Genomic DNA, 222723 nt, shown 5'->3' with positions numbered 1-222723 from the left:
ACCCTGCAGCCCCACCAAAGCCTTCAGATCACTGCAGACCCAAGCGGTGCCACCTCCTGAGAGACCCTGAGGCAGAATCCCCTTCCTAAGCTGCTCCTGACTTCTAACCCCCATAAACTATGTGAGATAATAAATGTTTATTTTCAAGCCAATATATTTTGGGATAATTTGTCACACAGCAACAGATAACTAATATACTGCCATGCACCTTATCACCTCCTGGATATTCTTTCTGCTTGTCTGATATGGTCCTCATCGTCCACCTGCTCACCAGGATCTCTTGGGGAGCCAACAGAAAGCATTACAATATGATTCCAAAGATGCTTTTAAAGCTTTAAAGTTGGCTAAAACCCTACACATTCTTCTTTCACTTAGCAGCTTTTCCTTTAATTTATGTTCTCTTGTACAACTGAAGGAGAAAAAAGAAGCTCTAAGTTCCTGATTCATTACACTCAGTTCTTCCCCGTGGCCTTGTAAGGGTGATTTGGTCTGAGAGAGAGAGAACTCTCTCTGATCCCCTTAGAGCTTGTACTCTTTCTGAAAAAAGGAATGAAGTTGGACCTCATGAAATAGGAGCAGAGTTTTCGATCTGGAATTTGCATTCTCTGAGTGGGCTCCAAATCTGAAAGCTCTCTTACTCCCCTCTGATTCAGACTCTGCCTCACTGGATGCTCTTTCCATCAGAGATATGCAAACACTTCCGTGGGTGGTTTCCTTGAAGGGCATGAAGGAAAGACACACAAAATTACCTCAAAGCTTTAGTGCAAGGCTTGGATGTGCTTAGAACAGAATCATAGGGCTAATTTCTCTATCAGTTTGGACTTGGCTTTCCCCATTTTGCTTCAGTTTTCTGTCCTGAGAAGTAACTCTGGAAATCCCCAAGGAACATTAAACCACCTTCCTGCCCCAGATCACCACCCTAAGATTTGGCATTGAAGGACAATTTGTCCAAGCTTTGTGACAGTCCAGAGTGGGACATAAGACAGTAAAGACAGAAGCAGTTTTAGTTCTCCTGGCAACATTGGTTGTGTTCCTCTCCTTTGGCGTGCAAATTATTCTGAGAGTCATAAAGGAGATGGGGGATACAGAATACTATTTATTGAGCCCCCACTATGCACCAGGTTGTTATTGCACTCCTCACAGGAACCAAGTGAGGGGAGATTTGGTGGTAATATTAGAACACAGCTTCAAGTTCTTTGATCTTCCTCTCCCTGAAAGGTAGAATCTATTTGATGTACTCTCTGCTTAAATCTGGGCAGGCTGGTGACTTCTTTGACTGTAGAGTATGGTAGAAGTGATGCATGTGACCCCAAAAGCCAGGTAATAAAAGGCCATGAGTTCCTGCCTTGTTGGCTAGGCCACTCACTCTTGAAACCTGGAGCCATCATGTAAGAAGTCCCAGATCCCAAAGGCTACCATGCTATGAGGAGATCCAAGCCATGTGGAGATGCCACGTATAGATGCTCTGGTCCACAGCCCCAACCAAGAAAAGTTTCATGTCATTCTAGCTGAAGCCCCAAATATCATGAAGAAGAAAAAATCCATCGCCAATGTGCCTTATCCAAATTACTGACCCATAGAATCTGAGACCATGACAAATTGTTTGTTGTTTTTTAAGTATCATAGTAATTTCAGCTGTATAACATAATGATTTGACATTTGTACGCACTGCAAAGTGATCACCACATAAGCCCAACAACCATCCATCACAAATTGGCTGGGGTTTTTTTATGCCACTAAGTTTGGGCTTGTTACACAGTAATAGATGACCACAGCAGTATATGTATTCCTGTTGCACAGATGTGAAAACTGAGAGTTGGAGGAATTACTAAATTTTAAGGCTAGGAAGTAGCAGAAGGAAGATCTGAACTCAGGTCTCTGACTATAAAGCTCATTGCTTTTTTCAATAGGGGCCCAATCAAAGATGGGATATCAGAATTGGCTGGGTCGTGGGGTTGGAAAGAATCATTCAGTTGTACTTTTCCTCAGTTGAGCCACACCCTAAATCCTGTACTCATCTTCCCATCTCAGGGCAGACATGCTCATATACTTCAACTCCTGGGGACATTTGGCATAAATTAAAACAACTTCTCTGATTGGTTATTCTCTGATATAGATTATGGGGAGCTGGAGCAGAATTCCTGAATCTCGAGGCCTCATCTCCAGTAAGTAAAATCTGAAGGCTGATGCCAGGCCGACCCATTTTTCAGGCAGATCCTGACCTTCAGGAGATGCTCTGAGTTAGCAACTCTCTGAGGACCAATCAAAAACCCTTTGAAGCCCTGGCTGGTGTAGCTCAGTGGATTGAGCACGGGTCTGCGAACCAGAGGATTGCAGTTCGATTCCCAGTCAGGGCACATGCCTGGGTTGCAGGCCAGTTCCCAGCAGGGGACACACAAGAGGCAACCATACATTGATATTTCTCTCCTTCTCTCATCCCCTTCCTCTCTAAAGATAAATAAATAAAATTTAAGAAAAAACCTTTGAAGATTGACTTTAAAAAGCATGGGTCCACCTGTGAGGTAGAGGTGAAGTATGTTTGGCCTCTTGTCTCCTATTGGGAGGGGATATAGGATCTCTCCTCTGCCTTCCCTGTTTACAATAGTGCTGAGGGTTTTCATTTTATTAGTTTTAGAAAGTCTCTGGAGGTGCCAGATGCCAGGTGCTATAATAAGTGTGAAATTTAACTACTTTTTCATCAACGCAAAAAAATCCAGCCTTAGAAATTCAAGTGTTGAAAGCCTGCTTGTAAAAGGCAGGAACCCTATTGTCAGCTTTAAATAAATTGCAACTGAAGCACAATCAGGCACCAACTTATCATCACAAGTCCTCTCTGGAGCTCTCACTCTCCAGAAAGAGACAGGCAATGAAAACTCAGTCCAGGAAGGAGCCTGGAGGGAAGCCACACTCCTGCTCCCTCTCATGGCTGGGAACTTCTAATCACCCATCTTTGTTTCCCCAGAATGTACCATTCTCCCCATAGAGGCTCATCATCTCATACCGCACATCTTCTTCAACACCCTCACCACATCCTCCCAGCCCCACCTTCCTGAGTAATAATTTCTGGTGAGTGCTTTCTGGTGAGTTTCTGGCCGAGTTTTCCAAAGGTACAGCCATAGCCATTAACCTTTAAAGAGCAAAATACCAATAGCGCTGCATTATAGGGAGCACACCTTCTATTTACAGCTGCTTTTTCAGATCACAAGGTACTAGGCAGAGAGGGAATTTTGCTCCAATAACAAGCAGTTGCTTAGAATTAATGCAGGAGAGAAAAAACCATGAAGGGATCTGAGCAAGCCACAGAGAACCCAGATCAAACAGAGGAGATGTTGGGCAAACATATTGCAAGATGACTCTGCAGCCAAAGCTACTAGGAGCAGCTTTGGCCAATTTTACAGGGAAAGGAAATTAGCATTTACTGAGCTCTTACTACGTGTCAGATACCATGCAAAATACAGGGTCTGGCACAAATATCGTCCCTTTTTTATTACAAGATCTTTTATTACAAAATCATAAGCATGTGACTCTGTAACATAACAATATCACATTCAAGCACACCATATGACACAGTAGGTGAAATGTTCAAATTAAAACTATAAATTATTATACCCATATTATTACCCTACCAACCACACTCAAGAAAGCCTTACTTATACTGGACCCTGTATTTTATATACATTTTGTATTCCTCATTTCAAACCTGTGAGGTGCCATATTATGAACGAGTAAACTGAGGCTCAGAAAAAAGTAATTGATTGAAGCTAATTGCCCTATATTACACAGTTAGTGTAGGAGGGACCTGGGATGCAAACTCAGATTTGTTTACATTCTTTATTTTACCTACGGCTGGACAAAGGTATTTGTTATTCCTGCTTTACACAGCTATCCCAGTGTGTGACCCCCACCCTCCTCAAAATGAAAAAGGAAAAGAATAAAAGTTTTTCCTAACATGTTTATAGAATGGCTTGAATGAAATAATCCTTTATACCCCTTGAGAATGTCTCAGAAGAAACTCTGAATATTGACTCAGGGATCTATGCTATGGAAGCACCCACCATTCCTAACTCTGCCTCCTAATCTCCCTCGAATCTAACCAAGACCAGCCTAACCACAATGATTTTCAAGTACCTACACTTCCTTCTTTTATTTAAATTCACTAAAAGATAACTGCAAATAACCACCTCTTGAGGCTGAACACTGATGCCCAGCCATTTTTCCCACCCTTACAAAACTCAGTGTTATAAGTGGGAGTTCCTCCACATGTCAGCTACATAGGCCACCACTGACACATCCATCATCCCAGCCCACTGGTCCCTTTGTATCAGAAAGTCCTGCTGCTTTGGGGCCAGACATGGGGTGGGAAGTTCTTACGGGCCCAACATCTTAGAGTAGCTCATTCAGGGATACTGTCAGGGAGTGGGGGTCAGGTCTGCACAGCTTGGAAGATCCTGGACTTTAGATTTCTTCCCAATCTGGCTGCCCTCCAGGACACTCTCCTCTCTACCACCAACTCTAGGACCCTCAATGAGCATAGGTTTTGGGGGAAAAAACAAAATGCAAAATGGAAACTTTCTGCTCATTTTTCATTTTCTCATGGCAGAAAAACCACTGTCCATTCAGCTAATGCCACAAATTTAAGAATCATTTTCAATGTCTTTCTTTCTTTTATATGCTATAATATTCAATCCACCAGTGTGCTGCCACCACTTCAAAATATATCCAGAATCCAACCACTTCTCACCACCTCCAGTGCCAGCACCTCAGTCCAAATGCCCATCACCTCTTATTCAAACTACCTTAGTCCTAACTAGTCTTCCTGCTTCCATTCGCATTCCCTTTTAGTCTCTTTTACGCACAATATCTAGAATTGCACTGTCTAATACAGTAGTCTCTACACACATGTGGCTATTTAAATATACATAAAATCAGAAATGAAAGAGGAGAAATAACAACTGACACCCAAGAAATACAAAGGATTGTAAGAAAATATTACAAACAACTATATGTCAACAAATTGAACAACCTGGATGAGATGGATAAATTCCTAGAAACATATAATCTTCCAAAACTAAATCAGGAAGAACCAAAGAATCTGAATAAACAGATTATATCTAGTGAAACTGAAGCAGTAATAAAAAAAACTCCCAACAAACAAGAGCCCTGGACCAGATGGTTTCACATGTGACTTTTACCAAACATTCCAAGAAGAACTAACACCTCTGCTTCTCAAACTATTTCAAAAAATTCAAGAGGAGGGAAGATTCCCAAGCACATTTTACAACACCAGCATTATACTAATTCCAAAACCAGATAAAGACACTACAAAAAAAGAGGAAATTATAGGCCTATATCCCTGAAGAATACAGATGCTAAAATCCTCAACAAAGTATTAGCAAAGTACAGCAATACATCAAAAAGATCATACACCATGATCAAGTGAGATTTATTCAGGGAATGCAATGTTGGTACAACATTCATAAATCAATGGATGTGACACATCACATAAACAAAATAAAGCATAAAAATCATATGATCGCCCTGGCTGGGGTGGCTCAGTGGATTGAGCACTGGCCTATGAACCAAAGGGTCACATATTCAATTCCCAGTCAGGGCACATGCCTGGGCTGCAGGCCAGGTCCCCAGTAGCGAGTGTGCAAGAGGCAACCACACATTGATGCCTCTCAGTCTGTGAGAAAGACTCCCTCCCTTTCTCCCTTCCTTCTCCTCTGTCTAAAAATAAAATACAGCCCTGGCTGGTGTAGCTCAGTGGATTGAGTGCAGGCCTACGAACCACACAATTGTGGTTCAATTCCCAGTCAGGGAACATGCCTGGGTTTCAGGCCAGTTCCCGGCAGGGGACACACCAGAAGCAACCATACATTGATATTTCTCTCCTTCTCTCCTTTCCTCTAAAGATAAATAAATAAAAATTCAAAAAAATAACAAGTAAAAATAAAATACAATCTTTTGGGAAAAAAATCACATGATCATATCAATATGATCAAGCATTTGATAAAATCCAGCATTCATTTATGATAAAAATTCTCTGCAAAGTGAGAATAGAGGGAACCTAAATACCTAAACATAATAAAGGCCATGTATGACAAAGTCATTAACAGCATTATATTCAATGGGCAAGAACTAAAAGTGTTCCTCTTAAGATCAGGAAGAAAACAGAGATGCTCACTTTCACCTCTCTTAGTCAACATAGTACTGGATATCGTACTCATAGCAACTGGACAAGAAGAAGAAATAAAAGGCTTCTAAATTGGAAATGAAGAAGTAAAACTGTGTTTTCAGATGACATAATACTATACATAGAGAACCCTAAAGAATCCACTAAGGAACGAATATAACTGATAAATGAATTCAGTTAAGTAACAGGATACAAAATCAATACCCAGAAATATATAATATTTTATATGCCAATAATGAACTGTGAGAAAGGGAAATTAAGAAAATAATCCCATTCACAATTGCTTTAAACAGAATAAAATATGTAGGAATAAATTTAACCAAGGATATAAAAGACCTGTACTCAGAAAATTATAAGACACTGAAGAAAGAAACTGAAGAAGATACAAATAAGTAGAAGCACATACTATGTTCATAAATAGAAAGAAATAACATCATTAAAATGCCTATATTATCCAAAGCAATCTATAGATTCAATGCAATTCCCATTAAAACACCAATAGCATATTTCACAGAACTAAACCAAATATTTCAAAAATTTATATGGAATCACAAAAGGCCCAAATAGAAACAGTAATCTTGAGAAAGAAGAACAAAGTTGAAGGAATCATGCTACCTACTATCAATTATACTATAAGGCCATAGTAATAAAAATAGCATGGTACTGGCGTAAAAACAGACACATAGATCAATAGCCTTGGCTGGTTGGCTCAGTGAATTGAGTGCTGGCCTGTGAACCAAAGGGTCACCTGTTTGATTCCCAGTCAGGGGACATGCCTGGGTCATGTGCCAGGTCCCCAGTAGTGGGTGTGCAAGAGGCAATGACACATTAATGTTTGTCTCCTCTTTCTCCCTACCTTCCCCTCTCTCTAAAAAATAAATGAATAAAATCTTTAAAAAAAACAGACACATAGATCAATGGAACAGAAGAGAGAGCTCAGAAATAAATGCCCTTATGGTCAATTAATATTTGATAGAGGAAGCAAGCACATACAATGGACTAAAGATAGTTTATTGAATAAATGGTATTGGGAAAATTAGACAAATACATTCAAGAAAATGAAACTAGATCATCTTACACCACAGACGCACACACGAATAAATTCAAAATGGATTAAAGACTTGAGTGGATAAAACAACTGTGGGACATTCACACAATGGAATACTACTTGATTGTAAAAGAGAAGAAAATTTTACTCTTTGTGACAATATAGGCAGACTGGGAGAACATTATGTTAAGTGAAATAAGCCAATCAGAGGAAAACAAATACTATATGATTTCACTCATATGTGGAATCTAATGAACAAGAAAATAGTGACAGACCCATAGATAGAGAGGAGGCTGACAGCTCTGTGGTGAGGGGTCAGCAGGTGGAGAGATTGAACAAGAAGGAAAAAGGACTCATGGATGTGGACAACAGTGTGGTGATTGCAAGTGGGGGGAGGGTTTAAGGTAGATAAATGATAATGAAAAAATACAATAAAAATAAAATTGAAAAATAAATTTAAATTTTAATTAATTAAAATTAAATAAATTAAATTTTAATTCCTTTCGTCCTACCACATTTCAAATGCTCATGTAGCCACCTGTGGCCAATGGCTACCATAATGGACAGAGTAGATATGAAACTTTTCCATCATTGAAGAAAGTTCTATTCAACAGCACTGATATGTAGTGAAACTTTTTTTTTAAGATTTTATTTATCTATCTTTAGAGAGGAAACGAAGGAGAGAAGGAGAGAAACATCAATGTGTGGTTGCCTCTCGTGAGTCCCCTGCTGGGAACTGGCCCGCAACCCAGGCATGTGCCCTAACTGGGAATCGAACCGTGATCGTGTGGTTCGCAGGCCCATGCTCAATCCACAGAGCTACACCAGGCAGGGCTGTGTAGTGAAAATTTTAACACTTCAGTGAGATCATGTCTCTCCAACCTGCTCAAAATGCTCCAATGATTTCCCATCATACTTACAAAAAAGAAAATCCTGACTTGACTGGTGTGGCTCAGTTGGTTGGGTATCATCCTACAAAGTGAAAGGTCACTGGTTCAATTCCTGGTCAGGGCACATGTGTGGTTTGCAGCCCAGTCCCTGGTTGGGGTGTGTGTGAGGGACAACTGATCCATGTTTCTCTCTCATATCAATGTCTCTCTCTCACTTTTTCTCACTCTCTTCCCCTGTCTCTAAAAATAAATAAATACAATTTAAAATCCACAGACCTGACCATGATCTATGTAATCATGATGTTACATAATCAGGTCTCGTGTTATCCTATCTCATTTCTACCTCTCACTCAGTTGCAGACCCTGGTCTCAAATATACCAAGCCTGCTTCTCCTTTAGGACCTTTGCATTTGCTCTTCCCTTTGCCTTGAACACTTTCCCTTAAATAATCACATGGCCCACTTCTTCGCTTCGTTTAGATCTCTGCTTAAATGTTTTCTCTCCTACAACTACTCCATCTTTTTGAAAAAGAAGTCATGTTTTCTCCCTCCAATCCAATTGCTCTCTAGCCACTTATTCTGCTCTAGATTTCTTATAGCATTTCTCACTTCTCATTCTATTACATATTTATTTGCTTATTGTCTGCCTATCCCACTAAAACCAATGCTCCATGAACACAAAGGCTTTGTGGTTTTGTTCATTGCTCTATCCTTTGTGCCTAGAACCCTGTCTGATATATAGGAGAGACTGATGACTTGTTTATTGACTTATTGACTGCATGTTTTTTGTACTGCAAATGTTCCTGAGGCCAAGGATTACAAAAGACTTGGCCACCTACTTGGAAGGGGAAGAGTGGAAAAAATGTGGAGAAAACAAATGAATTAGAAATTCTGTTACAAACCTTTATTATAGACTTTGGTGTAGATTTTGGTATTATGCTTTTATAAGGCTTGTTTTGAAACAGTAAATTGGTCCAAAGTGATTGATATATTGGTACAAAGTAATTGAGCTACTTCAACTCAGTACATGTGTTGTGAGTCATACCCATCCGCACATCTGGTATTACAACTTTTCATCAAATTTTAGATAACCCTCCTTGTACTTCACAATTACTCACATGCTGCCACTTTTCTGACTCCCACTTCCACAAGCAAACTTCAAGTCCTGTTCAAATCAAAGTGCCATATTACTGTAGTATTTGTTTTCTAAACTATTTAACATCTGTAGGGCTGTGCTACCATTTGTATTAGGCTCCTTTTCTTTTCAATATGTCACTGGTGAAGTTTCTACTCTTGAGCCCCCATCCCCATTTCCTCATAAGCCCTGGGGAATTCTTAGGAGCACACAAGTCACCTTATAACAGAACTGACTGTCTGTTGGGTATATTTACCCTCTCCTCCATCCAGAGGAAAAACACCTGAAGGGCAGGAAGTATTTTTGTATTCCTTTTCTAACACCCAAGGCTCACATCCCCACCCCATGACAGCATGTGTAATAGATGGTTATGAAATATATGCTGCTTAATTTGTTCCACCCTAGCCTCCTTTCAGGAGATCCCCCACTAGACTGTATCAAGCTGAGCTTGGAACAGGGGTGGTTAAAGGAACTGTAAAGAAACTGCCCAGGAGAGGTTTTTGTTGGAAGCATTGTCCTCCCAGGGTTTCTGGAGGTCCTACTGCAGGGAACCATTAACTTCCATGTGAGCAGATGGGAGCCAACTCTGTCCCCCAATGCCCCTGCAGGTGGAGAGTGGAGGAAGGGCAGGCATAGGCCCTGGATGTTGTGCCAGCAGTGGGCCCTGCAGCACCCCATGAAGGATGTAGCAGCTCATGTAGTGGGGCCTCTTATAAGATACATTAACATTACAAAACTTAATGGACCAGAAAAGGAAAAAATTAACATAAATTACCTTCTGCTGAAATCCTGCCTTCCTTGGAAGCTAGAGAAAAAAGTTTAATGTCATGCCAGAGGAAAATCAGGCCATGTGAAGCAGAAGCCTTAATGGGCTAAAATACCACCTCCGACCCTCCCTCAAAAACAATACTGCCCAGTCATCTGGGCCTAGTAACAGAGTATGTGGGGCAAGTGGCACAGAGAAGCCGGTTTCACTTACGCTGCTTTGTAGTGCTTTGCAGTGTGGGCTTTATGGTGCTTTTGCTAAATGTGCAATGCTTTCCTAGGGGAGACGGTAACTTCTTCCTCTCTGGGAGAACCTTGGGGGTGTCCCTGAATGTCACTGGGCCTCATTAAGTCCTTGTGGTGAGGGAGAGAGTTATCTTTATTAGGAAACTACCTCCAAGGCCTCTTCGGATGTAAAAGATACATTTCCCTGCCGCATCCCACACCCCTTGTGAAAAGGGTGTCCTGGCTGGGTGGGTGGGTCAGTTGGTTGGAGCATCGCTCCATACACCAAAAGTCATGGGTCCGATCTCCAGTCAGGGACATACCTAGGTTGTAGGTTTGATTCCCAGTTGGGGTACATATGAAAAGTAACAACTGATGCTCCTCACATCAATGTTTCTCTCTCTCTCTCAAATCAATAAACATATTTGCAGGTGAGGATTTTTATAAAAAGGATGTGACAAGGAGTAAAGAGGGTTGTCACTTTTCTCCGCTAGGGGCAAGACCAGGACCCAGAACTCCCCTGGGATGACCCATGCTGGGTACTGAGCAGGTAAAAAAGAGCTTTCATGCTGAAGTGCTAGGCACAGCTGTTATCGGGTACCTGGTGCTGTCCCACACTGGGCCACTCACTGACTCAGTTCTTGAATGCTGAGACAGAAAATTGGTCAGGCTCATTATTCCAGGAAAGCATCTTCTTCTTGGGCCAGTCTTGGAGCAGCAGCCCCAGTGAACCTGAAGTCTGGTCCCCAGCTCTTATCTGCCTTTGGAATTTTTCTTGCCAGGAAGGACAAGATGACTTCTCCAGGAATGTCATTGGCAGAGAGGACAAGAACCATGCAAATTTATTTCTAAGCCTTCCTTTAATCACATCAGAGTCCTTTGCAAGGAGTCTTCTAGCCTAAGTGGAGTCTGATAATTACAAATTATTTCTAGCAGAAATGCTGACTGTGGGAAGGCAGATTAGAGCAAATTCAATTCATATTAAAGCCATGGTCGGATCATCATGAACCCTTAGGGTATTTATTTTTCCATCAGTTCCTTCTTGCTTCCTCCACCTCCCTTTTTGGCCTGGCTGAGCTGGAGACTAGCCTAATACAAATAACATCATTAAAATAAAATCATGTAAAAGCTCAAGGGAACACATCTGAGTAATGGAGATGATAATAAGCTTGGACAACTACCCCAGCCCTCTCCTCTTACTCCCTCAACGCAGATGAAATTTCACAACTGATTTGGGATCCCTTCTAACAGTAAACAGGAGGAAAACTATTGCTTAAGTGGTTTAAGAAAAAAATTGTAATAATGTACCAGATCGCTATCACTCCACTGACACTCAGTCCCTGTATCTCTGAAGTAATTTCCACTTTCTCAGTTAGGACAACAGGGAGCTATGGGTGTTGAACAGAACAAAGAGCTATAGCTATGAGACGTAAACCAGCACAGAGGTGGCTTTTTTCATTCGTTCATTCATTCATTCATCAAACATCTGAAAGCTGACTGTCCCAGGCTCGGTGCGGGCTGCAGAAGATGGTGAGATGAAGGAGGTGACAGAAACTGTCCCTGTCTCCTACTATATGAGAAGAAGTAGACTTCCTCTCAGCTTGGATCGGAGCAGAGAAGATAGGGAGGAAATGGTCATCTCTCTTCTCTTCTTCAAGGGGCTGGGAATTAGAGCTGCTAATTTATCATTTAAATAAGAAAGAAGGAAGAGGAGGAGAAAGGAGGGAGAATGGACAACTAAATTGGTCCTAGATATCTGATTCTTTGGTCATAGGATGTGGCTTGAGAAGTGCAGAAGATCAAAAAATTATGAAGAAGGCCCTGGCTGGTGTGGCTCGGTGGATTGAGTGCCAGTCTGAAAACCAAAGGGTTGCCAGTTTGATTCCCAGTCCAGGCACATGCCTGGGTTGTAGGCCAGGTCTCTGGTGTAGGGCACGTGAGAGGCAACCACACACAGATGTTTCTCTTCCTCTCTTCCTCCCCCCCTTCCCCTCTCTCTAAAAATAAATAAATAATATATATTTTTAAAATTGTGGAGAAAAACCAAGAAGAGTGTGTCTAAACCTAAAAGGTAACATTTGATAGGAGCAGCTCCCATAACATGGAACTCCTCCCTGACTACTTTCCTAAGAGATGGTGAGAATAGGGAATAAGACAGCCGAAAGTCTTGAGTTACATGGAGGGGAAGGATAAGGGTCAAGGTCACAGTTTTCACTGGAGTAACAGCAGCACTCCACTGTGGGGTATATCACTTGAAAACAGTGGAGGCTGCTTTACCTTATTACCACAAAAATTCTATGGCTTTTTATTACCAGACATGGTGACCATATTTCCATCTCCTCTGGGGCCTGGATATTTGGTGAGAGTAATCTCTCAAATCCTCTCCCAGTGTGAAACAGACTGCTGCATTTCCAGGGCTTAATTGTCCTCACCAGCTAAAAGCACTCTGCCAGTAATGAAAATATATCCACTCTTTTTATCAAGAAAAAAGAATAATAACTCAGCCAGCTTTAGCTTACCTTTCATTGAACATCAGCCCAGCTTGTTTCTAAGGACATCCCTGATGCAAAGCACAGAAAGTTGCTGGAGGCCTGGGAGACACTGAGTAAAAGTCTGGGGGCATGAAAGGCAAAAGGGTGCTTTCCTTACCTCCTCAGAGTATACAGCTTTCCAGAATGACGCTGTTCCTTCCCAAGAAGCTAGAGGATGTGACTACTCAAGTTTTAAAACCCCTCTGTTTCTCATGGAACATGAATGACAGCAATAGCAAGAATAATCACTGTGGCATTTTACAGTTTTCGAAGGCCATGCAGATAGATACTCGCTCATTTGATTCTTACAACCACCCTGAAGGACCAGGAGAACAAAAGTTGTGTCATTTCCATAGATAATGAAACTAAAACTTAAAGAAAGGAAGTGACTTACCCAGTATTCCCAGTCAGTGGTGAAGCCAGTGTCTGACATCTGAGCTGGGCGGCCTTTCTGTAACTCCACACCCAGACATGGGGTGGCTCGTGTGGTGGGCAGAGTCCTGGAGGGAGTAGCTGGTGCAAAATGGAGTAAAGTCTATAGGGACTTACACGGGTCTGAAAGATTACATTTGAAGAACCCAAAACATGCTGTGCATTCCCTCAATTCCATCTCCATAAGCTCCTCCTATACCAGTGCTCCAGCCACACTGACCTCCTATGACCAATATTCTCAAGTACCAACTTACAGTCAGCTGTGCCCATTTCTTCCTTGCTCACAGAAGCCTACTTTTACACTCAGAAGCCTGGTTTTTGGAGTACTGGTTCTTTAACAAAGTTCAGTAGAAGCTAAGCCGCTTACCTGTCCAAATTCTAAACCAGTCTGAGTCACTCATTCCTCTTGCTAAAGACCTGTTTAGGAATGAGTATGTGATGAAATTTTGTGCATTGTGAGATATAAAGAGAAATCTGTGTATAGTCAAGGGAAGGGCCTCCTTTTTCTGAAAAAGGAAGGATTTACCTTCTTCCTTTCTGTGTCTGGATACCAAGAATGAGGAAATTGTATGAGGTTGGAGCTTTAACATCTGTCTTGTCATCTTAAAGGAAGTCACCCCAAGAGGTGGCTGAGCAGAAAGAAGGGAATCGTCTGGCCCTGGATGATGCTGATTTGCTCAGTTAACCATCCTTCAACCCAGCCCTTTCTGACCCCAGGCTTCTTTATGTGAAGTAACGGCTCTATTTTGAATTGCGGTAACTTTTCTTGCTTTGCACTGAAACTACTCTGAATGATACATGTGCTTCCTGTTCCTCAAACCCTCCAAGCTCGTTCTCATTGCAGGACCGTTCCAACCATCTGGGACAATTTCCCACCAGATGTTCACATGGTTGTCTCCTTATCATTCAGGCCTCAGCTCAAATGTCACTTTTCTGGAGAGATGTTCTATAAACTACCCAATCTAAACAAGTTTTCTAGCTGCTATGTTTTCATTTCAGCACCTATTAGCATCAGAAATCATGTTTTTATTTGTTTACTTATTTATTGTCTATTTTCCTCAGTTGAGTACAAGTTTCATATGAGTAAGGACTGTGCCTGGCTTGCTCACCTCTATATTGCCAGCACCTGGCACAGAGCCTACTACATAGTAGGTGCTCAATAAACATTCAATGGATGAATAAATGAATCCCAAAATCAATCTCATCATGCTGTTCCTCAGTTTCCCTCTCCCACATGCTGTTGGGGTGACGTGTCTGTACTTGGCCTTTCATCAACTCCTTTTACAAAAATCCAAACCTCGGGACCAGTAAGAAATAAAAAAGGCAGCAGAGAATAAAAATTTCATAAAATCAAAATTATTTTAGGCTTAAATATAAAAGGAGAGAAGCTGATTGCATAACATATGTAGATCTATGCAAATTACCATGCAAGTTAAATAGGGGAGAAGTCTGAAGTAGTAAGAAGTCCAGAGTCCCTTGCTGAGTGTGTTTTCCTTCTCACCAGGAAGTGATATTAATTTCTTAGGCTCAGAAAGTGGGGACACTGACATACAGTGAGAAAAAAATGAATTGAGAGTTACGCAAGTAAAAAAGAATTTAGTTATTGTTTTTTTCTAAGAGATAGAAATCAAAATTCCACTTATCAACTTTAAATAGTAGGAACACAAAGCATAAAATTATTGAGTTTTATATATTGGCCAACTAAGATTATAGAAGAAGAGGGAGAAAGCAAAGAGACAAAAGAAAAGTAGAAACTGAGAAAAACCCTAAAATTACTCATATCCCTCAGAAGCAAGAATGTCACCGATATGATGATAATTCTTTTTTTTAAAGATTTTATTTATTTATCTTTAGAGGGGAAGGGAAGGAGAAGAGAGAAGGAGAGAAACATCAATGTATGGTTGCCCCTCGTGAGTCCCCTGCTGGGAACTGGCCTGCAACCCAGGCATGTGCCCTGACTGGGAATTGAACCGTGATCGTGTGGTTCGCAGGCCCACGCTCAATCCACTGAGCTACACAAGCCAGGGCAGATGATAATTCTTTATATTCACAGAAAACAAACAAAAAAACTTACACAAACAATCCTCTGGGTTTAAAATATATAGATACATTTTCAGAGCTTTATTAAAACTGTTTAAATTCCTACTTAAAATTTGGGAGGAAGGGTACTTATTCATTTTTTCAACAACTATTTTGAGGGTACACATGTCCTGGGTCTTGAAGTAGGTGCTGGAGAACACCTGAGAATAGGATGTGGGCACAGTAACTGCCTTCCTGGGGCGTGCCTTTTATCTGGTTCTCTGTTCTAATTTTCAAAGGAGGAAACACCCTGTACCTACCTTCTCTAGAAAAGAAAAATTATCTATCTCATTTTACAAAGGGAAAGTCCCACTTTTTGGAGCACTGCTTTGTGGGTGGCCCACGTGCTGCTGTTAAGGACTTGAGGGCCCTGTCACAATTCCCCACAGCTAAGTGCCCGCGGAATTGCCTTTTGGCAAAGACCTCAAGGGGATGCCAACCTTATATGTTGCGTTTCCTGGGATATCACTGATTTCAAGCGTTTTGAGCCAATGTCTCCCTCAGCTCCTGAGCTATCACTCTGGCCACCATATTACCTCACTTCAGTCACTGCAATAGTCTCCTGACCGGTCTCCTTGCTGCCAGCCTTGCCTTCCTTCTGTCTGTGTTCCACACAGCAGCCACACAGCCATCCTCTTCAAACCTAATACAGAACGGCAACTTTGCAATGGCCTCCCGTTTACTCAGAGAGTCCCTACAATGGCCTAGAGGCCAGCAGTCCTGTTCCTGCAGCCTCCTCACCATCCTGTCACTCAGCTCCAGACACATACCACCCCCACAGTCACATATTAGTCTTTGCACTGGGCAACCTCTCCCCAGAGTACTGCCTCCCCCAGCCCCCAAATTCACATGGCTCACTTCCTCACCTTCCATGCCTAGACTCAATTCTCACCTTCTAATGGAGGCCTTCTCAACTACCCCCATTTAAAATCACAAATCTCTCTGCCCTACACACTCCCTGTCCTCTTTTCTGACTTAATTTTTCTCCATAGCGCTTATCACTCTAATTTATTATGTATTTCAATCATTTGTCTTGTTTATTATCTGTCTCTCCTCCATAGAAAAAAAGCTCCCTGAGAGGTAGGATTTTGTCTATTTTGTCTACATTGCTGTATTCTCGGTGCCTTTGAAGAGTGACTGACAAATTAGGTATTTGAAAAATATTTGTTTTTTTTAAAATATTTTATTATTTATTTATCTTCAGAGGGGAAAGGAAGGAGAGAGGAAGGAAACATCAATGTATGGTTGCTTCTCGTGCATCCCCTGCAGGGAACTGGCCCCTGCTGGAAACTGGCCTGCAACTCAAGCATGTGCCCTGACTGGGAATTGAACCCCGATCATCTGGTTCACAGGCCCTGAAAAATATTTGTTGATAGTCCTTTAATTTAAATTGACTTAGTTTTATAAGAAATGTGACTATGTTCTTCACATTTTTGTCATTTTACAGAGGACTTCATCAATGGTTCCACTTAGTTGTCACACTCACAATTGGGAAGTCCTGGCCCAGAAGCTGTTAAGTCCCTGGAGACAAACCCTGGCCCTGAACCCCAACATTAGTCCCAGAAGGATTAGGCCCGCTTTGATGCTCAGTTCTCATAGGCTAGGTACCTGAACAGCAAATGTCAGAGCCTCCTCCTAAACACAGGCAGATTTACTTTGCAGACAGTTGAGGATGCATTTTAATTTGTTGATGTGAAACCTTAATTGAACTAAACTGCTAGAGGTAGTCTCTGTTCTCTGTCATAGTCTTAATTTAGTTGGCAAAACAAGATATCATCAGAGGAAAAGCACAGGCAAAGATGCTGTGCCCAGAAGGTTTGGGGAACACCCTTCTGCATTTGGAAGTGGGTTCATATGTGATTAGCATAAGCAAGAACCCCATCCCTACAACTCAGGATGCCCACTTGGCTTTCCAGGAATACTCAGGCACAGGACCTGGGCTCAGGCACATAGGTCTTCCCAAAGCAGCCAGGCTAACACTGCTTCCCTCCTATATTCCATGTACTATTTTTAGTGTTAGAGCAGAGAAGAGATAGAGAATTTCTCCTCTAAAGGTATTAAAGTGTGAGAGGTGCCCCAGCTCTATTACTCACTTGCTATGGGATCTTAAGCGGGCCACTTCCCCTACCTGGGCCGTGGTTTCTCCATCTGTGCAACAAACAGGTTGGAATCCATGTCCCTAAAGGCTTCAGCAGCTAAGACGCTATGTATGAATATCTCAGGCCCACAGGCCTGTGTCAGCACCCAGGATGAGACTCCTGACTCTTGTCCACTAGGTCCCTGCTGAGTTCTTAACCATATGTGCATACCAATGGCCTCACTGTCACTACCAGGAGGTCAAGCCATAGGCCTTTCACTAATGTAGCCATTTCCCTGACACACAGAATCTCAGGCTACGATTCTGGTTAGGCCCCCAGGAGGGGGTCTTAGAAATCACAGTCTTGGTGACAGACGCCCACTCCATTCTTTTCCTAGACCTCTGCCCCCAGTGGCTTTCTGCATATGCTACTTGCCCTACCCTGGCAGCTTCTAGCTACTAAGCCTGTCCATATCTGGGGAAGCTCCTGCTGGGCCCTTGCTCCAAGCTCACCCTCATGAGGCTGCAGCTACCTAAATAGGCTGAAGCAGCCCTGGCTGGTGTAGCTCAGTGGATTGAGCACAGGCCTGCGAACCAGAGGATCGAGGTTCGGTTCCCAGTCGGGGCACATGCCTGGGTTGCAGGCCGGTTCCCTGCAGGCCAACTCCCAGCAGGGGACGCATGAAAGGCAACCATACATTGATGTTTCTCTCCCTCTCTCCTTCCCCTCTAAAGATAAATAAATAAATTTTAAAAAAATAGGCTGAAGCAAATAACCTGAGGCATTGGCAAGAATCATCCCCATGGACAGTTCAGCTCAGACTCCTGAATTATGTTATTCCAGAGACAGTGTCTGCGAGGGAGTTTCCAGGGAAGTGACTCAGACCTTGGTGATAAAGCACAGCTGTAGAAGGGCTAGGGGCAGCTTCCCTGAGGGTCAGATTCCCGAGCCAGCAAGTCCTTACTCTAGTGACTCATTGGCTAGATTGCAGGTCTCAGTACCTGCATTTAGTCACAGGTTCTTCTCATACTAGGAATAAGGTGCCAGCAGAGGCAATGACATGTACAAGAAAGATCACAGCTTTGTAGTAAAAACTACCTGGCTGCTTTCCTGCTCACTGAGTCTATTTCTTCATCTGATAGTTAGGGATAATAATACCTACCTCAGAGAACTGTTTGGAGAACTAGATGCTATAATCTTCCACAGTGCCTAGCATCGTGCATGGTCCAGAGACTGTACTTCCCATATGACGGCAATTGATGTGTTATCACAGTGCTTGGCATCCGGAAGGTGCTCAGTAAATGCAATTGTGATCATCACCCACCAGAAGACATGCAGAGCTGCAGAGCTCCTTTCAACTCTGTAGAGATGGCAGTAAATTGCAGGTCACACGACATATCCCTGAGGCTCCTCTCTTCCTAAAGTCTTCTGTCTTGCTCTGCTCTGCTTCCCTGAAAATTCGGATAGCTGGTTGGTGGCATCATGGCATTTGGAAGATAAACTGTGAGTCTGCCTCCCTCTGCCCCTGGTGGAAGTTGAAGATGGCTTTTTCCCATCCCAGGATAGAAGGGATGAGGGTGTTTATCTAAAGCCAACAGGGCTTCTTGCTCAGGAAGGGCCTGAACTTATGAGCAGCCTTCCTTGAGGAGGGTGACGGGGAGCCTTCCTTTGTAGAGACTGGGCTCAGCTTTCAACTAGGTAAGACTCAGATCGTCAGAAACCTCCCTCAGATTCTTAAGCAAAAATTGAATGCGTTGACTAACAAACTCAGAGAGGATTCAAATCAAAGGGTCGAAGAAAGCCCAGAACCAAAGCCACAGGGACTGGAACCAGGAACTCAGCATGCAGTGATATGCTCTCTCCAGAGAAAATGAAACTTGGTGATTTGGTAGAGATTGAACCCACTTTACATTGGGAGGCCAGGAAAGGTCAGTTAAGGGCAGGCCTGTGGATGGGCAGCTCCAGACAGAGGTAAAATAATTGCCAGTACAAAGGTCCCAAGTCAGGAATGAGCTTGTTCAAGAAATAGAAAGAAGCCAGCGTGGGTGGAGAACAGAGAGCCAACAAGAGCAGAGACATAACAGCCTGGAAAGAGGCAGGGGCCAAATCATAAAGGATATTGTAGGCCAAGCTATGGCATTTTTATTGTATTCAGAGGATTATGGGAAGACTTTGGAGGATTTTAAACAGAGGGCCCTGGCTGCTGTGTCTCAGTGGACCAAGTGCCGGCCTGTGGACTAAAGGGTCACACGTTCAGTTCCCAGTCAGAGCACATGCCTGGGTTGCAGGCCAGGTCCCCAGTAGGGGATGAACAAGAGGCAACCACACATTGATGTTTCTCTCCCTCTTTCTCCCTCTTCTCCCCTCTGTCTAATATAATAAGGGCCTAATGATGATGAACTCCTTGAAATTGATCTTATCTGAGAAGCACTTTATCTGCCCTTCCATTCTAAATGAAAGCTTTGCTGGATAGAATAATCTTGGATGTAGGTCCTTGCCTTTCATGACTTGGAATACTTCTTTCCAGCCCCTTCTTCCCTGCAAGGTCTCTTTTGAGAAATCAGCTGACAGTCTGATGGGAGCTCCTTTGTAGGTGACTATCCCCTTATTTCTTGCTGCTTCTAGGATTCTCTTCATTTTCATCTTGGCTAATGTAATTATGATGTGCCTTGGTGTGTGCTTCCTTGGGTCCAACTTCTTTGGGACTCTCTGAGCTTCCTGGACTTCCTGGAAGTCTATTTCCTTTGTCAGATTAGGGAAGTTCTCCTTCATTATTTGTTCCAATAAGTTTTCAGTTTCTTGCTTTTCCTCTTCTTCTTGCACCCCTATGATTGGGACATTTAACATTGGGAAATTTTGCCCTGGCTGGTGTAGCTCAGTGGATTGAGCACGGACCTGCAAACCACACAATCGAGGTTCGATTCCCAGTCAGGGCACATGCCTGGGTTGCAGGCCAGTTCCCAGCCGGGGACTCACGAGAGGCAACCATACATTGATATTTCTCTCCTTCCCTCCCCCTCTAAAGATAAGTAAATTAAAAAAAAAAACATTGGAAAATTTAAAGTTGTCTCAGAGGTTCCTAAGCCTCTCCTCATTTTTTTGAATTCTTGTTTCTTCATTCTATTCTGGTTGAATGTTTATTCTTCCTTCTACTCCAGATCATTGATTTAAGTCCCAGTTTCCTTCCCTTCACTGTTGGTTCCCTGTATATTTTGCTATATTTCACTTTGCAAAGCCTTCACTTCTTCCTCTATTTTGTGACCATGCTCAACCATTTCTGTGAACATGCTGATTGACAGTGTTTTGAACTCTGCATCTGATAGGTTGGCTATCTCTTCATTGCTTACTTCTATTTTTGGAGCTTTGATCTGTTCTTTCATTTGGGCCATATTTCTTTGTCTCAGCACACCTGTTATACTGTAAGGGGTGGAGTCTTCATCTACTGTATAAAGGGGCAAGGCAAACTATATGAGTACATATACGGGTAAGTAAGTAGAATTGGGGCCAGGAAAATGAGGGAGTACCTTGTCTAATTGATTCTATTTTCTCCATGAGGTATGAAGAAAGGTCATCAGCTAAAATGAGGGGTGAAAGATGTTTGAAGAGTTAGGATAAGTTATGAAGCAGAAGTTTTGAAGAGTGAAAAGGTGAACATATTAGAGTATGAGGAAGATTACAGAACAGTAAGTGTCCTCTTAAGATTTCCCATTCATACTTAGGACTCTTCCTAGACATCTTTCTTCTGGATCTGCACTCCCTCTCAGGAAAAGGCTCAGTTGGTCCTAGTTAGGTCATATGCCTATCTCCAGTCCAATCACTCTTTCCAGAGGATGAGATACTGGGATAAAGCAGGTCTTGGTCACATGACTACTCCTGTGGCTAGAGGGGCTAGTGTTATGACTGGCAGCCCCAGCAGAACCACCAGAGTGGGGCAGGAGGAGTTCCCCAAAGGAAAAAGAGATGTTAGACAGACAAAAGGCAACAGAGAGGTCCATTATCCTCTACTGTTCTCACAGGGTTGTCCTGAGGCTCAGTGAGACATCTGCAAAATTGTATCGTGGAATGCGTAGCACATCTACCCTCACCTGACTGGCCAAAGCAAGCTACATAGCAAAACCGAAAACAACGGGGTAATGAAGCATCCTACTTCCACAAGAAATACTGAAAGTCACATGGTGATATCTGGTGATTTATAATGCTTTCACAGAGAGGAAAAGTAAACCATTAGGAAAAATAGTACAATCATCACAAAGGGTTAAAAGAATGTGAACACTCATTATTAAACAATAAAAGGGACTGGAGTCCTATAATTCAGGGCATTAGGAGTGAAAGTGGAGAGCAAAACTCTCTAGTGGGGAGATCAAAGAAAGCTTCTTGGAGGAAGTGGCTTTTGGGCTGGGTTTTGAACAACACTAGAATATCTAGATGGGTATAGAAGAAGGCGGCAGGGCATGCTAGCAGAAGAACAATATGAGAAAGCCACACAAGAGGTAAAGTCAGATGCTTATACAGCTTAACTAACTAAACCATATACAGTAAATGGTTTAGTTAGCCTAAAGCAAAGGAACTGGGAGAAAATAATGGAAAGACAAAAAATGAGTCTGTCTGCCAGCCTCTGAGAGCATGTGGCAGCTCTCATTCCCACCCCATCCAACTGCCTAAACAGGGATTCCTGGGTTGGGAAGGTGCCTGCAATGGCTGGTAAATTAGTTCAGAGCAGGCTGGCCTTTGGCCAGGCTCTTCTGCTCTTCTTGGTTGGCCAAGTCCAGGTTCTAGCCCAGAGTTAGTTTCTCTCTCAAACCTCTCTCACTCCTGGTCAGAACATATGCCTAGGTTGTGGGTATGGTCCCCAGTCAGTTGCAGGCCAGTTCCCAGCAGGGGACTCGCGAGAGGCAACCATACATTGATATTTCTCTCCTTCCCTCCCCCTCTAAAGATAAGTAAATTAAAAAAAAAAATTGGAAAATTTAAAGTTGTCTCAGAGGTATGGTCCCTCTTGTGTGCAAGAGGCAACTGATCAACGTTTCTCTCTCACATTAATGTTTCGCTCCCTTTCTCCCTCCCTTCCCCACTCTCTAAAAATGAATAAATATACAAAAAAATTTAATTTTTTGTTGGAAACTATACTCCTGGTGTTCTTATAGAGGTTCTTATGAGTTTTCTGTTTGTTTCCTCTGCCTGTGTCAGCCAGTCTGGTTTCCAGAAGATACTCTCAAATTAGGAGGTGTTAAAACCAAAAAAGAGATCTTCCCAAAGGCAGGGAGATGGACAAGATGACAAAATACCACCCATGCAAAGCAAGCCTCGGTCTTCATCCTGCTGGCTTCTCTCGTCCCTTGCAGCAGTAAAATGAGTTTTTGTTTTGTTTAAAATAAGATCCCATAATTTATTTTGTTCATAATGTCATGAAAGAAAAATATATTGGCTCTTAGTCGTGCATGCCAGTATGAATTTCACTGTCTTTTTGGATTCAGTTTATTATTACAGCAAGGATTTGGGTTAAATGTTTATGTAACAGAAACCTTCTGTTTGTTATTATGTGCTACAAATGTCATGATCAGTAAAATTAATTTTATAGCAACCTTGTTTGTTTTATTTGTAGTAATCAAATGCAGTACACAGATGGAAAAAGCTTTGTAAGAGTGGGTCCTGGATTATTGGAATTAATGGGCTGTCCTCCTGGTGGGCGTGTGGTCTAATTGATACTGGCCCTTAGCAGGTTTACACTTTTAATCATTAATGCCCTGCAGCCTGCTAGAAGCATGGAAAGAAACAGGCTGACTAGGACATGCCAGAAGACAACAGCAGGGCCATCAGAGGCCTCCCGATGCCCAGGAGGGGCCTGCCTGAAGGCACAAGTGGAGCTCAGCGCCCTGTTGCTGGAGCACAAACCTTGGTGGTCCTGCCTCAAGGGAGGCAGGGAGATGTCTTCAATGTCAAACATCTCAGTAGGTGCCAGGGCACATCTCAGGCCTGAGAAGAGACTTGCATATTATTCATTCATTCCATCATTCATTAACCAAAAATATGTATTAAGCACCAACTTTGTGCCAGGCATTGGATACAGTAATAAACAAGACAGATAGGCTCTCTGTGCTGTCAGTGTCTTCTTGGTCTGGAAGCATACAATAAACATGTTAAGGAAGCATACAATAAACATGTTAAGGAATAATCAGCAAGATAAGGTCAGTTAGTAATAAGTGCTGTGAAGTCAATAAAAGGGCAATGTGATAAGAGTGAGGGGAAGGCTTATTCTAGATTTCTAGTTAGGGAAGGCTGCTCTGCAAAGCTAACATTTATACTGAGACCAGAGGCATGGGAAAGAGCCGGCTTTGCAAAATGCTGGGGGGAAAGCATTCTAAACATTGGGAACAACAAGTGCAGAGGACCCAAAGCAAGAAAAGGCTGCAATTATTTGAGGAACAGAAAAGAGACACGTGTGAGTGAAACACAGTGAGCAAGCAGGAAAATGGGGTTCAGATTGGAGAGTTGAATAAAGGACAGGTTATACAACATTTTGTAAAGCCAAGTATATTAGTCAATAGATAATCAGGGAAAATCAGAAATCACACTAGGTATTTCAAGCAGAAAGAATTTAATTTGAGGAAATGGTTACAAACATGTTGAAAGAGCTGGAGGAGCAAAAAGAGGGAGATGAGGTTTTCCAAAAGATTAGTAATTACAGGAAGTCACTGTCAGCCCTAAGGCTGGAAGAGTAAAATTAGAAACGACGATAACCATAGCTGAAAACTGCTGTGCTGCTGAGACTATTAGGAACTGACCTGCCTGCACCAAGAGCAAACCAACAGCAAGCAATGTGGCCTTTACTTAGAGGTGCCATCGAAATGCAGCAAGAACATGGCTTCTCCCTTATTCCTGTCTTCCAGTCTCCAGCCAGTGGTTCTAACTGGCAAAACCTAAGAGGAAGCCAGCTTTTAAAGGAGTGTAGAAAATGTGTTGGCAGGCTCCCAGGTCTGGGGGGACAATGAAGAGGTCAAACGTGGAGCTGACAACACTCTCTATTATCATTCCACAGGCTCTCCTTCATAAGCTCTGCATTTGATATGCAGAACAGTAGTACGATACAGCAGCAGTTTGATCACCTCACTTCACATCTTTAAAATGGGAGTGAAAGTAGTCATGGGTTTGTTATACAGATTCAGAGATAATGAACATAAAAGACTTGGCATGGTGCCTGGCACTCAGTAAGTTCTCAATACATGTTAGCTGTAGACGAAGCACACCAATATCACGTGGGGGACACCTAGCCTTTTTGATAAAGGATAAGGACAGTCTTAGCACTTGGGAAAGTTGGACCAAGGGTCTTAGGGGAGGTCACTCTAGACAAATTGATAACATTAAAGAATCTTCATTTCCAGTGGGGCCCCACAGGACTCAGGCAAAGACCTTTGCTGTGCTCTGCTTCTATAGCCTCTACGTGGGAAACTTGGGTACCAGACAAATAACAAGCACTGTCTCAGTTATCCATTATTGTGCAGCAAAATACTTGAAAGGCCAGAGCTTAAAACAATCCTTTTTTATGCTCATGACTTTCTAGATCAAGAATTTGGACAGACACAGTGGGCTATGGTTTGTCTCTGTTCTATAATGTCTGGAACCTCCACTGGTTAGATTAGAAGGATATGGTATGTCAATAGCTGGTGGCTGGAATCACCAAAGGTTCATTCACTTACATGTCTGGGGCCTGATCCGGGTTGACTTGAAGATGAGGACTGGAGGCCAGAGTGCCTTCATTTGGCTTCCTCACCACATGGCAGCCACAAGGTAGTCAGACTTCCTATGTGGTGATTTGGGGCTCTGATCATGAGTTTTTCAGCTAACAAAGTGGAAGCTGCATCTCCTATTACAACAAAGCATCAGAGATTTCTCAGCATCATTTCTGCTGCAACTTATTGGTCTATAAATCCATAACCCACAGGAGCCACAAGCCCACCAAAGTCAAGAGGAAGGGAGCTATACTCCACCTCTTGGCAGGGGAAATAAGATTCTAGAAGAGCATATAGAATGGAAGTTATTATTGTGGTCATTTTGGAAAAATAAAATCTTCCACAGTGTTCAGATTAAAACTCACACTTCCCCCAGGCCTGGGACTTGCCAGCCATCCTAGGAGGATATGGTCTGAGCTCTCTGAGGAAGATGGAGCCAGAGATACATGCTCCTGTCTGTGCCCTGCCTTAACATTCAGAGGGAGCCTCCCAAAAATCCCAAAAAGAAGGAAATCTGTGGCCCAGAACAAGTCTTCAGAGAGTGTACTGAATAACAGTCAGGGGACATGTATCACATTAGAGTTGGAGAGCAAGAGAGTAGGGAGTCTCGTCACATCCGACACTGGATGTGATGGTGATGATGATGATGGTGGTGCTCGTGAGACATTTACTGAGTGCCTATTTGGGACCAGGCACTTAAATGTATCTTTCTCATTAAGCTTCCAAAAGTAAATGTAGATGCAGGGTGTCCAACCTGAAGCCCATGGGCTACATGCATCCCAGGAATGGCTATGAATGCGGGTCAACACAAAAACGTAAATTTACTTAAAACATTATGAGATTTTTTTATGTGATTACATGTCACAATGTAATTCATGTGTGGCTCAATACAACTCTTCTTCTTCCAAGTGTGGTCCAGAGCCACTAAAATGTTGGACACCCCTGATTGTAGAGGCTTAATATACATCTTAGAAAAGAAAACATGATGGAAAATTAATGAGCTAAGGATCTCTCTTAACAAGTTAAAAAGAAACACAGCACAATAAACTCAAAGAAAGTAGAAGGAAGTAGCAACATGATAAACAGAAATTGAAGAAATAGAAATCAAATAAGCAACAGAAAGGATCAGCCAAGCCAAAAGCCAGTTCTGTGAAAATTGATAAATCTCTGAAGCTACTGACCAAGAAAAAGTTAAAAAAGACAAAAATAAATAATGTTGGGAATGAAAAGAGAGATATTACTATAGATACTTCAGGTATCAGAAAAATACAGATAAGAGGATATTATGAATAAATTTTTATTTATTGATTTTAGAGAGAAAGAGGAAGGGAGAGAGAGACATTGATTTGTCATTCCTCTTATTTAAGCATTCATTGGTTGCTTCTTGTATGTGCCTTAACTGGAAATCAAACCCATAACCTTGGTGTATTGGAATGACACTCTAACCAACTAAGCTACCTGAACGGGGCCTAAATTTTTGTACCAATACAATAGAAAATAAATGTGAAACAGAAAAATTGCTTGAAATATATAACTTACTAATACTGACTCAATTTTAAATGGGAAATCTGAATAATTCTATAATCATTAAAGAAATTGAATCAGAAGTAAAAAATCTTCCCCAAAGGAAACACAGCCCTCACTGGCAAATTCCAATTCTTTTTTTTTAAAGATTTTTTAATATATTTACTTATCTTTAGAGGGGAAGGAGAGAGGGAGAGAAACTTCAATGTATGGTTGCCTTTTGTGCATCCCCTGCTGGGAGTTGGCCTGCAGGGAACCAGCCTGCAACCCAGGCATGTGCCCTGACTGGGAATCGAACTGCGATCCTCTGGTTCGCAGGCCCGCGCTCAATCCACTGAGCTACACCAGCCAGGGTTGCAAATTCCAATTCTTTAAATACCCCATGAGAACATTAAGATTCCCTTCTTCAAATGAGGGAACCAGAGCCCTGAGAGTTCACATGACTGCTGAAGGTCCCAGAGCTGGTAGATGCCAAAGCCAAGATTTGAGCCCTGGTTGGCCTGGCTCAAAGCCAGGGAGTTTAGTCATTGACACTCCCCAGCCTCCTCTTCAAATGCTATAACTAGCAGCATATTTGTGAAAGTGAAGAAGAAGACCTTGATGAAAAAAATGCATAAACAGATTCCAGATTTGCAGGAATGGAAAGTAAAGCTCTTTCTGCCCTGAGAAGCCCTAGAAACTAAAAATCTGGTTATGTCCACACGGGGAGGGAACCTGGAGACTACCCCCAGGACCCCACTGCACCATCCCTCAAGATCTATTCAAATGCTAGTAAGCTTCTCTGTATGGTGACATTTAAGTAAGTCTGGCTTTAAGTTCTGCCCTAAGTCCCATAGCTCTCCAAGGCTCCCACACCCTTAGATGCCCACAGAACTGTATCTGGGCCTTGCCTGCTGTATATCATTCTCACTAATGTTTCCAGCCTTGAAAATGCATGGCTCCCTGTGAATACAGTTCCTAGTTGGAGAAATGCGCATTGTAAAGTTAAATGCTGGTACTCTTGGTGATCACTGGGGCTTTGCAAATTGTAAGACAGCACTTGTAGTCGTCTACACAATCCAGAGTATATTCTTGTTAAAAGGCATTTTTAAGATTTTCACTAAAATAAAAACTAAAGGCTTAAATATTCACATAGCAAACTTTGTGATCCTTGAAGATAGATTTTATCTTTATAAGAGGCATGAAGTGCTCCACGATATAATGTAGGATTTTACTATCACTCAAAATCAAAATTAAATCCACAATAAATTCAATAAAAAGGAAAATAATAAGTTCTGTGGAATACTAGATTATTTCATCTTTTCCCTCCCACTTAGGTCACAGGATTATATACCCAAATTCTTTACCAGGTACCTTTGGGGTTTCCTCCTATGGATAGAGTGTATTTTTCTATCCCTTAACTCTGGGCTTGGCCATATGATTTGTTCTGACCAGTGGTATTTCAGCAGACTTGACATAAGCAGTGACTTAAAATGACTTATGCATTGGGGCTATCACTCTTGTGTTTCTTCTGTCTCCATGAGTAAACATTCCCTGACCATAGCCTGCTGGTCCTGAAAAAATGGTGTGAGACACATGGAACAGAGCCAAACCTCCCAACCAAAGCAGCCTGTAAGCAACTAGCCCCCGGCTGGGCCCTATACACATGAGCTAAATAAGTATTTACTATTGTGTGCAATGAAATATGGTGATTGTTACACAGCATTATTGATACCATAGTTAACTGATATAAGCCCCTTCTCAGCAAGATTACTGGGTCCTCAGTTCATGCCAGTTGCCTGGGCTGTGCCACATGCCTGAACATGGGGTTCTGTGGCAGCTCTATCCCCTCAGTGAAAACTCCAGCCACTGTGACCTTTGCCAAGGCTCCAGAAATTGTGGCTTTTCGTGCTCAGAGCTCACAGGTACTCATGTCCCTCAGTCATTACCTAAATTTGATCCTCAGATCCATAACTTCGGGCAACTTATTTGCCTCATCTGTAAAATGGAAACAATAATATCGCTTACTTCATAGGGTTCTTGTGAGAAATAAGTGAATACACAGAAAGTGCTTAACACAGTGCCTGGCATACAGGAAGTATGAAGGCTGGCTGTCATTATTGTTATATATTGGCTCACCCAAATAGTCTTCTTCCTAGGTCCTCTCACCTCAGATCTGCGGTTATGTGAACTCAGGCCTCTGCTCTTCTAGAATTCATACCTTCATCCCCTTTCTAGTCTTGAGAGTTCCAACTAACCCTCCTGAGCAGGGCCCATCCCTCTTCTAACTGGGAAGAATTGTCTCCAATCCTAATCTCCATTAGGGAAGCCTGTATGGAAGTTGTCATCTGGGTTGTCTGCTGCTTGCAGTTTTTCCTTTCTACCTGGAAAAGACACAAATTCTCCTCATGAAGCTCATGGAGTTAGCTTTAAGTTCAAGGAGAAAAAATTTTTTAAAAAAATTCAAACCTTAAGGACACAAAGTCTGACTTTTCGTCAGGAGGGGTGAAATGCCTTCCATTCCTTTGAGGTGAACCTACAGCTGAGAAAACCACACAAGGTTATTTTCTCAATAAGTCATCTAGCGACATCTAATTCTCAATAAATCTTAATTACTAGACTGAATTCCTTGGCTATGTTTTATTCACTGTGTACTTCCCGAGCTTAGTAGAGAACCCACACTTAGTAAGAGGGTGATAAATGTTGAGTAAATGAATGAATGAAGAATATGGCTGCCCTGGCTGAGCATCATCCTGATACACCAAGGTTGTGAGTTGTGGGTTTAATCCCTGTCAGTACACATACAAGAAGCAACCAATGAAAGCATAAATAAGTGGAACAACAAATTGATGTTTCTTTCCTCCCCCACTTCTTCTCTCTCTAAAATTAAAAAAAAAAAAATTAGCCCTGGCTGGTGTAGCTCAGTGGATTGAGCTCAGGCCTGCAAACCACATGATCATGGTTCGATTCCCAGTCAGGGCACATGCCTGGGTTGCAGGCCAGTTCCCAGCAGGGGACTCATGAGAGGCAACCATACATTGATATTTCTCTCCCTCTCTCCTTCCCTTCCCCTCTAAAGACAAATAAATAAAAAATAAAAAAATAGACTTCCGCCAAGATGGAGGCATAGGTGGAAACACTGTGCCTTCTCCCACAACCAAGTTTGAATACAACAAATAAGGTTTGGAGAACAGAAAGGTTCTCCAAATAAGGTTTGGAGAACAAAGACACAGCCAAAGAACAGAAAATTGAATTACATGGAAGTCCGACAACAACGAACCGTTCAACCAGGACAGTAAGAGGGGCGGAGCCAGCAGCGGAGCAGGGTCAGGCAGGAAAGATCCCCTGACCTAGGCGCAAAGGTAGACCGGACCCAGTCAGGGTGTGGGGCAGACTGACCGCGGTCGCACATTCGCGCACAGTGAGGCGGACCATGCAGGCCCCAGAGGGCGAACCCAGTGGTGGAAGGCTGACAGCGGTGGCACACTCGCGTGCAGTGGGACAGAATGTGCGGGCCCCAGTGACGGTGGCAGCTGCGGCGGGAGGCGGCAGATGGGATGCCATTGCTCCTCTTTGACCCTGCCCCCACATACAGCATCACAACCCAGCGACTTACTTGACCTGCGCTAGTGAACACCTTAGGGCTCCGATCCTGCTACTTAATAGGCACGAACAGCCCAAAAGATGGTGCAAGAAGAACTCAAAGTCCCAGAGCCGATAACTCTAAGCAACCAAGAAATTGCCAGTCTCTCAGACGCACAGTTCAAGACACTGTTTAACAGGATGCTCACAGAACTGGTTGATTATAGTCACAAATTAGAGGAACATATGAAGGCTAAAGTAATTGAAATTAAGGGAGATGCACAGGAAACCAATAGTGATAGAAAGGAAACTGGGACTCAAATCAATGGAATGGACCAGAAGGAAGAACGAAACATCCAACCAGAAAGGAATGAAGAAATGAGAATTCAAAAAAATGAGGAGAGGCTTAGGAACCTCCAGGACATCTTTAAACATTCCAACATCCAAATGATAGGGGTACCAGAAGGGGAAAAGACACAGCCACGAGTGGAAAACTTATTTGAACAAATAATAAAGGAGAACTTCCCCAGTCTGGCAAAGGAAATAGACTTCCAGAAAGTCCAGGAAGCTCAGAGAGTGCCAAAGAAGTTGGACCCAAGAAGGAACACACCAAGGCACATCAGAATTACATTAGCCAAGATTAAAATGAAGGAGGGAATCCTGGAAGCAGCAAGAGATAAGGGGACAGTCACCTACAAAGGAGTACCCATCAGCAGATGGGTACGGTCAGCAAAGGAGTACTGTCAGCAGATTTCTCAAAAGAGACCTTACAGGCAAGAAGGGGCTGGAAAGAACTATTCCAAGTCATGAAATCCAAAGACCTACAGCCAAGATTGCTTTATCCAGCAAAGCTTTCATTTAGAATGGAAGGACAGATAAAGTGTTTCTCAGATAAGGTCAAGTTCAAGGAGTTCATCATCACCAAGCCCTTATTATATGAAATGCTAAAGGGACTTTTTTTTTTATAAATAACTCTGAATATTTTATTTGTATATAAGCCAAAGGTTGTCTATGAATTACTTTACAGAACACTTTCTTTTTTTTTTATTTTATTTGTTTATTTATCTTTAGAGGGGAAGGAGAGAGGGAGAGAAACATTAATGTATGGTTGCCTTTTGTGTGTCCCCTGCTGGTAGTTAGACTGCAAGGAACTGGCCTGCAACCCAGGCATGTGCCCTGACTGGGAATCGAACCGCAATCGTCTGGTTCGTAGGCCCGCGCTCAACCCACTGAGCTATGCCAGCCAGGGCCTCTAAAGGGACTTTTATAATAAAAAGAAGATGAAAAATATTAACAGTGAAAGGACAGCAAACTCACAGTTATTAACAACCACACCTAAAACAAAAGCAAACCAAGAGGACAGCTAGATCAGGAGTGGAACCATAGAAATGAAGAACACATGGAGGGCTAGAAACAGGGGGGTGGGAGGAGGAGAAGGGGGGAGAAGGTACAGAAAATAGCATAGACAGTAGGTAGAAAATAGATAGGGGGGAGGGCAAGAATAGTAGGGGAAATATAGAATCTAAAGAACTTGAGACACGTGGTTATAAACTAAGGGAGGGAGAATGGTGGGGGAGGGAGTTTGTGGGTAGAGATGAATGAAGGGGGGAATAGAACAACTGTAATGGTATAATCAATAAAAATTAAAAAAATAAAAATAAAAAAATAATAAAGTCTTTTTTTAAAAAAAAAACCTTTCTTAAAAATTTAAAGAATGTGTGTTGCTATGACTGGTATGGCTCAGTAGGTTTGGTGTGGTCCTGCAGATCAAAACTGGTGGATCAACTGGTGTCACCAGTTTGATTCCAGGTCAGCACACATACCTGGGCTGTGGGCCAGATCCCTGGGTGGGGATGTGTGAAAGGCAACTGATTGATTGATGTTTCTTTCACTTTCTTTCTTCCTCCCTTCCCTTCTCTCTAAAAATAAGTTTTAAAATCTTTTTTTTTTAAAGAATATGGGTTATAGACCAATACAATTACCAAACTTTGGGTGGAGAAATAAATAAGAGCACCCACTGTGTGCTCAGGCTCACACACCAAGACCCGTACAGGAAAAGTACCAAGACACCTCAGTCCTCAAAGACTTAAGTCTACAAAGGAAACAAAGGTCAACCACACAAATCACTTGCTCTGGCCCACATAAGTGAGAGAAACCACTGAGGGGATTGTTTCCGAAGCCGCTGTGAGGTTGATGTACAGGAGGCTTAGGAAAGGAAGAGGAAGGATGTGGCCTGAGATTTTAAAGGCTGAGAGGGACTCAGACACTCAGCAGAGGGCTACCAGCTTATCAACTGTCCAAGAAAATCACAGGAATGAGTTTGCTATTTGTGGAAAATGACAAGGAGATCAGCCTGACCTAACTGTAGAACTTGTGATAGGGAGTCATGGGAGATAAGCTTGGCTATTTCAGGCTGTGCCCTGAGTGTGAAGACCTGGAAGTCAGGCTGGGAGGGAATTTTTTTTAATTAATTTGAGAGGGAAAGACAGAGAAACATTGACTTGATGTTCCACTTATTAATGCTTTCATTGGTTGATTCTTGTATGTACCCTGACCATGAACTTACAACCATGGCATTTTGGGACAATGCTCCAACCAACTGAGCTACCTTGCCAGGACCTGGGAGTGGATGTTGATGAGCCAGGCAACAGAGCAGAGGTTCCTGAGATGAGGTGTGACAAGCATACACTAGCAACAGGAGTTCTTTTTCCTTTTCATTCCAGGACTAGATGAGATTTTCAGCCAAGCCAGAGATTCTAGACATGAACCCACTAGAGGAGTCAAACCCCTTATCTCCTGTAAGAAAGTGAATTTTTTATTGCTAAGAATATTTGGTTGCAAGCAACAGAAAAACCTTAGCTAATTTAAACAAAAAAAAAATGATTATACTAGAAAAAAATGAGGGTGGCCCACAGAATTAAAAACAACAACAACAACACTGACGAGACTGTTGCAGCAAGATGAAGAACTAGGACAGTGAAATCCAGGGAGCTGGGGCTAAGGAATAATCTCTTCATTTAGCCTTGGGGATAAATGAATTCCATTGTTGCATCATTCCATTCAAGATTCAAGGTAGAAAGACCACCTAATTGGCCTAGTTCAGGTCACATGCCAACTCCTCATCCAATGAACTGAGGGAGTCTTCATTAACAGCCCACCAAGATTATAACCACTGAAGTAATACCCTAAGCCAAATCCCCAGAGCTGGTGCCAGGAAAAATGAATGCTAGACAGGCCAGAATAGTAGTCTCCTATTACAAGGTGTGTGCACTAGGAAAACCTAGGCCTAGTTGGTCTTGGAGGCTAGGAAAGAGGAAGGATAGAACAGTTACCTGAACTGGTAAGTATTATGTGGTAACAAATTTTATACAACTTGACTGGGACACAGGATGCCCAGAAATCTGGTTAAACATTATTTCTGGGTGTATCTGTGAGGATGTTTCTGGAGGAAATTAGCACTTGAATTGGTAGACTCAGTGAAGAGCACTGCCCTCCCCAGTGTGGGTAGGTAATAATACTTAACAAGATATCTGGGCCTTTTATATTCCAATCAAATTAACACATAAAATTAACCAATCTGTTGAAGGCCCAAATAGAACAAAAAGGTGAAGAAGGGTGAATTCTCTCTGTGCCTGACTGTAGGAGCTGGGATGTCAGTCTTCTCCTGCCCTCAGCACTTCCAGTTCTCAGGTCTTCAGATCCAGACTGAAATCTGTGTCATCCACTCTCAGGATCCCAGGCCTTCAAAGTACACTACCAACTTCCCTGTGTCTCTAGCTTGCAGATGGCAGATCATGGGACTTCTTAGCCTCCATAATTGTGTGAGCCAATTTCCTATAATAAATCTCATTTCCCATTTTATATCTATATCTATATTTATTTCTATAGTCCTCATGGTTCTGTTTCTCTGGAGAACTCTGAATGATACAATACACATTTATGACTGGATCCCTAGGCTTCAGAGCTTCGAGTCCACCTCAAGTTCCTCCCTTAAGAATGTTCAGGGTGACCCAGGGTGAGAAATGATCTGGTGTGGGGGGAGGGACCAATTAAGGTTCAAGGTGGAAACCCAGGACAGTGCTGAAAAATGAACCCATGAAACTTAATAATTTAATAGTTCTATGGGGGAGGAGCATTCCTAGGAGAGTCAAGCAGGAATGCCTATTCTTAGATTCTAAGATGCTAAGAGGGTCAAGGTGCTCACAGCTTCCCCCAGCTCCTCAGATCAAAATGGAATTTCAGAGGATAAGGGATGGAAGCCAGAGCCCAGACAGGAGAGAACAGGGAGAAACCTCCTGCCTCATCTAGCTGAAACAGACTCAAATGGGGGCAAAGGTTTGTTAGGAAAGTATAATTATGCCGTCTGTCTATTGCTAAAGCCTGGTACAAGGAGAATGGGGCCATCTGGGAATCCTGATGCTAAACAGCCGAGGTAGAGGTGGACTCCGGACGACTGAAATCCTCCCTGCATGGTTGGGGCCTCCCCTGAGCCTGGCCAAGACCTGGCCCCCTCAGCCTGGTATGGTATGGATTCTGAGCGCAGACTACCCAGGGACCTAGAAGCTTTTCAGGAACCAAGCTTTTCCTTGGGGTGGGTGACATCAGGAGATGAGGTTTTTCTCTGTCCTGCTCAGGCCACAAGAAACTGACCTCCATGGATGGAGTCACCCTGGCTCCTCGCCTTCAGTTGCCTGCTGGGTTTGGCCAATGGGAGGCACTGGCAAAAGATAATCTGCACTGCCGGGCCGCACTGTTGGCAGCAGCCATATTCTTTTACAGAAGGCCACAGCTCCTGTAGGACAATGGCTTTCCCACACACAGGTCTCACCAGGTTCTGGCAACACCACTCTGTTTATTCTTTCCCTTTCTAGCCAAGAACTGGCGAAGTCTTCTGTGGCTAGGCCCTGGGTGCCTCTGCATCCTTTGTTGCTTCCTGTAACCCAGCCCAGGAAATATTTCCTTCATTAGCTTCTCTTCAACTTGAGCGTGCCATTTCTTTTTTTCAGAGCCTTTGCCAGGTACAGCCTCTTTCTCCGGCATAGGAGTGCACAAACTCTCTATTACCCAGGCCCTTTGGGGGGGGTACCTGCTCAGGGCTGCCTCAGATCAACCAACAACAAGCACAATCTCAATCAAATGTACTTTGGTATTTGGCAGAGCCCTTAAGAAGTTATTCTGTCATCCCCCTGACTCTATACATGGGAAACAGCCACAGGGCAGAAACTGGCCAGCACAGGAAAGGCCACCAGCCAAGCAAAAGCCCTCTGGCCTCAGTTGCCCACCGGAATGGTACCTCTCCCCTTCAGCCCTGACTCAGTTACTCCAGCTGCTATCTCATTCTGTTCCTTATCCCCTCCATGGACCCTTTCCAGCAGGAAAGCTGGGCCCGCCGTTATAATCCACCCCTAAACTTTAGCTGTCTTCCACTTACCTCCTCCTTCACCCAGAGATAACCCCTTTTGTTCTCCACTCCCACCCCCCACCTTCAGAACATGAAAATGGACAGATGAGGAAGAAGATTGAGATCCTTCTCTGAGCCTTACATTCCCACCCCAGGCCTTGGCTTACCCAGAAAACAGCAGGCAGGGGGAGGCCTGCTTCAGGCCTGAAGACAGGCGAGCTGCTCATTAAGGAAGCTGAGAACTGAGGGAGGTGACTAATGGTGTCAGGAGCAGAGCCCAGCACAGCAGAGAAGTGAGGGATGGCATCAGAATTGAGTGTGGGAGAAAAGAAAGGACACAAGAGTCACTGCCCAGAGCAGGCAGGGTGTTCACTCCCAAAAGATTCTCTCAGGATAAAACAAAACCAGGCCTGAACCTGTCCCTCCTGGAGCTGTCATCTTAGAAAAAGAGAACTAATCTCTTACCTTGTGTGGAACAAGAGGTGGCTGGGACATGAGGAAGAAGAAAGAGGTGTCCTATGGAAAGTAATCTGATGGGGTAATAATCTGATCATAAATTCCTAACTGGGCAGGTCATGCTAGGCAGTCACACCTCAGGCATATAACATTTTTTAAGATTTTGTTTATTTTTACACAGGGAAAGGGAGGGAGAAAGAGCTGGAGAAACATCAATGTGTGGTTGCCTCCTACATGGCCCCCACTGGGGACCTGGCCTACAACCCAGGCATGTGCCCTGACTGAGAATCAAACTGGCAACCCTTTGGTTCACAGCCCACGCTCAATCCACTGAGCTACACCAGCCAGGGCAGGCATTTAACACTTTTTTAGTAAAACATTTATCTTTGTCTTAAGCAAGCCTTGTTTATTGTTTTTGTGCATCTAGGTTGACACACCTTTGGAATAAGCATAAGCACCCTCAGGAGAGCACATAATCTTGTTAATCATCCTGTAATCCAACCCCCACCTTGCTTTCTCCCACCTCCATTTAATAGTCTTTCTTATGTTCCCTCCTTAACTTCAAATGCATAAAAGAAACTGCAAAACTGTTATTCTCCAGAGCATTTGAGACCTTGGCTCCTTGGTAATTGTCCTCAGTTTGGCTCAAATATACTCATAAAAATTCTCTACAAGTTTGGACATTTCTTATGTCAACATGGATACAGGCAAGGAGGTTTATTCATTATTTAGGCAAGGATGTTTATTCATTATTTCACAAACACTTATTGAGTGCCTACTACTTACTGAGGACCAGCAGTATATCAGACAACAAAATTCCTCCTCCAGCGGAGCTTACTTCCTGATGCATTTAAAATATTATTCAGACTTCCTACTGTGGACCATAAGACTACATTTGATCTAGTGGTCCCTGCCCTCTCCAACAGCATTTTGTGCTGTTCCCTCTCACTCTGCTCTAGTCACCAAGGCCTTCTTGCTGCCCCCTGAGCATGCCACATTTGTGTCCTCCTCAGTCTCTTGCATTATCTCAATCTCAGCCCTCTGCCTGGGACATTGTTCTCCCAGGTCTTCCTTCTCATGGCTGCCTCCTAATCATTTAGGTCTCAGGCAAGGAGCTTCCCTAGCAGAAAGAAAAGCACTCCAGGTGGTGGGAAAATCTCGTTTGAAAATACTGATGTGAGAAAAAGTTGAAAAACTGAAAGGAAACCAATGTGGCTAGGGCAGAGAGAACAAAGGGAAAAGGGAAATGATTTAGCCTGAGTTCCCCTGAAAGCTAATCATAGAACAAAGGTCAGAGACAATATGTGAACATGTTCTTGATTTGGTTACAGCTTTAAGCAACTAGGGAGCATTGAGAAAAGATTTCTGAAGCGTCTGTAAACCCTCAACCCCCATTGTCAAGAGTTGTCTCCAGGGCATCACCTGCCCTGCCCTTCAGGCAGTAAAGCCAGCAGGTAGTTCCCTAGCCACAAAGAAGGCCTGGGTTAGAAATCCAGAAGGTAAGGTCAGGGGCCAAGGGGAAGGTCCTGTCTGGTCAGGCCACATAAACTGGTTTAAGCCAACTTGAAACAGTCACATCAGTGGCCAGAATAAGAGATAAGTCTGGGACAATGGACAGACAATATGTGACACTGGAAAGGGGGGCTGGAGGCTGGAAATAAGAGGGAGAACTATGCATATCAAAAGATGGTGTCAGAAGCTGGTCTGGGCAGACATGTTCGTGACACAGGTGGAAGAGGACACTGTGGGAGTTAGAGGTCCCAAAGTTATACCTCCTTTTGTGGGGCACCCAACCAGGCCATTGCCCACCCCTTTGTGTGCCAAGGAGACCATTTTTCACTTTTTAAAAATTTATTCAGTATCCCACAGAATCATCCCATTGGAATGATGAGGAGGCAAAGCATCAACTTGCTCCTCAAGGTACCTGCCCATGACCTGTGTTGGATGAAGGGCTGGGAAAGATTCTCAGTGTTTATCTGGAGATTCTGGCCTGGTGACTACATTCATTCAGGTATCAGTGTCTATTTACTGAGCACCTACTGTGTTCCAGGCACTGTCCCAGGCACTGGAAACTCAAGCAGTTACCAAAAGCCTCACGATACCTGCCCTTACCAAGTCCACATCCCAGCAGGTGACGTGCAGACTTGCTACATGTTCTGAACGTGTTCTGACATGCAGACTTGCTACATGTTCTGAACATATTTCAATGTGCATGTGGCACAGGCATGTGCTACATGATGGGGACCTATGATGCTGCTTCTATTCCTCCATAATCTACCCATCCCCACTCCCACCCCCTGTCACTCCCAGCCCCACTCTGACAGCCCCAGGCAAGAAACAATTCCAACCCTGGGGGCCAGCTCATTCTCATTTCTCAGGAAGTTTAATTTTGCCAACAGCCGGAGGCAATGACAGCAGCTCAGGAAACCTGACTGCTGGTACTCTGGCCTGGGATAGGCAGCCCAGAAATAGTTCCCTCTTTGAGTGTTTTATTGGAATGTGCACATGCTTCCTGCTTCTTGTGGGGACTGTTCCCTCCCAGGGACACTTTAAAAAAAAATCATTTCTTTTATTATTCAATTATGTTTACATACAATATTATATTAGTTTCAGGTGTACACCCCAGTGATCAGACATTATATAACATACTAAGTGATCACCCTAATAAATCTTGTACCCATCTAACACCAGACATAGTTATTAGAATATTATTGACTATATTCCCTCTGTTGTATTTTACATCCTCAGGGGTGATTCTTAATGTGATGAATGAATTAGGCGTGTGAGGCTGGTGGGGACTGTTTCAAGGGGAGGGTGGAGGGTGCGTCAGCCTCAGAGACATACCTCGTCCATCCTCCTTCCGCTATGTAGCCAAGAGTTTGAAGAGTACCTGCAATCTATCTGTCACGTGCACCAAAGCCTCACTACCTTGTGGTCATATACTTTCCTCCAAGGGCTGCGTCAAACTCCCCACTGCCCTGGGAGCCCCTTGCTATACTGGCTAAGGGTGGGTGGCTCTGAGACTTGAGCTAGATTTTTAAGGCTGCTCTGCTCTAGGAATCTTCACCTTGCTGCTGTCCTTGATGCAGGATGTCTCCTTCTCCTTGCTCTGAGTAGGGAAACAGAATGTTAATGATGATGAGTCCGGATTTTCCCAAGTGTGGAGCCAGCCAGATGGATCCTAATGCCACATCTTGGCTCAGACCACCAGACCTGTGACTGCACCAAGATGGCTGCCTCCTCTGCAGCTGCTATCAGGTGTGGGGGGAGTGAAAGGAAGAGAGAAAGAGTGCAGGGAAAATGACTATAACACAGGAAGAGGTTTCAATTACCTGCCCCAAATCTGGTGGGGTTTTTTTTTCCATTTTTTGAGGTGGGGTCTTCTGAAGGCCACTGAGACTATCTCCCTGACTCAGTCCCTGTCAATGACTCCCAGCCTCCCTGGGGATCCCATTCTACATTTCTGACCCTCTGAGGTATGGGGAGAGGGGCTCCAATGCCATGCAATTATTTTAGCCCTGTGACCTCATGAAATCCTCTGGAATTACAGACCTGTTGACTATATTCTCCCTAAAATAATCACCCTTCCTGTAGGTTATAATATGGTCTTGAGGGGCAAACAAGAAAATGGTTGTTAGGGTGGGTGCAAGTAACCACAGTCCAGTTTAGTGCTCCCTGGTGTGGGACTCAAAGATCTCCAGACCTGAGGAATTTCTACAGGTGCTACTCGCAGCTCCAGTCCTCCCGGAGGCCCTCAGAAGTGCTGTTCCTTCCCCATTTTGGCTCCTGGGAAACTACTCATTTTTCAAAATCCTGATCAAACATCAGTTCTTCTCTGAAGCCTTCCCAGATATCTTTGCAGACTGAGCAGACAACTCTCCTTAAGTCAGTACTTTACTCTGCAAACAGCCTGATGTTGAGCAAATTACTATGAAACCTCTGAAAAATGGGGGTAATATAGCCCTAGTAGGGTTAGGGAGGAATTATAGATAATGTATCTTTAAAACCTAGTATTGTGCCTGGCACATGGTGAGGGCCAGAAAATGACAGGTCTCAGAGCAATGGTAGTGATAATAATTTTCCAGTGGTCTGTTCACATATCTGTCACCTCTAAGAGATTATGAACTCCTTAAGGACAAGGGCCACAGCTGAGTCACTGTTGTGTCCATAGTAACACTGACTGTCTCAGAGTGAGTGCCCAGTAAAGGATAATAAATGTCAGCATTATTATTAGGATACTTCAAATAATACTAACTGGACTTTACTGGATGTTTACCGTGCACCAAGCACTAGTCCAAGCAATTTACCAGGATTCTTTCATTTAATCTTCACAACAGTCCTATAAGATGGTATCTCCGTTTTACAGATGAGTAAACTGAAGGTTAGACAATTTGCCTGAAGTCACACCATAAGGAATGAGGGGTGGAGGCAGATTCAGGCCAATCTGACTCCAGGGTTTTTCAGAACTACATGCTGAGTGCTGAGCACCTTCTATGCTGTGTCACAATCCTCAGTCCACCCATCTTTCTCTTCTATCTGACAACAGGAGCTGAATTTGGTTTACTTATGCAGTCCCTGACCCTGGCACAGATCCTGGCACACAACCCCCTCCCCCAGTCCATGGCTCTTGGATAAGTAGATGAGAAAAGGAGAGGAAAAAAGGAGAAAGTCAAGGGCAGATGACAGGGCTGGATGGGGCAAGACATCTTTTGCTTTGAAGAGCAATGGGAGAAGAGGGTGGGGAGGAAGCTGTGTCCTGTCCCTCAGGCTCACACACATTCTCAGGGGCATCCTGCCATTCCCACCACCCCAACTGCAACGGAAAGGGTGATTCCTTGGGAACAGGTAGAAGCTCAGAAAAATGTGAGCTGAGGGCTCAGGCAGCAGCTCCCCATCTCGAGAACCCCTTACATGTGTTGTAGGAGACAGATGTTTATGGTACATGAGTGAGGCAGCATTTGAGAGAACAGGAGATAAAAGTAGGCCAAAGCATCTCTGTGCCTCAGAAAACTAGACTGCAGGGGACCAGGGAGTCACCCCCAACCTCCCTGAACTCAACATTCAGGGTGTGACCTCACTCAGCAGGGTCATGGCCTGAGGGAGGACAGCCTTGCTGAGGTAAATCTCTCCTGTGAGTAGGTGAAAGGTCCCTGTTCCACGTCAACCTGTCAGCACCCTGGGGTGGTGGCAGGGCCTGCCTGCCCATCTGACCTCGGGGCCAGGGTTGTAGGGACCTTGACCAGCTGTGTCCTAGATGGCCCTGCTTCTTCAAGTCCACTTGGGGCTAGGGAGGAAGAGGGAATTTTAATTTACATTTCTCCCCTTAATTCAGAGCCTGGGCAACTGCTTTGACTGCTTCACTGAAATATTCTTTAATTTTGAGTTTCTTTTTCTCATTACAACTTGAAAATTAAAATCTCTCTGCCTTGGGCAAGTGAAAGCTGAATGAGGGACGAGTGCTGCCACATATTTCTTACTTAAGTCAATTTGGAAACACCAACTGCTTTCTCTCAGGGCAGGTGACAGAGAAGGGGACAGGGCCTACTTTAGCCTCCCTCCTCCCCAGAGCATCGGCATTAATCCTCCCATTATTCCTGCAGCCCTCACTGACCTATTCTAATCACAAACTTAATAACACTTTGCACTTGAAAAGCTCTTCCTTGTGTACTATTTCCAGCTGATCCTCACAACAGCTCTGCAAGATATCTGAAGAAAAGAAGATATTTTTGTTCTCATTTTTCTAATGAGGGAACTGAGGGCCCAGAGCATTTTATAGATGAGAGACAAAGCCCTTGAAGTTTGTGGAAGAGGGTGGTTGAAGTTGTGACCCCTTCCCTTCAGGTCTCCCTGCTTCTCAACAGACAGCTGGGGCAGGGCCGCCTGTTTTCATTGCCCCCAGAACACTGATTGGGAGACTCACCCACTCAGGAGTGGTGTGATCTGGGGCAGCTTCTGTCCCTCTCTGAGCTTCAACTTCCTCATATTGAAAAGAGAGGTTGCCTTGTGGGTACTTGAAATGTCAGGGCAGGGGCGGGGGGTCACTTTGTAAAATGATTGTCTAACTACTACACTGTACACCTGAAAGTAAAAACAATATTGAATGTAACCTAATTGAAAAATAAAATTACCAAAACAAAGAAAAGAGAGGTTGCCCTAAATTTTGCCTAAAGCCACCTTGTGGCACATGTGCCCTAACCCCAGCAGAAAGGAAAACCATGTTCTCTGTTACTCTGCTCCATCTCCATGTTTCTGGCTCTGTCCTTGGGTGGCATGGTGGCTGCTCCTCCGTGCCTTCACCCTGTTCTGCTTTCCTCTCTGGAGACCTTTCCCTGATTTGCTCACAGACTCTGAGAGGGATATTTGGTACACATGGATTCTCTCCGCAGACATCCAGAATATCCCTTCCAAGTGGGGCCTTGAGAAGACAGTCTAGTGGAAAGTGGCCCAGGACTGCCTCAAACCCTAGCAACACACTGATTTCTCCGAGCATATCAGGAGGTGCCTGAGGCCTTCCAAGGTCGAAACAGGTTCATTCCACTGGGAGACACAGAGTCTGGGAATGCAGGCTGGGCTGCACCTCAAGCGGCTTTGGAAGTTGTGACTGTCCTGCTGCAAGCAGCAGCACCAGCCTTCCAGGGGCTCAGGGTCTTATGGGAAAAGAAGTTTCCTGTTTCACCTTTGCCCCCATCCCCAACTCTTGAGGATCTGGTAGTTTTCCACGTTCTTCTATTCCTTTTTGTGGGACTCCTGAGAACCAGGAGCCCATAGCATCATGTGACCCTAAACCTCTCCAATAACCTCATGTTTTTGTTCCTGGTGTGAAAATGAGACAGGATAGTTAGAAGCTAGGAAAATTCCTTGGCAACTGGAATAGGGAAACTGAGACAGATGAACAAACTGGCCCAGTAATTTACAGCCAGATACAAAAGGTCACCCCCTAGTGATAACATCTAGGCCTCAGGTGTGTTTCAGCTCCAGGCCCCAAAAGGCAGCAAAATCAGGTGGGCAATGCCAGGACCAGCTAGAATGACTAAATGACCCCCTGCACTGTCACTGACCAATCAGTGGAGACCATGACTCTAAGAGGGCACATCCGGAGAGCAGATGAATATTCTGCTGAAACCCTTCCCTGAAATCTCCCCTAAGATTCCTGCCAGCAAGAGAGAGATAAAAGCCTCAAGACAAAGGACCTGGCTCATGCTCTCCCTCTGGGGAGCAGCCTGGGCCATTCCCTTTCCCCTCTTCTTCCCTCACTTCTTGCCTCATAGGCATGCACCTCCTAAACTCTGAGTAACCCTGAGACTTGCAATCAGGGCAGCAATTTGCCCCAGGCCAATCCTCTGTACCAGGATTGGCAAGAGGGCAATCCTCTGTCACCAGGGCCCCCTTTTCTCTGACTTCTTAGTGAGCTAAGGCCTAGTAAGCTAAGTCCAGCCTAGGCTCTCCTATTGTTTCTTCTATGCTGAGCCCTTCTTTGTCCCCAACTTTTTTTCTCAAATGCTCTTGTCCCAGCTTTAATAAACAAACCCTCATAGTCATGTGAACTCGATTTGTGAAATCTTTCCTACACAATGCCAAGAACCCGAGCACTACCAGCTGGCCCTAGGCAGACCCACTAAGGCCAGGCCCTTGTCCTGTAATATAATGACAGCCACTCCCACACCGCTCTCTTCCTCCCTAGTGGGTGAGAGCTGAAGGCCAAACTGCTCTCAAGCTCAAAGGCCACAAAGGAAACTTGAAACCTAACTTGAGGAGAGAAATTCTGATTAACAAGGGCCTTCCTAAGGCTAGTGCTGGAGGGACAGCTGAAGGAGGGAGCAGGGAGTGAGAACTTTCTGGAGATAAAGGCTCTGAATTGCAACTCAAATGGAAAAGGACGCTGCAATGTTGAAGAGGGAAATATCAAATTCTAATATCTGGAATCGAATTTCAGCTCCACCTCAAGCTATGAAACCTTGAGCAACCTCCAGAAACTTCCTTCATTTTCTACCTTCACTTTCAACAAAGGTGATTATCCCATGATGCTGTCACAGGATTGAACAAAATAACACACATAAGACGTTTACCAAAGTCTCTGGCATATATTAGACACTCAGTAAATGGTTACTATTATTAATATTGGTATCAGCATGGTTGTTGATTGAGAAATAGTGATTGGAGATCAACTTTCCTGTTGGTAGAGATACTCAACCACAGAACATGGGGAGAAGAAATCCTGAGACAGGGGGTCTCTCTCCACCTATTACTCCATGATCTCATGAAACCCCACCTTTACTTCTCTAGTTGAGTCAGACATAAACCCAAAAGCTTGTTTCCTGTGGCAGCTCAATTTACACTGGAAACAAACAGCATCTTGGGAAATTAGAGTCACAAAGACTTAACAGCCAAGTCTCTCTCACTGTCAGATAAAGAGGCCCCTGTTCTGATTCCAGTCAGTGGTGAGGGATGATGCTCAGGCTGCCACTGAACACGAGGGCCAGGCCAGAGAGAACAATGTTTGGGCAGGTGCCAAGGCCTTGGAAAAAAAGTGAGGTCCCAATAGAGAAACCAGAGCTGCCCCAGGGGGTACTGCCTTCCCTTTCGTGCTTCTCACTCTTTGCTCCTCCCCACACCCCTGCCCTGTTTCTAGCTCCCCCATCTCCATCTATAGTAAGGAGGGTAGGACTATCGCGAGATCTCATAGAGGAGACATTGGGGCTCCTCTCCCGGGCTGGTTGTTTAGAGCGTTGGGCTTCCCCCTGTATCACTAGGTTTAGGAATCCAAATATAATTGGAGAACAAGGGAAAGGGAGAAGCAATCCTAAGATCCCAAGAAATGAGAATCCACAGCTGTCGGCTTCACCTCACTCTATTTCTCTTGACCAATCCCAGTTCCTTTTCTTCTTTCTCTCCAACTCTCCTTTTCATTCTCTTTTCTCTGCTTCAACTTTCTCCTCTCCTTATTCACAGGCTAGCTCTATAGGTTTTAAACTTCTGTTCCAAGACCCATCTAATGCATAAAGGAATGTCTCTCTCTTTGTTTCTCTTGTTCCTTCTCTTCTTTCTGATTGACTCAGCCAAAAGCAGGGATTCCTGTCTTATCTGATAAAGGCTAAACCCCAGGGTGTAGGCTCAGACTCCTGAGCAACACAGGGGCAGGGATGTGTGGGAGAGAAAAACATGAATTGGCTCCTGAGAGCATAAAGATGGCATAGACAAATGGAATGCAGTATTGATTGGGCTGCGAGTGATTCACCACCTCAGAGGAGGGATCTGGGAGAGTGATGTCATTGCTGGAATAGGTGGAGACACTGGCAACAGCATCTCATCCCTGCTCTGAGATCTTTTCTTGACTTATTAGCTTCTCACTGCCTCCTCCATGACAGAACAAGTCTGGGGAAGCAGATTTCACCTTTGATGTCATTTAGAACCACAATGTGGTTTTCTTAGACTGAGGCCTTCCTTCCCACATCCTCACCTCCACTTCCTCTGCCTGTCTTAGTAGATGTACTAATGTGTACGTGGGCATTTACTGTCTCACAAATGTGTGCACACTTTTTACATGTATGTAGTTTATGTGCATGTGTGTGTGTGCGTGCACACTCACACCTGCCATCTGCTTCTGTCAGTGAGGGGGAAAATCTGGCCTTCCAAACAATGTTAGAGGACTCTAGGAGCTGACTCCCCCTGGGAGTGATCTGAGGAAGAACTTCTGTGTGCTCTGGTCTGCTGGCATCTTGATGCCATGCGCCTCTGAATTTCAGGGGCCACACACTAAGTCCAGCATTTGAATAGGCATGGGTGTCCTTGAATACTGTATGTGCAATCCCAACTTCATAACTGTGAGGAAGTTAGGAAGGGATGAGGTTGGCAGGGGAAGGGATAAGTGAAGGAGAACAATTTGAACAGAGCTGGAGACTTTAGAAACTGACTCCAAGACAAATGCATCATTATCCTCTTCTCCCACCCACCCGCAAATTGACTGTATTTTACCCTCTACATTCTGGGAAGAGAGTTTAAACTCACATGTTAACTAAGTAGCAACCATTCCACTTAAACTGGGACAGAGGAAGGGTTCCAAATATGAATGTGAATATTAATGTTATGCAAATTACATGCAAATGGAATGGAAGCAAAAAAAAAAAGGATTGTGGTCTTGAAAAAGAACAATTAGTCTGAGGTGAAGGCAGTGCAGGAGGCACAGCCTTCATGATGGAGTGGCTTCCAGAGTCTGGGTGGAAGATGTGCTCTAGATATCCTGGCCTATAATGAGGGGATGAAAATGGTTTGTTTTGGTTATAAACAACCAACAGACAAGTATTTGTCAAATGCCCACCTAAATGTGGTGGCAGAGGTGGATTTTCCATGAAGCTAATGAAGCTTAAGCTTCAGGGCTCCTTATTATTGTCACACAGGCACTTTTCAAAGCCTGCACTTAATTGTTTAAAAATTGAATCTGTTAGGGAAACATTGATTAACAAGATTATACAGGTTTCAGGTGCGCAATTCTACTACACATCAGCTGCACACAGTATGACATGTTCACCACCCCAAGTCTAGTCTCCTTCCATCACCAGTGATCCCCCCATACCCTCTTCCACCTCCCTGCACTCCCCAAGGCTGCATTTAATTTTGTATTTTTTCTTAAACAGGGCTCCCCCAAATTGCATAAGCTCTGGGACCCTCATAACCTGGATCCATCTCTGCAATGAACAGAATAAATGCTCTGCCCTTAATTTAATTAGCAGCCATCTTTGAAACCATCTCTATCAGAGACGCCCATCTGTCAGAATGGCCTAGTATATTCCTTCCTCTGGGCAGAAGAGGATCATATGACCTCCAAGGCTGCTCCTAGCTCCAGAGCTCCACATATCTCTGTCTTGAGGCTGGTGTAAGAGGAGGATAAAGGTAACTGCTTTGTTGTTAAAGGGAAGGTGAACCACTTGTCCAAACCCTGAGAATCTCAGGGGGCAAGTACCTGATAAATAGTAATAATACCTTACATTTGCAGAGCTTTTGAGAGTTGATAAAGGGAATGTGTCATCTGATATTCAAGACAACCTTGAGGCAGGGAGGAAATATATTATGTAGATTTGTTATAGACAAGAAACTCAAACTCTGAGGGAGAGGTAAAATTACAATAATAATAGCTACATTCCAGGGAAGATTACAGATATTATTACATATTATACTTCTTTAATCTGCACAACAACCCTATAAAGTAGGTACTATTATAATCTTTATTTTAGAAATAGGGAAACTACATGAAGAGGTTAAGTAATTTGCCCTAGCCAGACTAAAGAGTAGCATACCAGGATTCAAACTCAAGCACTCTGGCTGCAGAGTTCTTGCTCTTATTCAGTTCACTACTCAAATAACTCATGCATGGTCCAGGCTAGAATGCAAATCCAAATCTGTATGATCCCAGAGCCCTTTCTATCACCATTAAGCACACCCACCCCCCCTTAATGAACCAGAAAGCAGCAGCCAGGACTGCTGGTGGCTAGGGACCTGGAGGGAGAGACAAGGGATTAGTGAAAAGTCCATGTGATTGGTCTAAGGATCAGGGTCTAGCCGGTAAGGAAGGATGGAGTACCAGTGTTCATCCTGGGCTGATAGCTCAGGTGGGCAGAGAGCCAGCAATCACCAACCTGCAAAGAGCCTGGGGAGACGTCCTTCCTGAGTCCTCAAGAACCCAAAGTCTTTGACCCTTTCTTCCCACACCTGCAATTCCCTGACAAATTAGATCAAGATTATGGTCAGAGGTGTGTTTAGGGAGGTCATCATGGCAATGAAGTTAAGGATATTGGATTAGGAGTAAAGGTGAGTTAGGAGCTGGCTGCAAATATCCAAGAGAAAAATAATGAGGTCCCAAACAAACCAGGGTAGTGACTGGTGTGAAAAGAGGTGCTGCAGGAACAAATGAATGAAGAGTGGACAGGGATGTCTTCTTCAAATGACACAGCCCATATTCGAGCCCCAGTGGGAAACAGGAGATAGAGAATGTAGGAAGCATAGGGGGCAAGAAACAATGAGGCCTTTAGGATAAGCAGCCTCTAGAAGCTGCCAGAGGTGTTAACCCATCTTCTTACTCTGTGGGTCCCCGGTCAGGGTGGTCCTCCCACCCCACCCCCAGCTGTGTGTGTGTGTGCACACGCGTCTACAAGTGTCAGTGCTAGGCTCTGGGGCCACACCACAGGTTGGTGAGCTATGGGGAGCATCAGGGAGGTGTGATTTAGAGTCTCATTCCCACTGCCCTTCACTGTGCTGCAAGGACAGTTCAATGTAATATATGAATACCACTGCCCAACAAGGCGGAACCATACACACAGAAGAGCTCCCCACCTTCCTCTCACTCCCTCCTGCCTGCCTGTAGACTATAAATCAGATTTCAATCCTGAGTGCTACCTGTAAATGTTCAAGCTCAGGATGCTCACCTCATATTCCTGCATCCCTGGGGGGTGGTTCGGGCTCTGAGCAGTGCCCCATTCCCTCAGTCCTGATTCTGGCTCCCTTTTTATGCCCTGATTGATAGTGACAGTGGAAGTTGAGCCCTGCAATTGGCTCTACGGTCTCTGGAGCCCTGGATTGGGGGGGGGGGGGGGGGTGGCTCTGTGCCTACCTGACTCAGTAGGTCTGAGCTGGACATTGCCTAGTGTATAGAACTATGGACATGCTCCAGATCAAGTGGGCAAGAAGGCATTGAAACTGACCTCTACCCCCAGAATGGAAACCTCCTCCCTGAATTTGCCAGAAGGAGGGCAGGTGGGCACTTTCCCTGGAGAGTCTCCAAAAGACAGGACCCTTATCATGTGCTGACATGGGGATAAGGAAGCACCAACCCATGGCTTTGCCCCGAGCAGGGGTGGGAAATCCCATGGTGTACATTTGGTGTGATAAAAACAACTAATTAAGACAGAATTTTTTAATTTTTTACCTACCAGGGACCTCAAGGACTTTGATTCTCCCTTAAAAAATAAAAATAAAAAAGTTGGCTGCTTTCCTTCGCTCTTTCTTGCCCCTCTTTGCCAGGATGAGTGCGACAGCCTCCCCATTGGTCTACCTGCTTCCACTAGTGCCCTTCTAACACATCCTCCTGCTGAATGGAGGTCAGATTTGCCTCTTGCTTCCTTGATTAAACCTCTTTGTGAACTTCCCTCCACCCTTAGGATAACACCAAATTCCTTGCCATGGTTCAGAAGACCTAACTCTGCTTATCTTATCCCTGTCAACCTTATTACCTCACTCCAGCCACACCACTCTGTTTTCCAACACTCCTGCCACAGGGCTTTTGCACTGGCAGTCTCTGCAACCTGAAATGTTCTCCTGGTTCCTACTTTTTCAGGGCTGTTCCTATGTCACTACCCTTCTCTGATTTCTATTTGATGTAGGTCCCCCTTTCTATATCAGCACCCTGTTTGTTCATTTTATAGTACTTATATATTATGTAATTTATATTCCTGTATTCATCATCTCCTCATTTTCTGTGGATTTCCCAATTAGACTGGAATCTCTATGAAGGTAGGACCACACTGTCTTATTCACCACTGTATTCCAGGTGCTTAGCATAAAATCTGACACATACCAGCTATTTATTATTCTTTGAAAGAACTGAATGCATGGGGGTTGGCTGCCAGAGGAAATCACAGAAATTGAAGCTTACTCTGTCTGCCCCTACCATTGTACCGGCACTTGCAAACAGCAGATAGATTTTTCCTTCCCTAGCTCAGGGTTGCATCTCCCCACCCCCACTCCCCACCATCCCACCTTCGGAGAAACTAGGAGGGTTCCCTGGGTCCTTGATCCTCTTTCCTCTCCTTTGGGAAAACCAAGCTATGACACCTCCCGGCCGTCTCTCCATGGATTATGGGTCAGTGGCCAGTGCTTGCCACCTCCCAATTCCAAGTAAGGTCCCTGGGCTGCTGAAAAGCACGGCCCAATCAAACTCATACCTGTGCTCACTGGTGTGGGCAGAAAAGAGGAGCATGGAAGGAAGGGGTTGGGGTGAGGGCTGGGGACTGAGATGTAGCGTGAGAGGCGTCTGAGGAGACAGCTGTTCCACACATTATACTGTCTATGAAGTGAATGCAAATTAACTAAAAGCACCTTTTGAACAAGTAGGTTTTATTGAGGGAGCTATTCCAATCTCTAAAGGGCTTCATGACTGTGAGGAGCTTCCTGGTGGAAGACATGGTGGGGTGGGAAATGCGAACTCCCTTTCAGGAACCACAGTGCAGCCTTAGTCCTTATGCTTCTAGATTCCAGACAGGCTTCCTGTGGAAGGCAGACGGAATGCAGAGCTCTCTAACCTCTGCTTCCGTGTTCCACACCCCTCTACCACCCTGAGTCTGGGGAGCCTGGGCCCTGGGCTTCCAGGGGCTGAGGCTGCTGGATGCTGCATCTCAGGTCTGGATGTTGAGTGAACTGTAAGCAACTGAATGTGGCCACAGTGAATCAGCTCTATGGGCTCTCTGGTATAACTCCTCTCCCATTTTTTTAAAATTTTTTCATGTAAAAAATCCCTGTGCCTGTGTGTAAAAGTATGTGTGCCATATGCAGCAGTGAATTTGTATCCATTTACACATGCCCCTGAGACCAAGGATCACTGTATCTGCATGCTTGTGTGAGTATCTGCCCCCTATGTCTCCGTCCATTGTACTCCTCCTCATGTTGTGGGGGCTGCCTCAGCTGGGGAGTAATGCTTCTTCGAGGACTGGTGGCTGTTATCGAATGATAATGAACTGATGACACATTCAGGTCACTGGGCTCTGTAGAGAAACTAGAGAAAAGCAACTGGGGACAGAAGAGAAGGTTATGGTGCCTGGGGGCTCTAGGACCTTGTCTCTTGAAAGCCCTTTTGAGTTCTGTTCAGATTTTAGAGGGTAAGGGGATGGGGACAAAGGAAAGCCAGGCGATGTGGGAAACACATTACCAATATTCCCAGCCTGGCCTGACTGCCTCATCCAGAACCATCCAAGCCCTGCTTTGCTGAATCTCTTGCCCTCCCAAAGCACTTACCTTGACTATGGAGCTATGAGACATATAAGTGGCTATCCCACTCTCACAGTCTCTGCCAATCTGGCCCTCACCCAAAACCAAGTCAGCCCAGGGATGGGGAGAGGGGACCACTCCTCTGCACTGGATGACATAGAAGTCTGACAGAGACAAGGACACATAAATAGGCCTTGGAGCACAAAAACTGGGAAGTTGGCCCTTGGACATGGAGACTGTCAAGGACTCAGGGCCAGGTAAGTTGTCACTGGGGAAAGGAGGAGGGAATCCAGAAGCTTACAGAACATCCACACTAGAGGGATCCTGGTTGCAAACAGAAACTGCTCTCTCATGGGTCAGAGCAGAATAAGCACTACCTAGCTCCTAAAAGTTTCAGAGAGACTTCACGGAGACCTGGGCTTACAGCACACAGGGCTAACCTCACTGCCACTGAGAAGCAGACCCTTCTCCCCAAGCTGGAAAGCTCTGCCTCTCCTAGTATAGCCTGGCACATAGTAAATGTTCAGTAAATATCAATTCTTGTGAATATTAGCATAATCTCCTGTTGGAAAGTCTCTGAGGGTGTTCCCTACTGAGAGGGCTGAGGCTCCAGGACTGAGAATCAGGAGGGTTAGGGACATGCAAAGCAGGCATAGTGCCCCAATGGTCAGCTGAAACACCAGGAAGGCAGGGACCCTGGCCTCCACTGTGGCCTCTCTTTCCCCTGCTCCAGCTTCTGAGGGGCATCTTCTCTCTGGGCCCTACAGGGAGTCCTCCCTCTTTCCCAGGCAGGCCCAGTGACCTTTTGCTAAAATCTGCAAATATATTCTTGGCAAGTCTTGGAAATGAAATTGTGCTCAACATTTGTAGAAGGCTTACCTACTGCCTGGCCCTTTACAGACATTAGCTAATTAAATGGAGGAGAAGGAGGAGGGCCTGGCCTGTGTAGCCAAGGACTCCAGGCCCTCCTGACCTGGACAGCTCCAGTCTCATTCCTTCTTTCCCTGCAAGGTTGGATTCACTCTAAAGAGGAAATGACTCCTGGGGAGTTGGCCACTGATTCAGAAAGCTAAGGGAGGAGGGAGTTTGACAACAGGCTGAATCGGTGAGTGTCTTTCTGAGGACACTCTGTCCCATTGCCAGCTATATCCAGCAACTGGCTCTGTCTGAAGGTACAGTTATGTATCTTCCGTGACTAGGTCAGCCACTTTCTCCCCCTTTGGAGGAGGACATTAGGTCAGACAAACTGTAACTGGAACCAGAGCCAGTTGCCAAAGAGCCTTCCCAGAGGGTTAAAGGGAGCAGGACACACAACTGTTCAGTCTGCTCTAGGGACAGGGACAACCTCTCAGCCTACCTGGGAGTCACGAACCTGGACAGCAGCTCCTCAGCTAGAAAGAATCATGTAAACCTCTGCCCCCATGCTCTTCCTGGCCATGAGGGTTAGAGGGAAGCCATCCCAACATCAGTGGGACTTCTTGCACTCTCCACCCTCCCATTTCCTCCCCACCATCATCAGACCTTGCCTGTGGCAACAGTGAGTCAGTGAGTTGAGCTGCCCCTATAATGGACAGCAAGTCAGTTCCCACCAGGGGAGGAGAGAAGGAGAGGGAGGGAGGGAGGGAAGGAGAGAAGAGGAAGGGACATAGATAGATAGATACATGCATACATACATATGTACATACATAAGTACATACATACAATACATACATTCAAGACTAGGACTGAGGGCAAAGATCAGGAGAGAAACAGAGACCAGTTATAAAGAATGACCTAAGAAAGAAAGAAGCCATATTTCAGACTGTGGGAGAAAGGACAGGAAGACTAGGAGACAGGGGAGAAGAAACAGCTCCACGGGTAAAAATGGTGGCAAGATTGAGGATTTCTTGGCAGAGCCCAGGACAATGCCATGTCAGAATCTCCCCAGGAAGCCTGAGAGAGCTGCCATAGGCCCTTGGGAAGAGAGCCACACCTCTCCCGCCTCCCCCAGGGACAGCATTCACAGGGGCCCATCCCAGGAGTGTGGGTTTCTTCAAGGGGCAGGCAGTGGACATTCTCCATCTTGAGCCCATCACAGAGACTTGAACTTAGAGACTTGGACCATCCTCCCACAGTGAGTTTATGTCCCCCTCCCCCACCAACCTGCCCCACCCCACCCTGACCTCATCAGTCTGCCTGTTGCTGATCAGAGTCAGCAGTTCTGGAGGCCTCACCAAGTTCAGCAGAGGAGGCCTGACCTCCCCTCACCATAATTATCTGTCTCATAAAACATAAGCATTGAACTTCATAAAACCAATTATGACTTCAGAGCCAGGGCAAAGGAGCAAGCAGGAGTCCAGGGAGCTCTGACAACAATGGGAGCCAACTCCAAGGGCAGAGCAGTACCTGGCAGCTCCCTCCTCTCAGATTCAGCTCCCAAAGCTGCAAAGCTCCAGCAGATGCAACAGAAGAGGACGAGGTCAGATCCAAGGAAGGACTGGCTGGCTGGCTGGCTGGCTGGCTCGCAGGGGCAGTAAGTACAGGGATGGGTTTTTTTGTTTTGTTTTGCTTTGCTTTGTTTTGTTTTTATAACTGGCAGCCTAACAGAGTGTGGTTCTTCCCTCCATAGCCCACTCTGGTTCCAGAAAGCCTCAAGAGCTTCCCAGCAAGTTACCAAGGCAACCACAGCCCAGCAAGATTCACAGTGACATTGGAGGGTGAGCAGAGACTGACAGTGGTGGCAGGCCTCACAACAGGCTACCAGGGTGGGGGTACACATCTCAGAATGAGCAGGGAGGAGGAGGAGGAGGCTTCCAGGCAAAACTAACATCCCCTCCCCCTCTATCCAGCCTGTTCCAGGGTCTGTTTTTCTGCAGTTTGTGGGTTTGCACAGCCGAGTCCCAGGTGGGTAAGAAGACAGCATCAAAGTTTCCCTCACTGTCAGGCTGGGAATAGGGGAGTACTCTCCCAGTTTCCTGGAATGGCAGATGTTGCAGCTTCTGGCTCAGCCCATGGGCCCCCTGCTTTTAAAGGCCAGTAGAACTCTCTTTCATAACCACCTGCTCTCTCCATGATGTCCCTTGGGAGGCAGTGTTACTAAGGGGTTATGAGAAGCACGGGCTGCTTTAGAATCAGACAGAAGTGAGTTTGGTTCTTGCTTTGTCACTTGCTAAGACTGTGTGACCTTGGACAAGTCATTTCTCTCCCAGTCTCAGTTTTCTTAGCTGAAAATGAGGATAATATGATGAATTCCCAGGACTTAATAATATCATACATATAATACACTTATGTAAGGCCTGGCACTGGGTCAGCTTAAACAAATTAAAGCTGTTAGCCCTGGTTAGTGTGGCTCAGTGGACTGAGTGCTGGCCTGTGAACTAAAAGGTTCAGTTCCTGTTCAGGGTACATGCCTGGGTTGTGGGCCAGGTCCCCAGTTGGGGGCATTTGAGAGGATGTATTTCTTATACATTAATGTTTCTCTCCCTCTCTTTCTCCCTCCCTTCTGCTCTCTCTAAAAATAAATAAATAAAATCTTTAAAAAATTAAAGCTGTTAAAATTTTAACATTATTATTACTATTTTAATTGTTATATTCATTAAATATATACCCCAGTTTACTCATTTGCAAAATAAGGATCATGATTTAATGGGTTATTTAAAGATTTTATAAGATGAAGCATGTGAAGTGCTCAGACCAACACCTTACCCATAGAAAGTACTCGATGAATAGGAGCTGTTGTTATGATTTCCACAACGCCCTTCTCACCCCAAGGCCTTCAGATTATATACCAGGAGCCATGACTGAGCTCGGCCAAACTCCTAGTTCCCTAAGCAGTAGGGGACATAAAAATGAGGCTTCTGGAATTGCAACGGGTGAGTGGGTAGGGAGTGGTCATACCTAATGAATGTGCTAGTGAACTTCCAACTCACGCCTGGATGAGGAACAACCTTTGACTTCTGCACTCCCTCATTTCCATCTCAGGCTGATATGCAATTGACGCCTGCATACTGGAAAGAGGGGTAAATGCTCATTTACAATGGAAAAATTTTGCCTCCAAAGGGTCAGATGACATAAGAGAATGGAGGGGAGGACCATGTAGGTGGTACAATGTATCTTAAAGGTTTCTGACTTTTTTTGGTCTGGCTGAGGCCTCATTTCCATAAGGAGACCTCAGATACGGTTGAGCAACCGTGGACTGCTCCCAAACTCTCACCATCTTCCTTCTTAAAAACACCAACATTCCTCCAGGGCTCAGAAACACTTTTAACCTCTGAGATCCATGAATAGGCTGATTTGGGATGCAGTCTTCCTCATCCTCAGCTCTTTCCACACATCTGTGCCTCACCGGTCCAATGGCACACTAATTGCATGAGTGGGTGTCCCAGGGGTCTCCGGAGTTTGCCACAAGCTAAAGGGTGGGCTAAAACTATAGCAGGAAGAACTTGATAAAACCTCCGGGGAAATGATCTGGGAGACACATGGAAAAGGCTACAGGCAAGCTACAGAATCTGTTTCTCCGCAGATTTTTTACCAGAAAAGGCCCTGTCTCTAACCTCTACTAACCAAGAGAGCTTGAAAGGTAATGCCTCAGTGATGGTGAGCTGGGGCTGTCAGGACCCCTAAGACATTGAGAAAGGTGTGGCAGTTCTCCTGCTGTACAGGCCAGGGCCTCCAACACTGGGCATGTCTTTCCCCTCCCTTAACCCGTCTCCTCTGCAGCCTGGAACACTAGCTGCCTCAATGTTCCCAGCAACCCCAAAGCCCTGTGGGATGTACTAGTGCTCCTGCAGAACCAGACTCTAGGGAAACCCAGTGACTCTGGGTCCTGATGCAGAAACCAGAGGATGATTCAGACATGTCCTCCCCCAGAAGTATTCCGAAACTTGAGCCTGTGCCCTCAGTTCCGCTGACAACAAAGACTTTGTCTCCAGCCCAGAGATCCCATCCTCCATACCAGGCACCATACCCCATTCCTTGGTTAGGGAAGACTTAGAACTGCTGGAGCTAAAGGCCAGGCTTTTCTTTTGGGGCTGTGTAACCTGATACAGGCATCTTGCCCTCCCTGTTCCCATAAATCAATGCCCACACAGGCTCTATTATTAAAAAGGAAGAATTCCTGAGGGTCCATGGCTTTATGGTGACTGGGTGAGGATGAGGAAGTCTGAGAGAAACAATCGGAAAGAAAGTAGGAGCAGAGTCTTGGGAAGCAGCTGCTGCTGCCCAGAAAGTCGTGGCTGAGTCAGAAATGTGCCATACCCCACTGATCTGTTCAGCACTCCCCGTCTTACCCCATCCCCATCTGACCCCCACAAAGGTCCAGGAACAGTTACAGAGCACAGTGTTAGGTCTAGGAGAAAGGAAAAAAAGGTGCTTTTTTTTCTCACAATGAAAAATCTAGTGAGCAGGGCATAAGTAATAGCAACACATTAATCTGGGAGTCATTTTAAAGAAAATTCAGCTAACGATAGCCAAAGATAGGGTCAGTTGCTGGGGACTGTGCCCAAACTGGGACCTACCTGGCACTGGTCATGGCTGGGGGTTGGAAAACTGCCCTACTAGCCCATCTCCCAGAGACAGAAGTCAGGGTTCTTCCTGTCCAAGGAATCTCAGGGACAAGTCAGAAAAGTCCATTTTCTCTCAAGTTTCTGTCTTTGCCTGCTAGGAAAAGATTGCTTCCAGCTCTCAAAGGGTCTGCCGTGCCCTCAGATTGGCAAGTGGACAGACAAAACTTCCAGTGTTCTGAATCTAGGCTGGGGGTAAAAAAAAAAAAAAAAAAAAAAAAGGCCCAGAATCCTCTCCTGGAACGACCCAGGAGTGCCCCCTGCTGTCTTGTTTGGCTGAAGCCAGTTTGGTGAAGGAAGGCAAGTTAAAGCAGATTCTAGTTGCCCCAACAGAAGGGGCCTCACTTTATCCTGTCCCTTCTATACACTGCCAGAGCCTGTATTAGAGCTGGACTACCCCAGGGGTCACTGAGGAGGGAATGTCCAGAGAACAGTCTGGGAGGAGGACAACACACCGGGGCCCTGTGGTTTGGCCTCTGGGCACATGTCCAGAGCTCTGATGAGGGCTGTCCAGTCTGCAGATTCCCTGGCTTCAGGAGAAAAGTCACTCTGCTTAGCGAAATCAACTGCCTCCTCTGAGCCTCATAAGAAAGAGGCTGTTCCGCATTCAGTGAATCATCTCAGTGAGTAGATGGTGGGGGATCTCTCAGCCTTGAGAGAACATAGGAGAGACTCCACTTCTTCCCAGGTACCAGTGGGACACGTCCAAATTTGCCACTGATAGTACAGAGAAACTGGTTACATGTCTGTAGATTCTTCAGGTCTCTGTCGCTCTAACATTCTATGAGTCTATAGGATTCCATAGCCCACCCCCAGTACATGCCTTCTCTCCTGACCATCTACTACTCCCCACTCCTCATTCTTTTTTCTGTTGGATTTAAATCCATCTTGCTGCATCCCAAAGAGTGGTAACAAGAAGGAAGTGTCTTTGTCCAACACGTCCCATTTTTCAAGACCAGAGAGATAAACACCGAAAAATTAAAGGAATAGGAAGAAGCAAGAATAAGGAGTAGAGAGATGACTGAACAAGACCCAAATGAATATCTGAGAAAAACCACCTGAATATCTGGAGAGGTGGGGAACAAGCCTCAGTATAGTCTCTATTAATTTTCCCTCTAAACATTTCATAGCTGTATCTCCGCACTCACACTAAATGTAAGAGTGAGTGCTCAGATTGTTGGGAAGCCTCTGTGGGAGGTTAGAGGGGGCAGCAGTCCTCCCTTAGCCCAGAGAGCTCTGCCCCCACCTGCATAATTATCTTCCCTGTTCACGTCCTGAACCCCCAGCCTCCGAGCCTCCGAGCCTTAGAGCACCAGGTCACTGTGCTTCAAAACAGCTCCCTCCCTGAGTACCACCGTTGTGAAGTGCTGAGCTGCTCAAATGAGGGAATGGAAGGAAGGAGAGCTGGTGTCTTCTCTCCAGAGCACTAGCCCATCAAACAACCCCCCTTCATCTCCCTTCCCCTCCTCTTCATCTCTTTCATCACTGTCAACAACAGCTGCGAAAACAGCCCTTCTCACCCTCAGCAGTGGGCTGCAGGGGATATGCCTACTTCCCAGGGCAAGAGACAGCTGGGGAAGGGGGGTCTGAGGCAGCAGCATTCCCAGCAATGCCAATACCCTCTGCCTCCTTTCCCTCCATAATTAAAGAACAAAAGGGAAAGCCTTCCCAGTCAATCTCTACAGCCATTTTTCAGTCACCCCAGTTTCCCCCAATCCCTAACCAGGTTGCCCCTAACCCTCACCTCTGAAAGTGACATCTATTTCTCAGACATTGGAAAGTCACCCCAGGATATCTCTTCCTGAAAGACAGATCTGCTTTTGGAATGCAAAGAGACAGTGATGAATTCACCCACACACTAGCAACCTACTTCCATTAACTCCTATGTTCAAATAATTTTTTTACATCACCAAGAATGAGGTTGGGGGAGGGGTAGGCAAGCCTGTGACATCAATCTTTAATGGGGATTTCTCTTCAAACTTGGCCAGAGCTGGGCAGAAGAAAAAACCCTACACACACAAACTCTGGGGGCTCCCGGAGCAAAGCAATGGAAATGAGACCTCACCTCCCCACCCCACCCCATCTCCCCACCCCATCTTTCCCTCCCCACCTCATCCCCACTACCCTACAGTGCCTCCTTCAACCTAAGTTATTTTCCACCCACCCCACTCTCCCTTGGGTCCTTGGAAAAACAACAGACCCCTCACACACCCCTTCCTGAAGCCAGGCTTCAGGACTCTGGCTGCTGCTGGGAAGGATGGAGGCATCCTGACCCCTCAGTCAGACAAAAGGAAGGACCCAAAGGAACAGGTCAAGAGAATAAGATCTGTACTGCTGCTCCAGGTTTCCTTATTCCTTCTCAAATACCCTACTTAATGCCCTCATTTTACAGATGAGGAAAGTGGAGACTCAAAGGGGCTGACTTGGACTTGCTCAAAGCTACCACCTCAAAAAGGAATAAGTCTGCATCAAGCACTGGTCTTCTACCTCTAAAGCCTGCTTGAGGGCTCTCATGTCCTGGTAGGAAGAGGTCCAGGAAGCAGGTGATACTTCATTTGTTGAGTGTGCCCACCTACTCTTGGCCCTAAAACACAGTATCATGAGTTCAAGCGCACAGTCCTAGCCACTGACTGGCTTACGCTGCCTTCCTGCAAGCCAGCCTCCAGCTGGAAGGTTTATACATCTTGGGGATGGGCCAGGTGGGGCCCAGAAGGCAGAAGGGACAGAGAAGGGAAATGCTGGCATTTCTCCAGGGCCCAGGAGCAGGAGAGCAGATGAGAGCTGGGCAGATGGGCCTGAACAGGCCATGTGGGAAAGCTGGGTTATAGCAAAAGTGTGGGCACAAAATGGCCTGGCTGAAACATGGCTTTGCCCAGTTGGTGACCTAGCACTTCTCCCTTCCTCCATTTCCCCCACTCTCTCCAAATTGCCTGCTTCAAATGAGATTCTCCCCCCATGAAAAGACTGGCATGTGTAGGGATGCTGTAGACTGATTACTGGCCTCATAGACTTCTTCCAGCAGCAGCAGCAGGCTGGGGACCTGGCGGCCCAGACCACAATAGGAGCAGCTTCTGATGTTCTGTTCCAGCAGATTGGAGAGAGCTCCCCACAGCTCAGACCCGAGGCTGAGGAGCCAAGTTGGACAAAGCAGGAAAGAGGAAGCCCCCAAATTCTTGGCCAACCAGGGACTTATTGGTGACCTGGAACATAGGTGCCCATACAAGCTATCCCTGCCTAGGAGAAAAGTCAGCATTGTCCAGCCCTGTGATTCTCATGGATGTTGGGGCTCAGTGTTGGGAATCCCATTAGAGGTATTCAACCTGGAGTTTCCAGGAATGAGAGGAGGGTGAACATGAACTAGTCACTGGCACTTGATGATTCCTTCCATGCTCCTTTTCAAAATTAAAAAACAAACAAACACACATTTATCGATTCTGGGGAAGGGGGGGAGACATCAACTCACTAGAGAAAAACATCAGTGCAAGAGAGAAACCCTAACTGACCACCTCCCACACATGCCCCAACTGGGGACTAAACCTGTAACCCCAGCATGAGTACTGACTGGGAATCAAACTCCCAACCCGTCAGTGTACAGATGACGCTCCAACCAACTGAGCCACACCAGCCAGGGCTCCATGTTTCTTTCATAGAAGAAATTTGCCTCCTCTCTCAAGCGTTTCATTGGAAGGTGGCAAGGGTAGTGTTCTTTGCCTCTCAGCATCTTGTAGAGCCACCAGTAGTTTGAGTTATCTACTAGGACCAAACGCATCAAGAGATGCCAAGAAGAGCAAGAGACAAATACTTTGAGATTGGATTCAAGGCACAGCCTCCTCTCTGAGAATGCTATCTCATTACCCTTAACTGAGGATACTCTGAAGATTCTACCTATAGATCAAAGCCACAGAGCACAAACTCTTCAAGAGCAGCTGCAGGCGTAGCAGCCAACACAAAACCACAGAGTCTTAGGGCTAAATAGTCCTCAGGGATCCCCTAGATTGTTGGCCAAAGACCTCACCACCTATTTGCTGACCAAACAAAATGTGGGTTTTGGATTTTGGAGGGGAAAGCAGGTGATGTGGGAGAGAGACCTTCATGCATACAGGTGCTCAATAAATGCTGGATGGGGGTCACTGGTACAGGAATATGCTTCCAAAGGAGCCCATTGTCCTTTAATGGGAGGAGAGAGCAGGCTAGAGTAGGAGTGGGGTCTTGCTATTTCACCCAAGGTGATCAGGGGGTCTACTCTCACATCTCTACCAAAATGAAGGTGGAAGGACAGGTTACCATTAGATGGACCTCCTACACTGGCATGAATCATTTTTAGGACACCTCTGAGCCTATCTGGGTCCTGATCTTTGACTAGATGCTTCCTCTCCAGCTGAGGCTGGCACAGTCACTTACAACTTCACTCTTCACAGTGCTGCTATTAAGGAACATGATTAGCAGTGCCCCATGCCAGGCTGCTAATGGGTTGGGGACATTAAGCATAAATGGTCTCTCAGACATCAGCATTGAGCAGAGCCCAGGAACAAATATTTTAATTTCACAGAAATAAAAGTATGGGAGGGGTGGGGGTTTCCTAGCTTATTCTGCATCTATTATTCTCCCATCTCCCACCTGAAAGAGATTCTCAGGTCCAGAGATTCCCTACCCAAGGAGGGGCTGTGCACAGGGGTTGGGGATGGGGCGGTGTACAGACAACAGATCTTCACTTACCCAGACATATGAGAATAGAAGAGATTTTCAAAGATTTACAGGGAGGGAGATTCCTGGCACTGACTTGGTTTACAATTCTGATGGTCTGAAAATCGTCGACAGCTAGTTGGAATTAATCGTGTGTTAACTCAAAGCCCACTTCCTTGTATTTGGAGAGTGGGAGGAAAGGACTAGAATGGAAGATCAGGGATGGGACATTTTTAGACCCAAATTAGCTGTCCTAGGCTAATGTTTCTCCCATTAGCCTGTGTCGTAGGGACTAGCAGCAGCAGCATCTGAGAACTTGCTATAGATGTAAATTCTCAGGTCCCACCCCAGATATACTGAATTAGTGAACTCTGGGTGTGACAACTGGCAATCTTGTTTTAACAAGTCCTCCAAGCAGTTCCGATACATGTTTAAGTTTGAGAACCACTGCTCTTAGCATTACCTCTGAGGTGGAAGGGCTATGTCAAAAGAGAAAGAAGAAAAAATAGAAGGGATGCAACAAGCAGCCTTGTCCAAAGGGGAAAAAATTAGAACTTTCCCAATGTGGAAACTCAAAAGAGGCCTCTGATCTTCTCAGGCTGTCAGTATCAAAGCATTGTCTAAGTGGCCCTGTGTATAGGAGTCTGGGGAAAATAATGAACCCTGACCTTTTCTGTTTTGCCCAGAGCAGGAAAAGATAATGGAACAATTGTTTCAGGTAATATATTTCCTACTTTTTTGAGCTACCTTGCCCTCCAGCCCCAGACGCCAGACTCCCGTACCTCCCCTGTGCCTCCCCAACCCTCTGGCCACCCCAGTCGTTTCATGTCTTTCCGTTCATCCATCAACTGGAACTGGTTCAAATTGTTTCTTAACCAGACCAGCAGTGAGTGAGGCCCTACTCTCCAGGGAGTAAGAGAAAGAAGCTCACCACAATGTAGAACTATAACCTATAATGGATTAGCTTCTTTTTATATCCCTTTTATACCCTCTTTCCCAACCCAGGCCACAACAGTTCATGGTACTGCCATAAATGAAGGAGCCACTCTTTCCCTGATCTTTTTTTTTTTAATATATTTTATTGATTATACCATTACAGTTGTTCTATTCCACCCCCCTTCATTCCTCTCCACCCGCACACTCCCTCCCCCACCATTCTCCCCCTTTAGTTTATAACCACGTGTCTCAAGTTCTTTGGATTCTATATTTCCCCCACTATTCTCGCCCTCCCCCTATCTATTTTCTACCTACCATCTATGCTATTTTCTGTACCTTCTCCCCCTCCCACCCTCCTGTTTCTAACCCTCCATGTGTTCTTCATTTCTATGGTTCCACTCCTGATCTAGCTGTCCTCTTGGTTTGCTTTTGTTTTAAGTGTGGTTGTTAATAACTGTGTGGTTGCTGTCCTTTCACTGTTAATATTTTTCATCTTCTTTTTCTTATATAAGTCCCTTTAGCATTTCATATAATAAGGGCTTGGTGAAGATGAACTCCTTGAACTTGACCTTATCTGAGAAGCACTTTATCTGTCCTTCCATTCTAAATGAAAGTTTTGCTGGATAAAGCAATCTTGGCTGTAGGTCTTTGGATTTCATGACTTGGAATACTTCTTTCCAGCCCCTTCTTGCCTGTAAGGTCTCTTTTGAGAAATCCGCTGACAGTCTGATGGGTACTCCTTTGTAGGTGACTGTCCCCTTATCCCTTGATGCTTCTAGGATTCTCTCCTTCATTTTGGTCTTGGCTAATGTAATTATGATGTGCCTTGGTGTGTTCCTTCTTGGGTCCAACTTCTTTGGCACTCTCTGAGCTTCCTGGATTTCCTGGAAGTCTATTTCCTTTGCCAGACTGGGGAAGTTCTCCTTTATTATTTGTTCAAATACGTTTTCCACTCGTGGCTGTTTCTTTCCCCCTTCTGGTACCCCTATAATTCGGATGTTGGAACGTTTAAAGATGTCCTGGAGGTTCCTAAGCCTCTCCTCATTTTTTTGAATTCTCATTTCTTCATTCCTTTCTGGTGGGATGTTTTGTTCTTCCTTCTGGTCCATTCCATTGATTTGAGTCCCAGTTTCCTTTCCATCACTATTGGTTTCCTGTGCATCTCCCTTCATTTCAATTAGTTTAGCCTTCATATGTTCCTCTAATTTGTGACTTTGTTCCTCTAATTTGTGACTATAATCTACCAGTTCTGTGAGCATCCTGATAAATAGTGTCCTGAATTGTGCTTCTGAGAGGCTGGCAATTTCTTGGTCGCTTAGAGTTATTGGCTCTGGGACTTTGAGTTCTTCTTGCGCCATCTTTCGGGTTGTTCGTGCCTGTTCCATAGCAGGATCAGAGCCCTAAAGTGTTCACTAGAGCAGGGCAACTAAGTCACTGGGTTGTGACGCTGTATGTGGGGGCGGGGTCAAAGAGGGACTATGGCGTCCTGTCCACCGCCTGCCGCCATGGCCCCCACCGGCACCGCAGCCACCACTGTCACCGGGCCCACGCGTTTCGTCCCACTGCACGGGAGTGTGCCACCGCCGTCAGCCCTCGCCCCCTGGGGCCTGCGTGGTCTGTCTCACTGTGCGAGAATGTGCGCCCGAGGTCAGTCTGCCCCGCACCCCAACTGGTTCCCGTCTGCCTGCGCGCCTGGGTCGGGGGCCCTGTCTTGCCCGACCCTGCTCGCTGCTGGCTCCACCCCTCTTACCGTCCCCGTTGAACGGTTAGATGTAGTCGGACTTCCGTATAATTCAATTTTCTGTCCTTTGGTTGTGTCTTTGTTTCTCCAAACCTTTGTTGTATTCAAACTTGGTTGTGGGAGAAGGCACAGTGTTTCCACCTATGCGTCCATCTTGGCGGAAGTCTCCCTGATCTTTTTTTTTTTTTTTAAGATTTTATTTATTTGACTTCCGGCCAAGATGGAGGTGTAGGTGGAAACACTGTGACCCCTCCCACAACTAAATTTAAAGACAGCAAAGTTTTAGAAACAAAAACACAGCCAAAACAGTGAAAATTGAACTGTATGGAAATCTGACAACAACGAACCACTCAGCCAGACTGGTAAGATGGGCGGAGTCAGCGGCAGAGTGGGGGTCGGGCTGGAAAGTTCAGATACATGTTTAACTTTGAGGGGTCATTCGGTCCGACCAACCCAGGAGCGGAGGTGGAAGCGGTTGGTGGATCCCAAGCGTGGGGTGGCGACAGGCAGACCCAGTGAGGGCGCAAGGCGGCTGGCTGACTGTGGTCACACATTGGCACTCAGATAAACCAAGTGAAGGAGAGAGCAGTGAGACAAACCGCTCAGGCTAGGGCCCCAGCGATGGGAATTAGAGCCTGAAAGCACCAACTGGAAAGACTTTCTTGGGGTTGAGGGGCCGGGAGAGGCTCCCAGGTTCACAGAGAGTTCATTGGAGAGACCCACAGGGTCCTGGAGAGTACACGGGCCCACACACTGGGAACCAGCACCAGAGGGGCCCAATTTGCTTGTGAGAAGCCGCAGAGGGGACAGAAATCTGAGAGTGCTAGGAAGGGAGCAAAGCGCCATTTTTTCCCCTCTCTGACCCCGCCCCCACATACAGCATCACAACCCAGTAAAGTGGGTTGCCCTGCCCTGGTGAACACCTAGGGCTCTGCTCTTCATACGTAACAGGCGTATACAGACCAAAACATTATGGCTCAAGAAGAACTCAAAGCCCCAGAGCCGATAACTCTAAGTGACCAAGAAATAGCAAACCTCTCAGATGCACAGTTCAAAATACTGGTGATCAGGATGCTCACAGAACTGGTTGATTTTAGCCACAAATTAGAGGAACATATGGAGGCTAAACTAATTGAAATGAAGGGAAATGCTCAGGAAACCAATAGTGATGGAAAGGAAATGGGGACTCAAATCAAGGGAGTGGACCAGAAGGAAGAAAGAAGCAATCAAACAGAAAAGAAGGAAGAAACAAGAATTAAAAAAAATGAGGAGAGGTTTAGGAACCTCCAGGACATCTTTAAACATTCCAACATCCGAATTATAGGGGTACCAGAAGGGAAAAAGACACAGCCACGAGTGGAAAACTTATTTGAACAAATAACAAAGGAGAACTTCCCCAGTCTGGCAAAGGAAATAGACTTCCAGGAAATCCAGGAAGCTCAGAGTTCCAAAGAAGTTGGACCCAAGAAGGAACACACCAAGGCACATCATAATTATATTAGCCAAGATTAAAATGAAGGAGAGAATTCTGGAAGCAGCAAGAGATAAGGGGACAGTCACCTACAAAGGAGTTCCCATCAGACAGACTATCAGCGGATTTCTCAAAAGAGACCTTACAGGCAAGAAGGGGCTGAAAAGAAGTATTCGAAGTCATGAAATCCAAAGACCTACAGCCAAGATTGCTCTATCCAGCAAAGCTTTCATTTAGAATGGAAGGACAGATAAAGTGCTTCTCAGATAAGGTCAAATTCAAGGAGTTCATCATCACCAAACCCTTATTATATGAAATGTTAAAGGGACTTATCTAAGAAAAAGAAGATAAAACTATGAACAGTGAAAGGACAGCAAACTCACAGTTATTAACAGCCACACCTAAAACAAAAGCAAACCAAGAGGACAGCTAGATCAGGAGTGGAACCATAGAAATGAAGAACACATGGAGGGTTAGCAACAGGGGAGTGGGAGGAGGAGAAGGGGGGAGAAGGTGCAGAGAATAAGTAGCATAGAGGGTAGGTAGAAAATAGACAGGGGGGAGGGCAGGAATACTATGGGAAATACAGAATCTAAAGAACTCGTGACACATGGACATGAACAAAAGGGGGAATGGGACAACTGTAATGGCATAATCCATAAAATATATTTAATAAATAAATAAATTCTAAATTTAAGTTATTTATTTATTTATTTATTTTCAGAGACAGGGGAAGGGAGGAAGAAAGCGAGAGAGAGAAAAATCAATGCTGCCTTTCACATGCCCCCAACTGGGGACCTGGCCCACAACCCAGGCATGTGCCCTTACTGGGAATCAAACTGGCAACCTTTCAGTTCATAGGCCAGCAATCCACTGAGCCACACCAGCCAGGGCACTGATCTTTTACACTGTACCTCAGTGGTCATACTTGCAAAGAAAAAAGAAAAGAACAAAATTAAGGCTCCTAACCAACCCGTAAGTTTCCTGAGGACCAGTACTAGTCTATGGCTTGTTCTTTTATATCTACCCTACTAGATACATAACACACTAGATGGCTAATGAATATTTGATAAATTGAACTGAAGGGAATGCTTGGAAGTGTTCTCTGCTTCCAAACTGGAATCATAAAGAGATCAAGAAATGGATCCTTCCTGAAATGATTAGGAAAGATGCCCCTTCCTGCCATTGTTGAGCCCAGATACTGCCATCTTCATCCATCATTCAACAAGCAGGTACAGCACACCCACTACATGTGGACCCTAGATCGTATGTGCTAGTGGGGAGAAACAGATAGAAAGTAAGTAAACATATAATATTTCAAGTGCTGGTCATTGATTTTGGGAAAAAAAGTAGAGAAAGGGGACTAGAGATGCTGGGAATAGCGATCAAGAAAAGCTGCAGTGAGGAGACAGCATTTGAGTAGATAACTGAATGAAGTGAGGACCTAGACCTGTAGCTATCAGGGAGAAGAGTGTTCCAGGCAGAGGGAACAGCAACTGTAAAAGCCTTGAGGTGGGAGCATTTTCAAAGGAGTCCCACATGACTGGGGTGGAATGAGCAAGAGGGACAGATGTAGAAAATAAGATCAGGGGCCTTGTCAACCACAGTAAGGACTTCAGACTTTATTTGGAGAGAGAGGTCATTAGAAAGTCTGCACAGAGAATGACATATCATGATTTTACAGTACTACTCTGGCTGCTGTATTGAGAACATCCTGATGGGATGTGAGCAAAAGGATATCTGCAAATGTCAAGTCATGTTCTTAAAGAAATGGGCCAGCCCTCTACTTCTTCCTTCTCCCCTCTCTACAAGCTAGACTCTCATGTATATGAGAGTTACAGCTAGAGAAGCTATCTTAGGCCACGAGATAAAAGTTACATGTTGAAGATAACAGAGCAGCAAGCCAAGAGAAGCTGAGATCCCTGACTTTGTAAAGTGACTGTGTTAACCCCAGACTACTATGCACAGGTTCATACTTGAGAAAGTAGTAATCTTCTAGCTTGCACAAAACACTATTTTGGAGACTCTAGTATAGCAGCCTAATCTGAAATGTAACTTATTCAGAGGTGATTGAAATTTTCTAGACAAGTAATGGTGGTGGTTCTGATGAGGGTGGGAGTAGTATAAGTGACCAAATTCTGGAGATAATTCAAAGGGTAGAACTGAAAGCATTTTCTGAGGAACTGGACAAGGGGCCATGAAAGAAAGAGAAGAACCAGGAATGACTCCAAAGTCTGGAACCTAGTAGAAGAGAGCTGCGTTTACTGCAGTGGAGAAGACTGAGGGACCAGTGTGTCTGAGTAGAGAATGAGCAACATTCACATGGAGATGTCAAGTAGCAGCTGGATAAGATTCTAAAGTTCAGGGGAGGTGTAGGGGCTGAAGATATCTGTTTGGGATTTATCAACACGTAGCTGAATTTAACATCCTGAGATGGATGGGGTTCCTTAGGGACTGAGAGTAGATAAAGTAGAATAGAGCCGTGCCGGCAGTCCCGAGGCATTCCAGAAATGGGAAGATGAGGAGGAGCCAGCACAGGGGGCCATGGAGGCAGGAAAAGAACTGAAAGAAGTGGCTTGGAAGCCAAATGAAGAGAATATTTTAAGAAGGAATGAGTGAACATCCATATCGAATATTGCTGCTAGGATGAGCAAGTTGAGGACAAAGAGACGAACTCTGAAATTGGCAACAGGGAAATCACTGGTGACAGTGACACAAGAATTTTCAGTGGAACAGAGAGGACAAGAAAGAATGAGGAAAGAGGAAGTACAGACAATTCTGAGTTCTGGACAGGTAGAAATCATTGTGGTAATCCCTTCCTGTCACGGTTCCAAGCATTCTAAAGGACATGAGAGCACCCAGCTGCCCCTTCCCACATGTCGCCTCTCCTGGATTTCCCAGGCTTTGGAGCCCTGCCTCTGTCCTGCTGGCTCCCAAGACCGCTCTCAAGGACCGCCTGTGTAGGCTAGGCAGCCAGGCCTGACTCTCCTGTATCATAATTAGTGCTGCTATTAATGGTGTTTGGCCCCTGTGGAATAGCAACCTGGGAAATTCTGATACTTCCAATTTTCCCCCTCAGTGCTTTCCCGGATGCAATTTCCCAGCCAGTGCCTGTGCTGCCTCCTCACCAGGGAGAATGGAGGCAGTGCCTCAGATGCCATTCCAGAGGGCCTAATCGGTTAGCTGAAGTCATGTCTTGGCCATTATTGGGGGCATTATCATATTAACACAGGCACAGGCTTTGGAGAAGGCAGGGAGGCTGCTGTGAGGAAGGAGGGGGGCACCAAGCCAGCTCTATACAGCACACAGTAAGCATTGCTAGTGGCATGATCAAAACTGGTGGCTGGAGAGAAAGGAGCCCTCCCAGAAGAGCTCCGGAGTTTCCAGCAGAGATGTAGCTCAACCATTCCCTCTTCCCCAAGAAGAGAGCCTCAGCAGTCAGACCCCTGGACACTGTCCTGTGACCTGGCATCCTGAGGTAGGAATAGGGGTCAAGAGAAGCCGCTGTGAGAAGGCAGCATTTGAGCAGATACCGAAGGAAGTGAAGTCAAATCTTAGACCCAGCTCTCTTCTTCCCCAGCAGCCTCAAGTTCTGGCTTTCTTGCACTGGAAAGTGTTCATCTCATAGCAGTCCTGATCTCCCAGGCCTGGTGACTACTTTATTGCCCCAGTAAGCCTTCAGGTCTCCAGGGACAGGAGCCATGGTGGGCCCCATGTCTTAGGGTCTTGGAGGAAAGGGTTGCCTTGGATTAGGAACCCTGGGATTCACTGGACCTTGGCTTCTGCTAGGGAGATGAAGACAGAAAACAACATCTATAAGGCACCTGCGACATGGGAGAGCAGTGTAGAGTTGTTGTTGATTTAGTGTAAAATACACATAATAGCACTGGCCAGTGTGGCTCAATTGGTTGGAGCATCGTCCCATAGCCCAAAAGGTTGCAGGTTCAATTCCAGGTCAGGGCATTTACTCAGGTTGTGGGTTTGGTCCCCAGTTGGGCCATGTATAAGAAGGCAACCAATCAATGTTTCTCTCTCACATCAGTGCTTCTCTCTCTTTCTTTCTCCCTTCCTCTCTCTATAAAAGCAATGAAAAAATGTCCTTGGGTGAGAATAAAAAAATTAAACATATACATAACATAAAATTTAACATTTTAAATGTGTGGTTCTGTGGCATTAAGTACATTCACATTGTTGTGCAGCAATCACCACCAGCCCTCTCCAGAACTCTTTCACTTTACACAACTAAAACTCTGTACCCATTAAACACTAACTCCCCCAGTGTAGGGTCTTGCATATTTAACCCTTATAATCTTTATTGTGAGACAGGAATACCCATTTTACAAATGAGGACACTGAGAAACAGTCCAGGAAAGTAGTGCTGCCTTTTCTGAGGACAGACAGGCAGGAAGAGGATTTCAATCCCAGTCTGTCCATTCCAAAACCTGTGCTCTCTCTATTTCCTCAGCCGGAGCTACCCAAGGTTGAGGGCAGGGGTGCCAAACTCATTTTCACCAGGGGCCACATAAGTCTTGCAGTTGCCTTCAAAGCACCAAATGTAACTTTAGGACTGTGTAAATGTAACTACTCCTTAACCCTTAAGCGAGAGTTTGGCCCTGCTGCTGGGTAGAAACAAGGTGCTGGGCTGAATAAAACAAGGTGAAGGGCCAGATTAGCCCTGCAGGCCTTGTGTTTGTCACCTGTGGTCTAGGGCCATTATGGAAATGGCACTGCTGAGTAATATCACTGACAACTAATGACTTCCCGCATGATGTCACACACTGAACTATGGCTGGCAATGGGGAGGCTATTAGCCAGCATGGATTTTAGTTCTCAGGAAGGATTTGCAAAACAACGGCATGGTTAATCAGTCTTTTGACCACCTCACATCACATAACACATCCTTTTTAAACTGGTACCTCTCTTCAGGTACCAGTTTATAAAACACAGTTGACTGTGAATGAACACAGTTGACTGTGTTCATTCCCAGAACCCCCAAATGGGGTTCTGTCTGCTGCAGCAGATTGAAGCCTCCCTGAGGACAAACATGACTCATTTTCCTTTTGTCTCCCTCTTAGCACCTCCACTTGATATATTTTATTCTCTCTTGCTGAAATGGGCCTTCAAGCCAAGTACCTAGTAGAGAGAGATGAGATTTCCTCCTTTACATTCATAAAAGGCCAGGACTGCTAGCTAACCTTCTTCAAAAGCCATTGGCAGCATGAGTGATGGGGAACAAAGAGGGCTCCTATGTCAAAAGGAAGATTAATGTGCCCCAGCTCTTGGGAGGACAATTTGACGGAAAGCCTAGGACAAGGTAGCATTTTTTTTGAAATGCTATGAGACAACAGAAATAAGATAGGTCTTTCCTCAGCCCAAGGGTCTGGGGAAGAAGACTTATTTTTCAATGGTTAATCTATGCTCAGAGGAGTTATCCTAGGCCTCATTTGATCATTGACTCAGCAAATTAAATATTTGTAAAATGTCTTCTCTCGTGGAACTTACAAGCTCATCAGGGAGAGACAATAATTAAACAATCCCACTCATGAATATGTAAGTATAAACCATGAAGAGCGCGAGGAAGGGAAGAAACATGTTCTATGAGAGCATATACCGAAGAATCTGGCCTAGACTTGGGAGTAGGACTGTGTTAAAGATTTTGACCTTCATTGTGAGAGAAATGAGAATTGACTGAAAGGTTTAAGCCTGGTTTTGTCATGATCAGATGCCTGTTTTAAAAAGATCATTCAGCTACAATGAGAATAGATTGTAGGAGGACTGTTGTGGTAATTCCAGCAAGAGATAATGGTGTCTTTGACTTTGGAGGTGGTAGTGGTGGTGAAGATAGAACTTATGGACTAAAGAGATATTTAGGAGATAAAATTAACAGACTGGATGATTGGTTGTATAAGGGTGGGGGGAGCGCAAGTGTGGCAAGGGCAAGGATTCTGGCTTGTATAAATGGATGGAAGATGACAAGGGAGAAGACCACAAGTGAAGTCTTAGAGATTACCTTTGAGGAGCCTTTGAGATACCCAAGTGCCACTGTTGAACTGGCAGTTGGATACCAGGTTTTAGAGCTCCAGGGAGAGGTCAGGACTTGAGATATCAAGTGTATGAGTCACTTGCTCAGGGGTAGTTTGAAGGCAGTAGAAGGATTCACCTAAGGAACGAGTAGAGAGCGGGAAGAAAAGAGGACCTAGGGTCAAACCCTGAAGAACTCAGGCATGTTATTTAGGGCAGCGACTCTCAAGGTGTGACCCACAGACCCCTGGGAAGTTCCCAAGACCCTAAGGGTTAAAAGTATTTTCATAACACTATTAAGGCATTATTTACCCCTTTTCACTGTGTTCACATTTGCACTAATGGTGAAAAAGCAATGGTGGGTAAAATAGCTTGTACTTTAGCGCAAATCAAAGCAGTGGCACTAAACTATACTAGCAGTTCCTGCACTCCTCACTGCCACATATATACAGTAAAGAAACTTTCACTTTCCATTAGAAATATCCTTGATGAAACAGTAAAAATCATTAAATCTCAACACTTGAGTCCATCTTTTTAATATCCTGCCTGATGAAGGAGAAAGTACACAGAAAATGCTTCTGCTGTATCCCAAGTCTCCAGGAAAAGCACCGCCGCAGTTGTCTGATTTTCAAGCTGAACTAGCCTCTTCTTTCATGAAACATCATTTTTACTTGAAAGAACAACTGAAAGACAAACTAAGATTATTTAGATTGGAGTATTTGGCAGACAGTTTCCCCAAAATGAACAAAGTGAGCTTGTTACTTCAAGGAAAACAACAGAGAGCATTTGCTGCCAATGATAAAATGCAAGCTTTCAAGCAAAAATTAGAATTTGGAACACTTGTATCTGCCACCATGAACTTGACGTCTTCCCAATGCTTAAAGACTCCTCCAAAGAGATTGATAGTGATATAACGAATGTGATTTTAAAAATATAATGAAATGTATCAATGTTTGGAAGATCTGTGTAACTCACAGGAATCTAGATTTTCCTAGTGACCAATGCATGATGTGACAAAATCTATTCAAAGTGCAAGATAAACCAATGGCTTTTAATGTAACAGAATAGGAATTGATTGATATGATTTGAGATTCCACATTGCAACTAACCTTTAAGAAATTACCATGTGTCAAGTTTTGGTGTGGTATCAAAGAAAAATATCTACAATGATGTGAAAGCTAAAATACTCCTCCCTCCCCCAAGTGTATGGAGGCCAGTTTTTCTTCATACACTTCAACCAAAACACACACTGAAACTGATTGATGTATCCGAGAGAACAAGATGAGTCACCAGCAGCTTTACTGGACTCATCCGAGAAAATCTGCCCAGGGTTCTCATTCTTGCTGCATCTACTTAAATTGGCATGGTCAGATCCAAAAATACGGCTTCAGTATGTGCTGCCAGTGTTTCCATCAGTACACAAAGGATATAAGCTTCATTAAGTTGGATTAAGTGAATATCCGTGAATGGGTCATTCAAGACATTTATCTTACTGCAGAAAGAATGCTAGCTAGCTCTTTGTACATAAAATAAAACTTTTAAAATTTCAATAACAGTCTTGGCTGGTGTGGCTCAGTAGATTGAGCATGAGCCTGCACCAAAGGGCTGCCGGTTCTATTCTCAGTCAGGGCACATGCCTGGGTTATGGGCAAGGTTCCCAGTAGGAGGTGCGTGAGAGGCAACCACACATTCATGTTCCTCTCCCTCTCTTTCTCCCTCCCTCCCCTTCTCTCTAAAAATTAATAAATAAAATCTTTTTATAAAAAACCTTCAACAACAACAACAACAAAACTGATTGAATGCAAAGTAGAAATGAGCCGGACAGTAAAGATATTTCCAAAACTGCAAAACATGCCAATCTTACCATTAATTTTTTTAGTTTGGAAAATAAAATTTTTCTCACCAAAATGTGTTATTTTAATATATAATAGTTTATTGTCATTTTTAAGTGAATTAATTAATATTCTTTTACTTTCTCAGGGCTCTTTTTGTTTTGTTTTGTTTTGTTTTGTTTTGTTTTTTAAAGGGAGACATCAGTTTCTTGTTCCACTTATTCATGCATTCATTGGTTGATGCCTTGATCCCGGATTGAACCTATAACCCAGACATATCAGGACAATGCTGTAACGAATTGAACGACCAGGCCAGGGCTAATTTCTCAGTTTAAAATTTTAATACAGCAACTATCAATAGGTATAACACATATAAACAACAGCTTTGGGAGGCCCCCAATAATTTTTAAGAGTGTAGAGGAAGGAATCCTCAGACTAGAAAATTTGAGAAGTCCTGATTTATAAACTCTAATCCCCTCATTTTGGAGTCATTCTAACCATCTCCATGAACAAACAACTTGGAATAAAGTGTCTCTCCTAATTTGTAATATCTCTAGGGAAGAGGAAACATTATGACTCACATATACTCACAATGTTTTGGAGCTGCAGAGATGGAACCCCATCAGTTCCCAAGAGGTACTAGGAAAAGTTCCCTAACAGAAAGCCCCCGCCTACCCTTTCTTTCTCTCCCCCCCCAAAAGTAATGGTTCAGATGAGTCAGTAAAACCCAATATCTTACTCCATTGGTGCCACCACCTCTTCCCATCAGCACATCCTACCCTTGATTTTTCATTCTGAGGCTGGTCGAGGCAGTGCTACAGGAAGGGAACAGAAGGGGCAGATAGGGTCAGATGTGTTTCTGAAATGCCAGCACATTCAATTTGTCGGGTATTTTGCGTGCATTTCCTCTTGAGTTCACAGGCTCCTAACTCAGCAGAATTAAAATGGAATGAAGTAATTAGAGCAGCAGGCTGTGAGGATGTTCTGGGTCTGGCATACTCAGAAAATGTGGAGCAGGAAGAGGAGAGAAGAGAGCCTTAAAGCAAAGGGCTAGGCAAGAGACCCCATCCCAAGGACCAGCTCCTTGGGAAAGCCCCCCAATCTCCCTGATCCCTGGATCAGGAGCTCTCCCCTCAACTTTGCTTTCTAAGAATGTCTTTCTGGCTTGGCCCCTCATAATCAGACCTCTTTTCAGACACTCCTACCAGATGTACCTTACCTCTACTCATACTAAGCCCATCATTGTCTCCTTTTAACAATATTCTGTGTGGCTCTGTACCTGCATTTATTGCACTGTATTGAAATCATTGCTTACAGGTCTGACTTTCCCAGAAGACCAGTGGCTCCCTAACCTCTGGATTTCAAGCAGACGCTGTGTCCTACTCAGTAAGCAATCGCCACCTCATAATAAGACTTTCTCCATTTGGTACCCAGACTGTTTCCTAAATTAGTTTAAACTTGAAAACCCTAAGTTATAATGAAGCATCCTTGTTATAGTGCAGTAGTCTGAGTTTAGGTGCTGACTAAGCAGTATGATTGCAGGGATTGCTATTGGTGGGTGGGTTATTTGTGTGTGTGGGGGAACCATGGAAACTCTGAATGCCTGGCTAATTTTGATAAGAGCTGGTGACCACATTCCATCACCCCCATAAAAGTCAGGGCCAGAGGCATCCTGTTCCTGTTTCACCAGCTTTTCCTATTATACTTGCTGAATCTCTCCTTAGAATTGCTTACTTTCCCCTAACCAGATGAGTTAAACTCAGAACTCCTGGGCCTATGGGCTCCCAGAACATCAGCCATCCCTTCTATGTTATCAGGAGCTACTGCCCAGAGAGGAAATTTCCCCCACATCTGAGTCTAGGGACGGGGGATGGGAAGTAGCACAAGAGCCTGTTTTTGTCTCAGTTGTCTCTGGTAAATCCATGTTCCCTGCATAGGTCAACTCCTTTGGGTGAAAAGGCCTTTACTTAGTCCCACACTGGAGTGAGAAAATTAACCTTCCAGTAAATTTTCCTCACACACATAATTTTTGACATATGATGTAAGATTGCTGATTTTTTTTCATTTTGCTAAGTAAGTAAACTGAAAACAAAACAGAAAAAAATTTATCTACTATCATCTTTTCCAAGTATGGACATACGAATATAACCTCACATTGAAGAGGAGAGGTTTTTATATTGACTATATCTAGCTTTATATAAAGACTTACTACATTGTCCTTGTTTTTTCATCATGGCAGTGAAATGGACCAGTGAATATTCTAGCATGGAGTTTGGAAAAAACTAAACCCTCTGAGTAAGGAATGGTTTTTATTCATTTGTGTTTTCCCAGGGCCTCAGAGCCTGGTTTATGATCACATATTTGCAGAAGAAAAGAAGAGAAGAGTGGAGGAAGGAAAGAATTGTCCCCAGTTGAGGACTATGATAGGACAAAGATGTGAAGCCCTATTGTAAATGGGACTCTGGAACAAATAAATATTCTTTGTCTCCACTCCACTCCATTCTGTGACCTTATAAAGCGAAAAGCTGATTATCTTACTTCCTTGTTCCACAACCTTCCGTAGTTCCCCACAGCCTGTGGAATAAAGTCCAACCCCCTCAGCAGTGCATACTAGTTCATCCACAACTGGTCTCTAATTACTCTCTCTAGTCCTCTTTCCAGACACCCACAGAGTGTCCCTAACTTCTACTCATACTAAACTCACCATCCTTCCTGTTGTTCATCATGCTTCTTTGTGCCTTTGTAATTCCTGTTCCCTCTGCTTGGAATCTGCCTTTTCCCTCCTTCCAGATTGGCCAGCTCCCAACTGTCCTTTAAGAAGATCCAGCTTATGTGTCTCTTTCCCTCCCTCTTTCATGTTAGCTGTTTGCTCCTCTGGGATCACATTACCTGTGTAGTAGCAATCACCAACCTGGATTGTAATTATTTTACTACTACAGCTGTGCCTCTAGTGGGGCAGGGACCATAACTTTTTCCATTCTCATGTCTCCAGTGTTTGGCACTGTTTGTGAATAAATGAATGAATGTAAAAATAAAACAGTTGAAAAAACAGCTAACCCTCCCTTTCATGCTGGGCAGTCCAGAGTTAGAGGCAACTATGAATAAAAATAGTAAAGTCAGGTTTCTTTTCCCATAGGGTATGAAAGGCCATCAGAGACAATGCCAATCCTTGAAATCCTTGACCAAAACCTTAATGCATCCTTCATTACTTTTAGTGCCTGAGGCACTGCTGAAGCTGAGCAAAAAAAATTCAGGTATCATTTCCCACACAAACCCACTGAAGTTACCACTGCCAACTATACCAACAGGGGCCTTGGTGCTCAGTAAAGGAAGAGAGAGTTTGGGCTGAGGGCTTCAAATTTAGATTTTGGCTGACACTGAAATTGTAGCTGAAGAGAGAGTAGAGTCTAGGTGTGTTGATCACTCCCACACACTTGCCAAATTTAAAATGTGGGAAAACGCATTTCATCTATAAAACTATCCTTTCCTATAGTCTTTCTCTGCTTATTCCTAGTTATTGTTATAATTTTAATGAGTCACCACCCCCCATCAACTCCACATTAACTTGTCCTATGTCTTTTAGCCATGACACTTAAAAAGTGGGGACAAGATGTGCTTCTTGACTCATAGCTTTAACATAGTTAAGACACAGCTAAGACCCCTCTGACCCAGCTATACTGTCTCTGACCAATTAGGTCATGTGAGCAGTTTCTAGGTTCTGGGAAACCACGGGTACCTGTGCCTGTCTACTATCAGGCACACTTTCAGAAGCACAGAATTTTAACTTCCTCTGGAGTCCTACAGCAATTTGGGGACAACAGGGGAGCCAGCTTACCATCACCCCAGGGCCAAAGGGGAGCTGGAAAGACCAAGAGACCAAGTACACAGAGGTTAGGAAAGACGAAGTAGGAGAGAGAGAACAAAGATATTCAGAGAGGAAAATGACCAAAGGGAATAGGGAAGGGCCAGAAACAAATATTACAAGAAGAGGAGAAAGAGTGTAGAGGTAAATGATCACACAGATACACAGGTGAAAATAATGAAGAGGGAACAGGCTGAAGGAGAAGGAGCCAATCCCATCAAAAGGTACATTAATTTCCTTGTGAGTAGAGGCAGTCTCATTTGTTTTATGCATCTCCCATATAAGACCCCAAAGTGTTTAATAACTACTTATTGATTTCAGTACTGATGATGGACTGACAGGGATCCCAGCTCCTGGGGTCCGCGGCATTATGGGTGAGACAGGCTACTGAGTCCTGTGGAGGAAAAGGGACGGGGCGGCTTCTCTCTTAAGAGGAGAAAAAGCCACAGAAAAAGCCATCAACCACTCTTTCAAGAAGAGAGTGCCTCAACCCTTGCCTTCAACCTTTTATTGGGTTCAATTTTCACTGGAATAGAGGGTGTATACATACATAAAGCTCATCAACCATTGTCAGGCAGAAATAATTAAACAATAGATAACATTCAAAGAACTTCTGAGGGCTTATTCCGAGTCCGGGCCAGATAGTTAAAGGGCCATAAAACTTAGGGGAACAAACTCACTTCCTGCTTTGACCCTTATCATTTAAACTGAGGATATTAGCAAAGTAGGTTTCACAGGATTTTATGCATTCTTTCTTAGGCCTGATCGCCCTGGGGAACCCTCCCTTTCCCCACAGGGCTGCACTGCCCTCTGTCATTGTTTCAGGCTTAAGTCAGCAGGGGAAGTAGGGAAGCCAAGAGATTAGGAGACTTCTTGCAGACAAAATGAGGACTCAGGCTATGTCAAAGTCGAGAGGCTTGGGTCCATCACCCCCTTTTTCTATAGCCCCCAAGTCCTTCCCTAAGGGCTCCTTGATGACCATGCCTATCTTAGGTCATCCCTCTTTTGAAGAATCTTACCCGTCATTGGCTAACCAGTCATCCGCCCAGGGCCAAGCAGGGTGAAGAGAAAGGTGGCAGAGGGAGTGCCCCTACAAGGAAGATAAGCTTTGTCTCCTAAGTGGCTTATGGTCCCAAGGTCCTTTACTCAGCCTTAGCCATGAGAGGTTGCAGCTTTTGAAACCAGGCAGGGCAGTTCCCAACAATGGACTAGGCTTTCAATAGCATTTCTCTTTCCATTCCAGGCTCTCAATCTTGTCTGATAGAGGCAGGATTTCGGCCTCTGAAGATCTTGCATCAACAGGGTTTTCCACAGGGGCAAAACCACTGGGCCCGCACTCTCCAGAGAGGGCTGCAGACCTTGGTTAACCTATCAGGCTGTGATATTTGCCCACTTCTCCCAACTGCTAGTGAATAGTTCCCTTTGGCTGGATGCAGAAAAGATTCAAGCAAAGAATCTGGATGAGGATGCATAGTCCCTGGTGTACTCTGCCTATATCCCCTCACAGGGAATAAGTCTTCGTGGAGAACTTCTCCTTAATTTCAGCATAGGGGCTGTTTTCCCATGCTAGGTCCCTGAGCCAGCCTCTCTCTCTCCCCTTCAGGTAGCCATTTACTGAACTGCCTGTCTCCCCTGCTCTCTGGGCTGGCTTCTTCTAAGGGAAGGTATGAAGGCAGGATTGCTCCAAATATATTCTACTCTGCTAGGCTTCTTAATGGCTTGGTGAAGTTGTTGCCAGCTTCTCCTCATCTGGATCCCCCAACCAATTTATCTCTAGAGTCATCTTGGTAGAAATCCCAGCATTTCATAACCTTCTCTTTTTATAAATTCTTACTTGATATCCCTTCAATTTTATAGTTAAATCCAGTGGCTATAGTGAAATAGCTCATAAAAAAAAATCCTCCAGTGACTAGATGACTAGTCCCCAACTTACGGCCCTCTTCTCTCATAACCAAAATATCCTAGAGCCTTTGAGTTTTCAGTGCAAGCCCCAGTGGAACCTCTGTGAGCTCCACCATTTATCTCTAGAAAAGCACTGAATTCAGCAAGAGGCTAAGGGCACTCTGACATCTGCTTGTCAGCAGGCCAGAAACGATGACTTCAATTTCCTTCATTTCATTTGTTCCCAGGCTGCTCCCTCCCCACCTTCATAAGGCAGTGCTTATTTTAAAAAGTCAAAATGCTTTCAAAAGTAAAAATGCTGTTTTTCAGTATTCACTGAGTGTATGCTTTCTTCTTGTCACAGATACCCTCATGCCCTCTCCTCCACCTCTTTTCCCTCACCCCTACCAGAGGGAATTCAGGGTCATTACCTTTCCTCAAAGCCTTACGCTATTCCTAGAACCTTTTGAAATTGTTATTAGCTGGTTTGGTGACCACAGTGCTAAATACATAATTTATGATACACTCTGTATTTGTTGATTTCCTCATGCCAATGTCCCAGGCTATATACATCTATCAGAGATGACCCTACAAAAACCTGCTGTTCTAGAGAGAACTGAAAAATTTCAAGGGAAGTCCTGGCCAGTGTGGCTCAGTTGGTTGGAGCGTCGCCCTATAACCAAAAGGTTGCATGTTCAATAGCCAGTTCAGGCATTTATGATCCCTGGTCAGGGCACATACTGGTATCAACCAACTGATGTGTCTCTCCCTTCCTCTCTATCTAAAAGTAATGAAATAATATCAGATTAAAAAAATAATAACCCAAGGGGTTTCATGGCCCATAACCTGGCTGAGTTTAACTTCCCAATCTGCAAGACTAGGTCTAGATTAGGAGCCAAGAATTCTTTAGGGACAGCCCTTCTGTAGGCATCTGCATAGTTATTCCTCTTGCCGGCATGCTTTGACATCATTATGAAGTAATTATATAGGTACAAAATAAAGCATGTAGGGTAAAGGATGGGCTTTAGAGTAGAAACTTGAATTTAAATTCTGCCCTGACACTTACTATGTACATTAACTTGGTTAAGTTACTTGACTTCTTTCTGCCTTAGTTGTGAAGTAATAGTACCTCCCTGGTTGGAAGGAATAAAAGAGAACACATATGTAAGGCATTTCATGCAGTGCCTGATACATGAGGGTACTCAACAAAGGTTAAAAGTTAATATGATCATATACGAATAGGCATCAATAAGTCAGAGAAACTGTCCAAACCCATTATAGGCTCTTATGTAAAGAATTATGGCCTTCCTATTTTTTAAAGTATCACTTGTAGGAGTTGTTTTAATGAATTGCTAGAAAGGAGTGATTTATAAGTACCATATTGTTGGAATGCAAATAGATACTTCAAAGGGGTGAAAAGTTACTTGTTTTCTTCTTTCTTTAACATTTAAAAAATTTTTTTTATTGATTTGAGAGAGAAAGAGACAAAGGGGGTTGGAGGGAAAGAGAAAAATATCAATTTGTTGTTCCACCCATTTATGCATTCATTGGTTGCTTCTCGTATGTGCCGTGACCAGAGATCAAACTCACAACCCTGGCTTATTGGGACAATACTACAACCAAGTGAGCTAATCAGCCAGGGCTAACTTATTTTCTTGAGTGGAATGAACATTCCTTTTGCATTCTTGTTTGTTTACAAACTCGACTATTTTATAAACAAATAGTACCAAGATGAACTCCAACCCTTATTTAATGAACTAATCACAAAACTATATTCCTGAGCTTTGAACAAATGAGGTTTTATTCTATCAAAAAGGAGCCACTGCTCAAATGAAATGCCCTAATTTCAAAAGCAGAAAGAAAAATGTCTGTCTTGAAGTTTTTCTTTTAAACATCTTTTTTAATAAGATTTTATTTCTATACTTTTAGAATGAGGGGAAGGGAGAGAGAGAAAGAGGGAGGGAGAGAGAGAGAGGGAGAAAGAGAAACATCAGTGTGTGAGAGGTACATCAACTGGTCACCTCTCACATGCCCCCCAACCGGGGACCTGGCCCACAACCCCAGCATGTGCCCTGACTGGGAATCAAACCAAACCAGAGACCCTTTGGTTTGCAGGCTGGCACTCAATCTACTGAGCCACACCAGCCAGGGCCCTTTTAAACATTTTTATTCTAATTTTGTAAACTATTGCATAAAGGCCAACCTACTGTACAAATACAGTTGATTTTCAATTATTCATAGGTGTGCTATCAAAGCCAGATCTCTAACCAACCTCTCATTTGCTTCTTTCTGTTCTACCTGCCCTTTATCTTTAAAGCCCCCTGAACACATACACACACTCATATATACACAACATACCCTCTCACAGATGTACACACTCACATACATTAACTCTATTTCATACATATACAGAGAGACACTCACACCTCACTTTGCCCAAAGCAAGCAGACCCCAGAGCTGTCTATTCTGGTGGTTACAGAAAATGTTGGTCCCTAGGAAAAGCATCTTAGTTTCTTTTCTGCCCTCACTGCAGGTCTCCCTTTCCTGAATATCATGCAGGGCAGGGAGGGAAGGGAAGGAAATCATGGTATGTGTCCCCCAGCCCTACAGTGCAGGCTGTGAGAAACAGAAGGCTCCTGTTCCCTGTGTGCTGGCATCTCTCTTGCCATTTTACTGAAACTTTGGGGTGTTTTTCTCTCTGCAGCACCCACGCTCCCTCCCTTTCTGCCAAAGCTCCTTGTGACAGAATGAGAAGCTGGTGGGTTGGAGGGAGTGGAATGTAGCTAGGTAGCTTGAGGGTGGCATTACAGCTCCCCCTCCAGGAGCAGGGAGGGTGGAGGGAGATAAAGCTACACACAAATCCTAGAAGCTCCCCCTAGTGTTGAACCTCGTACATGTCCAGAGCATCTGTGTACACACAGAGCTGTGCACTACCCCCACCCCTAGAGGCACACACACACCAAGACTGGAGCTCAGCTGGCACTGCCATCCATTCAGTAACACTTGGACAGGAAAATCCCACGTCACACTGGCACAGATCTGTTCAGAGCAACACATGGCCCAGGTCTTCTCCTTTCTGATGGGCTACAGAATGCTGCTGGGCGGTTGATATACTTGTGGTATAAGAGAACGGCAAGTCTTAAGTGAATGGCCTAGTCTGTTATCACCTGGTACTTCAAACAGAGGGACCACCAGTGGCAGGGCCAGCGGACTACTCAACCCTCTCCTCAGTAATCTCTACTCAGAGCACCCATGGGCTCTCTCCCAGGACACCAGAAGCACACCCTGGAAAATACAGACCCAAGTTCTGGTTAAGGGGCAGAGAAAGTCTGGGCTACAGCCCAGGCTCAGCTGATATTCTAGGCTTCTCTGAGGGAGAGACCCTCTACATTATGGAAGGAAAAAGGATCCAATGATTTCTCAAAGCTCCAGAAGAAACAGCCAATGAAAGTAAATTTATCCATCTGAATACCAGGCTAAAATATAGAGGTCCAAACATTGCCAGGTTAGATCCTGATCAGGAAAGTCAAAAGAGGTTCTTGACTACATGAGATGAGGCTTTATGAGCTCAGCTGCAGGTAGCCAGTCTAAGATGGATACAATCCTTCTCTTTCCTAGCCACTGCTGGGCAAATACACTGCCTTCCTACCTCCCTAATTCCTTCTCCTTTTTAGGCATCTATGCTATTCCTTGAACTTTATGCACATTATTTCAATTTAAATAACTCTACATGTGTTACTAAAGAGAAATTTGAGAAAATTTGAGGTTCAGGGGTTTTATGTGAGTGAGTTGATCAAAATAACATGGCTACCTGCCCTGGTGTGAACCCAGTGGCTGCTGGTCTGTTTCCCAGTCAGGGCACATGCCTGGCTTGTAGACCAGGCCTCCAGTGGGCCACACGCACGAGAGGCAACTGCACATGGATTTTTCTCTCCCTCTCTTTCTCCCCCTCTTCTCCTCTCTACAAATAAATAAATATTTAAAGAAAAATAAAGATAACACGGTTACCAAGTGAATAAGCTAATATTCATGCCCCTGCCTAGGTGATTCCAAAACCCTTGCCCTTTCCACTATTTCTCAAGAGCACTCCACTGGGAGCCCTCCCATCTGCTTCAGAGCAAGTGTGAGACTGTGTCTGGTGGTAAAGGAGTTAGAAGAGGAGTAACCTTCCTGTTGATGTTCTCCCAGGGGATAAAAAAGTAGTGCAGCCTGAGTCTCCTAACATTCTGCTCAACAACCTCCAACCATTGCAGGTTGAGTGTGGCTCCTTGGAGCAGAGCCCTGGCCTGAGCAGACAGTGCCCAGTGGCATGGGGGGTTTGTCCACAGCTGTTTTGCCTTTAGGACCCCACACTTTCTTGGCCAGTGTGCTTCATGGCTGCAAAAAGTCCAGCCCCGCACATGCAGAGAATGTGTTGATTCAGAAACTGTTCAAAAATCAATCAACACATGGCAATGCAGGCTGTTTGTTCAGGGTATGTACTGCCTAAGTTGTAATGTGCCAAACTCCCTCCTTCCCTTCCCCTTCCCCTAACCCCTCCCCCTCCCAGGTCCTGGGTGTTAACCCATGTCATTCTGGCAATGAGCTCTGCTCCCTCATTCCCTCAAAGGTGACTGTTTGCAAAGCTCAACTTGCTAACTGAGCAGCTTCCTCAGGTGTGTGTATGTTTTGTTCTTCCTACATTCAAAAGTAGTGAATCCATTGGTTTCTCTACTTTTGGAACCCATCCTAGCAGGACAGGTTTTGGTTTCAGTTTTGAATCTGCTTTCAGGAAGTAGGTATCAGCAGCTACTCCCTGAGGCTAGAACTACGGGTGGGGCTTTCTGGAGAATGACTCAATTAAAGATTACAGTAGTCCTGTTTTATCCACAGGGGATATGTTCCAAGACTCCCAGTGGATGCCTGAAATCCCCAATAGTACTAAATATATAAAAAGCATATATGTTTCCTCCTATACATACATACCTATAATAAAGTTTAACTTATAAATTGGGCACAGTAAAAGATTAACAACAATAATAATAAAATAATTATAACATTATACTATATGAAAGTTATGTGAATATGGTCTCCCTGGTAACTGATCTGATAGCCAAGATGGCTACTAAGTGGCTAAGGGGTTGGGTGGGAAGCCAATGAACATAGAACATGAATATTCTAGCAAAGGGATAATTCATGTCCTGGGTGGGATGGAGCTGGACAGTGTGAGATTTCATCACCCCACTCAGGATGACACACAATTGAAAACTTATGAATTATTTATCTCTGGAACCACAGGTGACTGTGGGTAACTAGAACTGTGGAAAGCAAAACCATGGAAAGGTGGGATTACTGTATTCCTCCTGGAGGGACTGCCATCAAAAGTTTATTTTATCTTATCTCCTTCCAAATAGGGTTGCTCTTTCCTTTGGTCCATACAAGCATAATTCATTCAAACAGTCATTTAACAAGTATTTATTGGGCACATATACGTCAGAAACTGTTCCTGGTGCATGTATATGGTGGAAACAAGACAGAAAAGCACCCTACTTTCATGAAGCTTGCATTCTAGTGGGGGGGGGGGCAGATAAGAAACCAGTAAGCAAACAATCAGTGCCAGAATGAATATCAAGTAAGATGCTATGATAGAGCAACGATCAGCAAACTATGGCCCATGGGGCCAATTTGCCCACTGCCAGTTACGTAAACAAAATTTATAAAGTAAATAAAGAATGCTAAGCGGGGGGCTACTTTCTTTTTTCTCTTTTTATTTGTATTTTTAAATTAAGTTTTTGAACAGGCAACATATTCTATGAGTCTAAATTAAAAGAAAAAATAGAAAAGGACACGCAGAGAAGTCCCTTTCCCAGCTCTATTTCCCAGGTATCCAGATTCCCAACCTATAAGCAATACATGTTAATTTCCTGTGCAACCACCCAGAGAAATTTACTCATATAAAAAGCAGATACATGTGTATAGTCTATATTCCGGCCACCCCCCCACCCCCACGCCAGGAAGCTACTTTAAACTGGGAGATTCAGGCTAAGATTCAAATGATATGAAAGTGCCAACCAGGCAAACACTCTGAGCAGCAGCTTCCAGACTGTGAGAACAAAGGCCCTATAGCAAGATATGGCAGGTCCTAAGATGAGAAAGGAGGTTCATTTGCGTGGGAACAAGGAGTCAGAGGGCAGTAATTTGAGATAAATTGAAGAGAAATTAGGAAGCAGGAAGTCTCCTCTTAAAGGCTCCATAGCTTCCATATATCCCTGCTCCCGAGTCTTCACACTGGAGAGAAAAAAGTCATTCCTGATTTTTAATTCTAGTCTTCTTTACTATCCTCTTGAATCTTAAAGAGGGGTCACTTTGTCTTTTAATAATAGATTTCATCTGTATATGCTGCATACATTTGTATGAACATGGAGAAAGGTATGGAACAGGACAAGAGGATGGAAGGGGAAGTGTGTATGTGGTAGTGGGGAGGATAACATGATTAGCATTTCTAGAGGCAGGTCCTGCAATAAGAATTTTCAGTCTATGCCCTGGCTGGAGTGGCTCAGGGGACTGAGCACTGGCCCACGACCCAAAGGGTCACCAGTTCAATTCCCAGTCAGGGCACATACCTGGGTTGCAGGTCAGGTCCTCAGTGCGGGGTGCACAAGAAGCAACCACACACTGATATTTCTCTCTCCCCCTCTCTCTCTCCCTTCCTTTCCCTCCGTCTAAAATAAATAAATAAAATCTAAAAAAAAAAAAGAATTCTCAATCTACAAGCTTAGTAAAGGCTTTGTGAAGAACAATGACTACCAACCTGAATGGATCAGATAGGTTCTTTCCTGGAAGCCAAGGCAGAGAGCTATAAGTAACTCCCCCACCCCTCCTTTTTTTTAAAGTTTATTTATTTATTTATAGAGAGGGGACGGGAGGGAGAGAAACATAGATGTTAGAGAGAAATATCGATTAGTTGTCTTCCATGCGCTCCCCAACTGGAGACCTAATCTGCAACCCAGCCATGCGTTCTGAGAAACCAGCAACCTTTCTCTTTGCAAGGTAACACCCAACCAAGCCACACCATCCAAGGCTTTGCTTAGTAAAATGTGGGAAATTCTCAATTTATACAATAGCTATGTGGCCAGAAAATTTCAATCTCAAGATATCCAGATCACCTACAATGTATTCAGTATCTTGGAAAAGGCAAGTGAAGTGGACCACCCCATAGGAGTTTTACTTCAGCTGAGGAGAGAGAAGTTGAGCTTGTGAAATAATGGTGGATTTAGCTAGAAGGTGAAAAGTAGTTTAGAGAGGTCAGGAACCAGCATGAGCAAGAGCTGTCAGAGGAGTTCCCATGGGAAGGTAAATTGTGAGCAGAGTCTTAAAGGACAGGGGGGATCTCAATAAAAGCAATATTTTTATTAAAAGGAAATAATGTGAATAAAGTGGCAGCAATTGACATAGTAACCAATAATAGGCAGCAGCTGCTTCTTATTCTTTTTCTTATTATTATTGCTATTTACAGTTTACAAAACACTTTCTCTTAAATTACTCCATTTGATATTTATAATAATAATAATCCTGCGATTGGGCAGTAATGGTGTTACTGTTTCCATTTTACAGGTGAAGAGGAGGCTCAGGAAATTAAATACATTGCTCTAGTCACAGAGCAGAAACTGAAACCCACTTGCTTTGAATCCACATAGTGCAGGCTTCCCTCTCTGCGGGGAAAGCAGCAGGCAATTCAAGCAGGCGGAACAGCAGGAACCAGAGAAAGAAGCAGGGAGCCTCCGTAAACCCAATTACATGTCAGTTGCACCAGGATCTCTCTCTCTCTCTCAACCTACGCGCTCTGCTTTCTCCCCTAGAAAGGGCCCATATTCCCAGATCACAATTTGTAAATCAGAAAAAGGAAAAACTTATTGGTGGACAACCTCAGCAGAGTAGGAAAACTGCGACTAAGAAAAACTCGCCATTTCTACAATCTCATTAGCACTGCAGACACACACACACACACAGAACATCGGACCTGCAGGTTGTCAGTGGTAAGTTACTGAGCCTGAGGCCTGAAGTAAATTAGGCTGTGTCTTAGAAAAACAAGGTTATGTTACTCATATTAAGTATTTGGGTGGATTAAAATGTCATCTGTTTTTTTGAGTTTTTTCTTTTCTCCAGATCCTGCTGAGTGGCTGGCAGGGCTATTTTTCACACCCTTCACTTAGATCCAGCTGAACACATTGACTCTGTCCTGTCACTTCCCAAAGGAGACTAACTGTCTATCAGAGTCCTGGGACAAGGGGCTTCAGTGATTGCCTTTAGAATGAGCCTGCCTTCTGGGGTTGCCCCTGGCAACCAAGCTGCTCCAGTGGTTGTATCTCTTAAATGAGACTTGGGAGCTGGTGGAGGTACAGGATGCAGTGAGGAGTATGTCATTGTTCCCTTCTTCGTCCCAGCCCCAGACTCCACTTTCCTGATGGGTACCCATGCTTTCCCCTCACCTGTCTTCCCTAAGTCAACAGGATCAGCCTGAGATTCCCTGTGAGAATTCTTCCTGACATAGGGAGAACCCTTCCGGTTTTCCCTGCACTAATGATCTGGGTACCAACACATCCTCAGCCAGTCCCCAAAACACTGCCTGCCTTTTCACCCATTAAGCGTCAACATCCCTTTCTCCAGGAAGTCTACCCTGAATTGCCTCTGCTGTGCCCTAGGCAAGGATAGGTAGGTGCATGCCCATGGAGCCCTGAGCATCACTATATTATAGTACATGGCACCCTGCATGTATTTGTCTGTTTTTATGAGCTCCTTTAGGTTAAGGACTGTGCCTTACTCTAGCACAGGATCTAGCACACAGGTGGCACAAAATAAATGCTTGCTAAATGGGATAAGTGAGTAAATGAGGATCAGGGGTGGGAGGTCAACTTTCGAGCATTAAGTGGAGAAAATAGCACACACAGAGCACAGAGGGGCTCCAGAATGATTCAGCTTCATCTAGAATGTAGGATGTGTGGAGTAGGAAAGGTAGGCTGGAGCCAACTGGGACAATCTTGAAAGCTGAATTAATACTTTTGGAACAGGAAAGTGACAAGCTTGAAGCAGCATTTTAGGAAGACTAATCTGTCCAGGTGTGCAGGACAGACTGTAGCAGAGAGCCTGCTGGCAGGTAAACTACTCAGTAGGCTGTTTTGACAGTCCAGACTTGACATGTAAAGGTCTAGACAAGAGCAGTGACAGGGGGAAATTTAAACAAGAAATAAACCACCCAACTCTGTTGGACGGCTTCTTCATACAGCCTAGGAATGTCAGCCGCTGTCTCACCTTGGTTAATTAGTATCTTCTTGTTGCCATCTGAGCTGACGGGCAACTGAGCACTTTTTTGCTCTCTGCACAAATCTTAGCTGCCATGCTAAATTCAGCTATTACTTCAAGTGGACTGAGTGGTAATGGGGTGGAGAGTAAGTCTAGAAGAGCTTTTCCCAAACCAGTCTTCCTGGAACAGCAGTCCATAGTATGTTAGTAAGCATCTAGCAAAGAAAAGAACGAGTTCTCTGCTCAGATAATTTTAGGAAACCAGATTCAACAAAGGACAAATCCATTTCTTTACTGTATTATCTCAAGAGTGCCATATACCCCCTAGTGTTTATCAACCTTATGTGGCAATGGAGACTTTTTCACACCACACCCACTCCGAGCCCCTAAAGAAGAGCTCACAAAACAGCTGGAAGACTCTGGAAACAAATCTGTTTGCCTTGACTCCTGCAGGATGCATCTGGACTACATATGTAGATCACGTGGCCCCCACGCCCACCACCTGTGCTTAGAGGAATAGCTTCTTACAGCCCTACCTCTGAAGCTGTATAGAAGCTGCTTACAAGCTCTTGCTTTGAAGCCAGCGTACCTGAATTCAAATCCTATCTCTACCATTTAATAGTTTTCTAGCCTCTCTGTGCTTCAGTTTCCTTATCTACACAATGGGAAAAATACTAGTACCAACCTTGGTGGGGTTGTTTGGATAATCATATTCATGAGATGAACAGTGAACAGCACTGAACACTGTGCCTGGTGCATAGCAATACCGCAATAACTGTGAGCTATTCTTTTACATCATTCTAACCAGATCTCTGGAGCTGAGACAACATGGTGAGGCCTGGTATGAAAAGGTAAGGGGGGTCAAAGGCTCTCTGTATAGAATTAGAAATGGAACATGCCTATAAATTTGATGTTCCCACACATCCCCCTCCCCACCCCAGGGGTAATAATTTGCAAAAACAAATTATTCACAGAACGAAGGAGACCACTTTACCTACATTTACTGGTCTGTTATAAAAGATACTATAAAGGATAAAAATTAATAGTCAGATGAAGAGGTACACAGGATGAGGTCTGGAAGGGTCCTGAACACAGGAGCCTCCATCTCCATGGATTTGGAGTACACCACCAACTTGGCATATGAATATAGTCTCCAAACTGGAAGCTCTCTGAACTTTGTCATTTAGGGACTTTTTTGGAGGTTTCATCACACAGGCAATCTCCAGCCCCTCTCCCCTCCTCAGAAGTTGGGGAGAGTGGGGCTGAAAGTTTTAGGCTTCCAATCTAGGCTTAGTCTTTCTAGTGACCAGCCCTCATCCTGAAGCTATCAAGGGTCCCATCAAGAGTTGCCTCATTAGAGCAAAAGAGGCTTCTATCACTCTGGAAATTCCAAGGAATTTAGGAGTTCTGTGTCAGAAATAAAAGATGCTGCTATTACCCCTACCACTCAGAAACTTACAAGGGTTTGAGGAGCTCTTTGTGAGAAACTGGGGAAAATAATCAAATATTACATCCTGTTACATCACAGGTACCAACTCAATAGGTGTTCACGGATTGTTACTGTATGAGTAAGAAACCCATGTCACATCTTTCGTGACTATAGAGGACACCATTTCACCACATCTCTTACTGTCCCTTCATCCCTCCTTGCCCTCACCACATGCATACCTTTCCAGGTGCCTACCTTGAGCCCAAGAGCTTTTACACCTTCCAAGCTGAGGCCTTTTGTCTTTATCAGACATAATAAAGGAATGGGGAAATAATTCCTTCCACCAATACAGCATTTTACAAAGTGCTTATTACCTAATTTTGATAAAGGCCCTCTGAGGGAGGTATTATCATCCCCATATTACAGATGAAAAACTGAAGTTTAAAGAACTCAAGGTTACCTGGGGTAGAATCAGGACCAGAACCCCAGCACTTGTTACCCCTAAGGCAGGGGCCTGTTGACTGTGTCCTCCAATCTGGCCTCCACCCCAGTCCAGGATGGAGGGTCAGGTTCGTATACTTGGGAATTACAGTTCTGACCTAGAATTTGTTTCTGGGCAGTTCATACTCAGTTTTGTGTATTTGTGGGTAGGCAGCACCCTAAATGCCTAACTTTGCCTCTGGAAGTGACCTTTTGGAAGAGGTGAGCTGGCAAGGACATTCAGGGAGGCCAAGAGCAAAGTCTTGGGTCAGCCTAGGAATGGGCAGCTGCTGTGCCCATTCTTGTCACCCGCTCTCCTCTGGGGAAATCTCTAGCAGTTGCGATACGGTTGGGTTCAATATTCTGCCCTGATGCGGTCTGACAGCAGCTAAAGTGCTGGAGTGAATAGATGTTAAGACTGAAAATCATTCAGTGGAAAGAAACATTATTTTTTGTTATTATCCCTTGTGTTCTCTAGGTACCAGCAACTCAGGAAGTCTCAGGCACCACGGTCATCTGAGAGTTTTTTGAGTCTCTCATTAGCCGTAGTGAGAGCCATCTCACCCTCTCTAGCCTCCAGAGAGGGCCTGAACCTAAGCACCCTCAAGCAGAAGATGGGTGTCTGCTTCGTTTGTTTTCCTCTTTGGACCCATCCCTCTTCTCTTGCTGCAGCGGGAACCAGTTTCTTCTCACTCATGAACCAGCTTCTGAATCCTGGGACTCACTTTACCTCTCCATTCCCCCCTCTTCTCCTCACCCACCAGCGCTCTCACAGTTCTCAGAGGGCGGCCTTACCTCCCGCCCCCCATGTTTTTATCTTCTGGATTCCAGAATGCACAATTTCTTCATTACAGGGGGGAAAGATACATCCCTTCTCATCCTCCCTATCCTGTGGGGATCAGAAGGCAGGTGATTTGAACCTTCATTCTCCCCTATCCAAACTGCTACCCTTTCCAGCTCTACTTCAGCTGTCCACGCTCACAATGGCACACAGACTAAGAGAGTCACATACGTTCCTCCAAGGGGGCATGGAGGAAAGTTCCAAGCTTTTTAGTTTCTCCCAACATACACACTCACTCATCTCTCTCCCCTGCTTCCCCTTTTTCTCCCTCTCCCCCTCCTTTCCCTTTCTCTCCCTGCCTCCATCCAAGAAGACATTAATGGAGTTGTCCATTAAATGCAGCAGCTTGCCAGAGTGTTAGGCTGACTGGGCAGAGGCCTGAACTCATTTATTCCAAACTATAGCTCCTATCACATATCTCGGGGTTTTATCTTTTCATTTCCACATTGTGTCTCAGTCAGGTCACTAAATGCCAACTCCCAGTCTGAGAGCCCACGTGCTTCCCTGGAGCATACACTGATGCTTGCTTGTCCACCAGCCACAGAAGCAGCGCAGAGAGACATTCGAGGGAGGATGGCGCAATGGAAAATCAGTACGCATCTCCCAAAGGTCAGCCATGTCCAAGAAAATGTTGCTTTAAAAAACCTGACTGTGAAAGCTTTCTCTGACATTTGTCTATAACTGTGATAATTTACTACAATGTCACAAAGTCTAAAAGCCACTTTCAAGAGGAACACTGCCTGTTTTCTAAAGACTCTGGACCTGAGACAGCATCTGGACTGTCACCCCTATCTGGTACCTGGCCTGTCCTTCATTGCGAGTTATTAGAAGGTCATATGCTTATAGCAGCAAATAACTTATCGTAGTATGGGAAAATCCTAGAGTATCAGCTGTGTATATTCTGGCAAAATGTGGGAACACAACTTGGTCAGAGTGAAACTCTGGCAGAGTGCAGAAGTCTGCTTTGAGCTCTGGGTTCTTCCTGCTTCTCCCAGCTTTCTCTTTGACCTGTGATTCTCGGAGAAGCCATTCCACAAATATCAACCGAGTGCCACTATGTGCCAGGCTGCTCCTTCTGGCACAGTCCTTGGCTTAATGGCAAGATGGCCTCCTCCTTATGGTTCTCTAACACCCTAAGCTGGTTCTCTGGACACTATGACTAGAGGCTCCTCAAACTAAATGGACTAATTATATCCTTTTTTGAGCTAAGATTGCCTTTATTCACACCTGAGTCTAGAAAGCACCATTCCCACTGACTGCTGAACCTCAAATTTGTGTTTCATAAGCACTTTCATTTGAATGAGTGAGATGTAGTCCACAGTCAAAGAAGAGAGCAGACAACGCATGCTGTAATGGACATACATTCTTCCCCAAGCATCATTTCCTTAGCAGATCAGTCATTCTCATTCCCTAGCTATTCTAAGACCACATGGTTCTAGCCCTGGCTGATGTGACTCAGTGGATTGAGTGCCAGCCTAGAAACTAAAGGTCGCTGGTTTGATCCCCAATCAGGGTACATACCTGGATTTGCAGGCCGGGTCCCCAGTGCGGGATGTGAGAGGCAATCACACACTGATGTTTCTCACCCTCTCTTTCTCCCTCCCTTCCCTTCTCTAAAAAATAAATAAATAAAGTATTAAAAAAAAAGAACACGTGGTTCTAGACATGCAAGATCCTCCCCAGCTTCAGGGTTAAGGATGTGACCCAGGCCTAGCCCATAAGATTACTCCACACCTCTGAGCACAGTAGCTGGTTCAGAGATGGACATATGACTCAAATCACATGAGTCACAGTCTTCTCTGGGCTTCTGTTAGAGCTATGGGAAAAGATATATACAAGGTCCAGTACAAATAATGCCCCCTTTTTATTACAAAAGCATAAGCATCCTGTAACATAATAATATCATACTCAAGCACACCATACAATGTTTTAGGTGAAATATTCAAAGGAAAACTAAAAATTATTACATCCATATTATTACCCCACCAACCACCCTCAAGCAGGCCTTACTTATGCTGGACCCTGTATATGCTCTCTCCCTCTGTATTGGTGATGTCTAAGGATGGCACTGGTTTCAGGCTACTGGTGGCCATTTTGTTGCCATGTATGGAGTGCCTGTTTAACAATGAAGCAATGGAGCAGCAAGCAAAGCCAGTGGTAGAAACAGTCTATACCTTGCACATCACTTGAACTCATGGATTCCTAAGGCAAGTTTACTTTTTGTTAGAAATGTTTCAAGCAGATAGCTACCTTTCAGTTATCTGATATAAGATCCTTATACTACCTCTATTTCATTCCCTGCTACAAAATATGTGGGAGAAAAGTTATGGAAATTGAGTAAACGTTGTCCAAAATTCCCTTTTTCACCTCTAGATCTAAACTCAAGATCTCAGACCTCTCATGAACAAGAATCAGGAGCCGCTCTCATTCTAAAAATGGCAACTAAATAATTGTCAACTAAATAACTGCTAAAGAGGCTAGGGATGTTTGAGGCACATCCCTAAATCTTTGGGAGCATCTGGATAAGCATTTCCCCTATCGAAATAAATGGACCAAGGTATGTCAGTGGCATGCCAGGACCCAGTGGCCTGTCGGGGAAAGAGTTCTTTACCCCTTTGCCTGTTCCATTCCTTCCTGTCCTCACTGTTAGTGGAAAGAAGTTAAACTCTAAGACGTAACCAGAAGCAGTAAGGAACTATCTTGTGACAGCTTTCTTAGAAGAACGTAAGAATCTACCTTTATCCTCCCAAGTGGGGAACAGGCCCAACTCTTATAGGTTCTGGTGATGAAACTGAGACTGAGGGGGCAGCAGGAGTTAGAAAAGGAAGAGAGAAGAAAGTCAAAGGAAACTATTACAAAAGCAGTGAAAAAGAATCTCCCAAGAACCGCCCTGGCTGGTGTAGCTCAGTGGATTGAGCTCCAGCCTATAAACCCAAAGGTCACTGGTTCGATTCACAGTAGGGCACATGCCTGGGCTGCAGGCTGAGTCCCCAGTTGCAGGTATGAGAGAGGCAACCAATCAGTGCGTCTCTTGCACAGCGATGTTTCTCTCACTCTTTTTCCCTTCTTTCCCTTCTCTCTAAAAAGAAAATCTTTTTTTTTAAAAAAAAAAGGTCTCCCCAAAACAGCATCATAAAGAAGCCAATAGGCTGCAAAACACAGCAGAGGGATAACAGGACCTGAGGTCCTGAAGCACCCCCATCAGAGCAGGCAGTTCTCTGGACAAGTGATGGACTTCTCCTTTTAGGAGAAGTGACTCTGCCCAAGGGAGTGTGGAAGCTGGTTGGCTCCCAAATCAGAGCATAGACCTGCCTGATTGACTCTGCTGCCTAGTCACAACTCAAGGGTTCTTGCAGTAAAGATGCTTCCATAATTGGTTAAGCCATGGAACCTCGGCCTGGGGTCCTATGCTAACAAGGCTATTTAAAACTTTGTTGACAAGGAAAGCACAGCTGTTTTCCAGATGCCCATTGACAAAGCCATCTATGTGCTTTCTCAGTGGACCTTTATTCCTCTACACTTCCCAGACGCAGAAATAGGGGGTATTGTTCCTAATGTTCATTATCATTGGGCATTAACCATCACCAATACACTCAAGAAGTACTTTACAGTCATTTGGGTTGCTCAATATTCTACTACTTAAGAGAGGTGCTCTCTTAAGGTGGGTTTCCCATAAGCAGAGCCTGAGACAAAATTCAGGTCCTATGATTTATTGAGGTATGCTTTCAAGAGAAAGAGAATGAAAAAAGCAGGAAACGGCCCTAGCTGGTGTAGCTCAGTGGATTTCATGCCAATCTGTGAACCAAGAGGTCACCAGCTTGATTCCCAGTCAGAGCACATGCCTGGGTTGCAAGCCAGGTCCCCAGTTGGGGATGTGCGAGAGGCAACAAACAGATCAATGTATCTCTCGCCCATTGATATTTCTCTTCCTCTCTTTTCCCCTCCTTTCCCCCTCTTCAAAAAAAGAAAATCTTAAAAAAAAAAAGAAGAAGAAGAGAAAGAAAAGAAAGCAGAAAATGGTAGGAAAGGAGAATGTGATTGCAGCTTTGTATCTGGCTTCAGCCTGATCCCACAGGGAAACTCAGGAGCCTAAAAGCACCAAAATAACTGATCCTTCCTTGAGGTAAAGGGGATGGTCTTTATACCCTCTTGGCTAAAAGCTGTAGGGAGGTACAGAAGGGGTCTTCTATCTACCAGGAGCAATTTTCTGGAGAAGGGCAGGCATCCGTGAGCCACTGGAACCCAATACAGCAGCTGGGGAAATGGACACACTGATATGTAAATGAGATTTGGGCCAGGTACCAACAACATTCATTAGAGCTACTGTATTAGCTCTGGTTGTCATTACAAAATATGAGAGACTGAGTGGCTTAAATTTATTTTCTCACAGTTGTGGAGGTTGAAAGTCTGAGGCCAAGGTGTCAGTGTGGTTGAGTTCTTAGGAGGGCTTTCTTCCAGGCTTGCAGAAGGCTATCTTCTTGTGTACTCAAATGAGGTGGATGAAGCGGGAGAAGGTATGTGGAAAGCCCTCCAGTGTCTCCTTTTATAACAGCACTAATTCCATCATGATGGTCCCACCCTTATAACCTCACCTTAACCTAATTATCTCCCAAAGACCCTTCTCTAAATATTCCCATATTGAGGGTTAGGGTTTTTTCATATGAATTTTAGGGGACACAATTCAGTCCATAGCAGCTACCACTTTGTAAACAGGAAAAAAAGACAACTGTTAGCCAGATTCGCTCAATGACAGCCATTTCCCTTGCACTTAAGTTCTTCTGGAATTCTATTTATTGACTGATGCAGAAGAGACGAGTTGAAATTGGGAAGTGTTCTGTAGGTAACAGCAGAGGCATCAGTGTGTGATCCTATCCAGCTCAGGCTTTGAAGCTCAGGAGCAGAGCCATTAACATTCTCTTCAGACACAGAGTTCTCTTCAGTCCTCGTTAGTCTCTTTTTTTCTCCCCTCCCCACCTTTTCATCAAGAGCAGCAGCTTCCTTATTCCTAGAACCTTTTCTTCTCTTCAAAGAGCTCTGGGCTTCTGGGAAGCCTGTGGCCAAGAGACTTTCAAGATACTTCTGAATTCCTGATGAACAGACTGTGCTGCCTACTCTGCAGCTGAGAACCCAAGCAGGCCCACCTCCTCTCACTATAGGATTGAGCAAAGGACCATCTAGGAAGCCACCTTCCTTCTGGCTTCCTGGGCTGTCTGTAGTGGTTAGACCTGGGGTTATGGAGGCGACCCTGCTGAGTCCCCCAATTCACCCCCTACTTCTGGATTTGAGTTATTTAGACAGAGAAAGTCGGGTGGGAAAGGAGAGTCACAGGCCCTGACCTCAGGGAAAAGGAATTCATCCACTGTCCATCCTTCAGTTTGAAGCCACTTTCCATTCTATGAGAGGAAGTGGGGAGGATTCCCCATTTCAAAGAAGCGGTCCTGGAGGCCCGAGAGGGGCAGGAGAGAGTCCTCAGTGAGAGCACCAGTCACACCTCCATTATTTATTAAGAGTTGCCCTGTATTCAGCTACTTCTTAGAAAATAGAAAGAAGTAATCTCAAGGAAGTTCAAATTGTACTACTGGCACCAAAGTAAATTTCTTAAGCAATCTACAGATTTTAGTAAGAAAAACTCCAGTGCCTACAATTCAAATAGACAAGAATGAGTTGGGCAGATGGTAACTCAGCTTCATTGTCCAAACTTTCCTCTTCAGCCCTCCCTTTCCCATTAAGAGCAACTAGCCCTGGCTGGCGTAGCTCAGTGGATTGAGTGCGGGACTGCGAACCATTAAGAGCAACTGGTTGTATTTCTGTGTCCTCTCCAAGGTTTTTCAGGGGTGAGGAGATCATGATGTATCTATCCCCCAATGCCCAGGACTTGATTCTGTCATCTTTATATCTTCCATCTCCTGTGCCCCACAGTTGTCGCAGACATACATGCACTCACTCCTTACAATTGCTTCTCCAGTAATTCCAGAGAGGCACATGAAAACAACTTTCCCAGGATCATATTTTACCAAACTCCTCCACAGACAGGACAATAGTTATGCACAATAATTTGTATTCATTTCCTTGTCCCTTCTGGCCACAGGCTGGTCCAGCATCGCCCAGCATCCCCGCCCAGGTGGGCCCAGAGATAGAGAGAAGGACTGCTACTCCACCTGCTGGTTGACAGCAGCTCTGGGCTGCAGCCTTTGAATTCCTTACAACGCAGGCTCTGGCTCTGAACCAGGAGACGGAGACATCTTTTGATCATGATAAAGCTATTCAGCCATTTTATCAAAAGTGATGACATCTACCACCTCCTACTTTAAACCCACAGATACAGACACAAGTACGGCTGGAAAGCACAGAGCCAAGGATTATCGATTGAATAGGAGTTGGCTCTGCTCTAAACAAGCATGACTTTGAGGCTATAGCAGGGACCTGCATATAAGAAAACAGCTCCAAACCACAGCAGGAGTGGGAGGTTTAGGATGGGGTTTAGAAAAACACTGATGAACTGGACATTTTTTCTTCTTTCCATTAAGCCCTTTGTCTCTACTTCCCTTCTTTATGGAAAAAATGAATCCTCTGCAGATTATTTAACTATTCCCCGGGGCCTATACTCCATCCAGAGTCACTTTATGTTCACAATTTCTTATTTCTCTACCCTTACTGAGATAAAGAAAGGATGGGGGTCCATTTATAGATGAGGACAATTAAGGTTCCTCAACAGAAGAGAGATGGAGAAAACAATATTGCCTACTCTTACCCAGAAATTAATCAGTTGGTTCCTAAAATCAGTAACTACAGTAACTACATGGTTTTATTTGGAAGTGGACAGGCTCCACTAGTTAGTATCCATGTCACACCAAAGTGAGGTGCCAGCAAAGATGTAAATTTTCATAGAAACCTGTTGGAAAAATAATTATAAAACTTTAAAACCTTCACCCATATCAAAGGAAAAAAGAAGATGGTAAACATGAAGGACTTATTTGGTGAGAAGTATTGGTATGCTATGGGCACCTGCCTCTAAAGAAGGGGAGACCTGCATTTCACCACAAGCCAAATGAGAAGGGGTTCAAGGGAGCCCCTTGGAGAGCTTGATATGTGTCTCCTGCAGTTAGAGGAGGAGGCTGAACTAATTTCTGACTCCAACCCAAGAAATGTAGGGGTCATTGTATGGGCCAGCAGCTGCTTTGCAATGTGAGAATCCACCCATAGTCTCAGAACTCATACCAGCCAAGATCTGTTTCTCCTGGAGAAACTGAGAGTGAACTGTTGAATTATAAGGGACTATAGAGAAAGCAGGTGACACATACAGGACAGGGGTGTGTGTGTGTGTGTGTGTGTGTGTGTGTGTGTGTGTGTAGGGTAGTGCAGATCTCTAAAGAATCCACAAAAGTGCCCTGGGAGAAAACCAAATTTAAACACGGTCCACTCCTGGAGAGCACAAAGCCAGCTTCAGCACCATGAGGCAAGGAGAATATTTCCTGCTGCCTCTTACTTCCTTGTTCTAATCCTGGAAAAGTCAGAAACTTCAAAAAAGAAAGAAGGACTATATCCCCTCTTTTCACTTGCAACAAAACCCAGATAGGGAAGGACAAATAGCTTAATCTTGAAAAAAACTGGAAACACTGATAATACCTGGGATGAATATGTTATGTACCTGATTGAGATCATGTTTTACCTTGAAAAGTAATTATAGGGCTTCCAAATACCTGAAAGAAAAGGGTTCCTTCAGGAGCAGAGTTAGGACCATTTCTACTGAGCAGGTATAAGGAATGGAGGGAGTCAAAAAACAGTTTCTTTTGTGATTGCTCCCCGTGAGTCCTGCTTGTCACTGTTCTAGTTACAATTGTAAAAATTGTTCTTCAACCTTTATTTTAAAAAGTAATAAAAGCACCAACAAAGGGGTTATAACAAGTAGAGCTGTTGTCAGAGCTAATAGTTCTCGTAGGAGCACCCTAATGTCCTTTGGAAAATGAGGCCTTTGGATTCAAGCTCTGCCCACTTCTCCCCTTTCTTCCTAATTCCCCGAAGTATCCTATTCTCTCCTGTTACCCTGCAAGTACGTACCACAGTTCTGATGTCCTAATACTTCCTGTGCTGTCATAGTCCTGGCCCACACCCTGCCCATCCTCAGGGACAACACAGGGAATTAGAAACCTGCCTCACAGAATTTCAGAGTCTCCTCCATGGTGACACCTTCTCAATTTCACCTCATGAAGAGATACATCCACATACAAAGAAAATTATACACATGGATTCTCTGCCCTACAGTAAAGTACAACTTAAGACAGCTAACATTAAAAAGGCAAGCGTAAATGTATAAATTAAACAGAAAAGCAGCAGTAAACCCATACATGAATGAACAGTAGGGGAAATGCATGATTGAAAGGGGAAGCAGAATTGACCAGTCAATGAATGATTACTGGACAGCTACTAGGTGTCAGGCATAGGACTAGGTTCTGGCAATAAAATTTTGAACAGAACAGACAGAGTCCTTGCACACGTGGAGCTTTTAAAATACTGGAAATATAAATAAAATTTGACTAAAAAGTAGTTTAATGAATATAAATGCACAAGTGCTATGGAAAATAATATGCAGGGCTAGTCTAGGCATTAAGAATCTAATCTAGTCCAGAGGTTAGAGAAGCTTGCCTAACCCAAATGACATTTGAATTGGGACCCGGAATAGGGTTAGACAAATGCCTGGTGGGGAGTACAGTGATCTAGGGAGAAGAAGGGGCATGTGGGAAGGCAGAAGCAACACATTCAAGGAACTGAAAGAAAGCCTGTGTGGCTGGAGTGAATCTAACCATCAAGCAGGAAAGGGGCTAAGCTGTGGAGGCTAAAGGGATCAACAGGAAGCCAGGGAATTTTAAATGCTGATTAAGAACAAAGCAAGTGAAAAACATAGGATCAAAGATTCCGGGGACTGAAGAAACTTAAAGGTCTCAGTCCAACTACCCAGATGATACTGGAATCCTCTCTGCCTGTTTCCTATAACTGGATCAATGTAAATGGAGGCCAGATATAGGGCTCAGCATGGGTCACAAGAGGATGGTGTAAGGAAGCAGGTGAAGTACTTATGGAGCTCCAAGGCCTGAGGCAGGACAGCTCTTGCAAGGTTCCATTTCTCCATCCCCAGATTACGAGTTGGAGCTTTCTGACTAATCAACCTGCTTATTTATGTGAAGACACCCTCATAGGATTGGCCAAGCTGATGCAGATGGCAACCATAGCTTGGTGGGAGGAGAACTACTCTGAGCAGATGTCAGAAAGTTTGGTTCATTTAAGAGGGCTTGGCTAGTTTGCATTCATGATAGAGATTCCTACTGTGGAGGGCCAGGCAAGGCAAGGCAGCCTATGAAGAAGCCAAAAGACAGCAATATCAGAATGCCCACCACCCAGCGAGGTGCTGGCCCATTTACACTGGCAGTAGAATCTGTTCATCACTGTTAGGGCAAATGCTTCTTATGCTACAGGCAGGACAAGGAGGCTACTTCTGGGTGGTACAAATCAATATTACACTCATGGTTTTTTTTTTGTCAGTAATGAAACCTGGACTCCTTTCCTCTTCATTTTCCTGTTTCTCACTGTATGGTAGAGCTGGGTGTGCTCGAAAAGGGTCCCATGTCCATGTGATTATCATTAAACAGCATTTACTAACAAGCACTCCACACTATGAAGACCCCTGTGGTGGCTCAAGAAACAAAAAAACGGAGGTCTCTGCAGTTGAGTGGCTCACAAACCCAGATGAGGAAAGTAGAAACATGAACCAGAAGGTAAAGCATAACCTCAGATACCAAATGGATGTACGCAAAAGAGCTGGGCTTTTCCCCCCCAGAGTTTAAAGTGAAAGGGAGTTTTTAGTGAAGGAGTGGGACGGAGAGAAGGCTACTCCATAGGCAGAGCAGCCAAGAGCTGGGCTTCGTGAAGGACCATCAAGGGTGTGCAACCTTTTGGCATCGCTGCACCGCCTGTGGAAGAGTTGTCTTGGGCCATACATTAAATACAATGGGACATGTAATCACGAAAATCTCATAATGTTTTAAGTAAATTGATGATTTTGTGTTGGGCTGCATTCACAGCCATCCTGGACTGCAGGCAGCCCATGGGCCACAGGTTGGACACTCCTGGCTAGATTGTCGTGGAATAGATTAGCCCCAAGCTTTCTGAAGGAGCTGGCATTTGATCTGGGAGTCACATTGGAGTCAGGGGTGGTGAGGAGGTGGGAAAGCACTGGGGAATAGGGAAGAGGAACCAGATGAGACAAAGGAAGGAGAATTGAGAAATCAGATTTGAAAGGTAGAGAAAATCATGAATAGTCCTGATGGTAAACAAAGGTACTCTGAACTTCAATTTTATTATGAAGACAGTGAGAAGCCACTGAGGGTTTCTAGGCAGGAATTCTATAATAGCTACGCTGATTGAAATGTGCAAAATAATTTGAATGAAGAAGTTGGGGGTGGGGGCGGGAAAGGCAAGGAAGCCAGAGATCAACATATGGCAGGATTTGATAATTGTTCAATTCCCTCCCCCCCCACCCCCGCCACCTCTCTTTTTCTGAAAGAACTGGATTAGAGATATTTCCCTTAACCTCCTGTGGAAATGTAAGGAAAAGGAAATGAAAGTTTTTATTATAGTGATAGAGGTTTGAGATTTTATAAATACCATCAAGACTACTGTAGAAGAATACAATAGAAGCTAGAGCTTGTGGACAGTTCTCAGAGCAGCAAGATGCAGGGAAGTGCTTCAAGCATACTAGAGATTCCGCTCAGTTGTAGATAAGATGATTTGTAGGACCTGGAACAGGCCTTGCTCCCTGGCAGCACCTGAGAAAGGAACACAACCCTAGAAAGGGCTGGCTGTATGATGCAACTAGGAGACAGGATCCTAGACCACAGGACTCACAGCCTCACCAAAGAGTCAAGGAGGGAAAATAGGCAGTCAGAACCTGGACTGGAGGGGGATGGTGTGAATGATGAAACAGCAGGTATCTCAGTAATAAGTAGCAATTCAAAGCTCCCTCTAATCTCTTGGCAAAATATAAGATCCGGAACCAGAATGCAAGCCTAAAGATGTTAAAATTTTCCACCAGTCAGATGGGGTAGAAGTGTATAATCGGAGTTTACCTTTAAGATTGTAACTAAATATGAAACTTCCCAGATACATGAATCTATAAACTGAGAGTCATACCTGCTATAAATTGCTATAGTTCAAGCGTGAAAGGATGACACCTAGATTAGAATTACTGCAATGAGAAGAAAAAGACATGAAAATGCTAAAGATATTATGCAGAAATCAAGAACAGGACTTGATCTGCCCAGAATCCACAGAAAATCCCAGCGCATATGGAGAATGTAGGATGTTTCTCTTGCCTGTCACTCTCTCCCCTTAGGCATCCCTGAAGGGGACTTAAGTAAATGCTTTGTATGTTATAGTCAGTTTTAGCACCCATAAATTATGATGAAATGCAACTTTAAAAAGTTTTGTTCTCTCTCAAGGCTATATGTTAGTACTCAGGTACATAGGGTATATAATAGGAAAAAAAATAAGATTCAGTCAGAGTTTCTACATGTCAAATAGGGTGGGTACTAGCAATACTAAGATTGATAAAGCTGTTCTTGTCTTTGAGATGCTCACAATTTAGTAGAAGGGATAGACATGCTGACAAATAATTAGACTACCTCATGTGTGTCATAGCACAACTGGGGACAAATGTTCTAGAAGCACAGAGGATCAAGTGACAAGCCCTGCCTCAGGAACCCAGAGAAGGCTTTACAGAGAAGGTGAGAATGAAATGAGTTTTACAGGATAAGTGGGAGCTCAATATTTGGATAAGAAAGAGGAGAGCATTTCAGGTCATGGAAAAGGTATACACAAGGCATGGAGGCATAGAGAAATAGTGAGTTTACAGTGGAGGAGGGGGAGAAGGGATGAAAAGGAAGTTGGAGGAATGAGCTGCCTAGTATTTTCACAAGATTGATTAAATTCCAAAGCTCATCAACAAACAAGTGCTGGCAAAGATGCGGCGAAAAGGGAAAACTCATGCATTGTTGGTGAGATTGCAAATTGGTGCAGCCACTATGGAAAATAGTATGAGGGTTACTCAAAAAACCAAAAATAGAATGCCACTTCTGTGTATGTATGTGAAGAAATCCAAAATACTAATTCAAAAAGATATATGCACCCCTATGTTCATTGCAGCATTGTTTACAATAGCCAATGTATGGAAGCAACCCAAGTGTCGATCAATAAATGAGCAGATAAAAAAGTAGTGGTATGTATCTACAATGAAATATTAGTCAACCACGAAAAAGAATGAAAATAAATGTTACCATTTGCAACAATACCCAACATGGCCTGAAGGGTATTATGCTAAGTGAAATAAATCAGATAGAGAAAGACAAACACCATGTGATTTCACTTACATGTGGAATTTAAGTAACAATATAGCCCTGATTAGTATAGCTCACTGGGTTGGATGTCGCCCCGCAAACAAAAAGGTCACTGGTTAGGTTTCTAGTCTGGGCACATGCCTAGGTAGTGGGCCAGGTCCCTGGTTCTGGGTGTATAAAAGGTAATGGATCAATGTTTCTCCGGCACATCAGTATTTCTCTCCCTTTCTTTCTCCCTCCTTTCACCTCTCTCTAAAAAGGAAACAAACAAAATATTTTTTAAAAATAAAATAAAGAACAATACAGCCCTGGCTGGGAAGCTCAGTTGGTTAGAGCATTGTCCTGATATGCCAAGGTTGTGGATTCAGTCTCTGGTTAGGGCACATGCAAGAAGCAGCCAATTAATGCATGGGTGGGCAGAACAACAAAATAGATGTCTGTCTGTTTCTCTCTTTCTTTCTCTTCCTCTCGCTCTTAAATCAATCAATAAAAAAAGCTTGAAATGAATAAGCAAAACAGAAAGACTCATAGCTACTGAAACAAACTGATGATTGCCAGGTGGGAGTGGGGAGGGAGACTGGATGAAAAAGGTCAAGGCATTAAGAAGTACAAATTGGTACTTACAAAATAGCCATGGGGATGTAAAGTACAGTATAGGGAATAGAGTCAATAGTATTATAATAAATATGTCTGGTGCCAAGTGGCTACTAGACTCATTGGGGGATCACTTCATAAATTATGTAAATGTCTAACCATTATGCTATATACCTGAAACTAATATAAATAATATTGAATGTCAACTATAATTGACAAAAAATAAATAAGTAAATAAAGTTAAAAATTAAAAAAGTATAAAGGTCACATGAGTGATTTTGCAAATTCACTAATAGGTTAGGACCTATTTCTAAGCGTCAGAGTTGGGATTCACAGGATTAATAGCGATTATCTCATCAAAGAAGAAAACTTGACTGCACTCAGTGAGAAAGACTATCTGGAACTGGTCCCTAACATCATCCCTGATAGACACAGCAGGGGTGGCTGCTCACACATACACACCAAAGGAATTCTGTGGTGCACCAAAGAGAAGTCAACGGGTCATCTGTGACATCATATGACCCTCTGCTGGAGATGACACAAAGAAATAAGATGCTTAACTACCCTTAGAGTACTTAACAGCCTCAGGCAAAACTTCGTTTTTCTGTTTTTGTCTTTGAAGACCTCACCCAAAGCACTCACATGTTTTCCTTCTTGAATAATATCAAACCTCACAGCCTGCTTCATCTACCAGATGAGCAACACTGAGGGAAAACACTTCAGTTTAACATCCATATTCCAGTAGCCTGGGAACTTAAAGAGGCACATCACACTGCACAGTTTTCTGTCCTAGGGAATCACTTCTCTTCAGGCTTTCCTCCATCTTTGGCTCCAAAGACACAGGCAGTGTGAAAGAGGGCTGTGCTTGCCTATTATCCATGGTTACTTTATGTAAAATAATGGCACAAGAAGAAAATACCCCCCAAAACTTCAAGGAGTTTTTTCCTAATAATGTGCCTCAAGATTTACCGAAACGTCTGAATCTCATTTTCACATTAAAGTCTGGATTGCAAATGTGTGTAGGTTATGTGTTTTGTGATGGGTTTCTGATAGAATTCAGGAATTGGGGAAGAAAAATATTATTATTGATAGATTCTTTGAGGGTAACGAGAGGGTCCTAGAAAACTGACTTCAACTAAAAACAGAAAGGTAATTTGGTATGACTCTTCAAACAAAAGGTGCATTTGATTTTGAAAAAATAATCATTGAGACTCACATTTTTGTGTTTTAATAACCACCTTGAATTGGTCTGCCTCAGAGGACAGCATGATTCTGGGCTACCTTAGCATGATTTACGACATTCATGAACTTGGCAACTACATCAGTTTTTTCTAAACCTGGCACCCAACACCATCTGCATGTTAAGTGAAGATTTATGACTTATAAAATTCAACTCACTATGCAGAGGTACATGAATTGTCTTATACATGCAGTCTATAACAGCCAAGACAGATAAGGAGGCAGCTATGTCACAGAATTTATGGCACTTTCTTGTGAAAGCTGAAGCTTTGGAGAAAAACAAGAGAAATAACTGACCCTTAGAGAAAAATAGAAAAATAGCTCTAGCTAATCATTACAACCCAAATGATGAACCAGCTGTAGCCCACCACTATATCTTACAGTGGCTAACAGTGGAAGTCACTGTGATGACAATACTGAACTATGTCTGCATTTTGATCCCAGTAGTAATAGCAGAACCCAAGTTACTCTTTGGAAATATCAAGCACTCTGTCAGTTTATTTTTTCCCCCAGTCTGGTGTCTGAGACTTCTCGCTGAGATTTCTCCTCAAGTAACCCAGACAGACCCACAGACATGAAGAGAGAATTAATTCAATACCTTGGTGTGCCCAATGGCTTCCTTCATGCACCCTCAGAGCGAAGAAAAGGAAATGCTGGTTTAGGTTCTGAAATACAGATTGTTTTCAGAGATATTTTAGAAATGCAGCAAATCTCTCCCCATACTCTGCAAAAATAAAAAAGGAGAAGCACAGAAGGCTCAGTAGAATAAACTTATGAATCTCAAGAATGAGATTATATAGACAGCCATTAAAAATGACAAGTATATGGGACCAGTTGACAGGCAGATAGCTTTAGACAAGATAACACTAAGCATAAAAAGTAGAACACAAAAATGGTAAGCACACATGCCAACTGGAAAAAGGCAAAGTGACAGAAAAAATGTTTTCAGCCTACAGATTTTCAATAGTATAAAGCTTAGCAGAAAACAATAAAATTCTAAGTAACTTATTTTCAAATACCCCTGTCAATCAGGAAAGAGACACATATACATGGCTGCTAACTGCCCTGAATCCAAGAAGTACCTACCAGGTCGCTTTCTCCTCTGCACAGCTCCCTGAACAGCATTCCGCCCTCTTTGGCCTTTGGGAATATAGAACACCGGCACTCAAATACCTGAGGGCAACCAAAGAAAGCTGAGAATATAAATAGGGGCAGGAAAATTACTTGGAAAAAGGAATGTGGGGAACCCACTTTCAACTTTAATAACTAATTATTCAGTCTCTTGATTTCTGAAATGTGTCTGGGATTTGTCCAGTTCTGACCTTCATCTCTGACAATACCCTATGTCTACTTGTCCCAATGTGGTTGTTCTAACTCATGAAAATGATGTCCTACTCACAAAATAGAGCAACACTTATGCACTAGGAAAACTGAAGCCTCTTTGACCACTGGGAGTATGACCAAGACCAGAGTACCTGCACAAGGAAGAACTTCGTTTGGGTTCAGTAGCAACTCAGTTACTACTTCTCATTAAGCTACCTGTAGACACCTGGCCAGTCATGTACAGGTGCTGTTCTCCAGGGTTCTGAGTACTGGCGCTCTTTTAGCTGCTTTTAATCCTGAGAGTGAACACTCAGCTCAGGCCAGGGAGTCATGCTAAATATGGAATTAGAGAGAAGTGAGTAGGCACTATACATACATACATACACGTATATATCCTGGCACAGCTGCCTGGAGCAGAGCTGACTTCCTTCTGGGAAGCCATGCAAAGCTACTGAGAACACACACAGCCTCATCCACAGCCTCTGTGAAGACACCTTTGCACTTTTCCATGCTCAGAAACAGTTCATAATTCTATGATGGAGGACATGTGTTCATAAGACCCATGGGCAGCTGTCATGCTTACAGATTCCCCCTTTCCTCTGAAAGGGTCATGGGTTCCTTCCAGATAAATCGCTTGCTTCACATCAGGTAACACAGAGACACACAGTCACCACACCCATCCCAACTGCTAGTTAAATAAAAAAAGAAATTGGCACATAAACCAAAGGCCTATAAGCTGATCCTTGGAACAACCTGTCACTTTCCTATGCCTTTATTCTGCTCAATAAAGGCTCTCTATAGGGATGGTGTAATTTAAGCCACACAGAACAGTAACAATGGAGGTGCAAGCAGCCCAAGGGATGCACTGAGGTATAGAAAGGAAGCATTCCAATGTACTTATATTTATTTTTATCTTTTACATTTTTATTTCCTATTTTCATATATGTTTAATAATAGTACTACATACATATACAGTTGACTCTTGAAAAACACTGGTTTGAAATGTGTGGGTTCCGCCTATACATCATTTCTTTTCAATAAATACTATAAGCATATTTTCTCTTCCTTATGATTTTCTTTTTTAAAAAATTGTAAATATATTTTATTGATTATACCATTACAGTTGTTCTATTCCCCCATTCATTCCCCTCCACCCTGCACACCCCTCCCCTACCATTACCCCCCTTTAGTTTATAACCACGTGTCTCAAGTTCTTTAGATTCTATATTTCCCCTACTATTCTTGCCCTCCCCCCTATCTATTTTCTACCTACCCTCTATGCTATTTTCTGTACCTTCTCCCCCCTTCTCCTCCTCCCACCCCCCTGTTTCTAACCCTCCATGTGTTCTTCATTTCTATGGTTCCACTCCTGATCTAGCTGTCCTCTTGGTTTGCTTTTGTTTTAGGTGTGGCTGTTAATAACTGTGAGTTTGCTGTCCTTTCACTGTTCATATTTTTCATCTTCTTTTTCTTAGATAAGTCCCTTTAACATTTCATATAATAAGGGTTTGGTGATGATGAACTCCTTGAATTTGACCTTATCTGAGAAGCACTTTATCTGCCCTTCCATTCTAAATGAAAGCTTTGCTGGAGAGAGCAATCTTGGATGCAGGTCTTTGGATTCTCTGACTTGGAATACTTCTTTCCAGCCCCTTCTTGCCTGTAAGGTCTCTTTTGAGAAATCTGCTGACAGTCTGATGGGTACTCCTCTGTAGGTGACTGTCCCCTTATCTCTTGCTGCTTCTAGGATTCTCTCCTTCATTTTAATCTTGGCTAATGTAATTATGATGTGCCTTGGTGTGTTCCTTCTTGGGTCCACCTTCTTTGGGACTCTCTGAGCTTCCTGGATTTCCTGGAAGTCTATTTCCTTTGCCAGACTGGGGAAGTTCTCCTTTATTATTTGTTCAAATAAGTTTTCCACTCGTGGCTGTGTCTTTTCCCCTTCTGGTACCCCTATAATTTGGATGTTGGAACGTTTAAAGATGTCCTGGAGGTTCCTAAACCTCTCCTCATTTTTTTTTAATTCTTGTTTCTTCATTCTCTTCTGCTTGGTTGTTTCTTTCTTCCTTCTGGTCCACTCCATTGATTTGAGTCCCAGTTTCCTTTCCATAACTATTGGTTTCCTGAGCATTTCCCTTCATTTCAATTAGTTTAGCCTTCATATGTTTCTCTAATCTGTGACTATAATCAACAAGTTCTGTGAGCATCCTGATCACCAGTATTTTGAACTGTGCATCTGAGAGGTTCGCTATTTCTTGGTCACTTAGAGTTATCGGCTCTGGGGCTTTGAGTTCTTCTTGAGCCATAATGTTTTGGTCTGTATACGCCTGTTACGTATGAAGAGCAGAGCCCTAGGTGTTCACCAGGGCAGGGCAACCCACTTTACTGGGTTGTGAGGCTGTATGTGGGGGCGGGGTCAAAGGAAAGCAATGGCAGTCCCCTCTGCCGCCTCCCACTGCCAGGGCCGCGCAGCCCGTCCCACTGTGCATGAATGTGCGACCGCGGTCAGCTCGCCGCCTTTCACACTCACTGGGTTCGCCCACTGGGGCCTGATTGGTCCGTCTTACTGCTCACTCCTCTGCTGGTTTATCTGCGCACGAATGGGTGACCGCAGTCAGCCTGCCCTGCACCCTCACTGGGTCTGCGCTGCTACCCCGGTTGCCTGCGCACCTGGGTCGGGGGATCTTTCCTGCCGGCCCCTGCTTCACTGCTGCCTCCACCCCTCTTACCGGTTCCGGTTGAACAGTTCGTTGTTGTTGGACTTCCGTATAGTTTAATTTTCTGTTCTTCGGCTGCATCTTTGTTTACTAAACCTTTGTTGTATTCAAATAACCACGTGTCTCAAGTTCTTTAGATTCTATATTTCCCCTACTATTCTTGCCCTCCCCCCTATCTATTTTCTACCTACCGTCTGTGCTATTTTCTGTACCTTCTCCCCCCCTCTCCTCCTCCCACTACCCCGTTGCTAACCCTCCATGTGTTCTTCATTTCTATGGTTCAACTTGGCTGTGGGAGAAGGCACAGTGTTTCCACCTACGCCTCCATCTTGGCGGAAGTCTCCCTTATGATTTTCTTAATAACATTTTCTTTTCTCTACCTTACTTTGTTGTAAGAATACAGTATAGAATACATAAAACATACAAAATAAAGCTTAGCAGGCTGTTTATGCTACTGGTAAGTCTTCCAGTCAATAGCAAGCTATTAGTAGTTGTAGACTGCTGGGGGCGGGGGATGGTGAGCACCTTAATCCTCAAGTTGTTCAACGGTCAACTGTGTATAGTTTATAAATACATAAATATACACATATGCCCTGGCTGGTGTGGCTCAGTATTTTGAGCGCTGGCCTGTGAACCAAAGGGTCACTGGTTCAATTCCCAGTCAGGGCACATGCCTGGGTTGTGGGCCAGATCCCTGGTTGGGGTCATTCGAGAGGCAGCCAACTGATGCTTCTCTCTCACATTGAAGTTTCTCTTCCTCTCTATCTCCCTCCCTTCCACTCTCTCTGAAAATAAATAAAATACCAAAAAATAAACAAATATACAAATAATAGAGTTGTGTGCTCAAATATTTTTTAATAGGGATGTGTAATAAAAAAGTTTGGAGACCGGAAGACACCATTGTGCTTGAGGTGTTTCTTTGTAAGGTATGGTCCTAATCCCCACCCTGCCCCCATCAGAATCCCCCGTGGAAGTTGTTAAACATACAGATTCCTTGACTCATGTCTGTCTACAGAATCTGAATCTCTAGGAGTGTGATGCATTAAAGAACTTGCCAGTCTTATACCACTGGAGTTTGGGAAACACTGCAAAAGAAGAATTAGAGAAGCAGGCATAACAAGATGAGCTATGAAAGGGGTAGAGTCAATGCAGATGGGAACATCAAAAGCCCACTTAACTGGCAGCCATAAGCAGAACCTCCTGGGGCCTGATTAAGTAGAAGCCACCATTCTTGTGCTTCCAGAACTCTGGCTCTAAACGTATTAAGACAATGCCTGTACTTCCCTAAGTAGCTTTCATTTAAATCCTCATCACCTAAAGAAACCTGGGCACTTTCTCTCCTGATGTTTAAGGAGCAGGGGTGTGGAATCTTAGAAACCAATAGTCCTTCACATAGAGAGAGCATGTAACCCATGTGAACTGGAAAGCTGACACAATTTCACTAGCCACGTACTTAAGGAGTGAGAATGAGGTAGGAAGGAGGGAGTGGAGCATATTGGCCAGAGTTTTCTGTGAGCATTTTAAAACGGTCCTATATTGATTAGACATTTCATATGAAATCATGTGGGTGATTTCTTAAAAGCATACCAAGTAAAAAGGAAGGCTGTGGAGCAGAAGCTAGCACTGTGTGACCATGAACAAATCAAATATTCTCTCTGCTCCTCATCTATTACAAAAGAGGTTAGATTTTTAAACGATCTGAGTTACTTTCTGTGTTTCTATAATCCAAAGTTGGACTCAACTCCTAGTTCAGAGCTCCTTTTAATATACCATGCTGATCAAGAATAAATTAAAATTCTGGCCCTTTAAACTAAAACATTCAGAAAAGGCTCTGATATCCTTAAGAATTAACTATTAAGCGGATATTCATAAAGAGAAAAACTCTGCTTTTGTCACCCCTACCTCCACCCCTAAGAGGGACTTCATTTATAGGTCCTTGACATATCCAGTAGCCACCTGTTTCCCAAATCTGAATGAAAATCCGAAGATTGCCTGATCTTTACTCTGTGCAACGGACTGCATTATCACTGGGATACAAATGTTCCATCTAATGAAAGTGCCATATTATTTTGATTTATTGCTGCCTCACTTTCTTTCAGAGTCACTTTCTATATCTTTTTTTTCTATCAGAAGGAGGACAGGTTGAGAGGTTACCTGGCATTCAATGAAACCTGCTAATTGTCATTACCACTGGGGATAGAGACACCACCTAACATAACACTCCCCATATTTCAACAGACTTGAATTGAGTTTCACCATGTAACGCACTCCAATAGAGTGTAGCTGACGCCAAAACGGAAAAGTGAGAACTGTTTACTGAAATCTGCTACAGGTACATGAAAAATTCCAAGGAGATCAAAAGTGACACATCCTTGCAATATGCCACATTTTTATTTCATAAAGATGGAAGGTGCCACAGCAGGATATTCATCTCCAGCAAGAGTGAATAAAATGTCATCTGAGTCACCAGTTTAAAGAGATTTTCCTTTAAAAATATGAACTTGATCCTATGAGTTATATTAGATTGAGCTTTCTTTATAGTTATCCTGAAACCTAAACTATGCAAAAATTTTAAAAAGTATTTCTAATATTTTTATTCCATTGCCTAAAGTCATTGTTAATAATGGATTAGGCAAGTACTATAAAATCTATCTTCTGTATATGTGGAGGTAAAAGATCAGATTCAGTTTGGTTATGAGGCAGTAGAGTCTAATGGTTAGCACTACAGGTTCTGGAGTCATACAGTCTGGCTTCAAATTCTGGCTTTATCATTCTATTATGTGACCTTATCACATACTATTATGTGACCTATATAACAACTCTAATCCTCAGTTTCTACATCTGCAAAATGGGAATAGCAATAGTATTTACTTAAGACTATTGTTGTGAGCATTCCATTAGCTAATGAATTTAAGACACTTAAATATGTGCCACTTGAATATGTGGCACTTAACCAAACATTTAACAACTATTAGTGATTACCATCTAATGACAATTCCTATTAATGGCTGAGAGTTATTTAAACACTAAAACTAGTTCCCTATATCTTCCGCCAAGATGGAGGCATAGGTGGAAACACTGTGCCTTCTCCCACAACCAAGTTTGGATACAACAAAAGTTTTGGTGAACTACCACACATCCAGAAGCCAGAAAACCGAATTATACGGAAGTCCGACAGCTATGAACCGTTCAACGAGGACGGTAAGAGGCAGAACCAGCAGCAGAGCTGGGTCAGCCAGGGCAGATCTAGGAGCGCAGGCAGCCCGGACCTAGTCGGGGTGCGGAACAGACTGACCAAGGTCGCACACTCTCGCGCAGTGAGACGGAACACACAGGCCCCAGGGGGCAAACCCAGTGGTGGAGGGCTGACAGCGGTGGCACACCCGCGTGCCGAGGAGCGGGGCGCGTGGCCCTGGTGACGGTGGTGGCTGCGGTGCTGGTGGGGGTCGCAGCGGCGACTGCGGCTGCGGGCGCTGGAGAGAAGCCATTGTCCCTCTTTGACCCCACCCCCACATACAACGTCACAACCCAGCGACTGAGTTGCCCTGCTCTGGTGAAAACCTAGGGCTCCGTTCCTGCTACTTAACAGGCACAAATAGCCCAAAGGATGGCTCAAGAAGAACTCAAAGTCCCAGAGCCAATAACTCTAAGCGACCGAGAAATTGCCAGCCTCTCAGAAGCACAATTCAAGACACTATTTATCAGGATGCTCACAGAACTGGTAGATTATAGTCACAAATTAGAGGAACATAGTCACAAATTAGAGGAACATATGAAGGCTAAACTAATTGAAATGAAGGGAGATGCACAGGAAACCAATAGTGATGGAAAGGAAACTGGGACTCAAATCAATGGAATGGACCAGAAGGAAGAACAAAACATCCCACCAGAAAGGAATGAAGAAATGAGAATTCAAAAAAATGAGGAGAGGCTTAGGAACCTCCAGGACATCTTTAAACGTTCCAACATCCGGATTATAGGGGTACCAGAAGGGGGAAAGAAACAGCCACGAGTGGAAAACTTATTTGAACAAATAATAAAGGAGAACTTCCCCAGTCTGGCAAAGGAAATAGACTTCCAGGAAATCCAGGAAGCTCAGAGAGTGCCAAAGAAGTTGGACCCAAGAAGGAACACACCAAGGCACATCATAATTACATTAGCCAAGACTAAAATGAAGGAGAGAATCCTAGAAGCAGCAAGGGATAAGGGGACAGTCACCTACAAAGGAGTACCCATCAGACTGTCAGCGGATTTCTCAAAAGAGACCTTACAGGCAAGAAGGGGCTGGAAAGAAGTATTCCAAGTCATGAAATCCAAAGACCTACAGCCAAGATTGCTTTATCCAGCAAAACTTTCATTTAGAATGGAAGGACAGATAAAGTGCTTCTCAGATAAGGTCAAGTTCAAGGAGTTCATCATCACCAAGCCCTTATTATATGAAATGCTAAAGGGACTTATATAAGAAAAAGAAGATGAAAAATATGAACAGTGAAAGGACAGCAAACACACAGTTATTAACAACCACACCTAAAACAAAAGCAAACCAAGAGGACAGCTAGATCAGGAGTGGAACCATAGAAATGAAGAACACATGGAGGGTTAGAAACAGGGTGGTGGGAGGAGGAGAAGGGGGGAGAAGGCACAGAAAATAGCATAGATGGTAGGTAGAAAATAGATAGGGGGGAGGGTGAGAATAGTGGGGGAAATATAGAACCTAAAGAACTTGAGACACGTGGTTATAAACTAAGGGAGGGAGAAGGGTGAGGGAGGGAGAAGGGTGGGGGAGGGAGTGTGCGGGTGGAGGGGAAAGAAGGGGGGGAATAGAACAACTGTAATGGTATAATCAATAAAATATATTTAAAAAAAAAAACTAGTTCCCTACCTTCAAATATGCTAACATATCATGCCAGTTAGAATATAACTTAAAATATGATAAGCACAGGTATTAGCCATCTGTTCTGTCTGGTAAACATTTATCCACACTCAAATCATGTAGCAGCTCCTTTCACTTTCCAGTGTGACACTGAGATGACAACAGAGAAATGAAATACAGTACTGTGCTCTATGGTTAAGAGTTATACCACCTGGCTGTGGATCTAACCAACCATTCCTATTCATTTGCACCCTATTTCCTTTTAGACCCAGGCTCATTTCTTCAAGCCTTTAGGCTGTAGGCCAGATTAATTTACAAAGCAGTCCAGAAGTCTCCTCTCCAAAAGCAAACACAATACAGCCCCATTCTCAGGCTCCTGCTTTCAATATCTAGAGCTACCACATCCCCCTAGTGGTCATGTCGAGAACTTGCCAAGCTTGAGGAAACCACCAGGAACTGGTACCCACAGAATCGTGGTCTCAGACACCCTTTAGCTAACACTGTATGATTCCTGGATTCCTTTAATGAACACTTCGTGGCTTTTGAATGTATGCAACAAGAAGCGGGGGAAAGCAAACTCTTAAGAGAACCAGTTGAGACGAGAATGCAATTACTCCGGTTATTCCACTTGCCCTCCTCCCTCCCTATCATATACAGGATTAAAGTTTTCAATTTCTATTGCTGCAATGTTTAATATTATTTCCGTCATTCTTATGTTCTTTTGCATCAATATATTGTTTTAGAATATTAATCTCTACAAACAGGGGTCATTAGCCCGTGACTTTGATGACCTCAGCAAAGTCTACTCCTGAGGGAATTTTAAAAAATGTAAACGAATGTTAAGAAGACTGGAGAGGATAACATAATAAGAGCTAACACTTAAGGGGGGAGGGCTTCAATAAAATTCGCATATTCTATAACCATTTTTTGTTTCTTATTCTCACTTCCATCCTCCTCACAATGTAAACTTGTTATCTCTTTTCCTCCCCAGCTTTCCTTCACAAATCCTCACCCAGTTATCTCTTATAGGGGAGTACCTTCTCTTTTGAAACGGGACTTTAAAAGTTTGAAGGGCAACTTGCTTCATTTGCAAAATCAAGCTCCATCTGTGATCAGTGAATTCACGTTTTGTTCTCACCGGATTCTGACTACATGGAACGGTATCTGACACATAATGGGCACTCCACTACCTATTTGTTGAATCAGTGGCTTTTCCTCCCTAAAAATCTGAAACTGGTCACAGCGCTATAGCCACTGCCATGTTGTTACAGAACCCAGAACCTCTGTCCGTGGCAACCAGCGCAAGATTTGAAACGGGCCTGAGGGGCCTCAGTGAGGACCAGCGCAGTCACGCGGGGAAAAGCCTGAGCGCAAGTATTTTTTCTCTTGAGATTTTGCACGATAATTAGACTAAAGTAACCCAATGCATTGTGTGAGCCAAAGGCTGCTATAGTAGCTCGAAACCCTAGAACGCTGTGGTAAAACACAGAACGAATGTCAAAGGTCTTTAAAGTTACTGCAATACTAACAGGTAGCCAGAAAACGAATGAAGGACTGGAAGAAGTAATATACGTTTTGAGCCTAAGGTTTACACTATAACAAAGACCCAGAACAAGATGGCGCCCTCCCCAAGGAGAGGTAGCAGGGAAAACGTCCAACCGCCAGGAGTGTGCACGCGCCCGGGCTCGTCCCCGGCTACGTTCGGCCCAAACTCACACGCCCTGGGGCAGCCAATGAGTGCTGTACTTAGACTCCACCCCCGTTTTTCCGCCACTGCCTGAACACACTTGCTTCTCGTAGAGAAGGGTACTAGCTGCGCAGGCGCAAAAGGCCCTTCCACTCACGCAATCTACGTAAGGAGACTGTAATCGCTGCGCAATTTATCCCGTGTGACCTTGAGGCTTTGCTGCCTCGGAGGACCCGGGCTGTCCAATGTATTGCCTTTTTACCTGTCTTAGCCTCCTCGCCTCTCACTAACCCTATACCTGCCGCAGCCAAAACGGAAGAACATACTTTTTCAACCACCATAGTGCGGACTGTATTAGCTGTACTCTCTGACTCTGGGAGCAGAGGTCAGGTAGTCTTTGGTCTGGCAGCGTTGGCTGCGCCTCAGCGGAAGAGCGGACTTCCAAGCCCCAGCGACCAACCCCCGCCCCTGCCACCCCACGTGGTTGGAGGTTTCCAGAAGCGTATCCAGCGCCGCGCCGCGAAGCTCCAAGGCTGTTGGAGTGATTGTTTGCTGTTTCGTACTTTCACCATCTAGCCGCCATGATAAACGCTAGCCGGGCCGCGGCATCCCGTGTTATCTGCGCTGCAGCCTCCCGAGGCCCCACGGTCGCCCGCCACCAGGTAAGAAGCTGCCGGGCCTCACGCGAGGGGCTCATGGCTCATGGTGTTGGACCTTGGAGCGGCGGGCTCTACGTCCTTCGGGGTCAGAATCCTCTGAGAGAGATCAGGAAACTAATGGGTATTCTGTAATCAGCGCCATCAGTTCAAGTCCTATTTCAGGGGTTTGCCTCCTTGTCTCCGGCCTTGCTGAGTCACACCCCTTACCAGCAGGTAGTCTTTCTTCACGAAGTGGTAGGTAGTGGTCTTGACAGTGCATTTGATGGCCGATGGACAGGTTTGGCGTTGGGCGCGAGGGACGGAATTCTAGTTGGGAGAGAAAATCGCTATTCTAGTTTGTACTTTCACCTACGAGCCGGAGAATCCGGCCCTTCTCTTAAAACACAGTGTGCAAGGATCTCATTGCAATGATAAAGGAAAAGAGCACCTTAATCGAAAGTCAAGCTCCGATTTTTCTTTGCTTAGAAACGTTTGTGTAGTTAATTCCCTATCTTTGGAGTAAGATTGCTCTATGTTATTTCAGAAAATGTAAGCAGGTCAGGAAAAACCGTGGCGTTCATTACCTTGTAAGTTCAGAAACATACATCTTTGGAAAACTGGAATTATCTCACTGCTCTCACGTGGGGTTAAAGGAAGGCATGAGAGCAGGCTGAGGTTAGGCTGTAACAAAGGTCTTTCTTTGATCCTGATTGGAGGCCACCCGTGAAAAAAATATTTTTTAAAACTGACTCCACAAGATTTTTAGTCGTATCCCTTTAAAGCAGTTGCTTAGCAGAGTTGCTTAAATGACTTGGAATAAGTTAAAATTCGTACCTAAAATACAGAAGTACTTGTGTAGGGCTTAGGTGTACACTGTTCCTGACAATGAAATTGAGGAATTTCTCAGTAGTATTTGTAATGCAGTGATTCACAACCAGGGACAGTTTGGTCTCCCTAGGGGACATTTGACAATGCCTAGAGATAATTTTAGTTGTTGCATCTTGGAGAGCCATGCTACTGGCTTCTAGTGGTAGAGGCCCAGGATGCTGCTCATTACCACAATGTAAAGAACAGGCATCTCCCCTCTGCTCCACTCCCCCCGCCCCACACAATAAATACTTGGTTCAAAGTCAGTAATGCTAAGGTTGAGAAATCATGTTGTAATGTAATTCAAGACTATTTCATATCTACTTCATTTTATCTATTTTTATCTGGTTTATTTGGAAGACATATACATTATTACATTTGTTTTCTGTTTCAGTACCACAATGCCTCTTACACTTAAAATATTTTATCATTTCAGCCCTGGCTGGTGTAGCTCAGTGGATTGAGCACATACACATACCTGCCAACCAAAGGATCGCTGTTCAATTCTCAGTCAAGGGCACATGCCTGGGTTACAGGCCAGTTCCTGGCAGGGGGTGCATGAGAGGCAACCATACATTGATATTTCTCTCCCTCTCTACTTCCTTTCCCCTCTAAAGATAAATAAATACAACCTTTAAAAATATATTTTATCATTTCAGTATACTTTATACATGATGCCACTTAATAGAATGAAAGTCTTGAATTTTCATTTGTTCTTCAGAAGAGTAATTGGAACAAGCCAAAGATTTCATACATAGTAATGGCTGATGCAGCTTTTTTCTTTTTTAGGATGGCTGGAATGGGCTTAGTCATGAGGCTTTTAGAGTTGTTTCAAGGCGGGACTATGCGTAAGTGTAACTTCATTTTCTTTGAGAGATAAATGTTAAACCCTACAGCAGTGGTCTCTTTGTGATTAATGATTCTGCTCAGAAAAAATGACACAGATTATGTAATGTGCCACTATCCCCACAGTACCAAATATTTTCTTACGTATTTCTGTAGTTATTTTTGAAGACCGCTACTTAAGATGATAACTGTAGCATTGTTTTAAATATCTTACAGATCAGAAGCAATCAAGGGAGCAGTTGTTGGTATTGATTTGGGTACTACTAACTCCTGTGTGGCGGTTATGGAAGGTAAACAAGCAAAGGTGAGCGTGCATAATTGGGAGCTCTGGATCATATAACAGTAGCAATACCCAATTTGTAATTCTGTGTCATCTGGCTTAGATAAGGGAAATTTTTTAGAGCTGCTTTTAAGTGTTTAAGACTGGTGTGAGGTGAACCTTTGTGCTTAATTGCATAGTGCTGATAATTAAAAAGATTTGACTGCCCAGGATTTAAGTGTGTCCTCTTGGACTACTAAATTACCATTAGGACCCATTAGGATGGCTTGCAGATGGATTACAGGTTGCTTCTGTAATCATTCCTATACTTTTGTAAGTCAGTTAAACCAAGGTTAGAGGTACAGAAACAGTCTAGAAGCAAGTGGAGCTCCACATAACACATGGGGTGAGTCCTGTGTAAAGAATGTTCCTAGGGAGTTGCTATGATAACAGGCTATTCTCCCAGAAGAGTCTTTACTCCCTCTAGGTTCTTTTTAAGATTTAAAGCACCTGGGATTCTTGAATTGCTTCTTGACAATTTTTTTATATTCATGAAACTTGTAGCCATTACCAAAAAAATGAGTAGTACATTTAATTGTCTAGCAAAGAAAGATTACCTTGTCCCTACATTGACTGAAAGATCTGATTTATATGTATTTGGTGTAGGGGGGTGGGGCAGGGGAAGGATGTTTCTTGTATCTTTCAGTTATAAGTTATTTCAAAGTAAAGTATTAAAGTCACTTGAACATCCACTATCTGTAGGAAAAGAAAAGCGCCTGTTAAAAAAAAAAGAAAGAAAAAGAAAAGTGCCCTTTAGTGCTATTCTTGAGCATTTGCAATTTGACATCTGTTTTTGTCTTAAATGGTTAATCCAAAGACACTGGTGGTGACCAGAACCTCATTCTCTGTCTTGCTTTGGGTGTTTTAGGTGCTGGAGAATGCCGAAGGTGCCAGAACCACCCCTTCAGTCGTGGCCTTTACAGCAGATGGTGAGCGACTTGTTGGCATGCCAGCCAAGCGACAGGCTGTCACGAACCCAAACAACACATTCTATGCCACCAAGCGTCTTATTGGCCGGCGATATGATGACCCTGAAGTCCAGAAAGACATGTGAGTAATAGCAAAAGCATAGTTATTTGCAAAGGCCACATAGAAGACTCTTTTTAGCAGGATCCCTGGAATACCTTACCTTAGTAATTTTACATGTCCCTGGTAGCAAGCCCTGCCCATGCCAAGAGGATACTTTTCCAAAAAAATTCACTCTCCCTCCACAGTGAAGGTCTTTGCTGTGTATAGACAAGGTCTGTGAAGATTCGGCTAGTCATTCCTGAACCGTGTAAATTGGTATTAAACTCATAAAGCAGTTAGTGGCGCAGGCTTCATTGTGTGCTGATCAGATATGTTTTCAAGGTTTGTTCATGTTGTAGTGTGTATCAATAATTCATTACTTTTTATAGCCAATAATGTTCCATTGTGTGGATATATACTACATTTTATTTACCCACTTAACAGTTAATGGATATCTGGGTTGTTTTCATTTTTTAGCTATAATGAATAACACTGCATACAGATTTTTGTGTGGTCATGCTTTCATTTCTCTTGGCTAGACACCTAATGATGGAATTTCTGGGTCCCGTGGTGGTAACTGATCATTTTACAAAGAAGCTGCATGAATCTTAATTGTTTGGTGGGAAGTAAAGAATGTTCGGGTTTCATCAGGATGTTTTAACGTGTTAATGTTTACTTTCTAAGGGTTTTCATTAAATGAATTTCTCATTGGCCATGGATCTCTTGAGTTGGAGGGTGAACATTCATGGTGTATAGTAACCTTGTATGGTAGATTGCACTAGCACGTTTTTTTCAGATATAATTTTTGTGTCTTACAGTAAAAATGTTCCCTTTAAAATTGTCCGTGCCTCCAATGGTGATGCCTGGGTTGAAGCTCATGGAAAGCTTTATTCTCCAAGTCAGATTGGAGCATTTGTTTTGATGAAGATGAAAGAAACTGCAGGTGAGAAAGTTTAGTTCGCACCTGGGGACTATCTCTGACATCATTAGCTTTCATATCCCAGTGTCCCTTGGATGAGTCTGATGGCTTTTATTCAGAAAACGAGGAATGGCGAAGCTTGGTTACTCTTCGTACTTTCCCTGCAGATTGAATATATCTCCCCAGTTTCCCTAATGGTGGCTTTCTTGTTTAAAAGACTATTTGCTACACTGTACATACGTTGTCTCTGTTAGGTAAAACTTAGAACTTCCTACTTGAAGAAACTAGTAGCCATTTTAAGTCATTCTAGTTGGTGAACCTTCACTACAGTGTTGTAGGTGAGATCTTCGCTTTTAGCCAGTGTCTTTATTTGGAGTGTTTTCTAACGAGGTTATACTACCTGTTAGATCACAAACTGAAAGACTGCCGAGTGCTGTTTGTGGCTCCAGGAGGATAACACAGGTTGTTAGGCTACATTAGTAATTCTCTTACCTGTTTTATCTGACAGAATCGCATGAGTGGGTTCATTTCTTGCTTCTTTTCCAGAAAATTACTTGGGGCATACAGCAAAAAATGCTGTGATCACTGTCCCAGCTTATTTCAATGACTCTCAAAGACAGGTAAGTTAGTCAGCATTTTTATTTAGGAAATTATTGGTACTTGAGACACAAAGGTGGAAAATGCTTTATTGTCTCTTTCAATTTTTTTTTTTTAGGCCACTAAGGATGCTGGCCAGATAGCTGGACTAAATGTGCTTCGTGTGATTAATGAACCTACAGCTGCTGCTCTGGCCTACGGTCTAGACAAATCAGAAGACAAAGTGTAAGCCTGTAAACCTCACCAAGACTTATTATCCCAAGTCATCATCTTGATTTCTTAGTGATTGAGCCTTCTACTTAGACTAAAAATGTACTGCCTTGATCTTCTTCAAGGCTATGTAGTCTGTTTTTGTGGGGGGTTTTTTTTTTTCATTTATTTCAAGACCATTCCTTTATTTACTTTGCCCCCTAAGTACTGGGGTGGTTTTTTAAAAAAAATATATTTTATTTATTTATTTTTAGAGAGAGGGGAAGGGAAGAAGAAAGAGGGAGAGAAAGAGAAACATCAGTGTGTGGTTGCCTCTCATGTGTCCCCCACTGGGGACCTGGCCCGCAACCCAGGCATGTACCCCAACTGGGGATCGAACCGGCAACCCTTTGCTTCACAGGCCTGCGCTCAATCCACTGAGCCACACCAGCCAGGGCCTAAGTACTGGTTTAATAAAGTCATTCCACACCCCCATCCCAGTCCCATCCCTTTTGGTATGTATGTTGACAGGTATTTATCCAAAAGAGTGATTGAATGCTGTCAATTTTGCTTTTAAATGAATTTATTTTAGCTGTATGTATACTTTACATGTAGCTGTTAGGACCATATGTTAATGTCGCTTACAGTTACTAAATTTAATAGTAATTATACTTTGGAGAAAATAGCCAAGTTTATGTATAGTGGCATAGGTTCCGTCACGTGCTGGTCAGATACGTTTTCAAGATTTTCTCCATGTTGTAGCATGTATCAGTACTTCATTACTTTGTTCTTTAAGGCCCCCTTTTTTCTCTCTAGCATTGCTGTATATGACTTAGGTGGTGGAACTTTTGATATCTCTGTCCTGGAAATTCAGAAAGGCGTATTCGAGGTGAAATCCACCAATGGAGACACTTTCTTAGGTGGTGAAGACTTTGACCAGGCCTTGCTACAACACATTGTGAAGGAGTTTAAAAGAGAGGTTAGTTACCAGTGTGGTTAATACGCAGACATTGGGATAGTGAAAATTTCCTTACTCAGATTGCTGCCCAGTGAATTTTTTGTCCCGAATACAGTGTTGAAATATTTGTATTTCAATTTCATGCCTAGACTGATCAATTCTGGTTATTGTACCTTCAGATTGGGAATAAACAACAGATTGAAAGGATATGACACTGTATATAATGCTGGAAAAGGAATTCTAGGGACTCATCTTTTGAGCTGAAATCCTACAGCTGGAAGAAGTGAGATCAGTTCAACCCTCTGACTCCAGGCACAGATTAGCTTTTTTAGAATAGACTTTCTTTTCCCTATAGAGTTTCAAAGGTAATAAGTAATTTGTGCTTTTAAATAAAGGTATGGCTCTCGTTTGTGTTAACAGCTTATCACTGCAATTTAAGTAGTTTATCGCCTCACTAACATCAGTATTGTGTGTTTTCACTTGGTAGACAGGAGTCGATTTGACCAAAGACAACATGGCACTTCAGAGAGTTCGGGAAGCTGCTGAAAAGGCTAAGTGTGAACTCTCCTCATCTGTGCAGGTGAGACATGGACGAATCCCAGCAGTCTTGATGCATCTTTTCAGCCTGAGCTTTCTTGAATAGCGTATTCTGATTGCATTACAGTTTTCTGGTGGTGATAAAAACCTTTCCATGAGCATAGCAGCAGGAGTTCTTTGTTTTTTAATGGATGACCTAAATTTGTTATCCATCCAAATTAGAGGTTATGTATACTGGAGCTAAAATCTAGACTTTCAGTGTGCAAAGTTAGAAGTGCTATCCTGTAAATACTAGAAGACTCTCAGAACTGTAAGGTAACTCATTGTATGAGTCTAATTGTCTCTCATTTAATTTAATTATTTGGCTCATCAATCTAGAAAGTTAGTTTTGAAACCTGGCTGAAGACGGGTTTATACACCTGAGCAAGTTTCCTTCTGGTCATCAGATTTGCTCAGCATCTCATTAGGGTAGGGGTGTCAAACTCATTTTCACTGGGGGCCACATCAGCTTGGCAGTTGCCTTCAGAGGGCTAAACGTAATTTCATCTCCTAAACAGTTAAGGAGTAGTAACATTTATATAGTCGGGAAATTATTTCATCCCTTTGAGGGCAACTGTGAGGCTGATGTAGCCCCCTGTGAAAATGAATGTGACACTCCTGCTTTAAGGCATCAGCCTATGTTGCTTCATTTCTAAGAGGTAAAGCTTCACTTTGCCCACTTTGCCTTAATCACTTAGAATTGTAGAAAGCACATTAGATCTGGGTCAGAAGCGAAACAACGTGGGAAGCAGGAGATTTAATTCCAGGTTCTCTGGTGGCAGCACAGAAGCAGAGCCTATGACTATTTTAATTGTTAGTTTGATTACCTGCTAGGAAAGGAAGAAGAGGTATTAACTTTCGATCAAACCTGGATTTTTTTAAGTAGCTATGAGGAATGACAAAGTTTTAAAAAGTCACCCACGATGTTGATGGCATTGCTTTGTTTCCTCCTTACCGTGTAGACTGGAACATGATGGTACTAGGGTTAGGGTTGAAATACTGTGGTACTGCCAGCCAGAGAATAGCCTGTAATTCCTCTCAGGGGTCTGACACTTTTTGGAGGAAGAGGTTGGTTGGTTATAGTGTGGCTGTACCGTAACTCCTCATGTACCATCATCAGAAGGTTCTGCGACTTTAAGTAAAATACTGTATAAAGGAAACAAGTTTTACTGTAGGTTAATTGATGTAAACAAGAGTTAAATTCCTGTGACATGTCAGCAATATTATAACAATGTTATCATTCAAAGACTTGCTGTATCCTTTTGATAGGCATTTGGATTGTTTTCCAGCTTTTTGCTATTATAGCAAAGTATATTGAGCACCTTTGTACATAACTGTTCATGCATGTATGATTGTAAAGCTGTAGGAGAAATTCCAAGAAACCTTACCCTTGTGGAGTTTGGTGTGGGGAGTGGATATTATTTATTATTTAGAACATTACAATAAATGTCAAGTCAGAAGTAAAGATTAAGAGTGACTCTAACTAGACTGCTGTGGTTCGAGCCTGCCTTCATCACTTGGTAGCGGTGTGACCTTAACATTTCTGTCTTATCTATAAAGTAAGGGTGCTACTTTCCCCGTTATTAAACTAATACACATGTAACATGCTTGGGACAACATGTAATAAATAGTGAGTTCTCTAAATGTAAACTGTTAAGGTGGCAAAATGGCAAAGTGAGATACAGTTATAATAGAGGAACCTGGTAACTCACAGGTGTTGGACATAACAGAGAGAACTTCCGAGAAATGTGTTAATCAGGAAAAGGGGTCAAGTATGAAGCGTTGGGGGTGCAGACCCGAGAAGGGGTCGGTGTGGCTGAAGTACAGGTGGGCAGGGGGGAAGCCTGGGACATGAGGCCAGAGGTTTAATAGGTTTGTGCTTTGGTGTCTGTCCTGAGTGTGAACATAAACCACTGAAAACTGTGTGGGGGCAGTGACGTGGTCAGATTTGAGTTCATGGAAAGCACTTTGGTGAAAGTGGTTTGGAGTTTTGTTTTCAGTAGGGAGGGGTTCTGTGGCAGAGGGCAGCCTGAGTGGATGTGGGAAATCACTGTATTGTAACACCAGATGGTGAGAGGACTTAGTTGGATTTGAGAAAGAGGAAGGACAGTACTTTGTGATGAACTGGTTTTACAGAGTTTAGAGTCCTGGAGTTTTTCAGATTGCCATTAACTTACATCATATAGAACTGCTACTAATAAAGAGTCCCATGTGGCTCTTTAAATAAAATTTTAAAATCCCATTCATTGGTTGTGCTAGATGTATTTCAGGTGCCCAGCCACATGTGGCTAGGGGCCCCTCAAACAGCACGGATTATAGAACATTGGCTGTTGTCACAGAACATTCTGCTGGCTCACATTGGTTTGGATGATTAAATCCAGTTTTCTGATTCGGGTTGACATTTTGCAAAGATAATATCCTTTAAGGCAATACCCAATAACACTATTTTTGCAGAAGGCGTGTTAACTCTTGCTAGTTGTTTAGCATTTCATAGTCTCAGGTACCTTACCTGAAGAAAGGTGATTAAGGATTTCCTCTCCTCAGTTCTTATTCCCTGCTGGCCTTACTTTGATGTGAAGTTGGAGAAGCATAAGGTAGTTCTGTTCCTGGGGGTCTACCTCTGGGTCACTTGTGTTGGCATGTTTAGTGAAGGGTTTTGTTAGTCCAGGCCTTGTTAGGATTTGGGGCTTATTAAGTAGTGGATATCATATGGTGTGACTGTGGCCATGTTAGTTGCTAAATTAACATAGTTAAGTTATTTAATTAAGTTAGATGAAGAAATTTCTTCATCTCCTGAACAGGGCTTTTTCCTGCTTCTCTCCTCTGTTCTTCATTATCTAATAACAGATTCTGTAATGTTTACCTTTGGTAAGAAGTGGTTGAGTCTTACAGGGTCACTGTCTTTGTTGGCTGTTCCTTTAAAGTGGGTGTGACCACTGTGGCATTCAAAGTGCTTCTGTCCTACAGTATTTAATTGAATAAAGAAATTTCACCACTACTGGTCTCCCCACTTCCTTTGCAGACCGACATCAACTTGCCATATCTTACAATGGATGCTTCTGGACCTAAGCATTTGAATATGAAGGTGACCCGGGCTCAGTTTGAGGGGATTGTGTTTGAGCTAATCAAGAGGACCATCGCCCCATGCCAAAAAGCAATGCAAGACGCAGAAGTCAGCAAGAGCGACATAGGAGAAGTGATTCTTGTTGGTGGCATGACTAGAATGCCCAAGGTATGGATAGACCTGTGGAATTCTCAACGTGGAGAGCAGAGAAGGCCAACATACAATGTTTTCTTGGGATATATGGCTTAGATGTGGGCACATGAATATGTGGCCTTTCTTCCATGGTAACCCTGAAAGGAGAATGAATTTGTGCCCTAATGAAAATTATTTTCAGCCCTTTTTTAAAATTCAAGGGTATAAGAAAAAGGATTAGGAAGGGCAAAATGTCTTTGGGTTGGTAGCAGGGAGAATCCTGAACTTAAATCTTACAGAATTTTTAGGAATGAACATTTGAGGTCAGATAACTCAATCCCTTGGTACTAACTAGCCTGTGTGGGGCAATTTTGAACACGTGTTTTTGCAGCATAGTGTTTGAGGCTTCTAACTCTTCAACAAAGATTTGTGCAATGATGCATTCTATTCATCAACACATCATTCTGAAAAGATAGGTGTGTGGAAAGCTAATGACTGAGCACAGAACTGTTGAAGGTGCAATTGTTTATAGCTTACGCAGAATTTTTTAAAAGATTTTATTTTTATTTATGTATTTTTAGAGAGGGGGAGGGAGGGAGAAAGAGGGAGAGAAACATCAGTGTGTTGTTGCCTCTTGAACACCCCCACTGAGGACCTGACCTGCAACCCAGGCATGTGCCCTGACTGGGAATTGAACTGGCAACCCTTTGTTCTGCAGGCTGGCACTCAATCCACTGAGCCACACCAGCCAGGGCCATAATAGAATTATCTTGAACCTTGATATTTTCTTAATTTTTCGAGTACTTGGGCTTAGGAACATAAACAGAATAAATCTGAAGAGAAGGGGAGAAGCTTTGGACCATGGAGATAATGTTAACAAATTATCCTCATTGCTATTTAAATAGCGGGGGGGGGGGGGTAGCATCAGTAAAAAAAGAAAAAATAGAAGAGAACATATCCCAATTTAGCATCAGTATTGTCATATAACCACTGCTTCTTTAAAGTTGGTTTTTAGTCAGTATGTAGAAGAGGACTTGAGCTGTACAATTTTTAAGTTCCCATGCCTTGTACCTTGTATTTCCATTTTTTTAAAGGTTTTTATTTATTTTTAGAGAGGGGGGTAGGGAAGGAGAAAGAGGGAGAGAACCATCAATGTGTGTTTGTCTCTCACATACCGTCTACCAGGGAGCCAGCCCACAACCCAGGCATGTGCCCAGACTGGGAATCAAACCAGTGACCCTTTGGTTTGCAGGCCCACACCAGTCCACTGAGCTACACCAGCCAGGGCAGGACCTGTATTTCCAATTTAATGTGTTGTATGGGAAACCGGATAACAAACACAAATTCTTCCCAAATTTAAAAGGACTATGAATGAGATGTCATATGAGTAAACTATGAGTGCTATCTGCATGATAACACTCAGATCATTAACAAGAACTCTGGTATGAAATACTAGTAATTTGAGAGAAATTTTTGGGTCCAAATGAAGCAACCCGTTGTGATATGCTGGGGTCTTGGAACAAACACGTGTTCTCTTCCACCTTGGGCATTTAGTTGCTTTGCATAGTGGGTAACAGGTTCTTTTTTTTCCTTGATGCTCAGGTTCAGCAGACTGTCCAGGATCTCTTTGGCCGAGCCCCGAGTAAAGCTGTCAATCCTGATGAGGCTGTGGCCATTGGAGCTGCCATTCAGGGAGGTGTGTTGGCTGGTGATGTCACAGATGTGCTGCTCCTGGATGTCACTCCTCTTTCTCTGGGCATTGAGACTCTAGGAGGCGTGTTTACCAAGCTTATTAACAGGAACACCACTATTCCAACCAAGAAAAGCCAGGTAAGAATTTCCCCTCCCTGATACCACAGAGTTTCTAGGTTCTGTGAGGGATGTGTTGTGATTCCAGCCACTTTTGTGAGCTTTTCTTAGAAACTTCAGTCTTTGTTTTGTAGTCTGTACTAGTTGAATGTGGGTGGTAAGGCTCTTATCTATTACATTGCTCTCTTTACCTGTCAGCCAGCAGTGGAGATTGTAGGGGAAGCATTAATAGTCTGTCCCTCACAGAATTTAGTCCTCATCACTTAGGACTAAATTCCCCATACTCTTCTGATCTCAAAGGCAATAAAAAGAATGGCCCGAGACAGTTCAATGTGCTTCTGTTATGGATGAATGATGGATGTCTTGCACTGCCACTCCAGGGCTACTTAGACAATGGCTTCGGTCTTAGTTTCTTAATACTTGGATTAAGAATTATTTCCTGACTTGACCAATTTTGATGTTCGTATTAAAAACTTGCTATTGCTGTATTTGTGCGGTGATGTAGTGCCAACACATCATTCTGAAGAAAAGTGCGTGGTGACTTCTATGGCTGAGCACAAAATAGCACCGTCCAGCAAAAAGTAGCACCTGGTTGAGTGTGATTGGTAGGGTGATAATATGGATGTAATAATTTGTAGTTTTAATTTGAACATTTCACCTAAAATGTTATATGGTGTGCTTAAATATGATATTATGCTATAAAATTATATGTTTACGATTTTGTAATGAAAAGGAGGTGTTGCCCTGGCTGGTGTAGCTCATTGGATTGAGCACGGGCCTGCGAACCACACGATCGTGGTTCGGTTCCCAGTCAGGGCACATGCTTGGGTTGCAGGCCAGTTCCCAGCAGGGGACTCATGAGAAGCAACCATACATTGATATTTCTCTCCTTCTCTCCTTCCTTTCCCCTCTAAAGATAAATAAATAAAATCTTTTTAAAAAAGGAAAAAAAAAGAAAAGAGGGTGTTATTTGTGCCAGACCCTGTACATGTCCTGTCTCTGACCAGTTTTCCCAGATGAGCATATTTCATCATCTCATTTTTATCCCTTCGTGAGGCCCTCTGCCAGTGCTGCATCTTTGTACAGTGCATTTGCTTAGCAGAAACAATACTACCGAATGACCTTCTGCTATGCTAATCCTACTCCTATTCCCAGCAAAGACATACAAGCCTTTGTTCTGAAAATAGTGTACGTTAGGATTCTACCAGTGTTGGGGTGTCAGTTTCTTTCTTTGGCTTACACTTTGTGTAAAGAAGTATTTTTATTAGACTGCCAATCCAGGACGTTTCTTTTTCCCTAGGTGTTTTCTACAGCCGCTGATGGTCAGACTCAAGTGGAGATTAAAGTGTGTCAGGGTGAGAGAGAGATGGCTGGAGACAACAAACTTCTTGGACAGTTTACTTTGGTGGGTATTGGGAATCCTAAATATGCCCTTCATTCATTCTTATGTACTGTAAGTTCGATGATATTCTGACCCCTGTTAATATTACCATAAACAGCTGACACACAGATAGTTTGTTAACATAGTGTACATGCAAAATCAGTGTTACCTGAAAGCCTCGCTCGTGCCTTAGGAACTTTAAGAATATCATAAATATAAGACACGGAAATGTTTGTAACAATGCTAATTGGGAGGAATTCCTAGTTATTGATTTAAGAGACATTTGATATTATTGGCTTCTAATTAGCATTGCTTACTGGTTCTTGGTGAGATGAACAGTGATGGAGGAGTTGCACTTATTATTCATTGTGTCACTCAGTGTGTATAGCCATTATGATTACTTGTTGTACCCAACCTTCACTGGCCTGAGCCCTGTTTGTTTCAGGTAGCAGTGATTTACTTACAAACTTTTTTTTAGCACATTTAATTAAGTGAAGCTATAGCTTGTTCCTTCTTGTAATCAAGTGATTTGTTCCCCAGAAGATACAGGTTTGGAACTAGAGCACTGGACCTCTTTGTGAGAGGAGCTTACTCTGTGTATTTATTTATTTCAGATTGGAATTCCCCCAGCCCCTCGCGGAGTCCCTCAGATTGAAGTTACATTTGACATTGATGCCAATGGGATTGTACATGTTTCTGCCAAAGATAAGGGTACAGGACGTGAGCAGCAGAGTAAGTTTTCCTATTTATCTGATTGTAAGAGTGAGGTAAGGGACCTTGGAGTGCCTTTCTGTTGGGAACAAGGTCCTCTAGGTTGTGCCTGTCTTTTCTCCCAGCCTCAGGTTGATGCTCAGTCCTTTCTGTCCCTTTCCTCCTCAGTTATGAGAGTCACACTCAGAGTAACGGATATGGTGGTGTGCATTCCCCAAAATAGGCAAGCACTGAACCTTTGGATTGCTGCCTGAGCTGAAGTTTTGGTAGGAGGCAGGGTAGTTGGTGTTTGTGTATATCAGTCCCTTGGTTTCTTTCTCCTTATTATAGGACAACATCATGATATTATTCCCGCTGATAATTCACATCACTGGCTATTCTGAGCAGGAGTATTCTTTTTCTTAATACAATAGAGAGTGAAACATACAATTTTACCTGTGAAGTAACAATGCTTTCTTTTCATTATAGTTGTGATCCAGTCTTCTGGTGGGTTAAGCAAAGACGATATTGAAAATATGGTTAAAAATGCAGAGAAGTATGCTGAGGAAGATAGGCGAAAGAAGGTGATTAGTATATTTTTTTAAAAGATTTTACATATTTATTTTAGAGAGGGGAAGGAAGGGAAAAAGAGGGAGAAAAATATCGTGTGTGTGAGATACATAGATCAGTTGCCTCTCACATGCCCCCAACTGTGAGACCTGGCTCACAGACCCCAGGCCTGTGCCTCTGACTGGTAATCAAAACAATGACCTTCTAGTTTGCAGGCCAGCACTCAATCCACTGAGCCACACCAGCCGGGGCTGATTAGTACTTTCTTCCTTTTCAACTGGGAGGTGAAAGTGGGAGTTGGGACATTTGTCATTGATCTTCTGTCTTCTGTTACCCTCAGTCTATCCTTTGCCCCCCTTTGCTCATAACTTATGTGGAATGCCTTTATTTTAGTCTGTGTCCCCATAGCAATTCTTATGCTACAAAATCCAGCTGAAATTTCTTAGACATCTGAGACTACCTCAGACCATAGTGATTCCTCCCCTTACTGTGTTTTACTCTATACCTATATGCAGCAGTCAGCATGTTGTCTTTCTCAGTGAGAACCTTCAGCCAATGGGTTCATTGGGAAGTCTTCACTTTCTCTTTTCCCTTAGGAACGAGTTGAAGCGGTTAATATGGCTGAAGGAATCATCCATGATACAGAAAGCAAGATGGAAGAATTCAAGGACCAATTGCCTGCTGACGAGGTAAGTCCTCTTTTATAATGAGTAGTTCAAGAAGTCGGGAGCCAGTGTCACCAATGTTAATGAAGTTCATCTGTCTCTGAGTCTTGATAAGAATTTAGTCTTATGTTTCTGAGAATTACTGCTTCGTGTAGTGGGATAAGAAACCCAGAAAAAGTGAGGGTTTTGTGTTTTGTTTTTAAGTGCAACAAATTAAAAGAAGAGATTTCCAAAATGAGAGAGCTTCTGGCTCGAAAAGATAGTGAAACTGGAGAAAACATAAGGCAGGCAGCATCTTCCCTTCAGCAAGCATCACTGAAACTCTTCGAAATGGCATACAAAAAGGTACAAGGACTGAGGGGTGTTTTCCTCAATTACTATTTTGCTCCTGACTTGATCCTGTTGTAACTGCTCTTGATTACTCTCACTAATGGCTCCTTACCTAGCCATTCATAGAACTGTGAGTGTTGACAATACCTTTCCTCCCCTTCCAGAGGGAGGATGAGGTCAACAAAGGGAAGGAGTCACAGAAACCATCAACAGTGTGTGTGGAGGAGGGGGGAGTGCAATAGGCAGGATGTGGCTCCTTCCTTTTTTAGTTCATCAAAGAGCATGCTGTCAGCCTTAACATTGAGTGGCTGTCAAATGTTTTCTTAACAGATGGCCTCTGAGCGAGAAGGCTCTGGAAGTTCTGGCACTGGGGAACAAAAGGAAGATCAAAAAGAGGAGAAACAGTAATAGTAGTAAACTGCGGAGCCAAAAGGACAACATCTTATGACGCTTGGGAGTAAAGGGGACTTCCTGAGCAGAAACGGGAAAACTTCATTCTTTTACTGTGTTTTTGCAGTACTCTATATATAATTTCCTTAATATGTAATTTAGTGACTATTAGCTAATAATCATTTAATGAGTGATAATTCCAACAGTGCAAAGCTCACAATGTTCTGTCCCTAGCCTATCTTTTCAGCTGCACGTGAAAGGGAAGATGATTTATTGATTTTAAAGACTTAACATTGTTTTGTGCTGAAGTAACTATATATTATTACCAAGGGGTGAAACCATCCCACACAATGAAGGTAGTCAGTCAAAGACCTGGAATGAGACCATCTGAGGATAAGATACTTAACTACTGCTCTACCAGTATGCGTGTACATTGGATCCTTCAGCTGAGGCCTCGCAAGGCAAGGCTGCTGTGCCACATTCAGAGGTAGAGCAACAGAAGCAAGATCAATGGAAAACTTATTTGTGTTCAGTACAACTCTTAAAACAAGGTAATAAGGCTTCGTAATTTTCCTGTGGGACACTTTTATAGCTACCTTGTGGCTTTTGTCTGGCACCTGTACCTTTGATTTTTTGGATCCATTCTGGATTTTTTAAAAAAATAAATATGAAAAGCATCTTGATCTCATTTGTGAGGAGTGAGACTCTTGAGATTTAGCTTTGAGAATATAATATGCATCATACCTTCCATTTCCCTGACCTAGGGTCACTCAAATAAAACAGGATTTGGAAGGGCTAGTATAAGAAATAAGCATTGTCACTGAGGACAAGTCTGGTTCTGAGGCTTTGTTTTTTTTCTCTTATAGCCCCATCTTTTGTTTGGAATGTTAACAAAGTCTAGGTTAAGCTAGTCTCTAGCTTAAAAATGGGCTACTGTTTTCAGGTTGCTTTCTCTTCTGTGTAGCTTTATATTAATCTAGTAGTAAATCCTAAGGTATAAGTTCTGTGACTCAGTAATATTAGGTACTGATTCTTTCCATATTTCTGTTTTCACTGTCAGTGAGTTGCCTTGTCCTAAATTCTGTTTTAGTTCCAATTACCACATGCTAACTTCAGAAGCAGAACTTTGACTGCATCTTTCCTGTATCTCAAATATTTAAATACTGAGAATTTTTTCCCCCAAGTTTTCCAATAGACTTTCCCTCGTGTTTCATGGACTACTATTGTAGACCTAAAGGAATTTTAATAACATGGGGCTTCGATTCCATCAGGTAATGCTTCCTTTTATTTGTGGTGATATCTAGAAATGAAATTCAGTACAGTGCTCTAATGTGAAAGACATTTTTTACATAATTACATTCCTAGAAAGTTGTTCATTAACACCCATGCAAATACCTCTTGAGATTCATAAAAAATAAATTCTAGGCTCAAGTTCTCAGCCACATGAACACTTGGTGGGAACCTTGTGGAATGTATAGTAATTATCCATGACGGATTGTTTTGTGGTATGTGACATTTAGCATCTGTGGTTGGCCCTTGCCTAGTAAACACCTCTTGTATCTCCTAATTGTGATAACTAAGCCCTTCTTGGATTTCCAAAGCACTTCAATTAAGTACTGACTTTTATGAAAAAGATCAGCCTTAGGATTGGGAAGAGGAGGAGCCAAACATCCCCTGAACAGTATGGACTCTATTGGGAAGAAGGGAGAAGAGCTACGTGCATAGGTACCCACAACAGTCCTTCCCTATGCAGTGAACACACAGCAGTATTCTACAGACCAGTAAAATGTAGTGCTGCAAACGGCCTTGAAAGGCAAAAAGGTTTTTTATTCTTTAGATACAGGTTCCCTTTTATGACAAATGCTTGGTAGGTCTAAAAAGGAACTTCTGGAGCCCTGGCTGGTGTAGCTCAATGGATTGAGCGCAGGCCTGCGAACCAGAGTATCTGTCTCGGTTCAATTCCCAGTCAGGGCACATGCCTGGGTTGCAGGCCAGTTCCCAGTTCCGAGTTCCCGGCAGGGGATGCATGAGAGGCAACCATACATTGATATTTCTCTCCCTCTCTCCTTCCCTTCCCCTCTAAAGGTAAATAAATAAAATTTAAAAATAAATAAAAAGGAACCTCTGGTTTCTGTTCCTTAGTGGTCTTTCCAATAAATGTGCTTCTTATGGTTGCCCACCCCCCAAAATGGAATGAACAAATCTTAGCAACCTTTAAAGTATATCCAGATCACCATCTCCACTCCGGCTACTTAGTATAAATTACTGCGTGGATTATTACACATAATATTCCCCACATAAAATTACACACCTTGCTAATCTTTTCCCATAGCAGTTAGCAGTCAGAGGCCTGTCTGCAGGCTTTGTGTGGTCAGGCTTTTTCACTACCTCTGTGCCTGTATCCTCCAACTATTTTACTTTGTGGGTTTTGCCCACCCTCACTGGAAAAGTTGCCCAGATTTCCATTTGGCTCAGCCCTCACTTTTTTCACAAGGTTTTGAAATTTCATGAAATAGCAGCCTCTTCTCAAGTCCCTGCCATTACTTATCCTCTTTAATTACCCTACTCTCTTTCTCCTTTGCAGTTATCACCTAATTTGTTTTCCCTCTCCCCCACTGCTATAATCTGAATTTCTGTGCCATTCCCCCACCCAGTATCCAATTGAAATCCTAACCTAAGTTAGGTATTAAAAGGTGGAGCCCTACAAAAAGGGCTCCAGAAATCCCTTGTCCCTTTCCCACCAAGTGACACCATGAGAAGTCTGTGACCATATAGGACCCTCACCTGACCATGCTGGCACCCTCATCTCAGACTTCCAGCTTCCAGAACTAGAACAAATTTTTGTTCAAACTACCCAGTTCAACAGCCCAGAAGGACTGACAGCCACCATGTAAGCTCCACAAGGCCACAAACCTTTTTGCTCACTGCTATTTCCCAACACCTACACCAATGCTTGATATATGAGCACTCAAATCTTTTGTCAAATTAGCGAATCTCTCCCACTATCTAAAACAGTGAATTAAGGTCCCTTTGCTTTTCAAGTTTATGTCTGAAACATCTGTCAAGAATACTAGGAGCAACTTTCACCAAACTCAAAAACAAGAACTTGACTTCTGCCAAGATGGAGGCATAGGTGGAAACACTGTGCCTTCTCCCGCAACCAAGTTTGAATACAACAAAGGTTTGGAGAAACAAAGACAACCAAAGGACAGAAAATTGAATTATACGGAAGTCCGACTACATCTAACCATTCAACGGGGACGGTAAGAGGGCCGGAGCCAACAGCGAGCAGGGTCAGGCAGGACAGGGCCCCCGACCCAGGCGTGCGGGGCAGACCTCGGGCACATATTAGCGCACAGTGAGACAGACCACACAGGCCCAAGGGGGCGAGGGCTGACAGCGGTGGCACACTCGCATGCAGTGGGACGAAACGCGTGGGTCCGGTGACGGGCGACTGCAGCACCAGTGAGGGCCGTGGCGGCAGTAGGCGGACAGGACGCCATAGTCCCTCTTTGACCCCGCCCCCACATACAACGTCACAACCCAGCAAGTGAGTTGCCCTGCTCTGGTGAAAACCTAGGGCTCCGATCCTGCTCCTGCTACGTAACAGGCAAGGACAGCCCAAAAGATGGCCCAAGAAGAACTCAAAGTCCCAGAGCCAATAACTCTAAGCAACCGAGAAATTGCCAGCCTCTCAGAAGCACAATTCAAGACACTATTTATCAGGATGCTCACAGAACTGGTAGATTATAGTCACAAATTAGAGGAACAAAGTAACAAATTAGAGGAACATATGAAGGCTAAACTAATTGAAATGAAGGGAGATGCACAGGAAACCAATAGTGATGGAAAGGAAACGGGGACTCAAATCAATGGAATGGACCAGAAGGAAGAACAAAACATCCCACCAGAAAGGAATGAAGAAATGAGAATTCAAAACAATGAGGAGAGGCTTAGGAACCTCCAGGACATCTTTAAACGTTCCAACATCCGGATTATAGGGGTACCAGAAGGGGGAAAGAAACAGCCACGAGTGGAAAACATATTTGAACAAATAATAAAGGAGAACTTCCCCAGTCTGGCAAAGGAAATAGACTTCCAGGAAATCCAGGAAGCTCAGAGAGTGCCAAAGAAGTTGGACCCAAGAAGGAACACACCAAGGCACATCATAATTACATTAGCCAAGACCAAAATGAAGGAGAGAATCCTAGAAGCAGCAAGGGATAAGGGGACAGTCACCTACAAAGGAGTACCCATCAGACTGTCAGCGGATTTCTCAAAAGAGACCTTACAGGCAAGAAGGGGCTGGAAAGAAGTATTCCAAGTCATGAAATCCAAAGACCTACAGCCAAGATTGCTTTATCCAGCAAAACTTTCATTTAGAATGGAAGGACAGATAAAGTGCTTCTCAGATAAGGTCAAGTTCAAGGAGTTCATCATCACCAAGCCCTTATTATATGAAATGCTAAAGGGACTTGTATAAGAAAAAGAAGATGAAAAATATGAACAGTGAAAGGACAGCAAACACAGTTATTAACAGCCACACCTAAAACAAAAGCAAACCAAGAGGACAGCTAGATCGGGAACAGAACCATAGAAATGAAGAACACATGGAGGGTTAGAAATAGGGGGGGTGGGAGGGGGAGAAGGGGGGAGAAGGCACAGAAAATAGCATAGATGGTAGGTAGAAAATAGGGAGGGCAAGAATAGTGGGGGAAATATACAATCTAAAGAACTTGAGACACGTGGTCATAAACTAAGGGGGGGAGAATGGTGGGGGAGGGAGGGTGCGGGTGGAGGGGAATGAAGATGGAATAGAACAACTGTAATGGTATAATCAATAAAATATATTTTTTAAAAAATAATATTAAAAAAATCACACACACAAAAAAAGAACTTAATTGGTAAGATTTTTTTAAAAAGCCAAGGAGAGGCTGATAGTAATGTAGCCTGAAGTTTTCCTGGACCAACAGGAGGGGTGGATAGGAGTGACCAGAATAAGTGCAATCTTTTATACTTTATTAGTAAAGAGTCCAGTGAGCCCTGGCTGGAGTAGCTCAGTGGATTGAGTGCGAACCTGCAAAGCAAAGGATCGCGGTTCGATTCCCAGTCAGGGCACGTGCCTGGGTTGCGGGCCACTACCCCGCAGGGGACGCACAAGAGGCAACCACACATTGGTATTTCTCTCCCTCTCTCTTTTCCTTCCTCTCTAAAAATAAATAATCTTTAAAAAATATTTTTAAAAAGTCCAGTGAATGACTCATTCATTCTGTGATCTTGAATAAACTTACATTGCTATTTACCCAGATAGAATAAACTTTTTCCTCAACTCTGTATTTTGAAAGTTTCAAATCTACTCTTAGAAAAGCTGTAATAGTATAATGAACACACGAACACACACCTTTCACCTAGATTCAAGTAGCTTTTTGCAATACTTGTACTTTTTCACTGTTGTATGGTTTTTGTTTTCTGAACATCATGACATTCAAACCTGTATTTCCACAAACATCTTGTAAGAACAGAACCACCTCCCCGCAACTATAAAAATCAGACAATTTAACAGATACTACCTAATATGCAGCCCATATTAAGTTACCTAATTGTCTCAATGATATCTTGTATTTTCCATCAGGATCACATCAAAGATCACACAGAATTTAGTTCTATCTCCTTTTATCTGAGAATAGTTCCTCTGCCTTTTTTCTTTTCATGAGATTGATTTTTGAAGGGCATAGGCCATTTCTTTGGATTCATGTGATGATTTCCTTGTGTCCAGAGTTGTGTATATGTTGTTAGTGGGAATATTACACAAGCATTGTGTGTTTACCAATGCATCAATTACCAGGGAGAATAAGATCAGTTCTATGCTTGGCTCCACACTTTGTTATAAAGAAACCTAGAATAAGTAATCTGTGGGTGTGACTTAATTTTATAACATTAACTAGAGAGTCTATCTATAGCAACAGGGAGCAGTAAAGATAAAAGTGAATTCTTAACAGTACATGACAAGATTGGGAATGAAGAGAACCCAAATTTTAGAAATAAACCCTTCACTATTTCAGATACCACTGCAACTGCATTCTCCAATCCTAAGCCTCCTTTGTAAGGGCTATGTATCCTTCCTTCCTTGTCCTGTCAAAATCAGAACAAAATGAATGAAAGCCCTAGATAGAGGTAGTATAGAGTGACAATCTGAACACCATGAAAGAAGTAATTTAGCAATCACAGAACCATTAAAACAGCCATTTCAATAGATCAAAAACAACTGAGTATCAGCAATTTCATATGGTTAAACTGAACACAGTGCATCAAGTCCACTTGGAGCAGCAAGTCAGGGAGCAAAAGTATCTTCACACTAAACAGAACGCTGCAGCTGAACCAGCCTTTAATAATTACACGTTTTAGCTCCGTGAGATTAGGAAACAAGGGAAAAAATGTTCACCTAAATCACAGGTTCTTGTAGCACATGACCCAGAATGGGAAGATGTAAGGCAATGGTGTTGGGGAATGGGCAGTCTATATTAGTGACTTTAGGAAGTCCATAAACCACTGGTAAAATGCAAGATGGTCAATATTAATTTTTCTGGGAAAATGGCCCATTGATTTCTTGAAGGAATCTATGACCAAAAAAGGTTAACAACCACAGGTTTCTGAAAGGGGAAATCAGTGTGCCTTACTGGTGTAACTCGCTTAAATTCGAATTGTACCCTCCTGGTCTCTGTCACCCTTGGTCCCACAGACAAGAAGGTTGCAGGTTCGATTTCCTGTTGCACACACCCAGGTTGTGGATTTGATCCCCAGTTGGGATGTGTTCGAGGCAATCGATGTTTCTCTCACTTTCTAAAAGCAATGAAAAAATTTCCTTGGATGAGGATTTAAAAAATATTTCTTACATTCACAACTTTTTAGTATTCAGTTAAGCAATTTCTTGTAACTTTTATTATATTTCCTCACCTTTCCATGACTATTTTAAAGGAAATTCCAAGAATCATAATTTTACTCTTAATATTTCATTATGTACTCCTAAAAGAACTTTTCTATAAAATATCACATCTAAAAATATTAACAGCTATTTAATGTGAAGCACTTAAATGTTCAAATTTCCTGAATTATTTCACTTTTTCAAGAAAGAGGAACCAAATGAAGGCCACATCCTATATTGGTTTGTAGTTCCCTAAGACCCTCAAAAAGTACAGGTTTCCCTGCCTCCTTTCCCCCTGCTTTGCAAAATATTTGTTGAAGAAAGTGGGCCTGTAATTTCCTACATTGTGCATTGCACAGACTGCATTCCTGTGATGTCATTTAGCGTGTTCCTGCATTTCTGCTTGATGATGCAAGTTCAGTTTTTTGACAAGGACAGGTGGTATGTAATTTCATCAACCGGTACATAATTCTGGTTGGTTCTGTTGTGATGTTAGCAGCCACTGATCATTACATAGATCTTTAATTTCATTAAAAGTATACGAGTTTACTTCTGTCTTCATCTTTTAGTTGGAATATCTTCAGAGAGAAATTTACTCTCATAATAAGTACCTTGTTACCTTGTGATACAGTTCATATAGGAAAGGCTTCTTTTTAGAATCAGTTGGTCTTGGCAATAATTTCTTTGGATTTGACACCAAAAGCAAAGGCAACAAAAGCAAAAATAAACAAATGGGACTACATCAAACTAAAAAGCTGCACAGCAGAGGAAACCAACCAAATGAAAAGGCGACCTGTGCAGTAGCAGAAAACATGCAAACCATATTTCTGATAAGGAGTTAATATCCAAAATATATAAAGGACTCATACAATTAAACAGCAATAAATCTCCCCCAAAGTGGGCAGAGTCTGAAGAGAGATTTTTGCCAGACATACAGATGGTCAACAGGTACATGAAAACACGCTCAAAATGACTTGTCAGGGAAATGCAAATCAAAACCACAATGGGATACCACATCACGCCTGTTAAAATGGTCATTATTAAAAGAGCCATGGCTGGTGTGGTTCAGTGGATTAAGCGCCAACCTGTGAACCAAAGGGTTTCTGTTTTGATTCTCAGGTCAGGGCACACACCTGGGTTGCAGGTGGGATCCCCAGTAGGGGGTGTGCAAGAGGCAACCACACATTGATGTTTCTCTCTCTCTCCCCCTCTAAAAATCTTTTTAAAAAAGAGACAATAAGTATTGGCAAGAATGTTGAAACTTACGCACTACCAAGTAGATATGTAAATTCATGCAGCCACTATGGAAAACAGCAATAGTTTCCTCAAAAAAATTAAAAACAGAATTACCATATGATCCAGCAATTCCACTTCTGGGTTTTATCCAAAAAACCCCACTAATTTGAAAAAGACACATGCACCCCATGTTCATTGCAGCCAAGCTATGGAAGCAGTTGAAATGCTCATTGATGAATGGATAAAGAAAATGTGAAATACACACAGAATACTATTTAGCCATAAAAATTAAACATTACCATTTGTGGTAACATGGACTTTTGAGAAAATTATGTTAACTGAAATAAGTCAGAGAAAAACGAATACCTAATCTCACTTGTATGTGGAATTAAAGAAAAAACACCTCAGATACAGAGAATTGGTGATTCTCCAGTGGGAGTGGAAGGGTGAAAGTGGGAGGTGGTAGTGGGTCAGTGAAATGATTAGGAGGGTCAAAAGGTACAAACTTCCAGTTACAAAATGAAGTCTTGGGCATGTAATGTACAGCATGACAACTAGTTAATACTGTTTTCATATTTGAAAGTTGCTGAGAGTTGATCTTAAAAGTTCTCATCAGCCCTGGCTGGCATGGCTCAGTGGATTGAGAGCCAGCCAGCCTACAAACCAAAAGGTTGCGGGCCAGGTCCCCAGTACAGGGCATACAAGAGGCAACCACACATTGATGTTTCTCTCCCTCTCTGTTAGTTATATGTTAATTATACCTCATTAAAAAAGTCTATGGGGTAATAAAAGTACTGATAGCCCTGGCGGGTGTTGCTGTTGGCTAGAGCATGGTTCTATAGCTGAGGGGTTGCAGGTTCGATCCCCAGTCCAGGGGCATATGGGAGCAACCAATTGATGCTTCTACCTCACATCCTAGTTTCTCTCTCTTCCCTTCCTCTCTAAAAGCCATGGAAAAAAGTCATCAAGTAAAGATTTTATTTTTAAAAAGTACTGATTAGGCCTTGTCTAGTGTAGTACAGTTGATTGAGCATAGGCCTGCAAAGGGTCACCAGTTCGATTCCCAGTTAGTGCACATGCCTGGTTTGCAGGCCAGGTCCCCAGTAGGGGACCTGAGAGGCAATCACACAGTGACATTTCTCTCCTCCCTCCCTTCCCTAAAAGAACAGCAGTCTGTTAACTTTCTTTCTGACATAACATTAGGTGTTTGAGGCTCACTTTGTTCATTGCTACCTCAGTCCTATGAAGAGCTGCTTTTATACTGTCATCTACTTAACTTTCCTACATCTCTCTAAAGTACCATACTACATCTAAAACTTTTCAGCATTTTCATCCCAGTACTAGACAGAAAAATGGTACACAGTATTTATGGAACTGAACTAAAAGATTAGCATGTTTGGGTATTCAATGAGTATCTCTAGCATCAAAAGAGGCACCACTGAAAACATTAAGCAGTTATTCTTCCCAAGTCGCCCAAGAACATGCACGGCTCAGTCTCACCCTGCTAATTATTCTTTCATGTTTCTACTGGAAAGCTAAGTCACTGCTCCAGCTAGTGAAGGCTCCCTAGAACAAAGGTTCTTAAAAAGGGGGAAATACACACATACACACATAATCCCCACCCCCTCCAACAGAAAGATAAAGAATTCTCTATGTGCATTGTTATCTTAAAAGTTGTGAATCACCCTGGTTGGTATGGCTCAGCGGGTTGAGTACCCTGGCTACGAACCAAAAGGTCGCCAGTTCAATTACTAGTCAGGGCACATGCCTGGGTTATGGGCCAGGTCCCTGCTGAGGCATGTGAGAGGTAGCCAACTGATGCTTTGCTTGCACATTGATGTTCCCCTCTCTCAAAATAAATAATTTTTTAAAAGATTTTACTTATTTATCTTTGAAGGGAAAGGGAAGGAGAGAGGGAGCAATATCAATGTATGGCTGCCTCGTGCATTCCCTGCTGGGAACTGGCCTGCAACCCAGGCATGTGCAATCAAGCCGAGATTCTTTGATTTGCAGGCCCTTGCTCAATCCACTGAGCTACACCAGCCAGGGCAATTTATTTTAAAGTTGAAAATCATTAAAGGCCAAAAGCATTTAACAGTCAGTATCTGCTTAACAAGTCTACAAATTCATATGAAGATGTTTGGTCACAGAGGGGAAAATGCTGACATTCCTTAACTGTATAGTTCCCCCTGCCACCAAAGGGTTACTTTTCACCACTAGGTGTCCACAAGGGAGTAAATGCTGCCTTAAACTTACTATTTCAAGTCACTTTCACACACACATTGCACTCCCTGGTTAAGCAACTGTTTTATGTCAATTTACATCAATCTTAAATGCTTTTAATTCTACAATATATTGTACCAACGTAGTGTAAGGTCTTCTTCACTGGCTTTTATTGGTTTGTCCAAAAAGTCCATTTAGTTTTTTCTGTAAAATAAGGTATTTTTCATTTTCATGAATAACTTTATTGATTTGGATATTTTGAGTATGTCAGCTATCTCTCCCACATAGTATGAGGTTGATTGTTCTTGATTGTTCTCAATGTCTTGATTTGATCTCTATCAACTTCAACTCATCTACCGGAACATGGAGCATGGTCCAGCTGAGACATCTCCAGCACAAAATTTTGCAAACCACTTTTGACTCATTCCATCAGCCACAGCACCTTCTCTGTACACTGCACAAATCTTTTTTGCATTTCAGTTATTTTTTACCTTTCTTGAAATAACAACATATAATACACAAAAATGGTGTGTAATTCTTCCATCTTCAATATTAAAATGGCTATACAAAAATTCACAAATTTTCGCCCTGGCTGGTATAGCTCAGTGGATTGAGCACGGGCCTGTGAAGCAAGGGATCACGGTTCGATTCCCAGTCGGGGCACATGCCTGGGTTGCAGGCCAGTTCCCAGTGGGGGACACATGAGAGGCACATTGATATTTGATATTTGACACATTGATATTTCTCTCCCATTCTTTCTCCTTCTCTTTCCCTCTTTCTGAAAATAAAATACTTTTTAAAATTCACAAATTTTCATGTTTTAAATACATGCTGATAAGACACCTGTCACAAAGCAATCTAACAAAATTGTTTTGAATGAAGTTATGAACAACTAAGTGCTACTAGAGCCATTTTACAGAAAAAGAAAAGAAAACAATGGATATTTTGGCCAACCCAATATTTACCGTAAGACGTCTTTACTTAAGGATAGAATCTACAGAAGTGCATTCCTCAAACTCATTATTCTTAAGTACACCAGGAACTTCAGGACAGACTGGACATTCCTTTATTGATCTTCATTTACTTGATGAAGTTGTGAGCACTTTAGAAGAAATCTAATCTAGATATTTTTCAAGTTATTTTTTATTTTTCTACGCACAAAAACAGTTTTTCTTTTAACAAAAGCTTACATGAAACTCTTTGACCGATGGATGGGGGCAGGGAAAACCCACACATAACTATTAACTAAGAAAAATTCATTCTACTAATATAGTTAGGTTATAAAAATACCCAATATTTTAAACTTCAACTCTGGGAAATTCCCAAATTCTACAATTAACATACCAGCCATCAAAGCAGAGAAAAGATCAGACCTATTTTACTGGATCCCTCTTTCACCATGAGGAAAAAAAAATCCCTAGAAATAGTACTTTGGATCTGCTCCACCTCTAGTCACTCAACTTTATTTTCTGCAGGAGAATGGTGAAGTATAAGGCGTGTCACAGGTCCCACAGGACAGAACAAATTAGGAGAAACTATTCACTGATGACATATAAAAGCAACTCTTTCTTTGAAAGAAACTATTCTTTCAAACTAGAAAACATTCACTGATGACATATGCTTGCTGTAAATGGCACTAGGCACTTCACACAAGTTATTTAATCCAACGATTGTCCCACAAAATAGACAGCATCCCCATTTTACAAATTAAAAAATTTTAGTTTCTGCAAGATTTAAGAAGTGACTTGCCCGAGTTAAGAAGAGTCACCATTCAACTCCAGCTGCCTAGCTCCAGATGTCTTTCCTTAAACCCACCAAATTCTAGAAGTATCTTTTTCATCTTGGCTACTCTTGAACTAACTTCACATTAGCAACCAACTATCTCTGTACCTAACAGCACTGTATTCTCAAGCTGTTATAGGTATTTTCAACATCAAAACAATCCATCTCCTTTCTCTTTCATCCCTAACTAGGAATGTCACCTCTATCCAAAATATCATTTATTACCTAACATTAGAGCTAGGGAGAAATTCTGAGGTCACCAAGTACAAATCCTTCATTTTTCAGAGGACAACCTGTGCCTAGAGGTTTTATATATTCCAGTCTCACCATATAGTATTTTGAAAAAATATGTATTACCTTTATATCACAGGAGGTTCCTCCTGAACACTGAATGGTCATGGTCCCATTTAAAAAGGTTTGTCTTTGCTGAAGGAAATAGCATCCCTGTTCTATTCCTCCCAAATCTCTTCTGCTAGGGGTCTATGCCAGCCTTTGACTCTAATATACTGATTTCCAATACTAAATGTGGAGATGGTTAAGTTTGCAGCAACTGAGCAGGTCGACTTTTGGGGCTACAGTTAAACTGCCTGAGTCTACACTATTATTCTAAGAAACAAGTTGCATATCTTGTTAATCACCAAGTTGGAAGGATTCAAAGGTTGAGAAACAACATTCCATCTGGGATTCACCATGTTTGCTTCTGCATGAATCACACAGAAATGCAAGCTTATGAGCTGGTCTACAAAGTCTGTGAAGCCATAAAACACGCACCAGAAACACTATAAACATAAAAACAAACAGGAAAAATGGATCAAGGCAATCTACTCTAGAAAGTAGGAATTGGGGCAGGGGAATGAAGCCGGGGAAAGCTACAGACATGGTAAACACCTAGTCAGTAGGCAGTGTTTATAACTATTTACAAAGGCCCATTACTAAATACAGTGAATGGAGCACAGAAGTACAATAAATACTATGTAATAAGTGAATACATGCCAAAAATTACTAAATGGAAACTAAAGAAGAGATTCCATCCTGGAAATGCATTTGCTGGGGGAGAAAAGACTTGCCCTACAGGAAGTTTGGGTCCTCTCCTTTTGGAAATACAAGTAATGAGGCTGGTGCAGGATTAAATGCACTGACCACGGAGTCTGGAAACCATACACTAGCTGTGAGACTCTGAGCAAGTTCCTTTCACATTTCTTCATCCCAGTTTCCCAATCTATGAAATGGGGACAACATTCCCAACTCTAAAGTGTGGACAAAATTACAGTGACATACAAAAAGGACACAAAGCTCTCACAAATGCAATTGCCTTACTGACATCACCACTTGTATGTCTCATAAGCATTCTCAAACAGGCCCAGGATAAAATTCTCAATCATCTTCCAAACCCTGCTCAGCTTTCCCATCTTGGAAAGTGTAACTACATTAGTGTCTTGAGCCCTCCTCTCTCTTCCTGCACATCCAACCCATCATTCTCTCCTATCTATGCTAAGCCCACATTATCACTCACTTCTACCTGTACTGTCACCACCCTATTCTAAGCTACAGTGATCTTTCACACGAGTTACCAAAGCAGCCAAAAGGATCTCTAGGCTTCCACTTTTGCTCTCTCCAATTTAAGCCAAATTATCTCCTTAAAAACGTAACTATATCTTCCTGGCACCTTCCCATCTCTAAATCCTTTGTTAAGGTGTGCATTATTCTTTTTTAAAAAACATACACTGTCATATATTTATTTTAAGAGAGGAGAAGGTAGGGAGAAAGAGAGGGAGAGAAACATCAATGTGTGATTGCCTCTTGTGTAAGGTGCCCTAACTGGGCACCTGGCCTGCAATCCAGGAATGTGCCCTGCCTGGGAATCCAACCAGTGACCCTTTGCTTCACAGGCCAGCACTCAATCCACCAAGCCACATCAGCTAGGGCAAGCTGTGCATTATTCTTATGAGGCCAAATTCTTAAACCTCGTTTTCAAGGCCTTATACAATCTGTCCCCTGCTTCATTCTCAAGCCACTGTCCCGATGCCTGAATTTGTTCCAGCACACTGGCTTTTTAGTAGTTCATCAAATGTGTTATGCTACCTCCTCACAAAGTCCTACTCATCCTTTGGGTCTCATTCCAAACTTGGGCCCTCTTTTATTACACTCTCACAGCAATCTTAAGTACTAACTTACTTCATTACATACATACAAGTCCGAAATCACAAACGGTTATAAATCCAACTAAACTGAAAGTTCCACGAAGGTGGGCACTGTTATCTGGTTCGCCTCACTATCCTCAGGAAAACCGGGTCTGCACACAATCTAGGGCTAAATATTTGAATGAACCCCACTAAGGTGAAGAGAGACACAGCAGCTAACTAAAATTCCTTACTCAAAAAGATTAAGTTCTAACTTATATAGCTGCCCATTTTGCTTCAACACTCTCCACTACCGCTCTGAACAGATTAGACCAACCATTCATGGGATCAGATACCGCAAGTCTCAAACCTCAGACAGCCAGCCGGTCTTGCTTCACCCACCTCCCCTCAAAGCCCCGGGTCCAAGATGAACCCATCTTAGCATTGAGGCGAGAAAGAACGTGCCTCTTTTGCCCCTGCGAGTGGCGGGGTCCCGGACCCGGGGGAAGTTTCCTAATCCGGAGGTCCTGCCCGGGGGGTCTGAACACTAACAGCGGTGACGCACGCAGGCCGGAACACTTCGTCAGCTGTGAAGCCGCGAGACGCTTCTTTAAAGCTTCTCAGGAGCAATTTAAACCTCGCGACCCGCCCGAATGCCTAGTCGCGCGTCGAAGACCCTCAGAAGTTCACTCAATTCAAGGAAGACGGACGCAAAAGATGATGATCCACGTGCCTCGCCCTTTAAGAAACACCCCCATTCGAGCCTGGCGTGGCTCTGAGTAAATCCTCGCGAGAGCCCCAAGATTCCTCCCGCTTCCTCCTCTCGGCTTGCCGGGCCGGAAAAAAGACGGCATGTCCCCGCCCCCGGCCTTATCTCACAAGGCAGCGCGGTTTCAGCTGTGGCCAATCGGCAAGCTTATTGTTGGCCACTGCGCAGAGAGCCAATGGAAAGTCGCGGCGCGCGCCGACCTTTCTCTTTTCCGCACCGGCCCCCTCCCTTCCGCCCGGCGATTTCCACTCAACCCCCTGACGGAGGAAGTGATGTCACAGGCCCCATGTGAGCGGATTGCAACACATGCAGCTGCCTGGAGAGAGGGAGCCGGTGTCCTACGTCAGAGCCGCCGCCGCGGATCCGCCGCCGGGGAGGAGCAGCCGCTGCCGCCCAGGACTGGGCCCTTAGGTAAGCCAGGGGGAGGGAAAGGCCAGAAACCACCACGGCCGGTCGCGCGGGGCGGAAAGAGGAGGGCCTCTTTGGGGGTGGCACGGAAGGGGGCCGCTCTGCCCCAGTGGCGGCGCTAACTCTGTGGTCTTGGTGTCTCCGGGCCCCGCCGGGCCGCTCTAGGGAGGAGGAGGCGAGAAGATGGCGGACGACCCCAGTGCTGCGGACAGGAACGTGGAGATCTGGAAGATCAAGAAGCTGATTAAGAGCTTGGAGGCGGCCCGCGGGTGAGCGCTGCGTCCAGCCCCCCCCCGTGCCCTCTTGGTACCCGGACCCCTCAGGATGGCCGCCCCCGCGCCGCATGGCGGGATGAGAAAAACCAGGCACTAGCCAACTCCCGCCTTCTGGACCTTTGGGTAGTTGTCCCTGACCCAAGGGCTAGGGTCTACATGACTGACCCGAGAAGGGGTCCTTCCCCGGTTTGTGGGTAAGAGGCCAGGCCTCGGGGCTCGGACCACTCGCCCCTCTTGTGGCAGGCCACTGTTACTTTTGTGCCCCTTCTAGGCTCTTGAGTCCAGCTTCTCTCCCTTAGAGGTCCAGGTGCTGCCACCCACCTCGGGTGCTGTTGGGAGAAAGGGCTCAGCCTTCCTTTCCGAACGCCCTTCCCTGATTTCCTCCCTTCCTCTCCTTTCACACTCCTTAGCCAGGCCTCATTAAAATGGCTTCTTCCTCCGGGGCTTCTGGTACCCGGTTGGGTTAAGTTTGCGTGGGGCAGGAAGGAAAGGTGATCAGGGACAACCTCTTACTGACATCCCCCGATTTCTCTGGGTCTTGCAACTCCTCCAAGATGACTTCCTTTAAATCCTCTAATTACTCCAGAGCTTCCTGGGTTTAGTTATTACAGGACCCACCTATAATGAAAATGCCAACGCGTACGGGGTGAGGGAGTAGGGCAGGGTTTGGTTGACTAATCTATATATCCAGGAAAAACCTGGATTACGGGGCTGCACATAGGAATTGCAACAGTGTTCCTTTTGGCCTCTCTGGACCTTCTAGGGGTAGAAGCGCCTGATGGCTTATTGAAACTCAGTATTAAGTTAGGTGGGCTTGAGTCTTCGTTTGTAAACTTTTATTAGAAACTGTTAGGTACATCCACTGTGGGGAGGATGAGCTCTCTTAAAACTGATTTTTTGTGCTTTATATATATATATATTATATAAATACACTTTTAAATCACTCTTTTGGGGGAAGGTGTGTCAGAGGTATTCCAGTTTTCTTAATTATTTTGTTGTTTTCCCAGTTGTGGAAACTTTTTACTTAGAAAAAGTGCCACCAAATAAAAAGTGTTTGGGACATTACGTATTTGTGGGTCTGAGCATTCTTAGAATAGCAGAGTGACTTGTACCAGGCCATTATGAAAGTTTTCAACCGAGGCATTGAACATTTTGGTTTCCAGCCCAGCTTTGGCCTTGCTTGATAGATTTGCAGTAAGATTTGTTGAGCTCTTAATTGTTACACCTTATGAAGTAAATATACTTAGTTCCACGGAAGGCCCAAAATTAAGACTGGTTTGCGATAGTCTTTTGTTCTTAATAAATCGGCGACAGGTCTGTATGGAATGAAGCTCCTGACAATTTGGCCTATTCGGGGACTTGGGCTTTTGCTTACTCTAATATGAACTGAAATCATAGCTTGTTTTTTATTGTTTAGATTTGTTTTTCTTTGACTTTAATAGCATATTCAGACATAGTTAATAGTCTTATAGGGATTTGAACACAAATAGTTCAGCGCCACATGGTAGAATGAGTAATTATTCCCCATGTATGAGAATACTGTACAGGAGGGGTAATATAGGTCATGACCCATCATGACACACTACCAGGAATTAGCCAGGTTCTTTTGTTTCACTAGGATCTTCTGTTGTGTTTTGAGTATGGTTGTGCAGTGTTGTGTAAAGTTGGCTATGACCTATAGATTTGTTCTCTTATTTAATTTGGAAACGTGTTTACATATTAGAATTCACATACATTATGGTCTTCTGAAGAAGTGTAGACTATGAATTCACGGCTATAATTTGCCTGTTGTCTGAGTGAAATGACATGGAAGAAATAACACTGCTTATAAATAACACTTCTTTCTACTGCTTCAGGAACCTTATTCTTAAATTTGTTCCTAGCTACTTCAAACTTTTAGGCTCCCCTTTAGAGCTTTTAAAGGCTTTTTCCCTTTGATTAACAAAGTTCATTAAAGATTAAGTGAAGTTCTTACAACTTTTCTTTCAAGTCATGGAGTTAGTTTGGATGTTTTAGGATTAAGCTGTTTAAAATAGCTGGGGAGTATTTTTTATCTAAACAAATAAAGTCGTTGATAATCTTATCCTACTTCACCTCCTTTGCTTTTATTCAGGTTTTGGTTGCACCGTGAGCCCATGAAAATTTAAAATCTTGGCCACCTCTAGGTATCAGTAAGGGAGTAACAAGTTTATTCTGTTTGCTTCAGGAGCTTCCCAGTTCATATTGGCTTTTTTGTTTGTTTGTTGCAAGGTTATATTTTCATGGCCAAGTTGTATTACAGTCAGACTCAGATTATCATAGTGTACAGTGAGAATGTTTTTTATTTACCCAGAGCCAGAATATTTTAAGGAGAAATGTCATGGACTTTAGGGAGAAACTGGATAGCAAAAATGAACCTGTGTATTGGGGCAATCTGGGTTTCAGGACAAGACTGGGGTTGTGTTCACGTGTGTTTATTAGCAATAGCTAGTGAAACTTAGTGGTGGATTAATAGAATTGTGTGAATTGAAAGGGGTGTTACATGTGTAACTTGAATTTAAGTTGGGTAGGACATCCCTATTTCATTTCAGATAAGTCTGGTTGAATGTTTCTGTTTGTGTGCTAGTAAAATAACCAACCAGTTCTTTTGCTATATAAATCCCACTTAAAGTTGTTCCTGATTTATGATTTCTCCTGGTATACTCTTTATTGTTCGTTTAATGAGGATAAATGTGTGCATTAACCAAACCCGGAACTAAGGCCGAGTGAATAGAATGCTGGTTGCAGGTATTCTGGATAAGAAACTAAAGCCGGTGAATGGTAGGCGGGAGATTGGGTGGTTGTGTTTTCCTCATGTTTACTGAACCAGCAAGAAATAGTCCCAGAAATATGTTGGAAACTTTATGGTATTCAGGTAGTAAAATCATAACCAGGGTCTATTCTAACCAAAGCAGTGGTGAATGTGACAGAGGAACAGACAAGGTTAATTTGCTCTAAGTTATGTCTGTAGGTGTTAAAAATAATTCACTTACCCTCAGCAGGGAGCCTTGTGTATTTCAGGTATATTAAGGGCTGGGTCAGATAACCCATTTGAAGATTAGTGAAGTTTGTAAACTTCATTTGGTTGGTATCTTTTGTCTTTTATCTTTTGGTATTTTTAAAGCTTACTGTTTAGTTAAAATAATTTGTAGCCCGTCTGGGTAGCTCAGTTGGTTAGATCTACCTGATACACTAAGGTTTCAGGTTTGATCCCAATCAGGGAAAATGAAAGAATCAACCAATGCATGATGGATAGGTGGGACAACTATACTGTCTATCTATCTCTATTGCTCTCTCTCCCCTCCTACCCCATCCCCCATCCCCTTCTTTCTCCCTCCTTTCCCCTCTCTCACTCCCTGTCACATCAGTGAAATAAAAATAAGTTCTGGATACCTTGACTTTGAAGGAAATAGAAATTACCTGGCTGTACGTGACTGTCTCCTGCCTCAAAACGTAACTCTGGGGGGCGCGGGGAAATTACTTCTCTCAAGAATTTTGATAACCAGGTATGTGAGTTTTTCCCCTGTACCAAGCAGTTCTCCAGTTCTTAGCCGCTACTAGCCAAGTGTCATACAATTCAGTTCACTCTGACATTACCTGAATTAACATCAGTTCCCACAAGGTAAAGGACTCAATACCACAAGACTGCCCTACTTCTGACTTACAGATTGTAAATTTGGGGTTCATTAATTTGCTGGAATTGCCCACAGAGCTCAGGGAAACAAATTATTTGTGTTTACTGGTTTATTACGGAGGATACTATAAAAGATCCAGGTGGACAGCTAGGTGAAGAGACACATGGGGCAAGGTCTGGAAGGGTCTGGCTGTGGGTACTTCTACCCCTTTGGAACTAGGGTGCACCACCTGTATTTACCAGCCTGAAAGATCAGTACACCATATAGTGTATGGAATTTCATAGAGCTTAATCTCCAGCACGCCACTTCCCCTTTCCCCTTCCCTGAGGCCCAAGGATGGAACTGAAAGTTCCAATCGTGGATACACTTGTTTTTTTCTGGTGACCAATCCCATCCTGAGGCTATCCAGGAGCCCAACTCTAGGTCACTTAATTAGCATAAACCCAGATGTGCTCCAAAGGGACTCTTTGATAGGTAACGAAAACACTCCCGCAGGAATTTTTTTTTTTTTAAGATTTTATTTATTTATCTTTAGAGGGGAAGAGAAGGAGAGAAATATCAATGTATGGTTGCCTCTCATGCATCCCCTGCTGGGAACTGGCCTGCAACCCAGGCATGTGCCCTGGGTTGGGAATCGAACTGCAATTGCGGTTCCCAGGCCCGCGCTCAATCCACTGAGCTACACTAGCCAGGGCTTACACAGGGAATTCTTATACCATGTAATCTTTTTTATTTATCTTAGGAGGGGAAGGGAAAGAGAGAGAGGGAGAGAAATATCAATGTATGGTTGCCTCTCATGTGTCCCCTGCTGGAAACTGGCCTGCAACCCAGGCATGTGCCCTGACTGGGAATCAAACCGCGATGCTTTGGTTTGCAGGCCCACGCTCAATCCACTGAGCTACACCAGACAGGGCCCATGTAATCTTTTTGTATCGCCACAAAATTTCTTACGTTGTGTTCAATTAAAAGTAATTTTGAGAAATCCTTGAATAGTTTTATAAAAATCTTACAAATAATATGTACAAATTGTTAATATAATTTGAGTAAAATAAAGACTATTAAGTGTGTTAGAGTATCTTCCCCAAGTGAAAATTGTTGATTAACAAAACATTCACTTAAATGATACTTGGAATGTTTTCAAGGCCATGAATTTCAGAGGCAGTAAAGGCCAGAGGGGCAGAAAAGAGTGTACTTGATAGGGTGTGGTGGTGTTCCTCAGTCCACTTCAGGTGTCACAGGCTGCCTTCCTCAACTCTGAACTTGTCCTGACAGCCCCAGTATTCTGTCATGGTGTTCTATGCCCTGTAAACCTAAGGAACAATTACTTTCTTTGAGTTTCAACTCTTGACAGACTTCTCATTGTAATACCAGATATACTTATCCTTCCAGGAAAGGAAGGCCTACTCTGGACACACTCCTAGGTAAGCAAGAGTACCTAATTAGAATACCGTTTAAGACCTACTGCAATTTGAGTTGTAGGTGGTCATCCCTCACCCCACCTCTCACACACACCAGCTTGGACCCTTTTCAGTAGAGGGCCCTTTTTCTTTGAGCTTGGGGTTGATGTCCTCAGTGCAGCCTCTGGTGCTGGGAAGGTGTTCGGTTGTGAGATAATTTTAAATGTCAGTTTTCCAGCAGGACTGATTAAATTGTTTTTAATCTTATTGAAGAGTCAGAAGGAAAAATTGGACTCTTTTTCCTAGATAAGCTGCTAGAACTGTCCAACTGAAAATTTGGAACAATAGAAAATTTTTTTCAGTCCAGCATATTCTCCAGGAATCTCAGACTATAACCTCCCGGGGTACATTCTATAGGTGTCTTAATTCTTCAGCAGCTGGCTCTCAGTGAGGGGGAGAAGGGATTAGGGAGATTCAAGGCTCTTCTTTCAGTTAGAAATTATGAGGTTTCTCACTTTGAGGCATTGTCCTCGTAGAGCATAATGAAGTTCCCTCTAATAACAACTTTGTCTTATGCCACTGGACACACTTTGAACCCTTTCCTGTTGTCTGTTAGAAGAGGAAAATCCCCTTTTTTCTTATTTTCTCACTTTCTCAAAACGTATATTTTGCTCTGGCTGATGGGGCTCAGTGGATTGAGCGTGGGCCTGCGAACCAAAAAAACGCAGTTTGATTCCCAGTCAGGGCGCGTGCCTGGGTTGCAGGCCAGTGCCTGACAAGGGGACGCATGAGAGGCAACCATACATTGATATTTCTCTCCCCCTCTCCTTCTCTTCTCCTCTAAAGATAAGTAAATAAAAAATTTTTAAGATTTTATTTTTAAGGTATATTTTTCTTCCTTTGAATGTAAATGAATGGAGATCAATAAAAAGAATGATTTTGCTTTTATTCTCAACCCAAAACATAATTGAGTTTAAGAGCCATAACTTTATTATTCTCTTGTAGATGAAAACATTAAAAGACATTAAGGCTTTCCGTGTTTCAATCCAGTTCTTTCTCTTTCATTTACTTAATTTGTATGTGATAGGTACCTTCTGAGTCTTTATGTGTTTGCTTGTCTTTTTTTTTTTAACCATCCAAGTTACTTTATATCTTTATTTTAACACCAGTTTTCAGACATGTGGCTTTTCATCCAGTACTTCGTCTTTACTCTTGTTATCATCCTTCCTACCCAGTTCAGAAGACTTCACACTCTCAGATGCCTGACACTGCTTCTTGTCATACAGATAACTTGGGGATATTGGTCCTGCAAGTCTTCATTTATTTTTCTAAGGTCTCCTTTGGTTTTCTTTTCGTTTTCAGTTTTTTGTTTTGTTTAAGATTTTATTTATTTTTAGAGAGGAGAGGAAAGGAGGGAGAAAAAGAGAGAAACATGATGTGTGAGAGCAATAGCAATCAGTTTCCTCTCTTACACCCCCAACTGGTGACCTGGCCTGCACCCCAGGCATGTACCCTGACTGGGAATCAAACCAGCAGTCTCTCAGTCCCCAGACTGGCCTCAATCAGAGCTCTAAGGTCTCATTTATTTTATTTTATTTTTTAAGGATTTTAAGTTTATTTTTAGAGGGGAAAGGAAGGAGAAAGAAGGAGAGAAACATCAGTATGTGGTTGCCTCTCATGCACCCCCTACTGGGGACCTGGCCTGCAACCCAGTCATGTGCTGACTAGAAATTAAACCAGCAACCCTTTGGTTTGCAGGCTGGCATTCAGTCCACTGAGCCATACCAGCCAGGGTTCTAAGGTCCCCTTTGGAAGAATGATCTAATAATCAAAACAAAAGTTTATCTTTTCTCCCTGACTGGTATGGCTCAGTGGATTGAGTACTAGCCTGTGAACCTAGAGATCACTAGTTCGGGTCCCAGTCAGGGTACATGTCTGGGTTGCAGACCAGGTCAGGTGTTTCTCTCTCTAAAAATAAGTAAATAAAAATCTTTTTTAAAAAAAGTTTGTCTTTTCATGTCTTATCTGTGGCCTTCTAAATTGGGTTTTCCCCAGACTCACATCTAGGCAAATAAAAAATGAAGCCCACAAATTCATTTTTGCTATTAACTAGTCAGCTCACAAACTTCCCCAAACATCTGCTGTGAGTTGAGCACTAGATGCTGTGTTTTAAGATTTTATTTTTAGGGAGAGGGGAAGGGAGGAGGAAAGGGAGAAAAACATTGCTATATAAGGGAAATATTGATTGGTTGTCTCATACAACCCCAACTGGCCTGCAACCCAGGAGGCATGTACCCCAATTAGGAATCAAACCAGTGACCCCTTGGTTTGCAGAATGAATGATGCCCAGACCACTGAGCCACACCAGGCAGGGCTGGGCACTAGACATTTTGGAAGAAGTGGGTGAACAATGAGAATGTGGTCTAACACACAACCCTGGTGTGGTGTGAACCATTTTCAGCCCCAAATTAGTTAGTACAGAATAACACAGTACATGTTGAAGGAGGTGTAGTTTAAGCAGATGATTTGAATAAAGTGTTGGAAGTTTCAGAAACCAGAAGAGATTTTGTAACTGCTCAGGTACATTTCCTAGGAGAGACAAGTATTGTCAAAGAATGTTACTTTGGGCATTGGTTTTTTTTGACTGATACAGTTGGTACCTTGGTGGAATGGAGGTATAACTGATCTGCAACTTTGAAATTATAATTGAAACTCATTCTTGATTAAAAGCCAATTAGCCTAAAATTAGGTCCAAAAGCTTTGTGTTGGTTGATGGTTGGTAAGCTGTCAGGGTATTGAAATAGTACAGATCCTTTGCACAGGGATGCTTTGTTGGTAAAGTTGGCATGACAGAGGTTACAATCATCCCAAACAGTTTGCTTTCAGCCCAAATAAACTTTAGTTTGCAAGTAATGAAAATGTACTGATCCCCAAATGTTAAAATTTCTGGACATTTAAAAATTTTATCTGAAAAATAAACTTTTCCTTTCTAACCACCCCCTTTTCTGTCATCTTAGGGCTTTATGACTCCACTTAAGCAGAGAGGATCCTCGGGAAAGACTGAGTTAGAGGTTCATGGCACAGTTGTGTTTTAATCAAGTAATGAAACTCGTTTTCTGAAGATTGGTTGAACAGCATGCATTTTGACTCCTTACAGCAGCTCTGAGGATAGCTATTACTGCATTTTGTGGATGAAGAAATTGTCACAACTTACAAGAGGCATTGCTAGATTCTGTTTGTACTTTTCTGACTTCAAAGCCTGTGACCCTATTATACCACACTATCCCTTGCTCTTTGGTTGGTATTTCTTTTGCCAAATAGAAACATCTCCCACTCCCTTCTTAAAAAGAGAAGACCCAGGATGGAGGAGCAAAGATAAAAGGAAAACAGGTAGCCCTGGCCAAGTAGTTCAGTTGGTTAGAGGATCACCCTGATGCACCAGCTTTGCAGATTCAGTCCCCGTGTCAGAGTGCGTACAAGAGTCAGTCATTGAAAATCTAAGTGGAACAACATCGATGTTTCTCTCCTCTTTCTTCTCTTTATTAATACTTAACAATTTTTTCAAAGAAAGAAAAAACTAGGTGTGCTGTTTGCAGATATATCCTAGGAAAAACTTGGGTCTTAAACATGTTTGTTCTAAATGAGCATCCATGATGAAGGAAATAAATCATTTTAAAATCCCTCCCCAGAAGCTTATATGTATATGAAAAGATTAACAGGAAGGTAATGGCTTTTGTTTTATTTGAATCGTACTTACGTAGTGGTCAAGAAAGATACAAAATGGATTTTTATTTATAGGGCCCCGTGTAGAACACTGGTAGTGATTTCCTAATGCTGGTTGTGATTGATATCTCCTGGCTTTGCACTGATGTGAGAAGGCTAGGGATGTTTTCCAGCTTCTGCTGCTCCCTGGTGGAATATTCCACTAGGTTAGTTTTGTGAAGCTGTTAACATTTTTTAAAGACAAAGTAAATGCCTGTATTTGTAGAAAAATAATACCCCATCAGACATACACATTTTTGTTTTGAGTAAATAAGTAATCCTGGTGCTTTCAAGGATAATACTAAAATGAACTTTTGTAAACTTTTCTGCTAAAATATTTTGGGGCAGCTGAGTTATTCTGTCCTCTAGGGTAGGGGCTGCTTTATGTTAGGAATTCATCAAATGTTTGAACTTCCACTAAATGCTAAAACGATTTCTGCCCTCAGGAGGCTTGTATAGACCTAGTATAAGCAATGTGTTTCATACTTGGTGGAAGAGAAAACAGATCAAATCTTTGAAGTGACTGATTCTGGGTTTATCAAAACACAGAGCCCACTTAAGCTTTTATATAACTGTTTAAAGTTTAAGAGGGGAATGAATTTTATTCCCTCATAAATTACAAGATAGTTCTGGGTGTTCTGTCCGTATTGATTTGAAGTATATTTTTGGTTTGGGGCATTTGTTCTGTGGGAAATTTTAGCAAGTCCTGTAATCCAGTAAAGGTGATCACCACCTATTACCACAAGGTCAGCTCACATGCATTTTCTCTCTCCTCTTTTCTCTGCTTACTGAGATTCAAATAACACTTCCAACACCAATTAACAGTACCTTTCCCCCCCTTCTAACTGTGCTATAATTCTTTCTGACTTATGCTATTAAAGGGCCAGAGGGTGGGGGACAAGGAGCTAGAGTTCCATCTAGTTACCATTTAGTGCACACTACCTAGTATATACCAGCACTGTATAGCCATGTTAGGCATTTGATATATATTCATCTTTTTAAAATTTTTTAGTGTATTTTTCCATTACCATTTAGCCTCCTTTTCCCTCCTGCAGTCACCACACTGTTCTTCATGTCCATGAGTCCTTTGTCCTTTCTTGCTCTATCCCTCCACCCACTAACCTCGCTCCCCCAATAGCTGTTAATCTGCTGTCTGTGAGTCTGTCTCTATTTTGCTTATTCAGTTCATTAGATTCCACATAGGAGTGCAGTCAAACTGTATCTGTCTTTCTTTGACTGGCTTATTTCACTTAGCATGATGTTCTCTAGGTCCATCCATGCCGTCACAAAGGGCAAAAAATTTTTTATTTTTATTTTATTTTATTTTATTCTTATTTATTTATTTTTTGGCCGAGTAGTATTACATAGTGTAAATGTATCATGGTTGTCTTATCCACTTATCTACTGATGGACACTTGGGCAGCTTCAATATCTTGGCAATTGTAAATACCACTGTAGTGAACATAAGGGTGCTTATATTATTTCGAATTACTGTGGTTTTGGGTTTCCTTTGACCCAGCAATCCCAGAAGTAGAATCACTGGGTCAAAAGGCAAATCCATTTTTAATTTTTTTGTGGTATCTATACCACTTTCCACAATGGTTGCACCAATCTGCATTCCCATCAGCTGTAAAAAGGGTTCCCCTTTCTCCACATCCTCCCCAGCACTTGTTTGTTAATTTATTGATGATAGCCATTCTGACCATTGTGAGGTGATATTGTGGTTTTAAGTTGCATTTCTCTGATGATTAGTGGCATTGAGCATCTTTTCATATGTCTATTGGCCATCTGTATGTCTTCTTTGGAGAAGCGTCTATTCAGGTCCTTTGCCTATTTTTTATTTGGATTCTTGTGGGAGTTTTTTTGGTGTTGAGTTTTATAAGTACATTATAAGTGTTGGATATTAACCCCCATCAGATGTATCAACAAATAGGTTCTCCTCTTCTGTGGGTTGTCTTTTTATTTTGCTGATAATTTCCTTTGATGTGGATACATACTGTCTTAACAGAATCCTCATGACCTTGTAAAGTAAGTAGAAACTGAGGCCCAAAGGGATTTGTGTAATTTTCCCTATGTCACACAGATAGAATAGGACAAGAACCAAAATCTGTCTGATTTTAAAAGCTTTGCTCACTCATAACCACCCTCCTATTCTGTTCCCATATTAAACTCGTATCAAAAAAATTGCTTTAGTCTCAGAGTTTAAACTCAGCTTTGTGCAATTGGTAAAAGAAGAAAAGTGGAAACCCCATGATGAATAATAAATAAGGACATAGGTTGTAAAAATTAGTAGGGGATTTTCAGCTGGTGATCCGTATTAATATGGCTAGTTTATCAACTTCCAGAACTGATCTGAGGGTTGGTTGTTTTGTTGTTGTGGTGGGGGGGGGGGTGGTGGTTTATTGAGAGGGAGAGAACCATCTATGTATGAGAGATGCATTGATCGGTTGCCCCTCCCATGCCCCCAGCTAGGGACCTGGCCCACAGCCCTGACTGCGAATGGAACCAGCAACCTCTCGGTTTTCAGGCCAGTGCTCAATCCACTGAGTTACACCAGCCAGGGCTGATCTGAGGATTAGGTTATTCTTCGTGAGCCTGAAAAGAGTATGGTGGGAACCTTAGCCATCCATATCCTAGGCACTAACCAGATGCTGAAAGGAAAGAAGGCTGTGGGGAAGAAGGTGGCACTGGCCCTGGCTGTCATGAAACAGAACTAAATCAATCCCCTATTTGAGAAACGATCCAAGAATTTTGGCATTGGACAGGACATCCCACTGAAAAGGGACCTTACCCACTTTTCAGATAAATTTACTACATTAGGCTGCAGCAACAAAGGGCTATTCTGTGTGTCTGAAAGTGCCTCCTGCCATTAACCAGTTGACCCATGTCTTGGGCTGCCAAACAGCTGCTCAACTGCTTAAGCTGACCCACAAGTACAGACCAGAGGTTGTTGGCCCCTGGCTGAGAAAAAAGCTGCCAGCAAACGGGATGACCCCACCAAGAGGCTATCTGTCTTTCAAGCAGGGGTTAACACTGTCACCACCCTGGTGGAGAACAAGAAGTCCCAGCTGTTTGATTGTACGTGACGTGGATCCCATCAAGCTGACCTGCCTGTCCTGTACTGTAAAATGGTTCCCTACTGCATTACCAAGCGGAATGTCAGGATAGGACATCTAGTCCACAGGAAGACAAAGGAGCTCTGGCTAAGCTGATGGAAGCTCTCAGGACCAGTTACAATGACATATAATGAGATCTGCTGCTACTGGGGAGGCAGCTTCCTCGGCCCAGAGTCAGTGGCTCACATTGCCAAGCTGGGATAAAAGTGTACACTGTTGAGTTTTCTGTGCATAAAAGTAATAAAGGTTCTTCAGCCAGTGTGAGGTAGGGGTAGGAGGAAGAGACATTGAGATGAAAGCTCCTTGGAGAGCAGATACTCTAAATTCCACTTAGAGAGTGTAGTCGGCAGTCTCTAAAATGTTCCTGATCTTAACCTGAAAGTAATTTTATTTTTATTATATCAGGGTGATGAGATGGATGGCAGGACATTTCATAGGGAAGTGTTCTGGCTAGAAAAGGTTGGACATCTCTGAGCCCTGACAATTCACTGGTGGTTAGTGCTAGAGTAAATGACAGCAGATACCTGTGAATTTTCTTTTTTGGCGGGGAGGGGGGCCGGTGAGGTTGTGCAATCTCTCTGACTTCAGCTGGTCAAGACATCTTAAAGGTGTAGAAAGCAAGTCAGACACATTTATTCTCAGTCCTAGTTGTGCATTAGAATTTATCTGATTGTATTTAAAAATTGAGATTTCCTCTCACCCACAATCACCGCCCTCACTTTCCCTATTCGAGAGCTATTGAATTAGAATAATGGAAAGGGGGCTGTCTTTTTGTATCTAGATTGTTTTTTTGTTTGTTTGGTTTTTTTTTTGGTATTTTAGGGTTTTTTGTTTTTGTTTCTTTTTGTTTTGTTTTGTTTTGTTTTGTTTTGTTTTAGAAAACTCTCCCAAGGATTCAAGGTCGGTTCTCCATTCTTAAATGGGCAAATCGTTTAAAATAGTCAGTGGACAAGCTTGAGAAAACCACATGTTTTTACATTTACCTTTCCAAAGTTTTCTTGAGTGATTTTAATTGATGAGCTTTCATAACATATTTACAGGTCAAAGAGTGCTTAATACATTTTCTTGTTTTTCTGTCATTAGGACTGACCAAAAGGCACCTTGCATCCAAAGTCTGGGACTCAGGTTACAGACACACAGACACCACAGCCCAAGCCTTGTTCAATTACCTTAAGTTTTCTTCCTTAGAGGCCTTTTAGTCCTGGCAATTCCAGGGACGGAATGAATGTTCACCCTGTTACTAGTGCTCAGGGGCCATGAAACCTTGGGTTGGATGAGTAACTGGTGGTACTACCCTAACCTCCCAACCCAGGGGAGACTCTTCCTTCAACAGTCTATTTGAGAGTGAAAGGGGAAAAAAGCTATCAGCTGTTGTTGTTTTTTTTTAATTCTCTTCCTTCCCTGAGTTTTGTCTTTTTTTTTTATTCTCCATATTTAGTCTATTTACAACTACTTCCTGTCTCCCAGCTGTTTTATTTCTCAGAAGTTAGACCTCTAGTTGGAAGCATTCGTGAACCCTTCTTAGATAAGGGAAAGTGTCCCTAAAATGAGAACAAGAAAGAATCTGAGAGCAGAGGTCCCTGGAAGCCTTACTTTAGAGCACATTGTTTGTTGTGTCTTGCTTTTCCCAATTTTTACAACCTGCATGTCAGTCATTGCTGTGCCTCATAATTCACTGACTCTGGAATGAGTGCCTTTGATTTTAGAAAAGGGATATGGTGACAAAGCTGAAGAGCAGGTGAAAAATATTAAAATTTAAAAGGGTGTAGTTTGCATATGTAGTCAGCAGCTCTTTGGCTTTATTTCTTGTGCTTTCCTGGAGTCGTTCAATCTGCTTTATAATGAAATACTCATCTTCCTTGGTTTTATTTTGGTGTTGACACAAACTGGTTTAACAACTTTGATTGGCTTGCCTGTGGGGTAAATGAGTGTTTATTTTGTTTGGAAACTTTCCTGGAAAAAAACCTTTAACCTCCTTGTATTGAACCCAATATACGAAAACCTCAGAGATTAAATTTAAAGAAGCAGCCATGCATTTAATAATACTTGTTTCCTCTTTGCCAGCAAAGTATCTTGTATTAAAGATGAATTCAGAAACTTTTAAGGTTACCCACAGACGAGGGATTTCCCCCAGATGGGGTAGGGAGCGTCACAAAGGGAAACTGGTGAAGAGTAATTATTTTTAGTCCTCACCTAAGGATATGTTTATTCATTTTTAGAGAGAGAGACACACACACATAGATGTGAGAGCGAAACATTGATCAGTTGCCTCCTGTAAATGCCCCAACTGGGGATTGAACCCACAACCTAGGTATGTGCCTTGACCGGGAATCAAACCCGTGACCTTTTGATACACAGGACAATGCTCCAACCAACTGAACCACCCGGCCAGGGCGTGAGGGTAGTTTTTTGAACATCAGTCAGAATTCAAAAAGAGTGAGAGGCCAAGACTAACTTGGAGTAGTGTTTCAGATTTAGCAACTTGGTAGAAATCTACGTTTTTTTTTTTTTTTTTTTTTTTTTTTTTTTTTTTTTGCAGCGGTACTTACAAACCATTTTTTAAGTGGAATCCTGTAACAATATTATGTTTTTAGGTGTTTTCATTACTTTGTTTTCTCCAGAAGTCATTGGGATGTGAGTATAAGGTTGCCCAGCTCTGGTGACTATGCAGTAAAGTTGCTTAATGAATGCTTATCTTCTTAATCTATCTGCAGTAGGAAGTAAATCGTTGCTTATCTTTAAATCCTTGCTTTGTTCTCCACATGTTTATTTTGCTTTAAGGATTTCCTTCAGGTGTTTTGGGTTCACTCAGTTAATTTGTCCCAACATCCTCTCTATCCTCAAACTTTTTCCATCCTTTTGGGGTTTTTTAGAATCTTTGCAAGAGTTTATTTGAGCAAACTGACAACATATGCTGGGGGAAAGATCTCAAAGGCTCCCATACTTTCTGTCCTTTGAGGTTTGGTGCCTCTTCTCTGAGTTCTGAGCCTTTGCTCCTGCTATCCTTATAGCCCCTTCTCATTCCTTTCCCTACTAATTGCCTGTTTGCTAGCTCCATCTCCTAGGAAACTACTCAGTAAATCAGAGCACGTCAGCTTTTGAAAACAGCCCTTTTGAGAAATAACTCCCTTGGTCCCTAAAGATTCCAAGAGCCTCTCTAGGGTGAAGAAATGTGCTCTTGAGAATTGTTCATCTGAAAGGAAGCACAAGCTTCCAGTAAAGTCAGTATTCAAACTTACCCATCTTCTTTTTTCACTGTCTTGTATATTTTCATACTATACATTTGCATGAGTTGACAACCCCTTGTAGAGACGGGTAGATGGCACCTACAGTCTAGACCATGTCTGTGGCTGGCAACACTGGGGTCTTGCCCAGTGCTGCCAGCCACTCCCAGAGCAAACTTCTTTTCTCCTCCTCAGGCTGTAGGGTTTCTCATAACTCCAGAAAAAATTATCAAAAAGGCTTGTTGTTGTTTTTGTTGAAATTTCTCTATAGAAGCCTAGCAAAATAAATTACTGGAAGAAAAGGAGTTTGTATATATCACTGCCTAAAGAAAGGACAGAGGACACTTACTAACTGTAAAGAGCTTGTTGGTGCTGCTGTTGTTGGGTTTTGTTTTGTTTTTGTAATAAAAGATACTGGTTTGTTTTATTTGGGAATTCTTTTTATATCTAGTTCAGAAACTGGAACGAGGCCACAGATAGAATTTTATTTGTGTCTGGTCTTTTGATTTCTGGGCAGTCTGTCCTGGTTTTTAAAAGTTCCTTTTATGGAGTTATGCCATGAAAATTAAAATGAAAAACATTTTAAAGAGCAATACACCTGACTCTGGGTGGGGGGGGTGTGCATGCGCCCACACACACACAAATAAAGGATTGTTTGGGGTCACTCTGGTTCGTCAGTACTATATTGAAATTGTAGCTGATCTGAATATTGGGAATAACGTACAAGTGAAGAAATAACTATGGGTCAGTTTTGGTATTTTGGAGATTTATATGAAATGTATCTTGGAACCAGCTTTGTTTTATGATCATTTTGGTGTTAGTGATGACAACTGAAATTGCATATCATAAATTTGCTTGATCCTCTGGTTTGGCTAGAATACTTACTCCCCCATCCAAGGGGTGGCAGCAGAGCACACACCGTGCTTTACCTGGCACTGTCATTAATCAACTGTTTCATTAGGGAAAGTATCACAAAGATTTTGAACCAGCCTCTAGGTTTTAAGTAGAAAACCCAACAGAAACAACGCTAGTTTTGGAGATATGCGTTGGCAATCTAAGAGTAACTATTTTGGTAATGGAAAGCTTGTCTATTTGTAAAGAAAACTTGTCTGACAAGAGGAGGTGTGGGATTTACTACTAGGAAAAATCTTTTAGAAGGCGGGGACTTTTGTAGATGAGGTCCTGTTCTAGTGCTAATGCTGAGGAGAAACAAATTCCAGGATACTTGTAAATTAAGTCTACTATATGAAGATGTTTCCGTTTTCAAACACCTATAATTACAGAGCTAATACAGGGGTTTTCTCTAATTTTTGTTACTATTCCCCTGTCTCCTTCACATCTTTCTTACTAGTCACTTGGCACATAAGCCCATTATACCCATCTTTCTAATTTACTCTTCTTGCCAGCTTCCATTGGCCACTGTATATGTGAGATTCTATTAATTTGACGCATTGGACTACTGTGAAATTATGCAAGCTCAGTGATTATTGGAATATTTAGGTATTTTTGACAGTCTTCCCAATCACCTAAAGAAAGCCCTCACCCATTTCCCCATGATACTGATTCTGTGCAATGATTAAACTTGTCATAACCTTTGAGGGTATGATCTATACCAATCTCAGGAAGTAACAAGTGGAAACATTTTGTAAAATGATTATCATTATTTTAGCATGCTTTGGCTCAGATCAGGTTTTGCCTTCAAAATACAAATCAGCTAAATTTATACTGTAGGCATTACTGAAAAGCCAACCATTAGATCTGGTCAGGGCAGATTTGGGGCTTTGAATTTCCTAAGTATATGTGTGGTATAGATTAGTTTCTGTTTCTATTGCTGCCTGTTACTATAAAATTGATAATTCAGTTTTTTAAAACACAAACTAACATTTCTCACAAAGAACCATTCTGTGACTCTTAGTAAGCTGTCAAGTTAAGAGACCAAGAGACCTTAAGAGGAAGGTATCGTATTGTGTGCTGAGTCTTTCACATTGATTTTTTAAATAACAGCTTTATTGAGATACAATTTACATACTATAAAATTTACCCCCTTTTTAAAGTGTACAATTCACTGGGGGTTTTTGTGTTGGTTTTTTGTTTTGTTTCTCTCAGAGTTTTGCAATGATCACCACTGTGTAATTTTCATCAGCCCAAAATCGCCACCACCACCCCCTTATCACCATTACCCGATATTCCCCATCCCATGTTGGCAGTCACTCTCCTTTTTCTGTGTCTAGGTTGCCTAAAGTCCACTTGATCTAAATAATCTTGTAAGTGGTAATTTTCCATGCTTTTGGTTATTAATGAGAGCTCATTACATTTGCATTTCCTAAACTAAGTAGAAATCAGAGATGAGAACAATACTTTAAGGAATGCAACTTACAAGAACCTTTTTTTGAAAAGGAACCACCTAGAATGATCTCCCCATATGGTTTTACTGTACAGCCAAGGTTAAGAGCTGCTGTTAAAAGGGAAGTGTGTGTTTTAGCTCTTTGATAACACTGGTATGGTCCCTATCTTCCTGGTCACTTTGAGAGTGACTATTTTAAGAAAATCTCACTCTAGTTGCCTTTACTAATGATACACATGAATTTAAACCCTTTGCTTATGTGGTTCTTGATCCTCTGGTGTTATTCTTTCTTCCACAGCAATGGCACAAGTATGATATCATTGATCATTCCTCCCAAAGACCAGATTTCACGAGTGGCAAAAATGTTAGCTGATGAGTTTGGAACTGCCTCTAACATTAAGTCTCGAGTAAACCGCCTTTCAGTCCTGGGAGCCATTACATCTGTACAACAAAGACTCAAACTTTATAACAAAGGTAATCTGGAGCTTTCTCATTTTCCCCCTGCTTTGTTTGTCTTGGTTATATTGATATGTTCTACCTTAATCCTGCCATGATGCTTTTGGTCACTAATGTTTCCTTTAGTCAACTTTCTCAGCAGTGTCTGTTTGACCTTGGAATTTAACCTTTTTTGTTCTTGTTTGAAGGTCAAGTAGTATTAGTATTAAAACATCTCAAGTAAGTTTCAAAATCCAGGATAGAATTTTTCCTAAAAGATTTGTAGATATTTTTGCTTTATTTAAATTATGACTTAAAGGGTATGGGCTGTAGGCTGTGGGTATATTTTCTATTAATGGGGGGAAATTAGCTGTGGGTTTAAGTAGAGAAATTGTTTGTGTTCTTTGCAGTACCTCCAAATGGCCTGGTTGTTTACTGTGGTACAATTGTAACAGAAGAAGGAAAGGAAAAGAAAGTCAACATTGACTTCGAACCTTTCAAACCAATTAATACATCATTGTATTTGTGTGACAACAAATTCCACACAGAGGTAAGAAGTTCAAGCACAGAATATTTTCATCACACCAAAAAGAAATCCCGTACCCATCAGTGATTGATTGATCATTCCCATTCTCCATTTTCCCACCCCAAGATCCCTTCTCTCTGGGCTACCACTGTTATTTTTTACCTGTTTGGATTTGCTTGTAGTGGCCTTTTGTGACTGGATTCTTTCACTTAGCATGTTTTCAAGGTTCATTTATGATGTGGCATGTAGCTGTACTTCACCCCTTTGTATTACTAGATATTTGCCATATTTATCTGTTCATCCGTTGATGGGCATTGTTTCCACTATTTGGCTATTTTGACTAATGCTACTTTGAACATATGTGTACAAATTTTTGTGTCACCATGTTCTCATGGTGGGGAAGTATATATAAGTCTGGCTATTTTCTTTTAAAAAAGGATTTACTTACTGATTTCTATTTAGAGAGAGGGGAAGGAAGGGAGAGAGGGAGAGAAACATGATGTGAGAGAGACACCTCAGTGTAACAGAAGAACATTGATCAGTTGCCTTTCCACACACACCCTGACCAGAGACTGAACCTGCAACTCAGGCCTGTGCCCTGACCAGGAATTGAACCAGTGACCTTTTGGTTCCCAGGCTGATGCTCTGAGCTGCACTGGTCAGGGCTAAGGCTGGCTGTTTTCAAAAAATAAGAGTTTACATTTATGATGACACACTAAAAGACATCATTCAGCATGTTTGAGTAAAGTGCTAATAAGCTAGGTTTGGAGAACTAATTAGAGATGAAGAAATAATTGGCCGTATGAGCTCCCTTTTACCCTATGTATCCATGATACTTGCCTATATTCCTTGAACCTTTTGTTTTTTGTTTTTTTCTCCACATAAAACTTTTGAGTGACAGAGCTACCAGAAGATGAACTTTAAGGGTGGAAAAGAAACCTCATTAGAGTGACCTAAATCAGTCAACAGTAGAACGGTCAGGAATTCGCAGCTGGCTACTGGTTCAGCCTCTTGGCTTTTCATCAACATAAGGGAAAATCTCTACAGTGGAATTAGAACTGACATTTGTCGACGTAGTTTGCAATGGGTGATTTTTGCTAACTCAACAGGAAGACCAATTCCAGTTGGATCTTGATTGGTTGCATAGATGGTTGAGGCTGTTCTTCTCTTGTGTGTAGAGGTCTCTACCTTCACTGGTGGCCCCCCGCCACCCTTTCCCATTTACCTGTGTCTGATTGGATGAAAGCAGATTTTGAATCTTGTTGAATTAAATAGTACCTGGTACTCATGTTATCTAGCTTTAACTTACTAAGTTAGCTTCATCTTCCAAAGTACCATTTATTCTTGCCAGCTTTATGTTCGCTTTAATTGATATGTCAATAACTAGATATGAATGTGGCACACACTGTACGACACAATTTATGTCCTGTTTAATGGGGATAATTTTACCTTTTTTTAGGATTTTATTTATTTATTTTTAGAGAGAGGGGAAGGGAGGGAGAGGGGGGAAGAAACCAGTACGTGGTAGCCTGTCACGTGTCCCCTACTGGGACCTGGCCCACAACCCAGGCGTGTGCCCTGATTGGAATCAAACCAGCGACCTTTTGGTTCACAGTCCAGCACTCAGTCCACTGAGCCATACCAGCCAGGGTATAAAAATTTTAACATATGCAATATTTATGTCTTAGTGCTAATTATCAAGCATGGTTTGTTTGATTCTTAGGGATTAATTTGCTTTCTAGTCAAGTTCTTTTTTTTTTTTTTTTAAGATTTTATTTATCTTTAGAGGGGAAGGAGAGAGGGAGAGAAACATCAATGTATGGTTGCCTTTCGTGCATTCCCTGCTGGGAGTTGGCCTGCAGGGAACTGGCCTGCAACCCAGGCATGTGCCCTGACTGGGAATCGAACCGTGATCCTCTGGTTCACAGGCCTGTGCTCATCTAGTCAAGTTCTTGAAGAAGCTATTTTCTTCCTTAGTTAAAATGGAATGGATAGCCCTGGCTGGCGTAGCTCAGTGGATTGAGCACGGGCCTGCGAACCACAGGATCACGGTTCGATTCCCAAGTCAGGGCACATGCCTGGGTTGCAGGCCAGTTCCCAGCAGGGAATACATGAGAAGCAACCATACATTGATATTTCTCTCCCTCTCTTCTTCCCTTCCCCTCTAAAGATAAATAAATACAATCTTTTAAAAAATGGAATGGATAAACAGGCTGCTACCTAGCAATTAGTTATCTACTAAGACTATAGTATTCAAGCTCCTTTATGAAAATCCTTGCCCATTTGTGAGTCTCAGGACTATTTAACTATTTGCTTTTTCAGGAGGCAGAAATGCAGGGATATTAAGCTAGCCCAGAAGGAGAGCTTTCCCCGTAAAAATTCAGAATCGGTAGCTGTAATACCTTTTAAGTAAAATTGAGTTTTGTTGACAAATGCTGGTGAGTATATGGAGAAAAGGGAACCATATAGTTCACTGTTTGTGGGAATGCAGACTGGTGCAGCCACCATGGAAAACAGTATGGAATTCCATCAAAAAATTAAAAATAGAACTTCCTTTTGACCCAGTGATTCCACTTCTGGGACTATATCCTAAGAATCCCAAAACACCAATTAAAAAGAATGTATGCATCCCTATGTTTGTAGCAGCGTTATTTAAAATAGCCAAGATCTGCCCTGGCTGGTGTGGCTCAGTGGGATGAGCATCATCCTGCAAACTGAAAGGTTGCCAGTTCAATTCCCAGTCAGGGCACATGCCTAGGTTGCTGGCCAATTCCACAGTTGGGGGGGTATGCGAGAGGCAACTGATCAATGTTACTCTTCTCCTCTCTGTAATAATTAATTAATTAATTAATTAATTAAAGTCTTTTAAAGAATAAAATAGTCAAGATCTGGAAACCACCGAAGTGCCTATCAGTAAATGAGTGAATATAAAAGCTGTGGTTTGTTTCCATATGTAATACTACACTGCCATTTAAAAAGAAGAAGGAGGAGGACCTCTTACCTTTTACAGCAGTGTGTATGGACCTGGAGATTATATGCTAAGTGAAATAAGCCAGTCAGAGAGAGACAAGTATCATATAATCTCACTTATACGTGGAATCTAATAAACAAAATAAAAACAGAGAGGTGGCTGGATGAAAGAAGGTGAGGGGATTGGCCACAGAATACATATGCATGACCTGTAGACCCAACAGTCTGGTCATAGCCAGAGGGAAGGGGGTGGCTATGGGGTTTGGCTAGTGGGGCTCACTGGGTTGAGCGCTGGCCTGCCAAACCAAAGGGTCGCCGGTTCGATTCCCAGTCAGGGCACATGCCTGGGTTGCAGGCCAGGTCCTCAGTAAGAGGCACACAAGAGGCAAACACGCATTGATGTTTCTCCCTTTCTCCCTCCCTTCCCCTAAGATAAATAAAATATTTTAATAGTTTTTCTAAATTGAGTTTTATATCTTGATGTCATTGATGATGCTTAAGACATAGGAGTTACAGAAACATTTCCAAACTAGATCTTTCCATAGACTGTTTCTGGGTTTTGTTCTCGTGTACTCTAGAGGTGATTTACAAGATGTTTGCTGTAATGAGAACTTCTATTAATGTTGGAGTCATTCATGGTAACAGAAAGTCAACTTTTGGAGGTTAGACTCATAATTTGAACATTATGTTTATACACTACCATTAGTCTAAATCCACTAGAAAGAATTTGTAGCCTGTAACTCTGGATTTTGTAATCATGTGCCCAGGTCATTTTTCTTGAAAGCCTTCATGTCAATATCATTGTCTTTTTTTCCTGCATCAGGAATTCAGATTTTTCTGTGTTACATATTGATAGCTGAAGTCTGTAAATCACTTCATAAAATGGCTTTTCTGTGGTATTCATACCATTCTGAGTTGGGTGAAAGGGCTTGTATATGTCCTTTCAGAATTTGTCTTGACCTTATCAAAGTTTTGGGGTTGATTGTATGAAACTTGTGTTTGCTTTTTAGGCTCTTACAGCACTACTTTCAGATGATAGCAAGTTTGGCTTCATTGTAATAGATGGTAGTGGTGCACTTTTTGGCACACTCCAAGGAAACACAAGAGAAGTCCTGCACAAATTCACTGTGGATCTCCCAAAGAAACATGGTAATACAGTAAGAGAATATGAGCCTATTTGCTTTGTGTCTGGCAATAAGGAAACAACTTGTGTGGGGCGGGTGGGGGGTTGGAGATCTAGATGATAGAGGAAGTATTTTGAAATGTGACTTAGTGACGTTTATGGTTGTTCTTTGGACAAGAGAATTAGTAGTCATTCTCTGAAAACAAGTAAAAGTTTATGCCAAACCAATTTAGTTGAAGAAATAGTGTTTTTTCTTGTTGTCCTTGTTTTGGAGTAAGAGCATAATTATTTAGTTAGTTTTTAATTAGTAGGGCATCTTATAGTTAATAATTGACTTTTTCCCTCTTACCACTTTTGTGTCAAAGGTAGAGGAGGTCAGTCAGCCTTGCGTTTTGCCCGTTTAAGAATGGAGAAGCGACATAACTATGTTCGGAAAGTAGCTGAGACTGCTGTGCAGCTCTTCATTTCTGGGGACAAAGTGAATGTGGCTGGCCTCGTTTTAGCTGGATCAGCTGACTTTAAAACTGAACTAAGTCAATCTGATATGTTCGATCAGGTGAGAAGTAAATGCTCCATTGGGTAATTTTCTGGTGGGAGTAGTAGTGGGTCCTCTGAGCACCAGGACATGCACATCTTTCTTTTTACTATCTCTGAGTTAGCAGATTTCAGGTGTTTATTAGGAAATATTCCCCTTCGCTTGTAGGGACATTTTTTCTTTTGAAAGCAACCATATTTAGCTAGGATCTTTCTGGTCCTGTGGAGAGGCCCATGGTCAAGTGGGTTGCCATACTTGGCTTTAAAATGGAGTTTGGTTTCAAAGAAACTAGGAGCTGTTTTTTTCTTTTTCTGATTTATTCTTGGAGGTAAGTAAAGCAGTAATATGACAGCTAATTAAGCCTAAATCATTTAGTTCAGAAAGATCTTTTGCTTCATGGCATGGGCTCAGCCATAAAACACATTCCCAAAGTGTTCTCGTGGGGAGAGGGGTGGTAACATTATAGTAGAAGCTCACCAAAGAAGCTGTCTTGTACCTTACTTAACACTTGGGTAGCAGAAACTATTCTCCCTTTCCTTCACAAGCAGTTTAGTTTTGTTTATATATTTTTTAAGATTTTATTTATTTATCTTTAGAGGGGAAGGGAAGGAGAGTAGGAGAGAAATATCAATGTATGGTTGCCTCTCATGAGTCCCCTGCTGGGAACTGGCCTGCAATCCAGGCATGTGCCCTGACTGGATTGAACCGGGATCATGTGGTTCGCAGGCCCGCGCTCAATCCACTGAGCTACACCAGCCAGGGCAAGTTTTGTTTATATTTCATAAGTTAGCCTCTTATAGGTCTAATAGAATTTGTGATACGATTAGCTGGGGAAGTATATCCTGGCATTGTTGCTCACTGAAATTTAAGTTAATGAATAAATTGGGCTCTTTCCCCATATTCTTCCTCCTTAGACTTCACTGATCATGTTGCTGAGTTTTGCATGCCATTAAGAGGTAGTGGGTCTTGCCCTGACTGGTGTGGCTCAGTAGATTGGGCATCATCCTGAATACTGAAAGGCCATGGGTTTGATTCCCAGTCAGGGCACATGCCTAGGTTGCCAGCCAGGTCTGTGGTTGGGGGCATGTGAGAGGCAACCGACTAGTGCTTCTCTCCTCCTCTTTCTCCCCCCTCCTCCCTCTCTAAAAATAAATAAATAAATAAATACTATTTGAAAGAAGAAGAAAAGAAGTAGTGGGTCTTGGTGAAGGTGTTTTTGAAGTACTAATTATGTTTTTTTGTGTGTGTCAGAGGTTGCAATCAAAAGTTTTAAAATTAGTTGATATATCCTATGGTGGTGAAAATGGATTCAACCAAGCTATTGAGTTATCTACTGAAGTCCTCTCCAACGTGAAATTTATTCAAGAGAAGAAATTAATAGGTATCAGTGAAATGCAACTTACTTATTATGTGAAATGTTTTTATATGTATATATATGATTATATGAAACAGCGCTGAAAAGGTAAGAGGAAGATTTAGCATTTTTATGTAAGATCTTCCTCAGTGGAATCATTTTTAGTCCTCCTTTAGTCATTAGGTCTAATAATATGTTTATATTTCCATTATTTTTACCCTTTGACAGTAAGAACCCTATTTTAGTCTTACTTCCCATGTTAATCATTCTTTGTAATAGAGTGGTAGAGAGCCTGGATTAAAGATTAGTGTGGCCGTTTGGCTTTGTTTCTGACTTAACTGAGCACACACATTTCCAAATGATTCTTTGTTTGGCCCATATTGCTGCTTTAGAGTCGGTTTCTGTAGCTTCAGCCAGTGGTATCATTTGTCACTGATTTGGGGCACTTGCTCATTTTTAGGTTGGGCTTTTACCTCCCTCCCTCCCTCCCTTCCCTTTTATCTCTATCTCTGATTTTTGAGTGTAAGAGAGAGTGTATCTACAAAGAAAACTTTAATATATGTCCTTATTAACCTGTCCCTAATCACAGGGCGATACTTTGATGAAATCAGCCAGGACACGGGAAAGTACTGTTTTGGAGTTGAAGACACACTAAAGGCTTTAGAAATGGGAGCTGTAGAAATTCTAATAGTCTATGAAAATCTGGATATAATGAGATACGTTCTTCACTGCCAAGGCACAGAAGGTATGAGAATTAGAAAATCAGGTTACTATTTGTTACTGACCTGTGTATTCAGGAATCCTGGGGTGGAGATTAGGAGAGATGGCTGATGTAGGAGCAACGAGAAGGCAGATCTGTACCTCGTTCCCATCTCTATCATTCCGTAGCATATTCCTACATAGTCTCTGTTTGAACCGATAAATGTCTCCTTAAGATTGTTAATTTTTTCTAGAGGAGGACTGTATCTTGAACACCTTCAGTGTTTCCTCATGATAGGAGAAGGATACCCAGTAGACACGCAGTGCATGCTGACTAATAAACATAAGGAAAAAAGGTGGATAGGATGAGTTCAGGAGCCCTTTCATCTAACCCAATTCCTCTCATGGGACTTAACGCTTACTTGTTAGTATATAAGAACCAGGTTAACACATTTTCCCCCCCAATGTTACAGAGGAGAAAATTCTCTATCTAACTCCAGAACAAGAGAAGGATAAATCTCATTTCACAGACAAAGAGGTATGTGATTGTGTTCTTGATTCAGTGGTACATGCAAGGAAAGATAAATCCATACGCTAGAGCACAGCCAGCGTTAGAGTATCCATCTGCCTGGGAAACCAAACCTTGTATTTGTCTGTTGAGGGCAGTGGGAGGTTGTCAGCTCCTATGTGCCACGTACCAGTCTGATTCCAAGGAAGGTGGCCACGTCGTGGTTCCTTATTTTTAAAGTAGTTGAGTATCCCGATCTGCCTGTCCTGCACCATGAAACGTGTGCTGCGGGTGTCACTTACTGTATTAGCTCTTCTACTGAAGTGGCCTCTGTGGGTTTGGTGTAAATGTATCACTGCAGCATAAGGTGCCACCTGCCCGGCACAGGTCCTTTGGTGTGGCAGCTTCCTCCAGTTCTGAGAGAAGATTTTTGGGGGGTGGGGGTGGGGGTTTGTTTTTTGTTTTTTAACAAGGCTGCTCAAAAAGCAATTTTGGCCTGTCTCTTCTGGGCTATTGAATGCCTAGAGACAGTTTACAGCAGCCCGGCTTCTAGAGACAACAACAGGATCCATACGTTGAAAAAAACTGCAAAGCGTGTGTTGGCATTTCATTATTGAGACTAGAGCCTAGGGAGTAATGTTGTTTGAAGTAATCGGAATTTCTGTGCTGTTAACACTTGTGTCACCAGAAACCAGAATTCGCTTAGAGAGTTTACACACATGCATACAATGAAGGGGAGAGTGGTGGAGGCAGGATTGGGGGTCGCTCAGTCTTGGTGTATTCTGATTCCGTTGTTCTGTATCTCGTGGTTTTCCTGAAGACAGGACAAGAACATGAGCTAATTGAGAGCATGCCCCTGCTGGAATGGTTTGCTAACAACTATAAAAAATTTGGAGCTACATTGGAAATTGTCACGGATAAATCACAAGAAGGATCCCAGTTTGTGAAAGGATTTGGTGGAATTGGAGGTGAGTAGCCAGTTGGAAAACTAAACTTAAAGCCAGGGTGTCAGGCCAAGGCCTTTTCTGGAATATCCCAAAATAATGTTACTACTTTTTTTTCACCCCCATTGATTGAGAGAGAAACATCCATTTGTTGTTCCACTCATACAAGCTTTCATTGGTTGATTCTTGTATGTGTTCTGACCTGGAATCAAACCTTGCAGCCTTGGTGTATTGAGACAACACTCTAACCACCTGAGCTACCCGGCCAGGGCCAGGAGCACTTTTTAATCAGTACCTCTTTGCTTTCTGTAACTCTGCAGTGGAGTGGGCCTTCTGTATTCTGTGAACACAGGTGACTTATTCTTTGGTTTCTGTCTCCAGGTATCTTGCGGTACCGAGTAGATTTCCAGGGAATGGAATACCAAGGAGGAGACGATGAATTTTTTGACCTTGATGACTACTAGGTAGTCGACATGGGTCCGGCAAAATGTGCCTCACCCTCCAGCATCCAACCCAAGGAGCATACCCGTGGTGGAATCCAAACAGATCCCTGCCTTACAATTGGAACATTTCCAGAACTTAATCCATGAGCATTGGATATTGAAAAGAAAACCGAAACAAAACCAGACCCAGCCCTACACTTTGGTTTGTCATGGTGTCAGCACAGCAGCTACAACTAAGTCCTAAATGCCACTTTGGACTAATTTAAACAAGAATCCCAGTTTTTACTTTTACTTGATGGTGAAATTGGTTGCTCTTGTATTTTATGGAAAAAATGATTTTTTTAACCTTCATACATAGAAGCAAAAATACCTTAACTGCTGTAAACCTTCAGAAGTTAATAGAAATGAGATCATACTGGTTTGTTTCTTATTTTGATTGGAAAAAATTAAATTGCTGCATTTCGCAGTGACCCATTTACATGGCATTCTCAGCTTAGACTGCATAAGAAGAAATATATGTGGTGAAATGTTGGAACCATTTCTCTCTTGGTCTCTTGTTTAATGTTGTGAAAGGGTGAGCTAATAGGCGATTTCAATTCCACTCCCTCACACTACCCCTCCCGCCTCCTGACTGTCAGTTTCGAGGATGCAAATTGCATTGTAAAGTCAAGCTGACACATGAAGCATTTGAGCCAGTGCACTATTTCCTTCCATCTGTTTTGCAGGCACATTTGTGCAGGGGTTTGGGAGCCCTTAGCATCAGTTGCTTTGACAAGGGTTTCCAAGATCTTAGTCTACTAGAAACCAGCTTGGGATGGACATGATGGGGCTTCTGTGCTATTGGGAGAAATAAAACATGCAATTTAAGTAGAAGCAAAGAAATTTAAAGAATATTTTATTTTGCTTGGGTCTGTCCTTGGTAAAGGGGAGGTGGTTGTGTTTTCCTTGTGTTGGATGGCATGAGATTATGTGAATGTTTTTGATTTTTTAAAAAATGAACTGCAAGGTTTTTCACAGGAACGACAGATAAGACATGTATGGCTGCATGTAATTATAAACCCCTGACCTCCTGGTGGGGTTGGAGCATCTGTTTCGAATATGGGACTTGCAAACACCTCTCATGAGAAATTATGGGAGGGGGGTGGGAAGGGCAGGGGTGGGAAGGGATGGGACACAGCTTCTAGCACCAAGGACTTAACCATGTTGGGTCCAAAAGTGGGCCTGAAAACCTGAAGCTCATGCTTCACAGCTGGACTGTGAGTTGGACTTGACCCCAGCTGACATGCAAGGTCATGACGTGCTCGAGGTGGTGACTGAACAAAGTGTATGGGATGTGCCCAGTGGTAGCAATGGATAAAAGTATACCAGATGGACTTTGAAGGACCAAAGGTTTTAAAAGTCAATTGGTATCACCCCCACACTGATAGGGTAGTGGGGTGCATTTGGTTTTCAAATTGGGTACTTTCAACACTTTAGTGCCTGACTGCTGTTCTTCATTGACTTGACTCAGTCACTTGTAGCTTTATTGGTCTGAACCAGCTCCTTGTTCCCAGGTTGCAGACCTGCCTATCGTTCCAATAATCCTGTTTCACTTGAATGAAGGGAGTATGTCTTAAATGTAAAGTTTCTGGTTCTCGCACTGTACTCTAAGGTCCAAATGACTGTCAATGTGTAACCTGATGTCTCAACCCCCAGTGAGAAGAGTCAGTTCTTTGGTATTCAACGCGGAGGCTTCACTGGAACAGGCTTTTGCTTTGGGCTCTGCTGTTTGTTTGCAGAACACCCAAGAGCGAGCAAACATGCTCTCTTCGCAGCAGTACCTTAGGGTTTTGCCATTGTAAATGGGTCTAATGTGATATGACAAGACCAGAGGAATTGGATGTAAATTTACATTTTTGAATATGCTTGTTGTTTCACATGATACATTTAGGGTATGCAGCTCCTTTTGTAGTTTTTATTTTTACTATTTAAGTTTGGAAATGATGCCAAATTTTTGTATTTCTTTAATCAATGTGTTCTCTTCGGTGATATATATTGCATTATATATTGATGTGTGTATCAATATATACTGATATGTATTACACTTAACATGCAAACACATCAATACGAGGGGGTAAAAACCGTAGCCTTTGCATTCTCTATAGCCTCTACAGAGAGATCCTAAGCAGCAAATTCTTGGTGTTGTGATGTACAGAAATGGAGAAGAGTATTAAACCATATTTAAGAATATACTTTGTGTGCTTGAGATTCTTTAGGACTGTTCCTAGAAAGGCCTGAATGTGGAGATTGAGTGAGCTCTTTAAGGCATGTGTCACTTTAGTCGTGGCCACCTTTTCAGCCTTAGATTTTCATTGTCTTTGCGACATTTTCCGCATGGAAGGGTATGTGCAAAGAATGTCTGAAGTCATGACCTCAAAGTTAAGGCCAGAGGAAGGAGGGTTTAGTTGCTGGGGCCAAACTACTTTGTGTCTTCTCCAGTTCTCCATGCCCACCAAAGGGAAGACTTCACTCACTTTTTTAAGGCATTAGTATGTTATCCCATGTAACAATATTCCATGGAGATGATGTACTCCATCTTATAGGTGATGAGACAGGTCAAAGCAGGTTAAGTAAGCACCTCTTTAGTAGCAAAGCCAAATTTTGTCCCAGGCCTAATTTCAAAGTTGGTTTTCTACATCTGGTTTCCTTTGAATCGATAGAATGGCACAGATGGAAGGAGAGAAACGGCCTCCCGCTCAAGTTTGCACACCTGGCATTGAGTACGAGAGTAAAGAACCATCCGAGAGCAAGCCAGTGGCTGGTGCAGTTGGAGTACTGCTAGGCCAAGTCAGCAGCACTAGAAGATTAAATTTTCACCAAAAGTTGAGGTGCTAGAGCTCCTTTGTGGTACTTGAAGCTTAGAACCAGGAGGATGGTACATGATTTACTTTCTCCAGATTTAAGAAAATGTTTTCAGTAAAATTGACCCATAAATGGCACATCTGTTGCTTTTCATTTTCGGAATACTTTGGCCCATAGTCTAATCTGATGTAGATGGTAACTTTGATGAAACCCATTCACCCCCTGGGAAGGGGGGACCTGCCTGCACATGCCTTTCCTCCTGCGTCTCTACATACTGTTTGAAGTCAGAAGCTGGAAGGCAGCATGGTGGTGCTGGGTATGTGGGCTGTTGGTGCTTGCCTGTCTGGGCCTGCAGTGCTCGCCGTCTTTTGTTCTCTGGCTCCAGTTCTCATGCCATGATGCTCCCAGACAGGCACAGTGGATTCAGGGCTGAGTGCCAAGGTGGAATTTTAAGCCTTGTGCCAGCTTCTCTCTTGTTGCCAATTTGAGTGAGTGCCTGTTGAGACTTCCCACCTGCCAAGTCCCACCCTAATGGGATTGTGCCTCCGGGAACAGGGATTGGCCTGCCAAGGAGGGTTCCAAAGTTGCTGAGGACACCGGTGAACAACAGGAATTAGAGGTGTATGTGAAAACAATTTACCTCCAGGGTTCTCTGATAACCAAGCCCTGTCTGGGAACTTGGTCGTGGGTATAGTAGGAAATTGCTTGGCAGGCTCATCCTGAAGCTCAGTTAAGAGCCAGGGCAGAGTCGGCTCTTCGGACAAATAGCTCTGTTGCTGGCTCTGCCATTAGCTGGGCTTGTGGTTTAGGTAAGTCCCTTTCTTTCCCTCATTTTTTTTTTTTTTTTTTTTTTTTTTTTTTTTTTTTTGGTGCAAAGAAAGTTGTGAATCTAAAGAGTTTTCCAGGTGTAAAGCTTACCAGGACAGTATCATGGTGAGCAAGATATCTGGCTCTGCCAATGATACTGGCAAATTATTTAATGTCTTTGAGCAGCAATTTTCCTACCTGTAACAATGCCTCCTCCGTTAGAATGATGGTAAAGATTAAATGCAGTAAGAAATGAAATGCATAGTACAGTGCCTGGCACTTAGGGGCTCAAAGATGGGAGCCACTCTGTCTGATGATGGTCCCCCACCACTAGCAACCTTGGTCATGCAGAAAAAACCAGGGTGAGTTTGCATTGGCAAACCACGAGGTGGTGCTAGAGTTAAGGATACCGAAGAAATGTGTTGCTTCTGGTGGGGAGAGTTGTGACAAGCATTAAAATGTGGCTGGTATAACCTGTTCTTAAAATTTGGAGAAATGGAGAAAGCTAACTACCAAAGGAAGTAGGGATGAGTAAACAGAGGAAACTCGGAAGTCTCCTTCTGGGCTTCAGGCTAACCCATCTGTAAAATAACTGCAATTACTAATATTTGTTGAACAGTTACCAAGCACCAGGCGGGGTGCTGTGTCACGTGCATTATCTCATTTAATCCTTAGACAAACAATGAGGTAGATGATGTTTTGTATCTGCCAGTCCAAGTTTATAAGCTACTAAGTAGCAAAATCTGGGACTCAAGGACAAGTCTATTAGGTTCCAAGGCCAGTGGAAATGTAGGTCGTTCCTCGCTCGAGGAAGGAGACAAGAGTTGGTGGTTCTGCTGAGAAGATAGGTGGGGGACTCACCAGCCCTTGTGTTTTCAGAGACAACCAATGGCTCAGATTGCATCTGGAAGGCACCGAACCAACAGTTCTGACCTTGCCCAACATACCGTGCTTTGGTCAGCTCACCTTTTCCAGCCACAGTTGAAGATGGATGAAAAGAGCTCCCCTGGACTCTGTACAGGACCTCTATAATTTATCTAACATCTTCAAAGAAGAATACATATGTAGTGAAATTTCTCAGAGACTAGGGCGTCTGCCCCTGCATTTAAATATGTTGCCAGCAGAACAATTAATGAAACTGGAATGTGGACTATAGATAAAAGTACCATATCAATGTTAAATCTGTATTTGATTACTGTGGTTAACGTAAAAGAATACCCTCTTTCTTAGGAAATGCATATTGAAGTATCAAGGGGGTTAAATAAGACATTCATTTGTATTTTCAGAAATTCCAAAAGAAAAGGTAAGAGCATCGTTTAACTGTCCTCAGTGGTTTAGGGTCCTCGTGGCCATCCATTTATTTTTTAAAGATTTTATTTATTTTCAGAGAGAGAGAGAGAGAGAAAGTGAGGAAGAGAAATGTCAGTATGTGGTTGCCTCTTGCGCACCCTCCACTGGGAACCTGGCCCGCAACCCAGGCGTGTGCCCTGACTGGGAATTGAACCAGCAACCCTGTAGTTTGCAGTACCAGCGCTCAGTCCTCTGAGCCACACCAGCCAGGGGTTGAGTCTTTATTCAAGTTTGGTTTTTACTCGGAATTTGGGTTTGAATCAGAGGTCAGCATTTAAAAGAGTTGTGCTAAAGGGTTTTTTCCATTCAGGAGAAATTCTTACTTTAAATCAGGTGGTGGGGATGGGGGCTGAGCCTGGGATTTGGGCCCAAAGTAGAAGGAAGAGGAGCAGAGGCAGGGCCAGGAGAGCAGCTGTTGTCACGTGCCTCAGAAGTGCAATCAGCTTTGGGGTTGGTCTGGTGCTGGGTGAGATGAGGCAATACCAAGAGGCTTTGCAGGGAGGGGGAAGGAACCCTGGGGGCGATGGGAAGAAGGCAGAGCTGCACCTGGGAGCCTAGGGCCCATTCTCAGGACAAAAGTGTCATTAGGCTGGTCCTTTTGTATACAGCCACATCCTTAATGTAGTTCTGTTGCTCCATACTTTCATTTCTTTTTATTTTATTTTATTTATTTTCAGAGAGAGGGGAAGGGAAGGAGAGAGGGAGAGAAATATCAATGTGTGGTTGCCTCTCATGAGTCCCCCACTGGGAACTGGCCTGCAACCCAGGCATGTGCCCTGACTGGGAATTGAACCTCAATCCTCTGGTTCGCAGGCCCGCGCTCAATCCACTGAGCTACACCAGCCAGGGCCATACTTTCATTTCTTAAGGAATTATTTTAGCACCTGAAGGGGACCTTAAATTCCAGTCCCCTCATTAAAGAAATACAAAGCTGAAGCCCAGAGAGCAACATAATGACCTTTCATACTCTAGCAGCAAATTAGAGCCAACAAAATCACCTGATGTTACAATTCCAAATTCAGTGCTCTTAACACATGGATGATCTTGTTGTTCTTCAACTAAGCCTTTTTCTCCCCCTTGTTAGGGATGAGAAAAGGGAGGGTAAGAGAGAGTGAGTGAGCAGTCTGAAACCGAAGACAAAACTGGGAAGGGAAAGGTGGCCAGCCTCCAGGTGGGGTTATGAAAGCTGTTTTGAAGTCACTTCCCTATGAGTCAAAGTTGCCTTGAGTGTGTATAGATTAACTTGCTTGTCCAGTCTGCAGCATTCCAAATTAGCTCCATCTAGTCTTCTCTGACTGTTAGACTTCCGGCTCTTCCACTCTGCTGAGCCACCATACCTGGGCTCAGCCCCTCTGTTCTCCATCCCCACCCAGAGGAAACCTAAAGGGCAAACCCATTTCCAGGGGAGCCTGAAGACCAGGAAAGCAGAGTGGAAATTTCGGAGAGATGTGCTCAGCAGGTATGGCAAGGTTGTTTGGGTTTTTGTTTGTTCGTTTGTTTTTTAGGTTAAGGCAAAGATTCAGTGATATTCTGCTTCATGGGGAAAGGGTTGTGTGGGAACCAGGCTTGACAATCAGAAATCAGGGCTGGATGTCGAATGCCTTCCCCGTGTTAGGTGGCTGTCCAAACCCAAGTGCATTCGGTGGACGAGCCTCGACACAACTCCACGTGGGGCGCCCGCAGCAGTACTAGGGCAGGATGTCACCTGGGGAAGAGGAGTTTGAAGCCCTTCTAGTTAAAGACGCATAGTTAAAGACGCATTCCTGTGCTCAGGGCAGGCCCTTCCCCACCCCAGGCAAACTGATTCTAAAGAGGTCGTCTGAAAGGGGTTCTGCCCCTCCCCGTGGAACTGAGCAAAGGCCCTCAGAAAACAAGTCTGCTTTCAGTTTCCATGTACACAGCCCACTGCTACCTTTATTCCTTATATTTGACTTTGGTTAACCCTGGTCTCCTTTTCTCAGTTAGCAAGTATGTACACACATTTCTGTGTACCAGGCCCCGTGCAAGATTCTGGGATACAGTGGTGAACGGCAGGCATTATCCCTACCTGTCAATGCTTATGGTCCAGCAGGGCAGACGACGGCAAGGAATAACAACAAAGAAGAGAGTATTAGAGGACAATGGGAGGGTAAGTTGTCTCTCACTTCGTCTGGGTGCTCAACCGGCCTGGCGAAATGAGGTGAGTTTGGAGAGGCGAATGGGTTGGTTCTGACTTGATCTAAAGGCCAGGAAGCCATTTGGATTTCAGAACGTTGATTTGTCTCACCCTGGTATCATTTTTGTTGTTTATTAACAGTTTTATTGAGATGTTTATGAACTATAAAATTCACCCACTGTATGTTATTTTTCAAAATAAGTATGTACAGCTGTGCAAACACCACACAACCCAGTCTCCAACACCCCAGAAGGTCTTGTGTCCCCCTTTGCAGTCAGGCCTTGCTGCCACTCCCAGCCCTACACAACCACTGGCCTACTCTCTGTGAGTTTTGCCTCTCCTAGACAGAAACTTCCTATTACTGGGATAATGCAATATGTAGTCTTTTACATCATCAATTTCTTTAACTTAGCTCTAACATGCTAAAAACTTAGCATTTATATTTTTATTGAATTTATTGGGGTGGCATTGGTTAATAAAATCATAGGTTTCAGGTGTACAGTTCTGTAATACATTACCCATATGTTCCTGGGTCTGAATCACGTACTCAGTTTTAAATCTCTTTATTGTAAGGCCAACTGTATATATTCACTCTTTGTACCCAGTTCCTGACACACAGTTTCTGAGGGCCACTAAAAAGCTTCAGAACAGGGACTGGTTACCCAGAAATGAAGATTACAGGGTTGGAACGTCCAGCCCCACCTCGAGGGAGGAGAGAAGGGCTGCGAGGTGAGTTAATCACCAAGAGCCAATTGTTAATGATGCCTGGGTAATGGCACTTCCATAAAAACCTCTCCATAATGGGGTTCAGAGAGCTTCCAGGTTGGTTGGCGAACACTTCAAGGTACTAGGAGGGCTCCTTGTAATTCCAAATGAATTTAAGGATCAGCTTTTCCATTTCTGCAAAAAGGCCATTGGGATTTTGAAAAGGATTGCATTGAGTCTGTAGGTTGCTTTGAGTAGTATTGCCATCTTAATATTGCCTTCCAATCATAAACATTAATGTCTTTCCATTTATTTAGGTCTTTAATTTCTTTCAGCTGTGTTTTGTAGTTTTTCTGTGCACACGTTTTTTTACTTCCTTGGTTAATTTTATTTCTACCTATTTTATTCTTTTGAGTGCTATTGTAAATGGAATTATTTTCATAATTTCCTTTTTTGTATTGTTCATTTTTGGCATCGTTCTGGTTTTGATTCGCATGTTCCAGATGACTAATGATGAGCACTTTTCATGTACTTATTAGCCAGTCATATATCTTTTTCAGTGAAATGTAATCTTTCAGTCCTGGCTAGTGTGCCTCAGTGAATTGAGCACCAGCCTGCGGACCAAAAGGTCCGTGGTTGGATTCCTGGTCAGGGCACACGCCTGGAATGCAAGCGAGTCCCCTTCTGAGGGCCTGCCAGAGGCAGCCAATCGTCGTTTCGCTCCCTCTCTTCCCCTCTCTCTAAAAATAAATAAAATATTTTAAAAAGAAATGTGATCTTTCATTCTTGATCTCTAGTTCTGCATTTCCATGAGTGAAGAGATGTGGAGTCCTATCTTCTTTACTACTTTCTCTTTGCTTTCAGAAAGCACCCAACAGCTCTGGCTGGTGTGGCTTAGTTGGTTGGAATATTGTCCCATACACCAAAAGCCTGGGGGTTCTATTCCCAGTTGGGGCACTTGCCTACACTGTGGGTTTAGTCCCAGTTGGGGCGCATATGGGAGGCAACTGATAGATGTTTTTCACATCAATATTTCCCTCTCTTTCTCCCTTCCTCTCTCTCTCTCTAAAAGAAAAAAAGGCACTTAACACGTGGAGGGACAGCACACTGCGGGGAGTTAACAACACAGACCCTGGAGCCAGATGTCCGCGTCACACTCCACCACTTACCAGCTGCATAGCCTGTGACCCTGAGCATGTTACTTCTAATTTCTTAAGTAAGGGGTTTTTTTGTTAAGTGAACTAAGCTTTGATTTCATTTGTTACATAAAAGCACCTACTACAGCCAAGCACTGTACTAGACCCTAGAACATGGTCATTCATAAGGAGACAGAGTGGGTTTCCAGGCTAGGGGATCACTCCAGTGAATGTGAAATCCCTACTGAAATTAATACACGCAGGAAGGCCACACATGGCAGACTGCTGCAGAGGAATTGGACCTGGCCCATGAGCCCACAAAAAGCTTTTCTAAAGACTCTCGTGCTTACATGAGCTCAGATTTAACTAGGCAGAGTAGAAAGAGCATCAGAAGTACAAGAACAATGTGTGTGGGGGATTGGTGCGTAGAGTTGAGGAGGTAGGTGGAGAGCAGTATGGATGAACCAAGGGCCGTGTGCTAGAAGGACGATGCTAGAAGAGGCCAGCAGGCACAGAAGGGGATGCGCCTCGAGGCCTTGCGGAGAACTTGAAATTTTATTCTGAGCCAGAGGTACCTACCTACTGGGAAATGGCATGAATACCCTAAAGTCAGACACCAGTTCCTATCACAGTGAAAGATATTTAAACAGCTGAAGGTATTCTTCAATCTGTAAACCACTAATTAACTGTGACAATGAAGCACGTCTCAAATATGCTACAAAGAGTACTAGCTATCACAGGTTCAAATCCATTCATTCAACAATTGTTTATTGTGTCGGGCAATGGAGATACAGTAGTCCACAAGGGAGACACCATGTCAACAAGGAAGGCCTGCCCAATCTAGTGGGGAGCCCAGTCAAGCAAAGATTCTATGCTTTGATGGGAAAGACACCAGACACTGAGGGGAGGATTGGGTGGGTAGAGGAACAAAAGTTGCACCCAACTTAGTCTTGGTAGGGAGGGACTGGCTTTCCTTTAGGCAAGATCACCTGTTACAGCATGAAGATGGAGTTGGTGCCTCTGGAAAGAGAAGGTTTGGTTCCTGTCCTTAAAGAGAATATACTTTGATTAAGAAGGCATGCATAGGAAAACAATGAGAAGAAAAATGCAAAGACATACCAGGCAACCGTCATATTGGCATTGGTTGCAAAAGTCTCAGCTCATCCATTCCCAGGTCCAAACGTTCCCCACTGCAGAGGCAGTATCTGTCTCTCTCAAGGCAGGGAGCCTCCCTGAATCCCTACTGCTTCATAACCCTTTCTGAGGCTCAAAGCCCTCTCACCCAGGGGAGAACACAAGGCCTGCCCAGCAGAGAGACCGGCAAATTCTGTAGCTGGAGAGGCGACTGCTGGAGCTACCCAGCTCCTCTCAGGACTTCCCCCTCTGCTAGGCTCAGTTATAAATAGCTTGCTGGTTTCTAGCTGGGGATCTCCCAACCCATCAAGAAGCAGGCACCGCCTTCTCACCCTGTGCTGCCCTCACCCTGTGAAGCGGGTGGTGGCTGGCAGGGGGCGAAAGAAGGGTGGGAGAGCAGGAACCAGCTTCACAGAGAAGCTGGCTCTGTACTACATTACCCACAATCCTAGGTGGTAGCTGAGAAGAGGAGGCTGCTAGGGGCCTGCAGCTTTAGGTGGGAAAACAGGGCCAGAGGCATCCTAGGCTCTGGGTATGCAGCCTTGGCCTTAAGATGCAATTTTTTCCCAAAAATCTGACCCCTCTAACCCTTCAGTTTTGGACCTTAGAAATCATCTGCTCTTCATGCACCCAGTTCACAGGCACTTAGCTGACCTGCAGCCAAGGAGACCAAAAAAACTCCTTATCTCTTGACCTTACCGTGTGTGTGTGTGTGTGTGTGTGTGTGTGTGTGTGTGTACACAAGCCTGGCCAAAGGCTGGAAGCCTGTGAGTGATTTTATCCTGGATCAAACCCAAAGGCAGCTTGGCACTAGAAGCCCCTTCCCTGGCACATTCCCTGACTCAAGCTCTGAGCTTTTCTTTCCCTGCCTCACCCAAGGCAGAGCAATGAAGGGCTCAGAGGTTGGTCCAGCAGAAAGCCTGTACTCCGATGACATGCTGATTTCTAGAAGAGCTTGGGGATGAGGGTTCCGGAACTCTTCTGAGGTTTGGCCCCTCTCTCTGACCTTTGCTCACCTCCTAGCAGACAGACCAGGGCAGTCATGTGGCTGGGCCAGGTTTCTGTCTCTGGAGGTGCTGTAAGAGGACCTGCAGGGGCTTGCTGGTTCCTGAAGTGGGTAAACCAGAGTTGTCAGGCTGAGCGGCGGGAGACCATTCTGGGTGGTGGTGGCACCCAGTGGGTACCGCATCTGGACCTCAGCTCCACTGAGGGGTGTACCTGCCCCAGCTCTGGCTCTGACTCCACATCCCTCCCAACTTTCTCTACAGAGTCAAACAATTTATGTAAGGTTCTGAGGCTCATGAACCTCAAGACCACAAGGAGTCTAGCAGGTGAAGATATTAGGGGCCTCTCTGTCCATGGTGGAGAGACACTGCAGCTGGCCTGAAAACGGTCCTTTCCCTCTTGCCCCTTGTTCAGAATAACTCTCACTTACCGAGCCAGGCACCAGGAACGCAGAGATGAGTATGAGCAAATCGCAGCCTCAATAAACAAACCATGTATAATACTGTGTGAAGTGCATAACAGGCCTGTGAGTGGTTGTGGGAAGGATTTCCACACGGTCAGATGTCTGAACTAAGTAAAGGATGAAACCGTTCTACCAGAATGGTGTGGGAAGGGTATTCCTGGCAGAGCGGAGAACTTTCAGTAAAGGCAGGGAGGAGCAAGAAATAGCCAAGTTGGGAAGAAGGGAGAAATGCCAAAGACCAACATGCAGAAGGGGAGGGAAGGAGCAGCAGAAGAGCAGTAGGCCCTACACCAGGATGAGGAATTTGGGCTTTAGGTCCCGGACTCGAGCTGTGGAACGATCTCCAGCAAGGGGTGCTGTGCCCAGGATTGGGGGAGAAAAGTGGGTCAGAATGTGAAAGGGACGGAGGGGCGGCGATGCTATGGAAGAAGGTACTGTGTCGATCTGAGACTCCCAAGCCTGCCAGTCCAAGTTCACCTCGGCCAGGCCCGGGCAGCGCGTTCCCAGCCCCGCCCACCGCCCCCTCCTTGGCAGCGGGTCCCCTGGCCGCCGGTTCTCGGGCGCGGGCGGATGGACGCGGAGGGCCAGGCTCCCGCCCACAACCGCCCTCGGGCCGCCTGCCAGACGCGGCGGGAAGGAAGCGCCTTGTATGGGCCTCGGGCTGGGAGGAAGTACCTTGTAGGGCCCGGGGAGGAAGCGCCATACAAGGCGAGGGGCGGGCGGGGGCGGGGCGGGGCGGGGGCGGGGAGCCCGCCCGAGAAGGAGGCCGTTTCCGCCGCCTGGGGGCCTGGGGCTGGAGCTGCAACGCGCCACCCCCACCAGCGCCGGGGCCTGCAGGTCTAGTCCCATCGGCGAGCGCGACCTCCACCCGACCCCCTCCTCCCGCGACCCCCCTCCTTCGCCACAGGTCTTCTCTGTACCAGAGCCCCGGGAATCGCGAGCTCCCGCGGGCCTCGTGGCAGGGCATCCAGCCTGGCTGAGATGCTAGAGCGAGCCGTGTTGAATTTCCAGCCCCGCCACACACACACACACACACACACACACACACACACACACACACACACTCTCTGTCTCTCTCTCTGTCTCTCTCTCTGTCTCTCTCTCTGTCTCTCTCTCTGTCTCTCTCTCTCTGTGACCTTGGGTAAAACGCTTTCGTCTCTGAGCCTCAGATTCCTCCTCTTGGGATTAGGGAAGTAAAAGGAGAGGATGCCCGTTAAGCACCCCGTGATGCGGGATTGGCCAGCAGTGATACCTGTGTTCCTAGCGATCATAAGAGGAGGGGGGCCATGTTCCTTGTCACCTGCTGCCTGTGTCCTTCTAGCCTCTTCCCAGCTGAATGAGGGCTAAGTAGCCTGAATAAAGGGCTGCTTTGATGGGAGCTGACAGGTTCAGAAGAGATACTTCCAGAAGAAAACAGGGTAACCTTAAGATCTAGAGTTTTCCCTTCCGGACTGTGGAGTTTAGACACAGAGAACTCCAGTCCCAGCTTCTCCCCGTACCAGCTGGTTGATGCTGAGAACGATGCTTTGTTTCTCCGAATCTCACTTTTCTGATCAGTAAAATAGGGATGATAATTCCTGATTTGCAGGGTTGTTGTGATAATCAGATGTATGTTAAGTGCCTGACCTGGAGTAGATGCTTCATTAATGTCAGTTCCTCAGTTCTCTGTGCGCTTTCCCAGGCGGGTGTGGGGAGGAGGAGGTGTGAAAGGCTTGAGTACTTGACCATTCTTCTTGGAAACCTGTCCCCTTGGTGAACTGTCCCTTCTTTGGCACCTGCGGGAACTTACTGCCCACATTTGGTGCCTTATCCAGAGGCGTGTGTGTGGCCCTGATGCTCCCCTTTCTCAGTTCAGCTACCACCTCAGTGACCTACCTGCCCTTCCCGCCTGCTGCTCTTCTCTAGCTACCCCAGAGCATAGGTGATCCAGAACATGGGACAAGGGCATAAAGAACCTGGAGGAAGTTGAAGTTCCCATCACAGCCAGAACCTGGTATCTAGGACACCGAACCCTCCCAGGCCTGCTGCAGTACCACACCCACACATTTCGACCAGAGATGGGTATCAATCTCCGGAAAGCATTTCCCAATTCTCCCTTGTTGGCCCTGCTCTGCCCTCATGGGTTCTGTGTGTCCTGGAGTTCCGCTTAAATCTAACCCGAATCTTCCTGCCTCGCGGTTGCAGCCCCATCCTGCTGAGCTGCAGTTAGCAGCTCCTAAGAGTTCCCAGGCAAATTTGTAGACACACACAATAGATGTACATCACCCACGGCCTTGTTTCTATTCATCCTTGTTGGACAAGGAGGCTGTTGTTGGCATGGTAACCTTCCCTGTATAAGTTGAAACCCTCAAGGATGTTTTTCAATTCCAGCAGGGACATAGCTCCTTCCTCCCACTGTAGATCACAGGGTGACATGTAGCTGTGTCATTCTGGCCTCCCCCAGAATGGGGATGTGGTGCAGGTGGCACAAAGGGACTGGTTCGTGGAGGGCAGCAAAGGGCTTAAAGGAGATGCTGATTGAATCTCTGAGAAACAGGTTCCTTCTGCCTTATGGATGGGTTGGTCCTCAGCCACCCAGAGAAACCAGTTCTGGGGCCCGGGATATTTAGGAGTCTCTCAGGATCTCCTGGTCATGATAAACACACAGCTGAACTAAAACCAGGCACCAAACAAATGGTATAATGCTGGTACTTAATTCTATAGAAGCTGATAAACCATAAAGCCTCTGTAATCCAGTGATTTTCTTTCTCCTCAGCCTCTCTGTGGAATAAATGGATATTTATTAACCATCTCACTTGTTCCAGTTTCCCATACATTATTCCAACTAATTCTTCCCACAGTCCTGTGAGGGAGGTAGTAGACCACGCCATTTTACCAATGAGGACACTAAAATGTGAGCAAAGATCGTAAGGAACTTGACCCCAAATCACATGGCCATGAGTGACCGACCACACAGGGACTGGAACTCAGGTCTTCAGAGTCCCAATCCCACATTCTATTAGGCCCTGTGTTCCTCTCTATTTGTTACTGTGTTCCTGAGAAAGAAATCCTTTCCAGGAGCTCTAAGAACCAAATGGCCATCCGCATCAGTCTCCGTGGCAGCAGGGTCCTGTGTGGCCTGGCTTGGTACTGCAGCAGCAGCAGCAGCAGCCTCAAAATCATGAGGCTTCCCCCTGCCAGCTGCCTAGTCTCCGTCATGGAGTTTCCCCAGCAGAGGGCAAGCTGAGGGAAAGTGGTTCCCAGCTGCCAGCTTCATCCAGGCAAAATTGCATTACAGCCAACCCGGCTTCCCTCTGTCCCTCCAGAGCGAGCACACTCAGCTCCCCCGCAAAAGGGAGGAGGAGAGAGACATGGAGGGAAAACAGGGAAACTTCCATTTCTTTTCTTGGCTGGGAAGCACTTGGCTTTGAGCTGCCACTCATCTTGTAGGTGGGAGAGATTAATACTGATCCTTTATTATACAAGTCACTAAAATGAACCCTTGGGCCAGAGCTTTGCTGGGCAGAGACACCAGTAGGAAAGCCGTGGGTCTGAGTGCTGTGGAAAGGATAGGGCGGCAGGTCTCAGGACGGAGAGGACCCTGCATCTCTTCCTCCTCACCTCACGAGCTCCTTTCTGAGTATCACTTTTCTTTCTGCATATCTGCTGCCCCAAAAGACAAGAAAGGTCGTGTCCTAGCAATTGCAACAGACTGAGGAGGAAAACAGTAAGAGCAGGGAACTATCAGGCTGTGACCTCAAGCAAAATACGGAAGGCATTAAGAGTATTAACAGTTAATACTTATGGGTGTCAATCACCACTTATTTTCTCATTTGATCCCCTCCCTCAGGTCCTGCTGTTATTCGTGCTTAAGAAAACTGGGATTTATGAACTCCTCAATAACAATAGCTCCCAATTAATGGGAGTGGGCGGGGCACTCTATAGACATTATCTCATTTAATCCTCACCACAAGCCCATGAAATGAAACCACTATACCCATTTTTTTTTTACAGGTGAAAACTGATACTCAGAGAAGTAGGGAACTTGCTAGTAATCACTAAGGAATGTAAGTGGCAGCATGACTGATTAGAATTGGATTTTGGGCCCTGGCCTTTTATCTCGGTTGGATCCACCAATACATCAAGGTTGTGGGTTCGATCCCCAGTCAGATCACATACAGGAATCAACCAATGAATGCATAAATGAGTGGAACAACAAATTGATCTCTCTCTCAAATCAATAAAAAGAGTTTTTTTGATAAAAGAGTTTGGGTATAGACTCCAAAGCAGGTGTACTTGATCACTTTGCCTGGCTGCCACCAACACTTCTCCACTCTTTCTGGGGGTCCCGCTGACATAGGGTGAGACCACACAAATCTGCCCGCACCTACATTCCCCTAGTGCTCTCCACACAAGTGACAACCACCAGAGGATTTCTTGGAACTCTGTGTCTTGGGACACTGGCTGTCTCCAGTGCAAACTCCAGAGGCAGGAGGAAACCTTGAGAGCTTCACTAGCCCCCGCCCCATGCCTTAAGAGGCAAAAATGTATACATCCAACAACCCTCAGGAGGTCTCCTTAAGACCCAGGAAGAGGACTTCCGGCCAAGATGGAGGCATAGGTAAGACACACTGTGCCTCCTCGCACAACCAAAATTAAGGACAACAAAAATTCAGAAACAAAAAAAAGCAACCAGAACTGACAGAAAAATTGAACTGTACAGAAGTTTGACAACCATTCATCCAGACCGATAAGAGGGGTGGAGTCAGCGGCTGGTGGAGAGGGGCGGTAGCAGGAAAAAGCGGTGGCTGGTGAACCGGGGCGCACAGGCAGTTGGCAGACCCCGAGCACAGAGTGGCAATGAGCAGACCCAGTGAGGCTGCAAGGCAGCTGGCCGACCTCGATCACACACTTGAGCACAGATAAAGCTGGTGAAAACTCCCAGCGAGACCTCGCAACCCAGGGTTCCAGTGCTGGAAAGTAAAGCCTAAAAGCACTGATTGAAAACACCTCTGGGGGTTGAGATGCCGGGAGAGACTCCCAGTCTCACAGGAGAGTTTGTTGGAGAGACCCAAAGGGTCCTAGAACATACATAAGGCCACCCACCTGGGAACCAGCACCAGAAGGGCCCAATTTGCTCCTGGGAAGCAGCAGAAAGGACTGAAATCTGAGAGAGAGAGAGTGGAGCAAGCGCCATTGTTCTCTCTCTGACCCTGGCCCCATGTACAGCGTCACAACCCAGCCACTGGGTTGCCCACCCTGGTGAACACCTAAGGCTCTGCCCCTCATACATAACAGACGCAACCAGACCCCCTCCCCCCAAAAATGGCTCAAACGGAAGAACAAATCAAGCCTCAGAGCCAATACTTTTAAGTGACCAAGAGATAGCCAACCTACCAGATGCACAGTTCAAAGCACAGGTGATCAGGATGCTCACAGAACTGGTTGATTTTGGTTGCAAATTGGATGAACAAACAAAGGCTACACTAAGTGAAATGACGAAAAATGCACAGGGAACCAATAGTGATGGGAAGTAAACTGGGACTCAAATCAATGGAGTGAAGCAGAAGGAAGAAAGAAACAACCAAACAGAATAGAATGAAGAAACAAGAATTCAGAAAAATGAGGAGAGGCTTAGGAACCTCCAGGACATCTTTAAACTTCCAACATCTGAATTATAGGGGTACCACAAGGGGAAGAGGAACAGCAACAAGTGGAAAACTTATTGGAACAAATAATAAAGGAGAACTTCCCCAGTCTGGCAAAGGAAATAGACTTCCAGAAAGTCCAGGAACCTCAGAGACTCCCAAAGAAGATGGACCCAAGGAGGAACACACCAAGGCACATCATAAATATATTACCCAAGATCAAAATGAAGGAGAGAATTCTAGAAGCATCAAGAGATAAGGGGACTGTCACCTACAAAGGAGTTCCCATCAGACTGTCAGCGGATTTCTCAAAAGAGACCTTACAGGCAAGAGGGGGCTGGAAAGAAGTATTCCAAGTCATGAAAGACAAGGACCTACATCCTACATCCTCTATCCAGCAAAGCTCTCATTTAGAATGAAAGAGCAGATAAAGTGCTTCTCAGATAAGGTCAAGCTAAAAGAGTTCATCATCACCAAGCCTATATTATATGAAATGTTAAAGGGACTTATCTAAAAAAAAGAAGATAAAAAACGTGAACAATAAAAAGATAGCAAACTGCCCTGCCTGGTGTGGCTCAGTGGCTTGAGCACAGGCCTGCAAACCAAACAACCTTGGTTCGATTCCCAGTCAGGGTACATGCCTGGGTTGCAGGCCAGTTCCTGGTGGGAGACGCATGAGAGGCAACCATACATTGATATTTCTCTCCCTCTCTCCTTCCCTTCCCCTCTAAAGATAAATAAATAAAATCTAAAAAGAAAGAAAGAAAGGAAGGAAGGAAGAAAGAAAGAAAAAGACAGCAAACTCACAGTTACTAACAACCACACCTAAAACAAAAGCAAACTAAGCAAACAACTAGAACAGGAACAGAACCACAGAAATGGAGATCACATGGAGGGTTAGCAACAGGGGAGTGGGAAGAGGAGAAGAGGGGAGAAGGTACAGAGAATAAGTAGCATAGACGGTAGGGAAAAAATAGACAGGGGGGAGGGCAAAAATAATATGGGAAATGGAGAAGCTAAAGAACTTATAACACATGGACATGAACTAAAGCAGGGGAATATGGGTGGGAGGGGGTGTGCAGGAAGGAGGGGACGGGACAACTGTAATAGCATAATGAATAAAATATATTTTTTAATATTTTATTTATTTCTAGTGAGAGGGGAAGGGAAGGAGAAAAAGTGGGAGAGAAACATCAATGCATGGTTTCCTCTCATGTGTTCCCCACTGGGGACCTGGCCTGCAACCCAGGCATGTGCCCAGGCCAGGAATCGAACCAGCGACCCTTTGCTTCACAGGCCCACGCTTAATCCACTGAGCTATGCCAGCCAGGGCAATAAAATATTTTTTTTTAAAAAGACTCAGGAAAGGGCTTCTTGGAGAAGAGAATGGAAAGCGCAGCAATCTCAACTAGGGGAGAACAGCCAACAGCAGCCTCTCTAGGCGGGCAGGCTCCCAGTGGCCTTTTCTGAGGCTCCTCTGCACTGTGACAGGAGCAGACTCCATCACTGCCACCCAGGAGGCAAGCTGTGGGGGTGGGACATACTTGGAATCCTGAGTCAGAGGAAAGGTTCCACTTCACTTTCTCTGGAATAAGTCAGGGATGTAGCCATCAGTCTGTCTGAAGAGAAAGGGAACTGGAAAGTGAAAAAGAATAATGCTGGTTTCTTTCGCTACCATCTCTTTTATTTTTGCAGCCTAATATTTATTTATTTTATTCTGCCATACGTGATGCATGGTCATTGCCGAAAAGGCATGTGGTAGAAATACAATTTACTAGTGAGTGGTCTTCCCTTTTTTCTCTCCTCTTACTGATCCACCGAAAGAATCCAACCCCACTTTCTAGTTCAGAGAGTTTGGTCTTTGCCAGCCCAGTTTCTGGATCCTTTGTAACATAGAATCATAATGGGTCCAGGGGCTGCTGCTTAGAGAGAGAGGGTGAGACGTGGAGCCTGAGAGGCTGGGAAAGGAGGGACTTGAGCCGAGAAGCTAACCTGATCTATATAATAAAGAGGTAGGAAGGGGAAGAGGGAAGAGCAAGAGACAGTTCAAAAGGAAAGGCTGGAGGGAGGTTACAAAGCATTGCTGTGGGGCATCCAATGGGTTCCGAAAGTAGAGATTGGAGTAACTGTTTTAGTTTTTGACTCCAGGGTCCTAATTCTTCATTTGCAACACTATATAGAGCACTTTGAACATGTAGAGACCCAGAATTTATTAGGGTTCCATATAGGAAAGTGCAAAATATCATTATTTGATCAATGAAAGAAAGCAGTCAAATATTTATCCTTCCTTTTCAAAAAAAATTTTATCCTCACTTGAGGACATTTTCTTTTATTGCCTTTAAAGAGGGAGAGAGAGAGGGAGGGAGAGAGAGAGAGAGAAACATTGATCAGTTGCCTTTAGGGACATGCCCCAACTGGCGATTGAACTCTCAACCTGGGCATGTGCCCTGATTGGGAACCAAACCTGTGACCGGTCGGTTGACAGGATATGCTCCAACCAACCGAGCAACACCAGCCAGGGCTATTCTTCCTTTTTTTTTTTTTTTTTGCAACTATGATTTAGTGTAAGCTCCTTATAGACAAATTCTGGCTAATAAATGCAAATGGAATGAAAAAATTACAAAATCATCATTTTGTAAGCTCTAATTAGATAATGGATTTAGATAAGGATCAGCAATCAATGGGGATTTCTAGAACCAACTGGGTGAAAGATTGAGGGGAACTTTAAAATATCAATAATACTTGAACCCACCAATTAATTTTGGCATCAGAAAAAGAGAGACCACCCAAGAGAATCGAAAACATATGTTCACATGGAAATATGTACATAATGTTCATAGCAGCAGCAGCATCTGTAACAATAAAAAATGGGAACAATCCAAATGTCCATCTACCGGGCATGGTGAATGGGGAAACAGAATGTGATATATTTATACAATGGGATATTATTCGGCCAAAAAATGAAGTCGTGATGCATGCTACAATATAGATAAACCTTCAAAACATGATGTTAAGTGCTCATTTTGGCAGCCCATGCACTAAAATCGGGGGCAGGGGGCGGGGGCAGAGATTAGCATGGCCCCTGTGCAAGATGACATACCAATTTGTGAGGCGTTCTGTATGTAAAAAACATATGCTTCAGTGGCCACATACAAAGGGCTACATATGTTGTTATCCCAATTATACAAAATGTCCAGAATTGGCAAATCCGCGTCTGTAGAAACAGAAAGTACACTGGTGGCTGCCAGGTGCTGGGGGTGGGGATGGAAGAGGGAGTGACACTTGACAGGTATGGGGTTTCCTTTGGAGGTGATGGAAATGTTCTGAAACTAGATAGTGCACAGCACGGTGAGTATATCGAAAACTATTGAACTGTGCACTTTAAAATGCAGAATTTTTGTGTTATATGAATTATACTGTGATTTACAAGATCACATCTAGAAAATTAGAGAGACCACCAAAAAGTATGTGCCTCTTGCTACGTTGCAATAACAAGTGCATAGCATCACTTAAAGAGTGAACCCGGGTCTGATCAAGCCTCCAGGTGTAACAACCAGTTTACAGGAAATTCACAGGATAGAAGGACAAGTTACACACCATTACAGGGGGGAAAATACGATCTGTCAAATTCCAGAAGTGGGAAATACTTCAGAACAAATACTCTGGTTTCTTCAATCAATAAATAGCAAGGGGAAGTATTATGAACGAAAGAAACTTAAAAGACCTATCAATCAAATGCAAAGTGTGGTTTCCTTTAGGTCCTGATTCAATCAAAGGACCTTAAAAATACTTACAAACATATGTACTGAAGTAGTCACAGATGAAATTATGCAACATCTGGAATTCGCTTCAAAACAATCCAGCGTGCGGTGGCAGGGAGGGACAAAAGTGTATGAATGAAACAAGGTTGCCTGTGAATTGACAGATGTCAAACTGCTTGATTGACACAGAGAGGTTTATTACTCTATTCCCTCCTACTTTCATGACTGAAAACTTACTCAAATAAAAAATGAGGCTTGATTTATTCATAGAATTGGAGCACATTTACAAGTTATATCTTTTTTTTAAGATTTTATTTATTTATTTACCTTTAGAGGGGAAGGGGAGAGGGAGAGAAACATCAATGTTTGGTTGCCTTTTGTGCGTCCCCTGCTGGGAGATGGCCTGCAGGGAACCAGCCTGCAACCCAGGCACGTGCCCTGACTGGGAATCAAACCTCGATCCTCTGGTTCGCAGGCCTGTGCTCAATCCACTGAGCTATACCAGCCAGGGCTACAAGTTATATCTTATTTGATGGAAAGTGGGCTAAGATTGAGTAATTGAGTTTGAGGTGACTCACTCTTTAGTGAAGGCTGAAATTAGAGAGCATGTATCTGAAATGACCAGCCCACATTGTTTTAGTATTACGGTTTTTATAGCAATAACTAAGGTGGAAGCGAATCAGGAGCACCAGGACCCTCCCAAAGAGGCCGGAAGAAGTGTTTGGGCTAAGTTGCCAGCCTTCTTTCTAACATCTCTTGAGTCATCACTGGCTGTGAAAAAAGTGGAACCTTCCAAATTTGGCCCAACCTGCCTTTCCAGCAGCATTTCCTGCCCCTCCTCTCCTTGCTTCCTAGCCACACCTCCATTCATTCCTGAACACTTGAACCTATTGCCTTTGCATGTGCTCTTCCCCTCTGCCCACAAATCCTCCCGCGAACTCCCAATCTTCCTTCTACAGCCTGTTTCTTTGTCTCCTCCTTGATAGAATTAGTCACTCTCTGTTCCATATACACCTCTAAATTATCACACTGTAATATAATTATTTATTGCTAAATCACCCCCACCCAATTCTGTGCTGCCCCAGACTCTGTTTTGTTTATTTCTCCATGCTCAGGGCCTGATATAATGTCTGTGTTTGATGCATGTTTTTTGGATAACAGACTAACTGAGTGACTGAAGGAGAGGCATAGATTATGGATGGCCCAGTGCTGAGTGTGCTCCCAAGAAAGTATACAGACTTGGGCTCTTCCTTATTTATTTATTTATTTATTTTTAAAAATATGTTTTATTAATTATGCCATTACAGTTGTTCTATTCCCCCCTTCATTCCCCTCCACCCACACACTCCCTCCCCCACCATTCTCCCCCCCCCTTAGTTTATAACCACGTGTCTCAAGTTCTTTGGATTCTATATTTCCCCCACTATTCTCACCCTCCCCACTACCTATTTTCTACCTACCATCTATGCTATTTTCTGTGCCTTCTCCCCCCTTCTCCCCCTCCCACTCCCCTGTTTCTAACCCTCCATGTGTTCTTCATTTCTATGGTTCCACTCCTGATCTAGCTGTCCTCTTGGTTTGCTTTTGTTTTAGGTGTGGTTGTTAATAACTGTGTGTTTGCTGTCCTTTCACTGTTCATATTTTTCATCTTCTTTTTCTTATATAAGTCCCTTTAGCATTTCATATAATAAGGGCTTGGTGATGATGAACTCCTTGAACTTGACCTTATCTGAGAAGCACTTTATCTGTCCTTCCATTCTAAATGAAAGTTTTGCTGGATAAAGCAATCTTGGCTGTAGGTCTTTGGATTTCATGACTTGGAATACTTCTTTCCAGCCCCTTCTTGCCTGTAAGGTCTCTTTTGAGAAATCCGCTGACAGTCTGATGGGTACTCCTTTGTAGGTGACTGTCCCCTTATCCCTTGCTGCTTCTAGGATTCTCTCCTTCATTTTGGTCTTGGCTAATGTAATTATGATGTGCCTTGGTGTGTTCCTTCTTGGGTCCAACTTCTTTGGCACTCTCTGAGCTTCCTGGATTTCCTGGAAGTCTATTTCCTTTGCCAGACTGGGGAAGTTCTCCTTTATTATTTGTTCAAATAAGTTTTCCACTCGTGGCTGTTTCTTTCCCCCTTCTGGTACCCCTATAATCCGGATGTTGGAACGTTTAAAGATGTCCTGGAGGTTCCTAAGCCTCTCCTCATTTTTTTGAATTCTCATTTCTTCATTCCTTTCTGGTGGGATGTTTCGTTCTTCCTTCTGGTCCATTCCATTGATTTGAGTCCCAGTTTCCTTTCCATCACTATTGGTTTCCTGTGCATCTCCCTTCATTTCAATTAGTTTAACCTTCATATGTTCCTCTAATTTGTGACTATGTTCCTCTAATTTGAGGCTATAATCTACCAGTTCTGTGAGCATCCTGATAAATAGTGTCTTGAATTGTGTTTCTGAGAGGCTGGCAATTTCTCAGTCGCTTAGAGTTATTGGCTCTGGGACTTGGAGTTCTTCTTGCACCATCTTTTGGGCTGTTCATGCCTGTTCTGTAGCAGGATCAGAGCCCTAAAGTGTTCACTAGANTCTTTTGGGCTGTTCATGCCTGTTACGTAGCAGGATCGGAGCCCTAGGTGTTCACCAGAGCAGGGCAACTCAGTCGCTGGGTTGTGACGCTGTATGTGGGGGCGGGGTCAAAGAGGAGCAATGGCGTCCCGTCTGCCACCTCCCGCCGCGGCCCCCACAGGTGCCGCAGTTGCCACTGTCACCGGGGCCCGCGAGTTTCATCCCACTGCACGCGAGTGTGCCACTGCGTCAGCCCTCCACCACTGGGTTCACCCTCTGGGGCCTGCGTGGTCCGTCTCACTGTGCGAGAATACGCGACCACGGTCAGTCTGCCCCACACCTGGACTGGTTCCGGGCTGCCTGCGCGCCTAGGTAGGGGATCTTTCCTACCAGACCCTGCTCCGCTGCTGGCTTCCCCCCTCTTACTGTCCTGGGTGAACGGTTCGTTGTTGTCGGACTTCCATATAATTCAATTTTCTGTTCTTTGGCTGTGTCTTTGTTCTCCAAACCTTTGTTGTATTCAAACTTGGTTGTGGGAGAAGGCACAGTGTTTCCACTTATGCCTCCATCTTGGTGGAAGTCCAGGCTCTTCCTTTAAAAAATTTTTTTTTCCATTTATTTATTTTTAGAGAGAGGGAAAGGGAGGGAGGGAGAAAGAGAAGGAGAGAAACATCAATGTGTGGTTGCCTCTTGAGCACCCTCCACTGAGGCCCTGGCCTTCAACCCAAGCATGTGCCCTGACTGAGGATCGAACCAGCAACCCTTTAGCTCTCAGACCAGCACTCAATCCACTGCGCCACACCAGCCAGGGTGAGACTTAGTCCTTTTCCTACAAGATGTGCCCACTCAATCTGGGCAAACAAAGCAGTCTGATGGAAGAATGACCAATAAGACCACCTGGTTAACACCAGCTCAGTAATAGGCAAAAGAAGGAAATTTTGGAGAAAGGCTTTGAGCCTAATAGTATGCATTATACATATATATAAATATAAAATAGGAATGAAGAAGTAATTCAGAGATGAGGTCAAGATCTCATGAATCCTCTAAAAAATAGCTGAGGGAGCTTGATCTAATAAAATAACTACTCTTTCTGACTTAAAATAAACAAACAAAGAGCCCCCAAATTGATAGGTTGCCTCCTAGGGACCCAGAACAGGGATGAAGCCTACAACCCAGGCATGTGCCCTGAGCAGGAATTGACTAAGTGACTTTTTGCTTTGTAGAACAACGCCCACCCAACTAACTGAGCCACACTCGTCAGGACTGGCTCCCCAATTTCTTAACTTTCCCCCTCAAAATGAGTCCCAAGAGGGCCTTCTCCCCCACTACCCTAGGGCCTGCTCTTTGGCCTCCACTTTGCAAATCAGCACCATGATTTTAGAGGGCCGTGCGCTCCAAACAGAGGGACTGGTCAGGGCAGCTAGCAAGTAAGAGGACCCAAGAAGCTCACCCCAGAAATGGAGGATGGGTCTGTAAGATGGAATGAACACTAGGAAGCCCACCTGGAGCTGGAGAATGGGAAAAGAGAGGGAAGAAGAAGATTTAAAATCTAGCTTTATGGAGGTATAAAATATTTCAAAATAGCTTTATGGAGTTACAGTTTACATACAACAAAATGTATCCATTTTAAGTGTACTATTCAATGACTTTTATTTTTATTGATTGATTTTCAGAGATGGAGGAAGGGAGACAGAGACAGACATTGATTTGTTGTTCCACTTATTTATTGGTTACTTTCTGTAGGTGCCCGGAGTGGAAATTGAACCCTGTAACCTTGGAGTACCCACTGATGCTCTAACCAACTCGGCTACCCAGCCAGGGCCCGGTCAATGATTTTAGTAAATTTACAAAGTTGTTCAAACAACACAATCCCGTTGTAGAACATTTGTATCGTCCCTTAAATAACAAGTTGATCTGCAGTCAAAACCTACTTTTACCAGCCCCTGGCAACTACTAACCTGTTCTCTGTCTCTACAGATTTGCCTTTTCTGGATATTTAATATAAATGCAAATGCAATCATACAGTATGTACCTAACTTCTTTTTTTTAATCCTCACCTGAGGACATGCTTATTGATTTTAGAGATGTGGGAAGAGAGGGAGAGAGAAATATTGATCGGTTGCCTCTCACACGAGCCCTGACCAGGGACTGAATCCTCGAGGTGGGCATGCGCCCTGACAGGGAATGGAACCACGACCCTCTGGTTTACAGACCGTGCTCCAGCCAACTGAGCCACCCTGGCCAGGGCTCTACCTAATTTCTTTATCATAATGTTTTTTAGGTGTATCCATGTTGTAGCACACACTTGCATTTTGTTCTTTTCTGTTGCTGAATGGTGTTTAATTGTTCCGGTGTACCACGTCTTGTTTATGCATTGACCAGTTCGATAGACACTGGGTCGTTTCCACTTTTTGGCTATTATGAATGAATAATGCTGCTAGAACATTTGCATACATACCTTTGTACGAACACGTTTTCCTTTCCCTTGGGCACATACCCAGGAGTGGAGCTGCTAAACCATCTTCCGAAGTGGTGGCACCTGTTCACATGCCCGCCAGGAATGTGTGAGGGTTCCAGGTTTTCCCACATCCACACCAACACTTGTCATCTGTGTGGAAAAGCTAATTATTAAGAATAATTTCCGGCCCTGGCTGGTGTAGCTCAGTGGATTGAGCGCTGGCCTGCGAACCAGAGGATCGCGGTTCGATTCCCAGTCAGGGCACATGCCTGGGTTGTAGCCCAGTTCTCTGCAGGCCAACTCCCAGCAGGGGACGCACAAAAGGCAACCATACATTGATGTTTCTCTCCCTCTCCCCTTCCCCTCTAAAGATAAATAAATAAATAAAATCCTAAAAAAAAAAAAGAATTTATAATTATAAAAAAAAAAGAAGAATTTCCTAAAATAAGCAAAGCTGCCCTCTGTCCACTTCAGCCTTAACGCATAACTGGGCAGGCAGCAAGGGCCAGTTTCTCAGAGTCAGGAGCACAGAGCAAACCCAACTCTCTGGCCTCAGTGGCCCCTTTCGCTCAGGCTGCTCCACAGTCCCAGGCTCCCTGGGCCCAAAGTGAAGAAAGAGAAGATGAAGTTCAATCCTATTTCAGAACTGAGGAGCAGGTAGGATATAGGGTTTGTAACAACCAGTAGGTGAGGGGGACCCGTGTTTCAGAAACACCCTCCAAGGAAGAATCCTCAGAAGATAATAATAAAGACAAAGTGTACAGATAACCCCTTAGGACTAGTCCCCCATAAGGTAGCTTCCTATATTATCTGATCTTAGCCACTTCCTCCTTTTTAAAAAAAAGTATTTTATTATTTATTTTTAGAGAGAGGGCAAGGGAACGAGAAAGGGAGAGAAACATTCATGTGCGGCAACATTCATTGCCTCTGGCGCACCCCCCCATCAGGGACCTGGCTAGCAAGCCAGGCATGTGCCCTGACCGGGAATCGAACTCATGACCCTCTGGTTTGCAAGCCAGCACTCAATCCACTGAGCTACACCAGCCAGGGTGCCCCTTCCTCCTTTTGACGTAGGAGTATCTTATCAATGCATAGCCTACTATCTATGGGGTACCTTTCTCCACAGAAAAGTATCACCGAGGACTTACATACCTTTGCCAAGCTGAAGGAAGGAGTAAGCAAATGAGAGGGAGTTTGCAATAGAGCAATAAAAATGATGAAGGGGCTGGCTCTGTTCACTGGAGGAAAGATTAAACAAAACAACCCCCTTAGGAGTCTGGGCCCTGACTCTGAATGTGCGGGGAGACGCGTGATTCTTGCTTTGAGGAAAAGAAAGGTGAGGGGAGGCAGGGTGGGATGAAAGAGCCAGAACGGGGGCTTTGGAGTAAATGGGGACACATCTGCCCACAGACCTGTACCCAAATGTGCACACTGCTGTATTTATTTTGAGAGTGGCCCCAAAGGGACCGCACCAAAATACCTATCTGCAGGTGAAAGCATGAATAGACTGTACCATAGCCCTACAGTGGAATGTTATAAAGAAGGAGTGAACTATTTATTTATGCAACAACATGGATGAATTAGATTCTGAAAATAATGCTAAGTGAAAGAACCCAGATCAAAATGAGTACATACTGAATTACTCAATTTATATGAAACGCCCTAAAATGCCAACTAATCTACATAGCAACAGAAAACAGGTGCATGGTTGCTTGGGACCAGGGCGGAAGAAGGAAAGATCGCCAAGGGCACAAGGAAAGTTCTGGAGGTTGTGGATAGGTTCATTATCTCAACTGTGAGGATGGTTTCACCTATGCATATACATACATCGACTCCTAAACTGGATACTCTGTATGTACAGTTTACTACATCTCAACTGCATCTTAATAAAGTCCTAATAATAATGATGATGATGATGATGACAATCTAAGTACTGAAGAGAATGAGCTTGTGGGAGAGACTTCCCTGAAAAGGAAAATGAGGTCGTTTCACTTGGATCTGAAGAGCTGAGTCACCAACTTGACCTACAAGAACTTCTCAAGTCTGCTTTGCCTCAAAAGGCTCTCTTAGATCCTAGTAATGGGAAAAGGGAAACCAAAAGAAAAAGCACCAAAGCGGAGGGCTAGATTTTGTATTTGGGTGCAAAAAACTTATTAGCACCTAAAGGTTTATGGGTAAAATGTTAAAATGTTACTTGCTCAATACCTGATTCTTTTAGACTTGGCCTCATTTTCTTTACAACTCTGAGACCTCACTCTGCCCAATCTTCCTGTCTCAGACCGTCCTAAGCATGGCTGAACCAGGAAAAACAGCAGGGATGGGGAGAGAGGGGGCCATTGCAGGTGTGCCTCTGAGGCTCTAGTGCACTTTCCTGACTCCATTTCTGGCCGGGAAGGGGAAGCTCCCATGATGGGGAGGTAGGCAACTGAGCCTGACAATCAGGCTAAGTGCTTAGAATCTCTGGAAATGAATGAGGTTGAACATTCCTGAAGTCCAGAGAAGAGTCTCTCTCAGGTCCTGGGAGGAAGCGTCAAGGGGCCTTAAGATACAGTTCTTTGACTTCGGAATCTAAACCCATCCTTTCCTGGAGGAGTTCCTCCTCCCTCTCTCCTCTACTGCCCGACTTCTCTCTGCCCTTCTCCACAGTCCTAAAGCCCTAGACGACGTCCCCAGGTGGCAAACAATTATTCAACATTATCTGGGTCCCTTTCCAAACCTCAGCCTTTTAGATGAAAGCTTTGATCAGCACTGCCCTGTGCCCTTGGTTTCAGATTTCCCTCACAGAAGCAGGAGTTAAAATGAACACTTTTCTTTTCTTTTATACTATAGGATTGTAAAATGGGGCAATTTTTGAGTCTTGCCCTATTTTAACCATGCCAAGAAATTTGAGTTTGGATTGTCAGAACCTAAAGACACCCTGCTGACAGGACTTATAAAAAGTAGTTGGCAGCCTTGGCAGAATGCCTCACCAAGGCATCTGCATCAGAGTCACCTGGGGTGCTTGCTGCCACAACCGGTCCCAGGACCCTATCCCAGACCTCGAGAATCAGGTGATGCCCGGCAATAACATAGGAGACCCTGTGCTCTAAAGGGACAGCTTCTCTTTGCTCTTTCTTTCACATTTCATTCTTGCCATGTTTTGTTTCTTGGGAGTATGTGGGAGAAATTCTTAAGAATGTCTAACAGGCATAGACTTGTGTTCCTGGGCTTAGAGTGAGGTGGGGAGAGGTAGGTGGGGCTGGAAGAGATGTGCCAATGCAAATATTGTCCCATCGGGACCTGGCAGTTTTGCCTGGAGGCTCGAAAGGATATACCCTGTGCTAGAGAAGGTGGCTTGGTTCCCCCAGCTCCACACTGAGGAGGCTGGTGTCATGGGAAAAGGCAGAGATAATGGTGTTGGTCAGGAAGCCTAGAATGGAAGAGAAAGAATTGGGCCAATCCCAGGAGATTGCTGGAATCCCCCTGGCCCTAGGAGGTGTCCACTGGTAACCTGGGAGAAACCCCTAGAGGGAAGAGGAGTGGAGGCAGGTGACACCTTGACTTCACTCGGAGCCTAAGAACCATAACAGGTGGGGAGGGTGAGTCTTCACTGTCCTTATATTTGGGGCTCAGAAACTGGAAGAGGAGCCAAGGCTTGGGAACTCCAGGACACCGAATCTATTGCACCCAGCTGACCAATGGATGGTGGTGTCTCATCAATTCACAGAAAACTCGTATCAGGATTGGAGGTAGTACTCCCATTCAGTGATCCTTCCACCATGCTCCTCGGCAGAGACTCGGCCAACACCCTTCCTGTCTCACACACAAAGGAAGCCAATCCAGTTGATTCGTACTTATCCTTCCCAACTCAATTTTTCCGCCTTTCCTAAGCCCCAGGGTTAGGTGTCCTTCTCTGTGATCCCATAGAGCTCCATGATCACCCATATTATATAACATAACACCATGTTATAATTTTTTACTTACATCTGTCTCCCCGACTGACAATCTGCATTGCTGTTGTGGCCTGCTCAAGGCCTCTCACAGAACAGGCGGATGTTCATGAGCCCACGAGGACTGCTCTATATTCATGAGTGTGGACCCTCATGGGGCTGGGGCCAGAAGAACCTAGTATCTCAGGCCTCCAACAAAACAGGTACAGACTTGGTCTGGATGGGAACCTCCAACACCAGACCAGCCTCCTGCCCACTCTGTCTTGTGTCCCCAGAAGCTGCCAAGGATGGCAGCTCCAGCTGGCAAGTAATGGGATTTCTTCCTGGAAGGATCCTTGGCTTGAGAATCAGCCCTCACCTCTTCTAGGTTTCTTCAACACTCTCAGGTTTCCGGGGATATTGGGAGGGAGAGGCTGAGTCAGATCCCGCTTTTACTGTTCCCCAAAGCCCTCGTGCCCACCCCTTAGGAGTTAAGACTCCTGCCAAGTACATGGTAAGAACTCCTGAGGACATAGATTTCCCCAACCCTTTGTAGAGATGGGGTGGGCAGGGCTCGCTGACTATTTGGGGCTCAGAGGATAGCACTGCCTTTGACCATACGTGTTCCATCATACTCTGGCCTTCTTTAGCTTTAACTAACCAAAATCAAGATGCAGCCCATCAGACTGAGGCGGAACTGGCCCGGAATCAGAAGAGGAGACCCACACCCAGTCCTCATAAAGAATTAACTCCAATGACACACAGTGGGCCCCACGGACTCTAGTGGGAATGTCCTTGCCTCTGCAAAAACCCACTGATCCCCTCAATAGGGACAGGGACTACAGAGCCCACCCCTAGCCCAGGAAAGACATGTGCAACCACAGCTAGTTTATTCTCCTTTTAATTTTGCTGAAGGATATACACCACATATCCCATAGGCAGTAAAGCGCATTCAATGTGTTTATAAGCCAAACAGTCACTTTGTTTAAGCAAACACAAGTACAAAGTAAAAATAAAACCACAAAATAATGAACTGCATGTTCATAACATACAAAAATCGCCGCCTACTCAGTAGGTAACTACAACATTCCAACTCCTGAATATATTTATAAATTTACATTTTCAGTTAAAAAAATAGACTTTTGAGAGTTCAGATTTTGTTTTAGACTTGTTTTCTTACATTCTGGAGAACCAAGGCTCAGCTCAGCCCTCTTCCTTATTTTTCTCCCAAAGCCTCCCCAAATCATCACTCCCTGCTCCCCTTAAGGCTCGAGGTGAGCACGTCCCTTAAACTGGCACAGGTCAAGCTGTCAGCAAGGCGCATCACACAAAAGGCACCAAGACATGAAACTTTAAACTAAAAGGACAAAAAAAAAAACACTTATAAAAAAAAAAGAAGAAAAACCAAACCGTATTTTGCCACATGTGAGAATACAGTCAGGCAATATTTACAAAAAAAGTTGACAGAACATCACTCTGACACATGCTCTAATACCAAGGACTGCTGTTTCAAAAAAAGCTTCAAACTTAATTGCCACAGCATCATCACAACATAAAGAATCACCATTGGTTTGCTGGGCTTTTCTTTCCCCTCCCCCCCCAAAGTGAGGACCTAGCTCCAAATAATACAATAGAATATGCAAATTATTTTCACATCAAGATTACCCCAAGAAAAACAAACTCCATGGCACAGACACTGTACAAGGGTCAGGGCTGGGCTCTGAGAGGCCCAAACCCCATTTTGCCAACTCGATTTTCTAGCACTGAAGGGAGCAAGGGGTCAGGCATATGGTGGAGATGAAACTGAAATAATATATCCAAAATCCATGCAAATCAAGTTCTTTGGATAGAGGTGAAGAACTTGGACATGGCTGTTTCAGGCAGCTGAAGTCAAAGAGAGCAGAGGAGGAAGGGGAAGTGGGCAGAAAGGATTGTTGGCCAACAGACTTTCCATGCTGACCCTGGGGTCACGTAGAGGGGGAGGACTGGCTCTGAGAACCTCCATCTGGCCTAGGAGGAAACCCTCTTATGGCCATCTCCTCCTCCTGTCCTTTACGTCTCCTTTGTTTATCTCTCCTTTCCCTTTTTCCTCTTTTCCTCTAGCAAATTTCAATTGTCCTGGGAGAAAAGGTTGTTGTCATGTCCGAAAGCCCTGTGGAGGCGCTGAAGGAGTTGGCGACAGCTGAGGAAGGGAAGCTGCTGACCTGGGCAGGGAAAGCAGGGGGAACAGAGGAGTATGTGGTGGCCACTGAAGGAGAGGGGAAACCGCTGTGCACAGGGGATGGGTAGGTCGAGGAGCCAGGAGAGGAGTAAGAGGTGGGCACAGGTGATGGGTATGAGGTGGTGGCTGGGGATGGATAAGAGGTAGTGACCGGGGAGGTGTAGGAGGTAGCCACTGGTGATGAGTAGGAAGAGAGTGACGGCGTGGTGGAAGAGGCTACAACACCTTTGTCTGCTTTTTTGTCCTTCTGCCTCAAATGGATTTTGGTATGCCTCTTGCGTTCATCACTCCTGGCAAACTTTCTCCCACAAATGTCGCAGGCGAAGGGCTTCTCGCCTGTGTGGGTGCGGATATGGGTGGTGAGGTGGTCACTGCGGCTGAAGTTGCGCATGCAAATGCGACACTGGAAGGGCTTCTGGCCAGTGTGGATGCGAATGTGGCGGGTGAGCTCGTCTGAACGGGAGAAGCGGCGGTCACAGGACTCCACTGGGCAGGCGTAGGGACGTTCGTGGGGAGGTGTCTTGCTGGGCCGGTTGGGGTACTTGCGCATTCGGCTGGGTTTGATGAGCTGGGACTGGTAAGTGGTATTGAGAGCCTTCAGGTCTTGGGACCCTGACTGTGTGGCAAAGGCCTTGATGGTAGAGAGTGGAGTGAGCGAAGGCTGCTGGGTTCGACTCTCCAGGCCCTGGAAAGGCTTCTGGTCTTGGGTGCCCAGGCCCAGGTCCCCTTGTTGTTGTGGAAACAGATAGTCTGGAATCATAGGGACCTGGAAACTACCCTTGGTAGTAGGGTAGGCAGGAGGCGGATACTGGAGTGCAGTACCTGCAGAACCTGGAAAGGCCTGGCTTTGTGGCTCAGGGAAGATGTCAGTGTTAGGTGTGGGGAAGGTGGGTGCCGCCGAGTAAATGGGGCTGCTGTCGTTTGACTGCACTGCGCAGCTCAGGGGTGGGCTCTGGGAGGCAGAGGAGGAGGAAGAGGCAGCTGGAGATGGTGCTGAGCTTGAGGTGGCTGGTGGGTTGGTCATGCTCACCAGGCCACTGACCAGGCTGAAAAGGGGTTCAGGCCACAAGGTGTTCCCAGTGTTGGGTGCAGGCTCCAGAGAAAAGCGGCCAGTGTAGGTGATGGGGGGCAGCCGGGTGGTTTGGCTGGGATAACTTGTCTCCACCAGAACCTTCTCGTTATTCAGAGAGATGTCAGGAAAAGACTCTGGTAGGAGAAAGAGGGAGAGGAGGCTTGGTTACTGGAGAGCAATCACTGGAGGACGAGGAGGAGCAGAGCTGCCAGGCAAGAGGTCGGGCTGGCTACCATTGACTGCCGAGCTAGTTAATAATTGATAGCAGCAGATTGCAATGTTCCTGGACCCGCTCCAGAGGCAGAGCCCATTTCAACAACAGCTGACGCAAATACGGAGAATCCCCCTCCACTGCAGCTCCCAGCGCTCCGCAGCTGCGGCTGCGCGGCCCAGGGATTCCCGCCAGCACCCCTTTGGCCACCGCTAGTGCGCATCCCCTGCCCCGGGCTGACAGGACACCCCTCGCCAGGGATTACGGCTCTTCCTTGGGGACCGGCGACAGGCAGGAAAGCCTTTCTGGGGGAGGAAAGCGCCTCGCAGCCCTGCTTATCAAAACAAGCCCTCCCCCCACCTCCACCCACCCACGCAGCCCCATAGGTCTTCATCCGAAACAAAAGCTCGCCTCTTTGCGCTCAGTTAAGGACGTGGGGGGCGGGGGGGGGGCGGTGGATGTCCCTAGGCATCCCTCTAGCACATGACCCTGGGGAATCGAGGAATGGAAAGGAAACCTCACTTGTATCCCTAAGGTCCAGCAGCACTGCTGCGGTTAAGGGAGAGCTGCAAAGGCTGTGGGGAAGGACTGGACGCTAGGATGGTAGCGAAGGGAATAATCCTCGGCATAACACCCCCCCCTTACNGGGGGGGGGGGCGGTGGATGTCCCTAGGCATCCCTCTAGCACATGACCCTGGGGAATCGAGGAATGGAAAGGAAACCTCACTTGCATCCCTAAGGTCCAGCAGCACTGCTGCGGTTAAGGGAGAGCTGCAAAGGCTGTGGGGAAGGACTGGACGCTAGGATGGTAGCGAAGGGAATAATCCTCGGCATAACACCCCCCCCTTACCTGATGTCAGGTGCTCGTAGGGCTGCTCGCCCGTCTCCCCTTGAGGGTTGAAGGCGCTGCTGCTGCTGCTGTTGCTGCCGCCCCCTCCACCTCCACCGCTCCCGCTGCTGCTGCTGCTGTTACCGCCGCTGCCCTCGGGGGCGCCGGGGGCTCCTAGGAACTGGGGAGCCCCGTTGCTCAACAGCATCATTTCCTCCAGTTTAGGGTAGTTGTCCATGGTGGGCGAGTGAGGAAAGGAGCCGAACGGGTCGGAGATCTGCAGCGGGGACATCAGCTGCATCTCAGCCTTGGCTGCGGCCATCCCAGACAGGCGGGCTGGAGAGCTGGTGTTGGGGCGGGTGGGCGCAGCCCAGGGCGGGAGCTTTGGGGGACACACTCTCGGGGGCCTGGCCGGGTCACATGCGGGGCGTGGGGCACACAGTGGAGAGCGCAGGTGGAGTCTCCAGGCTTGCCCTCGCCGCCGGCCGGTGAGGACGCGGCGCTGCTGCCGGGGCTGGGGCAGGGGCCGGTCCTGGGCGGCGGAAGCTGGCGGCGGCGGTGGCTGGCGGCGGCGGCTCCTCGAGTTCTGCGCGCTGGGATCTCTCGCGACTCCCCGGATCCGCTTCTATTTGAAGGATCTGTAACCACACGGGCCCGCCTCCGTCGTGACGTACATGGCCATATATGGGAAGCAGGAAGCCCTAATATGGCAAGACTGGCGGGGAGGACCCGGAGTGACGTGAAGCCCCTATCCGAGAGCGGTGGGCACCACCAATCCCGCACCCCGGGCCGTGCGCCTGATCCCGCACCCTGAGCGCCCAGGTCTGGAGAAAGCTGAAGTCTCAAACCGTAGCTGGGGACTCCTGGACACAGGCTGCCCAGGAGTTCCCGACGTTGCCCCCGCCCCTTCCCTCCCCCTTCTTCCATCCCCCTTCCTCCCTCCTCCCGCAGCCGGAAGTGGCCAGGCCATATAGAGCCGCTCCATATAAGGTGCTGACCAAATAAGGCTTGTTCCGGCCGGGGGATCCTTCCACCTCCTTATATGGCGTTTCCGGGTCGCCGCCTGCTGCTCCCTGGCTCCCTCCCTCCTCTCCGGTTCCAAGCCGGGAGCCCGAACGCGCGCACGAGTCGGGGACACCCTGGCGAGGAGGGCTCAGGCGCAGAGCGAGAAGTGCACCGAGGCTCAGGCGGCTCCGACGGGGACTGGCTCGGGGAAGCCCGGCCCTGGGCGGGGGCGAGGGCGAGTCGGGCCACGGTTCTGTAGCCGTCATCCAGTGCTCGCCCGCCCACCTCTGGGACCGTGGGAGCCGGGCGGGAGCGAAGGGGAGGAGCGGCTGGGCCGGCGGGGTCAGAGGCCGCCCAGGAGAGGCGGGGCCTTGACCCGGGACCTCGACCTACGGCAAGGTCCTTTTCCAGGGTTCACTGGGGAAACTGAGGCTAAGAAACAACAGCCAGATGGTTCCTGTGCGTTGCGTTGGTCACCTGCTTCCCCTACATTTTCAAATGGGATATCGGAGCCTAGGGATCCCTCTGCGCCACCGGGAACGGAAAGGCTATTCCCTGGCCGCCTCCGGGAGAGAGACCACCTTTGGGTGACCAGATGAGGGAATCTGATTGCTTTAGGAGAGTCTTTTTGCCATCAGAAGCTGGTGATCCTTGTGGTGGTGGGGGATTTTCCTATCTTTATCCAGAGCAAGTTGGAGGTGGGGTGCAGTGCGGGAATCTGAAAAGGGGGCTTCCCTATGGACAGCCTGGGGACCCCACACTACCACGTAGAGGCCCTGCGTAGCGGTTTGGTGCTGCCCCCTGGAGGTCGCTCTCCAGTTGGTTTCCCTGAGCTCCTGACCAAGTGGGCTCTTCCGCTGTCTTCCTGCTCCCCCTCCCGGCTCCTGTGCTGGGCGCGGAGCCAGACCCCCGGAGCCTTAGACGCAGTGAGCTCGAACTGAGCAGGCGCCGCAACCTGGGCTCTCCCTGCAGTCCCCGGGGAGCCGCCACTGCTGAGGCGACCAGGCTCCGGGCGGGCGGGATAACACTCCCCCTCCCTGGCTTGGACGGGGAGAGGTGTAGGCGGGATCTGATACTGCAGGTCTCCCAGGAATCGAACGCGAGCAGGGAAGCCCTTCACCGTCCCGGTTACCCCGTAGTCAAGTGCGCAGCCCAAAGACCTCAGGGATTCCGGGAGCTGGAGCGGAAGTCTCCAGCTCTATCTTTGAATCTAGGGGAGGTGGTGTTTTTCTGAATTGAAAAAAGAAAGCGGAAAGTGTGTGTGTGCGGAAGGAGGGTGCCAGTGACACCAGGAGGGACGGGGACAGGTCTAGGTCTCTGAGAACCTCCAAACAGCCTCATGCAGTCGGGGTCAAGGGGGTTGAATGCGGGGTGGGGATGGGGTTGTAACTCTATTTGCTTCATCCCTATGTAGCCATTCCCCGCCACACACACACACACAGACATTTTCTTACAAAAATCTACTTAGGAACCCAGCAATGAACGAGGACTCCCTTGTCTCTCTGCTCTAGGTCTGAGCTCCCCATCCCAGGGTCTAGGGCCAGGTAGGGGGCCCAATCCCACCACCTACCCACCGAGTTGTCCATTAAGGGGCAGGAGTGATGAGCCTGTCTGAGGCCTCCTGCGGGGCAGGAAGGCCAGGCCAAGGAGGGTCAGACGGTTCTATTTCTGAATGCCTATTTTTACCACTCCTTGGTGGGGTTCCTTCCCCAGGCTTTTTGTGTCTCGTTTTTTTCAGCTGTAAAATAAGGCTAATGTTAATGATACCCACATGGGAGAATTGTTGTGAGGGCTGAAACTTACATGGACCACCATCTCTGAGGTCCCAAAGTACAGTGCCCGCCCTGCAGTTGGTTTTCAATAAACAGTGGCTATTGTTTCCAGGGGCTTTTGACCCACAGGGTCAGCCACAGTTCACCCACCCATCCTCAGACTCCAAGCAAGCCCCAGTGACCCTTTTCTGAGAAGTGGTACAGAAAGGGAGAAACATTCTAACACAGGACACATTGTCTTGAAGAGCTAATATGTATCCTTCTTGCTGCGGTAGAACATCATTTCCTAAGGCAGAACTTTTCAACCGTGACCATGTAGCACAATCATCTCTGGAACTCTGAGAAAGGTTTTACACTAGGCCAACTGAATCATAATCTTCTTGAGCTTGTGAGTGACAGAACTCAGCAGGCATTTCATTCTAGGATCCCTATTCTGTCCCTGGACAGCTGCCTGGACCCCAAGAGCATGTCCTCCTCCTCCAGGCAGGGCAAGCTGGTCCCGTAGGATTCTGAAGTGCAGGCTGATCTGAGGTATCTTAAAGTCCTCACCGAAGCTGGGCTCTGGACATGCATATAGTTAAGATCTTTTGTTTTGCATACCCACCATCAGTTCCCCTTTCTTTTCTTTCTTTCTTTTTTTAAAAAAGATTTTATTTATTTATTTTTAGAGAGAGGGGAATGGAGGGAGAAAAGGGGGAGAGAGAGACATCCATGTGTGGTTGTCTCTTGCACAGCTCCAACTGGGGACCTGGCCTGCAACTCAGACATGTGCCCTGACTGGGAATCGAACCAGCAACCTTTGGATTCGCAGACCAGCACTCAATCCACTGAGCCACACCAGCCAGGGCCCCTTTCTTTTCATAACTCCTCCCCAGCCAGTGATTTCCTTTTGGGAATAACCCCACTCCATGTGGTTAGGGGAAGATAATCCCATCCTAGACCTAAGAGTGGGCTGTCATTCATCTAGGATCATCTGTCTAGCCATGGAGACTGAATCCGGATAGGCACATGACTCAAACCAGGCCAATGAGAATCACTGTGGGGACTCCTGAAAAAGAGGAATTTTCTTTCCCTGGGGGTATCCAGCCAATGGAGTGTGAGCCTGGAAGCCATCTTACCGTCTGGGCCAGAGAACCCACCTGGGAATGACGCCAGTGCAGAAGTTAGGGAGATGAGATCTACCACCAGAGAGTAAATCTCTGGACAAAGCCTGGGAGTTTTAGTCCTGCAGGCTAGTGAATCCCTCTCATTTAATAAAATAAAGCAGACGCATTTCAATTTCTGTTACTCACAGCCCAGGAGGTTCTGATTAATACAACCATTATCCACAAGAGCCAAAAACTTTTCTGAGGACTAACTATGGACAAGGCCTGGGATAAAGCCTGTGGCATAGGCCCCTGTCTCTGAGGAACTCACAGTTGGATTGAAGAAGTCTGGGTTCCATTTACAAGAGAATTAAGAATAGGAAGCAGCCCCATTAGGCACCAAGTCAGTTACACCAAAGGGCATAAGGAATAAGGGAAGGGAGAGGTTTCAGGGGACTGGGAGCAGGGCAGGGATGATGAAGAGATTTTGGAATAGAAAGAATATGACAAGGACCAAACCCTGTGATTAGAAAGTGAGAGGCAGTTTCAGGCTGGGGTTGGGGGTGAGGTGGCCAGGAGAGTCCGTGTGTGGTCTACCTGGGAAAATATGGCCTGGAGTAGAGAAGGTTCCTACTGGGAAGCAGTAGGAGGTAAGGTGGAATAAAAATTCATTTAACAAAAAGTGTATTGGCCACCGCTTGTATTAGATGCAGTGCTAAGTCTTGGGGATTCCATAATGGGGGAAGGCAAATGTAGTTTTGCCTTTCTGGAAACTAGCATTCAGTGGGATAGAGGGAATTAAACGATTACATAAATAAAAAGGATAATTTCAGATTATAAGTGTAACATACCAGAGAGGTGAAGGAAGACATCTCAGAGGAGACATTTGCACAAATATAAAAACAAGGGCAAGAGGAAACCAACTCTGCACAGAGGAGAGTGGGAAGGAGAACATTCCAGGCAGAGGGGACGGCTGCGTGAAGGCCTAAGGGGGAAGACAGGTCTGGCCATGATCAGCCTGGAGCTTCCAGCTGCAGTGTGGGCAGGGAGAACATGTAGGGCTCCACTGTACCCTCCATTGTCATCTCCTTTGTTCTGCCCTGTACAGCTCATGCAGAGGAGGAGATGGGTTTCCAAACCCTACCCAGCCTCCACTGTGTCTGCTGCTAAAGACAGCTTCTGCCCAGGAACAGTGAGCGGAGCTGGTTCAAAGCCCCTGCGTGCTTCCCAGCCCTAAGCCCTCTCTGTGATGGGGCAACTTATAAAAGAAAAGGCCTGGGAGCCTGTGTCCTGGTGGGGTTATGCTGCTGGGCCGCCTTCTCTGCAGTAGGACTAGGGGCATCTGAATTATCTCCACATTCCTCTAGTCTGTATGGCCAGTGGCACGACTGCTGTTTGCTGTGGCTTAGGGGACAGAACAGGGAGGAGATGTGACAAAAAGAACTGTCCCTTTCCAAGAAACCAAATTTCAGCATAGGCATCCAACTTGTGACCAACAGCCCAGATGGGACAACTGGCCTGGAAACCGGGAAACCAGGTTGAGGGTAAGGTGGGCTCTGAGCCACTCCTGCACTCTGGTCCGGTGCCCACAGGGACTCAACGCATGCTAGGGATGAGTCAGGGACTCTCAGACCTTGCCCACTATGTGACTGGGGCCAGGAGCCCTGGGAAAACGTGAGAGGCCCTGGGAGGATCTGCAGGTTTGAGCTGCTACCTGTGCTCAGACTTTCCTCAGACAAACAGTGGGGGAGGAGGCAGGGGTATGAGAAGAACCGAGCTTGTCCATGGCAGCAGGGGCTCTAGGAGAAACCAGCAGGAACCATCATGTCTCCGACACCCGCCCCAGGGCTGAGCAGGCTGCTGCTCTCTGAGAAAAACAAGCCCCTTTTTCCACTGCCGCTTCCTTCTCCCCAACGCAGGCTACGTCAGCACCTACATGTGCTGCTGCTCAGATTGTGGTTTGCCGCTGCTGTGGCCAGCCCCGGGGCTCAGGAAGTGACTCTTTTTCGGGTTCTGTCTAGGGAGCCTGTCACACTTTCCGATGGCTGACGGGCTCTGGCGGAAACATGGAGGGCTTGGTCTTCAATCAGTGTGGGGTAGCTCAGCTCCCACCCCCCAGAGGGTCTTGAGTGGGGAGAAGAAAGGCCAGCTAGAGGGTGGGGAGGGAGGTACGCTGAGAAAGGGAGACACAGAGACACGGAGAAATGCAGGGGAAGTGAGAGAGAATCATCCAGAGTGTTGGAGTGTGAAGCCATCTCATTCACTCCAGTTCCCGGCAGGAAGCTGGATGCCAGAGGGGAGCCTGAGTCCTAGCACAGGTGAAGAAAGCACGTTCTGAGAAGGACCCATGCAGAGGGAGGTCACCTGGGCTCTGAAGAGGGTGCTTGGCATGCTCCAGGTGGGACTCAGAGGTTGTGGGGAAGAGACCAAGGAGGACTTGGCCCTGGGCGGGGTCTGCCTGAGACAGTCGGGGTCTGGACTCCTGTCCTCAGAGTCTGTCTGAGGGGCCCTATGCCAGACAGTGGGGTTAGGCCTGACCTGGAAGACACTGGGGCACAATCCCTCAGGGAGGTGGCGCAGAGGGTCTGCTAAAGAAAGAGGGAATGGGTGGATGTAGGTGAAAACATAGGTGAGGCTCCTCCTGTCCTCATGTCCCAGAGTTCCCTGCAGAAGCAGAGATCAACTACTGTCCTTGGACATCAGTTCCTCTGCTCCATGTTGGGTGGCCTCTCTCCCAGGCCGGGGCTAGCAGGACCCTGGGCTTAGGACGATCGAGCCTGTGGTGAATTCTTTGCTCCCCAAGCCCTGGTTGAGTGTGCGGCAAAGCCCTCTGCAGAAATCTCTGGAAACTCCTTGGGCGGGCAGAGGGAGGGGAGTGTTACATAAGAGCCCACTGCTGTGCAGGAAGTCAAGAGCAGCCTTTAGATTAGAAAGGCAGTGTTCCCATCCAGCCCAGAAAGGCAGGAATAGCAACAACGGTTATTTCTGGCCCTCACCACTGCCTGAGCCGGGGCTGCTGAGCTTGGGCAGGTGAGCTTGGACTCCGCAGTCCTGGTGTGAGGGGATGGGGGGGACAGGCAGCCCTCGGGGTTACCCCACTGCCTTGGCACTGCCCTTACCCCGCATCCCCACCTCCAAACACCAGAATGCAGCAGTCAGTGGTGGTGCTCCTTTCCTCTGACTTTCCTTTATCTCCAGACACGTTCTTTAACATACACCCCTCGCCCCCAAGATATGTTTACCATGTGATAGTCTCTGTGCTGAACACTGGACAGGCATTTGTCCTCACAATGCCTCATAATGCATTCTCACCCCTGTTTCATTGATGAGGACACAGGCTCAGAGAGGGCAGGTCACTTGCTCAAGGTCAGAGAGCCAGAGGTGGAGCCTGGGTTCCAGTCCACCTCATACCAGAAACCGCTCTCTGGGGTCCCAGAATGAGTCAGACAAAGCTTTCACCCTACTGTGGTTCTTGAGTCCAGTGGAATAGGGGAGAGTCCTGTGAACAGATCATTTCCGTTTATTCATTCAACAATTATTTATCGAATGTCTACTCTGCTCTAGGCATTAAAGACACAAAGAAAAGTAAGGAGGGTGCTCCTTCTGCAGTGCACAGCCTAGTGGGGGAGACAGCCTAGCAAACAAGTGAGCCCAGCAGTGTGATCTGTGCTCTCACAGGGAAGCACAGTGACACGAGGAGCTCCTAATCCAGCTCCCGCCCACTGAGGTGGTTCCCAGGCAGTCAGAAAGCCAACTTGCCATTTTTAAATGATGGCAGGAGGCCGGGTGGAGAAGGACTGGTGGTGACACCAGCCTGGAAACCATGCAACAGTCCTGGAGAGAGGGCGAAGGCTGGGTGCATCAGCACATCATCAGGGCCTCCCAATCCAAGGCAGAGGGCAAGAAAAAACTGATGCTCAACTGTGCTGACAGGCAGCTCAGCCCAAGGGCATCCATTTCCTTGGTTCAATGGCAGTAGGCTAGTCAGACAGGCTGGGTGGAAGGGGGACCTCTGTTCTCCCTCCTTCAACTACCCACTCCACTCCACCCTGTTTTAGTGCAACATCGGAGCGAGTGACTAAAGAGGAAGCTCAGAGAGATGCGGAAGAGCTTCCACCCAGATGATCACACTGACAGGTGGTGATAGGAGGGACAGTCTGCTCCTCTTCCTGGGAATGTCTGCAGGGGGGTCTTCTTTGCTCCGCAGAGCTTTGCTCTGGGCAGAGGCAGCACTTCTGCTCCTATCAGAGGGCAAAGGGAGGGAATCTCTGGAACTTGGAGGACCCAGTTTCCCCCTGGTTCAGCTGCAGAAACAGCCATCATAGTAGGATGACTGTGCCTTTTATTATTATTATTATTATTAATGTTTAAAAGATTTTCTTTATTTATTTTTATAGAGAGGAGAAGGGAAGGAGAAAGAGAGGGAGAGAAACATCAATGTGTGGTTGCCTCTCATGTACCCCCTGCTGGGGACCTGGTCTGCAACCCAGGCATGTGGCCTGACTGGGAATTGAATTGGCAACCCTTTGGTTCACAGGCCCATGCTCAATCCACTAAATGACACCAGCCAGACATTATTATTTTTTTTAGAGAGAGAGAGAGACATCAATTTGTTGTTCCACCCATCTATGCATTCATTGGTTGCTTCTTGTATGCGCCCTAACTGGGGATCGAACCTGAAAGCTTGGTGTATGAGGATGACTCGCTAACCAACTCAGCTACCCTGCCAGGACCAGGATGTCTGTGTATTGAAGCTGACATTAGATTCAGTGTCTTTTTTTAAAATTTAAAGTATTGTGTTAGAATATACACAGCATATGTTAACCATTTTAAGTGTACATTTCAGTGGCATTAAGCCCATTCACAGTATTGTACAACCATGACCACTCTCCGTTTCCAGAATTTTCCATCACCCCCAAACAAAAACCCTGTACCTATAAAACACTGATTCCCCATCCTGCTTCCTTCCCCCAGGCCCTAGTAACCCCTATTATAGTTTCTGTCTCTATGAATTTGCCTATTCTAGGTACCTCATAAGTAGAATCATATTTGTGCTTTTGCAACTGGCTTATTTTACTTAGCATAATATCCTCAAGGTTCACCCATGTTGCAGCATGTGGCAGAATTTCATTCCTTCTCAAGCTAAATAATATTCCATTGTATGGCTACACTGCATTGTGTTTATCCATTATCTGTTGATGGACATTTGGATTGTTTTAACTGATTGACATTTGTGAATAATGCTGCTCTGAATATTAGTGAGAAAGTATCTGTTTGTGGGCTCTGTTTTTGTTCATCCTCCATCTCAGCTATCACAAGAGGGATTAGAGTTAGATTTAAGAAGGACTTCCTGGTTTCCTACTATTAGTGACCAAAGCAGCAGCATCTCCCTCTTTGGATAGTATTGATAACCAGAGTCTCCTCAGCCTCTCAGTATCATGCCCTTAGGCTGGGATAATGCCTGCAATGGATGCCCTGAAATAGGAAAGGGGCTTTATAGGGGTCACTGTGGGGTGATGGTGCTGTGTGGTTTATTTTTAGGAGTTGGGTGGTGGGGGTTTCATAGTCTTCTCTTGGGTATGTTTGCCACCACTCCCCAACCCAAACCCAACTTTCTCCTTTCCCTGGCAACATGCAGGCTGTCTCCCTTGTTCTCTCCCAGGCTAAATTGGGAGTGTGAAGCTGCTCTTCTTCCCAATATAGCTTTTGAATTAAAGTGAGAACTGAATGTGGCTGGAAAGCTGACTCCCATCTGTGTGTGTGTGAGAGAGAGAAAAGGAGAGCAAGTGAGCCTGAACACATGCGGGGCAGTTGGAGGAAGGGGGTGGATGTGAGCTGCAGCCGCGCCATCCTCAGGTGCACCACTCAGCAGAGGGATGCCGAGGCCTGGAGGCTGGTGTTTTTCCAGGAGCACTACAGGGACATCATTCGGACATTCCACAAAATTGTTCCACGTGCTTACTGTTCTAGATGCTGGGGAAATGGTGAACCAGGTAGACCCGTTGCCTACTACATGGCTCTCAGTTTGGTGGGGAAACAGATGATGACCAAAAAGGGTGATGTGTACTGTCAGGGAGGAAGAGCAGGAAGCTACAGGGGCCTGGAGGGAGGGGGTGGGGGAGTCACAGGTAAGTGGAGACTTGAAGTGCATGCAAGAGTTGACCAAGTGAACAAGAGTGCTTGGGCAGAAGGCACTGTGCATGCAAAGATTCTGAGTGGGCCAGGTGCTGTCACTGGGTGAGGTGGGTTCAGGAAGGCTCAAAAGCATTCACATCCTCCTCCTTCTCCTTCCCTTCTTCCGGGGGAAAGAAAACCTGATGAGAGTGATCTAGGCCAGAGGAGTCTGGGAGCATGTAAGTCCCTTCTGCTCAGGCTCTAAATAGTCAGAAGTGGGGGTGGGGAAGTTGCAGGCCTCCTTTTGAGCCACCACTTAGAAAGCGGGACCTGGCAGGTCCAAGATGGACATAGAACAGAGGGAATAGGATCTCAATCGTATCATATAAGGCATTTGTATGAAGAAGGGTCTCTGCTTGGTTTAGCTTACCCCATCCTTCCCTGGGGCCCGAGTGAGTCTGTCTTGGAGGGGCCTTCCTTCTTCTTACTTGATAGGAGTAAATCATGATTCTGGCTGAGATGGGAACAGGTTGAAATCTTGGCAAAGAAAGACCTTCTGTTGGCAGAGAGGGAAGAGCTCTCTGGGGGCTGTGCATTTCTCTGTCAGCTCCAGCATTCCCCAGTGACAGGCACAGCTAAGGGATCCTGGTGTAAAACTCACCATTAATATTTCAGAAAGCATTATTTATTGATCACTCACCTGGCTAGAACAAAAGGAGAGGCTAATTCATTAGGGATGCAGGGCTGGTGGGGTCAGTTTGGGAAAGAGGTCAGGGAAAGGTAGATCACTGAGAATCCCCAGCCTGGGGTCCTGCAAAAATACCTTGGGATCCCAGGGTTTGGAGATTAGCGTCTTTGTCCTTTTTTTTTTTTTAGCCCCATGATATCCATGAAAATAAATGAGGGGGCAGGGGACAGGGAAAAACCGGAGCAGGCCTGAAACTGCCACTGTGGCCATCAGGGGGCTCATATCCAGGGAATCCTGTGCTAGGTGCGCTTCCTTTGCTCTGGATCCAATATGTTCCTCCCAAATAAATTCCTCAGCCCCTTGGGTCCCTCTCCTTACCTGACCCTGAAATCAGCTCCAGTAGCCTCTCTAGATGCCATTTCAGGAGCCCGGGTTGGATCCCTTGGGTTGCAGGGCCCTTCCTGGGTCAGTTCGGCAATTTCCCTGCTCCCAGGAGATGCCGTGATCCTCACGCAAAGGGAATACCTGTCCTCTGGTCTGACCTTCTGAGAGGAGTAGGCAGAGGGTGTGCACACAGGCTGGGCTTAGGAAGCGATTGCTTGAGAATCCATAACTGCGCTGTCTACCCACAAGAATGCTTTCTTCATGAATCTCCAACTCCAGGGAGAGAAGCGTGAGGCACCCCGCTCTCCACATTTTAAGCAGACAGGCTGCAGGAAAGATTGCCTCCTGCGGGCGCCAGGGAATCCCTTATTGGGAGGGAGCTGCGCCACCCAGTGGGCTTTTTCCTCCTTGCAGGCATCCCTCCCACGCATTGCTGCCTCCAGCCTAGACAAGGGACAAGCTCTCGGGCAGAACCCAAATGGCTCTAAGACTTGAGGTGCCCTCTTCCTCCAGAGGAAGGCCTAACCTAGCTCAGAGAGGAAAAGATTAGGGAAATTTTGGAGCAAGATGATCACGTATTGGTTGAAATTTAAGGCAGTGAGGAAGCCAGCAGTGGATTTTGACCAGGAAACCAAACTGTGTCTCCCTCTTAAACTAGATTCCACAGATACTGGACCATGGCCCAGAGCACCCAGGACCCCTGTCTCCTCTGCCTCCCTCTCTTTCCTCCAGGCTGAGCAAGGCTAGGCTCAGCTCCATTGATCAAGGAAGAGCTGGTACAGGCTGGAGCTGCTGGCTTTTCTCTGACGTCACAGCCTGGAAATCCCATTTTAAGCAGGTTCCCCAGGTGTGGGGCACACAGAAGAAAGAGAGAGGGGGCCAGCTGAAGAAGCTCCAGGCCTGAGGCCATTCTAGCCAGAAATCTCAGGCCTGGAAGTCTGCCCCATCCCCAAAATGGACCTCAGCCCCTACTCCAGAGCTAATGATCCTCAGTGCCCACCAAGGGCCTAGGCAGTGAGTGAGTGCCCTCCACAAAGCTGTAGCCATACACCTTGTTCCAATCTTTCTGTCCCACTCTCTGGGCCTCGAGGGCTCTACTGACACACTGGGGGAGGATAGGTAGCCCCTGGAAATGAGACAGCAAGGGCTTACCTAGACCCAGATGTTTCCCACCAACCTCTTCCCAGGAGGCTTGCCACTCATTCTTTTTGTCATCCCCCCGCCACCTCCGTTTCTCTTCTCCCTGCAGCACAGTGGCCAAGCCTTGTGCTGAGATCTTTCTAGGAGAAAGATCGTTTCCATGGCAATGGACCAATGCACTTAGAAATCTGAGCATGTTTTAGTTGACACAGGGAAGCCTAGATGTGCATGGAGAGCCTGGCAATGCGGCACCTGGCAGTGACCCCCTTAGCTGCCGGTCACTGTGGGTGCAATTGTGTGACCATGTGTGTAAAGCAGCAAATGAGATTTAGGTTAGAGAGGCCTAACCTGCTTTCTTGGCCATATGGTAGCTGCTAGCATGAGACTGCAGCATCTTACTCTGGAAACCTTTCTAGAACAAAGAAGTCTCTCCCTTGAATTCTTCCCTGAGAGTTCCTCTCCTTTTTGGTAGAGAAAGGGGCCCATTTTCTCAGAGGCCAGTAGTGACAGGAATGACTGGGAGAGGGGCTGTTGACTGGAGGATTCCAGGGAACATGGACAGGGCATCTCACGCCTCACTTCTACTGCAGCCTCAGTTCTGGACCTTCTAGGCCAGTTTGGCTCAAGTGTGGCTGGAGGACTAGCTCTGTGGTGCCAGAGGAGGAAGAGGAAAGCCTGGTGTAGGGGCATTTTGCCAGCCTTGGGGTGGAGTCTGCAGCTACTCACGTTCCCCACCCTTGTCCAAGCTCTGCTTCCTCCATTTTCCTTCCACCAGGCTGAGTGGCTCTTTCTCTGCTCCTTCTCCCTTCCCATTTGTTTCCTTTGTTTGTCTTCTTTTTTAAAAATGATATTTTTAGGGAGAGGGGAAAGGAGGGAGAAATAGAGGGAAAGAAACATTGATCGATTGCCTCTCACACGCCCTCACTCTGGGACCTGGCCTGCAACGCAGGCATGTGTCCTGACAGGGAATTGAACCAGTGAACTTTCCTTTTGCAGGGCCATGCTCAACCAACTGAGTCCCACTGATCAGGGTTCCTTTGTTTATCTTTTGATGCTACTTCTACTCCCCTGCCACCCCTTCCCTTCTCCCGAGTTCTGCCTTCCAGGGTCTCAGTCCCAGCTAGTTATGCCCCTTGGTCCCTAGTGGCCTGGGCTCTACCTCCCAAGGGCTTGGGCCCTATGTCCTATAGTCTCCCTCTGTCTGACCTCCGACCTTACCCAACCCCTCCCTTTTGGGGCCACATGGGCTGCTTCTCTGGCCCCAGTCCTTGGGTGCCTATCCTCCTCCTCTGTTCCCAGGGTTGGGGCTGGTTCCTAGCTCCACCTCTTTCCTCAACCCACCTGTCTCCTCCTTTCAGCCTTTCTAGGCACTATGGGGACCCAACCCCCAGCCCTGCCCAGCATCTAACGTCTCTTCCATGGAGGCCTCATCAGAGTCTTTGTCCCCAGAGCTCACCCCTGGCACTTTCCATGAGGTACCAGAAAGTCCATTTGGGGAGGGGGTCTCAGGGAAGGATTCTTTAAAAAAAATTTTAAATTGATTCTTATTTTTAGCCCTAACAGTTGTGGCTCAGTGCATTGGGGATGGTCCCACAAAGCCAAAGTTCACAGGTTGGATTTCCGGCAAGTCACATGCCTGGGTTTGCTGGCCAGGTCTCTGGTTGGAAGCGTGTGAGAGGCAACTGATTGATGTTTACCTTGCACATCGATGTTTCTCTCCCTTTCTCTAAAAGTAAATAAAATCTTTAAAA

The 222723-nt window shown here is 44.3% G+C and overlaps 4 protein-coding genes, 3 long non-coding RNA genes, 2 other non-coding genes and 1 pseudogene across 9 annotated transcripts; 8 read left to right on the top strand and 2 right to left on the bottom strand.

Moving 5' to 3' along the window:
- Positions 1 to 27956: 27956 nt before the first annotated feature.
- Positions 27957 to 107379, bottom strand: LOC118997650 (uncharacterized). The gene is made up of 4 exons (XR_005068706.1): positions 106941 to 107379; positions 106320 to 106406; positions 105832 to 105957; positions 27957 to 28606 (listed from the first exon to the last, which is right to left on the bottom strand). It is a non-coding gene; the product is annotated as an uncharacterized LOC118997650 (long non-coding RNA).
- On the top strand, positions 72691 to 72906 carry LOC118997638 (40S ribosomal protein S29-like). Its single transcript, XM_037061397.1, has one exon. It carries the CDS (start codon positions 72691 to 72693, stop codon positions 72859 to 72861), a length of 171 nt encoding a protein of 56 aa, XP_036917292.1. The 3' UTR covers positions 72862 to 72906.
- An 8717-nt stretch (positions 107380 to 116096) lies between the features above and the next one.
- On the top strand, positions 116097 to 133256 carry HSPA9 (heat shock protein family A (Hsp70) member 9). The gene is made up of 17 exons (XM_037061375.1): positions 116097 to 116495; positions 118128 to 118186; positions 118401 to 118488; positions 119372 to 119553; positions 120330 to 120454; positions 120977 to 121050; positions 121146 to 121252; positions 122033 to 122195; positions 122662 to 122754; positions 125773 to 125982; positions 127549 to 127776; positions 129056 to 129160; positions 129751 to 129868; positions 130316 to 130410; positions 130993 to 131085; positions 131266 to 131406; positions 131722 to 133256. Exons 1-17 carry the CDS (start codon positions 116415 to 116417, stop codon positions 131797 to 131799), a joined length of 2040 nt encoding a protein of 679 aa, XP_036917270.1. The 5' UTR covers positions 116097 to 116414; the 3' UTR covers positions 131800 to 133256.
- On the top strand, positions 126376 to 126450 carry LOC118998854 (small nucleolar RNA SNORD63). Its single transcript, XR_005068962.1, has one exon. It is a non-coding gene; the product is annotated as a small nucleolar RNA SNORD63 (small nucleolar RNA).
- On the top strand, positions 128247 to 128314 carry LOC118998862 (small nucleolar RNA SNORD63). The gene has a single exon (XR_005068963.1). It is a non-coding gene; the product is annotated as a small nucleolar RNA SNORD63 (small nucleolar RNA).
- A 3416-nt stretch (positions 133257 to 136672) lies between the features above and the next one.
- LOC118997647 (uncharacterized) lies at positions 136673 to 138208 on the top strand. The gene is made up of 2 exons (XR_005068703.1): positions 136673 to 136817; positions 137034 to 138208. It is a non-coding gene; the product is annotated as an uncharacterized LOC118997647 (long non-coding RNA).
- An 8894-nt stretch (positions 138209 to 147102) lies between these two features.
- ETF1 (eukaryotic translation termination factor 1) lies at positions 147103 to 176778 on the top strand. The gene is made up of 11 exons (XM_037061352.1): positions 147103 to 147244; positions 147407 to 147510; positions 165311 to 165486; positions 165858 to 165997; positions 169954 to 170092; positions 170432 to 170622; positions 171853 to 171982; positions 172545 to 172700; positions 173128 to 173192; positions 173983 to 174130; positions 174488 to 176778. The coding sequence occupies exons 2-11, from the start codon at positions 147425 to 147427 to the stop codon at positions 174568 to 174570; spliced, it is 1314 nt and encodes a 437-aa protein (XP_036917247.1). The 5' UTR covers positions 147103 to 147244; positions 147407 to 147424; the 3' UTR covers positions 174571 to 176778.
- Positions 158825 to 159648, top strand: LOC118997145 (60S ribosomal protein L7a-like; annotated as a pseudogene).
- A 3624-nt stretch (positions 176779 to 180402) lies between the features above and the next one.
- Positions 180403 to 183169, top strand: LOC118997604 (uncharacterized). Its single transcript, XR_005068693.1, has 2 exons — positions 180403 to 181726; positions 182968 to 183169. It is a non-coding gene; the product is annotated as an uncharacterized LOC118997604 (long non-coding RNA).
- Positions 183170 to 205334: 22165 nt separating this feature from the next.
- EGR1 (early growth response 1) lies at positions 205335 to 209383 on the bottom strand. The gene is made up of 2 exons (XM_037061338.1): positions 208806 to 209383; positions 205335 to 207878 (listed from the first exon to the last, which is right to left on the bottom strand). Exons 1-2 carry the CDS (start codon positions 209104 to 209106, stop codon positions 206551 to 206553), a joined length of 1629 nt encoding a protein of 542 aa, XP_036917233.1. The 5' UTR covers positions 209107 to 209383; the 3' UTR covers positions 205335 to 206550.
- Positions 209384 to 222723: the final 13340 nt, after the last annotated feature.

This window comes from Sturnira hondurensis, unplaced genomic scaffold (genome assembly GCF_014824575.4).
Source record: "Sturnira hondurensis isolate 20B ecotype Veracruz unplaced genomic scaffold, ASM1482457v3 Scaffold0001120, whole genome shotgun sequence".
In the NCBI taxonomy this organism is placed as follows: domain Eukaryota; kingdom Metazoa; phylum Chordata; class Mammalia; order Chiroptera; family Phyllostomidae; genus Sturnira; species Sturnira hondurensis.
Note: the sequence above shows the minus strand (reverse complement) of the source record. Positions and strands in the feature narration are given on the sequence as shown.

Bases quoted from the DNA above. Each gene is read 5' to 3' on its own strand.
- LOC118997638 (XM_037061397.1), top strand. From the start codon at position 72,691: ATGAGTCACCAGCAGCTTTACTGGACTCATCCGAGAAAATCTGCCCAG.
- HSPA9 (XM_037061375.1), top strand. From the start codon at position 116,415: ATGATAAACGCTAGCCGGGCCGCGGCATCCCGTGTTATCTGCGCTGCA. The intron at 118,489-119,371 runs GTGAGCGTGCAT...TGGGTGTTTTAG, and splicing joins TGGAAGGTAAACAAGCAAAG to GTGCTGGAGAATGCCGAAGG. The intron at 131,407-131,721 runs GTACAAGGACTG...TTTTCTTAACAG, and splicing joins TCGAAATGGCATACAAAAAG to ATGGCCTCTGAGCGAGAAGG.
- ETF1 (XM_037061352.1), top strand. From the start codon at position 147,425: ATGGCGGACGACCCCAGTGCTGCGGACAGGAACGTGGAGATCTGGAAG. The intron at 147,511-165,310 runs GTGAGCGCTGCG...TTTCTTCCACAG, and splicing joins AGCTTGGAGGCGGCCCGCGG to CAATGGCACAAGTATGATAT. The intron at 172,701-173,127 runs GTATGAGAATTA...CCAATGTTACAG, and splicing joins TCACTGCCAAGGCACAGAAG to AGGAGAAAATTCTCTATCTA.
- EGR1 (XM_037061338.1), bottom strand. From the start codon at position 209,106: ATGGCCGCAGCCAAGGCTGAGATGCAGCTGATGTCCCCGCTGCAGATC. The intron at 207,879-208,805 runs GTAAGGGGGGGG...TTCTCCTACCAG, and splicing joins CTACGAGCACCTGACATCAG to AGTCTTTTCCTGACATCTCT.